This window comes from Protopterus annectens, chromosome 10.part0, assembly GCF_019279795.1.
Source record: "Protopterus annectens isolate FY-2018-M chromosome 10.part0, PAN1.0, whole genome shotgun sequence".
Taxonomy (NCBI): Eukaryota; Metazoa; Chordata; order Ceratodontiformes; family Protopteridae; genus Protopterus; species Protopterus annectens.
In genome coordinates this window covers 1,671,099,046-1,671,387,403 of record NC_056744.1, presented here as the reverse complement: position 1 = coordinate 1,671,387,403, position 288,358 = coordinate 1,671,099,046, and the positions used below count along the sequence as shown (strand labels likewise).

Genomic DNA, 288,358 nt, shown 5'->3' with positions numbered 1-288,358 from the left:
TTGGTGAATCACCATTTTAGAAGACCCTAGGAGATTGCTATGAATCTCCATAAGTATGGCGATATTCTTGAATGGGCTGGACACTTGAAGAATTAGACTTGTAATTTGACTTTTTTGTGATGGTTGGTGGCTGAGGTAGGCAATGGCAAAGTGGATTTGGTAAGTGCTTTGAATGCATACTCTGTTCTCAAGCCAATTAGGGTCTCTGTCACTGGGCATTGAACTCTGGCCTTTAACTGCAGCCTTTTTAAAAAATAAAATTATTCCATTGTTAGTACATTTCCTTGGTCCTGTATTAAACTTAACTAACTGTAGCATAGGAAGTGGTAGCTAATGTTTCCTTTACCCAGGATTTGTACTGCCTAAATTGTTTGTGAAATGTGTATTGCGACAGGATTCTGCACACTTGCACTTCATTTATTCTCTGGTTAAATGCTTTATCTGATTCAAAGTCATGAGGGGAGACAGACTATTCTGCGACTCAATGGGTGCAAGTCTGGCAAACCACACCTGAAGAGGATGGCAGTGTATTGTAGGGTGCTGACATATACACACTGGCATTCACACCTGTGAGCAATTTGAAAGATGATAAAATCATCTATAGCACATCTTTTTGATGGGGAAGGAAACCAAACCAAACTGAATATGCAAGAAGACAAAGAGAAGAGAGAGGTGTGAAGATACACCAGCCAAGAAATAAACTGAAATAGAAAGTTAATCACTATAAGACTCATTTCCACAGAGCTCACAATCACGTTGTGAATGTGCTGCTATTTCCAGAGTCTGGCTTAAATCCAGTGCAATCCATGCATAAGATAGGCACTTCTGGTCACTGTTGCACTTGTATGACTTATTCTGACTGTACTGCTGTTATATTCTTGTATTATTTGTTATATTTTGTTGCACTTTATTATTGTAAAGTGCCTTTGTATATTGCTAACCTCATTGCCAGCTCCTACACTGTTGAGTAACTTTTATTATTATCATATTTTTATTATTTTTTAGCCAGTTGTTTGTAGCTTAGTTCTTCACCTTTGGGCTTTGTCTTTGTGGTTTTATATTAAGGACACTCAGGACTGTGCTCTAGAGCCAGTAGGGACAGCCTGGTCTGTTCTGAGTGGTAATCACATTAAAAAAAAGTGTGACCGTCTGATTGGCCACAAAGCTATTTTGTGTGTTAGTTTTCTGTGCCTGTATAAAGTTGGCCTGTTTGCATAACCCTACACATCCTGTTATAGGAGTGCCTTAGAACTGACATTTTATTCTATAAAATTGCCCTTGAAACTTCTCCATTCCCCTTTTGTGCTGAGAAACTTGCTTGCGCAGTGACAAGCACTGCCCCTTGAGTTTTGTACAAACTAGCTTGCCCAATGACAAGCCCTGCCCCTTGAGTTTTGCACAAACTAGCTTGCGTACTGACAAGCACTGCCCCTTGTGTTTTGTACAAACTAGTTGCACAGTGACAAGCACTGCCCCTTGAGGTTTGTACAAGCTAGCTTCCACAGTGGCAAGCACTGTCCCTTGAGTTTTGTACAAACTAGCTTGCACAGAGACAAGCACTGCCCCTTGGTTTTGTACAAACTAGTTTGCACAGTGACAAGCACTGCTCTTGAGTTTTGTGCAAACTAGCTTGCACAGTGACAAGCAATGCCCCTTGAGTTTTGTACAAACTAGCTTGCAAAGTGACAAGCACTGCCCCTTGAGTTTTGTACAAACTAGCTTGCGCAGTGACAAGTACTGCCCCTTGAGTTTTGTACAAACTAGCTTGTACAGTGACAAGCACTGCCCCTTGAGATTTGTACAAACTAGCTTGTGCAGTGGCAAGCACTGCCCCTTGGTTTTGTACAAACTAGCTTGCACAGTACTGCCACTTGGTTTTGTACAAAGTAGCTTGCACAGTGACAAGCACTGCCCCTTGGTTTTGTACTGGGCACTACTGTTTTTACTCCTTCAGCAGCATCTGATCAAGTATAAAGGGCCTTAACTATGAATATGAACTCCCCTGCTATCACTGCAGCCAATTTGGTGGATTTGGCTAAGGCACTGTAGCAATTGATTCATGTTTATTAACAACCAACTAGTTCTTAGATAAACTACCAAAGGAGGCAAATCTCTCACATACAAACACTCATAATACCACTCAGGCTGTCAGTAATGCATACCCTACACTCACCACATGCACTAAGGATCTGACACATAAACCCACATACGTTGAGGCTCTTAAATGTAATATATCTAAACCCCAAAGACCCCCTAGACATTGCACCTACAGCAAATATCCTCAGCAGCCCCAAAAGCACTCCATCAGTGCATCACCCACCACAACACATACAGCCACATCTCACACAATCTCAACTTCTAAGTCCTTAAGACAAGCCATCACACAACCCAATATTTTGGTCGTAGGAGACAGCATTGTGAAACACACAGATGTCCCACTCACCGGGCTAGGGAGAAAGTTACTGTCAGTTGCCTACCAGAGGCCAGCATCCACCAGATCATGCACGCACTCAGTTATAGTCCATGCGGGTGTGAATGACCTGAGATATACCACTCTGGACTATATGAACAGAGACATCATGGAGCTCTTGAATTAATTGTCCCAGGTAAGTATAAGCCTAACATTGAGCATCATTCTATCTTTTACAATAATGATGGCACAATATGAACAGAAGATGATTGACATTAATTATTGGCTTAGTTTTTGATCTCACTCCAAGGGGTACAATATTTGTCAGCAAGGGATAATATGGTTGACAGTCCACATGGCTTAGCCAAGGATGGCCTGCATATGTCCTCTCTAGGCTTTCTAATATTGGTTAAACTGTTGTCCTCCACATTTTGTCTTGTTAGGGAATGCCAAACTGACAAAATTCCTGACAGTGATTACCATCAGAAGATTGGGGTAGCCATGGGCACCATGTGTGCAAACATCTATGCCAACATGGTGCTCACATACTGGGAGTCTCTATATGCTATAGGTAGAAGTAACTTCTTTTTCCAGTACAGCTCAAATTATATACACTTTGTGGATGATGTGTTCTTTGTATGGACTGGCTCAATAGAGACTGTGGATGAGTTTGTAGACTATTTACATCAGACCACTGATTTTTGTTTTAAAGTTCACATTTAAGCATTCCCAAACCTTGATAGATTTTCTTGATGTTTGTGTCTTGAATACCCCTGATGTTTTGATACTCAACTCTATAGTAAACCCACACAAGAAAGTTAACACACAGACCTACCAGAGTATGCACTCTAAGTATGTAAAGCGTAATATGCTTAAAAAGCAATTTTATAGACATGCGAGACTGAATATAAAGGATGAGAATATGCTTCCTCTTTTGATACCCTGAGTGAGGATTTTCACTGTAGGGGGTATGCTGAACATGAGAAAGGGATGGCGTGTCATGAGGTTCTGTCACATAGAAATGATTCAGCTAGACCCTGTTTCTCTAACTATAGTTATTCCACTATGGTAAGACAGAATAATAACAGAAATTATCTTAGAATGTGTGTTACCTATTCAAATGACATTCAACCTATCTGTGATCTCATTAGAAAACACTGACATATTTTGACTACTGATGTCAGATCAACAGACCCTCTATTTCAGTTAGGAAAGGGACACATCCATGCAGATTATGTAACATGTAAGTACATTAAAACTGATGATACCTTTATATATCATGTTACTAAATGTACTTTTAAATTCAACTTCTGTGTCGACTGTAGTAGTAGCAGCCTGGTCTATTTGGCTGTTTGTGATCAATGTGGATGTTACTATGTTGGTAAGACAAATTGTATGTTGAAGAACCGCATCAGGGAACACTTATATGAAATAAACAGATGTGGCAGTAGGAATGCTTTATATACGCATATTTGTAACACTGGTATTGAACACTCTTTTAAGTTTTTAGTTTTGGAATTATAGAATGTAGGAGACAGAGGAGATGATATTAAAACAAAAACAGAATGCTTAGAAGTTAAATGGATGTTAATTTTACAATCTGATAAAGAGAAAGGACTAAATGAGTATATACCTTTAAAACCCTTGCTGAGGTCAAGTGACTTGACCAGATGATTTTGAACTTTCCTGACTGTATTTAACCACTGTCTGTTAATTTGTTTTTAGATCTGATGAAGCACCTTTGGTGTGAAAGCCCTCATCTGTTATATATATTTATTTAACATTTGTTTACCGGGAAAGTCTGACTTGGAACACAGCCAATTTTCAGAGGAGGCCCAGGGAGAAATGTTCCAGATGCATGTCTTTCTAATGTAGGAAGAAACCTAGAGAAAACCCACATGAACGCAGGGAGGACAGGGATGACATGCAGATTCTGCACAGAAAGCACTCCAGCAGAGAAACGAACCAGAGAACCTATTGCTGTGAGGCAACAATGCTACCGCTGCACCACTGCGCTGTCCATATATATATTTTATGCCATATATATTTTATTGTTTTTATTTTTTGGATTAAACAAATATTTTATACAGTGCTGTGTTAGCTATTTTTTTTTTACTTGCTGTATATAAAAACCATCCCTAGAAAATCTAAAGGGGTTACTGCTCAGTGTCAGGAGTCTAAACAATAAACTCCACTTCTTGCAAGCACTGCTCATCCTGGAGAATGCAGACATTTGTGCAGCTACAGAGACATCACTTAGAGCCACAGACAGCATCCAAGCAGTGCAGGGCTACAATGCCTTCCACACATTTTAACCAACTACTGCACAGGCAGGGACTAAAGTATCTTGATTTACATAAAAATATACATAACTCAAGACTGGTCAAACAGAATGATGTTCTTGAGCTTCTCTATGTCCCAGTTACAACAGATAAAGTCACAGGCTGTATCTTTGAAAGCTATAGATCCCCTTCTTTAAATCAAGAAATGCATGACACATACTTAAACTTACTTCAGACACTCACCATTCAACCCAACACCATATTCATAAGTGACTTTAACTAGCCCACTATAACCTGGGAATCATACATGACTACAACCTTGCAATCCAAGAGATTCTCAGACTTTGTCAACACAAAAACTCTGCACCAGATACTCCAAATGGTCTCTATGGGCATAAACATATTGGATCTGGTCCTCAGTAACATGATAGAGAATATTGCACCCACTGTAGTGTAATGTCCTGTCTGGTAAAGTCAAACCATAAAGCGCCTTCTAGCTTATCGGTGGGAGTGGTAAGCACTAGGTAGCCTATCTACCACAAGAGTGATTTCTGGCCCAGAAATTGTAGTTTATTGGCCGTTTGGGCAGTTTTTCCATTTCTTTAAACTTTCTGGTCTAAAACCCCGTGTTTGCCCTTGTTTCCCCCCTTTCCTGTAGCTAGTCTAGTCCAGATACAGTTTTGCTGTATCCAGGACTGTTTGTAACCTTCTGAGCCCCCGAGCCTCTCTGTGTCAGAGGGAAGCCTTCTAGCTTGTCAGTGGGAGTGGTAAGCACTAGGTAGTCTATCTACCATAAGAGGAGCAGTTTCTGGCCCAGAAATTGTAGTTTATTGGCTGTTTGGGCAGTTTTTTCCATCCCCTTCAACTTTCTGGTCTAAAAGCCCATGTTTACGCTTTTCCCACCCTTCCTGTAACTAGTCTAGTCCAGATACAGATTTATCCAGGACTGTATGTAAGCTTCTGAGCCCCCAAGCCTTTCTGTGTTGGAGGGAAGCCTTCTAGCTTATCAGTGGGAGTGGTAAGCACTAGGTAACCTATCTACCACAAGAGAAGGGGGTTCTGGCCCAGAATTTGTAGTTTATTGGCCATTTGGGCAGTTTTTCCATCTCTTTCAACTTTCTGGTTTAAAAGCCCGCGTTGTGCTTGTTTCCCACCTTCCCTGTAACTAGTCTATTCCAGATACAGATTTGCTGTATCCAGGACTGTTTGTAAGCTTCTGAGAGGTGCCAAAGTCTGCTCTTCAATGTTTCCCTTAGATCTGCTAGTTCTCTCCTCTCCTGCACTTTTACTAACTTATTAGTCTAGCACTTTACCATACCAGGCTTCTTGTAGCAATTATAGTAGCACACAAGAGTGATAAAAGCACTAAACATTCTACAAGGAAACAGTTGTAGTACTTATTATTAATGCCCTCCCCTCTAAAGAATGTCTAAAGCTCAGTTCCCTGTGCTTTCTCCTATTAACCTGGTGAACTTGGCAGTGTAGCAACTGCCTCATGTACACCGACAACCCTCTCCTCTTACCTCCCAACACTCAGACTTGCAAGAGGTGCATTTAAATATCCAAATTGGAAGCCAAGCACTCTCCAGCCAAGACCAGAATAGCTGGTCAAGAGGAGAAGGTCAACACTTGCACCACACCACATAGAACACATAGCCCTCCAGAACACACACCAGCACTGCCTTCACATAAAACCACACACCCACCTTTGTGGAGGCTCTCAATTAAATCTACCCAAACAGCAGAGACCTCCAAGGCAGAAACACCCTCAACCACCACAACACAACACTAATCATAAGAGACATAACTCTCCTAAACAGTATGCCACTCAACCAAAGCCTCTAAGGCAAAACAGCATGCCCAGCAGACTAGTTATAGGAGACTAAATAATGAGGCACACTGATGTCCCACTCACTAGACTGAATAAGGAGAAAGTAACAGTCAGCTGCCTGTCAGGTGCCAGGATCTGCCACATAACGCATTCACTCAGGTCCCTCAACAACAGGTACAAATATGACTCTGTCATTGTACATGTGGGTGTGAATGACCTGAGACATACCTCCCTGGAGTACATGAAAAAGACATGGAGGAGCTCTCGGATTATGTAGCCCAGGTGGGTATGACCCTAGCCCTGAGCAGCATCCTACCATCACCCAGAATGATACCACAGTACAAGCAGAAAATGATTGATTTCAACAACTGGCTAAGTTTCTGGTGTCATTCTAAGGAGGATCCAGTATCTGTCTGCCTGGGATGACATGATTGACAGCCCTTGATGCTTTGCCAGAGATGGCCAGCATCTGTCACCCATGGGCTTCCAGATACTGGCCAAGGCTCTTGCCACCCCTATAGTGTCTTTTTCGGCAGTGTTCCAAAGACCAAATTACTACCGTAACAGCTACTAACAAATGCAGTCTGAAGGTCATGCTTGTCAATGCCAGAAATCTAAATCTCAAAATGCACTCGCTTGAAGCACTCCTTAAAATGGAGAACATGGACATTTGTTCTGTAGCAGAGACCTGGTTCAAGGCAGCTGAAAGCATCCCGGCACTACCAGGCTATAACGCATTCCACACCTTTTGGCCCCAGAACTTGGACCGAAGCACCAAAGGTGGTGGTGTTTCCATATTCATAAAGGATGTGCACACCTCCAGACTGGTAGCCCAACATAATGCATCAGAGATACTTCAGGTGCAGCTAAGATTGGGTAAGACACCGATTCAGGTTGTAGCCCATTATAGGTCCCCAACCATGTCCCAAGACACTCACTCGACGTTCCTAAGCACCCTGGAGAATATTAGGGTCCAACCTAACACTCTCCTACTTGGCGACTTCAACTACCCCTCCATTAACTGGGAAAACTACTCTTGTACCAATACACTTGCCCAACGTTTCCTGGAATTCATTAATTCCAATGCCCTGGACCAGCTCGTTCTTACCTCCCACTAGAGGTAGCAACATCCTTGACCTGGTTATTACTAACATGGGTGACCATTGCTCTACACCAGTAGTCAACTCCTCCCTGGTTAGATCCAACCAGAAACTAATCACCTTGGAAATTCACCCCCCCCACCCAACCCCCGCAAAGGTAACCACCATGAAAAACTTCTCCAAAGCTAACTTTGGGCTCTTAAGAACAGAGGTGGCTAACTTCATGGCACCCATGCAAATGGAGAATAGTTGCATGACTGATGAATAATACACCAATGCACTGTATGAACATGTACACAAATGCATGGATCTCACCATACCCAACAGAACCGAGACATTTTCCTCTAAAAAAAGGAAGCCAATCTGGTGATCCCCTACCATAAACAAACTCTACAACAGAAGGAGGAAACTGATGCGGAATAAGGTGAAGTCCAAAGACAGGAAAAACTCCCTTATCAGCCTCAACAAAAAGTCGAGATCTTTCATCAAATCCTCTAAAGTTAACTATGAAAACAGAATTGCAGCAGATAGTAAAGGCAACCACAAGGCCTTCTATAGTTATGTAAAGAACTTCTACAGCAATACCCACATTTGCTCTGAGCTACTGCACAATGGTACCTCCTATACCTAGCCAACAGATATAGCCAATATACTGGCTGACAGATTCAGTGCCAACTGTATCCCTCTCTCCCCCAAAGGACCAATCACAATACCAGTAGATTGCCAGGCACCCAGTATTACTGCTGCACAGGTTAAAACAGCACTGTCCAAGGCCAAGAATACAGCTTCTATGTGACCGGACAATATCTGTGGCTGTGTTCAACATGAACTACAGAGTGAACTGGCACCTCACCTGTGTGCCCTGTTCAATCACAGCCTCACCTCAGGATTTGTCCTTACCAAATGGTGCACTGCTATAGTTATCCCTCTCCACAAATAAGGAGCAACTACAAACCCTGGGAACTACCTCCCCATTAGCCTGACAAGTCTGATATACAAAGCTATGGAAAGCATCATCACGGACCTAATAAACAAGGATATAGGGAATCTCTAAACTCTGGATCCCACACAGTTTGGTTTTATGAAGGGTAGATCATGCCTGCTCAACTTGGTCGACTTCTTCGAGTCAGTCACCAGAGCTGTGGATAAAGGCAAGGTGGTTCATACAGCCTACCTTGAGCTGGCCAAGGACTTTGATACCATTCCCCACTCAGGAATCATAGAAAAGCTCACTATGCTAGGCATCAACCCATATATCACTAGGTGGGTTGCAAACTGGGTCACAGATAGAACCCACAGTGTGAACGTAGCTGACTCCAAGTCAGACTGCTGACCAGTTACAAATGGAGTCCCACAGGGATCAGTCCTGGGTCCTCTCCTATTTGGTATCTACTTTTCAGAAGTCCAGACCAACACGAAGGGACTCTGGCTGACAAAGTTCACAGACAATTGCAAGTTGGGAGCCATTATTAACTCCCCAAATGATGTTGCCATCTTACAGAAAGACCTCACTGAGACCAATGACCGGTGTCAGAACCATGGCCTTAAGCTTAATGCCAAAAAATGTGTCATCATCCCCTTTGGGAAAAACCCAGTTCCCATGAACTACCACATCAATGGTAGTCCACTGAACACAGAAGGAGTTATAAGAGATCTGGGAACACAGGTTGACAGCAACCTCTATTTTGACCACCACACTACCACTGTGGTCAGAAAGTCCTTCTATGTGGCACATCTCATTACTACGGGTTTTGCATCCAGGAACAAAGAGGTCATTGTCTCCCTCTACTCTTCCCTCATTAGGCCAATTATTGAGTACAATGCCCCATTTGGCATGCACCTCACTAGACACCTGCAACAACTGGAGAGGCTGAAAAAGTACCTCACAAAGAGGATCCTAGGCCTTAAACACTTGTCCTATATGGACAGACTCAAAAAACTCCAATTATTCTCTGTCTCATATCGCCTACTTAGAGGCGATCTCTGCTTGACTTACAAAGCCATGCCTGACCCCCCTCTGTTAGAAATGCTACATCTAAATAAATCCCAGTCCCTCCATACTACACTCTCCAGAGACCTCAACCTCATTACCACAATCAACAGAACATGCTGGAGGGACAGGTTCCTCAACCACAGACTGCCCATGCTATGGAATAGACTTCCCATACATGTCAAGCAGAGCACCTCGCTGTCCCTCTTCGAGAGAAATCTTGATGAGTGGATGGGAAATAGAAAGTTCACCCCAGGGATAACTCCAGTGGCTCTACTCGACAGAGGCACTGGAAACTAAGGTCAGGTGGCATGATGTCAGGGTAATCCTATGGGCTAGGCGTGTAAAGGCTCCAGGGCCATTAGCCTAGTGCACACCTTTGAACCTAAGACAAGAGTGTCTGCCAGATTTTTGTTAGCCATGTATAAACAAATAAATGTAAATTCAGTGTTTCATTTCCAGAATGTCAGAAAAGTGACTGGATTTAAGAATCCAGTGATTCTTCTGCTTATTATTGAAGTGACATTTGAACACATTGCTATCCACATTTTGGATCCATTAGTAAAGTCTAGCAATGGGTGCTGGAACATATTAGTAACAATGGATATTATCAATGTATTAGTATATCAAAACTTGCTTTGTCACAGGGTCTGTAGTTGAATGTGAGGTTTTACAACTCAGAAGGTAAAAGTGAGTTTCTCATTAAAAAATATACTTTCCTTGGGTTTGTTTACCTTAGAGAGGCTGAAAGTAGGAGCAGCCCCCTCTGCAAAAATGATTGCATTGTAGTGTTGGAGGGTCTATAATGTGATTTGCTGAAGTGATGATTTTAACTTGCATCAATTTGGATATGGTGTTTTGCATATTGATTAAAGTGTATTCATTTTCATTATATACTTATTTTTTTGTCTCTGTAACATCTTTAAAATGCTTCAACATCACCAAAGACGATCCACTGGCAAACTACAAGCAACATTTTCTTATGTTTTGCATTAAGTAGAAATATTGTATGGAGCAATGTGGGAAAAGACAAGCTTGTTAATTACCTTTATATCATCAAAAAGTTGTTTAGTCTCACCAAAAGTATCGACAAGCATACACTATGCTTATAAGTTCATAAGTTCATAGAAGGTTCATAGTTTCATAGTATAGTACTTGGCTATCTGCCCTGGGGCATTTGTAAGCCTAGCCATAGTGATGTGGCTTTTGCCACCCCATGAAATGGTACAAAAATGTACAGAATAAATCTAGAATACTGTGCCTCTGTCTAGTAGTGACACAATGAAGGTCCCCTTATATAATAGAATTAGTTTACTGTGCCCCTGTCTAGCAGTGACACAGATGTGACCCCTGGGGTAAACTTACGATCTCCCATCCACTCATCAAGATTTCTCTTGAAGAGAGTCAGTGAGGGGCTCTGCCTAATACGAACTGGGATCCTGTTCCAAACCATGGGAAGCCTCTGGATTATGAATCTATCCCTCCAGCATGTTCTATTCATACTTGTGCCGAGGTTTAAGTCTTTAGCTCTCGTGGTCCTGATGGATTTGGATTTTTTGAGGTGGAGCATGTCCATCAGATCCTGATTGGACATGGCCTTGTACGTCAGGCAGAGATCACCTCTGAGCAGGCGGTGTGCTACTGAATAGAGCTGAAGTTTCTTTAGTCTGGCAGAATAAGACATATGTTGGAGACCCTTGATCCTTTTGGTGAGGTACTTTTGTGGTCTCCCCAGCTGTTGCAAATGCCAGGTGAGGTACATACCAAATGGGGCATTGTACTCAATCATGGGTCTGATGAGGGAGGAATATAGGGGTACAATGACATCCTTGGATCTGGATGTCAGTCCCTTCATGATGAGGTGTGCAAGGTAGAATGTTTTTCTAACCACTTTGGCAATGTGGGTGTCAAATGAGAGGTCGCTGTCTACTTGGGTCCCTAGGTCTCTGATTACTTTTTCCGTACTCAGTGGGTTACTGTCTATGTGATAATTTGTGGGTACTTTGTTTTTTCCAAAAGGGATGACTATACATTTTTTGGCATTTAGTTTAAGGCCGTGACTACAGCACCAGTTGTCCGTTTCAGTGAGGCCTTTTTGTAGAATGTGTGTGTCTGCTGGTGTATCGACTATGGCGCCTAGTTTGCAGTCATCTGTGAACTTTGTTAGCCACAGCCCTCCCATGTTTGCTTTAACATCTGAGAAATAAATGCCGAACAAGAGGGGTCCCAGGACAGATCCCTGTGGGACACCACTTGTGACGGGCTTTGAGTCTGACATTGCTCCAGCGATTTCAACTTTATGGGTTCTGCCCTTTAGCCAGTTTGCAACCCATCTAGTGACATAAGGGTTTACTTTTAAGCTGTTTAGCTTATCTATTATGCTTTTGTGGGGTATTGTGTCGAAGGCCTTAGCCAAGTCCAGGTATGCTGTATGAACTGCTTTGCCCTCATCAATGGCTCTAGTGACTGTTTCGAAAAAGTCAACCAGGTTTAAAAGGCAGGATCTGCCCTTTACAAAGCCGAACTGGGTGGGGTCAAGTGTCTGTAGGTCCCCTATGTCTCTGTTTATGAATTCCATAATGATTCTTTCCATAGCTTTGCAGACCAGGCTAGTTAAGCTTATGGGGCGGTAGTTTCCAGGGTCTGTAGAGGCACCCCCCTTGTGGAGTGGGACCACTGTTGCTGCACGCCAGTGTTCAGGTACATATCCCAAAGTAAGGCTAAGGTTAAATAGCATTTTATGTGTGGGTTTAGCTCCTCTTGAGTTCACGTAACACGCACCCCGGATACCGCCAGGTCCCATTGATGCTGTGTTTTTGCTTTGTTTAGGGCGGTTCTCACTTGGACATCTGAGATGACAGGGAGATTACATTCAGCTGGGATAAGTATTTCTTCTTTTGGGGGTGAAGGAGGGGAGAAATTTGCACTGAACCTGTCAGCCAGAATGTTGGCAATATCTGTGGGTTCGGTGTATTTTCTGTTGTTGTGAACCAACTCTGAGCATATCTGAGGGTTTCCGCCCAGGTTTCTAACATAGCTGAAGAAGGCTTTGTGGTTATCTTTAGTGTCCTTAGCGATTTTTCTCTCAAAGTTTGCCTTGGATGTTTTTATGAGGGAATGTAGTTTTTTGCTAATGTTGATCAGAGATGTCTTCGTTACTAGGCTAGTGGCCCTAGAGGCTTTAGAAGCCTAGCCATGTTAATCCCAGGTTACCCCAATTGTCCTTGGTTAGATGGATGTATTTTACAGATCACCAGACACTACCCCAGTCCATGAGGGACATGGGTGCCACCCCCAGGGTGAATTTGTGGTCACCCATCCATTTGTCCAGGTTGTGCTTGAATAGAGTCATTGAGGACCTCTGCTTGACATGAATTGAAAGCTTATTCCAGAGCAATAGCAATCTGTGCAGGGGTAGCTCATGCTATCGGACTGCCGGTCTGCAGCCCTCCCACCTAGAATAACAAAGAAAAAAAAATCTGTGAAACAAAAAATCCACTCAGACTGCCTTTAAAGGCAGTCCGGATGCAGAGAAAGAGGTACCCAGCAACCTGTGCTGTAGGATACCCAGGAATCTGTGCGGTCGATGACCACACAGAACAGAGGAGCTCCGGACTGCTTTCCTTGCAGACAGGGCTTATGAGGAGTGAGCTGAGAGCTCTCTCAGTGATTTCACTGCGCAGGCATCGTGCATATAGAGTCTGCTGGATGAAGTGGCTTCGGACATGTTCTGTTGGTCGGCTTCTGGCTGCGGATATGTTCTGTGCATGAAACAGGTAGTTGAAGACTTACATGTGTGTGCGTGCGTGTGTGTGTGTGTGTGTGTGTGTGTGTGTGTGTAATGCCCCTGCTGCTATATACTGGTGGCTAGAGAGAACAAATGGTGGTGGGTAGACATCCTCAGGCTTGAACCCTGTACCTTGGATGCAGGTGGCAAGAACCTAAGTTCCCTATCCACCACCATTTCTAAAAAAAATTGCAGATTTTTGCCTCATATTTGTTCTGTTCCTCATAAAATCTGTGGTTTCTGTATCTACATTTTTCCTTGGCTTGCAAAGTCTGTAGTGCAGTGGTGCACTGGTAGCATTGCTGCCTGACAGCTACAGGTTCTCTGGTTTGATTCTTGGCTGGGGTGCCTTCTGTGTGGAGTCTGCATGTCCTCCCATCTTACAAAGATGTGTCTGGAGTTTCTCCCTTCTCTGCTGAAAATTGTCTTTTGTTCCAAGTCCGAATAGTTTCCTGGTTAAATTTTTAAAAATAACAGGCATTTGAATTTCAGACTTCATATTCTTCAGAAAGTACATGGTAATACAAAACTGTTTATTCTAGCAGATGTCTAAGTTTATAACATGGATATTTGAAATGTGTTCCTATTTTTGGGACTGTATTCCCCCAATATTGGCTTTGTCCACGTATTTTGTGCTAAGGTTGACAAACTATCTATGGTGAGAACTGAATTCATTGAATGTTTGGGGGCTGTATTCCCCCCCCCATTACTGGCTTTGTCCACATGTTTTTTGCTAAGAGGTTGAGAGCTATGGTGAGAACTGAATTCACTGAATATGTTTGGGGGCTGTATTCTCCCATTATTGGCTTTGTTCAGGTGTTTTGTGCCAAGAGGTTGACAGCTATGGTGAGAACTGAATTCACTAAATGGTAGCCATTTAAGTTTGTCTTCCTCTTTTTCACAAAAGAGCTGATTTGGCATAGAGGTATGTTTCTCTGACTATTTTGCACAGGGTCCCCTGGGTTAAAGATGTGGCAGTGAAATGTATGGTGGTAACACAGCATTTTATTCTAGCAACTTTCCAACATTGTACAAGCAATGTTTAAAATGTGTCCCTGGTTTTTGGCTTTTGCCCCCCCCCCCAATAAATTTCGGCTTTTTCAAGATTACTTGTGCTGCAAAGTTCAGAGATACAACTGTGTGTCGAGTAGATTTTACAAGGAGCTGAGAGCTGCTTGGGAACAAAACTTTGGTGCTGCTTATTCTGAGTCTGCTTGCATTGTTAATAGCACAACAGGTAGTGTACTTGCTTTTGATGCAGAAGGTTGTGGGTTCTACTCCCACAGTAGATAGATGCATTGCTGATACTGTACTGTGTTGTAAAGTGGGTGGATGCTGCAGTCCTTTTTGGGAAAGATACCTAGAGTAGTAACTATGAACCTGTTATCAGTTTGTCATACAGTCCCTATCGTGATATTACTAGCTTATCATTTTTTTTAATTCATGCAACATAGGCAATTTATTCCTCATGGGCAACAGGCACTTTATTTGTAGATGAATAAACAATGATATATAAAGTTGTTTGCTAGCAGCAACCTCTTCATTGTTACAGATTTCTTTAATGTGGAATTATTTAGATGACTTTTACACTTCAGAGATTGTGCATATTTACTGATACTGGTGGAGTGTAGAAGGTTGAGTAGACTTTTATGATGGAAATGTTCTGAACTGGGTAGTTTTGTCATTGGTGCATGCATTTTGTTTCATTGTTTACTAATGTTCAAAACAATAAATTTAAAATGCCCTCTAACAACTGTACTGTATTGTACAAGGAATACAATTTAATACAATTGAGAAGGTGTATCAAAGAGCATGTGTATGTTTCGTGTTCAAGGGGCCTATGACTTGAAAACAGCCCAAAGTTAATCTTTATCTGCTACTGGCAAAATGTATTTTCTTTGAATGTGGGTTTAAATGCTGTTTCAATGCATGTGAGTTTCAAGGGCAGAGAAGTTTTAATGCTAAGTCTGTTTTCATTGTGAGACTGCATTGCTTTGTTTAGCAGATATCTATTGGGGTTTGTGCTGTAAAAAATGCAAAATAAAACTTCCAAATGAAATCCAAATCATTGCAGAAGTAAAGCAGTATGCACATTACAGTGTTTATGGTAAATGGGGCAAAATAACCAAGAAATGGGACATTGGAATGGTTGCAGGGGGGAGGCTCCAATCGACCATGATTTTGAGAAGGGAAGGGCAGCAAACTCAGACAGCCCTGGTTGAACTATACCTCTCAGCTGTCCATATTTTTGCAGAATGAATAGATATTTGCTTCTTAATTATGGTTTGTTCCTCATAAAATGTGTGGGTTTTCTGGCAAATCATTTAGGAATGAAGTCACTAAATGACAGACATTGAGTTTTACGTCATAACCTTCAGAAAAATGCATGCTAAAGCAAGACCTGTTCTATCAAATGTCTTAAGTTTATACAAGAGCAATTTTTAGTATTGTTTCTATGTTCCCCCAATATATGTGGCCTTGTCCAGATTTCCTGCATTAACAGGTTGAGAGGCACATGCAAATAAAATTGCTTTATAGAATTATGCATATCCAAACCTCTCAACTGTCCCTGATTTTGGCTCAAAATGTTGCTCTTCCCTTAATAATCCCTCTGCAAAATGGCAATTTTGGAAGAAAACATGGAGGGTTTACAATTAATAAATAACTGTAATAATCAGTTATAGATTACTTTTATTTCAGAAATGCATGTAGATTCTTTTATTTTGTCAGCTGCTCAAGTTAGCAGTACTAATATTAAAAGTGTCCCTTCTTTGACAGGTTCCCAGCTGTATTGTGTGGCTATTTTATATTTTTGCATCACATTTTGGTCAATTTTTCATAAAATTGTGTTTTTTTTGGCAAATTAGTGGCAAATCATTAAAGACTGAAGTTAGAAAATAATGAAAGACATTTGAGTTTCAGATTTCGTACCTTTCAGAAAATTCATACTAATACAAGACCTACTATTCTATTATCTTTCTAAGTTTATAATTGCAATATTTAAAAATTGTCCTTATTTTTTGGGCCGTTGTCCCACTTGTATGTATGGCTTTGTCCAGATTTCTTGCTCTGAGGTTGAGAGGTATGACAAATGTGTCAGGGCCATCGCAGTCAGCCAGAGACATTTCATGGAGTGACTCTGGATGTGTCCAACAAGGCGAGGAGCAGTTATGCAGTGTAAATGTGCAGACTATTTCCCCCCCCCATCCAAGGTAAACACAAGTACTACAGTGGCTTTTCATCTGTCATTGATTTTGCAGAATGTTCTGGTTTCTGTAATTTTTATACTGTTAATATATGCTTATTATTATTCAGAAAGTGCCTTTTGCTCTGTGTTTAAGTAGCAATGCTTTAATGACCATCAGGTAAGCTTGTCTGATATTGTAAGATGCAAGCAAGTTTTAATAAGCAGTATTGCCAACATTGAAAGCCTTTCTGTTGTTGCCATGCAGATAATACTTACATAACTAGATAATGTATAAGCCTTGGGTATTGAAATGCATATGACAGTATTTGTAATAAAGGCCAGGATTAGATCATGTTAAGCTCATTACAGGCTTTACCTGCAAACTAAACAGAATGCCAATCTATCATGCGTGGTCCATATCCTGTGCAGTAATCCTTTAAGCAATATATGTTGAGCTTGTTTCTTGTTTGCTTTTCATTTTTTACTTTGATCATGTTTTCCCAATGAAACAAGTAGATAGTTGTTAGGCAGCAGGTCTTTTTTGGATAAGAAACATTTTTACAAATGAGGGTATCACAGAGATTGCTACTTTCAGCATGTTACTTGTTACTTTAATAAAGTGGCTATAAATTATAATTAGAACTGGAGTGAAAGGAGAAGCGATTTGAGTTAAGTGTTGCTTATTTTTCTTGTACTTGATTTTGACTGGCATTCCAGTAATGTATTTAAAAAGTAATTTATTTTTTCATGCCTCACATCCTTTTTGTTTCCATCTAGATATTAAGTAAGCTGTCATGCAGCCAATGGATTGAAATATTTTTTTTCTTCTACACTTCATTTTGTCTTGATTGGATTCCCATAATGATGGTTTGGCACCCAGGGCAGCGTATTTAATTAAAGTGTTCGTGGTTTTGAGCATAGCTCCTCCCCTTTCTAGTTGGTCACACCCATTTCCATTGACCTTACCCATTCAGCTGTCTCCTGCAGCCCCCCTTTGATTTGAAGTCACCAGCCGCCACTGAATCTGTGGGAGACAAATCTGTCTCTTCAAAATGTTCTGTTAATGTCACTGGCAAGGTTGAGATCCCTACAATGAGTGACTCTGGTGCCATTTGATTTGTGGATGTGCAGCATTTCTATCAGGTTGGGGTCAGCGACTGCTCTGTAAGGCCAGGCAAAAGTCTCCTGTCAGTAATCTATATTATACAGAGCACAGTGACATGGCTTTCAGTCTATCCACATAGGTCATGGTTTGGAGGCCCGGTATCTTCTTAGTGAGAAAACTCTGTGGTCTCTCAAGTTGCTGCAGGTGTCTGGTGAGATACATGCAGAAGGGAGCATTGTACTCTATTAATGGCATGATTAGGGTTGAGTAAAGTGGGGTTATAACATCCTTAGACCTGGATGCAATGCCTTTACTTATAAGATGGGCAATGTAGAAGGTTTTCCTTACCACCATGGAAAGCTGGTGGTCAAAGTTCAGATTGCTGCCGAACTGTGTTCCCAGATCTCGCATCACTGGGTTTGAAGTTAGAGGGGTGCTGTCAATATTGTAATTAGTGGAGAATTTGCTTTGCCAAATGGGATAATAGTGGCTAAAGCCCCACATTAAGGATACAGAAATTCTAACACCAGGCTACAACATTATACGAATGGATAGGCTCAACAAACGTGGTGGGGGTGTTGCAGTAATCTTTAAAATACCATCAAAATAACCCAACTGGACCGTTCACCTCCCACTATTCCTAACTCAGAATTATTACTCACGCACCTTGAAATCAACCCCAATAAAGGAATAGTTATAATAGCCACCTACCTCCCTCCTGGTAACAACTTCCCTAGTATCAAACACCTACTCTCCTGGGCATCCACTGAATTCACCCAAGAAACCTTTATTCTCGGTGACTTCAACCTTGATTAGCTATCCTGCACTTCTAACAATCCATCCAACTTTGTTAATCTCTATTCCTTCACCCAGACCATAATCTGCCCGACACATATCGATAAACACTCCAACAAGCACTCTACTTTAGACTGGATCCTAACCAACAGACCCAAGCAAGGTCACTTAGCAGGATGCCTACCAGACACCCTCAGTGACCACTACTCAACATTTCTTTATAAAAAACGTGTTTACCCAAAAAGTAACATTATTTACAAATGCAACAAACGCATTATCTCCAAAAAACATTTCTCCCTCACTACTTTCCACCTACTTTACAGCAATGTAACTGGACCCCTCTCAAATACCTAGCATTAGATGATGCAGTTCAGTACTTCAACAAAACCTTCCTTACTACTCTCAAAAAACTGGCCCCCACCAGAAAAATTCGTGTTAGGACCAAACCTCTTCCATGGCTGTCCAAAAGTACCAAATTACTAATGCGAAGCAGAGACAATGCCTGGTCAAAATATCATACAACTAGAGAAAAATCAGACCTAACCAACTATCAACAGCTAAGAAACTTAATAAAAAACAATTAAAAAGTGATAAACAAGCATATTTCCTATCCTGCCAGCAAAAAACCCCCCAAAATAACCCAAAACATTTCTGGCATTGTATCAATCAACTCTTAAGCCGAGGTCAAATCTCACCCCCACAACCTCCTCTAATAACACTGTCCCCATAGCTTCCCAGTTTAACACCCAAATCATCAGTGCAGTAACCTCCCTTCTGGACAACCAATCAGCTCAGCCACTTACCATCCCATTATACTCAGTCACAATCCTCTCTTCTTCACAACTATACAAACTAACTACATAAAAACTATCATATCCAAACTCCACAGCTGCTGACAATCTCCTGAATTCCTGAAACTGGCAGCCCCTGTAATTGCATATCCCATCTCAATACTCATTAACTGCTCTATCATGGAACAGTATGTCCCTCGCATTTGGAAAATATCTCATATTATTCCACTCCATAAAGGTGGCCCATCCAAAGAAATAACAAACTTCTGCCCCATAGCAATCCTCTCCCCACTTGCAAAAATCCTAAAGAAATGCATCCACAACCAACTCTTAAACTACTACTTTCTCAACAACCTACTTTCCAACTCTCAGCACAGTTTCGGACCAAAACACAGTACTAGTACAACTCTCCTTGCCTTTACTGACTCTATCCACTAACACTTGAACAAAGGTCAACAGGTCACTTCTATATTTCTATATATGTCTAAAGCCTTTGACAGTGTCTTCCTTAACAAACTATCCACCTACTGCCTTAGCTCACCCACACTAACCTGGTTCCACATTTAAATTTCTAACCATCAACAGGCCACAGTATGGGACTCCTCACTCTTCCCTTTCCTCCCCACCTTTGTGGGAGTCCCCCAAGGTTCCATTCTTGGTCCACTCCTCTTTATCATATTTACCAATAACCTCTACAAAGCAACTCAGCATGCTGCCATAGTTCAGCACGCTGACGACTCTACCCTTAGCTGTTCTGCTCCCTCCACCCAAGATCTCCAAATCAGAATACAATCTGCTTTTCAGGACATCAAATCCTACCTCTCACAACACCAACTCATATTAAATCCCAACAAAACCAAAGTTATAATATTTAGGAATGACAAATCCAAAAATTCACAAATCCCCCTATCCATCACATCTGCTAATGGTACCAAAATTACTCCCACTAATCACATAAAACTCTTAGGTATTACCATAGATGAATACCTCAAATTTGACATACATATTGCCCAAACCATCAAAAAAGTCCACGTCAAATTAGGCAGCCTGTATAGAGCCAGGCCATTCCTAACACCAAATGTCAGGCTTGTCACTGCATGCACACACCTCCTAAGTACCCATCTCCATGGTTCCAGTGTTTTGACAAACCTCAGGAAATCAGAACTCAATAAACTGGAATCATGTTACCATAAAATCTTTAAATTTGTCACCAACCTCCCATTCACATCCCACCACTGCTCATCACTTTCAGCATTAAACTGGCTAGAGCTACCAAACCTTCTGTCTCTCAATCATCTAGCCTTAACCCACAAAATAATCTACAATCCCAATAACTGCCCTGCCCTATCCTCCTTAGTTCAACCACACTTCAACCAACAAACTCTCAGATCCTCCAACAAACTTTTATTTAAGGTGTCCAACTCCCACAACCAATACGGCAACTCCCTCTATTCCCATAACATATCCAAACTCTGGAACTCCCTCCCAGAAACCCTAAGGAATATACCCTCACATGATCAATTCAAAACACTACTAAAACACCACCTTAGCAACCACTGGTTATGCTCCTGCCACTCCCCTGCTTAAACCCACTCTCCCCTCTTGTTAGCTACTCTCAGACAGGAGCGGCCTTAGGTCAACTGGTGACCTAGGCAAAAGGGCTCCATGGTATCCCCTACCACACTACCTGGTGCCCTCATTCTGGTCTACCTACACCAAATAAATACTGGAAAAGCACCCCTGCTAGAGTGGCGCCCTAGGCGGCTGCCTAGTTGGCCTATGCCTAAGGCCGGCTGTGCTCTCAGAACATGCTTTTCTCCAGCTTCTTTTGTAACTTGTGTTGGCTCCTTCTACCACCTTTGCCATCAGCTCTCTCAACTTGTAAATAATGCTTTACTTCAGCTTTTTGTTTATTCACTACAGAGCTGCTCCATTAGCAGGTTTTTAGTTTACCACCATCCTGTTGTGTATGTTCATCATGGTAGATCTTCCCCTGGATCTACACCAGTAAACACACAATTCTCATGTAATATTTCTTCTGATATATGATGTTTTTGATATTATCTTGATATATGATGTTTTGATATTGTAAAAGTGCATACTATTTTGCGGTTTGTTTTTGATTTGTAAAATTGCATTCCAATTTGTGATAATCTGTGTATCTAAAATCTACTTGTGTTGTATTTTTCTGTGGAGCTTTTATCCCTGGGCCTCTGGCCCAGTTGGACATTCCTGGTCAACAAAATGTAATAAATAAATAAATAGTGCACTTTTTTTGCATTTAGTTTTAGACCGTGACTTTGGCACCAGTCATTTGTTTGTGTTAGTCCTTCCTGTAATATGATAACATCACTGGGGGACTCGGTGATTGTGCCTAGTTTACAATCATCAGTAAACTTAGTAAGCCAAAGGCCGTCTACTTAGCCTGAGCTTTTGAGAAATAGATTTTAAATAGTAAAGGGCCCAGTACTGATCCCTACTATACACCACTGGTGATGGGTCTACTAGCAGAGGTGGAGACACCAACTTTGTGTTCTGTTAGTGAACCAATCAGCTGCCCATCTTGTGATGTAGGGCTAACAACTAGCTGGGAGAGTGTTTCAATGATACCCAAGTGGGGAATTTTGTCAAAGGCTTTGGCTAGGGCTAGATAGGCAATATGCACTATCTTACCTTCATCCAGGGCTTTGATGACTTTCACAAAGACGTTTACCAGTTTCAATAACCATGATTTACTCTTAATGAAGCTAAACTGGGTTGGGTCTAGAATTTAAAGGCTGCCTACGTCCTTGTTGATAAGGTACATGATGTTCCTTTCTATGGCTTTGGAGATGAGGTTGGTTAGACTTATGGATCTATAGTTCCCAGGGTCGGTTAATGACCCCCCTTTATGCAAGGGGATTACTGTTGCTGTTCTCCATTCTGCTGGTTCAAAACCAGTTCTCAAGCTATGGTTAAAGAGAATGGCAAGTGGATCAGCTAGGAACTGTTTTTGATTGCTTAGTAAGTAGCCTGGGATGTTATCTGGTCCCATTGAAGACGTGTTGTGGCAATGGAGAGTGCAGACATGACTTGATCTCTAGCGATACTAGGAAGAGAACAGGTGTCAGTTATGCTTTGGGATATGGCTGGTGGGAATAGGGGGTGAAGTTCGTGGCAAATCTGTCAGCAAGCATGTTGGCAATATCCTCCAGTACAGTGTGAGTGGTAGCATTTATTACCAGTTCAGCACATAGCTGGGCACTTCCTTTTAGATTTTGGACATAATTAAAGAATGCCTTATGATTGTCCTTGGTTAGGATGCTATTTTAGCTTCATAATTAGCTTTAGAGGATTTTACAAGAATTCTGATTTGCTTGTTCAGTCTGTGGAGGGAATTCCTCCTCTGCAGAGGCAGTTGCCTCTTGTTCTTGAACATCAGTTTCTTATACAATCTGTTTATACCAGATGTCCACAAAGGTGGCTTGTTTTTTTGGGAGGGTCTTGTTTTAATCTGGTCAGATACAGTAGAGTCTATACAGATGCAAAGACGATAATATAGGGCATTTGTGTAAATCTCTACATAGAAGTCATTATTGCCTGTGATTGCAGGGAGTATAAAACTTTTTATACCATTACTTAGTAGGTTGTAGTTTTTCTTTGGAAAAGTTTCTCAGTTTTTTTGCTCCTCTGAGAGTGTGGGGTCCAGCAGTTACTTTGAGTGAGACTGATTTATGGTTCAACCTTAATAAATGCTAATGAATACATGGATCATTTAAGGAGGGCAGCAGCTTGTTATTGCTCTTGTCCTTCCCACTCCTTTCCCATATCACTTACTTTCTAACAGTTATGCTTCCCATCCTTTCCCCCATCTGATTGTTATCTCCATTCTGAAACTCCAAACCTACTTTGAATTGTATTCTGCATTGGGATGGCCACGGTGGTGCAGTGGTTAGCATTGTTGCCTCACAGCAAGAGGTTCTCTGGTTCGATTCTCAGCTGGGGTGCCTTTTTTGTGGAGTCTGCATGTCCTCCCTGTGGTTGCGTGGGTTTCACACCGGTGTGCTCCGGTTTCCTCCCACATCCCAAAGACATGCTGTAGGTGGATTGGACACTCTAAATTGGTCCTAGGTGTGTGTGTGTGTGTGTGTGTGTGTGTGTGTGTGTGTGTGTGTGTGTGTGTGTGCCGTGGAAGGTTGGGTGCCAGGCTGGCAACTCGACACCGTAAAACTCCACTGCCAATCATGAGCGGACAGGTGATCCGCTATGGTGACCCCTAACCGGGAAAAGCCGGAAGAAGAAGAATTTAGCACCTAACTAGTCCTTCAGTCTTTTCCTTAGTCTTTGCAAAACACTTAATTGTTTTGCCAGTCATTTAACTGGCTGGTGGGAGTGTGGTGACAAAGGAATATTATGCAGCCAGCCAGGATAGGCAAAGTGGATGAAGGGCTAAAAACAGGTTATGGTACTGGTAAACACCTTCCTTAAGTCAAAGTGGGGGGATGGCAGTGACAGTAGGATTTCAGACAAGCTGCCAGTGCTTCTAATTTCACAGACAGTACCTTGTTGCTAAATTATATAAGGTTAGACATCCTTACTGAGCACTTCAAGCAGCATAATTCACTAGTGTGAATAGTTTTGTAACCCCTCATGGGATGGTACCATCCTAGACCTTTGTAACATCTCCTGAAGTATTATGCCTAAAATTGTACTCTACAGAAGATTGAGGAGGTTAGCAGGTCAGTTAAAATAACTTCTATTGCTATTTTGCTGAAAGTAATTTGTGAGGGAAAAGAAAAAAAATGTAAAGCTACAAAGAAACTGTTAAAAGTACTACTTGCATTCTTTTCAAAGCTTGTTTCTTTTTCTTCAAGAAAGAAATCAGCATTCTACATTGCCTAGTGACATTTTAATTCATATACTTGTAATAATTTTATACTATAAAATACACATTAGTGATCCTTTTGAGACTGCATGTTTAAAATGGCTTGCATTTAAGGTGCCAGAATTCATTTCTTTATCTGCTTAGTCATTCTGAATCCTGCTTGCAAGGACTGATCAGCACCTCAGTGACAGAGTTGTTTGTGGCTTCTACCATCTTGAATCCAGTTCAGCTGCCCCCACCCAGGGACAGCCTTGCTTTGTTTTGCATCTTAAGGTCCAATGGATAAGAAAGTATCACTTCTTTTGGTAAGTCTCTCCACCACCTGCTTCAGCTTAGGGACTTTTGTTTTAATATATATTGAAATGCATTCTTGACAGTTACCACCTCAGTTTGAAAAGTAGAGACATAGTCCCAAAATAACAATGAATATGAAGACTAACTTTGCAAGAGATGTTGTCTGTTTACTTGATGTATGTGTTGTTACTGAACCATGGTGTAGGAATGTAACTTTTGACAAGTCTTAGAGTATGTTTCATTTATTCTACATCACTCAGGTTAAATTTCTGTTCTGTTTCACCATTGCCTACTTTTCTAATCTCATGTAGCTATTTCAATAAAGGATCTTTAAGTCTTCAGTTTATATATATATATATATATATATATACATATATATATTATATGATTTACTATTGAAATCTTGAAAGTAAAAAAAAAAGGTACTTATCAGAGAAACAATTCGCCAAAAGTACACATAATCTAACCGTCCTAATGTTGAAAATCAGCTGTTAATGCCGGAAATGTCAGACATGACATTCGTGGCACTTAACACCAATGCCACCCTTGCTGCTACTCCCTAACTAGCACACCTAACATCCAGATTATGCAGAGGGGCAAGCCCCCCTGCAACCCCACTCCCCCAACTATATATTCCAACTCCGAGATCGCACTACATTGAGGAAAGGGATGTATTTCCCTAACCACACTGTACCGCGATCCCTGTACATTCCTTCGAATGTTATATGTGTGAATGCACAGTCCATTCACAAATATAACATTCGCTCATGTAACCTGCACACATATGAAGTATTCAAACATCTGTAGTTCGAATACTTCATAGCCGTGCAATGGTACAGTGACATTTCAATGGTAAACCTACTTATATATATATATATATATATATATATATATATATATATATATATATATATATATATATATATATATATATATATATATATATATATGGTTACAATTAGGAAGGGTGAATGCTCACTTGAGTGAATGCTTTTTCGTTCTGTAAAAAAAAAAAGTGAATGATCTTCCTAATGGAGTTTTTGCTGGCAGTCTTCTGAATGGGATTATGAAACAGCAGGGTAAGGGAAGGGCAATGCCCTTACCCCACTATCGTGTGATATTGGAGTTGGTATATATAATTAGCAGGAGGTATGTGGGTGGTGCAGCATAACAGAAATCAGAAATTAATAATTGTGTTTTTTTTGGGGCAATTACTGTTCTTTAGAGGTTCATTTATCAGTGTTCGCTGTTTCATAAGACATGTATTATATAGATAAAAAAATGTGTGTGTGTGTGTATGTGTGTGTGTGTGCGTATAGATTTATATATATATATATATATATATATATATATATATATATATATATATATATATATATATATATATATATATATATATATATATATATATAGATAGATATAGATATATCATATCTCCTTCATTAGGCTATAAATGTAGTCTGACTGGAACAAAGCTGAAAAACTAAATGACATCCCAATTTTGTATGATTTGCAACTTGATAGTTTATCTGATTAAAGACTGAAATGCTGATACATACACTTACTCTTATTTTATTTTTTTATTTGATTTTAAAACAATAAATAAACAAATCAGTTATAAAACAAATAATTTACATAGGTTCATAGCTGATCAATACATCATCGACAACAATTAATATTTTTCAAGCAAGTCTTTAAGCCAAAATTTATATGAATGTGCAATATAAGCAGTTCTCATTTTATAGTATACAATTCACTACTTCAAACAATTTTTGCCATAGTGATTAATTCAACACTAGAGGGGGTGACTGTACTTTAACACTTTTTAGTAATTACTTTTCTGGCTATAGCAAGAATAGACCAAAGAAAAGGCACTTGGGACTTTGGAATTATCTCAGGAGGTGGATCATTAAATAAAACTAAAGATTTAGAAATATTAAATCTATCTGACCATAGAACTTGAATAAAGTTATTAATTTCTTTCCAAAAAGGGGAGAGGACTTCACATTCATATATCATATGTGTCCAATCCGCTATTATTTCAGAATCACATCTCCAGCATTCAATTATATCGATTTATACATAATTCTAATTTTGTTAGGAGTGATAAAAACTCTTTGTAAAAATTCCAAGTGAAACTTTTCCTATATAATGGAGATGTAGTTTTAGCTGTACATTTTAATATTATTTTTTTGTATTCTTCAGAGAAGTCTTCATTATTAATTTTTGAGGAGTAGTTCTGAAAGATTTAGCTATGTCAAGAATCTAAGTGGAAATGCTCAGATCTGCTCGGAGTTACTGCAGAATGGCACAAAATACACTGAACCAACCGATATTGCCAACATCCTGGCAGACAGGTTCAGTGCAAACTTCACCCCCTCTCACCCCCAAAAGGGCCCATAACTATACCAGAAGAATGTAAAGCCCCTGAAATGACAGACACTCAGGTTAAAATAGCCCTCTCCAAAGCCAAAACAACAGCATCAGTGGGACCAGATGGTGTTCCAGGCTGTGTCCTACATGAGCTCAAAGATGAACTAACCCCCTCACCTAAACACACATTTCAAACTCAGCCTCTCCACAGGCTACATACCCATAGAGTGGTGCACAGTAATGATTATTCTGCTCCACAAAGGTGGAGCCACAACAGACCCCAAGAACTATCTCCTATAAGCCTGACTAGCTTGGTCTGCATGGCTATGGAGCACATCATCATGGAACTCATTAACAGAGACATTGGGAACCTCCAAACTCTGGACCCTACCCAGTTCGGCTTTGTTAAGGGCAGATCATGCCTCCTAAACCTGGTGGACATCTTTGAGACAGTTACTAAGGCTATAGATGAGGAAAGGTGATACACACAGCCTACCTAGACCTCGCAAAGGCCTTCAACACCATTCCCCATTCTGGTATTATAGACAAGCTCACCAGCCTGAACATAAACCCCTATGTCACAAGATGGGTTGCCAATTAGCTCAAGGACAGAACCCCCATGGTGAGAGTTGCAGGAGCTAGGTCTGACTCTAAACTGGTTACAAGTGGTGTTCCCCATGGCTTAGTCCTAGGACCCCTCCTGTTCAGCATATACTTCTCAGAGGTGCAGACAAGCACAGGAGGACTATGGCTGACCAAGTTCACAGACAACTGCAAACTAGGGGCTATAACTGACTCACTGGCTGACACAGGCATCCTCCAAAAGGGTCTCACTGAGATGGATACCTGGTGTCAAAATCATGGCCTCAAGCTAAATGCCAAAAAGTGCATAGTTATTCCCTTTGGAAATAACAAAGTACCCACAAATTACCACATAGGTGGTAGTCCCCTAAATACGGAAAACCCAAGTAGATAGTAATCTCTCCTTTGATAATCACATTGCCAAAGTGGTTAGAAAGTCCTTCTATGTGGCCCACCTAATCACAAAAGGGTTTGCATCCAGATCAAAAGAGGTCATTGTGCCCCTCTACTCATCCCTCATCAGACCCATCATAGAGTACAACATCCCATTTGGGATGTACCTTACAAGACACCTGCAAAAGCTGGAAAGACCACAGAAGTACCTCACCAAGATAATCACTGGCCTCAAACAGATGCCCTATGCAGCTCAACTGAAGAAACTCCAGCTGTACTCAGTTGCATACCATCTGCTCAGAGGTGATCTCTGCCTGACATATAAGGCCATGTCCAACCTAGAATTGATGGACATGCTCCACCTAAAGAAAACCTTACCCCCTCAAGCCACATGCTCTAGAGATCTAAACCTCACCACAATAATACATAGGATGTGCTGGAGGGATAGATTCCTGTCCCAGAGACTTCCCATGCTTTGGAACAAGATTCCAATCTACATTAGGCAGAGCTCCTCACTAACACTCTTTAAGAGAAACCTTGATGAGTGGATGGGAAACAGAAAGTTTACCCCTGGGATCACTTCAGTGGCTATGCTGGACAGAGGCACAGGGAACTAATCTAAGGGGGCAGCGAAAGCCAACACATTCTGCCTAGGCTTATAAATGCCTTCGGGCAGATAGCCTAGTACCTACCTATGAACCTATGAACCTAAGTATGTGAAATCTAACTTAATAATTTTATAAATTTGTAACAAATATGATTTATTTTTCATTGCTTTATTACTGATATTTATTAAGAATTCCAAAAAATTTTAGAAAACGTTTTATCTAGGTTAAATAACTTATTTTTCTCTGTGTTCACAAAAACTCTAAATATTTATAAAATTAACCAATTCTCAGAGTCTTGACAGTATTTGGATCTTAAATTTTTGACAGTATATACATCAGCGCCATTTAAGAATTGATGCTAATAAATTAAATTACTTTGTATATACAATTGGAAACACAGAAAATATTAAGTTTTTAATACAATCATTAGAATATGTGAGCTTTTGGAAAGAGGAAATTATGTTATTTAAATAGGGAATTTGAAAAGAGAGTGTAAATCCAATTACACAAAAATCTTTTAATAACCAGAGAAAACTATTAGGGACTATTTGTTTATGACTGATTGTCCTATATTTATTTACTAATAATATTTCTTGATATATTTGTTTCTATATTGAATCATAAGATTAATTTATCCACAATGATATAACTTTTACAATTGTTGATGTAACATACAATTGAATATCAGGGAACCTTTTTCCACCACTATCCCAACCTCTTCTGTGGCAATCTAAGGAAACTCTTGGTTTATTAGGATGCCAAAAAAATTTAAGTAGAATATTATGTGTCTTCTTCATCAATTGTTTGGTGGAGATAGTAATAAATATTGTAAGACAAACAATATTTTAGGGAGAATTACCATCTTAGTAAGGATTAATCATTCTTCCATGGTAAAGAATAATTTGTGCCAGTTTGTGACTAAACTTAAAATATTACCGAATGATTCCAAGATGGCTGCACATTGAGTAACAGCTTAATTCTGACACTCCCAGTCTGAAAAAAAAGGCCAGTGGACCTAGATTTCAGGGTAAATTTCAGTAACTAGCTAGTAAGTGTACTGCCTGGATTCCAGGGAAAAGAAGTATAAAGGATCTGGAAGGGAATCAGCTGCAAAAGGTGAGAAAGAAGCACAGACTGAGAAGAGTACTGCAGTGGTTTAGCAAAAAGCACTACAAGTTCCAGACATGACTTCCAGTAACCTAGAGGAGAATATAAAGCAGCTGCACACATACATGGTTAAAATAAATGAAACACTGAAGGATTATATGAACACAAACAATAAAAAAACTGATAAAGAAAAACAAAAGTGATCCGTAGACTGATAACACTGTTTATTCCAAATTCTATTATAACACACTAAGTGCTTTCACCCAGCCAGTCCGTGGGTTTCATCAGAGTAAAAAAACATTAAAAACCTTTTCTATTTTATACAATTCAAACATATCTCTAACCAAATCACATATCTGCTTCAATTAAATAGTGATTTTAACCATCAATTAATACATTTCTTAATTACTTTTGTTGCATTTGTTAAATTAACAACATAACGCCTCAAAATTGATGAATAAAAAAACAATGTTTCACAAAAAATATAATTATATAATTATAATTAAAATTCATATACACTAACCCTAGTTCATAAATATAACCTATTTTAAAATTAGTGACAATTGTATAATTAATATTAAATAAGTATGTCCATCTAAAATATATATATATATATATATATATATATATATATATATATATATATATATATGAAATATTGAAAAACTTCTTATATTAATAATAATATATATATTCAATTGTGTTTTTAATTCTAAATTATGAGTTTTAAAATATATAAATAAATATTGAATAAATTAAAGTACTATATGTATTTGATTAATGTGTTTTTTATTGTGTGTGTACTCTTTTATTCAGTTTTGGTTTAATTTGTTGTGTTCCTTCATTTGAAAAGTATAAAACCTGTTAAATACAATATGATTTGTATTTTAAAACACTAGAAATGGAAATATGCTCATTGATACCAGGTACATTACTGGCATTAAGTCTGAGTTGCCATAAACATTCCTTCATTTCCAGTAGGTTGTTCACATCTCCTTCCTTATTGATATTATCTGGAATCCTGTCAATTACAAAAAATATATAAAAAAAACCTTAAGGAATACTTTGAGAGTGACCGACAATATAAGAATTAAAAAATGAGAAAATGTGGGTTATGTAGAACCTGTAAATTCATTAATGATGATCCCTATGTAATGATACAAAACTTTAACAGATCCATTAGATGTCCAGGTCATGTCAACTGTAACACCAAGATGGTGGTATACTTAGCAACATGTTTATCATGTCCTGCTTACTATGTAGGTAAAACTATAAGGAAGTTAAGAGAGCGTATAATGGAACACAATAGAGACATTAAAAACAAGATGGCAACAAGTTCCCTATACCTACATAGTACAAAATGCCTGGATTTCAAAAGGTTTCTATTTTTATACTTTTCAAATGAAGGAACACAACAAATTAAACCAAAACAGAATAAAAGAGTAAACACACAATAAAAAACACATTAATCAAATACATATAGTATTTTCATTTATTCAATATTTATTTATATATTTTAAAACTCATAATTTAGAATTAAAAACACGATTAAATATATATATTATTATTAGTATAAGAAGTTTTTCAGTATTTCATATATATATATTTTAGATGGACATACTTATTTAATATTAATTATACAATTGTCACTAATTTTAAAATAGGTTATATTTATGAACTAGGGTTAGTGTATATGAATTTTAATTATAATTATATAATTATATTTTTTGTGAAACAGTTTTTTTATTCATCAATTTTGAGGCGTTATGTTGTTAATTTAATAAATGCAACAAAAGTAATTAAGAAATGTATTAATTGATGGTTAAAATCACAATTTAATTGAAGCAGATATGTGATTGGTTAGAGATATGCTTGAATTGTATAAAATAGAAAAGGTTTTTAATGTTTTTTACTCTGATGAAACCCACGGACTGGCTGGGTGAAAGCGCTTAGTGTGTTATAATAGAATTTGGAATAAATGGTGTTATCAGTCTACAGATCACTTTTTTGTTTTTCTTTATCAGTTTTTTAGTGTCTGTATTTATCGTTTATACAAACAATAAAAAGCTGTGGGAAGCAATAGCCAGGGAATCATTATGGCTATGCTTGTATGGGCCCTAGGGCCAATAGCCTAGTACATACCTATGAACCTATGGAAAAAATGGAAGAAACTTTAAACAGATATTTAGACAGGATGACAGAACTGCAAAACTCAGAGATTGAAATGAACTAAATGCTGGCTGAATATAAGACTGCACAATAAAAGATGTTTAAAAATAATAGAATTGGAGGACAGAGCACATAGGGAAACCTGAGATTTTATGCTATACCAGATAAGTTGGAAAGAACAGACTGTATTAATTTTATGAAAGCACAAATAAGCAACTGGACTGGTATTCCACAACATGAACTGTTAATTGAAATGGCACATTATGCGTATGCTCCATATGGGTCTATATTACATGATCAAAACCTTAGGTTATCGAATACCTAAAGGTCGATCACTAAATGTTGAACTGCGAAAATCGCGAATGCCTGTTTCTACACAGGGAAACAAGTTGTTTGGCTGTTACGTGGATTTTGCCATTTTTACAATGTAAAGTGATCTCGGAGTTGGTATATTTAGTTAGGGGAGTGTGGGGGGCACAGGCACCCACATCGGGGCCGGCACTTGATTTCTGTTTACAACTTTTTTTTTTTTAGTTTGGCCAATGACATTGTTTCCCTTTGTGGAAATGGCCGTTTGCGATTTTCACCATTCGGCATTTAGTGATCGACCTTTAGGTATTCAATAACTTAAAATTTCGATCATGTAATATATACCCCTCCAAATCTGGTTACTAAAAAACAAACTAGACCTTTAATAGTGAAAATGCAATTTTATCAACAGTTTGTATAAAAGATTAACCTGCCAAATGGTGCAAGCATTGAATACAAAAGTTGGAACCATACACTTAACAAAAAAGCTGTTATACATAAATGGTGAGAAGAATGATCTCTCAAGAACATGATTCTTTCTATAATGTGTTTAAATGTCAATGGTCTTACAGATAAATACAAAAAAGAAAGTGTAGTGAATTATATTAAAAAATGCAGAGTGCAAGTAGCTATGCTCCAGCAGACACACTTGGAAAGAACTGAACATGTAAGTTTGATAAAGGTTTTCAAGATGGTCATTCAGCAGAATATTTGGGGCAAAGGAAGAAAGACTACTTATATTAATTGCAAGTGGAGCTCCAATAGTAATAGAAGAAAACATAAAATACAATAATGGAAGATTTATAGTATTAAGGGGCTATTAGCAAGGGAGAAGGATTACATTGGCATGTATTTATATTCCACCTAAAACTGCAATAATGGAGCTTGAGAAAATTCTGGGAAAAGTAATCAGCTTTCAGCATGGAATATTACTCATAGGTGGGGACTGGAATTTGATTTGCAACAGTGAAGATGTATCCGGGGGCCTGGAAGTTAAAATATAACAAAGGAGGGTAGATTTTTAAAGAAATTTATGAAAACATTTGGCATGGAAGATGTGAATTCAGTGCTAGGAGTTTGAAGTGAATTTATATACTATTCTCCAAGATACAAAAACTGGACTAGGCTTGATCGAATATACATTTCACAGGAATATGTGCATTTAATTGACATGTGCCCAACAACTATTTCAGATCATGTGCAAATAATAATTAAATTAAAAACACAGGGGAATAAAATAAAAATGAGACACTGGCACCTTCCCACCTATCTGCTGAAAAAACAAGAATTTAAGGAATGGGCACTGGAAATTATTCAAGAGTTATTAGAGAAGAGAGAAATTTCTCCTGAAAATGTAGCTGGGGAGTGGGATAACCAACCAAAGCAAAAAATATAACCAACTACTTAATTAAAACTAGGCAGATGAACAGTACAGGCAAACTGAAAAATACTTAACTACTTTATTGTAAGTGCTTTTGGCCAGTAAATACCAGCTTTCTTCGGACATTTAAACTTTGGTCATATGACCCCATTTAAAGATATTTCCCACTGACATAAACCAATTACATACACTGAAAACTAATTCACATGTAAATCAAAACTGATGCATTTAAAAATAGTATCCACCACAATTCACATTGTTCTAAAATAATTATCTACAGCCCCTCCCCTAAGATTTAAAGATACCTGTTCCAATACAACAAATTTAAATACATTATCTGAAAAATCCTTAATATGTGTAAGTAGCGCACCCATCTCCGTAGATGTAGGAATATCATAATTATGTTCATAAATGCACTGCTTTAACTTCCACTCAGTTTTACCTACATAATATACTGTGTATGAACAACACTTAGCAGTATAAACCACCCCCTTTGAATGGCAAGAAAAATGGCCAGAAAGAAAAATACATTTTTTGCCTAGATTTACTTGATCACATTCTAAAAATAGAATTACGCTGACTACACATACCACACTTTCTCATTTTTCCCTACAGATTTTAATTGTGATAAAGACAAACTATCACACCAATCCTTAAAATTCCTATCTCTTCTAAATACAAACCTGGGAAACTCTCCCAATTTCTCCAACAATGCTCTATAAGTTCTTATCAATGCCCAATTTTTACAAATAATATCTAAAATATGTTTACTGCCCTCATTAAATGCAGTAATAAATGCATTATCTACTATATTCTTATCTTGTACTGGTGAGCTATATTCTTCCAATTCATCATTCACCATATCATGAAAACTAGACAGTACATCCATTTCCTAATGGCTGTAGCATCATGCTATCTCGTAATTGTGACATGCCAATCGTATTATTACCCACAGCTGCAATTTACCAAAGGGAACTCATCCCTAACATCTGTCTCAGAAGTATATATAGAATTGGTAGTTAATGATAACATCACTGAATACTGACCAGATATTCTCTTCTTAATTGCCTCAAGTTTTACAGCGTCCACCATAGCCATAGGATAACCTCCATTCAAAAACATATTACCAATAAAGTGACATTCATCAAAAAAATCTTTCAAATCTGTAACCATTCTGGCAATTCTTACCATCTGTCCTTTAATTTCAGCCTTTTTTACATGATGAAGGTGGTTACTAGAAAAATGCAAATATTTATTAGAATAAGTATTCTTCCTAAACATTATTGCCTTTATGCCACCATCTGATTTAAATAATAAAACATCAAGGTATGCTATAGCATTTGTCCCTACCTGATAAGAAAACTGTAAAAAAATCTGTAGTACTATTTATAAAATTCATAAAAGCTGGTATCTCTTCAGCAGGCCCTCCCCAAGCAATAAATATATCATCCAAAAACCGAGCATACATTTTAATATACTTAATAAAACTACTATTGAACAAGTAATGAAATTCCCATCCTAACATTACTACATTAGCATAAAGTGGTCCACAGGGTGACTTGTAAGGTATAATGTTTGCAACTAAGATCATGCCGCTATGATTTATTTTCATTTATATAAATGTAAGATTGTCTGTGTCACACATGATAATTTAATAAACAATACATTTTTTGTAAAAAAAGCTTAAAATATTATCAACAGCCTGTTGAAAGTTTGTATCCTTTCTTTACTATAGACATAATCATTATACCAAGGTTTTTCATTTGATTGCTATTCCAATTGACGTTAGAATATTTTTTGTATGAACACTTTTAATTTTTTATAATTAATAATGTACTTGTCTTATTATGATTATAATCTTAAGTTCGAGATTTCTTCAAATTGACTCATAGAACTAATTAAAAGTTCTAATGAATTTTCTATATTTCCTATTGTTAGTAAAATATCATCAGCAAAGAGCTGAATCTTTAGTTCAAAATCTTATTTTATTTTGATTCTATTTATATTCTTATTGGATCTAATACCATTAGCAACGGGTTCTATAACTAATGCAAAAAGTAAAAGTGATGATGGACAGCCTTATTTTGTGTCTTTTTGTAATTGAAAAGAATTAGAAAGAAAAGAACCCATTTTAACATAAGCACAAGAGGTATTAGCTCAAGTGAGACATTATACACTTTGTTTTAAACAGGTATAACCAATTAACTGAGTCAAAAGCCTTACTAAAATTAGACTAATCATAGAAAGTTATTTTTTTATTTTTATTTGCATAGTCTATTAATGCATGTATTTTTATTATGTTATCCTGTACTTGTCTATTTCAAATAAACCCAGTTTAATCATTGTTAATTAGTTTAGGTATAAGTAGATTAATTATTTTAGCTAAAATGGACATGAACATCTTATAAAAGTGAAACGAGTCTGTATTGATGAACACTTTGCAGGATCCTTATCTTGTTTTAAAATGGGTGATATAAGGGAATATTTCCATGATGGGGAGACTTCACCAGTAGTTTTTCTTTATCTATAGACCTTAGTTAATATTTTAACTGCATTATCAGGTAGTATTTTATATAGTTCTATTATAATACTATTTAAGCCCAGCACCTTATTATTTTTTTAACTTTTTTATTCCATCTTTTATTTTGTTAAAGTGAATCATGTATCATTTTTTTGTATTTGTTCACTTGTTAATATATTATGTATATTTTCCCTTAGAAAAGTTTCTATATTATCATTATATGGGTTATTTGTATTATTATTTATATTTTCATAAATGTTTTAAACCCTCAAGAATACCTTTAACATATTTTCTACTTTCTTTCTTGTTATTTATATGTTATAATTTCTTTGATATGATTTTATTTATTCATTTCCATTGGTCTAAGAGCAAGTTTATGCAAATGTACAGGGTTTACTGAATATGCCTAAAGTTTAAGTTTTTCCAGGTTTATTAAAACTTTATGATTTAGAATTTCAGCATATTTTGTATTTCATTTTTTTAAGTCCAGACTGACTGATAATGTCATTTTTTATCTTACTTTGTCTATTTTGGCCCGTAGTGTATTCAATTATTTGTCTCATTCTCTTGTTTTACTAATACACCAGTTTGTAACTCTTCCATTTAAGTAAGCCTTTAGTGAATCCCATATGACAATGTCAGTTACTTTACCATTCATGTTTATTTTTAGTAATTTTTTGATCTCTTTAACATACCAGTCCTTGAATCCTTTTATTTTAATAATGTATGCTGATATTCTCCTGTGGTATATTAGATTATCAGTTATTAAATAATATTAAAGATTAAGGCATTATGATCCAGTAATGGACAAGAAACTATTGAAACTTCTCTGATATGTGATAACAGATTGTTTGAGACAAAAAAAAATCAATATTTGTTTGTATTCCATATCTATATGAATAATGAGTAAATTGAGTTTGTTTTCCTTAGCTCATATATATCCTTCAAATTAGCTTTCTACCTGCAGTGGAATCTTTGATAAAATACAATGAAAATCACCAGCTATTATGGCTTTACCTTAAATGTAATAGGCTATAGTGTCTAAGTAATTTTTTGCATCTTTAGCTCCAACCCCTAGAATCCAATAAGAGTTCACCAATGTATATAGTTTTCTGTTCCACTCAATTATAATAATGGTTAGCATACCATTTTTATCAACATATGCATCTTTTACTTTAGACATTTCTGGTTAGTTCTTCCATAAAATGAGGGTGCCTCTTCTTTTAGCTTAAAAGTCAGAACCTGCTAAAATCAAATAATTCTTTAATGATAGATAATTTACATCTTTATTAAGTAAATGTGTTTCCTGTAGAACTACTATTTGAGCTTTATGTAATTGCAAGTATTTGAAAAGACTCCCCCGCTTTACTGGATTATTCAGTCCATTAATATTAATAGATATACATTTAAAATCAAAGATTTATATAAGAGAGAAAAAAAATCAGGTATAATGAAATCACATTTATATACAGAACTTAATATATATACCTTACATATAACAATATGAAGTCCTCAGCTATGGACAAAACTTTTGAAACAAATAAAAAAAATTACCAAATTATATAACCCCAAAACAGTCTACTATGGAATAACATATTCCTAGTTTCTTGAAAAAGATGAACAAACTACCTCACAAACTCTCCATTAGGCTAACAACTATTAGCTCATGCTTCTAATTCATATTAATGAGTCTCATAGTTTTAGTATACATCATCTTAAAAAAGGCTATCAGTGAGTTATTATGAATAAGAAAAATTAAACAGCTATTCAGAATCTTTATTATAAGTTGACCAAACTGAATATCTCTACAATCATCTTTCCCTGTACCTCACATTATCTCCCTGGTCTACTATAGGGAAGAAGTCAGGTGTTATTTTTATATTTATTATTTATAGGTCAGATGATTTTCTATTTTTTTCAATTTTATTTACCATGTGTAAAGTTGTTCTTAGGATCATAAGTTCATAAATTAGTACCAGGCTAACTGTCCTTGTGGGCCAATCCAATGTCAGCCAATTACCTGATATAAAACTCAAACTCTGCACCTTGTGCCTATAAGGTGAATACCTTAACCACTATGCAGCCTCCCACCCTTGTAGATGTATTTATATTCTTTAATTATATACATATTTACTTATTCTGATCTCTATTTCTTTTTTATACTATGTCTTGTACTATTACTGTAGTTCTAGGTTTTATATTTTATCTATAATCCTAGTGTAGAGCATCATATAATAGAACATTTTATTTACAACGTATAGATGGTACGAGTGAAACACAGAACAGTTTTGTAACATTTTATTTACCCTTATATATTTTATGTTCTTTAATTTAGTACTACTGGTAGAATCAGTCCGATTTTTTCCTTGAATATTATGTCTGATAGTATCTGAACAAACACCTGAAAAATCTTCCCTTTTAACATTCAAACTTTTCAGAATAAATTGTTTTGAGATATTAAGTTTAAAAATAGACAATAAAAGAGAAGCACAATCTTAATTTTTTGCCAGACGTGTCATTCTATAGGCTAGTATATAAACTCTCTTTTTGGTATATAGGTTCATAGGTTCATAGGTTCATACTAGGCTATCTGCCCTAGGGCATTTATAAGCCTAGCCAGAGTATGTTTGGCTTTCGCCACCCATTTTAAATTAATTTTGCTATGCCTTTTTTTGAGGTTAGTATACTGTGCCTCTGTCTAACAGTGACACAGAAGTGATAGCCGGGGTAAACCTACGATCTCCCATCCACTCATTATGATTCCTCTTGAAGAGAGTCAATGTGGGACTCTACCTAACCTGGACTGGGATTTTATTCCAGAGTGAAGGGAGCCTCTGGGTTATGAATCTGTCCCTCCAGCATGTCCTATTTATTTCAGTGCTGAGGTTCAAGTCTCATAGCTCGATGGGATTTGGATTTTCTGAGGTGCAGCATGTCCATTAATTCCAGGCAGGACATGGCTTTATACGTCAGGCACAGATCGCCTCTGAGCAGGTGGTATGCCACTGAGTAGAGCTGGAGTTTCTTTAACCGGGCAGCATATGGCATCTGTTTGAGCCCTTTGATCCTCTTGGTGAGGTACTTTTGGGGCCTTTCCAGTTGCTGCAGGTGTCTGGTAAGGTACATCCCAAAAGGGGCATTGTACTCAATTATGGGCCTGATGAGGGATGAGTAAAGAGGCACGATGACCTCCCCTGATCTAGATGTGAATCCCTTCATGATTAGGTGGGCTATATAAAATGTTTTTCTAACCACTTTGGCCACGTGGTTGTCAAATGAGAGATTGCTATCAACTTGGGTCCCCAGGTCCTTAATGGCATCTTCTGTACTTAATGGATTACCACCTATGTGGTAATTTGTGGGCACTTTGTTTTTGTCAAAGGGGATGACTATACACTTTTTGGCATTTAGCTTGAGGCCATGGCTCTGGCACCAGTTGTCTGTTTCTATGAGGCCTTTTTGGAGGATGCTTGTGTCGGCTGGAGAGTTAATTATGGCACCCAGTTTGCAGTCATCTGTGAACTTGGTCAGCCATAGTCCTTCCGTGTTGACCTGTACCGCTGAGAAATATATAGCGAACAAGAGAGGTCCCAGGACTGAGCCTTGTGGGATGCCACTTGTAACTGGTTTGGAGTCTGACATGGCTCCAGCAATTCTAACCATGTGAGGTCTGTCCTTGAGCCAGTTTGCAACCCATTTAGTGACATAGGGGTTTATATTTAAGCTGGTGAACTTATCTATAATGCCCGAGTGGGGTATTGTATCGAAGGCTTTTGCGAGGTCCAGGTAGGCTGTGTGGACCACCTTCCCCTCGTCAATGGCCTTGGTGACTGTTTCAAAGAAATCGACCAGGTTTAAGAGGCAGGATCTGCCCTTAACAAAGCCAAACTGGGTAGGATCCAGTGTCTAGGTCCCCAATATCTTTATTTATGAGGTCCATGATGATCCTTTCCATAGCTTTGCAGACCAAGCTAGTCAGGCTTATGGTGCGATAGTTTCCAGGATCCGCTGAGGCACCACCTTTGTGGAGAGGGACCACTGTTGCTGTATGCCACTCTTTGGGTGCATATCCTGTAGTAAGGCTAAGATTGAACAGTAGTTTTATGTTTGGGTTTAGCTCTTCTTGGAGTTCATGTAGGATGCAGCCCAGGACACCATCTGGTCCCATTGATGCTGTGTTTTTTGCTTTGGAGAGGGCGGCTCTTACCTGAGCATCTGAGATGTCAGGGGGGGGCAGCACTCTGTTGGGATAGATATTTGCCCTTTTGGTGGGGGGGGGGGTTTGCACTGAACCTCTCAGCTAGGATGTTGGCAATGTCTGTGGGCTCGGTATATTTTTTGTCATTTTGGACTAATTCTGAGCATATCTGGGAATTCCCACCCAGGTTCCTAATATAACTAAAGAAAACCTTGTGATTATCCTTAGTGTCCTGTGCAATTTTTCTCTCGAAGCTGGCCTTAGACGATTTTATGAGTGCCCGTAGTTTTTTGCTAATACTGATCAGAGATGCCTTCCCTTTTTGGGATTTTGCTCTATCATGTAGTAGCTTCCTCCTTCTATTGTATAGTTTGTTTATGGCTGGGGTCCACCAGACAGGACGTCTGCCTTTGGAGGATTGGGTCTTGGTTTTATTTGGGATTGCATGATCCATGCATTCCTGAAGGTGTTCATAGAATGCGTTTATAAAGGATTCTGCGGTCTGGGCCATATTTTCTACAGGCCTGGGGGCTTTGAAGGATTCCGCCTCATTTTTGAGGTGTATGAAATTTGCTTTAGAGAAGTTTTTCACTGTGGTTTTCTGGGCAGGGGGGTGGGATCAGGATGTGAATATCCAGTGAGATTAGTTTATGGTCTGATCTTACCAGTGAGGGATACACTTCAGGTCTGGAGCATAGTGTCCCCATGTTGGTGATGATCAGGTCCAGTATGTTTTCCCCTCTTGTGGGAGTGGTAACAAGTTGTTCCATAGCATTTGAGTTTATAAATTCTAGGAACCTTTGGGCTAGAGTGTTGGAGCTAGAGTAATGCTCCCAGATTATGTTTGGGTAGTTGAAGTCGCCCAATATAATGGTGTTTGGAGAGACCTTTATATTTTCCAGTATTCTCAGGAAGGCCGAGTGGGGTTCCTGTGTTTGGGAGGGTGGTCTGTAGCAGGCTATAAACTGGAAGGCAGTTTTACCCACTGTTAGTTGCACATGGATAGTCTCTGATGCTTCGTGCTGTGCCACCAACCTGGAGGTGTGGGTATCTTTGACGAATATTGATACTCCCCCTCCTTTTGTGGTTCAGTCCAAGTTTTGGGGCCAAAAAGCATGGTATGAGGTATAACCTGGTAGTGCTGGGGTGCTCTTGGAAGCCTTGAACCAGGTTTCTGTTACTGCACAGACATCGATGTTCTCCATGCTAAGGAGAGTTTCGAATGCGTGCATCTTGAGGTTTAGACTTCTGGCGTTGAGTAGCATTACTCTTAGTTTCTGATCCCTTGTGATACCTATGGAGGTGGGTTTGTCTTTTGAGCCTTGCCTAAAAAAGGCACTATGGGGGTAGCAAGAGCCTTTGCCAATATCCGAAAGCCCAGGGGTGACAGGTGCAAGCCGTCCCTAGCAAAGCATCGTGGCTTGTCGAGCATGTCATCCCAGGCTGACAGGCATTGGATCCCCTTTGAATGACACCAGTACTTAAGCCAATTGTTGAAATTGATCATCTTGTCTTCATATTGTGGCATCATTCTTGGTGAGGGTAAGATGCTACTCAAGGTCAGGGTCATACCGGCCTGGGCTACATGCTCAGAGAGCTCCTCTATGTCTCTTTTCATGTAGTCCAGGGAGGTACATCTCAGGTCATTCACACCAGCATGGACAATGACTGAGTCATATTTGTACTTGCCTTGGAGTGACCTGAGTGCTTGTGTTATGTGGCGGATCCTAGCGCCTGACAAGGCAGCTCACCGTGACCTTCTCCTTGTTCAGCCTGGTGAGCGGGACGTCAGTGTGCCTGACGATAGAGTCACCTATTACAAGTGTATCAGGTGTGTTGTTTAGCCTTAAGGGCTGTGACTGTTCGGCACACTGGCTTTGTGAGCTATGTGTTGCACGTGTTTTGTTTTGGGGTAGCGGTTGCTTGGGTGTCTGCTTTGGAGGTCTCTGCTGCTTAGGCAGATTTTTATTTAGAGCCTCCAAGTATGTTTTTGTGTGTTTATGTGTTTGGTTTGTTGTCATGGTAGGTCTGTGTGAGACTGGAATTGTAGTGAGTGTGGTTTCCTTCTCCTCCTGACTGGTTACGCCAGTACTGAGTTGAGAGAGCTTAGCCTCCAGTTTGGCTATATGGTTGCATCTCTCACATGTGTTGGAATTTGTTGGGAGGAGGAGAGGGTTGTCTGTGTACATGAGGCAGTTGTAACATTGCCTCAAGATTTCCAGATTCACCAGCTGGACCGGAGAGGAGATTGACAACTGACCTTTGGACATGCTAAAATAGTATTGGGAATTCCTTTATAATTGAAAAAAAGGGCCAATGGGGAACAAGGTACTCAAGGGGAGTTTGTGAGGGTGTAGTGCTTTTAATTTTTTAGAGCATTCAGAACCATTTAATAACTGACAGTAGTTTAGAATGCAATTCACTGCCTTTTGCCTATTATCTAACTTGTATTATATAGTGATTGGCCATTAACACTCAAAAGTGAGCACGCAGATTCATCAGCCCAACCAGCATGCCCATTGTAAATTGAGCATATGCCAATGGAAAAAAGTCTGGTCACCTGGACTTTCTTCTATTAATATATGCTGCTGAACTTCTACTATTCTTTAATTTTTAAAACAAAAAATAAACTTACAAAAACAGGAAACTTCAAAAGAATGAGAGAGATTGGACATAGAAAAATATATGGATAATCAGGTACATTATGCAAAACTAGGGAAAGGTACCTGATTATCCTTATATTTTCACTTCCTTTACACAGCACGGATATACTGCTTATGCGTGGGAATGCAAGTCCCAAACACATGTACAGTACATGAAAGCTCCATGATACCAGGGAAAAATGCAGAAGTTCATAGGTTCATAGGTTGGTACTAGGCTATCAGCCTTAGGACCTATATAAGCCTAGCCATAACAATTCCCTGTATATTTCTTCCCACAATATTTACTTCCCTGGACCCCTGTCTAGCAGGGCAACTGACATGGTTAAGTACACCATGCTGCCATTGCACAAGGACATTATTTAAGAAAAGTAGCTAACTTTTTTCTTAAATAATGTCATTGTATAGTAGTAATAACCTATGGCTGGGTATGGGTAATGCTGATTTACCCACTGTTGGCTTTCTATGGTCACTCAGGCTTTGCCCTCATGACCAAACCACACCAAACATGGGTAAATCCATTACCCACACCCAGCTATAGGTTATTGCTATATTCATTGACATCTTAGCATACAATTCAAAATATTATGATTAATTTACTTTGGGACAGGAGGAAGTAACCTGGACAGTTATTAGAATTTTCAGAGCTCCTACAGCATCACAAAAGTGGCCAAGCTGGTTTTCACGATAACGACTTGAAAATGAAGAATCTATCAGTTGCATTTCCCAGAAAAAACACTCACAAGTGAATTCAAGCCACCTCCACACCACAAATCAATCCCTCAAACCCCTAGCTAGCTGGTTGCCTTTTTAACATGGTTCTGTATTATAGAGTGATTGCCTCAGAACCAATCTGTGCTTCTGAACTGCAAATTGCAGCCTGCACATCTGCTTATCATTATAATAAGCCAATCCCATGCAAGCACTGAACAAGATATAAGGCCTCAATGTACATTATAACCCCTTTCTCTGTGTTGGGTTGGGAAATAGTAGGGGACTGATGCTATGTCTGTAGCAGCTACTATTTACATACAAATGTGTGTGCTATGGACTGAAGCTGAAGGTTATCCTGCAGGCAATAGGCAAAAGCAGAAAGGGTGAACACTTTTCAGGACAACAAGCTGTAAGAGTAAGTGTGAGACCTATGGCAGTCTTGTTTTATAGCCAGAGCCAGATTGAGTGTAGCCACCCCACTGGGAAATAAGGTATGTGTGTCAGGTAAGTGTGTCAGTCAATGATATCATTAAGACAATGCAAGCCAAAATGCTTGGTGTGTCTACAAAACAGGCAGGTATACATTAACCATAATGTCAGACAGGTGGACAACTGCCAAATCACGTGTTATGTGACGATATTCCCCTGTGGAGTGTGTGCTGGCAACTCTTGTGTCTAGCTCAGCAACCATATATGTATGCTACTTGTGCATCTGTGGTTGTCTGTGATATCACCAGTAAAACATTGTGGGCTGCAGTGTGATATTACTGGGGCACAATTTCAGTACACACTTCAACATCCAGTGAGAATTCAGCCTACTACATTACCTGTTGCACTAGGATAGGATGAGACTGGTCCCATCTGTAGGCCTTTGCTCTCTGTAATATAGATGCAGACATTCCAACTGTCATGCTTTGGGATGTTAAATAGGAGATGAGACAGATATACATATCACACTTTATAATATTGCTGGCCACATACAAGTATTATCATAGGTAGATGCAGCTTTATTTGAACTCAAGATCATGTATATCAAAAAGTTTTTTTTTTCAGTGCATTTTATAGACTGAGCTACAGAGTCACTGCTATGGCAGGTGAACTCCTACATGCTGAAGTTATCATTCCACAGTTATTTGCTGTTAAATACCGCACTTACATCTATTAGTATGTGTATGGCTTTAGAGTGCTGTATTTGTATAACAGAGTCCCAGTTAACATCCTCATTTCCATTAATATTTTATCAAGTGTGTTCTCACATGTTGTAGACATAACTGCAAGATTACCTGCTATCACATACCTCAGTTATGTCTAAGGTTATGCGTGTGTCTTTATAGTGATGTATTTGTGTACTAGAGTGCTAATTACAGTACTATTTTTGTATAAATATTTTAGCTGGTTTGCACAGCACAGCACAATGTGGCACAATGTTTAAACATGCTTAATGGGGGAACTACAGCATTACTATATTTTACTTAAAAACACCTGTTTTCATTAGCAGCTGTGTGGCTTGGTGGGGTGATACACTGTTTTGCAGGTGCAAGGGTCATGGGTTTGGAATAGGATGCAGGTGTACATTTTAAATGTGATTAATATTGTTCCAAAAGCATATATCAATATAGTGCTATTTAGCATATTTAAGTGATGCTGTGCACCATGCTTCATCGATAAAAAATCTTTAGAGAAAAGAAAAATGGGGAGATAGGACAGTGGTGAAAAGGGGTACAAGCAGGGGGAAAAACATATTGAAAGGCAGGTAGGGATGTGCAGGACAAGTCTAGGAAAGAACCATAGGTAACTATTTCTTCATCAGCAACAACCATGCATTTTAACAGATCTTTTAGCTGAATTTGGACTGCCACCCCTCCAGATAGGGGTGATGACAAGCTAGGCGCTGTCAAGCCAATTGGAACAAATTACATGTGTCCAGTGGGCATGTGTGTGAAATGGAGAGCTATGTAGGGGACGATATTTTTTTTGGGACAAGTGCCCATTTTTTTTTAAGGTAAGTGTGGGGAGGTTAGTTGGGAAGATGAGAAAGCATTTGCAGATAGACAAGACAAACAAGACAGCAGACAGGGTTGGTGTATGTCACAAGAGGGGAGTGAACACTGTGTATGGGGAGGGTGTTGTGGAATCCCAGTCTCAGGAGGATCCTAAGGTAGCAGTGAGTCTCAAGTCCTCACCCATGGGACTGTCAGCACTGCTCCTTCACTCCCTCTGTGGTGGCAATGGTGGAAGCTGGTGTCCAGGGTAAGGCTGCCTCACCAGGATGGCGAGCATGGTTTCCATCTAGCGCAGGTGAGCTCTGATAATTCACTGGAACAATCTGCACACTATACCTGGTATTTCATCATGGGTGACAAAATCACCCCATCCAGTATGAAATAACTCATAAGGCCAACATAACAGTTAGTTTAGCAAAATATATTAACATCAAGTCATAATAATAAATAACATTAATAAATTAAAAAAATAAGGGGTGGGGAAAGAGAGTAAAACATACCATTAATGAACTCACAGATGATATTACTACACAGACTACTAATACATACATCTACAGGTGTGCAGTGTCAGTTGTGAGTACAGTGACTCTGATTCTTGCATAAATAATGTTGCATGTACATACCTCTCAACCTGCTAGCATGGGATATTATGGGCCAAGCACTAGCAAATGCAGGTACACACCTACAGGGAACTCTTTCACATACTGTGCTTATACATTACTACCAAGGTGTTCTGTAAATGAATTTGCAAATAAATTGCATTCCAGGTAATCATTTATCTGCTAATCAAGGACTAGACAGATTGGGCAGTTGTCATTACATTACGAAAAATCATGACAGTTGAGAGGTATGCTCATGTACATTAAGTAGACTGGACAGCCAGTCATGTCTTAGTTGCTGGCATGGGAGTAGAAACCACAAGCTGTGACTCCAGGGGACATGTGCACTTAATTTAAGAATTGATTGGAGTCAGATTAGAGCACACATGCAGTGAATACGACCTTACTGCAATTATTTGACCACATTACTTATCAAAGCACAATCCTGCTTTCAACTTTATTGTTATTGTTCCTTAGAATCTGTCATTTATACACATGATATCTGCCCAGAAAGTGAGCTACCTTACCCATATACTTTGTTCCTGGAGTGGGTGGAACAGACAGTGTTAATTGACTCAAACTGGCCAGACAGCAGGCCCGAACCATAGTGTGGGTATTGCACTTCATTTATCAGTCAATTATTTCTGCATTCTTTATTAATTACATTTCTACAGTTGACTGGTGTCAGGTAAGAGCATACATGTAGTGAATACAGCCCTACTGCAGTTATTTGCACACATTACTTATCAAAGCACAATCCTGCTTTAAACTTTATTGCTATTGTTCCTTAGAATCTGTCACTTATACACACAATATCTGCCCAGAACATGAGCTACCTTACCCATATACTTTGTTGCTGGAGTGGGAGGAATAGAGAGCATTATTTGACTCAAATTGGCCAGAAGACAGCCCTTAACCTTGATTTGGGCAATGCACTACATTTATCAGCCATTTTTCCCTACTTACCACACTCATGCTTCATCCTGTCCAGGCGCCCTGCATGAGACTGGACATTGCAATCCCTTTCAGCTGCAGCTGTTGGAAAAGAAGCAAACTATTATCCATACCAGTTTTGCATGGATTGAGCTTGTGTATTAGTAAAGTAGTAGCAAACATACTTACATATCTGTGGGGTCTGCCCAGCCCAAGTTCCTTGGGTCCAGGTGTCCAAGGTTCCTCTCTTCCTCTGCTTCAGGTTGTCATATTTAAGTGGTGCTTAGCATTGTGTAGCTTTTCTAAATGTAACATTTTTTTATTTTAAATTAAACTGATGTTTCAGTCACCTGACACATTTTCACAGCAATAAATGTAAAAGGTACAACTGCTCAGGACTTGAACCTGGGACCTACTACACTGGAAGTTGTGACTCAATCTATTAAGCTACTTGGAGAGTAGAGAGAACCAGTATATCTTCACATATACTACTAAAGTGCCTGTTAGTGGTGCTAAGCACAATGCCGCACAAATGAGCATTAACAAAAAAAAAAAATAATAAAATTAATTACATCCGGTTTCTATTTTTAGATGTCTGGCAGGTGTCAGCTGTGTATGTTTAAGTGAAGCTTGGCAACACTAAGCACCACACCGAGCAAAGGGACATTAAGAAAAAAATTAAAAGAGAAATTTAAAAAAAATCAAACATGTTTATATGATAGCAGAGTACATTACAAGAATTCTGATCCTGTGCTTAACATCTGTCCAGGAATTTCCTGGATAATCCACAACTATGGGACAGCATCTACACTGTTGTTACATGGATTCAATATCTGTGTTACTGTGATCTCCATCAGCAGCTCGCAATGATTAATGTGCAGAGGGAGAACTGTGGCAGTGTACACAGGAACATTCTGAGCCTACATGGATTTTATTGAATCCTGGGGGTTGTTTTTCTTTAAGCTTTTAACAAGTGGCACACACGCTTTTCTCTTGGACATCACTAATGTAGAATAGTCTTTGTCAACTCTTATAGTATTTCCTTTCATTTTAACTGGATAATTAGTCCATGCAGCTTTTAACACATAATCCTTATCCTGACTTGAGAAAAATCTTATGATCACTGACCATGGCGAAGGTGTTTTTTTTTTCTTTTTTTTTTTTTTAAAAGATGAGTCAGAAGGTTAATCTATGTGCCCTTTTGATGCCAAAGGAAAAAGCTTCAGGCAGGCTGAAAGTTTTAGGCAGCCAGGTATTAAGGAATTAAATCATAATGTCTCCCTCGTCTTTTTCTGAAATCCTGTAAATCCTGACGTTATTCCTTCTAGATATTTCCGGTAAGCCTTCTATTTTTTCCTGGAATAAGTTTTTTGTTTCAGAAGAAATTTGGTGTTATTCTCATTTTCAAGTAATTTCCCATCAAAATCAGACACTGTCTCTTGTATACTCAAGGTTTGTGACGATTGTTTAAGAAATTCACTCAACACCAACTTGTTTTTTACATTCCTCTTTAAATTGCCCATTTTGTTTACTTACTGAGTATAGCATGTATGTCTTTTTTTTAGTACTGTCTTGTACACTGGGCTTAGAGGGGCTCATTCTGAGACAATTAGTTCTTTCTAGTTTTCTTGACAGGAAAAGGTAATTAAAAGAGTTTTAAACCTATTTTTTGTACTAAATCTTTCAGCAGCTCTTCAACTATAAATCCATCATGTTTTGAAATGTTCTATTGGAGTGTTTAGTAAAAATCCTGTAAGAGATATTAAAATAAAGCAGAGCTAAAAAAACAGTGCTGTTAACTGCTCACCATCTTGGCCACACCCCCACATATAGTTGTTCTTTGCATATGCTATATGAATGATGTTTAACTTTGATAAATGCAGGAAACAACATTTTTACCAGGAAAATCGTGTGCAAAAGAATGTGGCAAAAGAACTAGTGTGAGATGAACTGTATACATATTTGGAAAGGGCTGATCACTCGGGCAGTGCATCCTGAAGAGATAACAATAGAGATCTGTAAGGAATATTTCAGAAGTCATTAAGCTAATACTGGAAAACTATTCTGACATATAAGAATTTCTAAATCAACTTGTCCTCTCATTTCTTCCATATAGCTTTTTTGTGAATTAACTATATTACATACCTAAGGCTTGAGGAAGACATGGGACCCTCAAAAAACATTTGCTAGGATGTTTTTTTGAAGTGATGGACTTATTTATATATTTGTTAGAAACTTCATATACTAGCACAACATAAGTTGAAAACTAGGCTATATGAGCAGAAACATTTTGGATGAAATTAGTACATCATCTCTGCAGTGTACACAAATCTGGCAACAAGATCTACACAAAGGTTTAGAGAATTTTAATTATGCTGAAATGTGCTTTTGTATAGCTACAACAAGCTGAATATAAGCCAGCAAATAAAAGATTAATGGAATTCCAAGACTGTGTCCTTGCCCCCATGGTGGTTAATGTCTGCCAAAAAACAAGTAAGGTACACACACATACTGCTGAAAAAATGGTAATATTCATTGAGCCTGATTAATGTAGAAATTATCTTGCAACCACTGCCCTGCATCTATCTTCCCAACTTTGTGTATCATCATTCACATGTAGGTTTATTCTACCTCCTTTTCCTAAATAATATCGGAAATACAAACATTAAATATTAGTGCTGTCATTAATGGCTGCTGTAATCTCACTTCTTTGTTGATAAAAATCCCCGTAACCATGCCATGTTTCTTACTCTCCAACCACTTCTCATCCAGTTTCATTAATTTATAATCTACACCAATCCTCTTAAACCTCTCTAAAAGCATCATATAAGGCACATATTCAGGGCCTCATGAAAGTCCAAACAGAAAATTTACACTAGATTTTGCTCACCAGTTTTAGCAGTCACCTGGTAGTAGCTTGTGTCAGATTGTCATGATATGGAGTTATGATTATTCTGAAGCTCATTTTTACCTAGACATCTTTTTAGTTTTTTTGCTAAAAAAAAATTTCTACCACTAAAGTCATAATAATAGGGAACTAATAAAACTTTGTGTTATTTGAGTCCCCTCAGTTATATGGTTGCATTATTAGTGGCCTTTGCCAGCCTCTGTCTGGTGACATAGACAGATAAAATCCTGTCTGTGGCCCAGACAACCTGAGTTTGATTAGCAGACCAGGCAGTTGGATGCACAGTCATGGATGACTGGCATGTTTTTTCTGGAGATACATGAGCATGCTGGGAAGTCTTTCACTGAAGTCCTGGAATAAAAGCTCAGAAGGAACCATTACACTGAAGAAAGATAGTGATGGACAAGAGCCAAACGGCTATAGTCAGTCTGTGTTCTGCTCAGCGTGACATGTATACGTCAACACACTGTAAGAGTTAATGCCAGGAAAAAACTGAGATACACTCATTCCCAATGGTTCAACCTTTGTCTGCAAGAATAAATGAATATCACTCTTTTGAAGCTGTATCCTCATTCTGACAGAACAAATAAGACAATCTGTTGAAGGGAGGCATGATGATCAGATTCGTTTTACAAAATCTTTAAACCGCACAGATGTATCTTTCATCTTCATTTCTCTGGTCTGTTAAGCCCTTTCTTCATACCCTTGTAAACTGCATTTATGTGGCCTGGCACTGCTTCCTTACCTCATTTTCCCTTGGTTGCCTCTGTTTTTCTCTGCTAAATTCCCTGTTTTCTTTAATCTGCCCCAGTAATCCTAAACCAAGAAATTTGACCTAATATTGGAGGCTAAATTCATTTAGTTTGCAGCTGTGTTATCTTTCTTTCTTTCCTTCCATTCCATTCCATCATCTTTTCTCAGGGGATCTTATGTTTAGTAGGACATAAACCCCTCACCCTGTGCTTACGCATGCTGTGATATCATGCTGCACAGCAGAAGAGCTTGCTTTGTTCCTGAGCTTTCTCTGTCATTCACACAGTTCTGCTTTCAAGCCTGACCTCTAACCTACAAAAGATCCCATGCATTGCAATTGAAACACCAAAGCAATCTAAATGTGTATGTGGCTACCAAATTAGGAAGCAAAACTTACACAACACTGTCTCTACTGCTTGTGAGGATGTTGTTATATGAAACACAATATAAGAGTCAATGGTCCAAATGAGCTGTCTATGAAGTATAGGATGAAGAACCTTCCTGCATATTTAATGATTGAGTCTATGACTACAGGTGTTTCCCATGCTTTTTATGCCATTCTGTTAGAGCTGTAGACCTAATGAGCTGAAAAAAGTCAGACCCCTTGAGGTTATCCCATTTATCTTTTTCCCTCTTTGCTGTTACTGTTGGAGCTTCTCTAGTAGTACCCCCTTTTCAAGGTAACCCCCCCATTCCTCATATGTGTCATCTTTACTTTCAGCTGATGAAGTCCAAACTTTTTGGTCATAATTCACATCCATGGATGATTAAGGGCTTTGGAGGGGAGCATCCATGGCAACCACTGTTGGATACGTCACAGTATTTACGCACCATCCAGTCTTTAGTGATTTAGCTGGAGATCACCCTTGACATGTCTGATCCCAGAAACTGAGAAATTTTCTTTCAAAGCCTCCTAATGGTTCTAGAGGGCTTGATGAGAGGGTTCCCTCAGAACTCTCATGCCAGGCTCTACAGATTTGTTGATCTACTGTTGTGGGACTTGGTGTGTAACCTTGATGAACATGGGCTTGAACCTACATTGGCCCATTGGAATTATTTCTCTTCTTCCAACAAGACTGTTGACCAGCAAATCTTTGAGTGGTGTACCTTTGGCATCTGGTACCCCACAGATGCAAGATTAGACCACTGAAATTTTTGCATGAATATGTCCATTCTGAAGTCGGGGTAGGTGGTCTTTCACCACCTTCTTCCTTCTGGAGAGTGTTACAGGTTCCGGTGACCATTACCTTTCAGGTGGGTAAAGATAAAACTTTCCCTGGATAACTCCTCCTTTGAAGAACCTTAAAGCTGATGAAGACTGGTCAATGGTCCCATTCCATCCCATGAGAAATACCTAAATCAGTATCTAAAGAAGAAGGAACTCATGATGTCTGTGCCCTCCCACTCCTTATCATCAGAAGTGCATAAATGCATATGTGGAAAAGTGGAAGAATGAGGGGAACTGGTTCATCCTTTGTGTGGTGATCCTCATTAAAATGCCATTTCTGCAGTTTGAAGCACCTGTATTCTGCTCCTGAGAAAGTCAATGCTCATGGCACATAACATATATTGACACAGAACTACTCAGTTGAATGGAGTGAAATCCTCACTCTGCATTCTAGAATGGACTGTCATGTAATTTCTTAAATCAAGCAGAGGATATCCAAGCCAGAATATTTCACCACCCTGTCACCTGACAGGGACTAAAATATCTGATGCTCTCTTCTCCTTTGGCACTCTGGGATTTAGACTCCTCAACCATATTTGTCTCACCTGTTCAAGTTCTTGTCTTCAGTAGTAGAAAATGGGCTATAAAATGCTTCAGCTGAGTATAGGTTAAACTAAGTGCTGATCAAGAATGTCTATGGCTTCCACACTAGGCTATCATGAGGTTTACTGTGGTTCAGAATTTCATGACACTATGATTACAGTATGCGGTTGCTCCGGTTTCCTCCCACATCCCAAAGACATGCTGCAGGTGGATTGGACACTCTAAATTGGCCCTAGGTGTGAGTGTGTGCATGTGTGTACTTTCTGTGGAAGGTTGGGTGAAAGAAGAAGATGATTACAGTAGCAAGCTCGGGTATGTGTTTAAGCTGGATAGTTTGGCTTAGGCTCTTCTTTCTTGAGGGGATGCTCATCTAGTCCATTCTGGGAAGTAGTTTTCTTTATCTAGCCTTCATATACTTGGGGAATGACCTCCTGAAGAGGAAGCTGACTCTCGCCATTGTAGAAGACCAGACTTCCCACCTTAAATGAAAATTAAATTAAGAACCTGTCATTTAGCTTTTTAAGTAGCCACACACACACACACACACACACACACACACACACACACACACACACACACACTCTCATGCACACACACACACACACACACACACACACACACACACACACACACACACACACACACACACACACACACACACAAGTATACACACACACACACACACACACACACACACACACACACACACACACACACACACACACACACACACACACAGACCTACAGTGCCACATTATTGTTACTGTAATGCCACAGTTCCTCTCAAATTTCTTCAAGTTGCCATTCCTGATTTTGAGCTTTTCATTTGGAAACAGATGGAAGAATGTGGTATACATACATGGGGCAAACTGTTTATCTCAGAGATTCTACTTGCTGGAAAACCACCCCACTGTAGAGGCTTTTTGCTGAATCCTGATCTATTAACTACAACTTAAATACTTTGCAGTGCACTATATTGTGGTTTACATACAAGTGGTGCTGTTATATTTGTGCATTTCATGGAGTTTTTTGCACTTTAATGCTGATTTTAAACATAACATTTACCACTGTTTATTTTGCTATATCGAGATTCTTCTAGGGCTCTACAGCATTGAACTGCACTTTATCATGTTTATTACTAATGCTGCCATATTATATGTGCATTATTTACTGTGTCCTTGCTGTCTGACCTAAATTTTAGTGCCTTGTATCATTGTTACAGCCATTTAATGTGAGTTCCAACAGTTCAGTTTCGTTTTGCAGTAACTTGGTTAGTTTTCAGCACTTTGGATGGTGCCAGACAGTGTTTTTACATTAAGAAGTCTTTGGTCTGCTCCATAATGGTAGTATGAAGCAGACAGATTTTTACTGAGCTGGGAATTATAAGTGTATGTTTGCCATTGGCCAGAAGGCTAGCTTGTTTGTTGTTTATTTTCTATCTGTATAACATCATCATGCAGCAGCAGCTGGCAAGGCCCTATATTGAGTCAGGTGCATAGAAATGCAAATTCCCTATAAAAAACACCCATTAAGAGTTCCTGAGGATGTATGATGTCATTATGCAGCAGCAGTGAGCAGTGCCCTATATAGATGCAGGTGCATAGAAATGCAAATCCCATATAAAAACCACCCATTAAGAGTTCCTGAGCATGTATGATGTCATCATGCAGCAGCAGTGAGCAGTACCCTATATAGATGCAGGTGCATAGAAATGCAAATTCCCTATAAAAACTACCCATTAAGAGTTCCTGAGCATGTATGATGTCATCATGCAGCAGCAGTGAGCAGTGCCCTGTATAGATGCAGGTGCATAGACATGCAAATTCCCTATAAAAACTACCCATTAAGAGTTCCTGAGCATGTAGCTGCTCTATGAGTACTTGATTTGCATGCAATGCATGGCATTACTCAGTGAAATTTGAATAAGGTTTCACTTCTTAACCAACTATCATCCTAGCAAATCCCTTTTACCCTACAGTGGTTTCACAAAGAGGAGCATAAATCCCTTCATGCTGCACCCTTGAAACTCACTATATTTGTATGTGAAACCAAGGAGCTGCACTTTCCTATCTCTGTAGCCAGGCTTGTTGAAATGGCAGTCTAGAGACAATGCCTGACAACCACCCAATTCTTAAACAGTGTGATACAGTATGTGAGAGGTGTGCTTATACATTAGCTTTGGAGGTAAAATTGTCACACACAGCCACAGCACATACCAAACAAGTTGTCAGAAATGCACAACACTACAAATACTTTCCTCATACCCAACAAGACAGAGACATAGACCCACTCATGTTGATGCTCTCAAAATTAATCTCTCTGGTCCAAAACCTCAAAGGCCTTCTAGGCATAGTAATTACAATTAGCACCCCAGGAACCTAAAAAACACAAAACAGCACCTTCCATGCCATATTCAGCCTCAGCTCACAATGTCACTGAGGCCAAACACATAAGGCAGACCACCACACAGTCCAACATTTTGGTCATAGGAAACTCCATAGTAAGGCACATCAGTGCCCCATTCGCCAGACTTACCAAGGTCAGGATTACATTCATTTGTCTCTCAGGGGCAAGGATCCATCAGATCATATGCACATTTACTGAGCAACAAATACTAGTATAACTCAATCACAGTCTATGTGGGAGTAAAGCATCTGAAATGACCCCCCCCCCCCCAGCCTATGGCAAGAGACATGATGGAGCTCTCTGGATGTGTGTCTTAGACTAGAATGAGCCTAGTACTGAGCAATTACTACCTACTTCAAGGATGATGCCACAATACAAACAAAAGAAAAAATAATTTACTTTAATAACTGGCTTACCTTTTGTTTTAATTCAAAGGGAAATATAATATTTGTTGGCCTGAGAGGATATGGTAGATAGACCATTATTCTTCAGCAGTTATGGTCTACTCCTGTCCCGTCTATGGTTTTTAATATTGGCTAAAACCTTATCCACTCCCCTAGCACTTTTTAGACTTTGTCAGTTTGATAATCCATTCAGTATAGCTAAACCAACACAGAATTATCTAAAGGGGATACTGCTCAATGCCAGGAGTGTAAACAAAAATCTCCACTCCCTGCAAACTCTCCTAACTATGGAGACTGTAAACTTCATTGGAGTTGCTCAGATGTGGTTTAAAGCTGTGGTGAGCAGTTTTGCAGTGCAGGAATATAATGCATTCCATACGTTTTGACCAACTTCTGCACTGGAAAGAACATAAAGGCAGTGGCATCTCAATTTACATCAAAAACAATCACACCTCAAGGTTCGTCAGGCAGTACAATGCACTTGAAATGCTCCATGTACAACTTATCATAAGTAAAGTCACATACCATACCATGCAAGCTAAATGTCCCCATCTATGACCCAGGAAACACATACCACATAGTAAAATGAAATTGAGTCATTCACCTTTTAGCACAACACCCTACTCATGGGTGCTGTTGGCTATCCCACCACAAATTGGGAATCATACACAACCTCTGACTTGCAGGCACAAAAATTCCTGGACTTCATCAAGACAAATGCCCTGGATCAGCTAGTCGATACATCTACCAAGGGCACTAATATTCTAGATCTAGTCCTCACCAACATGGAAAAATGTTGCACCCTCCAAGTGTATTGTTCTCATTGGTTAGGTGGCACCATAAATCTCTCTGTTTCAAAACAAAAATAATACTGGGAATGCCAGCTAAACCTGGAACTTTTAGGAATTACTGCAATGCAAACTTCTTACTTTTAAATGACACCCTGGAAAAATGTCATCCCCCCCAAACACAGGGAGCACAGCAGCATACACTGAGTCATTGACAGAAACCCCCTACAATCATGCATACAGCTGTACAGAGACAGTGATACCTACTCAAAACAAGTTTAGGACAAAATAAAAAAACAGGCCACCCTGGTGGAATCCCAGCATCATTATGTTATATAACAAAAGGAAGAAAATGCTGGCCAAAAACAAGAAGTGCAGAGCCTAGAAAGGTAAGAACTCCCTCATCAAACTATAGAAACAACTCAGAGAACTAGTTAAGTCCACCAAAGCCAAATTTGAGATAAACGTAACCTCTCAGACTAATGACAACCCCAAGGCACTCTTCGGTTATATCTGAAATCTCAAAGACAATACATAACAATGTGCTGAACTAATTGTAAATTGAGCCACCTGTACTTAGCCTAACTACATAACAAAAACCTACCTGCCAATAAATTCAGCTCCAGTTGTACCCTGCTTTCTTCTCAATATAAACTCAATACCATAGCTCCCCAACTATCACAAGGGAACAGGTCCTCAAGGATAAAAACATTGAGTTGACAGGACCTGATAATATCCAAGGATACTTTCTTAAAGGGTCTATATTATATTCTTGAAAGCTGACAATGTTGAATCTGACATTGTCGGCACGAGAATATCGAACGCTCAGAATCTCGAGCATGTAAACAGAAATCTATGTAAGGGGAGATTTCCATTTACTGCAATGTAGTGAGGTCTCGGAGTTGGTATATTTAAGTAGCTGGGGGTGTTGGGGGTGCAGGGGGTCTTGCCCCCCCTACTTAAACCGGTTAGGTTAAAAATTTTGATTTTGTTTTTTTCATTTTCGAAGTTACGGAACTTTGACAATATGTGGTCGACCATATTGTAGTCGATGTTCTGTAACTTCGATGTTATAATATAGACCCTTCTTAAAGCATGAAACATGACATTTCAGGACCTCTAGAAGCAGTATTCAGTTGAAGCCTCCAAACACGCTTTATGTTAAGTGAATGGAGGACTGCAACTTTTATCTCACTACACAAGGGTCGGCCATCCATGGACCTGGGAAACTTCTGATCTATAAGCCTAATGAGTCTTCTATCTAAGACTTTGAAAAGAATAATCACAGACGTGATAAACAATGATGTAGGAAACTTTCAGACACTGGATCCATCAACGTTTGGTTTCATCAAAGGTATGTCTACTCAACTTTGTGGACTTCCTCAAGAAAATCACCAAAGCAATGCCTTGCTTGATATGGCCAAGGTGTTTAGCACAATTCCTGATTTGGGCATTGTTGTCAAGCTTACTGAATTAGGTATAAACCATTACACCACCAGCTGTATAGCCAACTAGCTTACAAGTAGGACCTAAGAACTTAGGATAGGGAAACCTACGTACCTCCACAAAAAGGTTCTGGGTGCTGGGGCTGCTTTTGTTTGGCATCTACTTCCCTGAATTCAAGGCTAATTTCAAAGGCCTCTGGCTGAATAAATTCACAGGTGATTGCAGGTTAGGTACAGTCACTAGCCCCCCCAAGACTCAAAGACCTTCCAAGAGGGGATTGCACAGACTAATAACTGGTTCCAGAGTCACAGTCTAAAACTCAATGCCAAGAAGTGCATAATAGTATCCTTCAATAAAAACTGAAACCCCTGCAGATTACCACATCAGTAATACACACCTCATGACCAGGGATATAAACACCTACAAAACCTATGGGATAAGCACCAAACTAATATTTCAGGGAAGCATGGCTAGGCTTGAAAAGGCCCTTGAGGGTTGTTAGCTTGCATTCTTCTATGACCTTATAGGCGCACACAGTACTGCAGTCATCATCAGTGAATGGAAGTATCAACCCTCAAATTTGAACTCTGAGTTCAAGACCAGCAACAGGAGGAAAAGGCAGCTACACCATTGGTACTCATAGATAACAGATCTCTGGTAGCTAGCCTTGATCATGAAAACATGAGCACAAGGGTCAGTGCTTGTCACTAGAACCAACTGGATACTGTGAAAATTGTAAAGAATTGGGATATTTTTGTGACAAACACTGCTCACATTAAGTGGCACAAAAGTTCTTGCTGAACTACTCATATCGCTTTCTGCACTCCCTGATCACTTTAATTCTGCCCCTGAGATTAAAGGGAGTGGCAATCTAGCTGACAACTGGCAATATAACATCTTTAATTCATCACATAACATTGTAAACAGAAATATCTTCTCACAATCACTTCTTCACCTTAATAATAGGTTCATAGGTGTTTACTAGACTAATGGCCACAGGGGCCTTTTTAACCCTAGTCAAGCATCCCAAATCTCTGATAAGTTCTGGTACCCTTGATGAGTGTAAGCAGGGGATTGGGAGATGAACCATTTACAAGCAGGGGCCTCAGAGATGAACCATTTACAGGCTGCCTGTGTCCATTAGAGACATAGGTGCCAAACCAGGGATGAATTTCCTGTTCCCAATCCAACTGTCCAAATTACAGTTGAATTGGGTTAGAGAGGATCTATGCTTCACATGGACCAGAGTTGGGGTAGTCTCTGGGATACATAATTGTCTCTCCATCAGGTCCTGTTTATATCCCAGGCAAGGTTTAAGACTTTAGAATAGGTAATTCTGGTGCTGTTTATTTTGCAGATATGCAGGAGGTCCAGCGGGGAGTCTGATAATTCCTTTTAAGCCAGGCATAGATCTCCCCTCAACAGCCTGAAGGCACCAGAATACAGAGATCGGGCCTTGAGGTGGTCTGCATAGGACATGTTACTTATGCCCTATATTCTTTTAGTGAGGAACCTCTATGAGCATTCCAGTTGTTGAATATGCCTGGTTAGGTACATACCAAAGGGCATTGTACTCAATTATATGTCTGATGAATGCTGAATACAGTAGAGCAATGACCTCCTTGGACCTAGATACCATATCTTTGTTTATAAGTTGTGCAGCATAGAATGATTTCCTCCGTACTGTAGACACGTGATAGTCAAAGGCTAGATTACACTCTAGTATTATGCATTTCTTGGCATTTAGTTTTAGATCATAGCTGTGACACCAGTTGTTTCTGTGTCAGCCCTTCCTAGAGAGCACTTGTGTTGGTGGAGGATTCAATGAAAGCTCCTAATACGCAGTCATCTGCAAATGTACTTAGCCAAAAGCCACTGACATTGGCCTTGACTTCAGAGAAGTAAATGCCAAAAAGCAGCAGTCCCAGGACCAATCTGTGAGGGACTCCACTTGTGACTGCTCTGTTTGTAGAGGTGGCCTTCCCAATTCTAACTTGTTGGGTCCTGTCTGTGAGCCAGTTGGCTATCCAGTGGGTAACATAACAGCTTGTTCCTAACCTCCTGACTTTGCCAACAATGCCCAGGTGGGGTATTATGCCAAATGCCTTGGCCAGGTCAAAGTAGGCAGTGTGAACCATTTTGCCCTCATCCATTGCTTTGGTAACCTTCTCAAAGCAGTCCACCATGATGAGTAGGCATTACCTGCCTTTGACAAAACCAAACTGGGTTGGCTCCATTGTCTGGAGGTTTACTATGTCATTATTGATCATTTCCATAATTCTTCCCATGGCTTTACATATGAAATTTAACGGTCTGTAGTTTCCAGGGTCTTTAGAGACCAGATGGCTTAGTGGTTAAGGTCTTCACCTCCAATGCACAAGGTACAAGGTTCGATCCTGACCTCCGACTAATGCCTGTTTGGAGTTTGCATGTTCTCTCTGTGTCTCCGTGGGGTTTCTCCCATGTTCAAAAAACATGCTGAGTGTTTCCATCTCAAACTCACCACTGAATGGAGCTGTGGGCAGCAGCACAGACTCTACATGGTGCTCAATGGGGGGAAGAGTTGTAAAAAGACCAACCGCTTTGGGCATCTATCGTGGTGTGCAGTATCCTCAAGATAGGAGAACACGGATCACAAACTGCGCGCCGTGTCAGGTCTAGCCACTCGATGGTGTAAAATATGGCTCTAGGTGATTCGGTCGTGTTGACTGTCACCAAAAAATGGGCATGGGTAGTTACTGGTGATAAGTGGGTTGAGGACCCAGCCTACTCTCTGACCCACGCCAGGGACCCATGCTAACGGTGGGAGGGGTATATGTGCCCCTATTGGCCAGTGTGTGCCCGCCATAAAAGCCCAGCAGCCCTGGGTCAATAGGCTACTGGCTGGCCAGTGTCTAGTTGCCCAGCCTGGGTTACTTGGGATAGCTCTGTTGAGTGAAAGCTGGACATAAAACCAACCAACCTGCCAAACATGAACTGAGAATTGCTATGCTTAATGTAGGTTCACTGACAGGACGCAGCTTAGAAGTGGATGACATGATGATACGGAGGAGGCTGGACATCCTATGTATCCAAGAGATGAGATGGAAGAGCAGTGCAACAAAGCCACTTGGCTTGGGATCCAGACTCTACTACTCAGGTGGTGGACAGGCTAGAAATGGTGTAGGAATTGTGGTGAGACAGAGGCTTCAGAAGTCAGTGAGGGATATCATCAGAAATAATGACAGACTCATGGCAATCAGACTCCAGTGTAATGATAGGACAGTATTCATAATCTCAGCCTATGCCCCACAGCAGGGTTGTGATAGTGAGGAAAAGAGTGCATTCAGACAGCAGTTGCAGGACCTACTAGATAAAGCAGGACATCATGAATTGGTGTTGATAATGGGTGACTTAAATGCACATATCGGGACAGACAGAACAGGATATGAGGACTGCCTGGGTCCACATGGGTGGAGCAATAGGAATAAAGAAGGAGAAGCCATTCTAGACTTCTGTCTGGCAAATGGCTTGATAGTATCCAACACATGGTTCAGAAAGAGAGACAGTGACAAGATCACATACAAGAGTAGTTAACATGCAACTCAGGTAGACTTCCTCCTAGTAAGGAAAAGGCACTGGGGTAGAATCCATGATTGCAAAGTCATCCCCAATGAAACAGTCAGTTCACAACATAAACCAGTAGTTGCCACAATCAGCTGCAAGCAGTGGTCAGAGAAGGCTCTAAGGTCAACAGAGACCAGGTTGAAGACCTGAAAGTTGACTGGAGAGAAAGTACAGCAGTTCAAGGATTTACTCAGGGCTCTAGCACCCCAAGAAGAGGAGGAAATAGGTGGAGTTGAAGAAGAGTGGCAGCGCCTAAAAACAGCATGTGTTAGGACTACAGAAAAGATATGTGGCCGAGCCAGGTATGGAAATAAGGTACATAAGGAAAGCTGGTGGTGGAATGCAGAAGTAATCAAAAGAAAGAAGGAGTGCAGGAAGTGGGAGATTGAAAAGACTGACCAAGCTAGGAAGGACTACTGGTTGGCTAACAAAGAAACTAAGAAAGAAGTTGCAATAGCAAAGAATAGGGCATAAGAGGCACTCTATCAGCTTCTGGAAAGTGACTCAGTAAGCGGCACAAAGACACTATACCAGGTTGCAAGGCAAAGACAGAAAGATAAAGAAGATAGTCAGACACCCTTCATAAGGGATTCCAGCAACAACCTGCTTACCAGCCCACAGGACATCAAAGGCAGATGGAAGGAGTATTTCCAGCAGCTTCTGATTGAAGAAAACCCCACAGAAGCGGTACTACCCCAGAAACAGCCTACAATGAGAATAGAAGAGGAGCCCAGCTTAGAAGAAGTAAGAGCAGCACTAAGGAAAATGAAGTCAGGAAAGCAGCAGGCTCAGATGAGGTCACAGCAGATATGATAAAGATGCTGGGTGAGCTAGGGGAGAAATGGCTCCTGAGGGTACTAATTGCAGTGTGGAGAGAAAGGCGTATTCCAGATGACTGGAGAATAAGCATACTCGTGCCAATGTACAAGAACAAAGGGGACATCCACAACTGTGGACAGTACAGAGGCATCAAACTCCTACCACATTGCATGAAAGTTCTGGAGAGGGTGATTGATAAACGGATATGCAGAATAGTAGAATGTAAGATGGGAGATGAACAGTTCGGATTCAGATCAGGATGCAGCACAATTAACCTGATGTTTGCATTGAGACAGATACTTGAAAAGAAACTAGAGAAGAGGAGAGAGTCAAACTGGGCTTTCCTAGACTTGGAGAAAGCATATGACAAGGTCCCAAGAAAGCTGATCTGGGCAGTACTGCGGTGGTTTGAAGTCCCAGAAACATTGGTAGAATTAGTACAGGCTATGTACAAGGACCCAATGACTCAAGTATGAACAGTGTTCGGCCTCACTGAGGGGTTCCCAGTGGGAGTGGGTGTACACCAGGGTTCAGCTCTGAGCCCACTGCTGTTCATATTGGTAATGGACTACATCAGCAAACAGGTTGAAGGGGTCAGAGCAACAAAGCTGCTGTATGCAGACGATGTGGCAGTACAGGCAGACTCTGATCTAGAACTTCAGCAAAGGATAGGAGAATGGAATGCAAATCTGAAGGCACATGGGATGAAACTAAGCACAGATAAGACAGTGGTAATGGCAGCAGATTGGGGAAATCAGAAGAAGCTGAGAATAGAGATAGATGGAAAGATAGTGGAACAGGTAAACAGCTTCAAGTATCTGGGAGGGGTGGTTGAGGAGAAGGGTAGTCTGAATGAAGAGGTCAAAGCTAGAATCAGAGGGGCTGCAGCCAACTGGCATAGAGTATCAGGTGTAGTATATGACAGAAGAATGCCAAAGAAGCTGAAAAGTAAGGTGTACAAGACAGTAGTGCGACCAGTACTACTGTATGGTACAGAAACCTGGGCAGTAAAGGCAGAACAGTTGAAGAAGCTAGAGGTGATGGAAATGAAGTGCCTGAGAAAGGTGGTAGGATGCAGGGACAGGTGAAGAAATGAGGACATAAGAGCAGAAGCCAAAGTAGCTCCAATTGCAGAAAAGATCAAAGAGAACAGATTACAATGGTATGGGCACATGTGTAGAAAAGCAGAAGACAATCTGGTGAGGGAGATTTGGGACAGACAGGAAGAAGGTAAGAGGAAGCGAGGGCATCCAGCAAAGAGGTGTATGGATTGTGTGAAAGAAGATCTGCGACAGTCAGGCATGAGTGTTGAAGAAGGCAGGAGAGTGGCACTGAATCGAGAGAGTTGGCGACAGTTAATATGATACCCCGACTCCATGTAAATGGGAAAAAGGGGATGATGATGATGATGATGATGAGTTTCCAGGGTCTTTAGATGGCCCACCTTTCTGCAGAGGAATGACTGTTGCTGTTCTCCATTCATGAGGCACAAAGCCTGTTTGGAGTTTGCAGTAAAATACCAATTGCAGAGGCCCTCATAAGTCATGTTTCATACTATTTAGAAGGCATCCTGGATATTGTCTGGGCCCATTGATGCAGTGTTCTTGGCCTTAAAGAGAGCATTAAGGACCTGTTCCTTGGTGATAGGAGGGAGAGTTCCTGAGAGAAGGTAAAGGGGAAGTGAGGGGTAAAGTTGCAGCTGAATTTGTCAGCCAGTAGGTTTGCTGTATCTTCTACATTAGTATTGGTGGCTCCATTTATAATGAGCTGTACACACAATTGTGGGTTGCCTTTGAGGTTACGGACATAGGTAAATAAATGCCTTGTTGTTGTCCTGGGCCTGGGAGGCCACATTTACCTGAACTTTGGTTTTGGTAGACTCTATTTATCCTCTGAGTTTTTGTTTAGTTTGATGAGAGTGCTTTTATCCTACTGGCTCCTGCATTTCATATTTTTGCCATGATTTTCTTCCTTCTGTTATACAACCTATTGATTTTGTGATTCTATCAAGGTGGCTTGTTTTTTGAGTTAGTTCTGGACTTCTTCCTGCTGCGTACAACCACCTCTATGTAGATATTAACATGCTTGTACAGGGTTTCTGTGAACAGTTCTGCATAGGCAGCAGTGTTCTCAGGGTTTATGGGAGTTCAACATTTTGCTAGATTATCACTTAATAGCAGTGGTCAGAATGTACTTAGTTAATGAAGTAAGGTCATCCTTAGATGTGATAACAGTTCCAATGTTACTGTCAGCATATTCTGAGTTCCACTGACAGATACTCTTTATTTAATCAAGTAAGGCCACTGTTAGAGGTCTAATTTGAATGTCATCAGAATACTTTGAGATCCACTGGCACAGGCCCCACCATTTATGTAGCTGCAGACAATTAAGGACAGCATGAAGCAGTGCAAGTTGTTTTAATATGTGTATCGGCTCGTTGAAAGGACATCTCCCGTTCAGTCATTTGTTATCAGTTATGACACTTAAGTAGGTATATGGGGCAGTCTGGGAATCACACAGTGAATACCAAACATACAAAACCCTGTTGCTTATTTACTTTGTATTGAAGAATATTTAAATGCACCAAAAAGGCTATGCTGGCAGTTAATCACAGGCATAACTTTATCATTTCATTCTGGGTCTGATTCCGCTAATTTCCACTCTTTGTCTATTTGACTCTGAGCAATTTATTTAACAGATATTGTTCCCAGGTTGCTCAGGAAATTATAGATCTATAGCCTGTGGGCTTAAAATAAAAATAAAATAAAATGAAAAATATGGGTTAGTTTTTCACAATTAATACAAATATGAACACTATGTCTTAATACTGCGGTGGTGGTGCTGCGGTAGCGTTGTCGCCTCACAGTTAGACGTTGCACGTTCAATTCTCAGTTAGAGCATCTTCTGTCTGTCGACATGCATGAATGGGCATCCCTTCATTGAAGGTTGTGCGTTAGGCCCAGCAAGCCAGCACGTAAAAATCTACTGCCAATCATTAGCGGACCGGAGTTCCGCTGTGACAACCCCTAACCGGGAAAAGCCGAAAGACAGTTTATGAACAATATGTCTTAATAACTAAATCCAGAAAAAAAAGGTTTTTATTTGTTCCATCTATGTTATTGAGTCATACACTGCATTTGTTATGTTTATGTTGTGTAATATTATAGTTATAAACTGCATTGCAAAAAAAAGGTGAATAAACTAAAAAATATATATTTTAGTCCCTATTAATATCATTTTCACATCAATTTGACTGATTTCTCTGTATTGAAGCTAATACATGTAATCCTCACCAAAAAATGATAACTCAAAAATGTAAGCCATGAAATCTTGCAACAGTAATAACCATTTCTGCAGGAGAATATATCTCCAAAGTGTGAGAGAGGGGCATATCTAAATATAGTACCTCTGAAGATGAACAAACTTGGACAAAAAGGGAAAAATAGAAAATAACTTTGTCTTTTCCATTTTCTCTGGGTTACGTGACCTCAGTGCCAGCCTTACAGAACATCTATGACAAACCAGCCTCTAATGTATTGAGATGTTAGTAGCAAAAAGAGAATGTTTAAAAGCAAATAAAACATAGGTGCATAAACTATAATGTTCCAATGGCAGTCTTCGCTGTGTACATTTTGGGATATAAAAAATTAAAGTATATAAACAGACCTATTCCAGTGTACGAAAATGATAGCAAAATGTGGTGAAAACATTTTTTTAGTTGTTAGGGATTGTTTTCCTTTAAAGGACAACACATCCAGAGAGATAAGCCTATTTCTCATCTTGACTTGTTTCCTTTGCTATTATTGTCCCTGAAATGCCTTTTGCCACCCCATTATTGGCCATCAGGTGCATTTAGCACAACTCCTCATTCACTGGGTTTATTGGACCCATGTTAGTCCCTCTTGAGCCCACCCTGACCCATAGCTGGGGCCATCATGGATGCTGGTGCAGTATCATATCACAGCTGGTGATCATGCCCTAGACCTCACTAACCTGAGGCAGACTTGTGAGCTCTGCAAGATGCTGCCATCAGGAGATGCATGTACACTTTGACACCTGTAGAACCTCCAAACCAAGCTGCCTGCACTTAGAGCACAAAGCTAGTCTGCCTCATAATGCTGCAGTTTTGGAGAGCCTGGACTTCCTCCATCACAGGATGGGTGAGCCACCATTGGCTGTTCACTCCCCTCAACCCCAGTCCTATCCTTCCAGTGCCTGTATCACTAGCCAAACATGGATTGTCTGAGGTGTGGTAAGGGCCTTATACCAGTGTGCCATGGGGCTGAATTCCCTGTATTCTTCTTAAGTGGTTTCCTTCTAAATTGATACACCTCAAAATGGTCTGACAGGTGTTGCCATGCCTTGAAATATTATTTTGCATTCACTGCTCTCCATCTGCAATAACATCAAGTGAATTATGAAGAGAACATTCATTGCGATATCTCCAGGGTAGTACAGCCATACAGTGCTTAACACTACTGCCTTATAGGTTCATAGCTTCTTAAGTGTATGCTAGACTAATGACCATAGGGGCCTTTTTAAGTCTAGCCATACATCCCAAATGTATCTCTGACAAGCTTAGGAACCTTAAGATTATTCTAAGGGTTTATGCAGTCTAGGCCTTGGGTTTTCAAGCATTTGCAGGCTGCTTCTGTTTATTAGGTACAGAAGTGCCACAAAAGAGGTGAATTTCATATTCCCCATCTACTCATCTAAGTTACACTTCAACTGGGTTATGGAAAAACTCTGGCTCAAATGGATGGGAAGCCTGTAGAGAGAGGGTAGTCTCTGAAAAATGTTTGTCCCACCAATATGTCCTAGTTATTTTGCAAGCTAGGTTTAAGTCCCTAGATTAGGTAATTATGATGCTATTTATTCTGTGAGTATGCAGAAGGTCAATCAGTGTGGAATCAAAGAATGCCTTGTATTCCAGGCAGAGATCACCCTTCAACACTCTGTAGAAGACTGAGTTCAGGGATAGGGCTTTAGGTCGATCTGTATAGGACATGTTGTTTACACCCTGTATCCTTTTTGTGATAAACCTCTGTGGGTGTTATGTTCAGTGGTATTTGCAGAGGGGTGCTGGATGAGAGGGGTACAAATACAGCTAATTTGTTAGCCAGTAGATTTGCTTTGTCTTCTGACTCCATTTATAAATAGTTCTGCACATTGTTGTGTACTGCCTTTTCAGGTTGCAGACATAGAAACTATTATGGTAGTTGTTGGCCTGGGAGATTATTTTTACCTCAAGTTTGGCTTTAGGTGGACTTGATTTGCCCTTTGAGCTACTTGTTTAGATGGATGACTGATTTTTTATCCTGCGGGACATTGCACTACCTAATTTTTGCCATGCCATTCTTCCTTTTGTTATAGAACCTAGTTTATTCTGTGATTATTTCTGGTTGGCACAGCTGTCTCCATGTTTCTATTAACATGATTGTACAAGGTCTCTGTGAACAATTCAGTATAGGCCTCAGTGATGTTAGGGTTGGGGGACATTGAAATGTTACCAGGTTATCACTTATTAGGAGGAAGATTGACCTAGAATAGTCCCTAAATGTTCCATGGTAAGCAGGGCCATGGGTTTTAGCTTATTAAAAAATGTAATTTCAAAGGCGGCAGCTTTACAGTCTGACTTTACCAGAGAGGACATTACACTACTGTGGGTGCAGCATTCTCTCTCATGTTAGTGAGGACCAGAACCAATATGTTTATGCCCCTAGAGGGTATTTGGAATATCTGGTACAGAGTACCTGTGTTGACAAAGTCTGTGAATCTCTTGGCCTTAAAATCTGGAGTCATGTATGATTCCCAGTTTATAGTGGGTTTGTTAAAGTCACACATGAATATGATAGTGGGTTGAATAGCGCTTATCTCCAGTAAGTTTAAGTATGTGTCATGGGTTTTCTAGGTTAAAGAAGGGGACCTATAGTTTGCAAAGATATAGCATGGGACATTGCCTATTTTAACTTGGACAAAGAGAAGCTCAAGAGCATCATTCTGTTTGACCAGCTTTAAGGTAGGTTTGTTTTTTTACGTAAATCAAAACACCTCTAGCTTCATTCCCTACCTGCGCAGTAATTGGTCAAAATGTGTGGAAGGCATTGTAGCCCTGCACTGCTGGGATGCTGTCTGTGGCTTTAAACCAGGTCTGTGTAGCTGCACAAATGTCTGCATTCTCCAGATTGAGTAGCACTTGATGGGAGTGGAGTTTCTTGTTTAGATTCTTGGCATTGAGCAGTAACACCTTTAGATTTTTTAGGTCTGTTTTTGCTATGTCCGAAGGTTTGTCAGTTTGCCTGCAGAAAGGATAGAAAATGACTGGTAAAGCTATAATGGGTCTCCTTCCTCAACTCCTCCCATATTGACAAATAATGTATGCCTTGGAATGATATCAAAAATAAAACCAATTGTGGTGCAGCGGTTAGCGTTGTCGGCTCACAGCAGGAGTTTCTCCTGTTCCCTCAATCTCCTGGGGACTGGAGCATCTGTGTGTGGCTGCTCCTCCTCCTGTCCGACGTGATGTTTGTTTAAAGACATGCAGGTAGGTCTGTGTGTGAATGGGTGTGTCTTCTTTGAAGGTTGGGTGTGGGGTTGGCAACTCAGCACCATAAAAATCCACTGCCAATCATTAGCAGACCGGAGTTCCGCTGTCACAACCCCTAACTGGGAAAAACTGAAAGACTTTTTATTAAGGTCCATCATCTTCTGTTCATATTGTGGCATCATTCTTGTAAAAGGTAGAATTATGCTCAGTACTAGGCTCATATTTACCTTGGATAGTTAATCCAAGAGCTCCATCATGTTTCTTTTCATATAGTACAGAGTGGTACATCTCAGGTCATTCACACCCATGTGGACTATGACTGGTACATGCAATCCAATGACCCGAGTATATGTCTGATCTGGTAGATCCTGGCCTCTGGTTTGCAATTGACCATGACTTTTTCTCTAGCCTGGTGAGTGAGACATCTGTGTGTTTCACAATGGTGTCTCCTACGACCAAAATATTAGGTTGTGTGATGGCTTGCCTTATAGGCTTAAAAGTTGAGGTTGTGTGAGATGTGGCTCTATGTGTTGTGGTAGGTGTTGTTTTGGTGGAGTGCTTTTGGGTCACTGAGGATATTCGTTGGAGGTGCAACATCTAGGAGGTCTTTGGGGTTTAGGAGTATTACATTTGAAAAGCCTGAGCATATGTGGATTTATGTATCAGATCCCTAGTGCATGTGGTGAGTGTAGGGCATGCATTACTGACAACCTGAGTGGTGTTATGAGTGTTTGTATGTTAGAGCTTTGCCTCCTGTGACAGTTTGTTTAAGAACTAGTTGGTTGTCAATAAACATGAGGCAATTGCTACAGTGCCTTAGCCAAATCCACCAAGGTGGCTGCAGAGATAGCAGAGGAGTTCATATTCATATTTACAGGCCCTTTATACTTAATCAAATGCTGCTGAAGGAGTAAAAAGAGTAGTGCCCAGGACAAAACCAAGGGGCAGTGCTTGTCACTGTGCAAGCTAGTTTTTTTGTACAACTAGGAATGGGGAAGTTTAAAGGGTAGTTTTATAAAATAAAATTTCAGTTCTAGGGCACTGCTAAAACATGATGAGTAGGAGCATATAAACAGGCCAACTTTCTACAGACACAGAAAACTGACTAACACACAAAATAGCCTTGTGGCCAATCAGATGGTCACACTTAAACTTTTTTCAATGTTATTCCCAACTCATAACATACCAGGCTGTCCCCCTGGCTCTAGAGCACAGTCCTGAGTGTCCTTAATATAAAACCACAAAGGCAAAGTCCAATGGTGAAGAACTAAGCTACAAACAACTGGCTAAACACAATAAAAGTATGATAGTAATAAACATTACTCAACAATGTAGGAGCCGGTAATGAGGTCAGCAAAATGTGCAAAGGCACTTTACCATGATAAAGGGCAACAACATATAACAAATAATACAAGAATATAACAGCAGCACAGTCAGAATAAGTCATACAAGTGCAACAGTGACCAGAAGTGCCTATCTTATGCATGGATTGCACTGGATTTAAGCCAGACTCTCTGGAAATGGCAGCACTGTCACAACATGTTTGTGAGCTCTGTGGAAATGAGTCTTATAGTGATTAACTTTCAATTTCAGTTTATTTCTTGTCTGGGATGTCTTCACAGCTGAGTCTGTTCGTTTTCTTTTCTTTTTTTTTGTATCTGCTTGCAGTTTCACGTTTCCTTCCCACTCAAAAATATGTGCTGTAGATGATTTTATGATCTTTCAAATTGTCCACATGTGTGAATGCCAGTGTGTATATGTGAGCACCCTACGGTACACTGCTGTCCTATCCAGGTGTGGTTTTCTGACTTGCACCCACTGAGTGCCAGGATAGTACCCACTCTACCATCCTTTACCTCTTTTCCACAGATTCTGACAACCATGGACAATTTTCTGAGATTTCTCTTGCTAGTCTTGTTGATATGGGCATCCAGAGGCAGTGTAGCAACTGCCTCATGTACAGGGGCAACCCCCTTTGTCTACCACCTAAGAACACAATCTGTGAGAGATGCAACTTCATTAAGAACCTCAATCTCAATCACAAGCCAGTACATCTGGCACTAAGAAGTTTGTCTGCACAAATACCACACCTCTAACACCACCCACACCTGTACAGTACTTTCCTACAAATGTGGAGGTTCTCAACAAAAACATACCTAAACAAAAGAGACCTCCGAGGCAAAAGCACACACGCACATCACAACACCAATCACCACACATAGTACACATATCTGTGTCTCACAACTTCTAAGGCTCAGCCACAAACCCAACATACTAGTCATAGGAGACTCTATCATGAGACACACAGATGTGCCCTTCACCAAGCTAGACAAGGGGAAAATCACGGTAAGTTCCTTGTCAGGTGCTAGACTCCACCATATTGCTCACGCACTCAAGTCTCTCAACAACAGGTACGGTTATGACTCTGTTGTAGTCCATGTTGGGGTGAATGACTTGAGACATACCTCTCTGGACTATATGAAGGGAGACATGACTGAGTTTACTGAATATGTGTCCCAGGCAGGTATGTCCCTAGCCTTAAGCAGCATCCTACCATCACCTAGAATGATACCTCAGTACAAACAGAAAATGACTGACTTTAACAATTGGCTTAGTTTCTGGTGTCATTCCAAGGGGATCCAGTACTTAACAGCCTGGGAGGACATGAGTGACAGACCACGATACTTTGCCGGAGATGGTCTTCATCTGTCTCCCCTGGGCCTCAGGCTTCTGGCAAAGACTCTTGCCTCCCTATAGTGCCTTTTTAGGCAAAGTCATGAGGACAAAATTACCACCGTGAAAAATTCTTCTAAATGAAATTTAAAGATCATGCTGCTAAATGCTAGGAGTCTTAACATGAAACTGCACTCATTGCAAGTATTCCTCACCCTGGAAGATGCTGATATTTGTGCAGTCACTGAAACCTGGTTCAAAATTGTGGAGATCACCCCAGCCTTACCTGGTTCTTGTCCTACCATACTTTCAAATCCTAAACAGAAGGCTACAAAGCCAAAGGAGGTGGACTTTCAATATTTATCAAAGACATACACACCTGCAGGCTGGTCAAACAGTATGATGCACAAGAGACCCTCCAAGTGTAGTTAACTGTTGAAAAAACACCTATTCAAATCATAGCTAGCTACAGACCTCCAACCACGACTCAGGAGGCCCACTCCACCTATCTGTACTTACTTGAATCCATCAAGATTCAACTCTCTAACCTGATCCTGGGCAACTTTAACTACCCAACCATACAGTGGAAGACCTATTCTAGCTCAAACACAAATGCCCAGAGATTCCTCAACTTCGTCAATGCCAATGTATTGGATCAGTTGGCTGACACCCCCACAAGAGGTGAAAATATCCTGGTCCTGGTACTAAACAACATGGGTAGCCACAGTAGCATCCCTACAGTGTCATCCTCCTTGGTAAGATCTGATCATAAAGCAATCACTTTTGAAGTCACCATCTCCCCTGACCACCCCCCCCCCCATTGCCAGGGTCAAACAAAAAAACTTTTGCAAATCTGACTACAACCTCCTGAGAGCAGGTATAAGCAGCTTCACAGCCACCATCCCTTCAATGGAATCAAGCACTAATGTCCAAGCCTACACCAAAAAACTATATGAACACCTATATAGCTGCATGGACTCAGCAATTCCTGACATAACCAAATCATCTTCCTCAAGGAAGAGTAAACCTGTCTGGTGGACAGCAGCAATAAACAGACTATAATAAAAGGAAAAAAATTGCTGTCCTGGACCAAGAAGGAGCAGGTGACAAGTTGGAAGCAGTCTCTCCTTTGTCTGAACAAGCAAATAAGGTCACTGGTGAAATCCCCTAAGGCTAACTTTGAGTCCAAACTGGCTACATCCACTAAGGATAATCACAAGGCCTTCTTTGCATACGTCCACAATCTCAAAGGTAACTCCCAAATCTGCTCTGAAATGGTGGTCAAGAATACCACATATACAAACACCATCGGTATAGCCAAACTGCTGGCAAACAAGTTTAGTGAATCCTTCACCCCCCGACCCCCATCAGAAAACCAGGACATCCCCAGCACCTGCCCCTTCCCCTCATCACCAGGGAGCAGGTTATTAATGCTCTCTCAAAGAAATACAAAAAAAAAAAAATACAGTCTCCATGGGACCCGGCAACATCCCTGGCTGTGTCCTACATGAACTCAAGCAAGAGCTCTCAGCACCACTATGCACCCTATTCAACCAAAGCCTGTGCACCTTCTTCATCCCACAGCCACTGTCATCCCTTTGCACAAAGGTGGGGCGTCCAATGACCCAGGGAATTATAGGCCCATCAGCCTAACTAGACTGATCTGCAAGGCCATGAAATGCATTATCATGAACATTATAAACGAGGACATTGGCAACCTCCAAATGTTTGATCCCCCACTGTTTGCTTATGTCAAAGGGAGATCATGCCTGTTAAACTTGGTTGCCTTCTTTGAAACAGTCACAAAAGCCATGAATGAGGGCAAGACAGTGCACACCACCGACCTTGACCTAGCCAAAGCCTTTGACACTATTCCCCACTCGAGTATAATAGATAAACTGTCCCAGCTATGCATCAACCCATATGTTACCAGATGGGTAGCTAACTGGCTCACTGAGAGAACCCACTCAGTCAAAATTGGGGAAGCCACCTCTAGTACTACACCCGTAACAAGTGGTCTACCCCAAGGATTGGTCTTGGGGCCTCTACTCTTTGGGATATACTTTTCTGAGGTGCAAGCCAAAACCAGTGGTCTGTGGCTGACCAAGTTTGTAGATGACTGCAAGCTGGACACTGCCATAAATTCCCCTAGCGATGTTAACATCCTCCAAGAGGGCCTTAACCAAACTAATGACTGGTGCCAGAAGCATAGCCTCAAACTGAATGCCAAGAAATGCATCATTATCCCCTTTGGGGAAAATGGTGTCCCCACTAATTAACACATTAATAACAATGTACGAAGCATGCAATCAGTCATGAGGGACTTCAGCACCCAAGTTGATAGTGATCTGACTTTTGACCACCATATTCCCTCTGTTGTACGGAAGGCTTTCTACATGGCCCACCCCATAAGTAAGGGTATTTCATCCAGGAACAAAGGGCTCTTGACATCCCTGTACTCCTCCCTTATCAGACCCATTATTGAGTACAATGCCACCTTCGGCATGTACTTTGCCAAGCACATGCAGCAGTTGGAGAGACCACAGAAGTTCCTGAACAGGAAAATCCATGGTCTCAAACACCTATCCTATACAGATAGGCTAAAAGCCCTGTCCCTCTACACAGTCTCATACAGACTGCTTAGGGGTTACCTGTGTCTGGCATACAAGACCATCTCAGACTCAGATTTGATGGAGTTGCTGGATATAAGTAAGTCAAACTCCACTCGCGCAACCCACACACAAGGTCTCAACCTGGTCTGTGACATTAATAGAACTTGTTAGCGAGATAGGTTTGTGTCCCAACAACTCCCCCATCTATAGAATAGACTTCCTCTCCATGTCAAGCAGAGTACCTCACTAGCACTCTTTAAGAAGAACCTGGACAACTGGATGGGATACAGAAAAATATACCCTTGGGATCACACCTGTGTCCCTGCTGGACAGGAAAAACAGGTGCTGACTTTGTGGGAAGATGGGTGAAATTCTTGGCTAGACTTATAAGGGCTTCCAGGCCAATAGCCTAACATCGTCCTATGAACCTATAATCTGAGCCACAGGTCAGGCTGCCATACCCTTCGGTATAGTAGAAGAAACATTGCATTCCATTTTTGTGCATGCAGTGCACTGTGGAGGCATGCATTTTATTGTAGTAACTTCTGGTTGCACCTAAATGAAGTATCAGCATCTGTAGTGTGTGCATTCATTTGAATAAATAAATATGCTTTTTCCTCATTTAGATAACAGTTTGATGCTGCTGCCCCTAACCCACACTGCCCCACTGATATCATAGCAACACCAGGTCACAAGGTCAGTGGCTCACTGACTGTGTGTTAGCTTAGCTAAACTGCACTGTATCTCCACCTAACTTGCTGACCTACTTAATTATTCATTAAGCTTCAAAGACTTCATTCTGAATATAAGTATTAGCCTGAAACAGAACATAATAGTTTGGTAAAAGCCTTTTTCAGTTTATTGGGTAAGCCTAATTGCATTTTTCCATGCATGTTTTGACATGTTAAACTGCTTCTTGAACTAAATGTTGTAGCATATTTTTGCATCTGGAAATATTTATTTTTTAGCACATTCTTGTATCTGTAAATATGTATCGTTCATTTCTTTTTTTTTTTTTCAATAATAATTCTTTATTTTATTTTTTCCAAAGTATGAGCGAGTATAATGGCGTTATATATTAAATCATCAATCATAAAAATAATAGCTTCTGAAGGGAATGTATCGTTCATTTCTAATTCACCTAGGATGCACCTGCAAATGGTCTAGTGAGATAGTGCACTACCCCGGTAAACAAATAGAAATAAATAAAAAAATAAATATTGCTCTTACTTTCTGAATATAAAACATGGCTGTTAACACTGCATTGTATTGTGGTAGAAACAAAGTAGCTATTTGTGGGACTATTGGGAAGAATTTCTGTTCAAAAGGTGGGAATAATGTTAAATCCTAACAGTGATGGTACAGACAAGCAGAAGGTGAGAGTGTAGAAAAGGGAAATATAACAAGTTTAACCCACAAATTTAGTGGAGTTTGTCAGAGTTGAGATATTTGAATTTACTTAAATTGCCTGTGTTAACTGAATTACGAGAAACATTTTGGTTTGTAAACCAGTTTACTTGAGTTATAGAGTGACATGTAATCTAGGATTAGAAGAGTTGTATGCTTTGTCCCTTTAAATGGAGGCGGTCACCTCTCAACACATTGTACTTCCTGTTCTCCGAAAATGAAACTAAAAAGGACAAAATTGCAATAATCATGGCTTGCAATGTGCAGAATGGAGTTGAAGAATATTCAGTTTTTCTGGATTTTAACACTAGTCCTGTAGTTTCTGTTTTAACAACGTCGACCTGTTAGGAATTTAGACAGGAACTTATATGAACAGTTGCACAGTAAACTGACAGCTAGCAGATATGGTTCGAAAGTCACAGAGAGTGAAGCTTGAACACACAAGGCAAGGAAAAAAATGCAGAGAAAAAGCAGAGATGCAGAATCAGTGTGGCACAAATAGGAGACCAGAGCAGTGCTGTGGGGCGCACAGACGGAAACTAGAATTGTTTTGCCAGGATGATGAGGCCTTTATCTGTACCCTGTGTGTTCCCAGACATTCCAGCCACAGTTTTGCATTTTTACATGAGGTAGTCAATGTGTATAAGGTAAGGTCAGTGCCTGATTAACATAAAGTAACAAATTCTATACATGGGATGAGCTGATATGCTTTTTTTGTGAATTTTCAAGCTTAGAAGTCTGTATTGCTTAGTTATTATTATTATTACTATTACTAAAACTAATACTATTTCTTTTGGTGCTTGCTGACTGCAGAAATATATAGGTTTTCCTGTACATGCTGTGAGCTGGGCAGTTATTACTGCAAGACTCTCTTCAAATCGTTATGAGGTGCTCTGTGCACTGCTGTCCTAAACATATGTGTATACACAAAGACTTATATGTGTATGTATCAATTATAATGTAGATGGATACATAGTCAGAAAAGAGAAAAAAGTGGGCTTTTACCATTAGTTGGTTAGTAGTTTAGACAGTGGTAAAAGTTCATTGCACCATATTAGAAAAAGAGGCTTCACTGCATTCAGATGTTCCAAGACAGGTGGAGTTCATGTCGGACCCTACCTAATTCAGTTCTTTTAAATAGTAAACCAGGACATTAGAACACAAGGAAGCAGTGGGTGTGGCTGCTTAGACTTTCACAAGGAATATAAGATGGTTAATCACAAATAATGAATAAATTACAATGACTTGGTAAGGTCATAAAGGGTCATAAGGAATGTATTCCAGTCTGAACAAAGGCTGGTGACAAGTTTACCACATGGGTCAATACTGAGGCTGTATGGGTTAATACTGAGGCTATCCACCTCTGTGTCTTTATAAGAGATGTTATAGAAGGACTAAAAGGGAAGGTTAACCTTTATACCAATGATGTAAAGTTATAAAGCGGGCTGTTACAGCCAGGACCGGCCTTTGGTCAACTCGTGCCCCAGGCAAAAGGACTCCACAGCACCCCCCCCACACACACACACCATCCAGTGCCCCCATCCTGGTCTATCTATACCATCGAGATTACTGAAAAAGCACCCCTGCTAGAGTGGCGCCCTAGGCGGCCATCTAGTTGGCCTATGCCTAAGGCCGGCTATGGATACAGCTTAACGTTCTGAAAGGACGAGGGGCTGGAGTGACTAGATGATACCTGGCAGCTTAAGGTCAGTCACAAAATGCAATATAATGAATGCATAAAGCAGGATTGGCCTTAGGTCAGTTGGTGCCCTAGGCAAAAGTGCTCCACATCACCCCCCACCACACTACCTGGTGCCGCCATCCTGGTCTGCCTACTCAAATAAATACTGAAAAAGTGCCCCTGCTAGGGTGGTGCCCTAGGCAGCCATCAAGTTGGACTATGCCTAAGGCCGGCTATGGCATCAGGGAAGAACGAGAAGGGATGGACAGCACAGATAGACAGGAAGTAATCGTAATAGCAAATCTCTGTCTGTCTCTCTTTAGCTAGGAGGACCCTTTTCAGCCATGACATGGGCCAGCAGACTGTGCTCGTTGCACAGGTATGACAGTGCCTGGAATGAAAATATTAACAGCAAAATGGTGTGACACAGGTAATTATTAATGACACTCTGAAAACAACAATCAATAGTCAGAAAGAAATGACACTGTGAAGTCGATCCGGGAGAAGACAGTAACATGTATGGTAGATAGACAAGTACATTAAATGACAAATTGATGTTCAGGTGACACTCGTAATTTTGGATACTCTTTGTTAAAACATGAGAGCAGTATGTGCAGCTATTGTACCTAGGTGTGAGGGGGCTTTGATCTAAAGTTTAAAAAGAATGTAGTGTGTGAGGACAGCAAGAAAGAAATGCTGTAGGGGTATAGTGGATAAAAATGGTACACACCCCTGTTAAAATGCCAGTTTTTTTATGAGACCACAATAAATCATTTCAAAACTTTTCCCACCTTTAATGTGACATATAAAATGTACAATTCAATTGAAAAACAAATCTGTTAGGGGAAAAATATAAAAAGTAAAAAACATACAATAAGCTGGTTGCTTGTGTGCACACCCTTAAACTAAAACTTTGTTGAAGCACCTTTTGATTTAATGACAGCATTCATTCTTCATGGGTGCACACCTGCCATCAATTAAAGAGACTCTGATTAACCCCTAATAAAGTTAAGCTGTCCTAGTAGGATTTTCCTGACATTTACTAAGTCGCCTGCTACAGTAAAAGCCATGGTTCACAGAAAGCTTACAAAGCATTAAAGAGATCTTATTGTTGAAAGGTATCAGTCAGGAGAAGGGAACAAAAAATGTCCACAGCATTGAAAATACTATGGAACACAGTGAAGACAGACATCAAAAAGTAGAGAAAATATGGGGCAACAGTGACTTTGCAAAGAAATGGACGTCCCTCCAAAATTGATGAAAAGACAAGACGAAAACTGGTCAGGGAGGCTGCCAAGAGACCTACAGCAACACTGAAGGAGCTGCAGGAATTTCTGGCAAGTACTGGTTTTGTACTACATGTGACAACAATCTCCCGTATTCTTCATATGTCTGGACTATGGGGTACGGCTGCAAGATGGAAGCCTTTTCTTACACAGAAAAACATCCAGGCCCAGCTAAAATTTGCAAAACAATACATCAAGTCTCCCAAAAGCTTGTGGAAAATGTGTTATGGTCTGATAAGACCAAGGCTGAACTTTTTGGCCACAATTCCAAAAGGTACATTGGCGCAAAAACAACATTTTGCATCACCAAAAGAACACCATCCCCATGGTGAAGCATGGTGGTGGCAGTATCATGCTTTGGGGTTACTTTTCTTCAGCTGGAACTGGGGCTTTAGGCAAGGTGGACGGAATTATGAACAGTTCCAAATACCAGTCACTTTTGGCCCAAAACCTTCAAGCATCTGCTAGAAAGCTGAAGATGAAGAGGAATTTCACCTTTCAGCATGACAATGACCCCAAGCATACATCCAAATCAACAAAAGAATGACTTCACCAGAAGAAAATTAAAGTTTTAGAATGGCCCAGCCAGAGCTCAGACCTAAATCCAATAGAAAGCTCCGTCATTGTCCATGCTGGTGTGAATGACCTGAGACGTACCTCCCTGGACTACATGAAAAGAGACATAGAGGACCTCTCTGACCATGTAGCCCAGGCTGGTATGTCCCTGACCTTGAGTAGCATCTTGCCTTCACCAAGAATGATGCCACAGTATAAAGACAAAATGATCAGTTTCAACAATTGGCTAAAGTATCGGTGTCATTCAAAGGAGATCCAGTGTCTGTCAGCCTGGGATGACATACTCGACAAGCCACGTTGCTTCGCTAGGGACGGCTTGCACCTGTCACCCTTAGGCTTTCGTATACTGGCCAAGGCTTTTGCCACCCCCATAGTGCCTTTTTTAGGCAAGGCTCAAAGGACAAACCCACCTCCATAGACAACCCAAAGATAAAAAAACTAAAGGCAATGCTACTCAATGCCAGAAGTCTAAACCTCAAAATGCACGCACTCGAGACTCTCCTCAGTATGGAGAAAATCGATGTCTGTGCAGTAACAGAAACCTGGTTCAAGGCTCCTGAGAGCACTCCAGCACTACCAGGTTATAACTCATACCATGCGTTTCAGTCTCAAAACTCAGACCGAAGCACAAAAGGAGGGGGAGTATCTATATTCCTCAAAGATACCTACACCTCTAGGTTAGTGGCACTGCACGAAGCATCATAAATCATCCATGTGCAACTAACAGCGGGCAAAACTGCCTTTCAGTTTGTAGCCTGCTACAGAACACCCTCCCTATTACAGGAACCCCACTTGGCATTCCTGAGAACACTGGAGAATATGAAGGTCTCTCCAAACACTATGTTATTGGGTGACTTCAACTACCCAAACATTGACTGGGAAAACTACTCAAGCCCAAACACCCTCGCCCAACGGTTCCTTGAATTTATAAACTAATGCAATGGAACAACTGGTCACCATTCCCACAAGAGGGAATAACATATTGGACCTGGTCATCACCAACATGGGGACTCTATGTTCCACACCAGAGGTAAACCCCTCATTGGTAAGATCAGACCATAAACAAATTTCCCTGGACATCCATATCCCGTCCCCACCCCCAGCCAAGGAAATCACTGTAAAGAATTTTCTCCAAAGCCAACTTTGCACTTCTCAAGACTGAGGTGGAATCCTTCAAAGCCCCTGGGCCAGAGGATAATACAGCCCAATCCGCAGAATCCTTTACAAATGCATTCTATGAGCACCTGCAGGAATGCATGGATCGTGCTATCCCAAATAAAACCAATACTCACTCCTCCAAAAACAGGAGACCGGTCTGGTGGACCCCGGCCATAAATAAGCTATACAACAGAAGGAGGAAGCTACTACATGACAGAGCAAAATCCCAAAAAGGGAAGGCATCTCCAATCAGTATTAGCAAGAAACTTTGATCCCTCATAAAATCATCAAAGGCCAGTTTTGAAAGAAAAATTGCTCTAGACACTAAAGATAATCACAAGGCCTTCTTTAGTTATGTCAGAAACATGGGCGGAAACTCCCAGATATGCTCTGAATTGATGCATAACGGTACAAAATATACCAAACCTACAGACATGGCCAACATCCTGGCAGACAAATTCAGTGCAAACTTCTCCCCCCTTCCCCCCCAAAGGAGCAAACGCCTATCCCAACTGAATGTAACCTCCCTGACATCACAGATGCACAGGTGAAAGCTGCCCTCTCCAAAGCAAAAAACACAGCATCTATGGGACCGGACGGTGTCCCAGGCTGTGTCTTACACGAGCTCCAAGAAGAACTGAACCCTCACATTAAGTCACTGTTCAGACTTAGCCTTACTACAGGATATGTACCCAAAGAATGGTGTACAGCTACAGTGGTCCCACTCCACAAAGGTGGTGCCACAACGGACCCGGGAAACTATCGCCCCATAAGCCTGACTAGTCTGGTCTGTAAAGCTATGGAGCGTATTATCATGGAACTCATAAACAAAGACATTGGGAGCCTCCAGACACTGGACCCTACTCAATTTGGCTTTGTTAAGGGCAGATCTTGCCTCTTAAACCTAGTTGATTTCTTTGAAACAGTTACCAAAGCCATAGACGAGGGCAAGGTAGTCCACACAGCCTACCTGGACCTCACAAAAGCCTTCAACACAATACCCCACTCGGGCATCATAAATAAGCTTACCAGCTTAAATATCAACCCCTATATCACAAGATGGGTTGCAAACTGGCTCAGAGATAGAACCCACATGGTCAGAATCGCAGGTGCCATGTCCGAATCCAAACCAGTTACAAGTGACGTCCCACAGGGCTCAGTTCTGGGACATCTCTTGTTCGGTATATACTTCTCTGATTTTCAGGCTAACACAGGGGATTATGGCTGACAAAGTTCGCAGATGACTGCAAACTGGGGACAATAATCGAATCTCCAGCTGACACAAGCATCCTCCAAAAGGGTCTCACAGAGACGGATGCTTGGTGCCCGAGCCACGGCCTCAAGCTAAATGCTAAAAAGTGCATAGTCATCCCCTTTGTGAAAAACAAGGTGCCCACAAATTACCACATAGGTGATAATCCATTAAGTACGGAAGAAGTAATTAAAGATTTGGGGACCAACGTAGATAGTAATCTCTCCTTTGATAATCACGTTGCCAAAGTGGTTAGAAAGACCTTCTATATAGCCCACCTTATCACAAAAGATCAAGAGAGGTCATTGTGCCCCTCTACTCGTCGCTCATCAGGCCCATAATTGACTACAATGCCCCATTTGGGATGTACCTTACCCGACACCTGCAGCAACTGGAGAGACCCCAAAAGTACCTCACCAAGAGGATCATGGGCTACAAACAGATGTCCTATGCAGCTTGACTAAAGAAACTCCAGCACTACTCAGTTGTTTACCGCCTTCTCAGAGGTGATCTATGCCTGACGTACAAAGCCATGTCAAACCCAGAATTAATGGACATGCTCCACCTCAAAAAATCCAAGTCCCTTAGAGCTACACGCTCCAGGGACCTAAACCTCAGCACAAAAATAAATAGGACATGCTGGAGGGACAGATTCATTTCCCAAAGGCTCCCCTCACTCTGGAATAGAATCCCAATTCATGTTAGACATAGCCCCTCGCTGACCCTCTTCAAGCGAAATTTGGACGCGTGGATGGGAAATCGCAAATTCACCCCTGGGATCTCTCCTGTGTCCCTGCTAGACAGAGGCACAGTAAACTAATCTTGAAAGGGTACCTTCTGTGGCCTACTTTACAGAGGCACAGTAGGCTAATCTAATAGGGAGGCAGAAGCCAAATACACTCTGGCTAGGCTTATAAATGCCCTAGGGCAGATAGCCTAGTATCTACCTATGAACCTATGAACAAGAGATGCCCTCGCAATCTGACAGATTTGAAACGCTTTTGTAAGGAAGAGTGGGCAAATATTGCCAAGTCAAGATGTGCCATGCTGATAGACTCCTACCCAAGAAGACTGACTGTTGTAATTAAATCAAAAGGTGCTTCAACAAAGTATTAGGTCAAAGGTGTGCACACTTATGCAACCAGCTTATTGTACATTTTTTCTTTTTTTCTTTTCAGATTTGTTTGTTTTTCAATTGAATTGTACAGGTTATAGGTCACAAAGGTAGGAAAAGTTTTGAAATGATTTATTGTGGTCTCATTTGTATATGTATATATATATATGTATATATTAATATATTATATAGATTTAGACATAGATATCGGAATGGTCATCAGTGGTAGAGAACTGATATTTCTCCTTTTGTATAGACCATGTTTAGATCCTGTCTCGAGCTCTTTGTGAAATTCTGGACATGTCATCATTCTAAGAACAAAGATCCAATAGAGGAAGGTGACTAAACTGTGTGTGATGATGATGAGAATGAGGCTGAGCAGTCTTTTTGGTCCAGAGAACAAGTTTCTGTGTAAGTTGTCAGTAACCCAGATTTGATTAGTGAACAGACATGAGGGTGTGTGATGGGTGGAACCCATTATCAAAAGCCAAATAACTGTTTTGTTCAGGATGTTCTTGCCTAGCAACCTCATTGTAGTGATTCAGGGCTCTGTTTAGGCAAGAACATAAACTGGGGCATTTCGGGTATATGTGGTCAGTAGTAGTTTGTGTATATTGTGAGTAAACTATACTGATCTCACAATAAACAGTACACAGGGTCAATGAGAAGGACATGCCATAGCAAAAACCCAGGGCTTCCAGTGTATCATTGATGGATCTGTAGTGTAGTCCCCAGGTTATCTAATAGACAAGGAAATGGGCAACATAGGTTAGGCAAGCAGTCTTCACCTGCCATGAGAATGTACTGTCTTATATCTGAGCCACACACAAAGCATAAAAAAGTTGAATTGTTTTGCAAGGAGGCCTGGTTCTTCTCTTTTTCATCTGTAATGTATCAGATATGTCCTTCCCTTTGGAAAGGATGCAGTTAACATGTTTCCATTAAGATACAGTGTAAACAGTTTCTTCTTTTGCACACACATTTTGAGTACTTATGGACATGCTCTGTAGTTGGTCATCATAGCCTCAGTCCTTACCTGACCTTCATTTAATTTCATGCATGGTGAAGTCTTTTGTAGCCCTCAGACCTGTCACCTGGAACAGGTTCTTACTGAGGCATGCTACGTACCAGATGCTCTCACTTTTAAACATAAATTACTTTCTCACCAGAAAGAGGAACATTAAACTTGTGCTGCTGTCAAAGAGGGGTAAAAAGCCCTGCGTACAGTCCAAGTGACCCAGGTTCAAGTGAATCTTTGGTGCTTGAGTGCACAGGCACGGAGGTGAAGCATGCCCATCCTGGGGAGGTTGTGCTCTTGGAAATACAATGTAAGATCCCTTATGGAGGCTGGGGGGACATTTGAGGTGTTGTACTTTAGGGATGCAGAGCTCATGGCTGAGGCACATGCAGAGCCATGGTCAGTTTGCAGCAGTAGCCCATTACTTGACAGTCCCTGGGAATAAGATGGGAGTCTAGAGCACAGGGAACTAGCATCAAAAATACTCGCAGGCAGAAGTGCAATACCGCCCAGGTTCCTCAGTCTCCTTATTGGCCGCATACAGGGTTCAGGATTACACCAGAGGAGGCTAAAGTGGGCCCAGTAGACTAGTGGATGAAGAGAGGACCTGGAGTCAGATGAGAGTCAGCTGCAGTAAGCCAAAAAGAAGTAAAAAACATATATATATATCTTTGTACAGGTACTTTTGCCACTGATAGTCTTGTCAAGGGGTTCAGGCACCTAGGCAGCGAAATATTTCCCTGTGGTAAATTTGCCTGGGGACACATGGGTGAAATGATAGTCATCTGCAGAGAAATATGGCTGTTTGTAAATTCCCTGTGGGCAAAGATAAGCACACACTGCCATGCTCACAGCTTTAATAACCAATTGCATGGAGGCAGAAGTAGTAATGAGTGTTGTGCTCAGTGTACAGTGCATACTTATATAACTACAACACATAAAAGTGAGCTACAGGACGGAGGAAATCCTGCAGGCTACTGTAGTCACATTTATGCTCCAGTATGCATTTTAGGTAATGTTTCCTAGACACGGTGAAGGGGGTAGTGGTCCACACACATACCGATTATAAAGGCACTGCCCATTGTACACTGCATTTTTACTGCCACTGAAATGCCCTCTGGCCAGTTTGCTGCTGATGCCTGCCATATTGCCTGCTGTCTCATGTTCCCTTGGGGACCATGGACATTGTTTTTCGCCTGTGCATTTGGTTATTGAAGTTGTGGGCATGGTAACACATTCTTCTCTTTGCCCACAGGGAATTTGCAAACAGCCATATTTCTCTGCAGCTGACTGTCACTTCAGCCATATGTCCCCAGTCAAATGTACCTCAGGGAAATGTGTCACTGCCTAGGCGCCTGAACCCTTTGTCAAGCTCTCCTGCAGATTTTCATGTAATACTCTCCTGTCCTCTTCTGAGCCTAATGCTTTCCATCCTTATGTTTTAAGTAATTTTGGTTTTGCACAATAATTCGTTGTATACTTATCTTCAGTTGTGTGACCATGTGTTGCTATGATCCGGACTAAGAACAGCTAAAGTGCTGCCAACGACTCAAAACCTGCTATGTGTTTGAACAACACAACTTTACACTGTTATAGTATAACAATAACACAGGGAGCTGAGGAAACTACAGCATTTACTTAATCATTCCGAAGATATGATGGCATATCCACAGGAACATGTGTAGATATGCTGCATTCTCTACACAAAACAAGGTAAGGAAACAAATGTAAAAATAACAGGGGCCTACTGCTTAACATTGAACATTTCCTTGGATTTTCTCAGATATGTGAACCTTGACTCTAGATTATTGTCACTGTTAAAGTAACATCTCAACACCAAATGCAAAAAATGGGAAAAGGAGTTGTGGATGGATGTACACTATTAAGTTAAGTTTGGCATAACTTCTGTGAACTATTGCCCTGAACCGCAGTTATCATAAACCATTTATTTTAATTTTTTTCTGAATGTGGACATGTAGTTTTGTTGTTGATTTAGCAGTGCTTCATTTTGCTGTTTCACATCATTAGTAATTTTTAATAGTTTTCAACAGCACTTGTCAGTTTTTCTCTAACAGAGCATATACTTCACTTGTTTATAAATAATCCTCTGAGCTCAGAATATCACAGAAAAAAACATGACCTACAGTGTGTGCATGTTAAATCTGAACCACTAAAATAGTTGGATAGCAAATCCAACACTTTATGATTGACCAGTTTCATCTGTAACTTTTAATGTAGACTCTTATCAGAGTAGTTAACAGTTAAAAGTAAGATTATATATGAGTGAAGTGGATTTGGTCCACTCCTTATTAGACTGAATAGTGTTTCTTTGTGCAAATATGAGTGAAAGCCAAATTGATTGCATATAAGGTCACCTGGAGTATTAGCAAATGGTCTGAGTAATTTCATCGCATGAGAGTGGATGCAGAAGTGGTTAGATGAATGTGGGGGTTAAGAAAGATAATGGTGCTGTTGCTTGTGGGAGCTGGCTGGTGTCTGATGAAGGGTGTATCCTGTGCTTCTCAGTGTGTGTGTGTGTGTGTGTGTGTGTGCTTCTGTGACCATGGAGTAAGCTTAGCATGCATACATTTATGCGGTGTGGGGGCCTGCCCTTCACATGGGAGTACAGGTTGACTTGCCCCATACAAAAATAGGTGCTAAGTATTTTTATTTGCTGCTGTGTTTTTTTACATCATAAAATTATATATACAGATACTGTGAAAAAAATGTTCTTGATCTTTCTTTCAGTCTTTAATGTCATTCTAAAGAATAATATCATAAAATGGGGTGTAAGCTTTAGAATTCACCAAATAGTGTAATAAAGTCAAGAGACTCGCAGTCCTTCCCAGCCACTCCTTTCAAACCCACATTTCATGCATCTAATCTTATATTTAATGGGATTGATAATTTATACTCTCCCATTTATTCATTAATCTCACTTTGTTGCTGGTCTTCTTCCTGACCATCTCCTTTTCCCACTACCCATCTATGCTTCAATGTACTTTTGATTCTTCTAGTTTGCTCCTTTTTTTTTTTTTTTGTTCCTGTCACTCAAGCACTTTTCTTTGGTACAATGGAAAAGATTTCTGTGACAAAGTTTGTCTGTGTGCATTATTGTTGTTAGAAGAATGAGAAGCAGAGTCCACTTTTGCTTGCTGGCTCACTGTTTGTTTTGTAAACGTTTTGTATCCTCCTTAGCCTGTTCTGCATCCAATAATGTCTGAGCCTCCAGGAAAATATATTCTGAAAAAAGATGGATATGTAAATTAGAATTTCATGCCTGTTTCTTGACATTCCCTGATTGCTGGGATAAATTTGCTTCTCTTCTACCTGGTGTACAGTGAATAATCCTTTCTCACAGTCTGCTGTCCACAACATTTAATACTGTTTCCTTCATCCACAGTTTTAGAACAGCAAAAAGACTTCATGGACCACCAGACTGTAGTAAAAACATAGAACTTTTAATACAAAATGTAAGCGCTTTCAGGATACACCCTTTGTCAGACATATACAAGAGAACAAACAAAAACCTTTTTAAAGGCATTTAAAAATCAATAAACCAATAAGCATCAAGATCTAATCATCTAAGTCACAGGTCTACGCCTCCTAAGAGCAGGTTTTAAAGGTACCACTCCACTGAGTCCTAGACTTCTGTCAGCACCTAGCCTTCCAATCCATTGTATCTCACAGTATTCAGTCTGACTGACAATATCAGCCCCTCTGGCCTTCACCTTAACCAGCTGTAAAACCATCAAAATAAAGTGGTGTCCTGGATGTTCTTTAATATGTTGAAAAAGAGCATTATGTATCTTGCTCAAACATATGGCTGATAAATGTTTCAGGATCCTATCCTTAAGTTTACAGTTGGTCTTCCTGACATAAAATGACGTGCAGCACAGACACCTAGCCAGGTACACAACATTCATTGAATTACAATTTGCCAACAGTTTAGGTTTAAATATCCTATTGTCAATAGGATGTACAAATTCTTGAATTCTAGATATTAAAAGGCATGCTTTACAGTACTGACAGGGATATGTACCCATTTTATCTGCTTGCTGTTCAAGTACCTTCTTTTTATCATAGTTCTTGTCACACAGGATCTGTTTAAGATTCCTGTTCCTCTTAAAAAACAAAATTTGGTGCTGTTCCCACTAGTTCTTTTAAAGTATCATCCATTTGTAAAATTTTCCAGTTACCCCGTATTACATCACAAATCCCTTTTATGTCCTTACTATACTTAATATATAAATTCAGTTTACTTCTAGGCTGAGCCTGCTTTCTGAGTTACTTGTCCCATATTCAATACCTTTCTTAGAGAACCATGGTGCTGCCACTGTATCTCTGCTCTGTACAGCATTAAAACATGCTTTTCCACTTCCTTAGTGCAGTACCCCCTCTCAGCAAATCTAGTACTCAAAGCTGCTAATTCCTAATTTAAATCACCCTCATTCGTACAAAGTCATGAGTCTCTAACAGCCTGCCCTTTGATAACATTATGAAAAATGTTGTTGGGGTGCATACTGTCATTAGCTAGTAGGCCATTCCTTCAGCATGGTTTTCTAAAAATCTTGGTGTTAAAATGATTCAACTCATCCCTTTGTAACACAACATCCAAAAAGATAAATTTCATTATAGGAGTACTGCATAGTAAAACACAAAAAAATTAGTAGTGGATTCTAAATAAGATATAAAATTGTTCAAAGCTTCAGCACTACCTTCCCATAACAGGAAGACATCATCTACAAAGTGGGTGTAGAATAATAGTGAATATTTCCATTCATGATCTTTATTGAACAAAAACACATCCTCCCACTGGGCAAGCACCAGGTTTGCGTATGAATTGGCACAGGGGGTGCCCATGGCAACCCCCCCATCTCTGCTAATAATGTTGCTGTTCAAACAAAAAGATATTGTTTTCAAGTACTAATTGCAGTAAGTATACTACCTGCATCATCATTTTCTTATCCAAAGTGCCATTAAGCCTTAAAAGCTGTTGCACTGCCTGTATTCCTTTACAAACCTAACCACGTTAATCACAAATATCTCCATTTGTTCCTTTTTTGGGTAGTTCACAGAGTGAATTTACAGACAGAGAGGTTCTGTAATCAAGGGACATGGGTGCCACTACAGGGATGAATTTGCATTCTCCCATCCAATTATCTAAGTTGCATTTGAATAGGGTCAGAGAGGAGCTCTGTTTTACGTGAATAGGGAATCTATTCCAGAGAAGCGACAATCTCTGGGAGACATATCTGTCTCTCCAGCATGATCTGTTAATGTCACAAGCTAGATTGAGATCCCTAGAGTGAGTGATCCTTGAGCCATTTGAATTATGGATGTGCAGTATTTCCATTAGGACAGGATTGGAGATTGCCCTGTAGGTCAGGCACAAGTCACCTCTCAGCAGCCTATAAAATACAGAGTAAAGTGACATGGCTTTCAGCCTGTCCACAAAGGTCATGGTTTGGAGTTCCTGTGTTTTCTTATTGAGAAACATCTGAGGTTTCTGCAGCTGCTGCAGTTGTCTGGTGAGGTAACATACAAAAGGGTGCATTATACTTTATTAGTTGTCTGATGAGGGTCAAGTACAGTGGAGTTATAACATCCCTTGACCTACATGCTATACCATTGCTTATGAGGTGTGCTACTTAGAAGGCTTTCCTTACCACTGTGGAAACTTTATGGTCAAAGTTCAGATTGCTTTCAACCTGTATTCCCAAGTCTCACACCAGTGGGTTTGAACTCGGGGGTGCTGTCAGTATTGTAATTTATGAGGAATTCTGTTTTGCCAAAGGGAATAATAATGCATTTTTTCTACATTTAGTTTTAGACTATGGCTTTGGCACCAGTAATTTTTTTTTGTATTAGCCCTTCTTGTAATATGTTGACATCCTTGGGGGATTCAATGATTGTCCCATATATATCTATATATCGGTATATCTGTCTCTATATCTGTCTATATGTCTGAAAGTTTTTTTCACTGTCTGTTTCCAGCTTTTGTGTTAGATGCATCCACTAATATCTGGCAATTTGATCCTTTATACAGTTGTTTCTTGTCATCTCCACTTGGACCCATGTTAATGAAAACCCTCAAAAGAAACACCTCAGCACTCCCCCACAATCTATTAATTTAAAATAAGCACACCAAACTATGCACATCTTCAAATAATGAAGTTTAATCTTCTTGATAGGAGCAATTGTCCTAAATCAACAGCTACACCCATAGGCATTAACTAACCTAAAATTAAGGTTATGTGTGCTAAAGCACATGTTACAGCCTCTGCTCCTACCTACACTAATTGTTGCCTGTTCTTGGCTTATCTTTATTCCCCTTCAAGATGTAAAAGCAGCTTGTATGCTTACAGAAAACATTACATTTTTGCCTTAAGAAAAAGTGCTGTCTTTAAATAAAAACCAAACTATGCATTTTTCTAGTATATGCATTAAAGTGCTTAGTTACAAGGAAATATGTTACTTATTATTCACTTCCAGTAATTTCAAGCTTTATTTACTAAGTTGCTTTCCTTGTACCTTTTAATTTTACATTTCTCTCAATAAATGATGTCCAGACCTCTTGATTTATTTCCTTTACCTTTAGTCAGCTTGTTTCTGTGGAAACATAAGAGGAGAATATACTTCTCAGCTCTCACTAAACATTTATTTTCTAGAGGAAAACTATTTTTTTTAAATTGTGTTTATCTCTTTTTTAAAACCCATCTGCTTACATATAAAACTTATCATTAGATTAAGCCAAGAGCATTAATCCAGACATTCATCCATGAAACATTTAATCTCTACGTATATTATAATCAGTGTATACTTTTATAGTCCATTCCCTCCCAACAGCCCAGGAGTACAACTTATTAATGTAAACATGCTTTTGTCCAGCCTTTCTTCTCTTTTTACATTGTAATGCTTACATTTCTTAAAACTGAGAAAAAAAATATTTTAGTATCTTAATCACATGCAACAATCACTGAACATGCTTTACTATATAACATGCAATTTGAATTATGACATTTTTTATTTACATACTGTTAAGAAGAAAATTGTTTTACTTACAGTTACTTTTTCCCCCCTTTTCTTTTTTTCCTTTTAGTGTCCTTCCAAACATTAATGACATTGGACCCGACCCAGTTTGGCTTCGTCAAGGGAAGATCATGCCTTTTGAAATTGGTCGACTTCTTCGAAACAGTCACCAAGGCCATTGATGAGGGAAAGGCAGTCCATACAGCCTACCTTGACCTTGCAAAGGCTTTCGACACAATACCCCACTCGGGTATTGTAGAAAAACTTACCAGCTTAAATGTAAACCCATATGTCACAAGATGGGTTGCAAACTGGCTTAAGGACAGAACCCACAGGGTTAGAGTTGCTGGCGCTATGTCAGACTCCAAGCCGTCACAAGTGGTGTCCCACAGGGCTCGGTCCTTGGCCCCTATTGTTCGGCATCTACTTCTCAGAAGTACAGGCCAACATGGGAGGACTTTTGACAAAGTTTGCAGACGACTGCAAACTGGGCCATAGTGGAAAGTGCATCGGACACGGATATCCTTCAGAAGGGACTCACGGAAACAGATAGCTGGTGCCAGAGCCATGGCCTGAAGTTAAACGCCAAAAATGTATAGTCATACCTTCGGAAAAACAAGGTAACCCCAAGCTACCATATAGGTGGCAATCCACTAAGCACAGAAGAGGTTATCAGGGACCTGGGGACCCAGGTTGACAGTGGCCTTTCTTTTGACACTCACGCTAAAAGTGGTTAGAAAGACCTTCTACATTGCCCACCTGATCATGAAGGGATTCACATCCAGATCTAGTGAGGTCATTGTTCCCTGTACTCTTTACTTATCAGACCAATGATCGAGTACAATGCCCCATTCGGGATGTATCTCACCCGACATCTGCAGCAATTGAGAGACCCCAAAAGTTCCTCACCAAAAGGATAAAGGACTCCAAAATCTGTCATATGCTGCCAGATTGAAGAAACTCCAGCTCTATTCAGTCGCATACCGCTGCTCAGAGGTGACATGTGCCTGACATACAAGGCCATGTCCAACCCGGAATTAATGGACATGCTCCACCTCAAAAATCCAAATCCACCAAAACCACTAGAGCAAGCGACTTAAACCTTAGCACGGATATAAATAGGACGTGCTGGAGGGATAGATTTATCACTCAGAGACTCCCCATGCTGTGGAATAAAATCCCGGTCCATGTGAGGCAGAGCACCTGACTCTGTTCAAGAGAAATCTTGACCTGTGGATGGGAGATCGTAGGTTTACTGAATCATCTCTGTGTCACTGCTGGACAGAGGCACAACAAACTAATGGGCACAGTATTTTTTCATATAAGGGGTGGCGTAAGCCACAAAAATTTGGGCTAGGCTTATAAATGCCTTAGGGCAGATAGCCTAGTATAAACCTATGAACCTATGAACCTATGAGGCGTGGAACATGAAATCAACCAAAAATCCAATCATTCTCACCCTTATATTTCGCAAATGTCATTGATGCTTTGTAGTCTCTCTTGTATACACTAATTTCAGTGTTGTTGGTCTTGTTCATGTTCATCTCATCTCCTAGCTCCAGACTATTGTTCAGGTCTAGGTTACTCCAGATTCTTCTAGTCAACTTGGGTGATTTTTCCTGTCTCTCAAACATTTTCCTTTTGAACATTGGAAAAGGTTTCACTTGTAAAGTCTCTTAATAAGCTTTGTTATCAGAGGAATGAAAAGCAGAGTATGTTTCTGTTTGATGACTCACTTTTTGTTGGGACAAACTTTTGAATTTCTTCCTTAGCCTGTTCTGCATCAAAAAATTACTTTGATCCTCCAGGAAAAAAATATTCTGAAAGAAGTTGGATACTGTAACTTGAATCTCTCCCCTGGATTGCTGGGATAAATTTGCTTTTCTTCTACCTGGTGTATAATGAATAATAATTTTCAATAAATAATGTTTTGTCTACAGTTTTTAATATTTTGCCCCTCTGCCACAGTTTAGCCAGAATCAACTCTTTCTGCTGGTATGATTGCATCTTTACTAATACAGGTCTTGGCTGCTTGCTCTCGGCCAGGCTTGGAGGATACACACGATGTGCCCTTTTTTAATTAAAAAATCCTGCTGTGGAATATTAGTCCATTTACTTATTTGTGCTTTCATAAAATGAATACAGTCTGTTCCTTCCAGTTTTTCTGGTGCAACAGAAATTTTTGGGTATTCCCTGCTTGCTCTGTCCTCTAACTCTACCATTTGAAACAGCTCTTCTTGAGCAGTCTCATACTCAACCAGCCTTTTCTTCATTTCAATCTTTGATTTTTGCAGTCTTATCAGTTCATCTTAATAACTGTTTAAAGCCTTTCCATTTTCCAACCTTTTTTATTTAAATTGATGTACAGCTTTAGTGTTTCTTTTATTTTAATCAGCTCTGAGCACATATGATTTACTTTTTTTCCTGTAAGTTACTGGAAGCCATGTTTTGTACTAAAGCTGGAGTTTAAACTGCCTTTTTCTGAACAGCTACAGGATTCATCCCAGGTGTGTTTTCTCTTCACCTTTCTCTAGTTAATTTTCTTTCAGGCTCTCTGTGTTTCTTCTTTACTGACATTCAGGCAGTGCACTTGCTAGCCAGTAACTGAATTTTACTAAAACAGGCAGAATTAGTAGCCTTTATCCATCAGTTCCTTTCCCCCCCACTAGGAGAGCTAAAATAAAACCGTTGTTCAGTATGCAGCTATCTTGGAAAGCCTTATATGCTGCTGTTTTGAGTTATGATGCTATATTGGCATACAAAAACAATGAAACGTGTTCAGTGACAGCACATCAAAAAAAAAAAAAAACAAGATTGAAGCTGCACTAGTCAAAAAAGGAAAATAAACAGTCACCATCAAGCTTTTGTGATAGTTTTTTTTTTTTTTGATTGAAGCTATTTTCAGACAAAGTCCTGTTAGGTACAGTAACTTTTGTAAGGGAGTGTATATCGTTTGTGTTAGGGATAAGCATGGGGCAAGGTTAGGGTTAGCATATGTAAGGGTGAATGGGGATGAGGCCCTCCGCACCACCTAAATAATATGTCTTAACCCACACCCTGCCCCTAACTCCAACCCTGCATAGTACTTTGTAAAAAAAGACTCTTCAGTAACAGTACCCCAAAACAGGACACACACTAGCACACATGCACAGCACTAAATTTTTCCCCTTCCCTGCTCTTTACTCTAACCTTAACCCACTAATAATCACACATACACACTCTCATTGCTAATGAAAAACCTCTGGTGTAGCTGAAAGTTTTGGAATTGGCATGCAGTCTGACATACCATAACTCCAAGAGTTCAGAGTGCATTCCATAACCCCAAGAATAACACCTACTGAACAAAACAAAAAAAAAAACACTCAATCTCCCTTCTTTCATTAACAGCTGCATTCAACAGTGTTTTTAATGAATTACGTCATCAATAAATTTTGTCAACAAAGGAACTAATCAACAATTTTACTGTGATCTGGGTTCACTTTTGTGCATGGTTGATTGCTATCTATTTTACCTGATTTGAAGGTTGCTCCTACTTGCAGTCAGCCATTCATGATATAATCATATGGCTCTAGTTCACTTCATCAATAGAATGGAATATTGACCATTAAATCTTTGAGACACTAACACTGAAAAAATAAGATGACAAAAACATCTTTTTTGCAGGGTGGACAGCTTCCAGCATCCCCAAACCCCCCTGCTAGTTATATATACTAACTCCATGATCACACTACAGTTGAGAAACAGCCATTCCCTGGTAAGTGCTATATGTCAGTATTTTGCCTTTTCAATTATTTGAATTTCAGTATTCAGGCATCTGGATTACAGGAAGCATATGCATGTATACCATCATCATCATCCCCCTTTTCCCATTTTCAGCATTGGTCATGGTGTTATGACAGCTGTCACCATCTCAGTTGATGCAATGCTACTGTCCAGCCTTCTTCACAAACGACAGACACAGACTGGATTGTCACAGATCTTCTATCATGCAGTCCATCCATCTCATTTCATCTTGCCTTCTTCCTGCCTCTCTGAATTTTTCTTCACAAGATCATTTGTTCTCTTGCACATGTGCACACACCACTGAAATGTGTTCTCTTTGTCTTTATTGGCATTTGGGAGCTTCTTTGGCTTCTGCTCTAATGTCATTAATTTTTCATCTGTCCCACAGTAAATATCTTTCTACCCATCTCAAGCACTGCATCTCCATCATCTCGGTCTTCCTTGGCTGTCACTGCCCAGGCTTTGCACCATATAGAATATTGGCCACACTACTGTTTATATGTATATTGATATATATCTATATTTTGTATAGGAATGTATATTATCTTATGTTTTATCCAATTCATGTTATATAAATACACACACACACACACACACACACACACACACACACACACACACACACACACACACACACACACACACACACATGATCGAAGTTTTAAAACTTTGAATTTCATATGGCTAAGACCATATGATCGAAGTTTCAAAACTTCGAACACCTGAAACAAAAATAAAAACAGAACAAAAAAAATTCCTGGATGTTTTTGCTGGGCGGCAAGTCTCCCTGCAACTCCCACAACCCCTACTAATTAAATCTACCAATTCTGAGATTGCTCTGCAGTGAGGAAAAGGGAAAATTTCTTATGTGCTGTAAGGCGATCTCAGTTCAGAATGTTCAAAGTTTTAAAACTTCGATCATATGGTCTCGGTCATATGAAATTCGAAGTTTTAAAACTTCGATCTTCTGAAGGGGACCAATATAAATAGGTAGGTATAGATGTGTATAGATATCTATCAGCAATTGGAGCTACATTGGTTTCTGCTCAGATGCTACTATTTTTTCACCTTTCCAACATTGTGCATCCTACCACCCATCTCAACTCTGTCTTCATCACTGTTCATATGTATGCATGCATGCATATATATATATATATATATATATATATATATATATATATATATATATGTCTGTGTGTGTTTATATATATATATATATATATATATATATATATATATATATATATATATATATATATGTATGTATATATATATATATATATATATATATATATATATATATATATATATAATGTATAAAACACACACACACACGCACACACACACACACACACACACACACACACACACACACACATATATATATATATATATATATATATATATATATATATATATATATATATATATATATATATATATATATATATATATATATATGTTCATAGGTAGGTACTAGGCTATCTGCCCGAAGGCATTTATAAGCCTAGCCAGAATGTGTTGGCTTTTGCCCCCCCCCCCCTTAGATTAGTTCCCTGTGCCTCTGTCCAGCAGAGCCACTGAAGTGATCCCCAGGGTAAACTTTCTGTTTCCCATCCACTCATCAAGGTTTCTCTTGAAGAGTGTTAGCTAGGAGCTCTGCCTTATGTAGATTGGAATCTTGTTCCATTGCATGGGAAGTCTCTGGGATAGGAATCTATCCCTCCAGCACATCCTATTTATTGTTGTTGTGAGGTTTAGATCCCTAGAGCGTGTGGCTGGAGGGGATATGGTTTTCTTTAGGTGGAGCATGTCCATCAATTCTGGGTTGGACATGGCCTTGTATGTCAGGCAGAGATCACCTCTGAGTAGGCGATATGCAACCGAGTACAGCTGGAGTTTCTTCAGTCGAGCTGCATAGGGCATCTGTTTGAGGCCAGTGATCCTCTTGGTGAGGTACTTCTGTGGTCTTTCCAGCTGTTGCAGGTGTCTTGTAAGGTACATCCCAAATGGGGTGTTGTACTCTGTGATGGGTCTGATGAGTGATGAGTAGGGGGCACAATGATCTCTTTTGATCTGGATGTGAACCCTTTTGTGATTAGGTGGGCCACATAGAAGGATTTTCTAACCACTTTGGCAATGTGATTATCAAAGGAAAGATTACTATCTACTTGGGTCCCCAGATCCCTTATGTCTTCCGTATTTAGGGGACTACCACCTATGCGGCAGTTTGTGGGTATTTTGTTTTTTCCAAAGGGGATGACTATGTACTTTTTGGCATTAACTTGAGGCCATGATTTTGACACCAGGTATCTGTCTCAGTGAGACCCTTTTGGAGCATGTCTGTGTCAGCCGGAGAGCCAATTATAGCCCCTAGTTTTCAGTAGTCTGCGAACTTGGTCAGCCATAGTCCTCCTGCACTTGCCTGTACCTCTGAGAAGTATATACCAAACAGGAGGGGTCCTAGGACTGAGCCCTGGGAAATGCCACTTGTAACTGGTTTAAAGTCGGACCTAGCTCCCGCAACTCTCACCATGTGGGTTCTGTCCGTCAGCCAGTTGGCAACCCATCTTGTGACATAGGAGTTTATGTTCAGGCTGGTGAGCTTGTCTATAATACGAGAATGGGGATTGGTGTCGAAGGCCTTTGCAAGGTCTAGGTAGGCTGTGTGTGCCACCTTTCCCTCATCTATAGCCTTGGTAACTGTCTCAAAGAAGTCCACCAGGTTTAGGAGGCATGATCTGCCCTTAGCAAAGCTGAACTGGGTAGGGTCCAGTGTTTGGAGGTTCCCAATGTCTCTGTTAATGAGTTCCATGATGATGTGCTCCATAGCCTTTCAGACCAAGCTAGTCAGGCTTACAGGGTAATAGTTCCGGGGGTCTGTTGTGGCTCCACCTTTGCGGAGCGGAATAATCGTTGCTGTGCACCACTCTATGGGTACATAGCCTGTGGAGAGGCTGAGTTTGAACAGTGTGTTTAGGTGAGGGGTTAGTCCGTCTTTGAGCTCGTATAGGATGCAGCCTGAGACACCGTCCTGTCCCATTGATGCTGTGTTTTTGGCTTTGTAGAGGGCTGTTTTAACCTGAGTGTCTGTGATTTCACTGGCTTTACATTCTTGTGGTATGGTTATGGGCCCTTTTGGGGGTGAGAGGGGGGTGAAGTTTGCACTGAACATGTCTGCCAGGATGTTGGCAATATCAGTTGGTTCAGTGTATTTTATGTCATTCTGTACTAACTCCGAGCAGATCTGAGCATTGCCACTTAGATTCTTGACATTGCCAAAGAATGCCTTGTGGTTATCTTTGGAGTCCTTGACAATTTTTCTTTCGAAGCTCACCTTGGATGATTTTATGAGGGATCATAGTTTCTTGCTGATATTGATCAGGGATGTCTTCCCTTCTTGGGATTTTACTCTTTTCTGTACCAGTTTCCTCCTTCTGTTGTATAACTTGTTTATGGAAGGGGTCCACCAGACTGGTTTCCTTTTCTTGGAGGAGTGAGTCTTGGTTTTGCTTGGGATAGCATGATCCATGCATAATTGTAGGTGCCCGCAGAATGCATTAGTAAATGATTTTGCAGCTTGGACAGCATTATCCTTTAGCATGGGGGCTTTGAAAGTTTCCACCTCGGTCTTAAGTAACGTGAAGTTTGCTTTTGAAAAGTTTTTCACGCTGGTTTCCTTGTCCGGGGATGGGGGAAGAATGTGGATATCCAGAGTGATTTGTTTATGGTCAGATCTAACCAGTGAGGGGTTGACCTCTGGTGTGGAACACCGGTCACCTATGTTGGTGATGACCAGGCCCAATATGTTGTCATCTCTGGTGGGAGTGTTGACCAGTTGGTCCAGGCCATTTGAGTTTATAAATTCTAGGAAATGTTGGGCAAGGGCGTTAGTAGTTCTCCCAGTTAATGTTTGGGTAATTGAAATCACCCAATATTAGGGTGTTTGGTAGGGCCTTTATGTTTCCCAGTGTTTACAGAAATGCGGAATGGGGGTCCTGGGACATGGTAGGTGATCTGTAGCAAGCTACAATTTGAATTGCAGTTTTGCCTGTTGTTAGTTGCATGTGGATGATCTCTGAAGCATCGTGCTGTGCCACTAACCTGGAGGTGTGGGTATCCTTGATGAATATGGATACGCCCCTGCCTTTTGTATTTCAGTCCAGGTTCTGTGGCCGAAATGTATTGTATGAGTTGTAGCCTGGTAGTGCTGGGGTGCTTTCTTAAACCAGGTTTCTATTACTGCACATATATCAATTTTTTCCATACTGAGGAGTGCCTTGAGTGCGTGCATTTTGAGGTTTAGACTTCTGGCATTGAGTAGCATTACCCTCAGTTTTTTGTTACTTGTGCTATTTACGGCAGTGGGTTTGTCTTTTGAGCCTTGCCTAAAAAAGGCACTATGGGGGTGGCAAGAGCCTTGGTCAGTATTTCAAAGCCTAAGCATGACAGGTGCAAGCCATCTCTAGCGAAGCAGCGTGACTTGTCGACCATGTCATCCCAGGCGGACAGAACTGGATCCCCTTTGAATGACACCAGAAACTTAGCCAATTGTTGAAATTGATGATTTTTTCTTTATACCGTGGTATCATTCTTGGTGAGAGCAGGATGCTACTCAGGGTCAGGGTCCTACCAGCCTGGGCTACGTGATCAGAGAGCTCTTCCATGTCTCTTTTCATGTAGTCCAGGGAAGTACGGCTCAGGTCATTCACACCAACATGGATAATGACAGAGTTGTATTTGTACTTGTTCTGGAGTCACCTGAGTGCTTGTGTTATGTGGTGGATCTTGGCACCTGACAGGCAGCTAACAGTAACCTTCTCCTTATTCAGCCTAGTGAGTGGGACGTCAGTGTGCCTGACTGTAGAGTCACCTATTATTAGTGTGTTGGGTATGTTATTTTGCCTTAAGGGCTGTGATTACATGACACACTGGTTTTGTGAAGTATGTGTTTCATGGTTTGTGTTGGGGGGTGGAGGTTGCTTGGATGTCTGCTTTGGAGGTCTCTGTTGCTTTTGCAGATTTTTATTTAGAGCCTCCGAGTATGTTTTTGTGTATTTATATGTATTTTTTGCCGGTGCTGGTTTAATGGGTCTATGTGACACTGGTGGTGCTGGTTTAATGGGTCTATGTGAGACTGGTGGTGTGATGCAAGCATTTCCCTTCTCCTCTTGACTGTCTGACGCAGTCTTGGGTTGAGAGAGCTTAGCCTCTAATTTGGCTGTATAATTGCATCTCTCGCATGTATTAGTGTTTGGTGGTAGGAGGAGAAGGTTGTCTGTGTACATGAGGCAGTTGTAACATTGCCTCAAAATGCCCAGATTCACCAGTTGGACTGGAGAGTACACCTGAAACTGCCCTTTGGACATGCCTGGATAGGTACAGTGAACTGTTTTACTGATTGGCTGGTAAGGTCAAATAGAGAGCCTTGTCCTTCTGTACAGTATAGTGGGGTCTACTGCTGGGGTTTATAAGTGCTTGCTATGAATTTTAAGCAAGTGCTGGGCTGAGAAATGAATGGCTTGAGTGCTTAAGTTGAAAGTTTGTTGAAAACGAACAAACTGATTTAAACAAGTTACCCAATTAACCAGAAAAAAAAGCTCAAAACTGAGCCCTGTTCCAGCAGTCTTCAATCAGACAAGTTCTAACTGCACACTCTTGCACTAGGGTGCAGGGGAACCTTCTCCAAAAAAAGATGGCCTGGATCAGTGCTCAAGTTATACAAACAAAGCTAGATTCAGCAGGCCTGAATCTGGTCTAAGCTACAGCAACAAGGCACACCAATTTCAGAAAGAAACAGTTCAAATAAGCAGGCAACAATAAGCCTGTGACCCGAAATTCCCAGCTCAGAATGGCAGAATCCAGCTTCTCCTCCCACAAGAGTGCAAACCACAAACCTTCTTAATGTAGAATAACTGGCCTAAAGCCCAAATGCTTAAACCAGAACTAATACACTTTCAGAATAACAGACACTGAGCCTTCAATCAGCAATTCTCAGCTTAGAAGGATGTAAGCTACCTATCGTGCCAAAACAGTGCAGACCACAAACCTTCTTAATGTAAAACCACTGGTATGAAGCCCAAGTGCTTAAACCAAAAGACGTACAATAACAGTTATCATTTAATCACATATATATATATATATATATATATACACACACACACACACACACACACACACACACACACACACACACATACACATACACACACACACACATATATATATATATATATATATATATACACACACACACACACACACACACACACACACACACACATATATATTTATATATATATAGACACACACACATTTCATATATATATATATATATATATATATATATATATATATATATATATATATGTATATGCAGATTTATCAGATTTATTTGCTAAATAGGAAAAAAAGAGATAGAAGAAGGGGAAATGTGTAGGAAAGCCAGGAAAGTTTAGAAATAAAAGAGAAACTTGGTTGATTATCAAATGAATGTTACATTTGCTTAAAAAATAAGAAGAATCTATTTTTTTCAAGATCAGCAGTTAATCAGACATTTAAAGTTAAGTGAAAAGGAAAAACAAAATGTCAGTCTGAGACGGTGTTAAAGGACAATTCCAGAATCTAAAATTCTGACCGAAAGAAATTTGTCCTAATGCCTTTCAGTTGCCACCACCCACTTACCACATCATCATCACCCCTGCTCCTGGTTTCAGTTTACTTTAATCAGCCCTGTTTTCATTCCCTCTGGTGAACACAATTAACATTATTCAGTTCCTGTCAAAGCTTTCAGTCCCAGATCACTAGGAAACCAGATCACTGGGAAACCATAAGGTTATTACATTTTTGTGTGTGTTTGCGGTGGGGATGGTTAGGCAAGAGTCTCGATGTTTTATTTTAATTGTGCAACTCTTTATTTCCTTTATTTATTCTCTAGCATAACTGCAAGCCGTGTGAGTCAAAAGAGTACAGTTTAATGAATTCATAATACATCTTAGAAGTCTTATTGACGTATTCCCCTTACTCCACTGTAAAGCAATCTCAGAATCAGTATGTTTAACTATCTTAGGTTGCTGTACTGTACAGCCCAGTTGTGACAGTAAGTTTGGGACTTCATTGTTTAATTTGAATCTATTGCTTGCTTCACATCTTTTTTTGCAACAGGTCAGAAAACCATTACACTTGGCTAGTATTCAGAGGAAAAAATGAAAACATGAACAAAAGAAGACTGCTTCTACTACAGTTTGAAACAAGTATCATTCTGATGCCTTCTACAGAGCAAGTTCATGCATAACATCATAACACTTAGCCAGCATTCAAAAATCCAGACAAAATAAAATATGAAATGAAATGAACAGAAAACTCAGTTTACTAATGTTTTAGCTTTGCACTACTCATATGCTTTCCTGCAGGGTAGCAGCAAGTGAGCTCATAAAATTCCTGAAAGGCTACTTTTCTCGGAGGATAAAAAGCACAAGTGAAACTAATGAATGACTCAGTCAGAACTGTTGTGGGTACAACTGCAGTTTAAGATGGAATTTGCCTAAGACCATTGAAACTTCCTGTAAGCACCCCTCCCCCAACCCCTGCAGTGAATGCTGGGACATGCTCAGAAAGCCAGAATAAAAATTGTATACAAAGACCATAATCAAAACAAAAAGATTTGTAGGACTGTCCCTTTAAGATATCAAGATTAAAAAAAAAGTTGTCAAGATTTTACATCAGAACTGTTTTCCAATACAGACACAGAGTCTGAAATGGTGGAATTTCCTCCTTTAATTAAGTGTACCATTGTTGCAGGAACATATATTTGTTTATAAATATAGATGTGGTGGTGGCAGAAAACATGCCAATAAAAGAAAATGTTTACGCAGTTCTGCAAAAAAATTAAGTAAGAAATGAAGTAGAAACTATAGTCGGACAGAATTTGACTGTTAACCTGAAAATGTTGTTTTGTCTCCTCGCAAAACCAGATTTTTAAAAAGCATGGTTATAATTTAAGTAAAGTAGAAAGACAGACTCTTTTCTCTGGTTCGATTCTCGGCTGGGGTGCCTTCTGTGCGGAGTCTGCATGTCCTCCCTGTGGTCACGTGGGTTTCCTCCGGGTGCTCCGGTTTCCTCCCACATCCCAAAGACATGCTGTAGGTGGATTGGACACTCTAAATTGGCCCTAGGTGTGAGTGTGTGCCTTCTGTGGAAGGTTGGGCGCCGGGCTGGCAACTCGACACTGTATAACTCCACTGCCAATCATGAGCGGACAGGTGATCCGCTGTGGCGTCCCCTAACCGGGAAAAGCCGAAAGAAGAAGAAGAAAGACAGACTCTTAAACAATTAAGTGAAGATAATGATTTAGTATTTACAAAAGCAGATGGGTGGCCAATTGTAGTCATGTCAAGGATGGAATATGAAAGGGAAGTAGAGAGACAATTAATGAACAAGAAGTTTTACAAACAATTGGTTTTGGACCCCACTGATTATATTAAGAGGGGAATAGATTAATTTCTCTGTAAAGACTGGCAGAAACAAATAGTGGATTGGCAGGTATTACAACATTTAATGGCTGATAACCCCAACTGTTTTATTTGCTTTCTAAGATACATAAGGGTGGTATTCCACTACCTGGGAAATCTATTGTTTTAGGAACAGGGTCCCTCACTGGACCCCTTTCAGCTCTTCTGTAGAAATATTTGATGCCTATCTTAAAAGAGCTAAAATATCATTTAAAAGATACTGCAGATTTTATTTATGTTATAGAAAAGTGTAAAGTACAATTTACATCTCTTATGTGTACTTTGGATGTTCAATCATTGTAAATGATTATTCCACCGTGGGGGGGGGGGGGGGTAAAGGCTGTTAGATATTTTTTGAAAAAGTCTCATTTGCATTCTGGTGAGTTTAATGACATTCTCTTAGCAATGCTGGAACACGTCATTAATAAAATTATTTTTTATTATGGACATAATTTTTTTACAAATGAGTGCTATGACTATGGGTATTATATTTGCACCCATATTTGTTGACATATTTTATAGATTTTATAGAAGAACTATACATTATAAATGATAAATGTAGCTCATTTGAGATGGAGATTTGTTTGCAGAAGCGTTTTTTAGATGATTGTTGGCTGATTTGGTATGGGGTTGATTGACAATGCATTATTAGCAATGGCTGAGGTGCTGAATAGTAATGAATTTGATGTTACATTTGTATAATCTTATAGTTTAAGAGAGACTGATTTTTTTGGATGTTAAAGTGGTAAAAGATGAATTTGGCAAAACAGGGACTAGAATATTTCGCAAGCCATTTTCTAAAAATTCCCTTCTGTTGGCCACTAGTTGTCATCCTAGAACACTTAGCAAATCTTAAAACTATGCGAAAATCACAGTTTATTAGATTGAAAAGAATTTGTAACACACAGGAGGGTTACAATAAGGAGACAGATAAAGTAAATAATTCTCTGAGGGCAAGATTATATGTTGATAGAATTATTATGAAAGCTAAAAATACGTTTTTTGCTATGAGTAGGAATAGTGTACTACAATATTATACACACAAAGGCAGGAATAGGCAGACCTATAGATGTATTTCTACATATGGAAAAAATAGTACTTTTATTAGGTCTGTTACTGATATATTTTTTTCATAATATGGTTACGGACAAATGTATGGTTAGTTATAGAAGGAGTAGAAATGTGGGTGAACATCTTACATCCTTTATGAGAAGATGGATTGGGTTATCTTTTAGAAATGTGGAGGAGATGCCTAGCAATAAAATTTGTGGAAATTGTTCATATTGACTATATATATATATATATATATATATATATATATATATATATATATTTAGAAATGGACAGTGTTTCATCAGTGAAAAGCAGAAAAGGTTTAATATTAGAAATAAAATGTGTTGTGGTACAAAATGGGTGGTCTACATCGTCACGTGCCATTGTGTGGCATTATATATAGGTTAATTCTGCTGTTTTAAACAGAGTATAGTGTTACCAATTAAGTAATTTTAGGTGCAAGAGACAGCGAGAGAACAGAGTGCATTATATAAACATAAGATGATACATGAGTGGATTACCTTTGTGTTTATGGAAATAGGTAATGTGGTTGGGGACATATTCTTGACAGGTAAGCATATCCTTAATAACAAAGAAAGGAGGTGCATTATCTCATTGGGAGCATTATTTTCCCCTGGGTTAAATAGGGAATTAGTTTAAATAGGTAATTTTGTAACATAACTAAAGAACATTTAGTTAAGACATTTCTTTTAATTTTATGTAATATATTTATAAGTGATTGTAGCAAGTGTTTTGATTGGTGGAGAGAATGTTGTGGTTTGTTTTGCATAATATATTTTCTTTCTTTTGAAATTGGATTATTTCATATATGGTGAAACTTGGGTCTGCTGCTATAAAACAAACCTTGTTTTGCAAGTTTTTGGTTGGTGCTGATTGCTTTTTTTGTCTGGAGATGTAGAGTGGTTAGTGGAAGGTTGAAATACTGAGTTAATTCCAGAGTGAAGAATGCTTTTGATAGAGTGCCAGAATTTCTTTGGGTTAGATGTAGAAGTTTGCTGAGGGTCTAAGTAATATGATTTTTTTTTTGTCTTTGATGACAATTTTTTTTTTACTAGGTTATGCAGTCCTTTATAGTGAGGCAGGTTTGTAGGAGATTTGTTTTTCTGGTATGTTTTCCAGGCTTTATCTCTATCATGCATGATGGATTTGGTGCATGATGATAGCCAAGGAGTATATATAGATTTGATTATTTTCCTTCTGGGGGGAGCTAGGCTGTTTAATATATTCTGAAATATGGAGTTGAATTTATCAACTGCTTCATCTAGAGGTAGGTATTTAAGGAAGGACCAATTTATAGAGCTTAAAATATTGGTAAACATGAGTGGGTCAAAGTTAATTAAGTCATGCATAATTTTGTATGTATGCTGTTTGAGTGGATGGGAGACAAGTCTGGTAGTACAGGTGGGATGATGATCATTAACAGCATCAGGAAGTGTAGTTTGATAAAAGTTGTTGGGGTGGGAGACAAATTCAGTCTATGACTGAGCTAGTTTGGTTGTATTTGTTGAGGAAGATAGGGTGATATATTAATCGAGAAAAGCTGACGAGATTTTTATTTATTTATTTTATTTTATTTTACATTTGTTGACCGGGCTAGTCCAGCTGGATTTATGTCCATTTTCAGTGGGAGGTAAAAACAATTTTAAAAATACAAATAATTCATAGTACAAATGTGATATGCAATGGGAAAAATAAAATGTAATCTCATATTTTATAGATCTTAATGAACTAAAAAAGCTAACTTAGAAAGTGAGGCCCAGGGAAAAAACCCAGAAAACTCCAGAGGTAAAACAGTTTTATGAATACAAATAATGCATAGTACAAATGTGTTATGCAATGGGAAAAATAAAATGTAATCACATATATTATAGATCTTAATGAACTAAAAAAGCTAACTTAGAAAGTGAGGCCTGGGGTACAAATGTGTTATGCAATGGGAAAAATAATATGTAATCACCTATATTATAGATCTTAACTAACTAAAAAAGCTAAATTAGAAAGAGATTTAGAGGAAGGTAGGAAATATAAATTTTACAAATACAAATAATGCATAGTACAAATGTGTTATGCAATGGGAAAAATAATATGTATTCACCTATATTATAGATCTTAACTAATTAAAAAGCTAAATTAGAAGGAGATTTAGATAGAGGTTAACTTGTAATCACCTATATTATAGATCTTAACTAAGCTAAATTAGAAGGAGATTTAGATAGAGGTTAACTACTAGCAATACAAAAAGGAAGGTAGGAAATATTAGAGTGAATCAAGTAATATTTACAAAGAAAAGGGATATTTTGTCAAGTGAAGAGTTGAGGTAGAGCCAGAAATTATTAAGATGTCTTACTAGTTGTTTCTTAAAGAGTGAGATGTCAGATGGAAGATTATTCCATATTTTACCTACTGAGTTAGAAAAAAGGCAGTTGCCTGCAGAATTAATAGTTTTAGTAATATTAACAAGTAGTTTATCAGAGGGTGATTAATACTGTTAGTGGGGAAATGTGTGGACAGTTTCAGCCAGTCAGTGTTAACATCTCCTAGGATAATGGTTTTATGAGAAATTTTGGATGACACCCATGATAATATGTCTTTGAGAGTAGATAGGTTGTTACTAGGGGGAGTGTAGAGGGCAATAACACAGAGGTTTTTGAGTTTATTTAACTTAAAGTTGGAGATTAGTTAGTTCAGCATTGTTGAAGGTGGGAAGGGGATAGGGGGTAGGGGAAAAATGTGATGCATAGACTGCAGCAATACTGCTAGCTTTTTATTGAGATGGGCTGATCTTATCATATTTAAATCTGGGGGAAGGATTTCAGAGTCTTTGATGTGGGGTTTAAGCCATGTTTATGTGATAACAAATATGTTAGGAAGTACTGGGTATCATACCTCCCAACTGTACCAAATTACTTGATAAAAAATGAGTTTTGGGGTCCAAATAATGGGATGCCACGATTCCCAAGTGACACCCTTTAATTTCTGAGTTTCCTGGCACTTTTATTTCAAATTTTATTTCCTAGTTTTTTGAGCTGATGTCATCACATGTGTGATGATGTCAGCTCTGTAAAACAGCCTGCCAGCCTGTCGGAAGCTCAATGTGTGTGCATTTCCAATGAAATGCTGCTCAAATCCTAGGCGGGAAGGACTGCAATGTGAGCAATGCATCTTCTATGCTGCCTAATGAGATATGCTGCTGTACAGAACAGCCATCTGATACTGCAATGCGAGCGAGGCTGGATATCTTCATCTTCTATGCCTAATGAGATATGCTATCGCTGTAATGAAGAGCTGCTGTTTGACGGACAAAGCATAGTGTTGCTGCTGCTTGATATGCTGCTGACTGGAAAGGTATGAAGACTGGATATCTATGCTGCTGTGAGCCGTTTGATATGCTGCTGCCTCCGTTTGATGGACAAAGCAGACTGTTGCTGCCGTTTGATATGCTGCTGCTGCCGACCGACTGGAAAGGTAGGAAGACTTGATATCTATGCTGTTGCCTGCCATTTGATATACTGCTGCTGACTGGAAAGATACACTGCAAAGGTGAGAAGAGCCATTTGGGATGGAAAGGTAGGATGTGTGTGTGTGTGTGTGTGTGTGTGTGTGTGTGTGTGTGTGTGTGTGTGTGTGTGTGTGTGTGTGTGTGTGTGAAATGCCCCATATACCTGGTGGCTAGAGGAGGTACTCAGGCTCAAACCTTGTACATTGGGTACAAGGTAACAAGAGCCTAAGGTCCCTAAAACTTTCCACATTTATGCCTCATATTTTGTTCTGTTCCTCATAGAATCTGTGGTTTTCTGCATTTCAGTGAAGGATTGAATTCACTAAACAATGACAGACATTTGAATTTCAGACTTCATATTCTTCAGAAAAGAAATAACACCAAACTTTTTATTCTAGCAGTTTTCTAAGTTTAGAAGATTGGTATGGCTGTATTCTCCCATTGTTGGCTTTGTCCAGGTTTTGTTTTGTCCTACGTTTATAAGAGCAGTATGGCTGTATTCCCCCATTATTGGCTTTGTCCAGGTTTTTTTGTGCTAAGAGGTTGAGGGCTGTGGTGAAAACTGAATTCAGTATTCCCCCATTATTGGCTTTGTCCAGGTTTTTTGTGCTAAGAGGCTGAGAGCTATGGTGAGAAGTGAGAATTGAATTCACTAAATGATAGCCATTTAAGTTTCAGTCTTTCTATTGTTCAGGAAACTGCTGCTTTGGCATAGTGATATGTTGCTCTGACTGTAGTGCACAGGATCCTGAGTTCAAAACTTGGCAGTGAAATATATTCCAAAATTATACAAGCAATGTTTAAAATGTGTCCCTGGTTTTTAAGCTTTTGCCACCCCCCCCCCCCCACCAATAAATTTAGGCTTTTTCTAGATTTCTTGTGCAGCAAATTTGAGAGCTACAGTTGAGTGTTGAGTGAGTTTTACAAGGAGCTGAGAGCTTCAGGGGAAGTGAAGTTTAGTGTTGCTTATGCTGACTCTGCTTGCATTGTTAATAGCATAACAGGTTAAATACTTGCTTTGATGCAGAAGGCTGTGGGTTCTACTCCTACAGTATGTAGATGCATTGCTGATACTGTACTGTGTTGTTGTACTTTTAAAGGGGGTGGGTGTAACAAGTCAAGGGTGTAGCTACAGATACAACAGAAGTGAGAAAATGTCACATGCAAGGGCATTTGTGTTACTTATAGATGTTCATACATACAGTAGCATGCTTTTCTTTCAGCTTTGCTAGTGTAATCTACACCATGACCAGTGCATCTGGCAGTAAAAACCAGTCCATTTCTATTACAATTAAAGTATTCATTGGTACCATACATGTAGTTCAATGACTATAGAACACCATAGGACCCTCATATATGTAGTGGTTGCATGTCACATTTAAAGGTTCCTTTAATTGCATTGTTCTGTAAAGTTCTTGGAAACTGTAGTCAGTCTGTTTTAACAATATCTTTAAATTAAGTGCTCTCTTATTTATAAATTTGGGCCTTTTTCCTAGAATTTTATATACCTCTTGGTTGTTAGCAAAATCTTTTGATTGTCGGTGGTGATCATACATCTCAACCTCTTAGAGCAAAAAGTCTGGATAAAGCATAAAATGATGGGGGGACAAACAGTGACAGATTTTAAATATTGCTCTTACAAACTTAGAAAGTTGATAGAATAATAGGTTTTGCAGTAGCATGAATTTTCCAAAGGATGTGGAGTCTTAAACTCAAATGTTTGTCATTGTTTTATGACTTCAGTCCTTGGCTGTTTGCCAGAAAAGGACAGATATTAGGGGGAACACACTGAAAATATGAGGTAGAAATCTGGGGTCTATATTAAAACGATTAAAGCTCACAAACCCAAATGCCAGTACATCGACACATAAACGAAGTACCACAAGAGCGAAGGACGTAAACAGAAAAACTTACAATGCCGAACGTATTTCCTTGTCCAGCAGGGTGATCATGAGGAAGAGGAAATATATCTTTTTCCCCACTATAGTGCGATCTTGGAGTTGGTATATTTAAGTAGGGGGTGTGGGAGGTGCAGGGGGGCTTGCCCCCTGCAAAAGTCAGTTTATTTAAGTTTGTTTACTTAGGTTTTACTTACCTGTATGGTGCTGTTGTCGTACAAAATACTTTTGGTGTTGTAATTTTCGCTGTTTACGTCCTCCAGTCTTGTAGTACTTCGTTTATGTGTCGATGTACTGGCATTCGCATTTGTGAGATTTCATTGTTTTAATATAGACCCAAAATCTGGACATTCTGTGAAAACCTGTACAGTTGAGAGGTATAGTGGTGCTGATGTTTTTTGCATAAAGTCAAATAATATTCACTTTTTCTAGAATATTTTTGTTAACCCATGTTACAACTTTTATCACATAAGATATGCAAACATTTGCTGTTCCTTCTTTTATCCTTCAGCTGTTTTATTTTATGTCTCAGGATAGCATTTCTATAGTTGGTCAAATAATAGACCTGGTTCAGCCCTTTGGAGGTGTCTTCTTTTGGGTGAATGCTGCTGAATCAATGCCCTTGGTGGCTAGTATGGAGCGAATTCAGTCATCCACCCTTTTGTGTTCGAAGGCTTGATCTCTAACCCTTGAGGAGTGCAAAACTGGTCAGACATTTGCCCAGCAATGTTCTTGATAATGCATCCAAATTGAGATCGGACTTCAATTTTTAGTTATAGAGAGTGATGAATCCTGTGGTATCGTCATATTTTTCAGATGATACTTTTGAAGTTGGTCATCTAGTAAAGGACTCTGGACTATTATTGTGCACTGCTGAGCTAATTTGCATGTCTTCTCTATGTTCTTCCTTCCCCGTGTCAGCCTGACACATTATAACTTTTCTCTTTCAATAGATTGACCCAATTCCCACTTTGTTGATTGGGTAATCTCTGGTCAACACTTGCTGCTGTGTAGTAAAACATTTCTGTTTTGTTTTATTCTTATGTTAAAATTGCATTTGTCCCATTTGCTTTTGCTCATCTAGTTTCAGTAGATTTAATTTAGAATGCTGTTTTCCATCCAATAATAACGTGGCTGGTTTAGTGGGGTGCTGGCATGTGTAACATTGTGGTAATTTAAAACAATATTATTATCTTGTTTTGCAGTGGCATGCTATTTAAAGTTGTGCTTTCCATAGATTTGTTCAGTAATCTTATAAATCTTTCAGCCATCCCAGTTATTCTTGGATGACAAGATGCAGATATCAGTGTTTAATGACATTTTTAAACTGATTTGCACTTTTTAGTGAATTATTTTTTTTAAATGTAAAACAAAATGACCAGCGGAATAACACACTAGCTGAAGATAAAACTTTGTTTTATTACCAAACAAATAAAATAGGTGCACTTTCCACTTTTTCTTCATCAGACCATATACAAAGAGAGAAGAGCAACCTTTACTTATAGGCAATCCAATTACTAATCAACAAATCACATGCTAAGGGTCACAGTTAAAGGAGAAAGACATAATAAAACCACAGCTTGTGTAAAATTGTATACATATCTGCAGAAACTGCATTTAGAAAAAATGCATACAAAGAGAAATTCAACATGCAGAAAATAAAACAAACACATACAGACAAAAATATAAAAACAAAAATAAGCAAAAATATAAAAAGCCTTTTAACTCCTAAGATTACGTCCCTTTAGAATGGGTCTAAATGGAACTTTCTCGTTATGCCCACTATCTTGATCAGCTCTCCGTCTTATCTTATCATCCATCTAACCTCCCTGGTTTCAGTTAGATTCCTGTTTTCACCTCCTCTAATGCTGGGATTAATTATGTCAATAACCATGAACCTGAAGGTGTGTCTGTTGTTAGCACTGATCACATGTTTAGAGAGGGCATTGGTGGTAGAGGCACAGTGTATGCTATATAAGTGTTCTCCAATTCTATCCCTCAAGGTTCTATCAGTTTTCTCAACATAAAATGCTTTCAGAGCGTGTGATAAGCAATATAGATGACATGCGTAATCATACAGGTAGCTCCTATCCTAAAACTAAACCTGTGACCAGTGTCAGGGTGCTCAAAGCATCCATGTCTGTCTATGAAACTACAAAAGTTGCAATTACCACATGGTGTCGTAGTCCCTTCAATCACACTCACATCATGCTTGTAACTGTCTGGATAGCACAACAACCTCTTTAAGTTCTTCTTGTTCTTGTAAAAGAATCTAGGTGTGTCACCTACTATTTTTTTGATACTGGGGTCAGTGGTTAACAAGCCCCACTGTTTCCTAATGATGTTCATAGAAATTCTGGAATCTGCGGTATAACTAAGTGGAACAGAAATGCTGGCAGGTACAACAGGTAATGGACATGTATTGTCTCCAGCCTGTTCAGAAAAATATGGTTTCACTATGTTGGCCCTAAGGAGGGAATGGTGGTTAGTACCGCATCAACCTCTCCTTCCTTATAACCTCTATCCCTTAGCCTACCCCTTAGCTGAGTAAGTTCCCAATTGAAACCTTCTTCTGCCCCATTTAACCTAGAGGCTCAAAATCACTGTCCCTTCACAATGTTTCTAAACACATGAGGAGGATGCATACTGCGTCTGTGGAGCAAAGGGTTCCTATAACACGGATTTCTATAAATTCCTGTGCAGAATGACCCATCTGCTTCTCTGTTTATAAGTATATCTAGGAATTCAATCCATGTCTCTGAATATATCAAAGAAAACTTCAAAAAGTTGGTGGTCAGACTTAGGTCATGATGGAACTCAATTAGGTCCTCAACCCCCACCTGTCCAAATAAAAAACAAATCATCTACAAATCTACAGTACCATTGAAAGATAGAGGTGGGGAAAAGACATTCCTCCTCCCAGCATAACATAACCATGTTGGCGTAGCTGTTGGCACTGGATGTGCCCATCGCTACGCCATCCTTTTGTTGGTAGTAGATTCCATCAAACACAAAAACGTTCTCAAGGACTGATCTCATACTGAGTTGTAATAACTCAAGTAGGGCTTGGTCATAACTGCTGTACTTATTAAGATACTTCTCAACATATGTCAGCCCAGTGCAGTTAGGAATCGTAAAGAGGGAATGTACTTCCATCATCACTAGAAAATACCTCCTACTAAGGGGCTGTGTCTTAATGAAGTCAAACAGGTTCTGAAGGAATTGTTTGGAATCTTTGAGCACTATTTGATTCTTATCCAGAATGGGACTGAAGTGTTTCTCTACAAAAATGGAAAAGGGTTCAGTAACCCAACTCCGACCAGCCACTATTGGCCTCATTGGTGGTTTAAGGCTATCCTTCTGGACTTTAGGCAAATGTTGTATAACAGGGATCAGAGGCTCATTGACTAAAAAATAATTATAAAGTTCGTAATTGATTTTCTTATCATTCAAGCATTCTATTAATATATTGTCTGTTCTCAGTTTAAGAAAATGTATATCACTTTTAGTAACACCATTATAATGTTCACTGTCACCCAACATCTCTTTCATAGATCGAAAGTAGTCATGCCTATCCATAACTACAATGGAGCCACCTTTGTTGGCTGGCCTGATGGCTATGGTGTCATCATCACACAGTGTTTTCAATGCCAGTTTCTCCACAAAAGTTAAGTTATTACTATAGCTACCTCTGTTATTATTAAAAGCTTCATGCAAATCATTTTCAATAAGCTTTACAAAGGCTTCCAACAGAGGATGTGGGCTAGGCTTATATAAGCTAGGTTTCTTAAACATGCTCATATTCACATAATTCATACTGGTCGTTTCACCAAACTATACCCTTAACGACACATTTCTTGCAGACATTTTAATGTCTAAAACATTGTCAATCAAGTCACCATGCTGTGTGGGTATAAAAGAGAGACCCCTACCCAGTACACTCAGCTCAGAGGGAATGCGGGATCTCTAAGACAAATTCCACACATTTAAGTTGCTGTGTCTCTCCGCATCTTTTTCAGTGAGAGGTTCATACTCTGCTCTACCGGTAGTTTCCTTTTTGTTCTCCCTCTGCTCTGTGACCGGTTTCTGCTGGGCCATTGTGCTTTGGCAATGAGTAAAGGGAAGCAAATTAAGTTGCTGCTGGACCCAGCATTTCTGCCATCCAAGCTAATGTTCTGATTATTAGGAATTTTCCTCTGAACATCATTCCCCAGGACCAGGGTTATTGCACCCTATAATCCATTTGCTCCATTAATTTCATCGGGCTTGGATACACCTGGACACGTATCAGTAGAATTGTCAGTATTGTCAAGTTCTCTATGAAGAACAGTACTGCAAGGGTTCAAAGAACTGCTAGGTGCAGGTGCAGTACTGTTACTGCTTGTGTGCCCTGCTGCATCTGTACGAGACTCAACATTTCTGTTGTTATTATGTCTATGCCCAGGGGTTATACGTGAGTCATTCCATTGGCCATTATTATTTCTGGGCCAAGTGAAAACATTGCCCAGTTTGAAGTCTCTAGTGTCCCTATCCATTTTCAAACATTGTTGTTGTAACAACTTCCTTTCATATAAAAGTGCAGCATCCACAAGTTTATCTATGGAGGAGTCTACCATACTTTCTGGAAAATGCTTATATAACTCAAGTCTGTTGTGTAGTAATTCTCTGCACTAATGCATCCTCCTCAGGTTTAAAAAAGTCAATTAGTAAATTTAAATAACTGTAGCTCACCTCCAAATTAATCTTCTGCCATCTTGAAAGCAGCTCAGGGTACTGGTCTTCATATGTTGGCATTTTCAGTATTCTTAAGCCTCTAGGTATGATTTTCTTGTCCAAACATGCCTCAAAATGCTGATGTTGAGTCTGGAAGTGTTTAAGCTTTAAAATATTGTGCTCAACATCATCGACAGCTTGAACAAACTGTTCTACATCTAAATTAGCCCCGCCATTCATTTCCATAGCAGTACTGTCATTGGATAGCATCAGAGGGTTGTCATTCCTCACCAGGCATTGTGTTTAACTTATCACTCCTCTCATCAAACCCTCACATTCATTTTGGGAGATGTAGTTTAAACCTACACCAGCAGTGAATCCCTCAGCCATGCTCTCACAGTCTGTGCACATTTCTTCACTTTCTAATTATTTTTTTTTTGTTTTGCTTTCCTACCATACATTAGTCAATAGAAACTTTTTTGCTATATTGACACATAATAGTCATAATTTTTATGTAGTCAGGTGCAGCTAGAAGCATGTTTTCCTTTAAAACACTGATTGCCCAATTTAGATCATTTAAACATCCATAAATCACTTGAAATACAACATGATTTTCTGAACCAATGTTCCAAAAGTGGCTTTGGTTTGATTTTACACAGTTCTTAGTCCTACAAACTTTACACTTTTCATTCATTTTGATATTTGATTAATAGCATGCCCTCTTTAAGGCCAAAAATTAAAAAAAATGTTTATTGAAATTATCTTGAGATCTTGCATTCTTATTTAAAAGTACTTAATGCTGCCTCTTTTTACTGCACTATATATGAAATTCACTGTGTTAGCTAATGACATTTTAAACCACTAATAAATGTTTTTTATAAAAGAAAAATGTTTGTAGTTGTTGCCTTTGACATGCCTGAACATGGTATATTCCTAATCTGCATTGCATTATCTTCAAAATCATTTATTTGAATTTGATAACCAGGCTTGAGGATTGAGCATTGATCCCCATGCACCTTTTCAGGTTCAGCCCCAGGGCTATAAACTGGGAGAATTCATATGTAACAATTTAACGATAAGCACAGAGCATAGTTACAATGACAGTTCAATTTAACAATATAGAGAATTATGATCAAGTCTCTGATAGCATTCAACTTATTATGTGTTTGAGGCATGAATGTCAAAAAATTCACTGTGAGAGGGAAGCTTAAGAGGTGAAACTTTGCATCCCTGTTGAGAACACATAATAAAGGTTATGATTGTTGTTACCCAGTTGTAATTCTTTGTGGGGCATAGAGCTTTATATTCTCCATGCACTACTAGTTATAGAAGAAAAGGTATTAAGAGTTTGAATTGTTGTATTGGTTTTCAAATCTTGTATAAGCATAAAATTATTCAGCACCACCAAGCGGACTGTAGGCAGAAACAATGTCCCTGTTAATAAGGTAATGTTAAAAATGAAAAACACTCTCAGCTAGGACTCCTCCTTTTTAGCATAACACATTATAGTGTAGCTCAGCACTTTTCTGTAGATGTAACAGAGAAATGTTCTTTGAAACAAAATTCTATGCTACATTATTGTTCAAGAAGCATTTTTTTTACTTGGCGTCTTTAAATAGGTATTGCTTAAGTTACATTCTGAAATTTTGTTAGGAATGAGTGGCATTTACATTTGTTGGCAGGAATTCCCAGATCTTTGGTGAAAGCAGTAAGAATGATTCTGTGTATTACAGCTATAGTATATAATATATATATAATATATAATGGGTGTTAGCAATGTATGCTGTTCTGCACTTCTATGCTCCGGACTCATACATATGTCATCTTATAGTATATATGCTGTTGAAAGTGTTTCTGTTCTGTGCAATCACTTATTGTCCTTTTTTGTTATTTTTTCCTGCCTACAATTGCCAGGTCTGCCATCTTTGTCAGAGAAAGAGTATCTTTTCACTTTTTGTATGATGAATTATTTTTCCCCATTTCAGATGAATTCTACCAAACTGTACAATCTGAGATGTTATCTGTGTGTATGGCTGGTGTCACCATAATTTAGTTGCACAACATAATGTAATGCTCATGCTTTTATCTTCCTTGAAGGCTTCTAGCCGAGACGTCAGGAGCAATAAACGTGTTTTGAAGGTCACTGGTTTGTGGGTTTTTTATCCATTTATTGTGTTTTTTATTGTGGTGGCTTTGGCACAACATAATGTTACCTGATGTTTATAAAAGCATGAAAGTGCATCTGCAAGAAGGCTCAGAGATTAATTTAGCATGCATTTAACAAGTGAGGCACCCTTAAGGTCAGTCACAGAGTAAAGGTTTATTAGTCACTCAGGCTACTGACAAAATTACAGTCAAAGACATGTTTTTTATATTTTATAAGTAATGCAGTACCCCCTTTTTAAACACCATACAAGCCATCAACAGATGTACATATGTATTTACATAAAGTAGGTTCTATGTACAAGATAGCAATGTAATCTAAGCAAATGTTTAAAGATCATATTTAAGGGCACCAATCGACTTTGGATTTTGCATAAAGAATTTGTTTGGACACACACACACACACACACACACACACACACACACACACACACACACACACACACACATGCACACAAACACACACACACACTCACAAACACACACACACACAATGTCTCTCTCTCTCTCTTTTACTCACTCTCTCTCTCACTTTCTCTCTCACCCATTCACTCAATTCCCGTACCTGTCCCCCAACACCTACTGAGGCAGACAGACACACAAACGTACACAAACATGTACCTTTGGCCACTCTTCCCCGTACATAAAGTCTCAGATGCAAATGCATATTAACACATTCCCCAACATTACCTTGTTGCTAAATTCCTGGGACTTATACTAGCATGATCTCACCCATTAGAAGCAATGGGTGAACATGAGCTTTTGGCCTGTTCATTAGCACAGCTGGCAGAGTGATTGTCTGAAACACTTGACTGTGCAAATGCCTTACTGCAGGCATTTGGGGAGAGCCCATAGCTAATTAATATAAGCCCCGCCCCTGGAATGCCACACATTAGCATCGGAGGAGGACTACAGGTACAGCCCACCATGGTGCTGCTGCCACTCTTCATGGTATAGTACTGCGGTAGAGCTGTTTCTGAATTGCAGATGGTTACTGTGAGGTTTATATCAAGCTTACATTTCAGTATAAACTTTTGAAATTGGGCTGAACATGTTTTTTAGACCTTTTCTGCTCTTTACATGTTTCAGTGATGTCTAGAAACTTGATTTTTAGCAGGAGTTGAGAAACGGAGCATATTAATCATGATTTGCACTGACATATGTCTATATTTGTGTGTGTGCGTGTGTGTGTGTGTGTGTGTGTGTGTGTGTGTATATATATATATATATATATATATATATATATATATATATATATATATATATATATCTAGGGGTCTACTTCTGTTGATCGAAAAAAAACTTTTTCGAAAAACAGAAAGTCGAACCCACATTAGCGAAAGTGCACTTAAACAAAAGTGCACTTCCGTGAAAACTGATTCACCGAATCGGAAAAAAAAAACCCACTAAAAACACATTTTGGCAGGGGAGCAAGAACTCCTGCATCCCCCATACCCCTGTTACTTAAATATACTAACTCCAAGCTCACACTACAGTGGGGAAAAGGATGTACTTCCTAATCCCCACTGTACTGTGCTTCGGTGAATTGGTTTTCGTGAAAGTGCACTTTTGTTTAAGTGCACTTTCGCTAAAGTGTGTTCGACTTTCTGTTTTTCAAAAATTGATTTTTCGATAAACAGATGTAGACCCAGATATATATTTATATATATATATATATGTATATATATATATATATATATGTATATATATATATATATATATATACATATATATATATATATATATACATATATATATATATATACATACATATACATACATACATATATATATATATATATATATCTGTATTTATATCATACTAAGTGACACCCTCACCCCATATGCAAAAATGGGAAAAGGGGGTTGTGCATGTATGGATACTACTTGTGCACAGGCTTTACATCATGAATATAATGAAATATTTACTCTGGACAGGAGCATACAGTTACAAACACATATGTACATAAATGAGATACAGTCAGAGCGTCAAATGCTTGTAGTATCGACTCTGAAAGGTCAAATCTAAAGTCAACCAGCTTTAGCACCAGCCATTCAGAATCCAGTAACTTTTTCTTGAGATTGTGGTACATTGAGAAATGGGCTTTTGCCCTTTCCTCACTGTAGTGAGATCTTGGGGTTGGTACATATAACTAGCACGGGGTGTGAGTTGTGTTTGCAGTCAAAGTTTTGTGACCCAACCTTTTGGGGTTGATCTTTTGTACAGTGTTTCAGTTTCTGTGCTTATTACAACCTGGTCTGTTAGAAATTCTGTCTTCCTAAAATCAAGGTTTTAACTCGCTCCCTAGTTATAGGTTTTGTTCAGTCAGTTTCCCAATTCTGAGGTTCAGTACTGTAACACATGCCAAAAACTTGAACATTGAACTTACTTTACTCTCTAACTTGCATTTTCAGGAGGTATAGTGGCATTTCCTCATTTGTATCTGCACTTAGCATGTGTGCCCTATAAAAATGATTTTAATCTGAGAAAAGTAGGTTAATGGGTAGGGTAGTTATTGCCTTTACCAGCACTATGTGGGCAATGATGCAGTGCCCAACAAATTGTTGGTGATGTGAAGTGAATGAGAGACAAAATAAAACCTCATAGAGCAATATCTGATTAGTGGCTCATTATCTTGTCTCTGAATAAAACACTAAACAGTTACATGTAAATGTGTGAGTGTTCCCTTCAGCCACCCCATGCAATGCAGTTACACACACACACACACACACACACACACACACACACACACACACACACACACACACACACACACACACACACACACACACACACACACACAGTCTTTATCAAGTATTTACCTCCTACAGAACTAACAGTCAAATCCTGTTATATAACTGAATCGGTATATACCATCAAAAGATGCTGTACACTTTTTTGCTTCACTCCCCAAATAGCGTGATGGAACAATTCTTTGAATCATCATACTGCTCTGTTCTGATCCTGGTGATAATTTCCAGGGAGGTGCACACGACTAATTAGCATTAGCTATGCCCCTTGCCTGCTGCATCTGTATTCAGCCTTCACCACTGAGACTGGCATAATGCAGCAGACTGAAATCTTTATACATCTGTAACACTGCAATATCTCCGAATCACGAAGCAATCCTGCTACATTTAGGATTGTACAGTGTGTTGTTGAATCCTGGCCTTAGCCTTTCTAATGTTAAAATTCTTATTTAACTCTTTCACACCTATAGTATTTTTTCCTGAGTGATTTCAATTAATAATAGGCAGTATAAGAAAGAGAAGGACACAAGTAACAAATTGACGTACCGTTGTTAATTTAGGACACCCATGTCGCTCGTCTAGTAAGGATAAAACAGACGAACATTTGTGGGTTCTGTTCAAGCAGCTTTATTACACGCAAACATCAGGAATGAGGCTTTGTAACATAAACTTAAATAAACTTGTAAACGGACTGGCTACCACACTCATACATGTTAACACTCTGGCTGTTCTCTCAAAGTGGCACTGCTGCCAGCAAGTGCTCAGTATTTATATGCACGTGCTACATCTGGAAATGCTTCTTAAAGGTACATACACACTCTCTGATCTACATCCTCCCTCTTTGAGAAATGATCCATGTATGAAATGACAGTAGTCAATGGCATGCAATTTACAGAAATGATCTTTTGACATGCACTTATACAAAACTAATTCTTCAACGTGCATTATACAAAATCAGACACATATAAAATAATTATGTCCAAGTTGCTGTGTATTTTACATTAGGTTTTGAAATACAACCTGATTATGTAACATAGAAGTCAGAATTGGATCTAGCAACGGGGAATGACTTCAAGGACTGCTTAACTTTGGGGACATCTGGAACATCATCAGGAATGGGAATGGATACTTCAACATGTTCTTTGGTATGGACATTGTCAGTGTTGCGCTGAGATTTAGAGTCTGTATCACAGGTATGATGCTGCAATATCATTTCTGATACAGGAATAAGGTGCCTGCAGTTTCTCCTGTACTCTCTGCCCTCAGATTCCACTAAGTAGGATCTCGGCTCATTACATATACCTCTCACTTGACCAATTCAATCAAAGCCTTTTGCTGTTTGCATCCTCACTGTCTCACCTTCTTTCAACAGATGAAGAAATCTGCTCATTTTATCATAGCTGGATGTCTGAGAAAAACATTTATTAAAAGGTTGGGCTTTGATTGCTCTTTTGTTTTTAACATTAGGCACCAGCAAACTAGAAATGATAGGCAAGGTTGTTCTGGTTTGCCTAGATAGAAGTCTCTGAACATGCAAGCCTAGTAGGTTGCCAATGGGTATATTTCTGAGATTAAGTAAATTCAAGAAGATATCGGTATTGTCATGCTTTGACCTCTCCATTAATTGCTTTGTGCTCTGTACTGCACGTTCAGCAAGGCCGTTTGACTGAGGATATTCAAGACTGCTAGTAACATGGATAAAGTCCCACGTTTTAGCAAATCTATGAAACAATTGACTTGTAAACTGAGAGCCATTGTCAGAAAAAACTTTGTGTGGACTGCCATGGACTGAGAAATGACGTTTCATCTTAGTAATAACAGCACTGGATGTTAGGTTAAGTAGCAAATCGATCTCAAACCAGTTCGAATAAGTGTCTACCAATACAAAGTAATGTTGACTGTTCCACTCAAGTATGTCATTTGCTACTGTTGACCAAGGTAGTTCAGGAATTTGGCTTAGCTGAAGTGACTCTTTTTGCAAATGTGGCTTAGTACTGTTGCACACTGAACAAGAAGAAAGCACTTTATCAATGTCTTTTGCTAGAGAAGACCAAAATACTAGTCTTGGCACCCTTCTTTTGGTAGAACCATAACCTGGTTGGCCACGATGTAAAATCTGAATGTATTCACATTGTAAGGAAGTAGAAACACCAACTTTTGGACCTTTGAAAATGATACCATTTTCCATCAGTATCTCATCTCTGTATGAAAAGTAAGGTTGCACTTCTGGTGGTACACAAGATTGCTTCGACGGCCATCCTACATTGATGAAACAGTTGAGCTTTTGCAAAATTGCATCAGTCTGTGCATGATCTCTCAGCTCATCAAGTCTCGTGGTAGAAAAATTATGCACTTCAATGACATCAAAGTTAAAATTCTCTGCATCAAGCTGTTCCATAGTATTTCCTGGCGATCTGGATAAGGTATCAGCCAGATAAAGAAGTTTACCTTTTGTATAAGTAATCTTGAAGTTGTACTTTTGCAATTTGAGCATTATTCTTTGTAGTCTTGCTGGAGTAGAATGCATAGGCTTCTTTAAAATAGTAACTAGAGGTTGATTATCAGTTTCTATCGGGATTGCTTGGCCATAAATACAATCATGGAACTTCGAACATGCAAACACAATTGCTAAAAGTTCCTTCTCAATTTGAGAATACTGCATCTCAGTTTGGGTAAGCATTCTAGATGCATAGGCAACAGGTCTGCCCTTCTGAAGAATAACTGCAGCAAGACTGAACTTTGAAACATCACAGGAAAGAACTACTGGTTTGTGGACATCATAGTAACAATGTAGGCAGGTTAGCAATTTGTTGTTTAAGGTTATCAAATGCGCTCTGGTGTTCTAACCATGACCGTGCAGCATTTTTGTGTGTCAGCTCTCTTAAAGTACTGATAACTCACTAAAATCAGGGATAAAATTGCCCAAATAGTTAATCATACCAAGAAAACTCTGTAGAGCTTGAACAATGTCTGGTGCTGGCATCTCAAGAATGGCTACTTGCTTGGAAGGATCTGGTCGTAAGCCTGTACTGGTAAATAAATGACATACATAAGTAACTTCTGGTAGTCTAAATTTGCATTTCAGAGGATTGAGCTTTAAATTCACTTCACAAACTTTCCTGAGGTTTCTGTCATGCTCTGCTTCACCATTACCTCCAACCAGTAAATCATCAACTGTTATTGCACATGGGTAGCCTGAAAAATTTTCATCCATTGCACTCTGAAAGACTTCACTGGCAGAATTTATTCTAAAAGGTATCCTGAGGAATCCGTATCTACCAAATGGGGTACTGAATGAAGTCAGTAGTGAAGATTTGCAATCAAGCATCACTTGCCAAAATGAACTCTTTCAATCTAAGACAGAAAAAACAGTGGCATTTGGCATGAGGGTTGCAATGTCCTCGACTGTATGCATAGGATAAAGAGGTCTTTTTAATGCCTTATTCAAGCCTCTTGGGTCAAAGAGGTCTTTTTAATGCCTTGTTCAAGTCTCTTGGGTCAGTGCATATTCTGATTTCATCTGAATTTTTCTTATGAGCAGCTACCATGGAAGATACCAACTCTGTTGGCTCTGTGACTGGACAAATCACTCCTTGCTGCCCCATTTTTGTCTAAATGGACCTTAACTTTGTCCTGCATAGCTATTGGAAGTCTTCTTGCTGATCTAACCACTGGACTGACCTCTGGGTCTACTTTCATGGAGTACACAACTGGAAGTTTGCCTAGCTTGTCATTGAACACATGAGCATACTCTGAGAAAATAGCATCACTGAAACTGGAAATGAGACGTGCTCACATGATGGACTTCTTTGGTAAAAGAAAGTAGTTTCATTCAAAAACCGTCTCTGAGACCTAATAATGACTTCACAGGACTTTGGACTACATACAATTGCAAGCTGTAACTTTCCTCAGCCGAATAGCATGAAAGCACTATTGAGCCTTCAGTTTGAATCTCTTCACCTCCATAAGCAACAGGCTTCACACAATTGACCAAATTAAGTTGCTCACCAGCTCTCACTTTAGCAAATGTTTCTGCTGACATTATATTACACATTGGACCAGTGTCTACTATGAGCTCTGTGGGTTTACCATTGATCAGGACAGTATAAAATACTTCAGTCTTTTGCCATCAGTTCTACTGCATTAACATTTTCACCAGCCACTGATACATCATCTACATAGAATATAGGGTTGCAGCTATCTGTATGATCAGTTTGCTTTTTTGATTGACCTTTCTTAATAACTGAATGAGGCTTGCTTGATTTACAAAATGTTTGACAATTACTCCATTGTTTACACTTGTGGCATTGTTGACCAAATGCTAAGCACTTCTGTCTTTTAGGTTCATGGTTGGCCCCATAATTGTAACAGTTAGCAATAAGACTTGACTTGGGTTTTCCTGACTTACTCTTATACTGTACTGAGCATGCCCTTTTTACTGAGCTAGTCTTGGAACTTGTTCGAAAGCTATGGGGTCTCCTTGCCTCACACACAGGGGTTGCTGCTGCCATGTGCTTAGGACTGTTTCTACTTGCCACATGTTGCATGCTGTCTACGTTTGCTCTAGAGGCTGCTGAAACCATGCTCTTATCACTTGCAAGCAAATTTGTGTGCCTTTCTGTGAGTTCATGGATTTCACAAATCTCTATTGCTTTGCTTAATGTTAAATCACTGTCACGAAGCAAAATCTTTCTCACTGCAGCACTATTAACACTGCACACAAGCCTGTCCTTTGTTAACTCATCTTTCAAGTCACCAAATCTGCACATTTTGGCTTTGTTTCTCAAGTCAGTGATGTAAGCTGTAAAAGTTTCACCTGGCTTCTGGTCTCTTGTATAAAATAAGTGCCTCTCTAATGTAACATTTGTCTGGGGGTTGTGCATTTCTCTAAATTTATGTTTTAAGCACTCAGGGTCCTCCCTGGATTCAGCCGGTATCACAGTATGATGGTTATCCCCCTCTCATGCATATATTTCTGGTGCATGCACAAATGAATTCTCTCTTTCAATTGCTTCTGACCCAGCTAAGTTAAGCAAAATGAATGCCCTTGTATGTGCATCTTTGTCAGAAAAAGCTGCTTGTCAGAAAATATCGTATTCCTGTTCAAATACTGCCCACTTCTCTGCTATATTATGATCAAACACAAGTGGACTTGGTCTGTGAAATGCCTTTGCCATAGCAACACAGTAGTGAAGGTGCTTGAAATCATGTACAAACATACACACATAAATATACAGATGCCAGAATTGTATGCCTATATTGTATTGGAATAGCCTTGCTGCATGTCATTGTACTTGTTACTGTACTGCATAAATGTCTTACAGTTGTTATTGTTGGATTAGCTTTAGTATATGTGTTATTGTTGTATTAATATCAGTATATGCTTTATGCAAGTTGAGCTTGAAGTAACAGTTGCACTGTTGTGCGGTCTAATAATGTTCACTTTGACTTTGACTTTAATTATGCCCAATAGCACAACAGACTCTTTGAAATAACTGCACTCTTCCAAATAAGTCTCCGTAACACAAGAACACTCTGAAATACTGTACTTTGTGAAACCACTCCTTATCAGTGTAAGATATACTTTGAAATGATTGTATTTTTGCGAATAAACTGTACACAGCATAAAAACCTTTCAAAATGGCTGTACTTTGCGAAATAACTCTGCACAGTATAAGAAATACTCTGAAATGGCGGCACTCTGCGAATAAATGCACATAGCACAAGAAACTTTTAGAAATGGCTGTACTTAGACTGCACTTTGCAATATAACTACATATTGCACACAGCAAACTTTTTGAAATAATTGCACCGTAGTAAAGCACACACCCTGCTAACACTTTGCACACTCTGAGATACTTCAAACAACTGTAGTTATGCTTTGAATGGCTTTGGTCAATGCGAAATAGTAGTTTGTGCCCAAACACAGTCTTTTACTAAAAAACATACAGCCTGCCTTTTACTGTACTCATTATGCCCTTTTAATCTCTTATCATGCTCAATATGCTTTTCTTGTGCCCAGTTTACTTTAAACATTATGCAAACCAAAAGGTAATTCTGAGCCCCATTTGAATAGTTTTACTAGTTTTATCAAATATCGTGGTTTTGAACATTTCATTTAATTAATAATGCGATGTGTGCCTCTCGTTTTCTTAATAATATGGTTTGTGCTACTCTTTTAATTAATAATGTGTTTGCCTTATAAATGTGCTGTTTCATTTTCTTTGTTAGATAAGTCATTTGTGCAGTTTTCTTTAACTTTAGCTTGTTTCTGTCCCTTTTTCATTTGTCTGTGCTCCGTTTCAGTCAACCTGCTTAGTTTGCCTTCACATTCAACTCTGCACCTCTTGACTTGTAGAATTAGCTCTCCTAATCCCAGTTCTGATACCATGTCGCTTGTCTGGTCAGGATAAAACAGATAAACATTCATGGGTTCTGTTCAAGCAGCTTTATTACACACAAACACATCAGAAATGAGGCTTTGTAACTTAAACTTAAATAAACTTATAAACAGACTGCCTACCACACTCATATGTTAACACTCTGGCTGTTCTCTCAAAATGGCACTACTGCCTGAATGTGCTCACTTTTTATATGCAAGTGCTACATCTGGAAATGCTTCTTAAAGGTACATACACACGGTCTGATCTGCAAACCTGAAATGGCGATATTAATAACTGCTTGTCACTTGTTATTGGCTGTACTTATTTTACTCTGCATACTGTCTTTGTACCATAGGCGTCGGAAGCTGTTAAAGACTGGGGGGGGGGGCAGAGGGTGACAGGGGCACTTAGTGAAATAAAAAGGGTAATTTTTTTATAACTATTTACTACCACAACATAGGTTTACTTGAGGACATTTTAAGCTTAGCCAATTCCCTTTTGGTGCTTGAATTAACATTTTCTGATTGGTCTTAGCTATCCCCATGGCTGATAATTGTATATTAGCCCTAGTGAGAACAACTGTCATCATACCATAGATAATTTGAGGGGGCCATGTAACGGATGCCGCATTGAGGAACTGCTTCTATCCATTAATGGCATGAGGGGAAATCCTGGAGTACATTTTCTATTACCCATCCTTAGATCCAAGTTGCATTTGAATATGGATGGATGAGCTTTGCTTTATTTTTATGGATAGTCTGTTCCAGAACAGTGGTTGCCTCTGTGATATATATCCATCTCTCCACAACATTCAGTTTAGATACCTGGACTGAGTATTTCTGATGCCATTTGACTTGCTGATTTTCAGTAGGTCCATCTGCATTATGTCGGAGGATGCTTTGTATGCCAGACATGTCACCTCTAAGCACTCTGTAGGATACTGAGTATAGTAATAAATCTTTGAGGTGGTCCATGCAAGATCTATTATTTAGGACTTGTATCCTTTTAGTAAGGTATGTCTGAAGGTATTCCAATTGTTGCATGAGGCTGGACAGATACATGCCAAAGTGGGCATTATACAAAATGATTGACATAATGAGAGCTTTGTATCTCTAGATCTAGTCACAAACAATTTGTTTGTAAGCTGTGCAATATAGAAAGGCTTTATGACTCTGGGCACATGTTGGTCAAAAGTTAGGTCACTGTACACACAGTTCCCAAATTCCAAACAATCGGATCAGTTCTCAGAGGGCATTGTCATGATTTTGACACCAGTTATTATTTGGGACAAACCTTCCTGCATGATGGTTAAGTCATTTGGGGATTCAGTAACTTCCCCTAGCTTGCAGTCATCTCAAACTTAGCTGGCCAAAGCTCATTGGTATTTCCTTTTACTTTTGAGATGTATATGCCAAACAGAAAAAGTCTCAGCACCGAACCCTGAGGGACTCCATTGGTGACTGGTCTCTTCCACTGTTTTGATCTCCTGCATCCTGTGAGCCAAGTTGGCAATGCAGCTGGTGATGTAAGGGTTTGCTCCTACATTATTCATCTTTTGTACTACACCTGGGTAGGGGATTGTGTCAAAAGGCTTGGCCAGGTCAAGGTAATGTGGTATGAACTGTTTTGCCTTCATCCATTGCTTTGGTAACAAGAGTAAAGCTTAAAATTTGCCTATGATTTTGAGCTTTTCACACTTTCGTCTGGGCTGTTTTCAAACACATTTTTAGGGCCATGCATACATGTATGCATTCTTTGATTCACCTTCCTGATTGTATTAAATTATATTCCTTGTATAATACAGCACACTTGTTAGACTTAAGTTAGAGCTCATTTTAAATTTATTGTTTAAACATTTTTCCAGTAGGCAATGAAACAAAAATGCATTAACCAATAATGACAAAACTGCCCTATTCAGAAGATTTCCATCATAAAGGTCTACTTCCACACATAACTGCATTTTAAATTTGTTTGAACATTCTTTCCAGTAGGCAATGAAGCAAAATGCATGCACCAATAATGACAAAACTGCCCTATTCAGAACATTTCCATGATAACAGTCTACTTCCACACACAACTGCATTTTAAATTTATTGTTTGAACATTTTTCCAGTAGGCAATGAAGGAAAATGCATGCACCAATAATGACAAAACTGCCCTATTCAGAACATTTCCATGATAACAGTCTACTTCCACACACAACTGTATTTTAAATTTATTGTTTGAACATTTTTCCAGTAGGCAATGAAGGAAAATGCATGCACCAATAATGACAAAAGTGCCCTATTCAGAACATTTCCATAATAATAGTCTACTTCCACAGACAATTGCATTTTAAATTTATTGTTTGAACATTTTTCCAGTAGGCAATGAAGTAAAAAAAATGCACCAATAATGACAAAACTGCCCTATTCAGATCATTTCCATGATAACAGTCTACTTCTACACACAGTATATAAATACAGAATCACAGTAGACCTTAAGCCATAGGCATGTTGCATAGCTTCTTGAACTTATTTTCAATTGGGGGGCCAAAAACCAGGGACATTTTAAACATTGCGTGTATAATTTTGGAAAGTTGCTTGCATAAAATGTTTTTACCACCATGCATTTCACTCCCAAGTCTTGACCCCAGAACACTGTGCACTATAGTCAGAGCAACATACCACTAAACTAAACCAGCAGTTTTTTGGAAGACAGGAAAACAAACTTAAATGGCTATCATATCATTTAGTGAATTCAGATGTTCTTTGTGTTTCACTGTTGCAGTCATAACTGTAGGGTGCTCCTGCCGGCAGGCAACCCGAGGTCGGCCAGAATCCCAAAGTCGGTCGGCGGCACGCTTAGTACCCTGGCGTCATTGCGGCTCTGGTACATAGCCCTCAGCCCACGCCATCTTCTCCAGTCTTTCTGTGGAAAGCAGCTCACAAGTCATTGGTTATTTTTTTGAACAGCGTATTTTGTTGTTGTCGGTCCGAAGTTCTTACTTCTCTTCTCAGCTAAGTACCCCGTTTAGAATCTTTTTCTTCTTCCTCCGATGTCAGAAAAAGTTAATAATTGTATAACGTGTGGGAGACAAATACCTCATAAAGATTTCCACTCTTACTGTCTACCTTTAGGGGCCCTGACCACGACGCTTCTTGTTGTCGGTTCTGTGCCAGGTTCAACTCTCGTACTATCAAGCGCGGAATGCGACTGGGCTCTAAATTATTTTGGCAGACGCTTCAATTATAGAATGTCGTCGGACACTACCGAATTCAAAAGAAGCGCAAAGACAAAGACAGGCCTCCGAGGTCCAAACAGGACTCGTTGCAGCTGGAGCCAGCGTCGAACCGATGGCGATACGACTCCCCATGGGAGCCATCAAGGCCTACTATTTTAACTGCTGCAGGACCTTGGGACGCTCCCTCAGATGGGTCGGAACCGCTGTGCAGTACCCGCTTCTGAGGGGGTTTTCAGGCCTACTCACATCACTATTTCAAAGGCAAAGGCAAAGACAAAGACTCCTGTTAAGTCTAAAGTTCCTGCTCAAGCTACTTTTGAATCTACTCCCAGGACACAGAAGCAATTATTAAAGATGGCTGAAGATTTACTTACAATGATTAGGGGTTCTCACCCCCCACCTGAGAAAAGGCCTCGACAGGATGTTCCTCTGGATTCCTCTGACCAGGCTTCTGTATCTTCTGTCTCTTCCTCTGATTAAGAATTTTCTTTTCCTCCTTATGAGGATTCGGATGCTGAGGACTCCTTGCCCTCTGCCTCTCCGCCTGAAGATTTCTCTTTTGGGGAAACCTTGCATGAGATGAGGGAACATTTTCATTGGGAAGGTCAGGATTATTCTGCTTCCAAGAAGAGGCTTAGAGAATTCCTTCTTCCTCAACATAGGCCTTTAGCTATCCCTCCTGTTCTTGACATTGTGGATGATACTTTTTCTGAGACTAATTTGAATCCTGATTCCATGCCTCCTGCTCCTTCTAAGCCTGATAGATTTTATAGGGTTCCTGACTCTCATTTATTCTTATTTAAGAACCCTTGATCCTGAAACTATTTCTCAGGGTTCTAAGGTTGCCAAAGTTGCTACTCTTAAAATTCCAATTCCCTCTGTGAAGGATTTACCCTGTCTGTAAGGGCTTTAAATTGCCAGTTTCATATGTTTAAGTATCAGCAATTTCTTTTGTTTGTTTTAAAGCAAAAGCTTGCTTCCCTTCCTGCATGTGCAGAGGATAAGGAACTTCAGGATGTATTGCATGCAACTGAACAAGTGAACAAACATAGTTTGCATTGTGGTTTTGATGCTTTGGATGCTTCTTGCAGGACTGCAGCCTCTGGTACTGTTATCAGGAGACATGCGAACAAAGTTTACCTGAACAGGTTAAGGCTAAGTTATTAGATGCCCCTGTTCAACATGATGTTCTTTTTGGATCCAAGGCTGAGGAGGTTATTAAAAAGACAGAAGAAAAGGCAAAATCTATGCAAACTGTAAAAGATTTCTTGCAAGTTCAGCCTCCTAGATTTTCCAGGAATTGGCCCTCCAAAAATTGGTCCTTTCCCACGTCTGACAGGCCTCAAAGGGGAAGATACAGAGGTCGTGGTCAAGCTCAGGCCTCTTACAGATCTAGACTATGGACTGCTTCTTCACCTAGAAGGGGAGAAGACAGATCCCAATCTCAAAGAAAGCAAACTCAATGACTCTCTCGGTTGGGCTACAGGACCCCTTCACCTGGATGCCTGTCGGAGGAAAACTGTCTCTTTTTTACAGAAATTGGACTCATATTACCCAGGACAGATGGGTATTGGACGTGATTTTAAAAGGTTACAAATTCCACTTTCATACTCTGCCAAGGGCTTACGGTTGGCCAGATCTGCCAAAACATCAATGGTCAGAGGCCTTAAATCAAGTGGATGCTCTTCTGGCCATGAGAGTCATAGAGCCTGTTCCACTCTCAGAGATGGGAAAAGGTTTTTATTCAAGACTGTTTCCGGTTCCAAGAAAACAAAGCTCATGGAGACCTATTCTGGACCTTTCTGTGTTAAACACCTTTTTGGAAATTCCAAAATTCAAGATGCTTACTCTGCAGCAACTAATTCCAGTGCTCTCTCAGGATGCCTGGATGGTGACATTGGACTTAAAGGAAGCCTACTTACACATTCCCATCAGGCAGGAACGCAGGAAATTCCTCAGATTCAAGGCATGTTCAAGACACTTTCAATTCTCTGTACTGCCCTTTGGTTTATGTACTGCGCCCAGAGTCTTTACCAAGTGCCTTGCACCAGTAGTGGCTTATTGCAGACTTCAGGGGATTCAGATTTACCCCTATTTGGACGACTGCCTTATTCAGGCAGACAGCAAGGATCTTCTACTTCAACATCTGGAATTTGTTCAATGTCTTCTCCTCCTACTGGGATTCTCAGTGAACACAAAAAAGTCACATTTGATCCCTTCTCAACAAATGGTATTCTTGGGAGCCCTCTTAAATACATTACCTTACAAAGGGCCTTCCTCACTCCAGAAAAACAAACACAGCTGGCTTCAATTTTCAACACCTTGGCAACTCTATCTCTGCTCACTGCAAGGAAATTCCTGCAGACACTGGGCTACATGGCTTCCTGCATTCTATTGATTCCAAATGCAAGGCTTCATATGAGAAAGCTTCAATGGTACCTGAAAAGTGTATGGTCACAGCATTACCACGATCTGGACATTCTGATTCCTCTGATCCCCTGCCTCCAGAAGGAGTTCCTCTGGTGGTCCAGTGCTTTAAATGAAGGGAAGCACCTCAACCTACTCAAATCCTAACCACGGACGCCTCGGATTATGCTTGGGGAGCACACTTTCTAGACAATTGCCAGCAAGGAACCTGGACAAAGGACCATCTTCACTGGCACATCAATCTGAAGGAAATGTTGGCAGTTCAAAATGCTCTTCTAGCCTTCAAGAATTTTTTTTTTTTTTTGCATCCAGGGCCTCTGCTAATTCGCACAGACAACACCACAGTCATGTGGTACATAAACAAGCAGGGTTTGCAGACTAGCTATGGCTTTATGGGACACAGCTCTAAATTTGAATCTACATCTCCAGGCTCAATTCATCCCAGGAGAACAGAATCTCTTAGCAGACAGCCTGAGCAGAAACATTTCAGATCCTCATGAATGGATGCTAGACACCAACTTATTCAACAGGATTACTGCAGTTTGGGGATGTCCCCAGATAGATCTGTTTGCATCCCATCTCAATCATCAGCTGCCTCGCTTTTGCACCAGGTCCTTCCACAAAACAGCTTGGAAAGTGGATGCCCTGTCCTTCAGCTGGAGAAGCCTTTCGGGATATGCATTCCCTCCTCTTCCTCTCCTACCTCGGGTATTACTGAAGATAAAACAGGACAAGCCCAAGTTCCTCATTTTGATTGCTCCAAATTGGCCTCGACGGTTTTGGTATCCAACTTTAAAGCACCTGTTCTTGGAGCCTCCTTGGATTCTCCCTCTGAACCCTTCTCTTCTGTCCCAGCATCAGGGTCAGTTACTACATTCCAATCTCTAGACCCTTTGCCTAGCAGCTTGGCTCTTCAAAGGAATTTGATTTCTTCTAGTCTTCCCAAACAAGTTTTGGATGTTCTTCTGGAAGCTAGATGGCCTAGCACTAGGAAATCCTATGCCTCTAAATGGAAGAGGTTTTGTATTTGGATGCAGGACCGAGGCTCGGACCCTCTGGTACCTGATATCTCTTCTATTTTGCTTTACCTTTCGGATCTTTTGTCTGAAGGACTTTCCTTTTCTTCCATTAAGATTCATGCTTCTGCTATTTCTGCTCATTTCAATTCTGATCCTCCTGTTTTTTCTCATCCTTTGGTGAGACAATTCTTGAGAGGGGCTAAGAATTTGCGGCCTCCCAGGACCCCTCCTGTTCCTGCTTGGAATCTTAATTATGTTTTAGAAAAACTTACTTTGCCTCCTTTTGAGCCTGCTGCATCTTCAGATATTTAGTTTTTATCTTGGAAGACAGTTCTTTTGTTAGCATTGACTTCTGCCAGAAGGGTCTCAGAGTTGCAAGCTCTCATGGCTGTGGAACTATACCTTATTTTCCACCAGGACAGAGTATCCTTGAGGACCAATCCTACTTTCATGCCTAAGGTGATTTCGAAAGTGGCTTTAAATCAGACAATTCACCTTCCTACTTTCTTTCCTAATCCTCAAAATAAAGGGGAAAGGATTTTGCATTCATTGGATGTGCATAGACAGTTACGATTTTACCTGGACAAGACTAAAGAGTTCAGAAAATCTAATCAATTGTTTGTTTCTTTTGCCTCCAGTTCTCTTGGAAAACCTATTTCAAAACAAACTATTTCCAAATGGATTGTTTATGGAATCAGATTTTGTTACACTCATCATGGGAAACAGTTTCCAGGTACTGTGAGAAGTCATTCTACTAGAGCAGCTGCCACTTCTACAGCTTTCCTCAGAGGAGTTCCTACCAAGGATATCTTGGAAGCTGCCACTTGGAGTTCTGTGCATACTTTTTCCAGGCACTACAATCTCCCGCTGTATTCTAAGACCAGGGCAGGCTTTGCCTCTGCTGTTTTGCAGGGTCTTCTTGCTGCCCCTTCTTCTGTCTAAGCCTCCTCCCCTTTTTCTCTGCTTTGGGATTCCACCCTACAGTTATGACTGCAACAGTGAAACACGAAGAACATAGTACAGTTGTGTACACCTACCATAAATGTAGATGTTGATGTTCCAAGTGTTCACTGTTGCAGATCGGTGTTTCCTCCCTCCTATCCCTCTTTTCTCTTATTTGTGGTGTATTTATGTTTCCTTGTTGGATTCATTTCTGATTTATTGGGACTTCTGACATCTAGGGCAAGAAAGGCTGGAGAAGATGGGGCTGAGGGCTATGTACCAGGGACCCAGACTTTGGGATTCTGGCTGCCTGCCGGCAGGAGCACCCTACAGTTATGACTGCAACAGTGAAGACACTCGAACATCTACATTTATGGTAGGTGTACACAACTGTACTTTCTCACTTCTCACCATAGCTCTTGACCTCTTAGTACAAAAATACAAAACAAAGCCAATAATGGGGGAATACAGCCCCAAAATAGAGACACATTTCAAATACTGATTTTATAACCTTAGAAAATTGCTAGAAAATGTTTTGTTTTACCACTCCTGCAAACCAGAAAGAACAGAACAAAAATGTGAGGCATAAATTCACAAGTGATGGTGGCTAGAGACTTTAGGCTCTTTTTACCTATACCCAAGGTACAGGGTTTGAGCCTGAGTACCTCTAGCCACCAGATGTACCCTACTGGAGGCATTTACACACACACACACAAACACACACACACACACACACACACACACACACACACACAAACACAGTTCCTCTGCTGCTCCACTCTGCAGTTAGTGTACTCACTCTGATAGACAGACTCTCTCTTTCCCCGCTCCACTCTGCAATTAACTCTACAGTCGAGACGCAGCAAACAAACTCCATTCTGCAGCTCATAACAGCTGAAAATGCGCTGATGCTAACAACTTCTGAATATCCTACTCACAAATGCAAATAACAGCTGGAAATGTACTGATGTCATCACAGCAAATAAAACCGCTCACAAAAAAACAACTGGGAGAAAACAAAAGGGACAGAGGTGATCTGCAAAAGTGGGGGGCCCCCCCCCCGTATTCCTTGGTTCCGGCACCCATGCTTTGTACCTATCTTAAGTTAAATGACAAATTAGCTCTGTAAATATTTTTATGCTTCTACTGTACTCACTTGAAAATGTTAATATTTGTATATAATACTACTTTTCACTTACAATTTTATTGCAATTTTTTGGAGCTTTTCTCCCTGACAAATTAGCTCTGTAAATAATTTTTATGCTTTTACTGTAGAAAATGTTAATATTTGTATATAATACTATTTTTCACTTCACTCCGTTGAAAATGGGCTATCAGCTCAGCCAGACAAACCCAGTCAGCAAATGTAAAATTAACTAACTAACTAACTAACTAACTAACTAACTAACTAACTAACTAACTAACTAAGTAAAATATTCATATTTTCAGTCTTTCATAATAATATTTCAGGCATGGGCAACAATGCACTTCTAGCCTGCCAACATAGAAAAAGAGGCATTCCCATACTAAGTGCCCAGGTTGATCTAAACATATCTTAAGCAATGCTTTCTTTAATATTATTTGATAGTGTATTCCATGTATTAGCTTCTGTCTCAGAGAACCAATTAGTTCATCTCTCGTTCCTATAGAATCTTCTACATAGATTTCATGGAGAGAAGTACTTGTGAAATGTCATGCTGGCAGACAGAAAAATCTACTGTCATTGTTCGTGTATAAAACGCTGTAGATATAGATAGCTTTTTACTAGTGATGATGAAAATATGTAGTCTTTCCATATGAACATTTAATATTTACAAAAACAAGTGACTGATGTTCTCTCATTCTCTCTTGTGATGTGAAATCTTAGATTATTTTGAAGAAAATTAGCATTAATATTTTCACTGTAACGTACATCTGGAAAGATATTTAATGTTATTTATGTGGTCAATTATGCAATTAAATATGAAAATGTGTATTTATGTAAATTTAAAGTAAGAAATGAAATAGACAACAAATGTAAGAGTTTAATAGATAGAAAAATGGAGAAATTAAAACATGATTTACAGGATTATGAAAATGAGGCTAGCTACCCTAACCCCCCTCCATCCCATACATATAAAAAAGTGTATATTATAATAATGGTAGGATGAAAGTAAAAGGACATAATTTAGAAAACCATTTTGATGATGGGGGATGGAATGAATATGATAAAGAATTTCCCCCTTTAGAGAGAGAACAGAGAACTTCTTTTTATCAGAGACCTGAAAAAGGAAATTTTTGGATGAGAAGGGGGAGATATTAGACAGTTGTACCCCTGACCCAAATTTGGATACAAATGGGCAAGAAATTGTGACAGTTGGAAACAAAAACATTTTTAAGGAATTTAATATTTATAATTACAGTGATGTGGTATTAGAGAAAGAATATTTTTGTTTATTAGGAAAAGGTTTTAAATTTATTCCACAAACAAAAGGTGATTTGACAAACACACTCCTCGATATCAAATTATTTTTAAGAAAAATCAACATGGACTTGTTTTTTTAAAAATGAAAGGTTTAATATATTGGATAATAACCAGACATTAAATAAGAAATCTACATTCAACCCCCCTATTCACCCTCAACTCAAGAACTTAGAAGATGTAATGGAAAATGAATTGAGAAATATGCAAAAGAGAATTAGATATAAAATGAATATGGATAAAGGAGAATATAAGATACTGAATGACTTAAGAATGAATCAAAATGTAAGAATAATGAAACCAGATAAAGGCGGAGGGGCGGTAATTATGGATACCATTATATATGAAGGTAAAATGAACTGTATACCTAAAGATGAAACAAAATATTCAGTGGTCTCTAAAAATGAAATAAATTTAGCATATAAAAGAATTGATATGGTATTAGAGGCTATGTTTCAAGAAGGAAGTATAGATGGGAAAATGTATTCCTATTTAAGAGTGGACAAGCCAAAAATACCTGTAATATATGGTATCCTGAATGTTCATAAGGATGATATGGACCCCCCGCTTAGACCTATAGTGTCTGCAGATGGCTCAAAAACATTGCCACTAGCCAAATATATAGATATCAAAGCTAAACATATTTGGATTAATAAGAAAGTCATTTTGAAGGATTCATGGGATCTATTAAGGGAAATTAAACCAGAATTTTTTTCTAGAGATTTGTTGTTTGTCACTATTGATATAGTGGATTTATTTTCCTCTATTCCATATGTTGCTGGTATGAGAATGTTTGAGGATGAAGTTTTTCAAGATAGCTTATTGAGTCATAAAGAGAAGGTAGTGTGCACAGGTTTTATGGATATGGTCTTGAAAAATAATTACTTAATATTCAATGGAGAATTTTTCCAACAAATAAAGGGAGTGGCCATGGGTGCAGCCTGTGCACCTACTTTCACCAACTTAATACTGGCCACTTGGGAAGATGCATACATTCTCAGTTCGAGCTTTAATACTTGTTGGAAGCTATATCGAAGGTTCTTGGATGATATAGTTATTTTTTGGACGGGGGGGTTGAGAAACTAAATGAGTTCTTGACTTATATTCAAGAAACAACAGATTTCCTTAAATTTACTTATAACAAGTCAGAAATAAGTTTGCAATATTTGGACATTGAAGTATATAAAGGGATTAATTCCTTTGAAATGAAGATATATAGAAAGTCAACCTATTGCAACTCATTTTTGCACTATGAAAGTGCACATCCAACCCATTGTAAAAAGAATATAGTCAAAGGACAATTTGTTAGGGGGTCACGGATGACGAGTAATCATGAGGATTTTAAGAAGGAGTGTGTATTGTTGGAAAATATGTTTTTAGACAGAGGGTATCCAAAAGAATTTATCAGCAATATAAGAGTAGGGGTAGAAATGGAAAGATCAAATAGATTTAAACCTATTCTGGGAGAAAAAGAAAATAACAAGAGACAAATGGAAGGGGAAGAAAAGAATGTCAAGGAAGACTACCAACATGCCCTTATCCTGGAATATAATGCTTTAAACCATGTTACTAAATCCATCTTTCAAAAGGAATGGGCCAGATTTAGAGCTCTCACAGATTTGGAAGGAATAGCAACAAGTATACCTAAGATAGTGTTTACAAATTCCAATAGTATTAGGGATATGTTGGAACACAAGGAGAAGGAATTTAAAAAGATTGATAGTAGTATTAGTGGAAGAAAAACGGGTACCTTCAAATGTGGAAAGTGTAACCAGTGTGAATTTATTGCTAATAAAGAAAAAACATTTTGGGAGAGTAGGGAAAGATGAATTAGTAATAAAGGAATATATAATTGTGAAACAAAGGGCCTAGTGTATCTTGCCACCTGTGTAAAATGTTGTTCCTTTTATGTAGGACCCTAAAAAGGAGGATTTATGAACATAATTATGATATAAAGAGAGAAAAAGAAACAAACGCTCTATACAAACACTCTAAAATATGCAAAGAGAGTAAATTTAAATTTTTTGTAATAGAGCATATTAAAATTAACAGTAGAGGGGGTCCTTGGGAAGACACTATAAGTTATAGGGAGCTATGGTGGCAAGTAACACTAGAGGCCAATAAAACACCAGGTTTAAATGAATACATATCCATACTTCCGCTTTTTAAACTAAAGGCAATTGAGTTATGAGAATTAGTGCAATAGATTTTTTACACTAGATGGTGCTATTTCATTACATGTTGGTGCTCTGTCAGTATTTTATGTAAATTTCTAAATATATTTTATTATAATTCTTATTTAGGTTTTATTATTTATTATCTGATATGAATTTTAATAAGTTGGGTTGTGTAAGTTAAATAATTTATTTATTTAGCAAAAGTTTTTATAAATAAATGAATTTTTGGAAATAGTGATTTTATATAGGTATGATGAAATATTTATAAATAATTCATGAGCCCATAAGTGAAGTTGATTGGTTGATTTGAATTAATTGGTTAGTAATCTATTGGTTAGGAGTTTTAATTAAGTGTATATAAATGGTATTCAGAGATTTTTTTAACATCTGATGAAGTCCAGTGTGAGGATGAAAATGCAATTGATGTTCTTCATCTCACATTGCTGCAGTCCTTACACTTGGGTAGTCCGCTGTCAATATCAATGATGTCGGTCAAGGCGCATTAGACTGACATCAGTATCCTCAGTCTTTGCCGCATGGTCCGATGCAGAAGCGTTCGCTTTCTCTGAAATTTTTCGACGGAGTTTCAGACCGAGTCAAAGTTGGCAATATTTTGGTTTTTCTTGCCTCAGTGGTTTACCGGATGTCAGAAAAAGTGAATAACTGTATTTCTTGTGGGAAGCAGATATAGAGATTATCATACCTTGTGTATTCCTTGTTTAGGGCCTGAGCACAACGTTGTTGGGTGTGTGCTAGATTCAATATATTAAGAGAAGGTTAGATTGTGCCAGGTTAGTCTTTGGGAAGCGAATATGCCGTCGGATGCTCACGTCCCGCTTCTTCAAAGAAGCGCAAGGATAAAGCAGCTAAGCCCAGTGGTTCCACCGAGGTTTCTCTGGAGTCCCAGGGGAGACCTTGTTATTGCAGGATGTGGCCTCTCAGGAGGCAAGTCAGGCTGAAGGGGCTTCTCAGGTTACTGTACTCCCCCCCTTCCTAGGGTGGTTAGGCCTTCTGTTTCCAAGGCTTCTCCCAGAGGCAGGCCAGGTTTAGCTTCAGTTGGTGTCACTCCTAGTTCTTCAGGATCTGTGCCCAAGAAGCATATGCTTAAAATGGCAGAAGATTTGATTACCTTGATTAGAGGTTCTTTGCCCTCCTGATAAGAGGCCTAGGGTGGAACCTGAGTTGGGGAGTTTTGAGCAGGCTTCAGATGTTTCAGAGTCTTCGGCTGAAGACTTGCAGGAGTATTCTCCTTATTCTGATTCTGATGTGGATGATTCTACTCCTTCTGCTTCTCCTCCTGAGGATTTTTCTTTTCAGAGACTCTTCATTCCATGAGGGAGCATTTTAAGTGGGAAGGTCAGGATTTCTCTGATTCCAGGAAAAGGCTTAGGGAATTTCTGTTTTACCCCAGCATAGGCCTTTGGCTATACCTCCTGTTCTGGATGTTGTGGAGGATGTGTTTGCAGAGGCTTCTCTTAATCCTGATTCTTTGCCTCCTGCTCCTGTTATAGGTATTATAGGGTGCCTGAAGCTCATAAGTTTCTTTTAAGAGTCCTAGGGTGGACCCAGAAACTGTTAGTCAGGGGCCTAAGGGTGTTAAGGCTTCTGTTGTTAAAAATCCGGTTCCTCCAGATAAAGAGGCCAGGGCTTTGGATAGATGGGGAAAGAAAGTCTATACGTCTTCCACCCTAGCTATGAGGGCTCTAAATTGCCAGTTTCACATGTTGAAATACCAAAACTATCTACTGTCTCAATTCAAGTCTAAGGTACATGCTCTGCCCGAAGGTATTGAGTGTAAAGAGTTACAGGATTTGGTACATGTTTCTGAACAAGTGGGTAAGCATTCTTTGCAATGTGGTTTTGATGCTGTACAGGCCTCGTCTAGGGTGGCTGCCACAGGGTCAGTTCTTCGCAGGCACGCCTGGCTGAGGGATCAGAATTTATCTGACCATGTTAAGACAAGGATTTTAGATGCTCCTTTACAATCTGATGTGTTATTTGGTTCACCTGTTGAGGCAGTCTTAAAGAAAATGGAAGACAAGGCTAAGTCTATGCAGACTGTTAAAGATTTTTTGCAGGTTCAGCCGTTTAGCAGAAATTGGCCTACTAAGGATCCTTCTTATGATTCCCAGTCTAGGGGGTAGGGGCAGAGCTCAGGGCTCTTTCAGGCCTAGAACAGGGAGTTCACCTGCATAGTCTTCGGTGAGGGCAGGGGTCAGTCCTTAACAGACCCAATGACTTTTCAGCTGCCAGAGCCTTCTCATCTGGCAGCACCTTTGGGAGGAAGGTTGGCACTTTTCAAGGAAAATTGGAGTTTAATTACCCAAGACAGATGGGTACTGGATATCATACACCAAGGTTACAGGTTTTATTTCCATACCTTGCCTCCTTTCAAAGGCATGCCAGACGTTCCTCCTCAGCAAAGAATAGAGGCTCACAAACAGATTTCTCTGCTGCTCCAAATAGGAGCCATTCAGCCGGTCCCTCTGTCAGAAGTGGGCCTAGGATTTTATTCTCGCCTGTTCCTAGTACCAAAGAAGGGGAACACGTGGAGACCAATTTTGGATTTATCTATCCTCAACACTTATCTGGACATTCCCAAGTTCAAAATGTTGACGTTACAACAGCTTTTATCTCTGCTGGGCAAAGATCACTGGATGGTGACTCTGGATCTCAAGGAGGCTTACCTTCATGTTCCTATCAGGCTAAGTTGCAGGAAGTATCTACGCTTCCGGCTGGGACTTCTCATTATCAGTTCTCTGCATTGCCCTTTGGCTTATCTAAGAGTATTCACGGTTCTGGCTCCAGTGATAGCTTTCTTCAGGCTAAGAGGAATACAGATCTATCCTTATTTGGACGATTGCCTGATTCTGGCTCAAGGGAAGGAAGAACTTCTTCATCATCTACACTATGTGATAGCAGTGCTAAGATGCCTGGGGTATTAAATAAAGTCCAGTCTAGTACCCTCTCAGGACATGTGCTTTCTGGGTGTGAGACTGAATACAGCATCCCAGATGGCCTTTTTGACCCCGGACAAACAAAAGAATCTTTCTCTTTACTTCCATCAATTGTCTCATCAGTCCAGGCTGACTGCAAGGACAGTCCTTCAAGCCTTGGGGTTCATGGCATATTCTGGTGCTTCCCAATGCCAAACTGCATATGAGGAAGCTACAATGGTATCTCAAAATGTATGGACACAGCACTGCCAAGATTTGGACACTGTCATTCAGATAATACCTTGCATTCAAAAGGAATTTTTGTGGTGGGCTCAGGAATGTCACCTAAACAAGGGACTCTCTGTGACCCGCCAGAGGCGAGTCAGATTCTAACGACAGATGCCTCAGACAAAGCTTGGGGAGCTCATCTAAATGGAAAGTGGATACAAGACACGTGGCCTGCCAGACTTCTACATCTACATATCAACCTGAAGGAGATGTTAGCAGTCCAATTTGCATTAATAGCTTTCAAGGATTTACTTCTTCCAGGGCAGGTGTTGATTCTAACAGACAACACAACTGTCATGTGGTACATCAACAAGCAAGGGGAACACATTCTTATCCTCTGTGCAGACTAGCAATGATTTTGTGCGAGACTGCTCTCTGTTTAGAGCTACATCTTCAGGCACGGTTTCTGCCGAGCACAGAACTCCTTAGCAGATGTGTTGAGCAGACAAATTATGGATCCCCACGAGTGGAAATTGGATCCTCATGTATTTCAGAAATTGACAGTGTCATGGGGAACTCCAGACATAGATCTGTTCGCTTCTCCACTAAACTACCAGCTGCCAAAGTTTTGCACAAAAGTTTTCATCCCACAGCTTGGAAAGTGGATGCTCTTTCATTCAATTGGAGCAATCTTCATGTGTATGCCTTTCCACCTCTGCCTCTCCTCCCAAAGGTACTTCTGAAGGTCAGACAGGACAAGCCAAAGATGATTTTAATAGCTCCAGATTGGCCTCGACAGCATTGGTACCCACTACTGACCTCCATGGCCTTTACCTTCGATTCCACACCTGCTGACTCAGGAGAACAGTCATTTACTCAATGTCAAACTTCACTCTCTTCACCTGACAGCCTGGCATATTCTGTTTTAAACCCTGGAGGGTTTCAGCTTCCACAGCAAGTTTTGAATGTTATTTTGGAAGCCAGAAGGCCTAGTACAAGGAAAGTGTACAGATAAATGGAAGAGATTTTTATTTTGGAGTGCAGCAAAAGCATTTGATGTTTCTAAGCCTAATTTAGGTGTGGCTCTTCAATATCTTACTGAGTTACTGGACAAAGGTTTGTCCTTCTCTTCTATTAAGATTCATGCTGCAGCAATTTCTGCTCACTATGACTGTGACCCACCATTGTTTTCTCATCCTTTGTTTAAGCAATTCCTTAGAGGGGCAAAGAATATAAGACCCCCATGGAAAGCTCCCTACCCTGCTTGGGATCTCAATTTTGTGTTGGAGAAACTCACTCTACAACCTTGAGCCTGCAGCTACTGCTGAGTTAAAATATATATCATGGAAGACTGCTTTTTGTTAGCCATTACAAGGGTTTCTGAATTACAGGCCCTTATGGCAGTTGAGCCTTCTTAATTTTCCATAAGGATAGGGTATCTTTATGCACTAATCCTTCCTTTATGCCTAAGGTGGTTTCTAGTGTGTCTTTAAACCAAACTATACATTTGCCTACCTTTTATGCAAACCCCAAAATAAAGGGGAAAAGATTTTGCACACTTTGGATATACACAGGCAGTTGCGATATTATTTGAGCAGAACTAAAGGGTTCAGGCAGTCTCAGCAGTTATTTGTTTCTTTCAAACTATTTCTAAGTGGATTGGGTTTTGCATTGCTTTCTGTTATTCCCATCATGGCAAGGAGGTTCCAGCTGGGATTAGGCCTCATTCCACTAGGGCTACTGCCACTTCAACAGCTTTTGGCAGCTACTTGGAGTTCTGTGCATACTTTCTCTAAGCATTACCACCTTCCACTTTACTCTAAATCTAGGGCTGGTTTTGCCACTGCAATTTTACAGGGCATTTTGGACTGCAGCAATGTGAGATGAAGAACATAGTACAGTTTTGTACCTACTGGTTGGTTGGACCTTTCTTGTTAGGGTCTTCTGACATCTGGGGCAAGAAAAGACTGAGGATATGACGCCGAACATCTACATTTATGGTAGGTACAAAACTGTACTTTATTTGTAAAAGCGTTAATGACTGAGTGTTTTTCACATTAAACATTTATTTCGCAAGGTTCGTGTTCCTGGCTGTGGATTCTGCTCTCCGTGCCTTGCATTCCATTTTTTCTTGGTTGGTTTTACTTGGAAAGCTTTCCGCTCAGTGGTTTATTATTTCTGTAAATATGTTACTAAGTTCACAGTCAGATTTCTTGCTGTCAAACGAAAGCTTGAGTCTGGCTGAACAAAAGGGATCTGTTGGTATATGTTTAGGTTGTGCAAGTTTCTAAAATATGGAAAGTTATTTGTGAAACTTTAGACAAAAATATAATTCTGGACTTAGGTGCATTTACAGTGGTGATGGAAGGACTGTGGGGGTGTGTTCAGAAAAATTAATAACAGTCATTTTGCAGTAAATATTGTGCACTGTTTAGCATCACTTGGCCTGATGTTGATTAGTGATGCAGGACTGCAGACATACCATCTTCAGTCCATGGCAGGGTTGCCTTGTACAGAATCACAATTGTACTAACAGTAGTAACTCAGCTTCAGGGCAGGACCCACTGTGATGGTCACATGACTCAAAGGGAAAGCAGCAAGGAGGTAGCATGGTCAACGTTATACATTTTGTCATACAAAATGATGTGCTTCGTAGCTGCAACAAAGGCACTGAGTGCTTCTTGTAGAAGGGAACCAAATCACAGTACCAATGTAGTACTTCATATAGAGAGTGAGAAAAGGGAAGATAGAAGAGAGAAATCATGAAGAGCAAATGGTGAAACATGCAGAAAGACAACTGAAGGGTCTAGTCAGGTGATGAGAAGAAGGGCGTTTTTTATTTTTTTGGAAACTGGTTCATATGATTTCTTTGTTTTAAAAAAGGGTAGATGGGATGATAGTTTACTCTCTCAATCACTGACAGAGCCTTCTCACAAAATGTATCAGCAGTATGGAATACGTTTCCACATAATATTAGAAGCCCTACAGACAGAGCCTTCTTACATAAAACTATTGAAGGGACATGTGCTACAAGCCACCACCTGTGAGTGCTTCACCACACCAGGTTGGACATACCAACACTACAACACAGTTAGTACTATCATGGCCTATATTTGTAACAAAGAACATAACAGATGATTCTCTTCTACACTGTTTTTGTTGTTAAGGTTCCTCCATGTATACACCTCCATGTTTGCCTTACTATAAATCTGTTTTCCTTAAATATTCTGTAACAGGACTACACTGTGATACATTTTAGTTCTATATATCTTTTGCCATGTGTTGCTGTACCAACTTATTTTGATTTTTGTCAGTAAGGCATATGGAGTGACTGGAACGAGTCATTAAACCAATGCAGCAATATGTTAGCAAATGGTAAGTAAATAAATTAAAATAAAACCAGGTGTGGGAAGTGGGTATAGGAAAGATGGCAGGGATTCTTAGACAAGTACATGAAAAGACTGACAGGATAGGTAGTGAGACACAAAGGAGACAAAAAGGAATAGATATGAACATACAGAGGGCAGGCATCTGGTGATGCAGAGTGACAGAAAAGGATGTGGAACACAGCGATGGGGATTTGGAGAGATTAGGATAGTCTGACAGAGCAGCTCAGGGCTGAAATTTCTCAGGTCCACTGGGCAGAGCTAGCTGGCCATGCATTTCAAACAGTCACACAAGGAAATGCTCCCGGATACTAGTTTGGTTGTTAGTCCACCTCAGACCTCCCCAAGCCATTACACATCCCACTAGATGACACAGGAGGGGGTCTCCTCACCACTGACCAATAAGGAGCCTTTGCACCCACCTGAGAAGAGGCCACAAGTTAACCCTCTAGGTAGTCTTCCACAGGGTGACCTTGTTCACTTTTCGAAAGGCAGGCCTGTGGACTGATTTAGAAGCAGCCGTAGGTATGGTGCCCGTTGCAGAGGACAGTGGTCACTGGCATATCCTGTAGGACAAGACAATATATGAAGAAGAAGCATTAGTAAAAATTAATAAGTACTCAAGAAAAAGAAATACAATACAACATATTGCTAATGTATGTTATACTTTGTTAAAACGTTACAGTATGCCCAGCAGTACAGTATGCTTGCCTCACTGCCTGGCAAGCCTGTCATGCATACTTTGACAGGCCATCCTGTTTGCCTGTATCTCCTGGACTGACAGAAGATGTAAAATAAAGATTAATCAGACAGCATGTCCCAGGAAACCGAAGGCAGTTACAGCTGCAGGTGTTGGGCCTAATGTATAATGTCAAACCAAGAAAAAAAGGCTTAGAATAACAAGGTGCTTCCTCTCCCTAACTGCTGTTTTCCACTGGCGTAGAAGGTCTTGGTGGTGCTTCCCCAAGTCACTACATCTGTACCTGCACTGTGTGCAACAGTAGATAAAGCTGGTGTCTTCATTTAACACTCTGCTAAGCTGTTACCAGGCATTAGCTTTGGAACGTTGGCCTTTGTACTCACCCAGCAGGTACTCCCTATAGTCCCTGTGCAGCAGGTGAAGGAAGATTTTACACTGTCAGCTGCACCATTTAGGAGCCTTGCTAAAGTCAGTGTCTGAAGAGGCCATATCCACTCTGCAAGTTTGCATCAGAAGAAAGATGGTAACCTGCTGCAAGTGGTTGCACTTGATTGGACACCATGTGATGTGCATTGACATACAGAAAGATGGCACAATGCATATTCACTTTAGCATAATGAAAATGAACACTGGGGCCAAGATTTACACTGGCTGTGCACAAGCACTATCTGTACATGACCTTCCAGCCTAGGAACAGGCAGCCATGAACACTGTAGCATAGGTGTGGCTACCACGTCATTTTAAGCTGCATTTCATAGATATCTACACCAGATCACCTAATTAGCATAAGTGCAGAGGTATGAGGCCTGTTTGAGTATGACAAAATTTGTGATCATTATTGTGCTAAAGACAGCTTTAAGCTGAGCAACATGCAAATTACTAAATAGTGGATTACAGAGTCCCACCTTCTGACATTATACACAAGCTAATCAAATTAAATGTAAATCTTTATGTAACCCACTGCATAGCAAACTGACTCATTGATAGAACCTAATCTATTAAAAAGGGTCTTTCCTAGTGACTTTCTTCAATGATTGATCCTTGGACCACGTCTCTTCAGTATTTACTTCTCTGCTGTCAAAGCCAATGTTGAGTTCCTGAGGCTGACCAGATTTGCAGATGACTGCAAACTCAGTGCTATCATAAACTAACCAGTTGACTCCTAGAGTCCCCAGGGTCAACTAACATATAGAAATAAATGGTGCCAGGATCGTGGTCTTAAGCTAAAATTCCAAGAAATGCACTATAGTTTTCTTTGGAAAATATGCTAAGCCATCCACCTACTCCATAGATGACACCCTTTGAAAGCTGAGAGTTATTTGGGACCAGGGCATGTTCACTGAACATGAACTAAACTTTGATCACAGTATATCTACTGTGGTTAGGAAATCCTTTTATATAGCCAGATTGATTACCAGGGGTATATATTCTAGGTCAAGGGAAGTTATCATCCATCTCTGCTTGGCTATTATAAGGCCCATAATAAAATATAATGGCCCTTTTGTTAAGTAGTTGTCTGAGCACATAAATCAACTCAAAAGACTTCAATGCTTCTTCATAAAGAGAGTCAAGGGTCTATCTTCTGTGTAGTACACAGTACACCATAAAGCACTTTCTATTTTTGCTGTTTTTGACAGACTTTTGCCTCTCCTAATATGATCTAGTATGAACGTATGAACCTTCTGCTGTATAGGCAAACTGACAGCAGACAGGACTGCAGCAGAAAGCACCCCTGTGCTACCAGGCTATAACTCATTCCACATCATTCAGCCCCAGAACATGGACCAAAGCTCCAAAGGTGGTGGTGTCTCTATATTCATAAAGGATATGCACACCTCCAGACTAGTAGCCCAGCATAACTCATCTAAGATACTTCAGGTACAACTAAGATTGGGTAAGATGGCAATTCAGGTTGTAGCCTGCTATAGGTCCCACACCATGTCCCAAGACTCTCACTCCACGTTTCTAAACACCCTGGAAACTGTTATGGTACAACCCAACACTCTCACACTAGGTGACTTCAACTACCCATCCATCAACTGGAAAAATTACTCATACACCAGTACACCGGCCCAATGCTTCCTGGAATTCATCAGTTTCAGTGCCCTGGATCAGAAAATTCTTACCCCCACTAGAGGAAGCAACATCCTTGACCTGATTATTACTAATATGGGCAACTGTTGCTCTACACCAATAGTCAATTCCTCCCTGGTTAAATCCGACCACAAACTAATCACCATGGAAATCCTCATCTCACCCACACCCCCCACAAAGGTAACCACCATGAAAAACGTCTCCAAAGCTGAGTTTGGGCTCCTAAAAACAGAGGTGGCTAACTTTATGGCACCCATGTCAATGAAAAACAGATACATGACTGCCAATTCATACACCAGTGCACTGTATGAACACGTACATAAATGCATGGAACTAGTCATACCCAACAGAACCAAGATGCTCTCCTCCAAAAAAAGAAGCCAATCTGGTGGTCCCCTGCCATTAATAAACTCTACAACAGAAGGAAGAAACTGTTGCAGAAAAAGGTAAAGTCCCAAGACTGGAAAAACTCCCTTGTTAGTCTCAATAAAAAGTTGAGATCCCTCAGCAAAACCTCTAAATCCAGCTATGAAGGCGGAATTGTGGCAGACACTAAAAACAACCACAAAGCCTTCTATAGTTATATCAAGAATATCCACAGCAATACCCAGGTTTGCTCTGAGCTACTGCACAATGGTACCTCCTATACTGAGCCAACAAATATTGCCAACATACTGGCCGACAGATTCAGTACCAACTTTACCCATCTCTCTCCCCTCCAAAGGACCAATCACAATACCGGAAGAATGCCAGGCACCCAGCATTACTGCAGCACAGGTTAAAGCTGCATTGACGAAGGCCAAGAATATAGCTTCCATGGGGCCCGACAATATCCCTGGATGTGCTCTATATGAACTACAAAGTAAACTGGCACCACATCTGTGTGCCCTGTTCAATCACAGCCTCACCTCTGGCTTTGTCCCTACCGAATGGTGCACAGCTACAGTCATTTCTCTCCATAAAGGGGGAGTGACTACAGACCCTGGGTATTATCATCATCTCATTAGCCTGATGAGTCTGATATGTAAGGCTATGGCGTGCATCATCATGGACCTAATTAACAAGGATATAGGGAATCTCCAAACTCTAGATCCCACGCAGTTTGGTTTTGTGAAAGGTAGATCATGCCTGCTCAACCTGGTTGACTTCTTTGAATTAGTCACCAGAGCTGTGGATGAGGACAAGGCAGTTCATACAGCCTACCTCGAACTGGCCAAGGCCTTTGATACCATTCTCCACTCAGGAATTATTGATAAACTCACCAAACTAGGTATCAACCCCTATATCACTAGGTGTGTTGCAAATTGGCTCACAGATAGAACCCACAGTATGAAAGTAGCGGACTACAAGTCAGACTGCAAACCAGTCACGAGTGGAGTCCCACAGGGATCAGTCCTGGGTCCTCTCCTGTTTGGCATCTACTTCTCAGAAGTCCAGGCCAACATGGAGGGACTCTGGCTGACCAAGTTCTCAGACGACTACAAGCTGGGAGCTGTTATTAAATCTCCAAGTGATGTAGACATCCTACAAAAAGGCCTCACTGAAATCAATGACTGGTGTCGAAACCATGGCCTTAAGCTTAATGCCAAAAAATGCGTCATCATCCCCTTTGGGAAAAAGTCAATTCTCACTAATTACCACATCAATGGGAGCCCACTGAAGGCATTATAAGAGATCTGGGGACATAGGTTGACAGCAACCTTACCTTCGACCACCACATTGCCACTGTGGTCAGAAAGTCCTTCTATGTGGCACATCTCATTACCAAGGGTTTTGCATCCAGGAAGAAAGGGGTCATCATCTCTCTCTCTACTCTTCCCTCATTAGGCTAATCATTGAGTATAATGCTCCATTTGGCATGTACCTCACTAGACGTATGCAACAGCTGGAAAGGCCACAAAAGTACCTCATGAAGAGGATCCTAGGCCTTAAACACATGGCATACAAGGACAGACTCAAAAATCTCCAGCTATTCTCTGTCTCATATCGTCTACTAATAGGAGATTTCTGCTGGACTTACAAAGCCATGTCTGACCTAGCTCTGTTAGAAATGCTACATATAAACAAATCCCACTCCCTACACACTGCATACTCCAGAGACTGCAACCTCATTACCACAGTCAACAGAACATGTTAGACGGACAGGTTCATAAGCCAGAGACTGCCCATGCTCTGGAATCGACTTCCCATACATGTCAAGCAGACTACCTCACTGGCCCTCTTCAAGAGAAATCTTGATGAGTGGATGGAAAATAGAAAGTTCACCCAGGGGATTACTCCAGTGGCTCTACTTGATAGAGGCACCGGGAACTAATGTCAGGTGACATGATGCCAGGGCACTTCTATGGGCTAGGCTTGTAAAGGCTCCAGGGCCATTAGCCTAGTACACACCTATGAACCTATGAACTATATTTAATGGACCTCAGGACTATAGTGCCAAAAAAAGCAGGGACAGTTACTGAGCAGGACTGTGCGGGAGTCATAAATCATAAGGTATTACAGGGGACTGGCATGTTTCGAGGAATATTAACAGGGTGAAGATTACAGGGCAGATTACAGTTCTCCTAGGCAGGTTCCTGTTCTGCCTGTCATGAAACATAGTAGAGGGTCAGACATGTAGCACTCCTGCACTGAGGTACTGTAACAGGGAATGGAATATAGTACAGAACAGATGGTGGGTCTGTGGGAGACCTGTACAGAGAACAGTCTCAGTCCGGAGAACTATCATGCTGTGCAGCATTCACAACAGCATAGCATTTGTCCACAGACTGCAGATCTCTGCCTCTGCTGTGGTCACATGCCCAGTGCTGACACACTGTAGGAGAGTGTCTGAATTGTAACAATGTAGCAGCACACAGGGCTGTGGGCAATGACTAGGTACAGGGGCCATGCATGCAGGCTTTCACTAATCCACAGATGCACTCACTGGTGGACAGATATTGTTATCAGACAAAACGAATGGCAAAGGCTGGCAAACTTCATCCCAGAGATGATATTCTGTACTATGTAGATACATATGGCAGTCATATCATTGAGAAAAGGCAAGGCAGACAAGGCTTGCATGGGCGATTGTATTGTGGATTGGTGAAGGATGTTAATGCTGTAGGTGGTGGCAGTAGGGCAGGATGAGTTGAGACTGCATGTAAATACCTCCACAAAGAGGTTGCCAGAACAAATATATTCCAACACAGAAGAGTATCATGGCTGTGGAGGAATTCCTTTTATCCTTCTCCCAGAAAAATAACCAAACCATCATACATATTGGTTGCTGGAGATGGGTGTTTGACTAGTAATTACTGTACAAGTGTCTGTAGGTGGCATACTAAGTTACTAAGGGCATGTGCCAGTACTGATGTGATTGTTTATAATACCAACAACCACTACAGTACATTACTGTGGACTCTTTATACTGTACACAGTTGTCATGCAGTCATATGTGCTGTATTGTGGTGGGAGTTGCACTTCTGGTTCAGCATTGTCACAGGTATGTGTGTGCATTCAGTTTCTACTGATAGAGGATCCATTGCAACAGGTTGGGACATGCCTGATCTCAGTAGGTCACCTGTAGCTGACAGTGATGGCACCATGTAAACAGCATAGTCCAGCAACACAGTGGCACTGTCAGCATTGCTAACATTGGAGGGCAACTTTCCATTGACCCCTGCTAATATGAGAGTGAAAGGGTAAGGTGAACATCTGGCATTCACTGTCTTTAATGCTGGACATCTTGTCCATGTTAGCCTAACCCAAGATAAAAATGAGTCCCCAAAACAGATGGCAGCAGAGTGGAGCTGCCTCTGAGGTACATGCATTCAGAATAACAGATGCTTGTCAGTGACAGTTTCCTCATGCTTCTAGGGCATACCTGTACCTGGGTGTCACACTTGGCATCAGTCATTGGATATGCAGGTCATTGATTCAGACACAGACGCACCATGTGATAGTTGCCAATTTTGCCAAGTGGCACATGAACATTTGCAACCACACTGGAGGGACTGAGAGAGAGCCTGCAACACGGGTCTATATTATAATATCCAAATCTACAAAGATAGAATGTTATAATATTGAACCCTAAACACTGAAATCCACAAACATCGAACAGTCAGAATAGCGATTTTTTTTCCAAGGGAAAAAAAATCGCTATTCCGAGAAACATACACACAACACAAACGCACACAAAAAACAGCAATCCACACACATACACTTAAAATCCTACACCTAAACTAAACTTTACATACACTACTAGCTATCCACTTTCCTTAACCCGACCCTAACCCTAAGGTCCGCCACTATCGCACACTCATCTCACCTGCGCCCTAACCCTAACTCACCTAACCTGCCCCCTAACCCTAACCTACACACAACCGCACACTTACCTGACCCGCTCCCTAACCCGCCCCCTAACCCTAACCTACACACAATCGCACACTTACCTGAACCCAACCCGTAACGCTCCAACATATCGAACGCTGAAAACAGTGAAGCCACAGCAACAGCCCACCAAATTCTTTCCCTGGGAAAGAATTCGTTGTCCTGCACCTTCGCTGTTTTCAGAGTTCGACAAAACTGGTTCGATATTATAACATTCGAACATTATAAAATTTGATGTTATAATATAGACCCCCTGAAACACACATAGAGTAACATGGAAAATAGGGACTTTGAGCAAATATGCCTACATATGGTCAGTGGTGGCCGTGTTTTCTTTCATGGTTACATGCCTATAGATACTGACCAATGGATTCCATGACTGTGAAAGGGGCTGGATGCACTGTCTCAAACCAGGCTTGTCAATCTCTTACAGACTGTTCCAGAGACAGTATCACACACACACATAGGACACCCAACCAACATTCACCACCTGGAAACTCCACCCCATCTCCAGAGAAAAAGGTTTTTGACCCCTCCCAACCTCCTCACTGTGTGCATGGCTACCGCAGCCACCACCCATAACCCTTCCACTTATGCTGGCATTGCTGTACCTGTTACTGTGCCCCATTCCATCTTTATAAATAGTGAGTGTGCCCTATCCAGTCCTTTGGTCTGTGTGGGTAAGATGATGTCTGATGTACAGCATAGCTAGTCAGTGGATGGCCTGTGTGTAATATTGCATGCATCAGGTTTAGTCTGTGTTAGGTTGGTAATGGCTGTTAATTGTGGACCATACACCACTTCTTTGCCAGTACTGCAGTGTATTATGCCCTCCTCAGCCTTGCATTGGATACCACTGCAGATGGTTTGTGTGACTTCACAAATGGCTGCTCCTGTGCTGCTGCCTCCAGTATGACTGGGAGTCCCATGGTGTCCCCATGTTGTAAGTGATTACACAGCACCATGTTATGTAGCATGGCATAGTCCACAAATGTCTTGCTGCAGGTTTCCAGAGCATAATGTTGTGCCCTAGTAGATGTGTCCAAGCAATTTAAGTGGGTGTCCAGTCTGATCATATGCTTGATAATATGTGTCTGTAGCAGTGTGGTGTTACATGCTATTTTCTACATAGTCTAGGGGCTCCAAATGTGCGTCATGAGCCATATTTCTAATGCATATTGTCCTTAGAGCACACATCAGAGGACACCATTATTAGTGACTTGTTGCCTATGTTCATGGGACTAGCTTATTAGAGACTCTGTGGGTAGCAATATGTGTACCTACCAATTAAATGATGCTAGAAAGTCATCCTGCATAAACCACTGGTGTATGTCAAACATGTGCCAGATGTATAAATCATGGGAACTGCCAAGATGGTTCACAGACACATTGTATATCATGCCATGTGCACTGCACACCACCTGGCACTTGATGCTGTGGAAGCCCTTCCAGTTGATGTTTTGGATGTCATCTGGAGCAAACAGGGTCTATTACATTTAATGACCCTCTAGAACACCAGGGAAATGGGATATATTATAGACTAGCGAGTAGTGGTGGTGATCTCCTGTCCTGTCCATGGGAAGCAAATATTATTTTCCATAAAATGCAGCATCATGTCAAAAAACTGGTATAGTATTTGTGAGGCTGACTCATTCAAATCTTTTACTGTGACCATATCAGATGCTGAAAAGTCGGATGTTAAGTTGTCAATCTTGCCTTCATTCTTGCTGGATGGGTTCGGAGCCAATCCTCGGCTCCGACTCGGCACTTGCTAAGCTCAAGAGCTAATTTTACCAGCTCGAGGCAACCCTATATCCCATGATGCAAGGCGGAGACTACCCAGATCTCGTTTGCCGCTTCGCTTACGAGGTGCCTCTTTTACCAGCTCTAGGTAAGTTTTCTTCATATTAAGACTTTTAGTCTCACCCCTTTTAAATTTCATAACCTTAGTTGTTTTGTGAACCTTAACGTTTATTTTAACCCTATTCCCATTAGTGTTCCCTTTTTTTCGGGTTATTTATTCCCTTCCCTAGGTTAGGCCTTAGGTCTTCCCCTTTCCTAATTTTTCCTGTCAGGGTTTTTGTGTGTGTTTGAGTGTGTTGTATCCCTGTTTAGTTTTAGTTTATTGGATTGGGTGTATTTGTGTGTGTGTGTGTCTGTGTTTTTGTGTTTCCTCGACACAGCTATGTCGAAGGACACAAAGGTCTCAGGCTTCAAGAAGTGTGACTCGTGCTGTCAGAAGATGTCTCTGACAGACGGTCACACTTCTTGTGTTTACTGCCTGGGACCTCTGCACCTGCAGGACTCTTGTGCTATCTGTCATGCCTTCAGCCCAAGAGTCCTGCAGGAGCACAGAAATAAATTAATATTGAGGGGCTTATTAAAGCCTGAGAGCTCCCCGACTAAGTCGGCTCCGGGGAAGCCCTCGAAACCTGTCAAGCCATCGGCTGCAAGTCTCAAGCCATTGGCTACTGGTTCGGCTTCTTCAGTGTTGAGATCGGCTCCGGCTGGAGCCGATCCTTCCATTTTAGAAGTCACAGTATCGGCTCCATCTGGCGCCAATACTGCCAGATCTGGACACTCAGTGTCGGCTCCGGCTGGAGCCGACCTATCCTCGGCTCCTTCGGCTCCTCCTACCTCTAAGAAGAGATCTCGATCCCCCTCATTGGAATCGATACGTTCGGCTCCGAGATCACCCCTGCTCTTGGAGCGGATCCATCGGAGCCGTTCTTCTCGGTCATCCAGGCTGTCTGATCACGACCTCGAGAGAGTGGTGAGTAGACTATTAAAGTCTCAGGCATTGGCCCAAATGCTCCATAGCCCGTCTCAACAGATGGTAGCTATTTCTCATCCACCTAACATTCCTCCTTTGACTCTCTTACAGAGCTCGGAGCCAGAGCTCCTCGGAGCCGTGAACGTTGTGGCGTCGGAACCGATACCTCCTCCTTCGGCTCCGTCGTCCTCTGCTCCGATTTCCTCCTCGAGGCCTTCATTGGAGGGATCCGGGTGTCTGGTCTCTCTCGGCTCCGAGGGGGCGAGTGGCATCGGACCCTTGTCCGACCCCGTTCTCCCTCTCGGGGCTTGGCGTGTGAGCTCAGCCCCGACATCTGCCTCGGAGCCTTCCCTCTCGGTGAGGCCTGGAGTTCCTATCTCTTCGGAGCGGGAACCTTCTGGTCTCTCCGATGGGGGAGCCTTCGAGGTGATGAGGAGTGTACTAGCCCCTGGGCGTAGTCAACGGTCAGTTCCATCAGCTCCTCCCACTACAGTGCCTGCTGACGTCTCTTCCCACTCTCTTGCTCCCGGACCCAGAGATCCAACGCCTCAGGTTTCCCCATTGGGAATATCTTCCTCTTCCGAGGCTTCTCCTGATCCGTCAGGTGAACCTCCGCTTAAGAGGACATGTAAGAGGAAACATCTAGACTCCCCCGAGTCTATTACATCTGATACTGACTTGGATGAGTCGGAGGGATCCCCAAGATCCTCCTCTGAGGATGTCTTTTTCTCAGACATCCTTGAACTCCTTAAGCAGAGGGGTAACTGGCCCTCCCTTAATCCTTCTGAGGACGAGTCAGTATACCTGGAGGCGTTCAGATCTCGACCCTTCACCTCCTGGGTGTCTCCACCTTTCGACCCTCTTATGGACGTGGTGGCTCGGAAGGCATGGATGGCCCTGGATTCGGTGGAACCTATTCCTAGGAGGCCTTCTAAATTCATTACGGCCCCACCTGATAGACAATATTTGACAAAAGGTGTCCCGGTTGAAGCCATGGTGGTGGCTGCAGCCACTAAGAAGGAACTAGCTGATCCTTCAGTGCCTGTCCATCCTCCTAACAAGGATTCTAGGACTATGGACAGGTACGGCAAGCGGATTTTTTCTTCAGCGACCTTTGCCATGCGATCGCTGAACTACTTGTGTCACTTCACCCGCCTTCAAAGAGATGTTCTTAAAGAGTTGGGAGAAGTTTTACAGGATCCGTCAGCTGATGGGTCTCAGGATAAGATTAGCTCACAGCTAGGAATCTTAAACTCCATTGTTAACTCCTCCATGCGGCTCATTTCTTATGCAGCCGATGGAGTAGGGCCGCAGGCACAGGAGTGGCTTTAAGGCGTCAGTCCTGGATGCGGCTTTGTAATTTTGCAGACCCCTTCAAGGCGTCCTTCACGAACTCCCCTTTTGATGGTTCGACCTTGTTCGGACCTCAAGTGAAAGACACTTTGTCTAGATGCGAACAAGATGGCAAGACTCTTTCTGCCGTAGGAGTCCATTTCTCCACCTCTTCAAGACCTTAACCAAAAGGTCAGAAGGGAGGGAAAATGTGGTTCCGCAAATCTCAAGGAGTCACGCCTGACGCACGAGGTCAGTTTACCCCCAGAGGCAGAGAGGGTAACAACAACAGACACTGCCCTAGGGGCAGAGGGGGTCCGCAAAATCAGGGTAGCAGAGAGCCTCTTTCTGACAAACCCTTCCAGCATCCCTGAGATGTTGCCCAATTGTCCACCTTCGGAGGCAGTTGGGGGAAGATTATCGCTGTACCCAATAGCCTGGCTTTCCCTTTCTCAAGACAAATGAGTACAGTCGATTATATCCGAGGGTTACAAAATTCCCTTTATTCAAACCCCAATTCAGCAAAAGGGAACCCTTCCAGACGTTCCACCCGGTCTAAGGGAACTAGCAGTATCAGAAATATCAAAACTGCTAGCAAAAAGAGCCATCCAGCCAGTCCCAGCAGACCAAATAGGATCTGGAATCTACTCAAGGTTCTTTTTAGTACCAAAAAAAACAGGGGACTGGAGACCAATATTAGATCTGAGCAAACTAAACAAGTTTGTAAAGAAAACAAGATGGTCACGCTTCAGTCCATTCTACCCTTTCTGGGTAATTGGATGTGCTCGGTAGATCTTCAGGATGCGTACTATCACATAAAAATTCACAGGCGCTCCAGGAGATTTCTCCACTTTTGGCTGGGGACCAGTCACTTCCAATTCAGGGCCCTGCCCTTTGGACTCACTACAGCCCCCAGAGTGTTCACCAAATGTATGGCAGCGGTTACGGCTCACCTGAGACGTCAAGGATTCCAGGTGTTTCCATATCTAGATGACTGGCTCCTCACTGCCACCACCAGGCATCAACTTCTCCAAGCCAGAGATTACACCATTCACATTTGCAGAGGGCTAGGGATTTCTATAAATTTCAAAAAATCTGCCTTGTCGCCTTGTCAATCTATTACTTTTATAGGTGCAAGGTTGGACACCGTACAACTTTCAGCAAAGTTAACAGACCAAAGGATCTTGGACATTCAAAGTCACGTCCAGGTGATTCTTCTCAGCAACAAAATTCAGGCCAGATTTGCTCTGAAAGTATTGGGTCTTATGGCGGCCACCATAACACTTCTTCCCTTTGCCCACTTTTACATGCGTCTTCTACAATGGATGCTATTCGCCCAATGGTCCTTTCAACAACTTCCCATGTGTCACAAGATCACAATAACTCCAACTTGCAAAAGGCATCTGACCTGGTGGATATCGTCCCCTCAAGTCCATCAGGGCAGACCCTTTGTTCCTCCTGCCCCAGTCGCCATGGTTACATCGGACGCCTCCCTGATCGGGTGGGGGGAGTGGGCATTATCAGGGCAGGATGGTCCATGGCACTTGGCAACCTTTCGAATACCATCTGCACATAAATGTCCTAGAGATGAGAGCAGTGCTTTTAACGTTGCAAGCCCTCAACGACTCTCTTCCCCTGGGAACTATTGCAGTCCAAACGGACAATATGTCCGTAGTGTGGTATATCAACAAACAGGGCGGAACCAAGTCCTATCAACTGTGTTGAGAGGCTCTCAGACTTTGGCAGTGGGCAGTCTCTTCTCAGCAGTTTCTGATAGCAACGCATATCCCCGGGAAATCCAAAATCATAGCAGACAGGTTGAGCAGAGCTATTCTCATGCCTCACAAGTGGTCTCTCAAACAATCAGTGAAGGAAGAGATTTTTCAGGAGTGGGGCCTTCCTTGCGGCGACCTTTTTGCTACACTTCAAAACAGCAAATGCCCAGACTTCTTCTCTCTCTTCCCCCTTCCAGGCCATCCCCCCCCAGAGACGCTCTAACCCAAGATTGGCCCCAGGGACCTCTTTATGCCTTTTCCCCCCTTTCCTCTGATACCTCAAGTAATTCAGAAAGCAACTGCCTTGAGAGCCAAGTTGATTCTCATTGCTCCTTAATGGCCTCGACAGATATGGTTTCCATTCCTACATCGTTATCTCTTGGTACAGCCATGGCATCTGGACCCGGTTCCAGATCTTCTGACCCACCAGTCGGGGCAGCTGCACCAATCCATACCTTCTCTCAACCTCCCTGCTTGGTTGCTCCACTTCCATCATTAGCCAGGCTTCCTATGATTTCTAATCCCGTCCAGAATATCATAGTAGCTTCCCTTAAATCTTCTACCAGAAGGATTTACACTAGTAAATGGCAACGTTTCTCCTTCTGGGCAAAAGCTAGGAATATAGACCCCTATACTGCTCCGATTCATTCGGTCTTAGACTTCTTAGCTGAGATTTTTCATTCAGGATCCTCTTCCTCCACAGTAAAAGTTCAGCTGGCAGCCATTTCAAATTTTCATATAGGCTTTTTGGACCACAACATTATGTCACATAAACTTTGCAAGGCATTCCTTCGAGGTATCTTTTTACTTAAACCTCCGATTAGAGACCCCCCACCACAGTGGGATCTAAATTTAATTTTAACATCCTTGATTCTCCCCCCTTTCGAACCTGCGGCTGCCTGTTCATTGAAATTTCTTTCTTGGAAGACACTCTTTCTAGTCGCCATTACTTCTGCCAGGAGAGTATCTGAGCTCCATGCTCTCTGCATTCATCCTCCCTACTTAATCTTCCACAAAGACAGGGTATCTCTAAGGACTAATCCGTCTTTCTTACCCAAAGTGGCATCGCAGACGAACTTAAATCAATCCATTGATCTTCCAGTTTTTTTCCCAAATTATTCTGATAGAGCGGAACAAAAACTACATTATCTTGATGTTCACCGCCAACTCGGATATTATCTGGACAAAACTAAACATTTTAGGAAATCTGATCAACTGTTTCTATCCTATGCAGAGAACAGGAAAGACCTTCCAGTCTCCAAGGTGACTTTATCTAGATGGCTGTCTTCTGTGATTACTTACATTTATCAGCTCAGAGGCAAAGAGTTGATTTCTAGGCCAAAAGCCCATTCTACCAGAGCTCTAGCTACATCTACAGCTTTTCAGGCTAGACTTCCAATAGACACTATTTGTGCAGCAGCCACATGGACCTCTCCTCATACCTTTGTTTCACATTACAAATTAGACTTGGCCTCCAGAGACAGAGCAAATTCTGGTTCCACCGTTCTCAAGAGTCTGTTCCATTGAGCCACCCAGGATAGAGGTGCTAGGGACGCAGTTCCATCCAGCAAGAATGAAGGCGAGATTGACAACTTAACATTAAGAAGTTATGTACCTACCATAACGTTCCATGTTAGTTGTCTTCTCTCGCCTTCTTTCTTGCATCCCGCCCTCCATCCCCCTAGCCTGGTCAGACCGAGAAGATTATGCCTCTTCTCTTAAGAGGCCTTATCCTTTTTCTAGCTAATCAGCTTCTAGTGTTACTAGATTAGGTTGATCCCTTTCAGAGGATTATGATGATTATGACTGTCATTTTTAGTATTGTTACTTTTCTTCCTCCTCTACAGTTGGAAGAATATATTCCATATTTTCCTTAGCTACCAAACGAGATCTGGGTAGTCTCCGCCTTGCATCATGGGATATAGGGCTGCCTCGAGCTGGTAAAATTAGCTCTCGAGCTTAGAAGTGCCAAGTCGGAGCCGAGGATCGGCTCCGAACCCATCCAGCAAGAAAGAGGGCGAGAGAAGATAACTAACATGGAACGTTATGGTAGGTACATAACTTCTTATTATCTTACAGATTAGTACCTCGCGGGCGGTACTGCGCCGCTTTGGGTGTGTCTGGCATGATTGGCAGTTTTCACTGACAGGTGTAGTTGTTAAGGCCAGCATCAAGGAATGTTGTGGCGCAACTAAGGATTCTGCATCGGTATTGTAAACTTAACAGTAAAAGCAAGTAAGCTGTTTTCAATTTAACACAAAAACAGCTTTATAAGATGAAGTACATATACAGTGCTTTCTTGTACACCAACCCTCTTCAACGACGAAAAGTCCCCATAGTAAAGATAGTTAATGTTAAACAGATCTTAATATCCACTAGGTTAGATATTCTATGCATTCCTTATAATTCCACATGAGGATAACACATGCTTGCTAACCCCCATATGCTGTCTCTAAATGCATGGTAATGGTCTGTCATGGAGGTGATGTTCTGTCAGTTATTGACGGACATTTCTGATTTACAGGGGGTAATGATGTGCAAGGGTCTATGTTATGTTGTTGAATGACATGTTTATCGAACATGTCTTCATCGACACATAAACATTGAACACAGTAATCGCCGAACAGCCACATCAGTGATTTTTTTCCCAGGGGAAAAATGCTTGTCCGTCATCGGGGATTTGCGCTTTTCCCCACTATAGTGTAGTCTTAGAGTTGGTATATTTAGTTGGGGGAGGGAGGCTTCATCCACCCACCCACTATGTAGGGTTTGGATGTTTGTTTTGTGTTTCTTCGGCCAAGCGATTTTTTTCATTTGGGAAAAATGCACTGAAGTGGCTCAGCTGTTTCGCGATTACTGTGTTCGATGTTTACGTGTCGATGAAAACGTGTTCGATGAGCAGATCTTTCAACAACATATTATAGACCCGATGTGCAACACTATGGACATGGGCTATGAAGGTAACCACTCTTAGATGCTGTTTGGCTGACACTGATACTGCAGCTAGCATTATATCACAGTTAATGCTCCTATAAACCGAGAAATTCAGGCATTCACAATAGATGGCTGATGTAGCTCATTGATTCATAAATGTATAAAATTAGAACACTCTGCCATGTTTGATTTTGGCATATGCATATGTGATGGCTCTCATTAACATGTTGACATACACGTACATGTCATTATGGTCTCATTTGCACTTGACAGCACTATTTCTGCAGTAGTGCAGTCACATTAAGTGCCTTTGAAGCACCCCCTCTGCTGTTACCATTCATCATACTATCTCACATAACACAGTGCACTCTGTTTGTTTATGAATACCACTCTGTGAATGCACTGATTTTTTAATACAACTGCTGTTTGTATCATTTTAATAAGCTTTACTGTTCACATGATGTTTACTTCTTTTTTATGGGAAGCTAAAGATCCAAAGTGTAATGTCAGCTGATAACAGAAAAATTATTTTTAGACATATACATGGTAGGGGAACTGTAAATTATATGTGTGTGTGTGTGTATATATATCTATATATATATATATATATATATATATATATATATATATAGATATAGATATATAGATATATATATATATATATATATATATATATATATATATATATATATGGATCTTCTTTCAAATATCGAATTACCAAAATCCCAAAACTCTAAATATCAAGACCAGAATGTCGAATATCTGTTTTCCTGAAAGTTTATAACATCGTATAGTAGAATTTCAAAATGCATTATGGTACGTTATCACTTTAAGGTTTGCTAGTGTCTGCAAAAAAAGGTATGGCAGCCATGAAGTTCGTGTGGAGTGTTTTAAACTTTGAAAAATAAATTCTTCTTGTTAACATTGAAGGGTAAGTATAGTGTATAGATCGGATTGTATACATTAAAACGTGTTTTTGTTTTAAGTACAAGCTTGAAAGCATTGTTACCGACAGAGAAGTTTCATGTTTGTAGTGAACATTCAAGTGTGAAAGAACTACGTTGTTTATGTGTACAGAGTAGAGTCTGTTAAACTTTAGACATGCAGCCGTATTGCTTGTAATGGTATATTTACTGTTGTTTTATTTGTAGTGCGATCCCAGAGTTAATACATTTTAATAGTAAGAGGTGTGTGTCGGGGGGGGGCTTTCCTCCCCTGCTTAAATGTAGAGTAGTTAGTTATTTGTGTTATTTGTTGTAGTTTGTATTGTTGGATGGCAGGAAGGCTGGCTTTGCTTTGTGTTTCTCGATATTCTGAGTGTCGATGTTATGGAATTTCAGGAAATTGCTTGTTCGACATTCCGGTCTCCATATTTAGTTGTTTGGGATTTTGGTAATTCGAAATTTAAAAGTATATCCATATCTATATCTATATCTGTATATATATATATAATTGCTATATGGAGCAATATGGCCAAAAGCTTTTATAATAAGATTCAACCTGATTAGCTTAAGCATTTCTAGCTTATGTCAGTATGTAATGTAGATATACAACTTAGCCAGCTAGGAGAGTGAAACTATCTTCAGTCAGGGAAAAAAAGTAAAAGGATTCTAAAACTGGAGATTTGACGCTTTTATGATTTGAGGCTGAAATCCATTCTCAGTCGGCCAGTTTAAGGAATACATTTTTCAAATTTATTTTATCAGAACTGGCAGAGGCTTATGTTCTTTAGGTTCGCATTATATTAACCTGACCGCGGTCTGTCTAATCTGCCCTTTTCAGTGCCTTAATGTTGTAACTCCTCTACATCGCTTCCTCACCCCAAATGATCAATAAAGGCACAATGTTCTAAAAAAAATCAAACGAAATTATGATACAGCCAAGCCGGCGTTTTCATTGATGAAATGTTACTATTTCAATGCTGCTTCTTACTTGTGTACCATTTCAGTTATATCTGTATAATTTTCTGTTTGAGTTTGAAGTAACTCGCATCTTGGAATTTATCTTGTTTAACAAGTATAAATTTAGGCGTGTGTGTTTAACTCTGCAACTGAGGCTCTCTGACATTTATGTAATTCTCATGGTGCAATTTGTGTACCTGGGTAACACATACATTTTAATGAGGCAATTGTGATGCTATAATGAACTGTGTTGTAATATATTGTAGAAATTTGTATTTAGACACCTAGCTTGTGATTGAAAATAGTTCAAGGACCAGTTTACTTACTCAGTAAGTAAAGCATAAATGAATAACTACATTTTTCTACCTGTCCTGTGTCTTCTTAAATGCCTTTGTGAATTTCCTCATCAGCCATTCCTGTAGCTTATTCCCTAGTTTCATAACTCTAAGAAAAAGTATGTTAAGAATTCCAGGGAGTAGTTAATCCCTGCAATCCATTATTGTAGAAATTTGTATTTGGACACCTAGCTTGTGATTGAAAATAGTTCAAGGACCAGTTTACTTACTCAGTAAGTAAAGCATAAATAAATAACTACATTTTTCTACCTGTCCTGTGTCTTCTTAAATGCCTTTGTGAATTTCCTCATCAGCCATTCCTGTAGCTTATTCCCTAGTTTCATAACTCTAAGAAAAAGTATGTTAAGAATTCCAGGGAGTAGTTAATCCCTGCAATCCATTGCCTGTGCTCTCTCCTTCCTGTTCAAATGTCCCTTTTGCATCTCCCTGATCTAATCGTGTTCACCACTGTCATCCTGCCCCCATCTTTTCTGGTTTCAATAGAGGACAACTCTTGTTCCTATAACTTCTGGTTATATTCAACCTACTTCATGGATCTTTGTGATAGTTTTCCTTTGAATCCCTTCCATCATTCTGATATCCTTGTCCATATATGACCTCCAGAACTGCATACATTATTCAAGGTGTGGTATAAAAATACTATGTAGAGTGGAAGCATGCCCCTCTCTGTGTCTGGAATCTACCCCTTAAAATATACCCCAGCATTCTGTTTGCTGCTGCTACTAGCCACTCACTGTGCTCCCTGTGGTCCAACCCAGGTGTCAATCTCACATCTTTTTCTGTTGTATTTGGTTCCATTCCTCCCAGCTGATACTTCACACCAGTATCGTTGTGACCCAAGTGCAGGGTGTTGGATTTGTCTGCACTGAAGCACTACTGCCTCATTTGTCTGCACTGAATCACTACTGCCTCATTTGTCTGCACTGAATCAGTGCTGTCTCATTTGTCTGCACTGAATCAGTGCTGCCTCATTTGTCTGCACTGAAGCACTAGTGCCTCATTTGTCAGCACTGAAGCACTACTCCCTCATTTGTCAGCACTGAGTCACTACTGCCTCATTTGTCTGCATTGAATCACTGCTGCCTCATTTGTCTGCACTGAATCACTGCTGCCTCATTTGTCTGCACTGAATCACTACTGTCTCATTTATCCACACTGAATCACTACTGCCTCATCTGTCTGCACTGAAGCACTAGTGCCTCATTTGTCGGCACTGAATCACTACTGCCTCATTTGTCTGCACTGAATCACTACTGCCTCATTTGTCTGCACTGACGTATTACTGCCTCATTTCTTCACACTTATCCAGCCATTCCAAGTCATTTGCTAGACTCTTTCCCATGTCTTCCACTGCTGTATCTACCTTTGGATCATCAACAAAGAACTTAATCCTGTTTTCTGTTTTTCTCATATATGTCTGAGATAAATACTCTCGAACTTAAGAAAATGGACTTGTTTAAAAGCGGAGTTGACCTAGTAGCTGTAACAAGTTGAATCAGTTTGGGCACTCAGTGGAACACAATAAAGGAAGAAGAACAATACGTGGTTTACAGTATTATTTTTAAATGTAAAGTAACAAATCTCTAGTTGAGCTGTTGTTTGCTCCTCGAACTGTAGTACCCTTTATTAAGCTTGTTCTGTTGTGTCATCATGAGTTAGTCATTGAAATTTCTTCACACCGCTGGACATCAGATGAAGAGGCTATTAACTGTACACTGACTATATTTACCAAATATATTTCCCCAAAAGTAGCAGCCATTACAGCTGCTTCTTTGTAAGAAATCCTGTCATAAAACACTACAAAACTGCTGTTATGTCAGTGGTAAAGATATTTTCATCTACTAGCTGCAGTAGAGACCCAAGCAGTCTCATTTCTGGGGATTTATCTGATCTTAGGAGTTTGTTTCAACAACCATTGAGATGTACATATAGAAAAGGTAGATGTTTAAAATCTATTTTAGAAAGTAAAGGCCAGGTAGGAGCGGTAAAATCTGGAAAGATAGGCTCATATAAATGTGGAAGGTGTTCTCAATGTTCATTTATTTTAACAAAAAATACAATTTATATACAAAGTCGAGATTTGGTAATTGAGAGCAAATGCTTTGCTAATTGTGAAACCAGAGGTATAGTTTACATTGCTTTATGTAAAATATGTGATGCCTTTTATGTAGGAAAGTCCGAAAGGAAACTTAAGAATAGAATTTATGAGCACAATTATGAGATCAAGACAAATTGTGTGAGCAATGCCCTGTTTAGGCATAAATCAACTTGTCAGGGAGCAATATTCAATTTTTTTGTGTTGGAAGTGGTGGATAAGGATATCAGAGGAGGCTTATGGGAGACATCAATTGAGTACAAAGAATTGATTTGGCAACTATTACTCGAAGCCAACAAGACCCCAGGCCTCAATGATATTATTTCCATAGCACCGGTGTTAAAAATGAGAGCAGCTAAATTATAGCATTATGGTTATGATTAATGATTTTCATATTTTTTCTGATATCATAATGTTTAAGATTCAAGATGTGCATTCATTTCCCCATTTTGCAAAATTTTAAATTTTAAATTTGTGTATAAAAAAGTTCATGACTTAAGAGTGTTGTGCAGTTCTCAAGCATAATGTGATACATTTTTTATTCTTATATATTTCAAGTATAATGTAACACATTTTTCTATTTTTATATATTTATATGTGACATATTTTCATATGTACAATTTTAAGTTAAGTTTTTAACTTTTTCTTGTTAACAATTCATATGTAATATATTTAGATGAACATCATAGTAGGGATATATTTTAATTGGAATAATATTTATCAATTTTAGTATAGATTATTTATTATAGTGAGTATAGTATTTATTTAATATGTAGAAAAGACATGTAAGTAATCCATTATCATAACAAATTTTTTTATAACATCTTACAACAATATATTTTATTTTATATTAAATGGTATGCTTTTAGCTTTTTAATATATATAATGATATTGTGGAAGTTAATATACACTTACAACACCAGATGGTGCTAACAATGTTTTGACCTGATTTTGTTGAAAAATCGAAAAATTAATAATGTGGGTTAAACTATGACAAACTGATAAAGTATTCTGTTTATATATATTTATATATGTAATATTAAGAATACCAGGATTTTTTAAGTTAGCTTAACATTTATGTATAAATAATGTTTTTCATATGTAAGAGGTTAATAGTGTTGAAAAAACGTTTTCACATTAATTTTCTTATGTAAGGTAAAGGTTAGAGTGTTATTTAAGGATTAATTGGTTAAGTGATTAATTATTAAGCACATTTGGGTATAAAAGGTGGTTGCACCAGTGCTATTATCACTTTGATTTTTACTTTCTGAAGAAGACAACGAAACAAAAACGTATTGCCAGTATTAGCGTTAAAAGTTTTTATTCTCCTTGTGGATTATTAAAGATTTGCGTGTATCCAAGAGCAGAGCCTGATTTCCTTCAAGTGTTTGGTTTGTTGGTAAAGTTTGCTTTAAACACTTGGTTCCAGAGTTTTTTGTGTTTGTTTTGCGTGATGGAATTGGAGGAGGGCGTGCCAGGAACCGAATCCACAATAGGATGTGAGGTCAAAGAAGATAGGATGGACAGGTTGTCAGACCAATTAACGCAGCTTATCAAGCTGCTCTCACAGAGGTACCACCCATCTACGATGTCATCGTCTGAACTGCCGTGTAATCAGGAAATGCTAATGCGGAGGGAGAATGGCATCCCAGGAGCGAGTGCATCAAGTTCTTCTTCTTCTGGAGGAAGACCAAAGGATGGTAAAGCATCGCATTCAGTTGATAAAGATGTTCCCTCGATTTTCAGAAACTTTGAAAATGGACTAGAGTCAGCGGGGACGCAAAGAGGTACTGCCACTGCTAAAAGACTAGGTGGAACTGGTAATATTAATCAACCTTTGGATGGTGGTAATGGAAATGTTTCCATTAGTCGCGACGATGGTGAAACCTCAGTGAACTTTAAAAATAAGGCACCGAGGTATACTAAGGACCTTAAGGATGTTTTACATATGAAATTTAGTTTTAAGGACAAAAAAGCGCATCTGATGAATGTAAGTGATATTAATCTTACTTATGAATCTAATGTTAAACTGTTAGATGAACTGTTATTTAGATTTAAGAATCTTGAACTAGAAAATGTGTATTTAAAGGAATGTTTAAGTTTGGATATAGTCCCAAAAGGACTTAGAATTTTTAAATATCCAAACAAGGTGAAGGAAGGAGGTGAATTGCACAAAGAACTGTTGAGCATCTTTAATAGATGCGGGTTAGATATTTTAAAAGCTTTAATTAGTGAAAATGAAAGGGAAATGGAGATTTTGCAAGGCAAAATAGATAAACTGAATGACTGTATTACAAATGACTTACTTTTTTCTATTGAAGATAGTCAAAAAAAGTACCATGAAATGCTTAGAAAGATAGAAAATAGTATTAGGAATATATATGAAAGGAAGTGTAAAAAATTAGATAGGGACATTCAGGAATATAAAGACAATGTTTGCTACCCTAAGCCAAGGCCATATAATTTTAAGAACTCCTTTGAGTATGATTATGAGTGGAATGATAATGTACGGAATAGGAGGGAAACTGTGACTGAAAATAATATTGTTATTGAAGTGGAAGATGACACTGATTTCCCCCAACTAAGAAGATCTGAAAGAATTAGAAATTACCAACAAAATAACAATTTTCAAAAAAACTATCAGATAGGGGGGAGGGGGAGAGGGCGGGGAAGGTCAATGGTTTTCCACAATCAGAATTACAATCAGAACTACAGCAAAGAACAGATACATTGGTAGAAAGCCATGAAGTTACTTTGGACAGTATGGTCAGTCACAAACCTATAAGGGTAGGTGGCTTTGTTTGGAACTTCAGTGGTTATAATATTTTTAATTATAGCCATTTGGAAATTGATGAGATTTGGTTTTCTTTATTTTCGAAGGGTTTCAAGTTTGTCCCCAATAGGAAAGCGGACCTAACTAGGTTATTGATTGATTTAAAGTTATTTTTGAGAAAGAAAAACTTCGAAATTTTATTTCAAGGACAACAATCTGCTAAAACATATAATGATTTAAGACGAAAAAGTACATTCAATCCCCCCCTACATCCCCAGTTGAAAAATTTTGAGTCACTGATAGAAAGAAAAATTAGGAAGGAATTGTCCAAAGATAAGATAGGATACAATATGACTAAGGAAGAAAATGTGTTGCTTAAAAGATTAAGTAATGATTCTAACATCAGAGTGTGTAAACCAGATAAAGGTGGGGGGACAGTAATTATGGATCAAATGACATATGAAGCAAAGATGATGGCTCTTTTGAATGATGATACAAGATATGTTAGAGCTTCCTTAAATGAGGTTAACATTGGTAATAGGAAGGTTACGATGGTTCTAAATGATTTGTTATTGGAAGTTTCTATTGATATCCAGTTGTACAAGTTTTTAGAAGTGGAAAAACCTATGACCCCCACCATTTTTGGTGTGCCTAAGGTGCATAAGAAAGTGAATAATCCACCTATGAGGCCAGTAGTAGCTTCTGCTAACTCAGTGACAGCCCCCATATCAAAGTGGCTTGATATGAAATTGAAGGACCTATCTTTGTCAGCTAATGCAGTTGTTAAAGATTCATGGTCTCTATTAGTTAATTTAACATCTGAAGTATTTGTGAAAGATGTAATTTTCATTACTATTGATATTGTTGACCTGTTCTCTTCCATCCCACATGGGGAGGGTATGAAATGGTTTGAGGAAGCCTTACTTAATTATGGAAAATATAATAATCATGATTTTTATTTAATTCTTACCTTGATGGATCTTGTACTCACCAATAATTTTATATATTATGAAGGGGAATTTTTTAAACAGATACAAGGAATTGCTATGGGTGCTAGATGCACCCCAACTTATACTAATATCATTTTAGGAGCATGGGAAGAAAAATTTATTATTAACTCCCCTTTTAAGCATTGTTGGAAATTATATCAACGCTTCCTAGACGATATGTGTTTTTTGTGGATTGGTTCTGAGGATGAATTCAAAGCATTTTTTAATTATATATCTCAGTCAACAGACTTTTTGGAATTTACATACCAGATGGACAAAGTAGCCCTTAAGTATCTGGATGTGTATATTGGGAAAGGAGAAACAGGTTTCTTTTCTAAAATATTTAGGAAAGACACATTTTCAAATTCATATTTGTCATATAACAGTGCCCACCCTTATTATAAAAAAAAGAGTGTGGTAAAAGGGCAGTTTGTAAGAGCTAGTCGGATATCTAGGGATTTCGATATCCAAGAAGAATGCTTATTGTCGCATAAAATGTTTAAAGAAAGAAATTACCCCTCAGATTTAATTAGTAAAATAGAAGAGGAAGTTAAGCAAGGTAGGGAACAAAAATTTAAACCCATTTTAGGCCTAGGCAAAGGCTGGGATGTCAATATTTCACAAAAAAGGACTGAATTGGAGGGCAACTTGGTCATTGATTATAGTGGCCAAGCTGTCAAAATTAGGAAAATGTTGGAAGAGGAATGGTTACGATTTGTGGATTTATCTGATCTTAGGAGTTTGTTTCAACAACCATTGAGATGTACATATAGAAAAGGTAGATGTTTAAAATCTATTTTAGAAAGTAAAGGCCAGGTAGGAGCGGTAAAATCTGGAAAGGTAGGCACATATAAATGTGGAAGGTGTTCTCAATGTTCATTTATTTTAACAAAAAATACAATTTATATACAAAGTCGAGATTTGGTAATTGAGAGCAAATGCTTTGCTAATTGTGAAACCAGAGGTATAGTTTACATTGCTTTATGTAAAATATGTGATGCCTTTTATGTAGGAAAGTCCGAAAGGAAACTTAAGAATAGAATTTATGAGCACAATTATGAGATCAAGACAAATTGTGTGAACAATGTCCTGTTTAGGCATAAATTATCTTGTCAGGGAGCAATATTCAATTTTTTTGTGTTGGAAGTGGTGGATAAGGATATCAGAGGAGGCTTATGGGAGACATCAATTGAGTACAAAGAATTGATTTGGCAACTATTACTCGAAGCCAACAAGACCCCAGGCCTCAATGATATTATTTCCATAGCACCGGTGTTAAAAATGAGAGCAGCTAAATTATAGCATTATGGTTATGATTAATGATATTCATATTTTTTCTGATGTCATAATGTTTAAGATTCAAGATGTGCATTCATTTCCCCATTTTGCAAAATTTTAAATTTTAAATTTGTGTATAAAAAAGTTCATGACTTAAGAGTGTTGTGCAATTCTCAAGCATAATGTAATACATTTTTTATTCTTATATATTTCAAGTATAATGTAACACATTTTTCTATTTTTATATATTTATATGTGACATATTTTCATATGTACAATTTTAAGTTAAGTTTTTAACTTTTTCTTGTTAACAATTAATGTGTAATATGTTTAGATGAACATCATAGTAGGGATATATTTTAATTGGAATAATATTTATCAATTTTAGTATAGATTATTTAGTGAGTATAGTATTTATTTAATATATAGAAAAGACATATAAGTAATCTATTATCATAACAAATTTTTATAACAACATCTTACAACAATATATTTTATTTATATTAAATGGTATGCTTTTAGCTTTTTAATATATATAATGATATTGTGGAAGTTAATATACACTTACAACACCAGATGGCGCTAACAATGTTTTGACCTGATTTTGTTGAAAAATCGAAACATTAATAATGTGAGTTAAACTATGACAAACTGATAAAGTATTCTGTTTATATATATTTATATATGTAATATTAAGAATACTAGGATTTTTTAAGTTAGCTTAACATTTATGTATAAATAATGTTTTTCATATGTAAGAGGTTAATAGTGTTGAAAAAACGTTTTCACATTAATTTTCTTATGTAAGGTAAAGGTTAGAGTGTTATTTAAGGATTAATTGGTTAAGTGATTAATTATTAAGCACATTTGGGTATAAAAGGTGGTTGCACCAGTGCTATTATCACTTTGATTTTTACTTTCTGAAGAAGACAACGAAACGAAAACGTATTGCCAGTATTAGCGTTAAAAGTTTTTATTCTCCTTGTGGATTTTTAAAGTTTTGGTGTATCCAAGAGCAGAGCCTGATTTCCTTCAAGTGTTTGGTTTATTCGTTATTTTCCTCTGCTAGCTGCAGTAGAGACCCATGCAGTCTCATTTCTAATTCTGCTTTCCAGCACATGTGGATGGGGGTCTGGGAAGCCACAGCTATTTATTGATTTGCAGAAACTTACATTTCTACTATTACGTATTTCTATCTTTGTATTTTAGTGTTCCTAAACTGTTTTACTGTACTGTGCTTAGTGTATAGTTTCATACTAAATCTGAAGTTTGAATCTGAATTTACACCTTATAAATATATCGGTATGACTTGACCTCGTACATTTATTTAGTCATCGTATTGAGCTCATTGTTAGCAAGCTGTTAAACCATCTGAAGGTTACTTATAAAAGGATTATGCAACTCATCCCAAAAGTCACTTGCTTCTTATGATAGCTGTCAGTTGTCCAGATTTTTGTTTCATATTTTCGGTTTGTTCCTCATAAAAACGTGGGTTTCTGGCAAATCACTGAGTATTTAAGTCACTGAAAAATGACATATATTTGAGTTTCAGCCTCCATATCCTGCAGAAAATGCATGCTAACACAAATCCTATTATTCTAGAAACTTTTTAAATTTATAGGAGCAATATTTAAAATTTGTCCCTATTTTTGTGCCTTTGCCCCCAGTTATTTTACGCTATGTTCCAGACCTCTTACACTAAGAGGTTGAGAGGTATGCTTCCTATCATCTTATGCTCCTTCTATTGCATCGGTTTGTTTAAAATGTTCTTTAATATTATTATAATGTTAAAGGACAAGTGGAAAGGATTAAGAAAAAGATTCAATGGGAGTGCTTTTTCTGGCAGTTTATAATTTGTCTCCCCTTTATCTGTAACTTTCCTTTCTGCAAATTTATGGAAAAAAGTAAATATTTCTGTGGAAGGGTGTGGGAAAGAAGAAGGTTTAGGCCATGTTTTTATACAGTGCAATTAAAATAGCACATTCTGGAGAAAATTAGCAGAAAAATTGAATTTGAGGAAATGTAGAGCGTAATAAAGACATAACTATTTTTTATGGAAGGTATGAGAGATGTTCACAAGGTAGATGGTAATGTGGGCAATCTGAAGATTTTGAGGTGGGGGATGCTGATTTGTTGTGTACAACAGATTATGGATAAGGTCTCAGATAAGACACATTTTTCTAATGTATGAAAAAACAGGAATTTATGGGTTGAATGGAAGATGACAGGAGTGGCACTTGGGAGATCTATTTTATTGACTGAATTGTTGATTTTTTTATTTTCTATTAATTTAAGGAGTTTCTAGTAGGATAAATGTGTCATCACATAAGTGTGCATGTTAAATAAAGCAGCCTAACTCTTTCTAGGGTAGAGGAATTATGTTGGTGCGCCTGAGTTGAACAGTTTTTCTTTTGACACCAATATGCAGAAGCAGGGGAATCGGGGTTTGGTTGGAGGTGAACAGCCTTGTGGGAAATGATACTGTGAGTGAAGGTGGACTGTGTGATGCAGTTTTGATTAAATGGTTGCGAAAAATGAGCCAAACGTGGGAATAGAGTACAGCGCTGGACTAATGTTGTAGACAAATGTCATCAAATGAAGAACTGGAAAATGGAACTGTTGTTACTTGCTTTTACTAAGAAGCTTGGAATACAATGTCTAACAACAGTCAGAAAGCAGCAAAAGATCATTTATTTCCTGGAGTGAAAGAATGTAGCACTGTGTCCTAGGTAATGCTGGAACTCCAAGAAAATCTTTTAAACTTTTCTTATGCAGAAACATTCACAAAAACTTAAAAATCAGTGCAGCAAATGTCAGGGATGGGAGTATGATATGGATTAACAGTAGATTGACCTAGCCAAAGCCTCCAACACTATTTCCCACTCTGGCATAATAGATAAACTCTCCCAGCTAAGCATCAACCCATATGTTACCAGATGGGTAGCTAAATGGTTCACTGATAGAACCCACTCAGTCAAAATAGGGGAAGCCACCTCTAGTAGTAGACCCGTAACGTAGTTGGTGTACCCCAAGGATCGGTCTTGGGGCCTCTACTGTCTGAGGTGCAAGCCAAAACCGGTGGTCTGTGGTTGACCAAGTTTGCAGATGACTGCAAGCTGGGTGCTGTCTTAAAGTCCCCTAGTGATGTGAAACATCCTCCAAGAAGGCCTTACCCAAACTAATGACCAGAAGTATGGCCTCAAACTGAATGCCAAGAAATGCATCATTATCCCCTTTGGGGAAAAAGGAAGTCCCCACTAATTATCACATTAATAACAATGTGCTAAGCATGCAATCAGTTGTGAGGGACTTGGGCACCCAGGTTGATAGCAACCTGACTTTTGACCACTATGTTGCCTCCGTTGGCCCACATGGTCCACCCCATAAGTAAGGGTATTTCATCCAGGAACAAGGAGGTCATAACATCCCTGCACTCCTCCCTTATCAGACCCATTATTGAGTACAATGCCCCCTTCAGCTTGTACCTTGCCAAGCACATGCAGCAGCTGGAGAGACTACAGAGGTTCCTGACCTGGAAAATCCAGGGTCTCAACACCTATCCTGTATGTACAGATAGGCTAAAAGCTCTGGCCCTGTACTCAGTCTCATACAGACTGCTCAGAGGTGACCTGTGTCTGGCATACAAGGCCATCTTAGACCCAGCCTCAATGGAGTTGCTGCATATTCGCAAATCAAACTCCACTTATGCAATCTGTATGCAAGGCCTCAACCCGGTCAGTGACATTAATAGAACTTGTCGGCAGGATAGATTTCTGTCTCAAAGACTCCCCATGTATGGAAGACTCCCTGTCCACATCAAGCAGAGTACCTCTCTAGCCCTCTGTAAAAGGAACCTGGGCAACTGGATGGGAAACAGAAAATACTCCCCTGGGATCCCAGCTGTGTCCCTGCTGGACAGGGGCAAGAGGTGATGTCTTTGTGGGCCTCCGGGCCAATAGCCTAGGATCATCCTATGGACAGTCTAATAAATGGCTATGTAATGTGGGACAAGATTATTGCACATTTAAAATGTAAAATTCAGTATATTAGACCCATAATACATCTGGAAACGGAGTCTTTTTGATATATTACATTTAAGACTTCTTTTTTCTGCTGAAATTTTTCTAGCTTCTTAAATGCAGAACAATATTTTCCATGGAATAAATATGTGTTTGTGAATATACATGTAAAATGTAAGAAAAGACTGAGTATGCAGTGCAAAACTGATGTGATTAAAGAGAATCTGTTTATATGTTTTAACTCATTCCCTCCAGTAGAGCTCTTTTGAGTGTGTACCTTTAACTCCTAGTGGGCGTGGGTTCAACATTTAAAAATTGAAGTTATCACCTTACATTTTTAACAAATACCCATTGACAGAGGTCATATATCAATACAATTGTGTTTGCTATCATGTATGCTTCAAGATAAAATTTTCCGATACCTTGTATGTAACATGGTTTTGGAATTATTAATGCAAATGTGAACAGGCAATATTTGATGCCTAGAGAAGCAGTAGGGTGTAACTGCAGAAATGCCTGGAGACGTCACTCGGCTGTAGGATGCCAGTTTATGGTGTAATGAAAGTAACAGGTGACAGAAAATGTGGACTAGCGTTTGAAAAATGTGAACTTCGGTACACCAATCTCATTATTCGGAATAGAAAGCAAGGAAATGTAAACTACTAGCAGCCAGATGTGCATTTTTTCTGCAGAGATACTTTAAGATAAGTGTACTTAATTATGGAGAAAATGGGACAAGTAAGAAGAAGCTGTAAGCTAGTATATTCTAAATATTTCCAGGATGGTAACCTCCTGCTTGACCGTTAAGACGTGTAAGATAATAATGCAGAGGAAATTAAAGACGTGTATGATATTAATAATTGTATGGATATTGACATGGAAATAACTGAAGGCAGTAATATTGTAGGTGCTTTATAGTAAAATAAAGATGTAAACTCTGTATGTAAAGATATAGAAACTTTTATTAAATCTTCATAAGGTACAGAAATAGTTGCTGCTAAATTAAACTATATTTGTGCAATTAGAATCTGAGGAGGGTAATGGAACTTGTTCTTCATTAGATAATGTTTGCAGTAGCTGTAACTGTATGGAATGTATCCTGTCAGTGATTGGATGTCTGGCTTTTCTACAAAGCTGTGGGCTCCTTCCTCATACTCTGTATGTCTGCCCTTAGCATGAGAGTATGTACTGGTGTAAGACGGTGATGTACAGGAATAAAAAATAACTCCAAACTTTTGTCTTAAGTACCGTTAAGCAGACTTCTTGACAGCTTAGTGTTGTGATTTTTGGCAGGTAACGTCAGCTACAATATTTGACAGATAAGTATCCTCAATGGGGAACCTTCCTTTTTCTAAAGAAAAGTTTATTCGTATTTTTGTGTCTGACGGGAACCCTGTTGCTTTTGCCTTTAGTTTACTCCCAGTGCTATAAGGGATAGATAAAAATCTTTAAAATCGTTTCTAGATAATAAGCACCTTAATCAGATAATATGCAAGCCCATGGCAACTAAATTTATTTCAGTGGACTTCCCCTATAGAAAAACGTTTTAAAAGCAGCATCCAATCACATCTAGACTTTAGACTTTACCCTCTGTTCTGCAGCCTGGGTCTCATTTCTCAGCTAAGGCACCTTTGCAGCTCTTGGACATAAGTCATTTTCTTCTGGTCCCTCTTTAAAGTCCCATCAGAGGCTACTGTGATCAGTTATTTTCTTCTGGTCCCTCTTTAAAGTCCCATCAGGAGACTAATGTGACCTGGGATTTAACCACATCCATTCAGACCATACACCAGGCTTAAACTGAAAGGAAGAACCTAGATTATATTCTCAGAGGGTAAGGAAGGAAGGTATTCATTAGTTACTGATGAGGGAGAGTATCGCTGAACCTTTGATGGAGGCAAGGCCTTTGGATACCTCTCCTAAGACCTTAAGGCCAGAAACTCCTAAGAAGAGTACCCCAAAGGAAACTCCTAAAAAGAGGACTCTAAAGACAAAACAGTTGTGACCTTCTTCTACACCTTTAACCCAGAAAACTTTTCAAAAAGACTGGTATAATTCTGTCCAAGGCCTGTTAAAGACAATCTAGTCTCTTCTGTCTTTGCTAACAGTTTCTGCAATAGTTGAGAGAAATAGATCCTCATCTTCTCCAGTTGAAGAGGTCCTTTCTGAATTATATATTCAGGGCTTGGACTTCTCCTCCAGTTATACTCCCCTAATCCTTGTGATTGCTCTCTAATTTTCCTCAAATGCTGTACCCTCTCCTTAGACTCCTATTTGAGGAATTTTCTTTTTGGGATAAAATTTCAGAAATGAGGGAGTTCATTAAATGGAAAGGTAGGAAAGTTCCATTTGAGACTATTTCTTTAATAAGTTTATAGCTACTCGTGCTGATATATTATCCATGGAATGAATATGAGTTTGTAAGCAAATATTTGGAAAATAAGAAGAAATTAACTATGTGATTCAGAACTGATGATGTGAGGAGCTGCAGGTGTTTTTAAGAGTGTTGTCAAGCACTTTATCACAAACGTGAAGAGTCTTGCAGTGTGCTAAAATGGATTAATGAGCTGCACAGAACCTCGGCCTTCAGCGCTGTGGTGTTCAGAAATAATTTCATTTAGCTCTTGGTATTTTTTGTTTCTGGATCCTATTTCTTGGTGATTTCCATGTACAAAGGAACAATTTTCAATGAGTAATAGCAATACTTCAGACATTTGAATATGATAAATGTTTTCAAGTATCAGTGATGCTAAAAAAACATAAATGTAAAACACTGGTTGTAACAACCAGTAAAGCAGGGAGAATATTAGCAGTAATAGATTTAAGGGCAGGACAAAGTCATGTAAAATTAATTGTATTTTATAAACATAATAAGCTAGAGCTCTGCCACAACAAAATTGCTAGATTTGCTGCTAACCAGCCTTACAACTCACACCACAGTATATCTCTAAAAATCTTCAACTGGCTTGACCTACCTCACCATCTCCTCCTGTCACAACTTCTCCTCTGTCACTTCATAATAAATAAACCTACTGCCTGTCCTGCCATTGCTCCATTTATCACTTTCTATACAATCAGCCGCTCACTCCATAGCTCTGACAAACTTCTGTTAGAAATCTGCAACCCTAAAAAAATCCATAGGTCATTCTCTATACAGCTGTACTGTTGCTCTAGGCTGCAACAAAATACCTCTAACCATCCGATCCATCCCAAACAGTCTGTTTCAAGAAAGCCTTATGAGAAAAACTCCTTAACTCCTGGCTCTGCCTCTGTCTTACTACCGACTAACCTCACCTCTCTACCTCCCTCTCTACTTTCCACTTCCTACTCTCCTTTCTAACCCCCCTTTCATCCCACTATTCTCACTTTCTTCTATGCTACATAGGTTCATAGGTTCATAGGTTGGTACTAGGCTATCGGCCCTAGGGCCTATACAAGCCTAGCCATAACAATTCCCTGGCTATTTCTTCTCACACTATTTACTTCCCTTCACTGTTTACACACATCCTCATAGTCACTCCTAATCTTCCACTACCACCTCCCGCCCCCCAGCTACTCATCTTCCCTCTTCCATGTCCCTTCACTCCTCCACTTTACTTCCAACCTTTTTTTCACTTCTCCTCAACTCCTCCCATCTACTGTACAACAACTCAGCAGATATCCCTCCCTGGAAACGTTTTTGCTGCTGTAACTTACTACTAACCTCACAGTACTCCCTGACAATCTTCCTACTTCACTGCTAAATTTTGCATTCATACTCAGACCTTGTTTTGACTTCAATATGTTTAATCTGCTTATGCCTGTTAATTATGTAATTTTTTAAAAACATTATTGTCATTATCTGTATATTTTCCATTTTATTCTTTTTATTGTTTATTATTCTTTTTTAATTTTATTGTATTATTATTATTTTTGTTTTGCTGGAGCTTTTCTCCCTGGGCCTTCACTGAAAAAGGGCTCATGCCCAGTTGGATCTGTCCCAGTTAACAAAAGTCAAAATAAAATAAATAAGCAGAAATAATAATATTTTAAAATTAGGACACCTCAAATAAAAAAAAACAAAAGTAACCACAGTATAAAATATTACTAAAAAAAGTCCAAAACATACAATGTGAAACAGTAGGAAACACTTTCAGTCAACCAAACTCTTCAGTCCAAGCTGTTTTTATTCTTCCAACATACGAAGACACAGATTAAGTGCTTTCATCCCCTAAACTGGAGACTTCATCAGAATCTAACTGCACTCCATAGTACAGCCTTTAAATGAGTGATGTCATCACCCTTCACAATCCTTTAAAGTTACAACTGCCTTAATGCTCAAATGAAATGCACTACAAACACCTTGTAACACAAGAACATTTTAACAAACATCATTTATAAAAAATAACTTTTCAAATTCCAAGACATTCATCAAATGTAAACTTAAAAATTATTTAAGATAAAAAAATCAACCACATTTATGCATTGACTTGCTTTAAAACACACACACATATATATATATATATATATATATATATATATATATATATATATTGAGTAGTTGAACCCCCCACACACACAGACTAAGATACTCAGTATGTATGTATGTATATATATGAATGTGTATGTTTTAAAGCAAGTCAATTGTGAGAGAGATCCCATTGGTTATCTCTCACTCACTCTGATTATTTACAGTTAATTATTAAGAATAAATGGTGAGGTAACAAAAGAGGCAGGACTATGGTTAGGAAGCATGGGGTACAATTAAGTAAAGAAAGTGTAAAGGTTCATGTGAGAAGGTTAAAACAATTTATATTTTTCACAAACAGAAGTGTTTGTATTAGGAATAAACTTTGTCAAAAAGTACTAAAAAGATAATAGGAAGAATGTTTTATAGAACATATGTATATATATATATATATATATATATATATATATATATATATATATATATATATATATATATATATATATATATATATGTGTGTGTGTTTGGTTACAATTAGGAAGGGTGAATGCTCACTTGAGTGAATGCTTTTTCATTCTGTAAAAAAAAAAAAAAAAAAATGAATGCTCATGGGAGTGAATGATCTTCCTAATGGAGTTTTTGCTGGCAGTCTTCTGAATGGGATTATGAAACAGCAGGGTAAGGGAAGGGCAATGCCCTTACCCCACTAATGTGTGATATTGGAGTTGGTATATATAATTAGCAGGAGGTATGTGGGTGGCGCAGCATAACAGAAATCAGAAATTAATAATTGTGGGGTTTTTTTGGGGCAATTACTGTTCTTTAGAGGTTCATTTATCAGTGTTCACTGTTTCATAAGACATTTATTATATAGATCAAAAAATATGTGTGTGTATATGTATGTATGTATATGTATGTATATATATATATATATATATATATATATATATATATATATATATATATATATATATATATATATATATATATATATATATATATATATATATATATATATATATATAAAATATCATATCTCCTTCATTAGGCTATAAATGTAGTCCAACTGGCGGACTTCTTTGAGACAGTTACCAAAGCTATAGATGAGAGAAAGGTGATAGACACAGCCTACCTAGACCTCGCAAAGGCCTTCAACACCATTCCCCATTCTGGTATTATAGACAAGCTCACCAGCCTGAACATAAACCCCTATGTCACAAGATGGGTTGCCAATTGGCTCACGGACAGAACACACATGGTGAGAGTTGTGGGAGCTAGGTCTGACTCTAAATCGGTTACAAGTGGTGTTCCCTAGGGCTCAGTCCTAGGATCCCCTCCTGTTCGGCATACACTTCTTAGAGGTACAGACAAGCACAGGAGGACTATGGCTGACCAAGTTCGCAGACGACTGCAAACTAGGGGCTATAATTGACTCACAGGATGACACAGACATCCTCCAAAAGGGTCTCACTGAGACGGATACCTAGTGTCAAAATCTTGGCCTCAAGCTAAATGCCAAAAAGTGCATAGTTATTCCCTTTGGAAATAACAAAGTACCCACAAACTACCACATAGGTGGTAGTCCCCTAAATACGGAAAATGTAATAAGGGATCTGGGGACCAAGTAGATAGTAATCTCTCCTTTGATAATCACATTGCCAAAGTGGTTAGAAAATCCTTCTATGTGGCCCACCTAATCACAAAAGGGTTTGCATCCAGATCAAAATGAGGTCATTGTGCCCCCCTACTCATCACTCATCAGACCCATCATAGAGTACAACGTCCCATTTGGGATGTACCTTACAGGACACCTGCAACAGCTGGAAAGACCACAGAAGTACCTCACCAAGAGGATCACTGGCCTCAAAAAGATGCCCCATGTAGCTCGACAGAAGAAACTCCAGCTGTACTCAGTTACATACCACCTGCTCAGAGGTGATCTCTGCCTGACATATAAGGCCATGTCCAACCCAGAATTGATGGACATGCTCCACCTAAAGAAAACCTTATCCCCTCGAGCCACACGCTCTAGGGATCTAAACCTCTTCAGAACAATAAATAGGATGTGCTGGAGGGATAGATTCCTGTCCCAGAGACTTCCCATGCTTTGGAACAAGATTCCAGTCTACATTAGGCAGAGCTCCTCGCTAACACTCTTTAAGAGAAACCTTGATGAGTGGATGGGAAACAGAAAGTTTTCCCCGGGGATCACTTCAGTGGCTCTGCTGGACAGAGGCACAGAAAACTAATCTAAGGGGGCGGCGAAAGCCAACACATTCTGGCTAGGCTTATAAATGCCTTTGGGCACATAGCCTAGTACCTACCTATGAACCTATGAACCTAGAAAGAGAAAATAGCTTTCTGAAAAATATTAGCATTGAAAGGTTAGCCTGTTTAACAAATTCAGTTATAGTAGTTAGAGTTGTATATGTTGGAAGAGTGTGTGTGTGTATGTGTGTGTGTGTGTGTGTGTGTGTGTGTGTGTGTGTGTGTGTGTGTCCATATATATGCTATATATATATATACATATATTACATATATATACATATACATATATATATATAGATATATATATATATATATATATATATATATATATATATATATATATATATGTATACATATATGGGTCTACTTCAAAACATCGAAAGCTCACAATATCGAAGACCAAATCGTCGAGATGAAAGCATCAAAACCTCATCCATTCCCAGGATAAGTAATCATTCATACCACAACTAACGAAAATGAAACTGTACCATCCCCAACCCACCCAAGTGGGGGGCTGGGCACCCCCCTCATAAATATACTAACTCCAAGATCGCACTACAGTTAGGAAAAGGGCAAAGTCCACCTTGCTGGTCAACAGGTTACTTACCATGGGAATGGATTTGACGATCTGGTCATTCACTGAAGTGAGGTTTCGATGCTTTTGTCTTGATTATTTCATCTTCGATGTTGTGGGCTTTCAGTGTTTTCAGGTAGATCCATATAGATTTATACATTTATACATATGTATTGATTTCAGAAAAAAAGAAATATGGTTAACTAAAAGTGTTTTTTTTTTTTTTTTTTGTGATATATCAAGGTTGAGTACCATTAAGAAGTTGAGTGATCTGTAATCATGAAGCAAAAGGTTTTTTAGCTTGCCAGATCCTGTCGCTAATTTTTATTGTAATATATGGATTAAGATGGAATCCAACTAAAAAGATGAGTGATTTATAATCATAATGCAAAATGTTTCAGTTGTCAGATCCAGTGGTTCAGTTGGTATCATTATGTTTATTCTTAGACTTGAATAAAGTGAGGTTTGATGAAATAATGATGTTTAATATGCTGTTAAAGAAGTATAAACGATTTAGGGATAATGTAAAGCAGTAAAGAGAAACGTGTGAGGAAAATTGTATATCAGAATATTAGAAAGCACCCTGTTTTAGAAATTAGTATACAGAATGCATTATGTGATAAGAAAGTCACGGTTTAAAAGTATTAACACCAAGTTTTATTAGATTGATTCATGGTATATAAATGACTAAAGAAATGATGCATAGTTTGTGTAATCATTGGTGCATTATAGATGAAGCTATAGAGCATGTATTTTGTTACTGTAAAAGAGGCAATTTTGAAAAGGTGGCAGATATATTTAAAAATGAACATTTGGATGTGGATTTGGACAAAATATTATACGGGTTGTATGATGCACAGAACAAAGAAGATATTGAGAAAACAGATGACATTTTGTTTGGCATGTTATAATGTACATTGAAAGAAAAACTGAAGCAATTCTGAATTGAATGAAAAGAGAAGGATGATAAGCAGATAGCTTTGGTTATGGCAAAATAGTGGTGCGGTAAGTTAAGTCTCTAAATGTATGCGATCATGGAAATGTATGAAATTGGTAAATGTATCAATATATAACTAAATAATTTTTCTGACAAATATGATGTGATATTTAACATCCACTCAGACTGAAATCAGGTTAAGTAGATGGGATGTTGATTTATTATCTCATCCCAAGTTGGGTCCTCAGGAATGCAGTCCTACCCTGAACTCCCAGCTGCTGTGCAGTGTCGGTGCTTGGACATAAACCCAAGTGTGTGGAACAAACTGATGACCTTCTCATCTGCTCATTTCCAAAGCCATATTCTGGGTGCATTAGTAAAGCCTCTTTATATTCAGATCTCTTTTATATGTTCTTTGGATTGCAGATTGCATACTTTGTATTGCAACTGTTTTCTGCATCTTGTCTTCATATTACATCACTGAACTTATGATATGACCTCTCGTCTTTGTTTCATCCTCATGGTTTTCCTTGATTGCTGTGTTTTGTAGAGTGAAACTGCAAACATATTTTGTAGGAAAGGGCTGATGTCTCTTCAGTTAGCTAGCTTCCCCAGTGTGTGAATTTTCTTTTTCACTCTGATTTTAGGTGGTTATTTTTCTGCCTGTTTCATTTTACATCCTAAATTAAATCATCCCTAATGATCATTGCAGGGGTACAGACATTTTTGTCCAATTTGTACTATAAGGTCTGGTACTGCTACCGCACCAAAATTTAGTTTGAGATGTTCACTGTCACTCTTAACTGGCATTTGTTAGCAGTGATTCATGTGACTCACTGCAACAAGCCTCTGTACAACATCAAGGTAGCCAGTCTCACAGAGGTCCATTCACAACACACACACACGCACACACACACACACACACACACACACACACACCACCCACATGCTGCTAATTGCTCTGATTTTGATGCCTTAAAAAAGCAGCCTAAACCATTCAGAATAAGTAGCCCACAATCCAGTCCAAAGGGAAGCCATCTGGGCTGGGCTGTTGGCTGCTCTGGTTTATGTGCATTTAATAGCAGCCAAAACCATTCACAGGCAGCAGCCCATAATCCTGTCCAAAAGGAAGTCAGCTGGGTGAGCTGTTGGATGCTGTTGTTCTTATATCATTTGGCAAATGTGGCATAATCCAGTCACACCAAACAGGCTGCAATCCAGTCAAAAAGGGAGGCCACCCATCCACAGCATACTGTCAGCACATGACAGTGTATAACCAGCCATGAGTACCCACCTACCATCATCCTGATGGTCTGCTGTCTGCTGCATCACCTTAGAAAAACATTAAACCAGCGATCATTACATGGATCAAAGTCTTTTAACGCCTGTGTGATATCAACATCGATCTCATCATGTATGTACACCAATGTCATCCCACTTACCATACATCAGACACAGTGTTTCATAGTCAAGCCTTAATGCATCTTAGAGCACTGATTGACCGCTCTGCAGAGGAAACACTCACTGGCATGGTGGCCAGTAAGTTAATGTACTCTTTATATTTGGCTAAAATGCTGGGGTCAACTGCTATAGGTTGAAATGATGGTAATTGGCAGCTTGTCTCGTGGAACTGCTCTCCATCTGGCCACCCATCGGTTAAGCCATCGGTTAAGCCATCGGTTAAGCTCATTTTTGAAACTGGGCAGACTGGACATGTCAGTCCTGTATGCATTGTAAAATTCCATAGCTTTCTCATCATCTTCTAAAGCATGCAGCATGGATGGCATCAGATGGCATCATACACTGTGCAATGAAACGTGGGTGGCATTCTATAAGTTGGTCTTGTATTTCACCCATGACATGATCCAGGAATGGAATGAACATGTTTCTTCGATGGTACATTTGTGGGTCAGCAGCACCAATGTTACTTCTTTCAGTCTGCCTTCCACAGATCTTTGGAACACTTTCTTCTGCCATGACTCTGGCTGCCAGCTGTTTGACTTCTTCGTACAACTCTGAAAAAGAATTGTTGCCATTTAATTTCATTGCTTGAAGACTGTCAGTGACAACGTTTACTTCTTTACAAGCCTGAAACAAGTCAGTCTGTTCTGGCTGCAGGTACAGATGAAGTGGCTTAATTAGGGTCTATATTATATTCTCAAAAGCCGACAATATCGAATCTGACATTGTTGGCACGAAAATATCGAACACTCAGAATCTCGAGCGTGTAAACGGAAATCTCCGTAAGGGGAGATTTCCATTTACTGCAATGTAATGCGGTCTCGGAGTTGGTATATTTAAGTAGCGGGGGGTGTTGGGGGTGCAGCCCCCATGTGGGGGTGCAGGGGGCACAGCCCCCCTTCTTAAACCCGTTAGGGTACTTTTTTCTTGTGTTTTTAGATGCTCGAGATTCTGTGCATTTGATATTCTCGTACCGACAATGTCAGATTCGACATTGTCGGCTTTTGAGAAAATAATATAGACCCCTTAATTATATCAAGCACAGACTCCATTGTAACCAGAGCTGCAATGAAATCGAATTCTGTCTTTGTTGTACTCAGCAATACTCTCTAAACTGGTGACGAGGATAACATATTTATTCTTGAAGCTGTGCAGGCAATCAGCCTGACTCATCCTCCAGGTGCTGCCAGGTGCCTGAAGTGAGGTACCTCTGTCTTTATTTTCATTCTCACATAGGAGCTGTGTGAATTCCTTAAGGTAGGCTAATGACTCATTATGATGTTTACCATATGAGTTTAGCATTGCATTTATTTTCCTACAGGTGTCGAGTATTTGCCATATCACGCATTGCACATGAATGAACTATGGCAGTGTTGAGCTTGTGCAATTTACAGGCAGTGTACACAGCTTCTGGAGACAGGGCTCTAACTCTTGCCTGCACACCATTAAAATGTCCAGACGTGTTGCTTCCTCTGTCATAGCCTTGTCCTTGCAATAGCTGCTTGTCCACACCCCAGGCTGTGAGTCTCTTTTAGAAAGAGGTCCGCTAAGGCTTTTACTGTGGTGTCATGCTCTTCCATAAATTCAGTGAGGTCTTCATGGATTTCTACACTTCTGTCACTTCTATGAATATCCTGTAGAGCCAGAGCCTCCTTATGGGAGATGTCAGTTGTTCCATCAGCAGTTAAACTGAAGAACTTTGCCTCTTTAACTCTACTTAAAATTCTTCTCTGGATGTGTAGCCCAATAAGATTAATAATTTCATGCTTAATTTGTGCCATGTACAGAGCATTTCGCAGATGCTCCTGTAAATGGTTGTCGAGTACAGAGTCCACTTCTGCTGTGCAGTCAAGCAATGCTTTAAAGTTCCCTGTACAAGTCAGTTTTTCAGTTTTCCATGGAGTGGCAAATTCTGTTTTCCATAGAGAAGAATTATCTGCACGGTACATCTCATGGCAACAGAAACAGAAAGTACTGTTGTGCAAGTAAAACTTGCCATAACAGCAGATGCTTGAAGTAGCCTTAGTTATATTGGTTATATCCTGCCAAGGACATAATAGCCAGCCAGCTTCCAAAGATTCAGGGTACCTTCCGAACACCCAAATAGAAAATATTGGAATGCTGAATGCATGCTCGATCTGATATGACTAAAAAATAGGTTTGGGCACAAAGCCCTTCAAAGCTTTTTTGGAGGCCGAGCGCCGAAAGGACAAAACTACACAAAAAATAAATGTCCTCACCATAGCATAAAAACACACCAAAAAGCAAGGGGGATGGAGGGAGGGAGTAACTACTGCAACAGTGATCATTCGAACATCTACTGTTACGGAAAGTTTTACTTACACAGTTGTACTGTGTTAATCCTGTTGATCACTGCTGCAGTAGTCTTAGCTGTATGAGTATATTACCTTACATTAACTACATGTGGGAGGTGGAAGGAGAAGAGTCCAGGAGGAGTTCCTGGAGAATGGTCCTAGTATAGTTTGATCTGGACCTAGAGGAGGAGCCAAGCTCATAGTACTTTGTAATTGTATGTACAAAGGACCAAGTAGCAGCTTCTAGAATACTTCTGCAATGCAACCCTTTCCAGGCAGTCATAGATGAAGTCAAGGTCCTGGTACAGTGGACATTGACCCTGTCTGGAATAGTCTTGTTATGATAAGTATAACAAAAGGTAATAGCCATAGACAACCATTTGGAAATAGTCTGTTTTGATACAGATTGTCGCTTCTTCCAACCTTCTCAAGAAATAAAGAGTTGATCTAAATATCTGAAAGATTTAGTTCTGCCAAGATGGTGCCTTGTCTTTGGGCATCCAAGGTATGGCGTATCCTTTCTCTCTCATTTTTAGGTTCTGGAAAGAAAACAGGGCGATGGATAGTTTGGCTTAAAATAAACCCATATATCACTTTAGGCATAAAAGAAGGATTAGTTCACAATGAAACTCTATCCCTATGGAAAATGAGATAGCCTTGCCTCACCATAAGAGCTCCCAACTCAGAAACTTTTTTTGCCAGCTCAGTTAGCAAAACTGTTTTCCATGTTAAGAGCCTGAAGTTTATAAGATTAGCTGGTTCAAATGTAACAAGTGTTTTCTTCTGTATCAAAAAATTATAATCCCAAGGAGGGGCCACCAGTTTTTATGGAGGCCTCCTAAGCAAAAACTCTTTCAAGAACATTTTGATATGAGACTGCATGAAAGAGGAGGATCTGTGGGAAGATGTGCTAAAATGGCTAATACATGAATCTTGGTAGAGGAATAAGAAAGGCCATAGGTTAGTAACTCACACAAATATCGTAGAATCAGAGCACAAAGAGCCCTGAATGGTTCATGTCTGTGTTACTGGCACCAAATACAAAACCTTTTCCATTTGCTAATATATGATTTTCTAGTTGTGGGCTTTCTTGCTTCCATTAGTACTGGCTGCTCGTCCTCAGTAAACAGGTGCCTAAAAGAATTTATAACTGTATCATCCAAAGCAGTCAATTGAAGATGACTGATGCCAGGGTGTATCAGACACCCCTTTTCTTGTGTGAGCAGATCCAGTCTATGAGGATGCTTGTGGTAATTGCCCTTTGCTTTTTCCAAAACAAGGGAGAACTATGGTTGCCTGGGCCAGAAGGGAGGCACCACAATGATCTTGGGGGATTCTTTCTGAATCTTCAGAGTTACCATGGACATTACTGGAAAGGGGAGAAAAGCATACAGCAGCATTCCTGCCCAAGGGAAAGAAAAGGTGTCTGTCTTCCAGGCTTTCTTGTATGGAGTCCTAGAACAGAATCTTACCAGCTCATTTTCTAGACAGGAGGTGAAGAGGAACTCCCCACAGATGGAGCAAATCTTGGAAGACACCCTGATCTAATTTCCAATAATGAGGGTCTGCCTTTGTGCTGCTCAGCTTGTCTGCCACACAACCTATTGTCTTCATCAAAAGATTTTACTTCTGTCAAACCCAAGGACTGGGATTTGAAAAGATAAAGGATGATGATAATGGGACCAAAGAGATTTCATATATCACTGTATCTTTCTCATGTGGAGCCTTGCCAGGGGTATCATGAGAATCATAGTTGCCATGATGCCCAAACTCCTGAGGAATTTCCTTGCAGTGACTGAAATATGAGTGGAAAATCTTAGAAATAGATTGAGATAAAGATGTATTTTTCCTGTGGAAGAAAAGTTCGTTGAGCTGAGGTGACTAGTTGACAATCCAGGAACATAGTCATGTGTGAAGGAGTCAAAAAAGATTTTTGTTCTCTTGTAATCACCCAAGACTTTGCAAAGGTAAGCAGGTCATCTAAATATGAAAAAAATGTGGATATTCTGTTACCTACAATGAGTTACAACTGGAGCAAGACACTATGTGAACACTCTTGATTCAGTGAGGGTAAGGCAGAGAACTGATAATGTGATCCAGACACAGAAAACCTTAAGAAACATCTGAAGTCTGGATGAATAGGCATGTGATGATAAGCAACTTTTAAGTTTAGTGTTGCCAGGAAATATGAAAGAAGAAGAGGTTACAGGTTGTGAAGTGACATCATTTTGAATTTGGGCACTATCACAAACAGATGAGGAAATAATGACCAGAACTGATCTCCAAGAATTTTCTTTCTTTGTCATTAAGAACATACTTAAGTAAAATGTCTTCCCTACCTAAGAAGGAGAAACTGGTTCTATCACCCCTTGGGATGGCATATGATGAAGAACTGGCAGAAGCAAAAGAGTTTGATTTGGAGGATGAGGAATGACCCCCTGGAAAGAGGAATTTCCTCCCACTGTCATCTGTAACTTTGATGAATGATTTTCAGAACACTTTTGTCTGAAACTATCAGTTGCCAAAGAGAAAATGGAGATTCAGACTTTCTGGAATAAAAAGGAGCCAGGGTGGAAGGGAGTCACAAGGTTTGTGGAATAGTCATTAAGACTTAAATGATTGCTCTTGGTTTTGGGAAGTTTGAGACATCTTTTTGAAACACCCTTGCCATTTGTTCTTAAATGTAGGGTTGCCTGTATTTTGTTGAGACTTTTTGTTATTATTGGAATTAACTAAATGCTTAGCAGTAGTGGGCCCAACTGAAGTTATAGCTGCTGGGTCAGATTTGACAATGGTATATAAAAATGTAAAAGATTGAGGAACCTTATTCATCCTATCAGCCTTTTAGGGGCAGCTGGCTAACTGTCAGGAAAATTGCAGACAGTAACACACACATTTTGTAAAATAGACAGAATAGGAGAAATGAGTGTAGGTTCTGTAAAATTTTTTCTGTAATGACTCATCGTATTTTCTGAGGGACTGAGAAATCTCAGTGTTCTCCCACTGGAGACACTGGCACATTTGAGCAATGGACTCATAGAAAGTGACCCCCCCCCCCCCCCCCCCACAGGGACAATCAGCAACTGAGCTCTTCTCTGACTCTGAGTCTGAATCAGAGAGAGGAAAAAACGGCATCTGTCCCTGCACCTTCCTGTTCAGATTCAGTATCTTGAATCTCTTTAGGAAAAGAGGAATTCTCATTTTACCGGAAACTACTTTACAAGGAGGATCTATAGCCTGAATTAAACCCCGAGCCAGATACAGTGAACTACTCGTATCCAAAGAATATTGAGGAGGAGTAGATACATGCATGTTTTCTGTTACTTTTTTACAGGAAAAGTTGGGCCAGCATTGTTACTAACAGCAGCAGCTTCCCCAGGGATGGGCACAGCATCCTGACAAAACTGGGAAACCTTTCCTGTTCCCTCTCCCAGGACTGACAAGAGTGGCTATCCCTTGCCCACTGAGATCCTAAATCCCACAAGGATGTGGCTAACCCTCAGTCCATAGTGGCTGTATAGGTGCTACACTAGAGGAATCCAGGGGAAAAGATGAATGGTCTGAGATACTACACATGGCCACAGCAGATGCACCCACCTGCAGCTGAAGCCAATTGCTAGCCTGCTGTGGTGGCAAAGGCTGTTTGGTTAATTTTTTTATTTTTATGGCTGGAAGAAGCACCGACCATGGGACTGGTAGTCTGTTCCATGGTCAATGTGAAAATGGTACCTTTTTCCCAGGAAAGTCAAGCAACAATTACCAGTAAACACTGCCAGTCCACAAAAGGTACTTTATTACAGAGCGCCACAGTACAATATGCTTTAAAACATAATGCCAGCCCAGCAAAAGTAAAATAAACAAACATTCTCCACAGAAAAAAATATTTTCAGTTATTTTGCACCACTTTTAAACTGACTGAAAAAATGAGTGCTGCTTTTAAAAGTACAGTTTCAAGACAGTATGGTAAAACACAACACTCCTGGCTTTAAAATAACTTTTCTGAAGAGAAAAGTAATAAAATATAAACAAAAGTAAGAAAAGGGGCATTTTCCCCAAAGGGAACTTATCTAACAAAGGAAAGCACAAGCCAGCCGTGGATCCTCAGTGTCAGAGGAGTAGACTCTCTGGTGGCAGTAAAGCTCAGCTCAAGTCTTGTCTTTTAGTTAGCCTAACAGTTTGTGTACATGTAAGGTGCTCTGAAGTTTTGGAAGATGGCCAGCTGTTATATCCTTGGCAGGCTATAACTCATATAGCTAAGGCTACTGCGGCAGTGATCCATATGAGGAACATTGCAGAGTTTTAGAATCTGTGGCTCAATCCACTAGATATAGAAATCGATCACCTGTCAATAGGAGGACCTTACCCTTTGCCTAGTAATGTTTCTGAATAGGACTGCCCTGTAAAGGGGAACTGTGTATGCAGTTATTTTTATCAGTGTTTGTCACTTCTTTATTTTATTTGCATGAAAGAATCCATTTGCATTCTAAGGCTGTACCTTTACTGTCATTTGAATGTGATTAAGGGATTTGTTCATCCTGTACTTACAGTTAAATATACAACATTTGTCGGGTCTACTTCATATGATAGAAAGTTAATTTGATAGAAATTCATTTGACCAAGACCATAACACTGAAAGTTCAAAACACTGAAAACCCATTTGACTGAAACTCATAACACTAAAAAAATGAAATTAAGAGGATTATGCCCTTTTCTCCACTGTAGTGCGATCCTGGAGTTAGTATATATAGTTTGGGGGTGTGTGGGGTCACATTTTAAACCATACACATGGATACTTATAACTGCAATGAATAACTCTTTGCAGAAAACAATATTTACCTAAACTATGTGGGGACTACGCCACCTCCCCAATGTGGGCAGCTGTGCCCCCCACACCCCCTAAATATATATACTAACTCCAAGATCGCACTACAGTGGGGAAAAGGGCATATACCTTTTACTGTAATGTTTCAGTGTTATGAGTTTCAATCAAATGGGTTTTCAGTGTTTTGAACTTTCGGTATTATGGTCTCGGTCAAATGAATTTCTATCAAATGAACTTTCTATCATGTGAAGTAGACCCCATTTGTCATACCTGTGCCTGCATGAGTGGTTCTTAAAGCACACTGCAGTCTTTGTGTGTGTCCCACCCTCTTGATGGCAGGTGTAGTTGCCACCTTGGTGTTTTGCACCCTTTGTTTGTAAAGTTATCAAAGTACACTTGCAGCCAATGGTCTGGTTATGTGGCTTAATCGTGGTTTTTTTTGCTTGTTTGTTATTTTTTTTAACCATTGTTTTAATCCGTAGGACAAGATGAAAACATATTTAACAACCCTAGAATACAAAGTGGAAGATTTAAAAAATGTGCAAAACCATCAGGCAAAGGAAATCCTAAGTATACAAGTAAGTGAGGTGAATGATTAGTTATAAATATTCTTTTTTTTTTTTTTTTTTTAATCTTCCTTCAAAACAAGTTTATTGTTTTAACATATAAGAGAAATATCATAACAATTTTATACAAATAATTAAAATAGGTATTATTATAATATTCAACAAAACAACTAAAGTATTTACAAAGACATCCACTACAATCAGATCAATTAATTAAACTAAAATACTGTGCTATTGAAATTAGAATTTTTTTAACAAATTTTGTAAATTATCCCATACAATAAAATGTGATGTTTTTCTAGTTGTTCTCATTCTAATTGTGCTTATTTCCATATGACACATTATATTAGTTACAAATATTCTGAATGCAAAGAATTAATTAGACCTGTCTAAAGCATCTCTTGTGCCTTTGTGGTATGTCTCATGTTACTTTAAAATTATAAATTTAATGACGTATGTTGCACTGATTATCAATGAAAAGAGTTTACAAGAATCTTGTTGGCTGCATCATATTTTTTTATGACTGGATAGTGTTGAAACAAAGGGGACTGTTATAAACCGTTAACAATACGGGCTGGTATACTGTTGCTAAGTCTGACACATCTCAGAGGTAGTATTTAAGATGTATTTTTTATCACATTATTCATTTTGTGTGACAGTGGTTTATATGAGGCATTTCATAAATTAAATGTTTGAACCACATAAGCTGTTATGTATTATGGCACAAATATTTTGCCCGCAACCCTACCATGGTGTATTGTTATTGTATACTGGCACTGTTTTAAATATAAATGACTTATCTGTTTAAAAGTTTGTTATTATAATTTATACTTCATTTTGACTGCATTGCTGCATGTCTACAAGTCAACAGGATTATTAAATGATGCACTGCATCTGCACACTGAGAAATGCAGCAGTGCATAGTATGTAGTTTATGACACTTTAAGTGTGGCAGCAAGAAGTGAGGTTCATAGGTTCGTATTAGGCTATCTGCCCTAGAGCATTTATAAGCCTAGCCAGAGTGTGTGTGGCTTTCACCAATGCCCTTTTAGGGTTTAGTTTACTGTGCCTCTGTCTAGTAGTGACACAGAGATGACCCGATCTCCCATCCACTTGTCAAGATTTCTCTTGAATAGAGTTAGTGAGGTAGATTGGGATTCTGTTCCAGAGTGTAGGGAGCCTCTGGGTTATGAATCTGTCCATTTATCTCTGTGTTGAGGTTTAAGTCTCTTGCTCTCATGGCTCTGATGGATTTGGATTTTCTGAGGTGGAGCATGTCCATTAATAGCATATGACATATGTTTAAGACCCTTTATCCTCTTTGTGAGGAACTGATCTAGATGTGAAACCCCTCATGATAAGGGTGGGCATTATAGGTCTTCTTCCTAACCACTTTGTGTGAGTGTGTGTCAAATGAGAGGTTACTGTCAACTGGGTCCCCTAGGTCCTGATTACCTCTTCCCGATTTAATGGATTACCTATTGTGTCAAAGGCTTTTGCAAGGTCAAGGTAGGCTGTGAATGTCTGTAAGTCCCCAATGTCTTTGTTTATGAGTTCCATAATGATCCTCTCCATAGCTTTGCAGACCAGGCTCGTCAAGCTTATGGGGTGGTAATTTTGGGTCCTGTCCTATAGTAAGCTAAAGATTAACAGCCAGCCTTATGTGTGGGTTTAGTTCTCTTGAGTTCATGTAGCACACAGCCCCGGACACCGCCCAATCCCATTGATGCTGTGTTTCTCACCTGGGCATCTGAGATGTTAGGGAGGCTACACTCTGCTGGGATAGTTATTTCTCCTTTTTGCACTGAACCTGTCTGCCAGAATGTTGGCAATGTCAGTGGGTTCAGTGTATTTTGTGTCATTTTGGACTAACTCTGAGCATATCTGGGAGTTTCCACCCAGGTTTCTAACATAGCCTTTTGATTGTCTTTTGTGTCTTTAAGTTGGCCTTGGATGATTTTATAGTGATCGTAGTTTTTGCTAGTACTGATCAGAGATGCCTTATTTTGCTCTGTCATGTGTTGTAAAGTTTGTTTATGGCTGGGGTCCACCAGACCGCCTGCCTTTGGGGAATGGGTCTTGGTTTTATTTGGGATTGCATGATCCATGCATTCTGAAGGCATTTGCAAGGATACCACTTCAGTCTTAAGAAGTGTGAAGTTGGCTTTGAGAAGTTCTTCACTGTGGTCTTTTGCAGGGGTGGGGTGGGGTTTCCAGTGAGATTAATTTATGGTCTGATCTTACCAAAGAGGGATATACTTCGGTGTGGAGCATTTTGTCCCCATGTTTGTGATGATCAGGTCTAGTATATTGTCTCCTAACCTTTGAGCTAGGGTGTTGGGGCTTGAGTAATGTCCCCAGTCTATGTTTGGGTAGTTGAAGTCTCCCAATATGATGGTATTTGCAGAGACATTCATACTCTCCAGTGTCTTCAGGAAGGCTGTGTGGGGTTCCTGAGTTTGAGAGGGTGGTCTGTAGCATGCTACAAACTGTAAGGCAGTTTTGCCTATGGTTAGTTGCACCTGGATGGTCGTTTTGGGGCGGAAAGCATGATATGAGGTTAAACCTGTTAGTGCCGGGCTGCTCTCAGGAGCCTTGAACCAGGTTTCAGTCACTGCACAGACATCAATGTTCTCCATACTGAGGAGGCTTCGGGAGTGCATCTTGAGGTTAAGACTTCTGGCATTGAGCAGCATTACCCTAAGTTTTTTCCACTTGAGTTTACTAGGGAGGTAGGTTTGTTATTTGAGCCTTGCCTAAAATGGCACTATGGGAGCCTTGGCCAATATCCGTGACAGGTGCAATCTATCCGCGCTGGCAGCGCGTGGCTTGTCAAGCATGTCATCCAGAATGACACCAGTAATTAAGCCAATTGTTAAAACTGATCATTTTGTCTTTGTACTGTGGCATCATTCTTGGTGAGGTAAGATGCTGCTCAGCTCCTCTATGTCTCTTTCATGTACAATGACTGAGTCATATTTGTACTTGCTGTGGAGTGACCTGAGTGCTTGTGTTATGTGGGATTCTAGCTCCCGACAGGCAGCTTAATGTGACCTTTTCCTTGTTCAGTCTGGTGTGTCTGACTATGGAGTCACCTATTACAAGTGTGTCTGGCATGTTGTTTGCCCTTAAGGGCTGTGACTTTAACACACACTTTGTGAACTATGTGTTGCATGTGCTATGTCTTCTTGGGGTGCGTTGCTTGGGTGTCTGCTTTGGAGGCCTCTGTTGTTTTGGTAGATTTTTAATCAAGCGCCTCCAGTATGTTTTGTGTGTTTATGTGTTTGGTTTGCAGTTGTGATAGTTCTATGTGAGACCGGGTTTGTGGTGTGCATGGTCTTGCCAGTACTGAATTGAGAGAGCTCAGCCTCCAGTTGGCTATATAGTTGCATCTATTTGTATTTGTTGGGAGGAGACATGAGGCAATTGTAACATTGCCTCAAGATTCCCAGATTCACCAGCTGAACAGGAGAGGACATGCTAGAAATAGTGAAAAAGATTGCTGTTTAACTGAGTCAGAAAGGACCTGTAGGGAAATGGGTACTCAAGGGAATTTAGGTGAATAAAGTACTTTCTTTACCTGTATAAAAAATGCTTTAGGAGCAAGTGCTGAGCTTTTCAGATAGAGTATAGGCTGTTTAGATTGCAAGTAGAACAGTTCTAAGGGAAAAATTGAAGAACACACTTTACGGAGCCAGAAATAGTTTAAACTTGATTAACCGGCGCTGCCCCATGCTGCTCTATGTGCAACTTCTCACTAATTCGCGCTAAGACGTGCAAAAGCGGGCTTTATAGTAGGGGGTTGAAAAGAGCCAGGAATTGACCCAAAATGGCCAATAAACTACAAGTTGCTGGGCTGGAACCAATCCTCTAGGGACAAATAGGTTGCTCAGTGCTCCCCACTCCCACTGGTGAACAAAGAAGCTTCCTCTTATCCAAATAAGGATATGGATAGCACAGGAACTAAGACAAAGCCCAGAGATCAGCAAAATCTGAAGACTGGACTATTCTAGTTCAACAGAGAAAGGAGAAAAGATACAGTAACAAACAGTAAATGCTATAAAGCTGCTTGGAGTGTGTTAGCCTAACAAATAAGTTAGAAGACTTTGAGTGTGTGTAGCCCTAACAATTAAATTAAACAAAAAATAACTTTTAAAGTGCTAACAGTATAAATTCAACACAAGTACAGTAAAACAATATGCAGAGCTGTTTTTAAGTGAAATGGTCGAGGATGCAGTAATTTAAGTTAAAGCCAGAAAAATACTTATAAATCCAGGAAAGTCACTCTTTCACTCTCTGCTGCTTGTAGAACTCTGGCTGTGCTGAGTCTTTTACAAGTGAAAAAGCTAAAAGCTGGCTTTATAGCAGGGGTTGAAAAGAGCCAGGAATTGACCCAAAATGGCCAATAAACTACAAGTTGCTGGGCTGGAACCAATCCTCTAGGGACAAATAGGTTGCTCAGTGCTACTGGTGAACAAAGAAGCTTCCTCTTATCCAAATAAGGATATGGATAGCACAGGAACTAAGGCAAAGCCCAGAGATCAGCAAAATCTGAAGACTGGACTATAAGGTGTGATTCCCGATTGCACAGGATTGGCCTGATATACAAGCGAAAAGCTGACTAAAATATATATCTGAAGTTATTTAAACAATTTCTCTGTTAAAAAGCCTAACTATTCGATATTCCTTGATGTTGATGATGCTATTTTTTTAAATGATTAGGTGCATGAATCTGTTTCAGTTCAACAACTACCAAACTCTGTACATTGCATTTTGTCTTCTGATTAGAATGTAGTCCTCTTCATTAGGAGATGAAACCAAGCAGTCATGTAATACAGATTAGTTTTTCAGCTGCATAGCTCCACACAAGGAATCCTGCATCATAGCAGTGTGTGTCGCAAGTCCACAAGCCCACATAAGTCTTATATTTCATATATATTTTTCTATCCCTGTTTATCCATTCAGGTTGTTCTGCATTACGTATTTATGTCTTGGCCAACAGATCAACACAAGTCATTCTGCATTATAGATCTCCTCATGAAAACAAAGAAATACACAATGTACATAATAGATTTGCTCCCTAGTCCTACAGACCTATAAGAAGTCCATATACCCCTCACAAGTGATATTGTGTCACAGATATAAATAATTAAATTTTGTAACCTGCATAAGCATTTAGCAGCACAGCTGTATTCACCAAACTAACCAGCCATCTGACATGAACCATAGTGTATTTCACACAAGTTTTTACAGTTGCACAGACCAACATATTTATGCAGTTTAAACCCACAGGCCTATATGAGACATTCTATTTCTGATATTTATATTGCACAGACTCATAGAACCACATGAGCCATTTTGAGACAAAGTGTATATCTTAGTCTTACAGGCCCAGAAGATTCTTCATCTCTGCAAACCTACATGAGCCAATGTGTACCACAGGTATATTCCCCACACAATAGACAGAAAAGCCATTCATATCGCAGACTTAGGTACAACCCCATTGACCTGTAGGACCCATTTTAAATTTTATATGCCAATATTTCAAGCCCCTCAATCAACATAAACTGTTCTATGTCAGTTGCTTGTTTGCCATCCTTAAAACCTACATATTTTATGCCACATGTTTTTCAAATCAGAGACCCAGATGATCTATTTACTATTAACGACCTGTTAATCAACAAAATAGATGTGCGTAAACCAGCCTCTTTCTCACTGCTGTTCTCCATCCACTTGTACCTAGACAGGTCATTCTGTATCATATATATACAAATTCCTAAGCACCATCTTATATCAAATGTCTGGATTCATCAGTTTGGATGTATTTGACTGGTTATGTATTGCAGATATGTTTCTTAACCACATAGGCTCGTATGAACCTTTTTTTAATCTTTCCTCTCTCTTCCATGTTTAGTCTAACATGAAATGCCCTGCATCCTAGATGTGTTCTCAAACACCACAGATCCACTTTAGTCATTCTACATTGCATGACTACTCCGAGACTTCAAACACAGACCACATAATGACCCAGTGCAAAATTTATAGTTACAGTTAGATTAGAAACTCTTTGGGTATGGTGTGCTTGAATGGCACTACAGATATTTTAGCGATGCATGTGAAGATTTTTTTCACATTGTAGAAGTGGACCTTGCAGTCATCCATCCCACACAGTTCATTTTTTAACTATATTATATTCTATAAGGTACCCTGATATCACAGGTGTGGCCTTCATCTGACATTGTAACCTGCCATCCACCAAAGTCACTGGTCTTCCTAGTGGGATTATTGCTACTTTGTGGTTTGGCACTTCTTGTAAGAAGGCCTGTTGTGCATCATAAATGTCCTGGGAAAGTTTGTTCAATGTGGCCAGTACTGGCTCAAGGGATGTTTTAAAAGATAAACCAGAATATCTGCCCATCAGGTGCATGTGTCCTTTTTTGACAATGCTTTATCCTTTTCCCATCGTCATGTACTTAAATGTGCAGCTACTTCTCTGCAGTGACTCCTGATTTAGTTTGGGGAACTATCCGTGTACTGGGGTATGCATCTCCAACTTCCCTAGAGAGCATAGCATCTCAAGGTGTTTTTACCTCCCCTGTCAGCCATACTTTTTGACATAATCTTGATTTCAGCCTAAGGCCAACAATAATGCACAAAGAAGAATTTTCTCTGCCAGTGGGCTGGCATCTGCTCATTCTGTTATGTAAAAAAAGTGTTGATTCTCCTAAAACTCTAATATATGGCTCCTCATTATAAAACATTCTCCTTTCTTTATTTCCTAGGAGGATGCATTTAGTTTGGAACTATATATTACACAAGAATTTGCAAAATTGCATCAATTTCTGAAAGACAAGGAACAGAAACTCATCCAGCAACTTAAGGAAGAAAAAGCAAACATTCTAAAAGAAACTGACGAAAGTCTTCAGAGTGTTAAACACGGTATTTCCTTCCCTGTGACAGTGTCTGCTACCTTGGAGATCAAGAATAAAGAAACAGAAGCAGAGACTCTGAAAAAAGTACAACATTTTGAATCCATTGAAAAAGATTTTTTAGCCACTCAGAAGACACGTGACAGCAACTTGGATCTCAGACAGCAGGTGTCTGTTCATATACTAACAGTAAGTATGCTTTTTATTTTTGCTTTTATTTATTTTTGTTTCAAAAATTGACTTGTGGCAGATGAGATGAAGAAGCAGTATTTGTATTTCTTTTTAGTGCATTTATTAATGGTAAGAATTCAAATGTTCATTGTTAACAACAATCATACTTCACGCCTGTCTCCCTTAACAAATTTAACTCAAAAATACTCACGTATTGTCCACTCTGTACATCAGAAATTGCAGATTTAATGCGTTTTTTGGAGTTGTAAACATGTGTATAAACTGTGGTGCTCATTAAAAGTCAAACTAGACAAAATGGGATATGAAAAGTTGACACTTTCATGGGAAGCTGCAATTCTTCATGTAATGCCCCAAAATCTTACAAACTTGTATAAACATGTTTTGATCACAGTATGTGCATTAATTAAACTTTACATTGCTCAAAACTGGGTAGACAGATCTAATGTTACATGGTATAACTTTAAGAATATGGCTGTTAAATACATATCTTCATATAAATTAATAACTACAAACAAAAAGAAGCTGTGCTATTATCAGAAGTATTGGGGTTTTCTTTTTGATATCTTACTCAAGGATTAAAAAGAGGACTTTTGAATACAACATATCCCAATGAACCTCTCTATTCTAATCGCATTAAAAATTACAAAATCATAAACATGTAACATCATAATGAAGGCCTAAAATATGGGAATCCTCACCTTTTTCTTGTCCTTTTTTATTGAGAGATGAAAGTGTTCATGGTAACATCGAGATATAAATAATTGATGTAATGATATACCACTCTTTTCGTAAATGTACATGTAAACTCTTATTTAAAAATCTTGTGTTAATGACTAGCTACTACAGATGAATGTGATATTGTCAAAAGAATATTGATCGCATGTACACTGTAACTTCTTGTTTATTGCACAAAATGTTTATACCTTTTCTTTAAGTGTTATTATTTTATATTCCTCTTTAAGGAAAAAGAAATAGACAGTATATTTGAAAAAAAAAAAGAATTAAACCTAGCAGAGTCTATTTTCAGTAGAAGCTCATGAGGGTAAGCTCCAGTACAGACCACATACATCAGTACACGATTACAAAAAAAGAAAAAAATATGAAAATCAGTCAGAGTTCTACATAGGATTTCACTGTCAGTTATGTACTATCGTTAATAATCCAGTACTACATGAGATTTTAGAGTTGGTAATAACTTCTCATTGGAGTGATAGTTGCCTTAGTTAATAAATGTTTAGAGGCAAACAGTGAGTGTGCTATTACTGATATGGTCTAATTTGAAAGAGAGCTTCACATCGGAATGTACCTTGGAGAATCTTCAATCCTCTCTAAAGACAAAATTATCTTCCTGCTACAACAAAATCTCAAAATGTGCTACCAGATCCAAATCCTCCTCTCACCACTGAAATTCCCTCCACACCTTGAACTGGCTAACTGTCTCTCCTCCATCCAACTGACTAATGCACATAAACTTATCTTTAAACCCTTTCACTGCCCCTTCCTTACCTCTACTCTCAAAATGCATCAGCCTGATAGACTACTCAGGTCCAAAAATCAGAATCTGCTCGAAGTGTACAAACCTGCATGCACTCCAGGCAAACTTCTACTATCCTTCTCCCTAGCACGACTGTGGAATTCCATTCCACCACACATTTGTACCACCAACAACCACTCCACCTTTAAGACCTTCCTCCATTCCCACCTCTCTTCTCACTGGGAATGGTCCTGCTCTCACCCCACCTGACCTTCCCTCTTCTTCACCCCTATTTCCCTATTCTCCATCCTCTCAACTCAGTCTAATACTTGATCTCAACTATTCTTATCTACCTTTTCTTTTTTCTGTGTCATTCGTTCCCTATTATTGCTTACATACTTATATATTTGAAATACTTGTAACCCTGTGTGTTTTGTTACTCTATAATTCTCCTCTGACAGGGCATGATCTTACATTATGATTCTTTTGTTTATTATATGTTTGTTTTACCTCTGTTGAATATGCTTATTTCCTTAAACTGTGTAACAACTTGTGTGTATTTGTTAATTTACAATTGTGTAACTATATAAGGAGCTTTTCTCCCTGGGCCTCCATTGAAAATTGGCTCTTCTTGGCCCATTGGACTTTCCCAATAAACAAACTGTAAATAAATAAAATAAAAATAAATGAACATGAATGTACTGATTGCATTTAAGGGAGTTCTAACTATGGATGTCAGGGAGCAGTTTTTGGATGTGGTAAGAGAGAAATGTGGAACAAAGTTGTAGTTAAAGTGGTGACTGTTCGATGTTGTTCAGGATTATACCATTGGTTTAGTGAGTGGTGTGATGGGCATTTGTCATGCTTGTGTAGAGCAGAGTGACCTATTGTAACAGTTAAAAAGAGCATTTATTTTTGTTCAGGTTCAGGTTAGTTATTAGTCATGAGACATAAGCAAGGATATACTGTAGGGGAGTAAGTGGACAATAAACGAGACTGTGATAAGCACACTTAAGTTTACTGTAAAAGAGGAGTTTAGGTTGGTAAAGGTGGACGAACAGCATAATATAGGCGAGAGACAGAAAAAAATAGGTATGTTTAGAAGCTCACAATGGAATACAAAGAAACTATGTTATGGCTGAATTTGTGCATAGTCAAATCAATGTGATGGTTCAGATCTCAGCTGGGGATAATCTGATGTCTTAAGGGTTTGAAAGTATGCAGTTGGGTGTGATTATTATCTGGAATTTTAGGAATTATGGCATTTATAAGGGTAAGGTTAGATGGCCAGGCTGGAAGAGCATAAACCCTTGAATTGCAGTGAGTATATTGTATAATTACATTTATTTTATTGTTTTTGTATTTCATATTTTCTTTAATGTATTACATTAAGATGTATTTACATGTTTTATATGATACTTAGCTACTGGATGTGAAAATGGGGATGTATTATTGACAAATAAACAGTTGTGGCCCAAGAACACAGCATTGAGGTACACCAAGCCATAAAGGGTGGGGAGTGAGACATTATTGTAATATATGGCTGCCTGATTGCATTCAGCGAAGTAGCTGTTGAACCATTTTAGGGTTTGGGAATTAAGGCCAAGACTGGTAATATCAAGATATTATGGCTGACCATGACAAACACTTCTGATTGGTCAAGAATAATGACAACATCTGAGCAGATATCATTAAGCTGTGATGCAATCTGATTATAAAGAGAAGGAATGCTGTTTGTGTACCATGACCAGGCTGAAAACCATCTTGGCAGTCAAATAAAACTGACATGATGTAGTAAATAATGGTGCACACACTTTCCAAGGAGTTTTGGAAAGGGAAGTATTGAAATAGATTGATAATATCCAATTACTTTTAGAAATCCCTGGCTGCTGGCTGCTCCTCCCCAGCACCTTTTTGCCTCTGTACCTTGCTCTCCATTGTGCTATTCCTGATATAGCCTCTAAGATTCTACCTACCTGGTGACAAAGGACCCTATCCAATAATCTGCTGTCTCATGTAACAGCCTTATTTTCCCTGCACCCTCTCTCAAAGAAGCAAGAAAGTATGCAGTTGTCTAAGACCTGTTTGTAAAACTGACTACCATATACTATTTGCTTCAGGGGTTATAAAGTAAGTTACGTGTCTGAACAGCCAGCAGCCTTTACTCCCTCCTATCTACCCTGTATCCAACTAACCTCTTCTACTTTATAATAACCCCCCTTTAATAGCTATCACTCCTTCCCTGGTTCTAAACCAGTTAGCTCCCTACATACTTACATGCAATACTAGACTTGCCCACTAGGTGGCACCCACATCCCAACCCTTATCTCATACTTATCCCTCTTTTTTTTTACTCTGTAATTACACTAAACCCCTTAGGTCCTAGACCTGCTCTTATTTTCTCACTTACGCTTTACTTCAACTGTCTACGTTCACCTATTTTTTTAATCTCATAGACTCCTGATATATCTCTGATCTTTCCCACTCCTGACTCACCTACTTACCTTTGGCTACCAGCATTGCTGATGGTTTCTTCTCTAGATTCTCCTTCACTTGTCTCTACCCGCTCCGGTCACCCTGCGGGCTCACTCCGCTCCCCTACCCTACCCCCAATTACCACCCACCCCCAGCGGTCCTACTCTTATACCATCTAACCACACCCCTTCCCTCTTCCACCAATCACAACCCTTCACCGTTGTTAATTAACTCCAATTTTCTCGTTTCACTTACCACTCCCAATTTCTCCCACCACACTCTACACCTATTTCCTTCCACACTTAGCTTGCCTCCAAGCCTATAACAAAAACCTAACAACATACTGTACCAGATGTATAAGCTACCCTTCCCAGCCCTCTTACAGAGGTTATTCATACTTAAACTTCTACCACCCCTAACTTTAGCTTACCTGCTAACCTCCTATGAACACCCAATATATCAACACTTTCTCCACCCCAATAGGCTATCTACCTCTCCTTTTCTACCTATTTTCACTAACCATGTTAACATAACATCTACACCCAGCTATCTACTAGCAAAATACCATAGGATAACCCACATTAGATAAGACTTTCCCAATCCCAGAATGTCTCTAACTCTATGTAGTAAATTCCCAAATTCTAGATTTTAAACACTACTCCTCTCTTTAAAAGATGGAGACATTCACCGAAACCCAGGCCCAAGAACTGCTACTACCACTCAACTCCACAACCCCAACCCCCATACTATCCATTCCCTTACCAAACCACCTAACTCACTCTTATTAGCTCACCTCAACATACATGTAGCATTAATAACAAAGTTGCACAACTCCATGCTCTCCTGGAAGTCTACTCCTTTGACATTTTTTGTTTAACAGAAACTTGGTTAAAACCTGCAACTAAAGACAATGAAGTCATCACTCCCAGTTATAATATTTTGCGACTTGACCGTACAACCAAAAAGGGTGGTGGTGTAGCTATCCTTTTTAAATCTGGGCTACAGAGTACTACCTATCACTATAAACCACCTCAAGACTCCAGCGCTGAAATTCTTATTACCAAGCTTCAACTTAAAAAATTCAAATCCATTTATATTATCTCTACCTATCTTCCTCCTGATAATAACATTGCCACAATAGAGAATATCCTTTGTTGGCTATCCCAAAATTTACCCCAAGAAACCATAATCCTAGGAGATTTTAACATTGATTGGAAGTGTTGTAGCAGTACCCACCCTACAAGCCGTGTTAACCTTTTTGTTTTTCCACAAACCATTACCTCCCCTACCAGGATAAACAAGCCTATTAAGAAAGAAAGTACCTTAGATTGGATTCTCATAAATAATCATCCCCAGACATATGAATCTGGTACCCTCCCTGATGATGTAAGTGAACATTCACTAACCTACATCATCAGGCTTAAAACCAATCCACCTAATCCAACCATATCTAGGGCAATTAGAACCAAGAAAAACTTCAACCCTGATCTCTTCCAAAGGGAACTAACAGCATGTAACTGGTCTCCCTAAAAATACCTCACTGGAGGAAGCTGTTAAGTACTTTAATTCTAACTTCCTAGCCATACTAGACTACCATGCACTGCTCTATTGGAATGAGAACTAAATCTGCCCCATGGCTTTCAAAGGAAACCAGGCAAAAAAATCCAACTCAGAAATAAATACTGGAATAAATCTCACTTAACTAAAAACCTAGTAGATCAACAAAACTTCAGGCAACTAAGAAATGAAACTAAAAAAGTTGTCTGACAAAAGAAACTACTACCTACAATTCCAGCAGACTTACCATAATAAACCACAAAAGTTCTGGGCAAGTATTAATCAGTTATTACACCCAGGTCAAACCATCACACCATACCCACAAGGCACAGACCAAGAGAATCCCAAGCAGACTGCTAATGCCTTTAATACCTTTTTCACTGAGGCCATTCAAACCCTTGCCAGTCAGTTATCCACTCAGGACTTATCTATATCCAACTCTATCACTAACCCACCGCCTCCATTTCTCTTCCAGCCAGTCCCAACTACATATATTCTTGCCCTTATTCAAAAGCTGAAACCATGCACTCCTTCAGCAGACCAGCTACCCGCTGAATATCTACAAAAGGCAGCCAAATCTATTACCTACCCCATTTCCATTCTTATCAATAGAATCATCAATGAATGACACATCCCTAGAATATGGAAGGTCTCCCATATTATCCCCCTTCATAAGGGAGGAAACTCTACTGAACTCTCCAATTACCGTCCCATTGCCCTACTGTCTCCCCTAGCAAAGATCATGGAAAATTGCTTCCATAGGCAATTGCTAGACCACCTCATCCAAAATAACTTACTTTCCAACTCTCAACATGGTTTCAGACCTTTCCACAGCACTACTACCACCCTCCTTTCCTTCACTGACTGTATCAACAAAAAATGTAACCTCAATATGCTTTACTCTGCACTGTTTATAGATCTGTCTAAGGCATTCAATATGGTAAATCACCAGATACTTATAAATATCCTCAAATCTCTGTCACTAGATGCATTAGCTATGAAATGGTTCCAATCCTATCTGGACAACAGACAACAGGCCGTGCTTTCGCATAACACTGTATCTACCCATCTGCCCGTTAACATAGGTGTCCCCCAAGGGTCCATATTTGGACCTCTCCTATTTTCTATATTTATCAACGACCTTCACCTAGCAATCCTCCAAGCTACATGCATACAATATGCAGATGATGCCACACTTATATGCTCAGCCACATCTATATCTGAACTTCACTCCCTTACCCAAAAGGTCTTTAACACAGTTGAACAATGGTTTACTCTATGCTGTCTCCTTCTGAGCCCCCAAAAAAACTAAACTCCTCCTTTTCACTCCTACTTGTAAGTCCCCCCCCCAATAAACTTCACAGTAACATCCAATAACAGTACTCCCATGTCCCCAGACCCAACTACCAAACTACTAGGTATTACCATAGATAACAACCTTAACTTCGACACCCATATTAACAATACCCAAAAATCAGTTAATAGAAAATAAGGCTCTCTTTACAGGATCAAACCCTTCCTCTCTCCTGCAGCAAGAATAACTATTGCTCACACCCATCTAATTTCTACTCGCCTTTATGCCTCACCCATATATACTAATATCTCTAAAAACAACCTTAATAAATTGGAAAACTCCTACAGTAACATAGCCAGATTTGCTACAGGTAATCCTTTCAGAACCCACCACCGTATTAACCTAAAGTATCTAGGATGGCCTGAATTACAAACTCAGCTTAAATTCTACCAACTTACCATTGCCCACAAAACCCTTTACCATCCTACCAATACCCCTATACTATCTACCCTCATTATCCCCTACAACAATCTAAAGACTTTACGTTCATCACATAAACTTCTTGTAAATATTTGTAAATCAAACAACAGGGCTGGGGACTCTCTTTTCTCCAATACAGTTGGAAAACCCTGGAACCTTCTTCCTAGTGAACTTTCCTGTCTTCCCTCTATATCACTCTTTAAAAACAAACTGAAACTTTTCCTCAGAACACACTGGTTGTGCCCCTGTACTAAACCTGACTGATCTACTAGCTCTCTTACTTGGATCTACCTACCCTCCTCTTCTCAGTAGTCTTGTTCCTTTTCTTAGAAATAACTGACCTAGACCTTCTAGATATTTTTACTCACATCCTCAGAATCTCATTAAGGAGACTAGTTTTGCTCATATACTGTATATTTCAGCTCCTACATTTTCTTTATGACAACTTGTTTACTAGTATATTGTAGAACTCAGCTGCTATCTTTTTGCATGTTGTATTGCAACTACATTTGTATTGTACTAATTGTAGCTGTATATTTAGCACTATGCTATGAACAAATGACCTCTTGATTATTCCCTGTTCTGTACCTGCAATGTTCATTGTACACATTAATTGTTTGTATAAGTGATTGTATTTTGCTTCCTCTGAGCTTATCTCCCTGGGCCTCTACTGAAAATGGACATATATCCAGTCAGACTAGCCCGGTCAACAAATGTAAAATAAAATAAATAAATAAATAAAGTTCAGTTGGGACAGCTTCTTTATGGAGTGGGAATTATGATGGATGATTTTCCAAGACAATGTACAGGACTTTCTTTAACGGGTCTACTTATTAGCTAATTTTTAGATAGTTGGGAGGTAAGCTGTCTGATGCACGTGAGGACAAGTTAAATTTCTTTAGCATTTTACAGATTATTGTGCAGGATTATTGAGGCAATAAGATGCTTTTTGGGAAATAGCCCTGCTACAGAATATATTATAGAGCTTGTCTATTTTTGTCTAACAAAAAGTTTTTTTAATTTAATAATGAGTCATACCAACAGAAACAAGCCACTGCCATGGGGCATGTATGCCAACCTCAGCATGGGTCTATTTGAAAGGGAATACTTGTATTGAAATACTTTATTTCACAAATATGTTGTCAAATATTACAGATTTATTAACAACCTTATTGTTTTGGTTGAGGGAGGAAAAAATTAGCTGATGAATTTATAGCTGACTTACAAAATAATAGGTCTGGGTTAAAATTTGACAGCTTGAAGATCGGGACCCGTGTCCCTTTCTTAGATGTCATAGTAGATATTTCAGATAAGAATATTTTAAAAACTTCAGTTCATAGGAAATTTAATGAAGGTACACAATTTTTGTATGGCCAAAGTTGCCATCCACCTCACACGATACAACTATTCCTTTTGGTGAATTCTTTCATTTGTCTAAGTTATGTAGCACTGAAGATTATCTCAAACAAGAACTAGATAAAACTATAGGCTTGTTTAAAAATAGGGGTTACGATGTGAAGACAATACATGATAGTTGGCAGAAATTTATACATATAATTAATGGATATCAGAAAAGTTATTAGGCTAGGTAATATACTGGGGCTGTGTACAAGAAAGAGATAAATGAAATTATATATTTTGTTACAACATATATTTGCCTTAGTTCTAAAATAATAGATCAAGTTAGATATTTCTGGAAATATTTGACATCTTTAAGGGATGCTTCAGAGTGGTTGAATAAAGAACTAATATTTTCTTATAGGAAAGGAAAAAGTATACAGAATTTTTGGTAAGAGGTAAATTCAGCATTCCATCTCTTAATATACCATGTAGTTTGACAATGTGTGGCACATTTGCTTGTGGCAAGTGTAAGGCTTGCAAGTATGTGATAAAAACTTTCCCTAGAATTAATAATGCTCCTTTTAGAACTTGTGGTTCTTTCACCTGTAATACTGAAGGCAGTATTTGTGCCTTGAGATGTCCTTGTAACAAATTCTATATTGGAGAGACAAAAAGGTGTTTTTAAACTAGAATTTTAGAACATGTGAGGGATATTGTTAATATAAAAGCAGAGAGCTGTATTGCTGAATATTTTAGTTTGTTTCATGGTGGAGAAAGTAAAGGGCTACAAGGTACTGTTTTGGAAATAATACAAATATCTAGATTTGATGTTTCTTTCATTACGAAACTGTTGCTTTTCAAAGAATCCACTTACATTTTAAAAATTGGCACCTTGTTTCCAAGGGGACTAAATGAAGAATGTAATTGGAGAGTGTGAAGATTGGTAGAGATGGGTGAAGGCTGCCAGCCTAGTCAAATGGAATTTGGTACATAATTCTGTTCTTTGCAAATATGAATGTTGAAATATAGGCTTGTTTTCTTAAATGAAAGAATAAGCTGTGAAATGTTGAACTTAAAAACAATGTAGCAACATTGCCCTCTGCTGTAAAGAAAGCTAAATCAAGCGTTTCTTGTCTGTCCTTTGAAATTAAAATTATTTCATGACTGTCTTTCATGTTTGCAATTCGGCTCCGGCAGGGCCAGATGAAGGCTTCCTGCCTATTGTTTTAAGGCTAAAGTTAATGACCAGAATTTACATGTGGAATGTCCTTTATTGCTCTGGTTTCTGCCTAGGTGTAAAAGAATGTAAATGCAGTTTCTGTCAGCCTGGGAACACCAGGAAAGTGTACAAAAATATGTATTGTTGAGCCAACCTCATATGACAATTGAATGATGCACGACTTTAAACCCTTCTACTCTGCTCCTGACCCCTGCAGACGGCACACCGCACAGCTGCTTGCAGGTAATTGAGCAAAAGACACTACCTAGAAAAGATCTCACGGATGTCCCCTTAGATAATGCCGAGGTGACATATTACGTGGATGGTTGATGCAAAAGGGGTCCTGCAGGATAGAACCTAGTAGGGTATGCAGTAGTCCCTGATACTGAGATTATAGAAGCAAAACCTTTACCACACAACTTATCTGCACAGGCAGCAGAACTGATTGCCCTGACACAGGCATGTACCTTAGCAAAGGGTAAATGTGTAAACATTTTTTCTGATAGCCAGTACGCTTTTTCTACTGTACATGTTTTTGCGCAACAGTGGAAAAACCGGGGAATGATAACATCTACTGGTAAACCTATAAATCATGCGCAGTTTATTTTAGATCTTTTAGAATCTATTCAGTTACCTCAGAAAGTAGCCATATGTAAATGCACAGCTCACACCAAGCAACAAGATAGAATTTCAAAAGGTAATGCAAGAGCTGATATAGCTGCAAAACAAGGTAATGCAAGAGCTGATATAGCTGCAAAACAAGCAGCCACAGAAGTATTTCTTTTAAATGAGGAATTACAACCCTCTGAAACTTTAGATCTAGATATGTTAAAAACAATGCAGACACTCACTACGCAAGCTGAAAAACAGCGATGGATAAAATGAGGAGCAATACAACATACAGGAAAGATGCCTAGCAGGGGAAAGATATGCCACCTTTTCTTGTAGTAAAATAATCGCAACTGCATGAGGTACTCTCAAAGTGAGAGGGTGGAATAAGACTACTGAGGCTGAAGCCTGTACTGCCATTGCAGCTGCAACTACTGCTTGTACACAGTGGGGTAAGGACCGTGCCACTGGGTCTAGTTGTGATGAGTAGTAAGCAATGGGGCATTGCTTATCCCCGTGCTGTTGTGTTAACACTGATCTCATGTAACCCTGCCTACAATCTACAGTTTGGAAAAAAATGTTATGGTAGTTTGGTAATCCCAGAACTAATGAGGATGCTATTAACTGCTTTAGTTTACAGAAGGCAGATTGTGCCTCTGGTGTCCATTGCAACAAATCCTGTGCTGCCATAGGCTTTTTATAAATAAGGTCAGTCAGAAGTGCAGATTCCAAGGCATAATTTGGAATCCAACTCCGGCAAAAATTAGTTGTACCCAGGAAGGACATCTTTTCCTTCTTGGTAGTGGGTTTTGGTGCTTGCAAAATTGCTATTTTTCTGTCCTCATCTAATGTTCTACCTTCCTTGGATATTGCATATCCTAGGTATTTTACCTGTTTTTTCCAAAGCTGCAGTTTACTTTTATTTACCTTATGTCCTTCAGCAGGTAAAAATTGTAGAAGTGCTATGGTATCTTCTCTACAATCCTGCAGGGTGGGGGCTGCCAGCAAGATGTCATCAACATAAAGTAAAATCTGACTGCCTCTTGGTGGGGTGAATCCCGCCAAGTTGCTTGCCATTTCTTGTGAGAATATTGTTGGACTTTCACAATATCCCTGTGGTAGTCGCATATATGTATACCTTTTCCCCTGAAATGTAAATGCAAACCAATACTGGCTGTCAGGGTGTATTGGTATTGAAAAGAACGCATTGCTGATGTCTACCACAGAAAAATACTTCTGTTGAGGTTTCAAATCATTCAACAAGGTGTGTGGGTCTGGCACCGTGGGTGCCCTTGATATTACTGCATCATTTACGGCTTGTAAGTCCTGGACCATACGCCATTCTCCATTGGCCTTTTTGATATCCAATTCAACTTTTGTGCTTGTATTCCTTGTTTTGACAGTTCTAGTTCTGTCTGTTTCTCCCATCTCGTGACTTTTTCTCCTAGATCTGCCCATTCTATGTTTCTGTTTTTTGTTAAGCTAACATGTGGTAATTGATTAGATTTGTAAAGTGCAAAGAACTCTCGGGGCAATGAACAGCTGGCTACACTGTTCCCTTCTGTGTCCCAGTACAAGTTATGCAATATCAATCTGTTTGCATGATTCTTAAAAAAATTCTTGCTCATATTCTTTATCAGGTCCTGGAGTGTTGCAATAATACAGGGTACAGTGCAATAGGTGTTGCTTATCAATGTCAAGGGGGGGAACTTGCTGATGGCTAGGTTCATTAACTCTTTGGTCACAGTCCCTGGACCAGTCGAAAGCAAGTCCTGGCTGTTCCAATAAAACATTTCACCCTCTGATTGCACTACAAAGGTGTTATTTTGTCTCTGTGCTTCCATACCTTGTATGGTTGGGACTACTGCTATACCAAATAGCTGCATGAGATCTCTGCCCAAGAGGTTTACTGGGCATTTTGCAGAAACTACAATTTTGCTTCTTTGTGTCAATCCTGAAACTGGATTAGTTATTGCGATGTTACGGGAGAGAGGCTCCCAATACAGCTGTCCATTAGCTGCTTTGACCAGTATATAATCAGGTGACTCTGTGTTTTCTGGTAGTTTGGAGGGGTGTATCAGGGTTCGTGATGCCCCTGAGTCACAAAAAAATTTGACCTCCCTTCCTTCTACCAAGAGTGTAACTTCTGGTTTCATGTCTGCTAAATAGAGCTCTAAGCTCTAAGCTCAATAAAGCTAGGTCTAATATCTCATTTTCTTCATTGTCACTAACGTCCTGCACTTCCGCTACTCCTTCTATCACATTCTCATTTGTCCTTTCTTCACTAGCCCCTTCTAGTGATTCCTGACTACCATATAGTCAGTCCTCACCCTCCTTGTCTTCCGTTGTTGCCTTTTTGTTTTCCTTGCAATCCCTTGCCAAATGTCCTTTTTTACTGCATTTGAAACATTTGAAACATTCTCCCCCTTTTTTACACCCTTCAAAGTCCTCTGATCGCTGATCAGATTGTTTGTTTCTCTGTGCATTTTTCTTGCCTTTTTTCCCAGACTGTACCACATAAACTTCTGCTCCATCTTCTACAGAAAAATACTTGAGCTTTCTTTTTCTTTTTGCCTTTCCTCATGCCTAGCATATTCAAGTAATGATCGTAACCTGCTTGTACGATGGCCTACCATGTGTTTTGTAATAAAACTGCTTATAGGCGTGCTACTGCCTTTTGAAAATGAATTCTTTAACTGCTGTTCGTATGGGGAATCTTGTGTTTGATCCTCAGGAGCCTGCATTCCACAGTGGTTATTAAAACATTCTAACAATCTGGCATAATACCGGTCAATAGTTTCACCTTCTTGTTGGATGCATTGATTAATGTAAGTCCAGTCTGCCCTAGGCTTCCATTTTTCAGAGATGCAGTCTGTAAGACCTTTCACTCTGGTGTCTAATTCTGCACTGCTGTGTGGGAGGGGTCTTTGTCCAGCGTCACGAGGATTTCAGTTCCCACTAATCATGTACCAATCTGGCCCTACAATTTGTCTAATTACTTTTTCTATTTCTTCTCCATTTAGGTTATAACTCAACCTCATTCCTTGTAAATCTTCTGAGAATTTTCTAAAATTAACTTTTGGATGGGGGATTCCCTCAGTGGCTTTCCGGATATCTTCCGGAGTCCAAGGTCTATACACTAAGATAGTTAGGTCCTGATTGTCTTGACCTGCCTGAGGATTAGGTACTTCTATAAGCAGGCATATTTCTTCTTCTTCTTCACCTATAGATTGTGAATTCTTTACTATTTTCCATAACTCAATATCTTCTTCTGGATTATCTGCCTTTGTTCGGGACCTGATCCCGATGGGATCCCTAATTTTAGTCAGTTTTAATTTTACAATATCTCTGTCTGTAGGATATAGTGGGGGTTGTCTAACTTGTTCACTTGCTTCATATTCTGGTAAGGGAGGCAGAGGTGCTGATGCTATTACTAAGTTATTATCCTCCTTATCTAAAAACATTGCTTTAGAATCTTTGCTTTTTTGTTCCCTACGGTTACTTCCTCTAGCCACCTGGGTTCCCAATGAGGAATTCCTAATCGACATTGCTTTTTTTACTCGACCCTTGGAATCATTTTTGAGCTGTTTGATAAGTTTTAATAAGCAAGGATTTCTCTAATTTTCCATCAGATTCATATTTATTAACCCATTTTGAATAATATCTAACACTGTCGGCGCGATGTGACTGCATATATTTTGCGTCTTCTGTTAACGGCGGATTTTGGGGTCTTTTTATGCAATTATTACCCATTTTGTTTTACCCTTTTGATCGTTACATAACTTCTCTTAATTTTTAACGTGGTACCATGGATTTTGTTATAGTCTCTTCAGAATGACTGCCTACTTATTCTTTCTCCTGATCTATGACAAGACAGTAATCTTTTTTGTCCCTGACTTGCAAGAAAAATACAGTCTGACAAAAACAATACACATCTAGTCCCTGATCTAAAACAGAAAACAGAAAAAAAGTAGATTTGCCTTACCTGAGCCTACGTGATTGATCACCGATTCGTGGAGACCCGTCCTTCAGTCACAGATCAGAAAGTGGCTGGCCTCTTTAGAATGACAATTCAGTCGGAGGACTTTCCATATGAGAAGAACCGATTTGGTTTCTTCCCCGTACGGTTTCAACCACCTGGCCGTCTGATCCAAGGTGAAGAGAGGGTCTGAAGGACCAATCTGTAAAAGGAAAAACTTCAAAGACCAATGCACGTTAGGTTCAAGCAAGGCAACCTTTATTACTTGCAGCACGGAGACAAAGCATGTAGGTACAAGGTTTGTCTAGTTCTTTGGTGATCAGTATGTTATTCCTATACAGTTCTCTTCACGTCACACAGCAAATGTTACTATTCTATTAATGACGTAGTTGGACACAGCTTTCTGTATGTTTCACAGAAAATGTTGCCAGACTTACTGCTGACATGGCCAGATTATTTATCGTCTTGCAAAAACATTTTGAGAAAAACAGCCTGGCCTTGGGGCTTATTTTAGCCCACCTTATCATTTCAATTCTTCAATTGTACAGTTCTAATACATGTTACATTCTGTCTACATTCAAGGTACATTTCTAGCTTTGGTACAAGTAATGCCGACTATGGTTTATACTTTCAAGCATCTATTGTTCTCTTTATCAAAGCTTCTAGCAGCTGCATATTTTTTCATAGCATAAGCAGAAATGAAATGCTTCTTTGTTAGGTTTCATGACATTAGCAGAAATGAAATGTCTCTTGTTAAGTTTCTAATAGCTGTGCAGATTCATGCAGTGTGAACAGAATAAATGTATTAACCCTTTAGAACTTCGAATGCTTATGCACTAAGTATGCATATCACTATTATATATTTTTCTAACACATATGGCTGTCACAAATTCCTTGTGAGCAACGACAAGCTGTTTTCCTTAGTTTGTGCCACACCACTTCACGGCGACAGTTCCGTGCTTCCTCTGCAGTTTTGGACTCTCCCTTTTCTTGCTCACTTTGTTTTCAAGATAGTTGATTTTTTAGCTTTTTCAAATTCCAAGTGTTTCATCTCCATCTCCAGGTCAAATTTACACAGTTCAAGAGTCTTTTTGAGACCATATGGAGATGTAATGAGTTATGTTAATGCATGCTCTCTACTTTTCTCTATCACTGTAAAGTCCCTGTACAGTGCAGTGAGTTTCAGCTGTACATGAGGTGTCTGTCAGCTCTTCCTTGGTTATACCAACATGTGGGATTCCATTTTATGTGTGGCTTGTGTTTATCTGTGACACTGGCATTTTTCATATTCTGTAGAGCTTATTTTACATGTTTCCAAACTCATTCTCTCTAAAATAAGATTACTGGTGTGCAAAGTCTACTTTTGGTAGCTATCTTGTGGATAAAGGGGTACATACACTTTTGGTAATAGAATTGTTTTGTAAGCTATGCATGTCCAATGTACAATATCCACCCTGCTGCCAACAGTTAACATGTCGGAAGCGGGTAGAACAGTGTCTGTCTGCACTGCTGTTCCTACTATAGAATAACAGTAATATGCATGTGTTAAAGTGGTCTTAATGTTGCATAGTAAATTCACACTGCTACCTTAGACTGTGATTAAACAGCAGCTGCACCCAAGTAGGCTCCACATTGTGTAGCCAAGGGAAAAGTTATAACCCTTTGCTTCACAGTGATTTGCCTCCCTCTCAGCCTGTGCCTTATACTGCTATGTTATAAAGAGTCTCTGTATCTTGAATACAACTGTTGCATTAACATATACACCTTGATTTCCATGAGAGATTAGTAGTACCTTTCAATGTCACAACTTCTTCCTGCTTTTATGGAAACACACTGCCTGCTGTCAGTCCAGTCGTACATATGCCTGACCCAATTACTATGAACTGTTAAACTGAGTTATCTTATAGTCTGTATCTAGTAAGTCTCTTTGAAAAAGACTGATGCCAACAGTTAAAATGAAAGCTCTGTGTAACTACCCTTATAAATAGTAATAAACTGCCAGGCACAAGCTTTTGAAAATCAATAATGAAATTATTTGCTTTAAAATAGCAATCCAGCCACTGATCTATTCTCAACCCTTTTCCCATTTTTGCTGAAAGTGTTGGGGTGTCATATCAACAGTGTCCATCATCTAGAGCCAGTGTTCACTCCACATATAGCATTGCTGTGGTTGTTAAATTAGACAATGTAGTTTACAAATTAACTATACAAATAAGTATGTATTTGCACACAGTAACATGAAATAAAATGTTCATGTATATATATATATATATATATATATATATATATATATATATATATATATATATATATATATGGCACTAGCAAGCATAATCAGCTTTTGTAGTAACTCGGGGAGACTTATCTAGCTCTAAGTTAAAAATAGCTAACTGGCAAAGTCCATAGACATGAGCTCACAGGTTTTAGAAGCAGACAGTCTCTCTTCTCAACAGAAGTTCACAGCATACTTCCACTAGAAAATACAAAATATAACTGACCTGCTGGCTGTGAACTTTAAAGGAAGAATCACATTAACTTGAAGAGGTCCCAGAGGGGTATCCCAGATTTAGGCAACACTGGAAAAGCTTCAGTTTATTCAACCTTTTGCAATCCCACTTCTGTATAGGAGAAAGAATTCAAGATCCTTTTACTTTTTGTGCTGGGTTCGTTTTTCACACTAAATAGCTACTTCCCCCATAGCAAAACTGCCTAGTTAACTGGAATGGTCTAACCAAATAAAGTTAACATAGAGTTATGCAGAAAATAAGCTCTGCTAATGTATATATGAGGTAGTTTTATTTTTCTAGGCAGTGCTGCATTTCTATAAGAAAAAGTACGTGCTTTCTACAGCTTCACACATTTTGCATTTTGGATTCATATTTACTAAAAGTGATTGAAGGTTTTATACAGCTTACCTAAAGGATCTCTACTACTGCTAGGAAGTCTTACTTTTGTGATAAATATGCTATACTCAGCACCTCTGCTATGTGTAGTTTGTCTGTGCTCTACTTTCAGATCATAGTTTTGCACGTAGGCTTTCTCACTATGTTTTGCAAAAGGTCATGGTCTGTTTTCACATGAACCTTGGCTTTGTCATTTATAGAATACCTTGTAACCATACATCACTGCTTACAGTTCCTTTTCTATCAGAACACCATATATTTATTCATCTGTAATTTCTGTTCATAGGTTCATAGGCATGTACTAGACTAATGGCCCTGGGGCCTATGTAAGCCTAGCCCGAGAAGATTCCCTGGCATCATACCGCCTGACGTTAGTTCCCAGTGCCCCTATCAAGCAGGGCCATTGAAGTGATCCTCTGGGTGAATTTTCTAATGCCCATCCACTCGTCAAGATTTCTCTTGAACAGGTCTAGTGAGGTGCTCTGCTTGACGTGAATAGGAAGTCTTCCAGAACATGGGCAGTCTCTGGGTTAGGAACCTGTCCCTCCAGCATGTTCTGTTTATTGTGGTAATGAGGTTGAGATCCCTGGAACGTGTGGCATGGAAGGATTGGGATTTCTTCAGATGTAGCATATCTAATGGCTCTGGATCAGACATGGCTTTGTAGGTCAAGCATAGATCGCCTCTAAGTAGGTGATATGAGACAGAATATAGCTGGAGTTTTTTGAGTCTATCCTTATAGGGCATGTGTTTAAGGCCCGGGATCCTCTTAGTGAGGTATTTTTGTGGCCTTTCCAATTGTTGTAGGTGCCTAGTGAGGTACATGCCAAATGGGGCGTTGTATTTTATAACAAGTCTAGTGAGAGACGAGTAGAGAGGGATTATTTCTACCTCTTTCTTCCTGGATGAGAACCCCTTTGTAATGAGATGTGCCACATAAAAGGACTTTCTGACCACAGTGGCAATGTGGTTGTCAAAGGAGAGTCTGCTGTCAACCTGTGTCCCAGATCTCTTATCACACCTTCAGTGTTTAGTGGACTACCACCAATGTGGTAGTTCATAGGCATCGAGTTTTTCCCAAAGGGAATGACGATGCATTTTTTGGCATTGAGCTTAAGGCCATAGTTCTGGCACCAGTCATTTATCACAGAGAGGCCCTTTATGTAGAATGTCTACATCGGTTGGAGAGTCAATAATGGCTCCCAGTTTGCAATCATCTACGAACTTGGTCAGCCAGAGTCCCTTTGTATTGGCTTGAACTTCAGAGAAGTAGATACCAAACAGGAGAGGACCCAGGAATGATCCTTGTGGGACTCCACTTGTAACTGGTTGACAGTCAGATGTGGAGTCCACTGCTTTCACAGTGTGGCTACTGTCAGTGAACCAGTTTGCAACCCTCCTTATGATATATTGATTTATGCCTATTTTAGTGAGCCTATCTATGATTCCTGAGTGAGGGATAGTGTCAAATGCCTTAGCAAGATTGAGGTAGGCTGTGTGAACTACCTTGACTTCATCCACAGCTCTGGTGATAGACTCAAAGAAATTTATCAGGTTGAGCAGGCATTATCTACCCTTCACAAATCCAAACTGCATGGGGTCCAGAGTTTGGCGATTCCCTATGTCCATATTTATAAGGTCCATGATATTGCGCTCCATAACATTGCATATCAGACTAATCAGACTAATGGGGCGGTAGTTCCCAGGGTCTGTGGTCGATCCCCCTTTGTGGAGTAGGATGACTGTGGCAGTGCACCATTTGGTAGGAACAAAGCCTGAAGTGAGGCTGTGATTGAACTGGGCACTCAGGTGTGGTACCAGTTCACTTTGTAATTTATGTAGAACACAGCCAGGGATATTATCAGGTCCCATGGAAGCTGTATTATTGGCTTTGGTTTTAACCTGTCCAACAGTGATAATAGGAACTTGGCATTCCTCTGGTATTGTGATAGACCCTTTAGGGGGTGAAAGGGGGGTAAAGTTCACACTGAACTTGTCAGCCAGTATGTTGGCAAAATCAGTTGGCTCGGTATTTGCGTTACCATTGTGCTGTAGCTCAGAGCAGATCTGAGTATTGCCATGTAGATTCTTGTCATAACTATAAAATGCCTTGTGGTTATCTTTAGTATCTGCTGCAATTTTGTTTTCATACTAGCTTTAGTTGATTTAATGAGGGATCTCAGTTTTTTACTGAGGCTAACAAAGGAGTTTTTACAATCTTGGGACTTCACCTTTTTCTGCAACAGTTTCTTCCTTCTGTTGTCAAGTTTGTTTATGGCAGGGGAACACCAGATAGGCTTCTTTTTTTTTTTGGAGGAGAACGTCTTGGTTCTGTTTGTTATGGCCCGTTCCATGCACTTGTGTATGTGTTCATACAGTGCATTGGACTTTATAGTCTAGTTAGAGTGCTGAAAAGATGAAAACTAGCAAGATCTAAGGGAAGATTTGAAAAGTAGACTTTCTGGCACCGGTAATACTTTACCCTAGCTTAGAGGTGAAGCCCCCCACATTAGACATAGTTTGTGTGTTTTGTGTTTTGTGCTGGAACAGCGAGTTTTTTCCCCAGGGAAAAAAATTTGCTGTTCTCAGCTTTCATAGTTTTCAGTTTTTTGCGGTTACCAGCTCGATGTTCTGGCGTTCGATGTTATACGTTTCGATCTTGTGATATAAACCCCATCTGGGAATACCTGTTTTAATTATTCATTTCTTTCTTGATTGTAGTTCCACTCCCAAACTACATCTTGCTTTAACAGTTTTCTTAAGAGACATACATATTCAGACTCCTGAGTCTTATTTTACATTTGATTTATTTAGGTTGAAGTTATACTGCTTTCCTCTCATTATTTACATCATATGGTTTTAGTGTTCATGTATGTCTAATTGTTTTTCAGCAATTCAAAGCATTTTTTCTGCTCATATTCCATTGCTAGACCACACCTTGTGTCTAATAGCTTTCATACCGGTGTAATTATCTGAAGAAGTAGCAGTGTGAGCAATTTTGAATGGTTAATTTATTTTTATTTCTACACGTAACCCATTCTTACTGGTACAGAAAGCTGAAAAGTGCTCACATTGTGTACATTCAATATACAGTTAGACAGGTACCAATATCTTAGACATCTGTTTGGTATTTAGTTTTCGATACAGATATTCCAAAGAACAGTCACACAATTAATTGGAAGTTTGGAAGGCATTATAAACATAATTGATCTGTTAGTGTGGAGACTTCCTACTGAAGAGGACTTTTATGATCTCCCCTTCTGCTACTTTCTCCATTTTCTGTGTTAGATCTGCAGAACACCAAAAGAGAGGCTTGTTTGGCATTGAAAAAGGCTATCAAGCATCTCTTACCTTGCCTATCTTTTAGTTGTAAAATTTCCCAGGTTAGTAACATTACTGGTGGTCCTTTCTTAGGGAATAATTGGAGTTCACACAATCTTGAAAAAAAGTGTCAAAGTACCAGCAGGTTCTAGGCATAAAAAAATGAACACAGTGAGCCAAGAAAAAAACTGTCAAACTACTTTAGCTCTTTACTTAATAAGACCTGGTCACCTTCAGCCATTTTATGTTACTCTTTTGGCTTCTCCCAGAAAAGTGTTCAGTTGTGGAGCAGTCTGTTTCAGCAGAGTTTTTGGTATAGTCCCAGACTATACTACTGAAAGGACTGTGTCTGGTCTTCTAGTTTTTTTTTGTGTTTGCTTGTTTTTTTGGGGCAGGGGGTGATAGTCGTACTCCTGGTTCTTTTATGGTTTCAAAAGTGATTGAGGAGTTATATCCTAGTCATGACTTAATTTACTTTAATCATTATATCAAGAGTGTTTGATTCCAGGTGTTTACTCTGCCGAGACTTACTTCTCTGCTCTGCATGAGGGCCCAAATGGTGCTGTTAGATATAATGGATGTCTTTGGCACAGAATTAGTTTGTATCCACATAAGAGATCCTTCTGTTTCACTGTGGGTGGATCTGAGATTCAGTAAAAAGTGTTGCTGTTTGGACTTTTTTTAGTACAGGTAGTCTTGAATAAGGTTTTGCCCATGGTTCATAGGTTGATACTAGGCTGTCTGCCCTAGGGCATTTACAAGCCTAACCAGAGTGTGTTTGGCTTTCACCACCCTTTTAGATTTGTAGACTGTGCCTTTGAATAGTAGGTCACAGAATATAGCCCATTTACGGTTAGTTTATTGTGCCTCTGTCTAGCAGAGACCCAAAAGAGATCCCGGGGGTATATTTACGATTTCCCATCCACTCGTCAAGATTTCTCTTGAAGAGGGTCAGTGAGGGGCTCTGCCTAACCTGGACAGGGATTTTGTTCCAGAGTGAAGGGAGTCTCTGGGATATGAATCTGTCCCTCCAGCATGTCCTATTTATTTCTGTGCTGAGGTTTAAGTCTCTGGAGCGTGTAGCTCTAAGAGATTTGGATTTCTTGAGGTGGAGCATGTCCATTAATTCTGGGTTGGACATGGCTTTATATGTCAGGCACAGATTGCCTCTGAGTAGGCAGTAAGCAACTGAGTAGAGCTGGAGTTTCTTTAGCCTAACTGCATAGGGCATCTGTTTGAGCCCCTTGATCCTCTTGGTGAGGTACTTTTGGGGTCTTTCCAGTTGCTGCAGGTGTTGGGCATTGTATGGGGCATTGTATTTAAGTATGGGCTTGATGAGTGATGAATGGAGTGGCACAAAATCTAGATGTGAAACCTTTCGCGATGAGGTCGGCTATATAGAAGGTATTTCTAACCACTTTGGCAACGTGATTGTCAAAGGAGAGATTACTATCTACTTGGGTCCCCAAATCCCTAATTACTTCCTCCGTTCTTAATGCATTACCTCCTATGTGGTAGTCTGTTGGCACTTAGTCATACCCTTTGGAAAAAACAATGCATTCTTTAGCATTTAGCTTCAGGCCATGGCTTTGGCACCAGTTATCTGTCTCTGTGAGACCCTTTTGGAGGATGCTTGTGTCAGCTGGAGAGTCTATTATGGCACCCAGTTTGCAGTCATCTACGAACTTGGTCAGCCATAGTCCTCCCGTGTTTGCCTTTACCTCACAGAAATAAATATCGAACAATAGAGGTCCCAGGACCGAACCTTGTGGGACGCCACTTGTGACTGGTTTAGTGTCTGACAAGGCACCTCCAATTCTGACCATGTGGGTTCTATCTCTGAGCCAGTTTGCAACACATCTTGTGACATAGGGGTTGATATTTAAGCTAGTGAGCTTATTTATGATTCCTGAGTGGGGTATTGTGTCGAAGGCTTTTGCGAGGTCCAGGTAGGCTGTGTGGACTACCTTCCCTTCGTCTATGACCCTGGTAACTGTTTCAAAGAAGTCGACCAGGTTCAAGAGGCAAGATCGGCCTTTAACAAAGCCGAATTGGGTAGGATCCAGTGTCTGAAAGTTTCCAATGTCATTGTTTATGAGTTCTATGATGATACGCTCCATAGCTTTGCAGACCAGGCTAGTCAGGCTTATAGGGCGATAGTTTCTGGGGTCTGTTGTGGCACCTCCCTTGTGGAGCAGGACCACCGTTGCTGTACGCCATTCCTTGGGTACATATCCTGTGGTAAGGCTGAGCTTGAACAGTGACTTAATGTGGGGGTTAAGTTCATCTTGTAGCTCGTGTAAGACACAGCCTGGGACACTGTCCGGTCCCATTGATGCTGTGTTTTTTGCTTTGGAGAGGACAGCTCTCACCTGTTCATCTGTGATGTCTGGGAGGCTACACTCTGTTGGGATGGAGATTTGCTCTTTTGGGGGGGATGGGGGGAAAATTTGCACTGAACCTGTCTGCCAGGATGTTGGCAATGTCTGTGGGTTCAGTGTATTTTTTGTCATTTTGCACTAACTCAGATCATATCTGGGAGTTGCCGCCCAGGTTCCTTACATAACTAAAGAAGGCCTTGTGATTGTCCTTAGTATCTTGTGCAATTTTTCTTTCGAAGCTGGCCTTAGATGATTTTATGAGGGATCATAGCTTCTTGCTAGTACTGATCAGAGATGCCTTCCCTTTTTGGGATTTTGCTCTATCATGTAGTAGCCTCCTCCTTTTGTTGTATAGCTTATTTATGGCCAGGGTTCACCAGACAGGTCTCCTGCCTTTGGAGGAGTGAGTCTTGGTTTTATTTGGGATGGCACGATCCATACATTCCTGTAGGTGTCCATAGAATGCGTTTGTGAAGGATTCTGTGGTTTGCCCCATGTTTTCCTCTGGCCCAGGGGCTTTGAAGGATACCACCTCGGTTTTGAGAAGTGTGAAGTTTGCTTTTGAGAAGTTCTTCACCGTGGTTACCTTGGCTGGAGGTGGGGACGGGATATGGATATCCAGTGAGATTAATTTGTGGTCTGACCTTACCAGTGAGGGGTATACCTCTGGTGTGGAACATAAAGTCCCTATGTTTGTGATGACCAGGTCCAATATATTTTCCTCTCTTGTGGGGGTGGTGACCAGTTGTTCCATAGCATTTGAGTTTGTAAATTCTAGGAACCATTGGGTGAGGGTGTGTGGGCTTGAGTAGTTTACCCAGTCAATGTTTGGGTAGTTGAAGTCACCCAATATAATGGTGTTTGGAGAGACCTTCGTGTTCTCCAGTGCTCTCAAGAAGGCCGAGTGGGGTTCCTGAGTTTGGGAGGGTGGTCTGTAGCGGGCTATAAACTGAAAGGCAGTTTTGCCCACTGTTAGTTGCACATGGATGGTTTCCATTGCTTCGTGCAGTGCTACTAACCTGGAAGTGTGGGTATTTATGATGTATATGGATACTCCCCCTCCTTTTGTGGTTTGGTCCGAGTTTTGTAACCGAAAAGCATGGTATGTAGTATAACCTGGTAGTGCTGGGGTGCTTTCTGTAGCCTTGAACCAGGTTTCTGTTACTGCACAGACATTGATGTTCTCCATACTGAGGAGAGTCTCGAGTGCGTGCATCTTGAGGTTTAGACTTCTGGCATTGAGCAGCATTATCTTTAGTTTCTTTTTCCTTGTATTGTCTATGGAGGCGGGTTTGTCTTTTGAGCCTTGCCTAAAAAAGGCACTATGGGGGTGGTAAGAGCCTTTGCCAATATTCGAAAACCCAGGGGTGACAGGTGCAAGCCGTCCCTAGCAAAGCAACGTGGCTTGTCGAGCATGTCATCCCAGGCTGAGAGATACTGGATCCCCTTTGAATGACACCAATACTTTAGCCAATTGTTAAAATTGATCATCTTGTCTTCATACTGTGGCATCATTCTTGGTGAGGGTAAGATGCTACTCAAGGTCAGGGTCATACCGGCCTGGGCTACATGATCAAAGAGCTCCTCTATGTCTTTTTTCATGTAGTCCAGGGAGGTACGTCGCAGGTCATTCACACCAGCATGGACAATGACCGAGTCATATTTGTACTTGCTTTGGAGTGACCTGAGTGCGTGTGTTATGTGGTGGATCCTGGCACCCGACAGACAGCTTACAGTGACCTTCTCCTTGTTCAGCCTGGTGAGTGGGACGTCAGTGTGCCTGACGATAGAGTCACCTATTACAAGTGTATTAGGTGTGTTGTTTAACCTTAAGGGCTGTGACTGTGTGGCACACTGACTTTGTAGACTATGTGATACGTGGGTATTGTTGTGGGGTAGCAGTTGTTTGGGTGTCTGCTTTGGAGGTCTCTGCTGCTTTGGCAGATTTTTATTTAGAGCCTCCGAGTATGTTTTTGTGTGTTTATGTGTTTGGTTTGTTGTTGCTATAGGTCTATGTGAGACTGGATTTGTGGTGTGTGTGGTTACCTTCTTCTCCTGATTGACTGTGCCAGTCATGGGTCGAGAGAACTCAGCCTCCAGTTTGGCAATATAGTTGCATCTCTCACATATATTTGAGTTTACTGGGAGGAGGAGAGGGGTGTCTCCTGCCTCTTAGGAGAATACCCTCCTGTTGTTCCTGTACCTAGATGATGACCTCAGTCTCGTCCAAGGGCATACTGGAGTATGTTTCTTTGGGTACTCCACAGTGGTCTCTAAGATTATCATAATTTGGAAGAGGTCCTTGCTGATCCTAGCTTAGAGAAGGACCTTCACTGGGTTAGAACTAAACACTCTAATGTTGCTCCTAGTTTGAGTGAGTGGTACCTGGTATCTCCTTATCATGTCAGTTCTCAGAGAATGGTGACATATCTCATGCACATGTATCATCTGGTCCTCAATTTCACGACAGTCAAGCGCATGCATGAATAACTTCATATGTTAACGTACTGTTTTGGTTCCTCATGACAATTCATCATCTGCCATTGCTGGTGCCCATCCTCAGGCTCTGCTAATTCCACTTTGGACTGTCCAATTTACCCCTGACATGTGGTTAACAGCTGCTGTTGTTAAGCCTGGCAGAGGCCAGTTGTCATTGTTGGTCAGTAGTGAAAAGACTGGCACATGCCAGTGCCATGTCAACTGTATGGGGCTTTGTGATGTGTCTCGCTTGATTCCCTGAGATACAGAGCATGCAGTGGTGTTAGATATGTATACATGCCCACTTCTCCACATGATGTACGGATTAACCAGTCTAGCCCTTACACTAATGCATGTTCATTGTACTCTTTTGTTCTCTACTCTTCATCAGAGGGTGGCACAGTCATGGTAGAAGCACACTCTGCTCGAGGAAGACAAGCTGTTCATTGGGGGTATTTAGACTCTCCTCCAGCTTTCTATATTTGTCAGTGCTGTGGGGCTGCTAGTGTTGTACATATATGTTGTGACCAGCTGTTTCCTTGCATCATGACATTGTAAAGAGTAAATCTGTAGTTTAGCAGTACCTGTTCAGGCAGTTCTTTAAATGAGAGATTCATGTCTGAGCTCCATTGATGCACGTATCTCATCTGTGGGACTCTAGCTTTCTGGTATACATGTTTATCTATTCTGTGTTTGAGTCTGTGACTCTAACTTCATGGTATACAAGTTTATTTGTCCTCTGTGTAAACCTGCTAAATTGATGACACCAAAGTTTGTTTCTTAGAAAACATTGTTCCTGATGGCCATCTGCTTTTGGCAATGAATTGCAGAGCTTCAGGCCATTATGTGCAGAGAACTATATCTGATCTTTCACAAGGATAACAGATACGTATTACAACAATGTGCTTCACATTATCTCAGATGACAGCTGTCTGCATGAGAAAGCATTTGATTGTTATGCATACCAAAAAGCATTATACTGTTAAACTTGTATGTTCTTCTTCTTTCGGCTTTTCCCGGTTAGGGGTCGCCACAGCGGAACTCCGGTCCTCTAATGATTGGCAGTAGATTTTTACGGTGCCAAGGTGCCAGCTTGATGCCCAACCTTCAACGAAGGCATGCACATTCACTCATGTCTTTCGAACGCCACTCGATAGCGGGGAGGACCTGCAGACTCCACACAGAAGGCGCTCCAGCCAAGAATCGAACGGGACAACCTCTTGCTGTGAGGCGACAACACTACCGCTGCACCACCGTGGCTTCAGTATACTGTTAAACTTGTATGTATTGCAGAATTCCCAGGTATTGCATGTATAATTACACAGGACTCATACAGACTGTGTTGCCTACAAATGTCACACATATGATTTGATTTTCTTCAATACTAAGCTTACAGCTAAAAGGGTTGTCTTGCATTTTAGTCTGCTCTTCAGTAAGTAGAATGGCAAAGAGTGCTAATTGTTTCTGCTGAAAATTACAGCTTGTACTGTTCGTTTTAATAAAATAAAAGTTAAGGTGCACTTCATGTCTTTTTAAGGTCCCAAAAACCTTTGAAGATGTTGCTGTTGCTTTCTCAGAAGAGGAGTGGAAGTTATTAAGGAAACAAGATAAGGAGCTTCACAGGGAAGTGATGATACAGAACTACGAAACCTTGGTATCAGTAGGTGAGTAAATTCTACCTTAGGAAGCGAGATATTTATTCTGAGAGTTACAAGTGTAACGTTAAATTCGGTGCTACAATAATTCAGATTTGTACACTTTGCACTTGTAGCATATCTTATGCTTCTCATTTCGGATGATTCTGACAATTTCTGTACTGACACTTTGTGGCCTTATGAAAGGCTTCTTGTTCTTGTTTGAGTGCGCCTGTCATTGGTGAAATGGAACCTTATGTTCTCTGCTTTACCATTCTGTCATATGCCTGCAGCTATAGATGTTTATCATTTGTTTAAACAGTCATTTTGCTTCACTTGTTAAATACTTCTGCTATACTGCACAATGTCTTTGACAACCTGTTCTCTTTTTTTTTCTTTTTTTTCATAAAGCAACCACGTATCAAATTGGCTTTTTCTCTGTTACATAGTTAATGCCACTTCTCCTCCTGACTCCAGGGAATACATATTATGATCCATCACTGACTTTTCTTGGGTGGTATCATACATTTATTTTGTTTCATACTAATTGTTTATCATCAGTATTTGGCCTGCTATACTTTTGTGGACCATTTTGCAGATACCAAGGAGACTTTAGATTGCTCTTGCTACCCCCATAGTGCCTTTTTTAGGCAAGGCTCAAAAGACAAACCCACCTCCATAGGTATCACAAGGGATAAGAAACTAAGAGTAATGCTACTCAATGCCAGAAGTCTAAACCTCAAGATGCACGCACTCGAAACTCTCCTTAGCATGGAGAACATCGATATCTGTGCAGTAACAGAAACCTGGTTCAGGTCTCCCGAGAGCACCCCAGCACTACCAGGTTATACCTCATACCATGCTTTTTGGCCCCAAAACTTGGACCGAACCACAAAGGAGGGGGAGTATCGATATTCATCAAAGATACCCACACCTCCAGGTTGGTGGCAAAGCACGAAGCATCAGAGACTATCCATGTGCAACTAACAGTGGGTAAAACTGCCTTCCAGTTTATAGCCTGCTACAGACCACCCTCCCAAACCCAGGAACCCCACTCGGCCTTTCTGAGAACACTGGAAAATATGAAGGTCTCTCCAAACACCATTATATTGGGCGACTTCAACTACCCAAACATAGACTGGGAGCATTACTCTAGCTCCAACACCCTAGCCCAAAGGTTCCTAGAATTTATAAACTCAAATGCTATGGAACAACTTGTTACCACTCCCACAAGAGGGGAATACATACTGGACCTGATCATCACCAACATGGGGACTCCATGCTCCAGACCAGAAGTGTATCCCTCACTGGTAAGATCAGACCATAAACTAATCTCACTGGATATTCACATCCCGACCCACCCCCTGCCCAGAAAACCACAGTGAAAAACTTCTCTAAAGCAAATTTCACACTCCTCAAAACCAGGTGGAATCCTTCAAAGCCCCTGGGCCTGTGGAAAATACGGCCCAGACCGCAGAATCCTTTATAAACGCATTCTATGAACACCTTCAGGAATGCATGGATCATGCGATCCCAAATAAAACCGAGACCCAATCCTCCAAAGGCAGACACCCTGTCTGGTGGACCCCAGCCATAAACAAACTATACAATAGAAGGAGGAAGCTACTAAATGATAGAGCAAAATCCCAAAAAGGGAAGGCATCACTGATCAGTATTAGCAAAAAACTACGGGCACTCATAAAATTGTCTAAGGCCAGCTTCGAGAGAAAAATTGCACAGGACACTAAGGATAATCACAAGGCTTTCTTTAGTTATGTTAGGAACCTGGGTGGTAATTCCCAGATATGCTCAGAATTAGTCCAAAATGACAAAAAATACACTGAACCCACAGACATTGCCAACATCCTAGCTGACAGGTTCAGTGCAAACTCCCCCCCCCCTTCCCACCAAAAGGGCAACTATCTATCCCAGCAGAGTGCTGGCCCCCTGACATCTCAGATGCTCAGGTAAGAGCCACCCTCTCCAAAGCAAAAAACACATCATCAATGGGACCAGACGGTGTCCCGGGCTGCGTCCTACATGAACTCCAAGAAGAGCTCAACCCAAACATAAAACTACTGTTCAATCTCAGCCTTACTACAGGATATGTGCCCAAAGAGTGGCGTACAGCAACAGTGGTCCCTCTCCATAAAGGTGGTGCCTCAACGGATCCTGGAAACTATCGCCCCATAAGCCTGACTAGCTTGGTCTGCAAATCTATGTAAAAGATCATCATGGGCCTCATAAATAAAGATATTGGGAACCTACAGACACTGGATCCTACCCAGTTCGTTTTTGTTAAGGGCAGATCCTGCCTCTTAAACCTGGTTGATTTCTTTGAAACAGTCACCAAGGCCATTGACGAGGGAAGGTGGTCCATACAGCCTACCAGGACCTCGCAAAAGCCTTCGATACAGTACCCCACTCGGGCATTATAGATAAGCTCACCAGCTTAAATATAAACCCCTATGGCACTAGATGGATTGCAAACTGGCTCAAGGACAGAACCCACATGGTTAGAATTGCTGGAGCCATGTCAGACTCCAAACCAGTTACAAGTGGTGTCCCACAAGGCTCAGTCCTGGGACCTCACTTGTTCGGTATATATTTCTCGGAGGTACAGGCCAACACGGAAGGACTGTGGCTGACCAAGTTCACAGATGACTGCAAACTGGGCGCCATAATCGACTCTCCAGCCGACACAAGCATCCTCCAAAAGGGCCTCATAGAAACAGACAACTGGTGCCAGAGCCATGGCCTCAAGCTAAATGACAAAAAGTGTATAGTCATACCCTTTGGCAAAAACAAAGTGCCCACAAATTACCACATAGGTGGTAATCCATTAAGTACAGAAGAAGTAATTAGGGACCTGGGGACCCAAGTTGATAGCAATCTCTCATTTGACAACCACGTGGCCAAAGTGGTTAGAAAAACATTTTATATAGCCCACCTAATCATGAAGGGATTCTCATCTAGATCAGGGGAGGTCATCGTGCCTCTTTACTCATCCCTCGTCAGGCCCATAATTGAGTACAATGCCCCTTTTGGGATGTACCTTACCAGACACCTGCAGCAACTGGAAAGACCCCAAAAGTACCTCACCAAGAGGATCAAAGGGCTCAAACAGATTGCCATATGCTGCCCAGTTAAAGAAACTCCAGCTCTACTCAGTGGCATACCACCTGTTCAGAGGCAATCTGTGCCTGACGTATAAAGCCATGTCCAACCCGGAATTAATGGACATGTTGCACCTCAGAAAATCCAAATCCCATCAAGCTATGCGCTCGAGAGACTTGAACCTCAGCACTGAAATAAATAGGACATGCTGGAGGGACAGATTCATAACCCAGAGGCTCCCTTCACTCTGGAATAAAATCCCAGTCCAGGGTAGGCGGAGTCCCTCATTGACTCTCTTCAAGAGGAATCTTGATGAGTGGATGGGAGATCGTAGGTTTACACCGGGTATCACTTCTGTGTCACTGTTAGACAGAGGCACAGTATACTAACCTCGAAAAAGGGCATAGCAAAATAAATTTAAAATGGGTGGCGAAAGCCAAACACATTCTGGCTAGGCTTATAAATGCCCTAGGGCAGATAGCCTAGTATGAACCTATGAACCTATGATATGAAATTGGGGAAGTATTGAAAGATATGGCATATTTACAACTTTTTAAAATTAAACACTAATCTATATTGTCATCCGTATCTGCACTATCCTTATCTGTTCTTCATAGCAATCCAAGTAGCACTTCCTTTGTAAGATGTACAGTTACAACTACCACTCCATCCTGCTAAAGGTGCCTCCTGTTTTGGAGTGATGTCACTAGCCCCACCTGCTGTCCTGTTGTGTTGCACCTACCTCATGGTAGTTATAATTTATTTGTATGTTATATAGTTACCTGAGAATCCATACCAGTATTTTACCATTTCCAGATATGAAACTGTCCAAAAACAGGATAGTACAGAAACCCACAGTAATGGAATGCATTGTAATGATATATAAATGCAGTAAATAGTTGCGAGGGCATGACATGGGAAGTTATTTAACTTCTACTGCATGAGTACAGTCTGAAGACGGTACAGATAGAAATGCAGTAAATAGTTGGAAAGGCATGACATGGGAAGTTATTTAACTTCTACTGCATGAGTACAGTCTGAAGATGGTACAGATAGAAATGCAGTAAATAGTTGGGAGGGCGTGACATGGGAAGTTATTTAACTTCTACTGCATGAGTACAGTCTGAAGACGGTACAGATAGAAATGCAGTAAATAGTTGGGAGGGCATGACATGGGAAGTTATTTAACTTCTACTGCATGAGTACAGTCTGAAGACGGTACAGATAGAAATGCAGTAAATAGTTGGAAAGGCATGACATGGGAAGTTATTTAACTTCTACTGCATGAGTACAGTCTGAAGACGGTACAGATAGAAATGCAGTAAATAGTTGGGAGGGCATGACATGGGAAGTTATTTAACTTCTACTGCATGAGTACAGTCTGAAGATGGTACAGATAGAAATGCAGTAAATAGTTGGGAGGGCGTGACATGGGAAGTTATTTAACTTCTACTGCATGAGTACAGTCTGAAGATGGTACAGATAGAAATGCAGTAAATAGTTGGAAAGGCATGACATGGGAAGTTATTTAACTTCTACTGCATGAGTACAGTCTGAAGATGGTACAGATAGAAATGCAGTAAATAGTTGGGAGGGCATGACATGGGAAGTTATTTAACTTCTACTGCATGAGTACAGTCTGAAGATGGTACAGATAGAAATGCAGTAAATAGTTGGGAGGCATGACATGGGAAGTTATTTAACTTCTACTGCATGAGTACAGTCTGAAGATGGTACAGATAGAAATGCAGTAAATAGTTGGGAGGGCATGACATGGGAAGTTATTTAACTTCTACTGCATGAGTACAGTCTGAAGATGGTACAGATAGAAATGCAGTAAATAGTTGGGAAGGCATGACATGGGAAGTTATTTAACTTCTACTGCATGAGTACAGTCTGAAGACGGTACAGATAGAAATGCAGTAAATAGTTGGGAGGGCATGACATGGGAAGTTATTTAACTTCTACTGCATGAGTACAGTCTGAAGATGGTACAGATAGAAATGCAGTAAATAGTTGGGAGGGCGTGACATGGGAAGTTATTTAACTTCTACTGCATGAGTACAGTCTGAAGATGGTACAGATAGAAATGCAGTAAATAGTTGGGAGGGCATGACATGGGAAGTTATTTAACTTCTACTGCATGAGTACAGTCTGAAGATGGTACAGATAGAAATGCAGTAAATAGTTGGGAGGGCATGACATGGGAAGTTATTTAACTTCTACTGCATGAGTACAGTCTGAAGATGGTACAGATAGAAATGCAGTAAATAGTTGGAAAGGCATGACATGGGAAGTTATTTAACTTCTACTGCATGAGTACAGTCTGAAGATGGTACAGATAGAAATGCAGTAAATAGTTGGGAGGGCATGACATGGGAAGTTATTTAACTTCTACTGCATGAGTACAGTCTGAAGATGGTACAGATAGAAATGCAGTAAATAGTTGGGAGGCATGACATGGGAAGTTATTTAACTTCTACTGCATGAGTACAGTCTGAAGATGGTACAGATAGAAATGCAGTAAATAGTTGGGAGGGCGTGACATGGGAAGTTATTTAACTTCTACTGCATGAGTACAGTCTGAAGATGGTACAGATAGAAATGCAGTAAATAGTTGGGAGGGCATGACATGGGAAGTTATTTAACTTCTACTGCATGAGTACAGTCTGAAGATGGTACAGATAGAAATGCAGTAAATAGTTGGGAGGGCATGACATGGGAAGTTATTTAACTTCTACTGCATGAGTACAGTCTGAAGATGGTACAGATAGAAATGCAGTAAATAGTTGGGAGGGCATGACATGGGAAGTTATTTAACTTCTACTGCATGAGTACAGTCTGAAGATGGTACAGATAGAAATGCAGTAAATAGTTGGGAGGGCATGACATGGGAAGTTATTTAACTTCTACTGCATGAGTACAGTCTGAAGATGGTACAGATAGAAATGCAGTAAATAGTTGGGAGGGCATGACATGGGAAGTTATTTAACTTCTACTGCATGAGTACAGTCTGAAGATGGTACAGATAGAAATGCAGTAAATAGTTGGGAGGGCATGACATGGGAAGTTATTTAACTTCTACTGCATGAGTACAGTCTGAAGATGGTACAGATAGAAATGCAGTAAATAGTTGGGAGGGCATGACATGGGAAGTTATTTAACTTCTACTGCATGAGTACAGTCTGAAGATGGTACAGATAGAAATGCAGTAAATAGTTGGGAGGGCATGACATGGGAAGTTATTTAACTTCTACTGCATGAGTACAGTCTGAAGATGGTACAGATAGAAATGCAGTAAATAGTTGGGAGGGCATGACATGGGAAGTTATTTAACTTCTACTGCATGAGTACAGTCTGAAGATGGTACAGATAGAAATGCAGTAAATAGTTGGGAGGGCATGACATGGGAAGTTATTTAACTTCTACTGCATGAGTACAGTCTGAAGATGGTACAGATAGAAATGCAGTAAATAGTTGGGAGGGCATGACATGGGAAGTTATTTAACTTCTACTGCATGAGTACAGTCTGAAGATGGTACAGATAGGAATGCAGTAAATAGTTGGGAGGGCATGACATGGGAAGTTATTTAACTTCTACTGCATGAGTACAGTCTGAAGATGGTACAGATAGAAATGCAGTAAATAGTTGGGAGGGCATGACATGGGAAGTTATTTAACTTCTACTGCATGAGTACAGTCTGAAGATGGTACAGATAGAAATGCAGTAAATAGTTGGGAGGGCATGACATGGGAAGTTATTTAACTTCTACTGCATGAGTACAGTCTGAAGATGGTACAGATAGAAATGCAGTAAATAGTTGGGAGGCATGACATGGGAAGTTATTTAACTTCTACTGCATGAATACAGTCTGAAGATGGTACAGATAGAAATGCAGTAAATAGTTGGGAGGGCATGACATGGGAAGTTATTTAACTTCTACTGCATGAGTACAGTCTGAAGATGGTACAGATAGAAATGCAGTAAATAGTTGGGAGGGCATGACATGGGAAGTTATTTAACTTCTACTGCATGAGTACAGTCTGAAGATGGTACAGATAGAAATGCAGTAAATAGTTGGAAAGGCATGACATGGGAAGTTATTTAACTTCTACTGCATGAGTACAGTCTGAAGATGGTACAGATAGAAATGCAGTAAATAGTTGGGAGGGCATGACATGGGAAGTTATTTAACTTCTACTGCATGAGTACAGTCTGAAGACGGTACAGATAGAAATGCAGTAAATAGTTGGGAGGGCATGACATGGGAAGTTATTTAACTTCTACTGCATGAGTACAGTCTGAAGATGGTACAGATAGAAATGCAGTAAATAGTTGGGAGGGCATGACATGGGAAGTTATTTAACTTCTACTGCATGAGTACAGTCTGAAGATGGTACAGATAGAAATGCAGTAAATAGTTGGGAAGGCATGACATGGGAAGTTATTTAACTTCTACTGCATGAGTACAGTCTGAAGATGGTACAGATAGAAATGCAGTAAATAGTTGGGAGGACATGACATGGGAAGTTATTTAACTTCTACTGCATGAGTACAGTCTGAAGATGGTACAGATAGCAATGCAGTAAATAGTTGGGAGGGCATGACATGGGAAGTTATTTAACTTCTACTGCATGAGTACAGTCTGAAGATGGTACAGATAGAAATGCAGTAAATAGTTGGGAGGGCATGACATGGGAAGTTATTTAACTTCTACTGCATGAGTACAGTCTGAAGATGGTACAGATAGAAATGCAGTAAATAGTTGGGAGGGCGTGACATGGGAAGTTATTTAACTTCTACTGCATGAGTACAGTCTGAAGATGGTACAGATAGAAATGCAGTAAATAGTTGGGAGGGCATGACATGGGAAGTTATTTAACTTCTACTGCATGAGTACAGTCTGAAGATGGTACAGATAGAAATGCAGTAAATAGTTGGGAGGGCGTGACATGGGAAGTTATTTAACTTCTACTGCATGAGTACAGTCTGAAGATGGTACAGATAGAAATGCAGTAAATAGTTGGGAGGGCATGACATGGGAAGTTATTTAACTTCTACTGCATGAGTACAGTCTGAAGATGGTACAGATAGAAATGCAGTAAATAGTTGGGAGGGCGTGACATGGGAAGTTATTTAACTTCTACTGCATGAGTACAGTCTGAAGATGGTACAGATAGAAATGCAGTAAATAGTTGGGAGGGCGTGACATGGGAAGTTATTTAACTTCTACTGCATGAGTACAGTCTGAAGATGGTACAGATAGAAATGCAGTAAATAGTTGGGAGGGCGTGACATGGGAAGTTATTTAACTTCTACTGCATGAGTACAGTCTGAAGATGGTACAGATAGAAATGCAGTAAATAGTTGGGAGGGCATGACATGGGAAGTTATTTAACTTCTACTGCATGAGTACAGTCTGAAGACGGTACAGATAGAAATGCAGTAAATAGTTGCGAGGGCATGACATGGGAAGTTATTTAACTTCTACTGCATGAGTACAGTCTGAAGATGGTACAGATAGAAATGCAGTAAATAGTTGGGAGGGCATGACATGGGAAGTTATTTATCTTCTACTGCATGAGTACAGTCTGAAGATGGTACAGATAGAAATGCAGTAAATAGTTGGGAGGGCGTGACATGGGAAGTTATTTAACTTCTACTGCATGAGTACAGTCTGAAGATGGTACAGATAGAAATGCAGTAAATAGTTGGAAAGGCATGACATGGGAAGTTATTTAACTTCTACTGCATGAGTACAGTCTGAAGACGGGACAGATAGAAATGCAGTAAATAGTTGGAAAGGCATGACATGGGAAGTTATTTAACTTCTACTGCATGAGTACAGTCTGAAGACGGTACAGATAGAAATGCAGTAAATAGTTGGAAAGGCATGACATGGGAAGTTATTTAACTTCTACTGCATGAGTACAGTCTGAAGATGGTACAGATAGAAATGCAGTAAATAGTTGGGAGGGCGTGACATGGGAAGTTATTTAACTTCTACTGCATGAGTACAGTCTGAAGATGGTACAGATAGAAATGCAGTAAATAGTTGGGAGGGCATGACATGGGAAATTATTTAACTTCTACTGCTTGAGTACAGTTTGAAGATGGTACAGATAGTTTACAAGCATTACCTGATTAGACAACGTGTACATGATTAAATTGCACATCATTCGTTCCCCTACAAAAACTTATGAAGATATCTGCATTGTAAAGCAAACTGAAACAACTCCTGTAACAAATGACACTATATCAGTACCCCACCTAACAGGACCAGGGTAACTTCATGAGTTAGAGCCACGTCACGTGACAGTCAGCAAAAGGGTCTTAGCCACAGCTGACAAGGGGGAGCACAGCATCATCTTAAAGGGCCCAGAGATGTATGAGACAGTGCAATACACAATGTAAGTATGGCAAAAACATAGGTGACTGAGAAATTAGCATACAAGACATATCCTGTGCATAGCTGCAGCAAAATGTTAGCCATCTGTGTGGCAGTGTCCTCTCACAGTGACAAACCAGCACTCTTTATTGGGGATACACCTGTTACAGGTAGATATGAAGTAAGAACAAGAGCAGGTGGTGTGTCACCTTAGGGGTTCTGCAGCATGTAAGGATAGAGCCACCCATACCAACCATAGCTGATGGAGAGGAGATAAAAGGTATTGGGACAGAGCCAGTCTGCATCATTCCCACTGCTGCAGTAGCCTTTAGGCTGTGTGGGTTCTGTCTTGCCAACTTACTTGCCATTTTTTCTGTCAGAGTAATTTTTACTTCTAAGGAGAAATGTCAGGATTTTAGTGTACTGCTTGTGCATTACAGTGTTTTGGCCCTTGTCTTTATGAGTAAGTGTAAGTGTGCTGCTTGTGTAAACTTTGGACAACTTACCCTCTGACCGACTCATTCCAGGGAGCCTAACTGCATCTGATTCATCCTCCTCAGTCACAGCATGGGTACTTACCCCTCTCCTGCTGGTCCATCTTCTGCAATTGCTAGAAAGAAACAATAACTTACCTGAGAGCTCTTGACAACATTTGCAGGCACACTCTGCACCTCAGCCAGTAGTTGTGAAACCTGCAGTAGATATTTGTAGTTCCTCACAGCAAGCATTTACCCCTGTCTGGCTTCTTCTGATGTAGTACTTTTGGCTACCATGAACTGGGGATCAGCCAGGTCCTCTCTTGCGGTTTCCATTGTCCACATCTGGGCATGGGAGAACCATATTTACTGGGACACAGAGTTTGTCTAGGTAATACTACTGGATGTGTCTAGGGGAAGAGCCCTATTGAAGGGGCACAGATTTCTCTTCTGTTCAGCCACACAAGATATCTATTAAGAAAAAAAGTTAAACTTTGTTTACGTGAAGACATGGTATCTGTAAGAAAAGTTGATTTTCTTATCTTAGCTGAGTAGCTGTTTCAGAAAGTCAATCCAGGTACATAAACTTCAGTACTTGTCAGGCAAGTCAGTCGTAATCTTTTTTTTTTGAGGAAGACAGAAAAACAGAATCTTGCATAGATGGGGGCAGGTCTTCATATGCTACAGATTTTTTATTTGTTTTTATTTAACATTTGTTGACCGGGAAAGTCCGACTAGGACAGAGCCTATTTTCAGTGAAGGCCGGAGATAAACAGTACAGATGCATGTCTTTGGAATGTGGGAGGAAACTGGAGTACCCGCACACAAATGCAGGGAGGACATGCAGACTCCATACAGAATGCACCCCAGCCAAGAATCGAACCAGAGAACCTCTTGCTGTGAGGCGACAAAGTCAACTGCTGCACCACTACTCTGACATGGAAGGAAACCTTTCCTTACAACCTCTTTGGGAGGTGATTTCTTTCTCAAATTAGTACCAGGATGAATGAGGTATCTTTATGGGAACTAATGGATGTTCCTACTATATTGAGGATTTTTTTAACATGTTTTAAGTGGATTTGCCTCATTCTGTGCCTATTCCTCCTGTATTGCCAGCCTTGTAGGAGGTATATTATACTGCCTGTAACAACCCTGACTGACAACGTACAGTCCCCGTAAAAGCAGATAGGTAATGGGCTACTGTCACGTTCCAAACCTTACCTTTGTATATAGAGAGGAAAGTACAGAGACAGATTTGGGATTATAATTTTTTATTCTCCTGCTTTGGTATATGGAATTCTTATCTATGAGCTCCACATGTGGAATCTAATGCCTATCTTAATATTACCTATTTCTGACATGTCTTCAGCAGCAAAGCATACCTTAAAGTTTTTGATAATTGTGCAAAAGTTATATCTAGGGCTCCTGCTGCCTTTTATTGAGGAGGTATACCTTGGTGTGATATTGGATGTTTTTTGGATATCAACTCCATCAGGGCTGGATTTGTAATTGCCTTGTAGTTCAGGCATAGGTCACCCCTTAATAGTCATTAGTAGGCAGAGTTGGTCTATCTGTATAGGACATGTTGCTTACATCCTATATTTTCTTTGTGGGGAACCTCTGAGGTTGCTTCTGCTGTTATTAATGGCTAGTTAAGTACATACCATATGGCACATTTTTCTCAATTATTGGTCTAATGAGGGCTGAGTACAGTGTGACTATAATTGCCTTGGCTCCGGATGACCTTTACTTAAAATGTCTGCCACATAAAAGGACTTCGTCATCACTGTGGACACACAGTGGTCAAAGTTCAGGCTACTATCTATCTATGCACATAGATCTCTTACCTCTGAGTCTACTCTTACGGGTGAGCTATTGATGATGTAATTTACAGGAGTATTTGACTTCCCCAAGGGTATGATAATGCATTTTTTGCTTTGAGTTTTAGGTCGTGGTCCTGGCACCAGTCATTTGTCTGATCTAGACCTTCCTGAAGGATATCTACATTGTTGGGGGATTCAGTGATTCCTCCCAGCTTGCAATCGTCAGCAAATGTTATCATTTAGAGGCCTTCCACATTAGCCTTGACTTCAGAGAAGTGTATTGCAAACAGGAGTGGTCCTAGCACTGAGCTCTGTGGCAGACCACTAGTAAGTGATCTCATTCTGGATTTCGATTCACCCACTTTAACCATGTGCCCTATCTGTGATCCAATTGACTATCAATTTGGTAATGTACAGTAGGTACTTATGCCCAGTTTTGAGAGTTTATTTATAATACCTGAGTAGCAAATTGTGTCATATGCCTTGGCCAGGTTAAATAGAGATCCTAGTGAGCCTGATAAGTTGTGATATAAGCTGTTTAAGAGGCAACCTGGTATGTTGCCAGGCCCCATCGAAGCTGTGTTTTTAGCTTTAGAGAGCACAGTTGCAGCCTGCTGTTTGGTGATAATTGGTGGTGGAGTGGTGGAGGGTATTTCTTGAGGAGCAACTAAGGTTGATGAGTAAGTGATATCTGTTAGCCATCAGATTTGCTATATCGTCTGGCTGAGTATAAGTGATGCCATCTTCACTAATTTTGCACATTGCTGGGTGTTGCCTGTAAGATTGTGGACATAACTGAAAAATGCCTTTGGTTTTCCTTAGCTGTGGAGGCTATTTTTTACCGTAAAGTCTGCTTTCTGAGACTTGACAAGTTCCCTGATTCACTTATTTAGACTACTGAGGGACGTTTTTGCTCTGTTGTGTGCATTCCCGCTTACTTCTTGATAGAATTTTCTTTCTTTTGTTATACAACCAATTAACACCAGGATGCCACCAGAGTGACTTATTTTTGCAGTTTGACTTGGGTTATTTCAGTCTGGTACTGCTGTTTCTATGCAGTTATTTATATGGTGGCACAGGGCTTTTGTGTATGCCTCTGCATAGTTTTTTGTGTTTTCTGGATTTGAGAGAGAGCTAGAAACTAGTTATGCCATCCCTTAATAGGGGGTAATTTGCTTTAGAGAAGTTCTTAAAGTTTTTGGGATTAGATGGGGGGATTAGTTTTACCTTTATTTCAATGTAGACCACCTTGTGATCAGATCTTACCAGTGAGGCTATCGCATTGGGGGGGCAGTGCTCTCTCTCTCTGTGACTACCAGATCTAGGATATTTGTCCCCCTAGTGGGAGTGCAGCCTACCTTCACAAGGACACTTGAATTTACAAAGTCAAGAAATCTTTGGGCCTGCTTGTTAGTGGTTATGCATGCCTCCCAGTTAATGGAAGAGTAGGTCAAATCACCCATGAGTATGGTATTGGGCTGGATGGTGAGTAACTCTAGTACCTTCAGGTATGATGCATGGGTTTCCTGGTTACTGGTTCATGGTGGGGGACCTGTAACAAGCAATAATGCGATAAACAACTTTTCCTGTGGCTAGTTGGGTATGGAGTAGCTCAAGCATGTCATGTTGTTTGACGAGCCTTGAGGTGTGCTTATCCTCTGAGTAGATAGATAGATACAACTCTGTCTTTTGCTTTTTCATGTTCAGTGGGTGGTCAAAATGTCTGAAAGGCATTATAACCATGCACTCCAAGAGTGCTTTCTATGGCTTTGAACCATGTTTCGGTAACTGCACAGACATCAGCATTATTCAAGGTGAGTACATTTTCTTGTTAAGACTCATATTCATATTCAGTGATTGGCCTAATGAGGACTGAGTAAAAAGGACAATGCCTTCCCTAGATCTAGGCACAATCCCTTTGTTTCTAAGCTGTGCAATATAGAAGAACTTTCTTATAGCAATGGACACATTGCAGCAAAGGTTAGGTCACTGCCACATAGGTTTCCAATTCCAAACAAGTGGGTCAACTCTTGGGGATGTACTGTCAATATGGTAGTTCTCTTGAGTAGATGACTTTCTAAAGGATACAGTAATGCATTTTTTTTGGGCATTTAGTTTCAATCTATGCTTTTAGCACCAGTTATTATTTGTGACAAACGTTCATTCCTTCATGCTTGCTAATTCATTTGAGTACCCAGTGACTGCTCCTAGCTTGCAATCATTTGCAAACTTAGCCAGAGCCATTTGGTATTGGCTTTTACTTTTTCACACATAAAAAAGAATAGTTGCATAATATATGCTGTGGAGGTAAAGTTAAGTGGAAAACTGAATTATGTCATTTCCAACAACAAAATGCTGGAAGAAGTAGATTAGCTTTTTCCTGACACTGTTCAGTATCAGAAGAAATGGCTGTGACTAAAACTAAACAAGAATAATTAATTGCAAAGCAAGATGAATTATATGAAAAAACTCACTGGGCTGGGAGATGGATCAAAGAGGTTCAATCTCCACTTCTCAGGAAGGTCAAGACTGTAAAACTTTTAACTTTTATAGGAAGAATACTGTCACTGCATCTAGTTAGGTCACATTCTTTTAAAAATCTACGTGCTTGTCATTGTGATGAACAAGGGACCTAAGACTCTTGATCTGCATCATTTCTCCCAATTTACATGTGATGCTACATGCTTGTAATCCACAGCACAGGACCCAAATAAGAATGAGCAGCACCAGAACAGAGTTGTGAACAGTGGAGCGCCATCATCCCACATACCTTTCTGCCTTTTCATTTTCTGCCATTGCATTTATTAAAAGTTAACATGTTCGGTAGTCCAATCTCACCTTCATTTTTACATATGGGGTTTGGAGCTGAACCTCGGCTCCAACTCGGCCGATTTACAAGCTGGAAGACTTCCGGTTTGGCTCGTGGCTAAGCAGGTATCCCATGGTGCACCAGTGCAATCCCCAGATCTCGTTTGCCGCGTCGATGAGTTCGGATGTGCTTCTCTTGGCTCTGGCTAAGTCCTTTTCAAATTCTTTACATTCATATTGGATATTGCATATTTAGTGTTGTTATTTTATAGGCTTTTGCCTAAGTTATCCTTGTGGACTTTTTTGACTGTAGTAGTATTAGTATTCTGTGTGCCAGTTAGGCGCCGTTGCGCATTTTGCCTAGGTAGGGCATTAGTTTTGGCGTTTTTTTTCAGCTCTTAATCAACAGGAGCTCCTGTTGATTTATTTGTACTGCTCGGACCCTTTTGGTCTCTGTTGAATGTTAACTTGTTGTCTTTGGCGGGGATCCGCTAAGGTGATATTTATAGGATTGCTGTTGCTAGTTTTTGCCTTTTAGTAGGTTACAGAAAAATTAGTATTTTGACATCTCAAATTTTTTCCTGTGTGACTGAACCTCTGTGTGTGTCTGTGTTAAATACTTGGTCTTTTTAAGTTAGAAGACCTAGTTTCTGTTACACCGGACTAGGCCCGTTTAACTTAAGAGGACCTAGTCCTCATGTAACTCTTCTGCAGGGCTAGGCCCGTTTTAGTTAGAGGACCTAGTCCTCATTTATTCTCTCTCTTCCTATCTCCCCTCTGGTTTTGCGTGTGTGTCTGCAATGTCTAAGGATAGCAAGGAGCATAAACCCTCTGGGTTCAGAAAATGCATGAAATGCTCCCAGAAGATGTCGTTAATGGATGGCCACAGTAGCTGTGTCTACTGCTTGGGAGCCATACATTTGCAGGAATCATGCTTGTTCTGTCCTGCTTTCTCTCCTAGAGTTTTACAGGAGTGAAAGAACAAGCTGATACTCAAGGGTCTCTTGAAACCAGTGTTTGAGGAAGCTTTATCTAGTTCGTCGGCTTCCTCCAAGTCCACTAAATCCAGATCGGAGTCAAAATCAAAATCTTCAAAAAGGCCTTCTCCAGCACCTGCTGATGTCTCGGAGCCGCCTGCCAAATTACCAAAGTCTGCCTCCTCGACTCCTCAGTCTTCGGAGCTGAAGGAGAGCATCTTGGTATCAGAGTCGGCCAAAGGTGCTTCGGTGCTGACTTCTAAACCATTGTAAATAGCAGTTGACTCTACTGCTCGGAGCCGGTCTATAGAATCCCTACCGGTCTCCTTGCTAATCAAGTCTCCAGTGCCTCCTAGGTCGAGATCCCCTACTTTATCTTCCAGATCTTCCAGCAGCCTTTCAGAAGAAGATGTGAAGAGGGTAGTACTGAGACTCCTGAAGTCGTCTGCTCTGCCTAAATTTTTGTTGTCTCCGACCCAGTTGGTTCTGGAGCCACTCGATCCAGTTTTGCCCTCATCTGTTATTCCTCCTCCGAGCCTTGTTGGCCTTTCGGAGTCAGAGTGCTTGTTACCAGTGGAGAAACTCCCGGTTCTGGCCCCCCTTGCTGCTGCATTGGAGCCGAGTTTGGCTCCGGCTCGCTCAGCTCTGTCCGTCGTGTCCAGGGACCAAAGCTCTTCTGTCGGCACCAATGGGGAAGGTTGGAATCGATCTTCTATGGTTCTGAGCCTTCCTCTTGGTGCATCCACCAGGATGTGCTCGGACCCTGCATCTATCTCGGAGTCAATAGCTCTGGCTCCGGCGCCAACCTTTGTCTCTTCAGAGCGGGGGAGGTCTTCGGAGCCGGAGAGGTCGGCTTTCGAGGTGATGAGGAGCGTGCTCTCTCAAACTACAGCCCCTGCCAGTTGTACAAGCACTCTTCCCCCAGGTCACCCACTTCAGTATCAGCACCTTTTCTCTCCAGAGAGAGCAGAGACCCACAGCCTCAGGAGCCACTGGCTGGTGACCCCCACTCCTCCGATGCCTCCCCGGAATGTCCCTTTGAGGAGCCCCCCCGGAAGAGGGTATGCAAGAGGAAGCATATTGACTCCCAGGATGAGTCTTTGACATCGGACACTGACCTCGAGGTGTCGGAAGGGTCCCTCAAGTTATCCTCTGATGATGTCTCCTTTGTGTACATCCTGGAGATCCTTAAGTAGAGGTGCGACTGGCCTACTGTCACTCCTGAAGAGGAGTCGGTGTACCTGAAGGCTTTTGGGTCTCAAACCTCTGCCTCTTGGGTGTCTCCACCTTTCGATGAACTAATGGATCTGGTTAGTCGGAAGGTGTGGGATACTCCCGATGCCTTGGAGCCAGTCCCCAGGAGTCCAAATAAGTTTCTGTCTGCCCCTCCTGGAAAAGAGTTTTTGTCTAAGGGTGTTCCCATAGATGCCATGGTCGTGACTGCGGCCATGAAGAAGGAGTTGTCGGAGACTTCTTCCTCTGTTCATCAGCCAAACAAGGAGTCTTGACAGATGGACAGATTTGGGAAGCGTGTATTTAGTTCAGCGGCATTTACACTTTGATCTCTGAATTATCTTACTCACTTCATGAGGTTGCAGAGGGATCTCCTCAAGGAGTTAGGAGATTCCATACAGGGTGCTTGTCCTGAGGGAGTCCCTGATAGGATTTCTGCTCAGTTGTCCACCCTAAATTCTGTAGTTACCTCCTCCATGCGGCTTATCTCCCATGTGGCTGATGGAGCGAGCAGAGCAGCAGGTTCAGGAATTGCCCTTAGGCGCCACTCTTAGATGTGCCTGTGTAATTTTGCAGAGCCGTTCAAGTCCACCTTCACCAGCGCCCCTTTTGATGGTTCCTGTTTGTTTGGTCCCAAGGTGAAAGAAACACTCACACGGTGTGAGCAGGAAGGAAAGACTGTCTTTGCCGTGGGAATCCGTTTTACTGTTCTCTCTCGACCATACCCCAAAGGTCAAGTGGGTGGTAAAATGTGGTTCAAAAAGTCCCAGAGGGTCTTTCCGTACACACAGAGTGAATCCTCCTTCAGAGGCAGAGGAGGAGGAAATGGTAGACATTGCCCTAGAGGCAGAGCCGGTCTGCAATACCAGCAAGGCCATGATTCCTTTTGAGGGTGGCTTTATCAGGGCTCCTGATGTGGAGCCCGACTGCATTTTTCTGGGGCCAGTCGGGGGTCGCATCGCTTTGTATTCAGAAGCCTGGCTAAATATCACCCAAGACAAGTGGGTACAAAAAGTTAATATAGGCTATATCATACCCTTTTCCCTTCCACCGTTTGTTCCCAAAAAGATCCCAGATGTTCCACCCAATCACAGGGATCAGGCTACTGTGGAGATGTTGCTCTTAAAAAGAGTCATCCAGCCCGTTCCAGCAGACCAGACAGGATCCAGAACTTACTCCACGTTCTTTTTAGTCCCAAAACGAACCGGGACTGGAGGCCAATTTTGAACCTCAGCAGATTAAACGGATCCATGAAGAAGGATAAGTTTCAGATGTTCACACTGCAGTCGATACTCCCATTGTTAGGGAAAGACTATTGGATGTGCTCTCTGGATCTCTAAGACACCTACTACCATATAAAAATGGACAAGGCGTCAAGAAGATGTATGTGCTTCCGGCTGGGAGCCGGTCATTATCAGTTTCGTGCTCTGCCCTTTGGTCTCACCACAGCCCCCAGGGTGTTCACCAAATGCATGGCAGTAGTGACAGCTCACTTGAGACATCAGGGATTCCAGGTGTTTCCCTGTTTGGATGACTGGCTCCTGACCGCCCCCACCAAGCATCTACTCATCCAAATCAGGGACGCCACCATTCATCTTTGTGCTCAACTAGGGATCTCCATAAACTGGGAAAAATCTGTATTACTACCCTTGCAATCTATGATTTTTATAGGCGCAGAGGTAGACACAGGGGATATGACAGTTCGTCTCCCCGCCGAAAGAGCACAAAACCTCAACTCTCAAGTTCAGCATCTTCTTTCGCTTCAGAAAGTCAGAGCAAAAGGGGTTCTTAAACTTCTTGGTATGATGGCCTCAACCATTCTGTTAATAACATTTAGCCAGGTTGCACATGAGAATCCTCCAATGGCTCCTGTCTTCACAGTGGTTATTCCAATATCTACCGCTGAGTCACCCTATCCTGCTGACGGAATCATGCAAAAAGGACCTTCTTTGTTGGATAGCCCCTAACCACTTGTTCACGGGAGCTCCCTTCATTCCTGCCCAAACCATTGCCAGTGTGACCACGGATGCCTCCCCGGTCGAGTGGGGGGGGCATTATCTTGGCAGGACTGTGCACGGCGCATGGCAAGAACACGAGGCTCATCTGTATGTCAGTGTTCTGGAGATGAAGGCAATGCTTCTGACATTGCAAGCACTTCAGGACCTTCTTCCTCCAGGGACGATTGCGATACAGTCGGACAACATGTCAGTTGTGTGGTATATCAACAAACAGGGCGGTACCAGATCTTACCCACTCTGTCAAGAGGCCATGCGAGTTTGGGAATGGCCGATTTCTTCCCAGTGCTTTCTGGTGGCAATGCACATTCCAGGGACAACCAACGTGATAGCCAACAAGCTAAGCCGGGCAATCTTACCGCCTCATGAGTGGTCTCTGAAACGGGAAATAGTGGAACAGATTTTCCAGAGATGGGGACAGCCTTGCTGCAACCTTTTTGCCAGCCCAGTCAATGCCAAGTGCAGCAGCTATTTTTCCCTGATTCCCCCTCCGGGGGAAACACCCAGAGAAGCTCTGGTCCACGATTGGCCCACGAGGCTTCTGTATGCCTTTCCTCCATTCCCTCTTATCTCCAAAGTGATTCAGAAAGCCAATCGGCTGGGAAGCAAGTTGATCCTCATTGCTCCTTACTGGCCTTGTCTGGTCTGGTTCCCCTTCCGCGAGCCTCTTTTGGACGATCCTTGGATTCTGGACCCAGTTCCAGATCTATTGTCCCACATGTCGGGTTTGCTACATTCCGCTCCCCACACCCTCAAATTGACAGCATGGCTGCTCCAGTTCGATCTCTAGTCAGGCTTCATGATGTTTCTTCCTCAGTGTCACATATTCTCCTCAACCAGAAGGCTGTATGACAGTAAATGGAAGAGATTTTCTATTTGGGCACAGAAAATGAACGTGGATCCTTACACTGCTCCTATTCTCGCGATTCTGGAATTCCTTTCGGAGCTTTTTCAGCAGGGATCTGCTGCGGCCACCATTAAAGTACAGTTGGTGGCAATCTCTCATTTTTATTTAGAGTCCCCAAATGCCAACCTTATGTCTCACAAGCTATGCAAGACTTTCTTGAAAGGGGCCACTTTAGTGAGACCACCATTACAAGAACCTGTGGCTTCTTGGGACTTAAATTTTGTGTTGTCCAAGTTGACATCCCCTCCTTTTCAACCTTCTCACTCATCTTCTTTAAAATATTTGTCTTGGAAGACTGTGTTTTTAGTAGCCATTACGTCAGCCAGACGTGTATCTGAGCTACAAGTCCTGTCTATTAAGCCACCTTATTTAATCTTTCATAAAGACAGGGTATCTTTACGTACCAATCCTTCATTTGTTTCCAAAGTTTGTTCTAATGCCACCTTAAATCAGTCCATTGAGCTTCCAGTTTTCTTTTTCAATCACTGTAATGCAGCTGAATATCGTTTTCATCAGCTGGATGTTCATAGACAGCTACGTTTTTTATTTACAACGGACCAAAGAATTTTGGAAGTCAGACCAGTTATTCATTTATTTTTCCGACTCCAGATTGGGCTTACCAGTTTCTAAGGTGACATTGTCTAATTGGATTTCTAGTTGCATAGCCTTCATCTACGATTTGGAGGGCAGACCTTTACCCCACAGGATCAAGGCTCATTCTACCAGGTTTCTGTCTACCTCTGCAGCCTTTCAAGCCAGGGTGCCACTTGATCATATTTGTGCAGCAGCTACGTGGGCTACCCCTCACACCTTTATTATACATTATAAATTGGATTTGGCATCCAGGGGTAGAGCATCCTTTGGCTCCACGGTGCTCAGGAGTATTTTCCAATGAGCCACCCAAGAATAAGGCACTAGGGACGCTGTCCCATATGTAAAAATGAAGGTGAGATTGGACTACCTAACATAAAGAAGTTATGTATTCACCATAATGTTCCATGTTGGTAGTCCATCTCACCCGTCATTTTTACCAACCCGCCCTCCTGCCCCCATCCTGGAAGATCTGGAGTTAATAATTTGATTGTCTTGGTTGGTGACCCTTTAGTATTAGTTTGTTGGTTAGGGGGTTTTTCTGTTTCTAGCGAGCAGCAAACAAGATCTGGGGATTGCACTGGTGCACCATGGGATACCTGCTTAGCCACGAGCCAACCAGAAGTCTTCCAGCTTGTAAATCAGCCGAGTCGGAGCTGAGGTTTGGCTCCAAACCCCATATGTAAAAATGAAGGGTGAGATGGACTGCCAACATGGAACGTTATGGTGAGTACATAACTGCTTTTTCTCTAATTATTCTGCAGTATCTTTAGAGCATTAAATAATCCAGCAGCCACTTCACTATCAGTTAAGGGTTTAATCCAAAATTCCATTTAAAGTTTTACTGGTACATGCCCGGGGTGCTCCTTATTTATATATCATTTTTACTCTTCCTCTTGAATCAGTATTCTGTAGAATATACCAGAAACCTATTAACGACTGGTACAGAATTTGGTAATGTGTACACCTTAAGAACTTATTTCATCAACGATGCTTTAATTTTATAATATGTATATATTAACTTTTAGATTTTCAGTTAAATTTGGATAAGTCAACTTTATTTCCCTTCAGTTCAGATATTAATAGTTTTGGTTCAGTGGTTAATTTAAATAAGATTAAATGCCTTGATATTAAGTATAATCCAATTCTAATAATAAACTCCAAAAAACACCCATGTAGAATGCAAAATATGAGGAATAATGCGATCCGTTTCTCAAAAAATGTGGAAGAGACAGAGGAGTGTTTAAAGAACATAAAGATAAAAAAGGTTTAAACATGATTGAAGAGACTTCACATCAGTATGTATTTTAGTTGGAAGAAATGTGACAAGAGAAACAAAGCCAAATCCTTAAGAAAAGTGCTAAGATTGTTTAAGTTAGTGGGTTAGAGACTGCTTCAGCTACAGGGAAAGAGCAGGAACAGAATCTAGAGGCAGCAGCCTGTACTTTAAAACCCTCAATGAATGAAGGTGTTAATAACACAGATAAAAGTTTGTCCTTGGAGGAAATTGGTCTGACACAGATAATAAATTCAGTGGAAAAGTGCAGTGAGTTTAAGTTTTATATATATTATGTTTACCAGAGAAGATTCCGCTGGGGAATCCTTGGAAGAAAAGTTATGCAAAAGTAACAAGGTAATAGCATTTGGGAAGAAAAAAGCAGTTCCAAAAAATTCACTGACACGAAGAGAAAACAATGGACCAACAAAAATGCAGGCATACATGCAGTTAAATGATACTAAGAATGTTATCATTATTTCTGGTTCAGAAGTCACTAACAATAAACTTAATGTGTTGAGTTAGATTTTGATTTTTGTGCCAGCATATGTTCTTGATGACTATTTGTAGATGTTAGATTTGTATAGCTTTGAAAAGCTTATTAACTTAAAAGTGATGTTAAGTTATGAATAGAAAAAAATATTCCAAATATTTTACATTGCCATTACACCTTACTGTTCAATTATTTCAAACAATATGTGAAAGTGAAATAAGAAATTTAGATTTAGAAAAAGACAAGAAGTTTGATAATTTGAAAAGAAATTATAGATAGGCTTTGAACAGCTTGGAAGTTAACAAGGGAGGGGCCACAGTAGTTATGGAAGTAGACCAGTATAAAATTGTATTGGTTTGCATTTTTGGTGGAGCTACTTATAAAAATGTAAATAAAGTCTTTATTACAATTATTAATAACCATTATAAAGTGATGTTAGAAGACCTACTATGTAATAGTAACATCTCTGAAGAACTTTAATGATATTTTTAAATATCTCTTGCTAAGTGTCCTTATTTCTGTGGCATAACACTTGAAAACCCACCCTTTAGTCCATTTGTATCAGGAGGACCTGACTATATTACACAGCCTAGTTCTAACTTTTTAGATCACACATTGAAGCTGTTGATTCTGAAAAGACTAGGTTTTGCTTTAGATTCAGATGATGTCCTAAAAACTAAATGCAGTAGAATTAAAGGATGACAGTTATTTTATTACAGTAGATATAAATGCCTTGTATAGGACCATTTGCCATGAATAGGGTCTGCAGAAACTGAGATGGACATTATATAAATCTTCATCCTAACAAGAAGTCTTTATAGAAGTGATAATGTTAGCATAATGTGTAGTAAAAAAACACATGTTCAAGGAAGGTGAAGAATCTTTGCTGCAGATAAGGGGTACTGAAATGGGTACCTCTAAGGCACAGAGTTATTTATGTGCATACCTGGCATATAAGGAAGACTAACTCTTAAAGTGCCATGGCTTCAGTAATCTGATATTTCTGGACACTTTCATCCATCCATCATCAATACCTTTTCCCACTTTGCACACGGGGTCAGGGTGTCACTTTAACAGTTACAATCATCTTGAACCAAAGTTTACATCACCAGGTGGCTAGCCCTGCCGTGGTAGTTCATCCATACCACTCACTTGTGCACACAAACTCGCACCTACTGCCAATTTAGAGTGTCCATTCCACTTACTGCATGTCTTTGGAATGTGTCAGGAAAGGAGAGCACCTGTAGGAAACCCACATGACCGCAGAGAGGACGTGCAGACTCTGCACAGAAACCACCTTGGCTGAGAATCAAACCAGAAAAGCTCTTGCTGTGAGGCAACAATGCTAACCACTGCTCCACTGAGGCCAACCTATTTTTAGACACTTTACTGATGACATATTTACTGTTAAGGGAAAAATTGAGGAATTGGGCATCCTGTTACAAACTTGAAGGGGAATATTGGGCACCATTAACAAAAGATGTTAACATCAACAGCCATTTGACTAACTTTCTAGATGTTACTTGGATCCATGATATATGGCTAATAAAATTTATAAAAATAATCTATTGTCTTTTAAGATAATCATTCTTGCATTACTTAAATGTATATCCCAAAAGGGAAATTCATGATAACAGAAACACTACAGGCATATTATTGGCAGAAAAAGAAGTAGCTAATGAAGTCTCAGTTAAATAAAAGACAGTATATCCAGATGGCTTGTTAAATAATAAAGGAAGGTGAAGGATACCCTAAGGGAACATGTAATTAAGTAAATTCGAAAGATCAGCCCAGCAGGTTAAAAAGCACTAAAAACCTAGAAGAAACCTGCCAGTACATTTAAGTCCAATAAGGAACACTCCAACCTCCAGAAATAATAAGTAAATAAATAAGGTTTAATAAGAGAGTTAAGTGCCTTTGTCCTTAGTTTATGTAAGACTTCATCAGAACCACAAACTTAAATACAAATCCCCTTAAATATTCAAAAAGAAATCATATGACCATCTAACATAAACACCAAACCAATTCATAATTAAAATGTTCCCAGTACATTAAAGGCAAAGTACACTAAATCACATCAAAAGTTAAAAATCAAGCGAAGACTGAACAAAAACATACTCACAAATATAAAATAATAAATATAGTAAATACATCACTAAACACTTGTAAAAATATTTAAAAATTATTGTTGAAAAAATGCTAATAGGGGCCAAAAAAAGAAAATAAATATATATATTCATAAAAACTAAGTTTGAAATGGTTAAATAGTTATACAGCATTTAAATCACAAGAATTTAAAGCTTGGCCACCCTAAGCTTTAGGACACTAATTATGGAGACACAGTCAGTCATTCATTCCAGGAGGTTTGTGAGCCATTAGTCTTAGCTGCCACTGTAATTCTATGTGTTCAACTAAACATGTAATTAAACATTTGAGAAACAAAGTTATAATGAGAAGTGAGAAGTCAGCATATAAGAAGAATTAAAATTCATGAGGAACTGTAGAGATGTTAAGCTGTGTTATGCAGTTTGGACTGCACAGTTGAGTAAGGAAAACAATAATAACCGGGACATTTTACTGTCATATGATGAGTTTAAAAAATTAATTACTTCAAAGTCACTATTTTCATATAGAAGGGTACGCAATCTAAAGGAACTATTTAAATGAAATATTAGTAATAATAGGGATAGAAGGGGTATGTGCTAATGTAATTGGGTGTACAATGTATGGATATATGGAAATTGGAAATTCTTTTATTCATTATATTCTGTAACATGTGAGGCAGAGGAGCTGGTTTACTTAGTAAAATGTAGGGGTTGCATTTTTCTGTGTGTAGGGAATACAGGACACAGTTTTAACTAATTGCATCCGAGTGACACCTCCAGGTGCATCTGTAGTTAACTCGTACTAATGCCTTCAGAAGGTATGCAAAGTACTTCAGAATATACAAGTGGGTTCCATTTATTGGACCAGCCTGTGTCCTCAGTTTGATACTGAGTAAATTCATCAATTAGCTTTTCAGTCTCGGCATTGTTTCTACAGACACTTACACAGAAAGCAACATCCCTGACAAGTCTGGAAGATATGTCTAATTTCCTTGCAAGGTTAATAAGAGCTGGATCATCTTCAGTAAATAGTCTGAAAAGGAAAGTTGTTAAGTATTTTTTTGCACCACTGCAACAAAAAAGTTGTGACTTTTTTGAAAAACTTAATTTTAGCCACTTTCCTAGCAATATATTCTGCATGTCTACTCATGTACTGTTTGAGCTTCAAACCAATCCACAGCTGACCATTTGGAAGAGCTACTATTACCCATGATAGCCATGTCATTATCTTTGATAAAAAGATGGCGGCAGCAGGTCTCAGGAGTCTGCCAGCATGTACTGCTGCTGTAATCTATGAACACTGACCAGCAGTGTCAGTCACTGACTTTCATGGCTCTGAAGTTGTATGTTGAACTTGAGTAAATGTTCCAGTACATACTTCAGAAACATAAAAATCATACACAACTTGTGACACTGCAGGTTGTCAGAAATCAGCTTAATTTTAGCAGATTGTGCCTCTACAGACATGTATGAAAAATATGACTTTAGGACTCTCCACATGTCCAGGGTTCTGATAATGAACTTTTCAGGACTCTACAATCTAGTTGGTACATGCCTAATAACCTTGACATCAATGCATCAAGTAATGCTTGCCCATTCATTGTTACATATTCTGGAATATGGAGGAACTGAATTAGAGTTTTGCAAGCATTTTCATCTAGATAACCCACAAGGATCACTAAAATGTTGTCATCGGACATGTTTGTGCTTTGGTCCATATACATACAGAAGGGTGATTTCTGTCAATTGGCAGCAGCTTTGTTCTGATAACAAGCCCCCAGAATATCCCTTGCAATGCAGGCTGTCTTTGTTGCTCCCCATGTCATTTTTATTAGAATGTCTTGATCCTCTCCATACTTTTTCATATGTTTAATGATGTGTTTTGCAGCAAATTATTAAGCTGTGTTCATCAAGGAATTACACAAAAGCAACATCTGCTTTCATAATTTTTGTACTTGCCAAACTGTAACATGCAAAGAAATCTGCCATTGCCCATCCAGCTGCATGTTTAGAAGTCTTTTGGTGTTTCTCACTGTTGGCATGTTGCTGCACATCATGTGATCCAACATGATGAATGGTAAAATCCGTGACCCAGGTCTTACAGAATGCATAGTTAACAGTAAGCCGAGTAACAGAAAGCCAAGCAAAAGCACTTGCCCTGCTTGCTTGAAAATCTGTGCATCATCTGATGTTCCTTGGAGTGCCATCTGCATCTTGGTCCCCATCCTGATCCAGGCAGTCTGTATCTAGCAGGTCTGTAAAAAAGTCATTAATGGTCAAACAATATAAAACTATGAAGACAGAAATCTCAAACATAATGAAAAAGAATATTTGGTAACAGCTAATATAACGTAGCTGTTAAGTTCAGGGCTTTGTTTTACTGTCTTAACCCACCAGATGTGCAGTAGCAAGTGCCGCCCAAACCCTGCCCAATAGAACCAGGTGACGTTTTATTAAATGCAGGAATTAACATTTTGATGTTTTACTCGTCCACATGAATATTATCCAGGATTTTCAACATTTGTAAGTACTGTACTAGAAGCCTGATATATAAAGTTGTTATATGTTATGGAAATAGGGTCATAGGTACTAAATATGCAGTCCAGTCAGGAAACCAGTATAGCTCAGTTTTTTCCATTGTGCCATATCTGACTATTTAGGTTGCTCAGAGTCCCCTTCCCAAGTAGGCAATGGAGGCTGGCTGCATCAAAACTTTCCCCTGCTGTATAAGCACACCTGCCAACTGTCCCCAATTTTGGCTCATGTTTTCAACTGTGTCCCTCTTAATCCCTCCTAAAATTGGTGACTTTTGCACAAAAAGAAAATGACTTGCGCTTAATAACTAATAATAATAATTAGTTATACATGTCTTTTACTTCAGAAAATGCATAGTAAATCACAGCATCTTATTCTGTCAGTGTCTCATGTTAAAAGTACTGTTAAAAGATAAAATCTTGTGTACCTGGTTGTCCTTTATTTCTGGATAAAAAAAGAAACGTACCAAAAGTATAAGACCAAAGTCTGGACATTCTCCAAATATCTGTACAGATGAGAGGTGTGACTAAGAACTCTATTGCTTTCCAAAATGAGTTGTAATGGGAACTGATCACACTTAATTACAATGGGAATTTCAGCAACTCCAATCTAAACACTAAACCACAGATCAGTTTGTTAAAGGTAGAACAGCAAATTATACTTATTGATATACTTTAAAAAAAAGCTTAAATTATAGAGTAATGCTTTGAGTTTGCTGACTCACTCTTATGGTTCACTGAGACTAGAACTTGCTGGAAAGATTTGGGGTTTACCCAGTAAGTACTGCAGGGGTTACAGTTGCTGCCATGTGCTTGGGTCTATTTCATTTAACCACATGCTGCATACTGTCAGCAAGAGTTCTAGAAGTTACTGGAAGCATGCATTTCTCATTTGTAAGTATATCTGTGTGTTTTTCTGTGAGCTCGTATATCTGACAATTTTCAATGGCCTTATTTATAGTTGAATCACTGTCATGAAGCAAAATCTTTCTCATAGCATCATCCTTAATACCACACACACGTCTGTGTTTTATCAGCTCATCCCCTAAATCACCAAGTCTGCACATTTTAGCCTTATTTCTCAAATCAGTTATATATGCTGCAAATGTTTCACCAGGCTGTTGATCCCTTGTGTAAAATAAGTGCCTTTCCATTGTAATGTTTGTCTGGGGGTAACACATTTATCTAAATTTATGTTTTAAGCACTCAGGGCCCTCTCTTGACTTAGCCGGAACAACAATATGAGAGTTTCCCCCTCTCCTGCAAAGATAGCAGGTGCATACACAAATGAACACTCTCTTTCAATGGCTTCTGACCCAGCTAAATTGAGTTGAATAAATGCCTTTATATGGTCATCTTTTATCAGAAAATGCAGCCTGTATAAAAATGTACTCTTGCTCAAACACTCTCCAGTTCTCTGCAATATTATTGTCAAACACAAGGGCACTGGGTTTTCGAAATCCATCTGCCATGCCAGCAAAGTATGCACAAACACACTGAAAATATGGCCCTTGTAATTATGTATGAACAAGCTGTGCTGTGAGAGCTCGTAATAACATTCAAATGCACAATAAACTCTTTGAAATTCTGTACTTTGTGAAATATGCTCTGAAATGGCTGTATCATGTGAAATAACTTTACTGTAATACTGCACAAACATACGAACCCTTCATATACTTCTGATAACTCAGATATCTTTAATTAATTTGAAAAATATGTACTTAGCAAAAACACGGTCATTTCCTTTTATTGTATTTGTTTTATGCAATTTAGACTTAATTTCGAACATCTTCCATAGTAATTTTGAATATTTTTTTATCAGTATCTGACATTTTGATTTATTTAAGTATCGTTTAAAGTGTTCTGTATGCTTCGTTTCATATTTTGCGAATAATAAATTATTTGAGAAAGTTTTACTATGAGCTTCATTTCTGACCTGTTTTGAGAATTAGCAAGCAAAAGCACCAAGCCAAACTGACCCAAGCATGGAGGTTTTATTGTAGGAATAGAGAAACACATAGACCACATAAACGCTCCAAACGCTCTGCGTTTTTGTATAAAACTTCATCAGATGTAAATCCATTCATATTACAAGTGAATGTATATAGTTACCTTATCACAAATTATCCAATAGCTATACAACACTAATTAATTATTAAAATCCTGCTTTAAAATCATTGTTAAAACACATAATACATAAAAGAGTAAATAAACCAACACATTGAATCAGTAAATAAATGTGGAACCATAATTAAAATAAATTATACAAAATACACTTGTTTTAAAGTATTTTAAATATTTAAAATATTTAAGATATATAAAAATATTAACATTTTGCTTGTAATCTTCCATAATAATCAATGACAATATTACCATCTTGTGGAAAATTTGAAAAATACTTAACTCAACCCGGAAATAAAAACAAAAATAAAAAATAAGAAACAAGTAAGACATTCAAAAAATAAAAAAATAGGTTGGACAGTCCAAAAAAATCAGTTAGCCTAAAGTTGGAAACAGTTAACCTAGGAATAAAAAACAGTAACCTAAAAAAAATCAGTAACCTAAGAATACAAATTATACAGTTTTGTTGACCCCATTTTAAGCACTGGGGCTAGGGAAACATTTTCATTGAAATCTGGGGTTTATTTTACTCTAAAATGAGCTGCCAGTACATCTCCCTATACTTTATACGAGCCTCCCATAAATCACCCCTGACGTCCACTGGGATTTCCTCCAAGACAAAAAAATAGAAATTTTGCCCTGGGGCAGTCTACACTATGTTGGTATAAGGCATTCCTGTTGTTTTTGTTTTTTATGTCTTTCATATGCTTAGGCTCACAAGTACTATAGTACTTGTTTTACCAGAAATAAGTCTTTTCCTAGCCTCCAGATTAACTTTACCATCATGTTTAACATAGGAACATTGGAAACATTAACCACATTTAAATGTACCAAATTTATCACGATTTGAAACTTCATAAGTTTTTTGTTCCATCATTTCCTTCAAATTCTGTCCCTTCCTAAATATACATTTAAAAGGAACGTTGGTCGGGTCATTAAGATCTGTTAAACTGGAGAATCTATTCCATTCCTTCTCCAAAACTTTTTTAACATAGGCATCACCATTAAGTTCAGTTACAAAAGCACACTCAAAATTACCAGACCGACTTATATTTTCTGAATCCTCAGCTCCTATAGCAAAGTCTTTACCTAAAATGGAGTAAACTTGCCGTTATGACCCTGTTTCACCTCATGGTATATATGGTCTATTAAATGAGTCAGATAACCCCTATCCTTAAACATCTTTGTAAGTAACTGGCATGGAAATTCAAAGTCCCCATCATCAGAGGTCATCCTGTTAATCCTGACCAAGTGACCCTTTACAATCTTATTTTTTTGTGTTAATGCATAGGCACTATGAAAATGAAGGAAAGAATTGGATTTAGTCTCCTTCCTAAACACTTCAGATTTGTAAGTACCATTGTACTTATCAATGGCATTGTCCAAGTATTCCAATCTTGAACAACTGACCTTACTCATAAATTTCAAAAAGCTAGTTGTACTAGAGATATAATCCATAAATTCATAAAATCTTAAGTCCAGTGTCCACCCAAAAAATCACGATGTCATTGAGGAAACATTTATAAAGCACCCATGAGTCTTTGAATGGTGAATTAAAAATAAATTTACATTCCCAGACCATCAGCACAATGTTGACATATATGGGAGCACACCTAGCTCCCATAGCTACACCACTAATTTGTTGGAAAAATTCACCTTCAAAGAACACAAAATTGATCTTTAGGACAATTTCCATCAAAACCAGACACACACGAAATTTGTTAAAACTCAGACCCTGGAACTCACTAATGGCTTCCTCAAACCATGTCATCCCCACATCATGGGGTATACAGCCAAAAAGGTCCACATAAATTGTAAGAAACAACACATGGTTGCCATATAAGTCATTCTTAACACACTTCAGGAAATCCCAAGACTCTTTTCAAACATTTTTATCGTCCCTTGGGATTGCCTTCAATTTTATGTCCAAATATCTAGCCAAAGATGCTATAATAGAGCCCTCAGCTGAAACTATGGGCCTTAAAGATGGAGCCAACATATTTTTGTGCACCTTTGGAATTCCAAAGATGGATGGGACCTGTGGCCTATCATTGTGTAAGAAACTGTGTGTAACCTGATCAATCAAACCTTCCAACAATTCGTCATCCAACATCAAATTTTTTGCTGTGCCATGTTAATTTTATTTCTAGATACTCTAATGTATTTGTTTGAATCGTTCAAAAGTTCCATCATTTTAGCTTCATAAGTAATGGAACTCATGAGGATCGTATCCCCACCCTCATCAGGTTTCATAACCCTCAAGTATTTGTTACCCCTGATCTGTCTCAATAAATCATTCCATTCTTTAGTTAAATTAGGGGAAAACTTGTTCTTTAATATCCCTTTTCTAAGCTCACTCTCAACAAATAATTAGAAATTCTTGATTTGGGGGTGTAAAGGGGGGTTAAAGGTACTCTTCCTCTTTAATACATCCGTACTCACTTGTTCATCTTTCTGTCCAAGAATAACTTTTAAATTAATTTTCCTCAAAACAATTTCAGGTCAATAATCACCTTAGAAATATCAAACTTGCATTTGGGAATAAAGGTGAACCCATTAGAAAATAGAGAAAAATATGACGGGTTCAAATCTAGGTCACTGTAATTAAAAATAACCTTCCCAGGTAAATTTTGGCCCATCATTGGTCAAGTTGTTACAAGGTACTTTGTCTATGAACGAATTCTCACTTAGTAATACCTCACGGTTCCCCTCCCCCTGCCCCCCCTGAAACCTTGATAAGTCTGAGGATAAACCTTGTCCTTCATTCTCTCTGATCTCCAGAGGGGCAGTTGATCTGATGAAGTTTTATACGAAAATGCAGAGTGTTTGGATCGTTTATGTGGTCTATGTGTTTCTGTTCCTACAATAAAACCTCCTGCTTGGATCAGTTTAGCTTGGTGCTTTTGCTTACTGGTGACTGTTTTTACCAAGTTTATTCTCCTTTTTGAATTGGTTATTGGCACCGCGGTGGTGCAGTGGTTAGCATTGTTGCCTCACAGCAAGAGGTTCTCCCGTTTGATTCTCAGCTGGAGCACCTTCTGTGTGGAGTCTGCATGTCCTCCCCGAGGTTGAGTGATGCTAAAGACATGCAGGTAAGTGCGAGCACGAATGGCCTTGCCTTCGTTGAAGGTTGGGCGTCTGGCTGGCACCTCGGCACCGCAAAAATCCACTGCCAATCATGAGCGGACCAGAGGTCCGCTGTGGCTACCCCTATCCAGGAAAAGCCGAAAGACTTTTTATTGGCATGTTTTGTGAGTTATACATGCAGTAGGGATGGTCCACTCCTATATATTCCTCCAATACCAACCGGATGCCTCTTGGACTCAGACTGGAGAAACTGGAACTCTTTCTGGCAACAAGTTGTTTTAGCCATACCTCTTCTGATACCATGTCAGTCATCCCTCTGTAACATAGTTGACGAACAGATGGGGTAGTTCATTTAGATACTTTATTACATAGAAACACATGAGGATAGATCGCAGCATCACTTACTACAAAATGGCAGTCAGGCTCGCAAGTGCTCGGTATTTATACGCTTGTGCAAGCCCTTAGATAGCTTCTTAAAGATACATACACACACATTGATCTACACACATCATGTTACTTAATAGAATTCTCGCATTCTAATCCATCCCTAATACACTTGCAATTAACTGCCATTAACCTTGACATCACATTTTGACGTCTTACCCAGTGAATTGCTTACCTAACTGCAGTAATATCTTCCAATGTTACTTAGCTCTCTGATGGTTTCCTGTAGTAACCAATTCATAATGTCCACTTTGTGTTAAGTTCATGTCCCACAGCTTCCCTTTGTACCCGTTTTTGTATCGATCACATTCTGTTCTTACTTATCTCCCCTCTAAACTCCTTCTCGCCTACAACCACACTATAACTCACTGCTGTGCCTCTGTCAGTATCACAATATTCTTTCCATTGTCCTTTATTATCATATAAGTTATTTAGTTCTTAGGTTCGGTCTCTTCTTTCCTAGTTTCCTTCACTTACTACGCACGGTGCCTTCTTTTCACTGTGCATAAACTCATTTGCCTCTATCTGTGTCTTTTGCCTCCTTCCTAATATCTGTTTAATACAACCTCATTATTTCCTTTACTTGTTTCTGCTCTACTCTACTTTCTGTTTACCTGAAATGTATCCAGCAGTGCTATGGCAGTTTATGTATATCTGTGACATAAAAAGTGGTCTGCAGACCAGTGCCATCCTTGTGAACTGTTTCTTACCAGTTTGGTGGGCCATTTTTTATATTTTACTTGTACTTAAATTTTCAAAGTAAAGAAATGCAGAATATAAATGGCACATAGAGCTCATTAACGAGGATTCTGGCACCAAATGGGGGAGTTGGCTTATTTATTATTGTAATATTTGAGAGGCCAGTGCACTTAACCAATCAATTTTACATCTTTGTGGCCCTTGCTGAAGCAGAAAGCCTGCACATATAAAAGAGGGAATGGATAGTCACTGACTGGCTGAAGAAACAGCTACTGGAGTGTGAGGTTAAGTTTTGTTTTTAATTATTATCAATGGTGCATTTACCTGGGGAGATAAGATCTTCAAAAATGTGACTTTTTCTGCCAAATCAGTAAGTACTGCAGTCAGTAAATAATGAGAGACATTTGATTTTCAAAGCTCATATCCTTCAGAAAATGCAACAAAAAGCCTTTTCTAGCAACTTTTTAAATGCACATTATTGAGCTAAGGGGTTGAGGGGGCAAATAAGTTTTGTATTGGGTTGCCCTGTATGGTTTGATCATCAGAAAGCTAAAATATGATTTTAGATCATTATTTTTTTTGCATTTATTTGATTGCAAGCAGATATTTGTGGTGTATACAGTCATATAAGTGGCCATAATTTCATGGTTGTGTGCTTTCATGTGTATGTGTGGGTGTGTTTGCTTTTGACAGGGAAGTTGTTCTCAGCCGTCTATGATCATAACTTTTTTTTTGGGTGTTTCTCACAAGATTTGCAGTTTTCTGTCAAATTATTGTAGATTGCAGTAAAAAAAGAATGACAGAAATGCATTTCAGAGTACCTCCAGAAAATATTACAAATATCAGTCCTTTTATTGTAACAACTTTCTAAGAATATAAGAGCAGTATTTAAAATCTGTCCATGATCTGAGTCTTTGTCCCTGATTGTTTTGGGAGTAGGAGTGAGGAGATGTATTGTATGACAGCAAAAACTTTAAATATATGATTGTGGCCATTTGTTATTTCACTTTAATCCGAATCTAACACTAGATGGGTGCATAAGTCATGACTATTATTTTCAGGGGTAGGGAGGCAGGCAATATTTCCAAGTATACCCTTTTTTTGTATCTTTGTAATCATCTGTTTTTGTCAGCTTTGAATATTAAAGCTTGGGTGCAACTTATTTCTTCATTGAACGAAAATGTATTTTCTCAATCAAGATTTTTTGTTAAGAACATCACTGGATCAAAATGTCGGGGAAAAAAGTCTGAAAAGTTCTCAGACAATCTAGAACCAAATGGCTTCTAGGATAATAGTGGGCCCCAAAACCAGCGGCTTAATTCAGTTGTTTCAGTGCATGTCACCTGGTGGCATGGTTTCATCAGTGTCTGTCTTTAAGTACTGTACCACTGTCTGTTTATTGCCATTGTTTTACAGAAGTACCAGTTCATAATGGGTCAGAAATAAAAAAAAATGGTCCTTCACCACAGAGAAGCACTGGTAAATAGCACTGACAAGTAAAGGTTAATAACACCTCTATACTGTCCAGTGCCTCTGTTGTGCCTAACATGCTTTGATTGTGTCTGTACTATTGTTTAGAACCTATAGTGATAAATATGTGCGTGTGTGTTACCCTAAAAAAAAAGACTTGTTCATTTAGGACACTGTGGTTAATAAAGTAAAATAAATTAGTATTATGTTATATACTTAATTCAGCTTTTATTTTTTAGGATACAAAATTGCCCAAAAGAAGTTATTGGAACTATTCAAAGCAGATGATGAACTGTCAAAGGATGTTTTAAAGAGAACCAGTACAACAAAACAGAAGAATAATCTTGACGATAACTTCCACAGTAAGGATGCAACGTACTGCTCTTTTTGCATGATTTTTTTTTAAATTTTATTGTTTGTTTTTGCTGATGATACAAATGTAGAAAAGTAAGGACAATGCATAGAGGTTTAAATGTTGCGAGATACCAAGGAATTGATAAAACAAGAAAGCAATGATAAGTTAGTGTCTAGTGTGGAATGCTTGCAGGTCTTTTTTAGAGAAAAATTATCACAGTGGTAGAATACTGCATAAGACATTGACATTACAGGAAAGTCCACTCTTTTTATGTTTTAAATAAAATGTAGTAAAATGCGGAATCTGGACTGTTTGAACAATCATAAAACAAGATTTTTTCATGGGATTTAACACATGGGATCACTGAATCTTCAAAATTTGCATCTGTTAATTATCATTGGATTATGTGACATCTAGTCAGATGACACTGAAATCTTGGTTGTCTGTCTGGGAACTTCACTGGGCAACCAGATAAATTGAAACATTTAATGAACTCAAACTGATCCTTATTTTGAAACTGCGTAAGTCCCAGTTTTACTAAATTATATACTGATACATTACAAGTTCATAGGTTCATAGGTAGGTACTAGGCTATCGGCCCAAGGGCCTATGCAAGCCTAGCCAACAAGGTTCCCTGGCTTACGCCACCCAAGAAAGTTATTTTCCTGTGCCACTGTTGAGCAGACACACAGAAGTGATCCCTGGGGTGTATTTCCTATTTTCCATCCACTCATCAAGATTTTTCTTGAAGACTGCTAATGAAGAACTTTGCTTGACATAGATGGGTAGCCTGTTCCAGAGTATGGGAAGTCTCTGGGACAGGAATCTATCCCTCCAGCATGTCCTGTTTATTGTGGTGACAAGGTTTAGGTCTCTAGAGCATGTAGCTCGGAGGAATTGGGATTTCTTTAGGTGTAGCATGTCCATCAGCTCTGGGTTTGACATAGCTTTATATGTTAGGCAGAGATCACCTCGGAGTAGGCGATATGCCATGGAGTAAAGCTGGAGTTTTTTGAGGCGGTCAGTGTAGGGCATTTGTTTGAGGCCAGTAATCCTCTTTGTAAGGTACTTCTGTGGCCTTTCCAGCTGCTGCAGATGTCTTGTGAGGTACATTCCAAAAGGGGCGTTGTACTCTGTAATGGGTCTAATGAGTGTTGAGTAGAGGGGAACAATGACCTCTTTTTTTCCTGGATGAGAACCCTTTTATGATGAGGTGTGCCACATAGAAGGACTTCCTGACTACTTTGGTGATGTGACTATCAAAGGAGAGACTACTGATCACCTGGGTCCCAAGGTCTCTTATCGCACATTCGGTGTTAAGTAGATTGCTGCCTGTGTGGTAGTCCATGGGTACAGAGCTTTTACCAAAGGGGATGACACTGCACTTTTTGGCATTGAGCTTGATGCCATGGCTCTGACACCAGGCATCTGTCTCAGCGAGGCCCTTCTGTAGGATGTCCACATCATTTGGGGACCTGACTATGGCTCCTAGTTTGCAGTCATCTGCGAACTTCATTAGCCAGAGGCCTTCTCTGTTAGCCTGTACTTCACAGAAGTAGATAACAAACAGGAGAGGTCCCAGGACGGAACCCTGTGGTACTCCACTTGTCACTGATTTGAGGTCAGATTTGGAGTCTGCAACTTTTACAGTGTGGGTTCTGTCAGTGAGTCAGTTGGCAACCCATCTTGTGACATAGGGATTTATACCTAGTTTAGTGAGTTTAGCTATAATTTCAGAATGGGGGACGGTGTCAAAAGCCTTGGCGAGGTCAAGATAGGCTGTGTGAACCACCTTACCCTCATCTACAGCTTTGGTGACTGCCTCAAAGAAGTCGACCAGGTTCAGGAGGCATGATCTGGCTTTCACAAACCCAAACTGGGTGGGATCCAGAGTTTGGAGGTTACCAATGTCTTTGTTTATGAGTTCCATGATGATACATTCCATGGACTTGCAGACCAGGCTCGTCAGGCTAATAGTTCGATAGTTCCTGGGATCAGTGGCGGCTCCCCCTTTGTGGAGTGGGATAACTGTTGCTGTGCGCCATTCAGTGGGCACAAAGCCTGATGTGAGGCTATTATTGAACATGGTGCTTAAGTGGGGAGCCAGTTTGTTCTGAAGTTCATGTAAAACGCAGCCTGGGATGTTGTCCGGTCCCATGGATGCTGTGTTTTTGGCTTTGGAGAGTGCAGCTTTTACCTGCGTAGTTGTGATTGCAGGGACCTTGTATTCTTCCTGTATAGATATGGGCCCTTTAGGGGGTGAGGGGGGGTAAAGTTAGCACTGAACATATCTGCCAGGATGTTGGCAATATCATTTGGTTCTGTAATTTTTGTGCCTTTGTGCTGTAACTCACAGCAGATCTGGGTGTTGCCATCGAGATTCTTGACATAGCTATAGAATGCTTTGTAGTTGTTCTTAGAATTAGTGGTGATTTTGTTTTCGTAGCTAGCTTTGCTGAGGACACTGCTCTCTCAAGATATCCATGATCAGGAGAACCATATGTGCTATATCAGCAGGAAGCTGAGAAATATAGAAAGGAGATACTGTGCTATTGAAATAAAGTATTGCAATTTAATGGACCTTTTAGGCTTTTATTTATTATTTAATATTTGTTTACTGGGAAAGTCCGACTTGGAATGAGCCAATTTTCAGTGGAGGGCCAGGGAGAATTGTTCCAGAAGCATGTCTTTGTAATGTGGGAGGAAACCCACATGAACACAGGGAGGACATGCAGACTGCACACAGAAGGCACCCCAGCCAAGAATCTAACCAGAGAACCTCTTGCTGTGAGGCAGCAATGCAAACCACTGCACCACTGCTTTGAAACACTATCTGTTAGGGAAGTACTTGAGAATGGTAATAGATCCTTCCCCTTTGTAGACTTTAAGTAACAAATTGATGGGAGTACAAGGTAATGCTAGAGAACACTGTCCTTTCATCCCTTTCAATTTACTTTGACCTACAGACCTGCCATAGTCAACAGACATGTTAAGGGATTGTCCACAAGGCCTACAACACAACATCATGATTCGAAAACCCCTGGTTTTATGCCAGGAGGGAGTAGTTGTAACATGTTGAGTGTGGTAAATATGACTGTGCCTTTAAATCTGTTCTCAGACTGTATGAGTTTGGGAACATTCTCACAGCTGTTAGCTAAATCACAATGTTTTAATTGCCAGTTACTGTAGAATTAAAAGTAAGTAGCCTGGAGGCCTAAAATCAGGAAGTTAGTTCCTCATTGAAGGACTATTGGGTTCAGCAATACAATTCTGAGACAATGTTATTAGTTACAGCATGGGTAACACAGCTGAAGACAGAGAAATGAGACTCCAACCTAAATATTTATTATTTTTATTATTTATTTTATTTCCAGTTTGATGACCGGGGAGGTTCACTGGGTACAAGGAGCCCATTTTCAGTGGAGGCCCTGGGATAAAAGCTCCATATTACATAGTAAAACCAAGCAAAGTATAATATTACATAATAAAACTAAGCAATGAATAATAGCAAAATTGAAGAATTTGGATTACACACTAGATTAGAGACAAGTTGTCAACAGAATTTATTATACAATATTTACATGTTAAAGTAAGTCTAATATTTTATGGAGTCCTGCAAAGCATTTTACAAGCTAAAATTAATGTAGTATTCAATAGTGTTCTGTGATTAATCTCAGAGAAAAGATACCCTTTAGCTCCAATTGGCAATGACATACAACTTCTTGTTGCTTGTTTTTATTTTATTTTATTTCCTTTTGGTAACTAGTTAAGTGGACTATCGACAGACTGTTTTCAGTCATAACCCAGGTCCATTGGACAGAGGTTCAATTGTCAAAGAATTTAATCATGGTTTTTATATAAGAAGCAAATATGGTTGTTACTGCGATTATCAGAAGAATATTTAAACAAAAGAAATTGCATTGTTACATAAAAGTTAATAATGATATTTACAATGAGTAATTTGAGGAGCAACTTTTACAATGAGAACCACAAGACACACAGTATTGGCTGATCAGGCAACAATCATGTTACAAGTTTTCATTTAGCAAATTCTCATTCACATTTATTTATGACTGAAGATTCAGATAGTACAGATTGTGTGTAGAAGCTGAATGTTGAATAAAGTTTGTTCCTTGCCTTTTCTTTATAGCAAGAGCAAGATGATTCTTTCTGCAAGTATTATTTTAGTCAGTTTTTAAATGCTTCTGTGGTACTTTCATGTGTGATTTCTTTTTGGGGTTGGTTCAAAACTGCAGGTGCCAGCTTTGGGAGGGTTCACTTTATAATTTTGAAATACTGAAATCCCGAATTTCAGTATCTCAAACTTATAAAGTCAAATGTTGAAAATCGCAAAAGTGCATAATCACGAATCCGAATATCTCAAATTTGCGGTTATGGCTTTATGGTGCGTTGCGTATGGTGTTGTGACTGGACGGTGTTTTGTGCTGTGTATGGATTTAGGTGTAATTTAAGGTAAGTAAGTGTTTTGTTAGGGTTTTGTGTGGGAGTTTGAGTGTGTGTGAATGTGTTTGTTAGTTGTACGTATGGGTTAGGGAAGGCAGGTGAAAGTATGGGTGTGTAAGTGTTGGATGTGTTGGTGTTTGTATATGTGTGATGTTTGTGTGTGTGTGAGGGGCTGTAGAATGTGTGGATGTGAGTTTCCTTTCTGTGTGTGTTCGTGCAGTCTCGGAGCTGGTATATATAAGTAGTGGGGGTGTTGGGGGTGCAGGGGGGCTTGCCCCCCCTCCTTATATGTAGTGTAGGTTTATGTGTTTGTGAGTTTGTGTTTTGTTTGTTGTGGTTTGGGTGGGATGATGTATGTGTTGTGTGGTGTATGGTGTGTTTCTGTTCGTAATTTTGTGTTTCGTGATTGTGTAGTTTCAGGATTTAGGCCATTCAACTTTATGGTTTCGAAATACTGAAATTTGGGATTTCAGTATTTCAAAATTATAAAGTGAATCCCTTTGGGAATGCCTTATACCTTTTGCTGTTGTGAATTTAGGTCTGATGAGGGTAAGGCTCTCCTCATGTACGTTTCTTTATGTGTATTTTTGTTGTATGATGTGAGTTTTGTTCTTAATGGTGGACAGTGTCCTAGATTGATAATTTTAGGCATGTTTGTGTGGAGAGTTGCAGAGTTGCCCTTTCATTAACAGGTAACCATTTAAAATGTTGTAGAAGCTGACAGTGATGAATTAGTTTATCTTTAAGGAAAGAAAATATGCAATTCTTATTTACTGCCATTTGACTATTTTGTATGTTGCCACTATTGTGGAGGGTAGCTAGTAGCAGGCCATTTTCAGTTTTTGGAATTCATACATTCCTTGCTATGGCAAAATGATCAGTGGGTTTGAGAAAATGAGAAACATTGTAGCACAGCTTAAGCAGTTCCAGAGCTTTGTAGATAATTCTGTCAGTATGCTTCAGAAAGACAGATAGAGAGAGATGGGTCTATGGTCAGTCCCAGCTGTTTCTGTTCTGTTACAGCTGGGAAGTATCTGTTATTTCTGCTGGTTACATATATGCAGTCATTTTGTAAGCCTTAGTGGGGTTCCAGAAATTGTAGTGGTAGATTGTAAGGTGTTAATGAGAAGTCTGTTGCTGTGGATTTAGTGGCATAGCATTGTGAAGCTGATTTGTAGTTTTTTATGAAAGGTAGATAAGTTTAATAAAAATAAAATGCTGCTGGTAGAAAGAAGTCATCTATATATATATATATATATATATATATATATATATATACATACACACACACACACACACACACACACACACACACACACACACACATATGTATGCTTTACTCCGTCGCATATCGCCTGCTCAGAGGTGATCTCTGCCTAACATACAAAGGAATGTCAATCCCAGAGCTGTTGGACATGCTCCACTTAAAGAAATCCCAATGCCTCTGAGCTACATGCCCTAGGGACCTAAACCTTGTCACCACAATAAACAGAACACACTGGAGGGATAGATTCCTGTCCCAGAGACTTCCCATACTCTGGAACAAACTACCTATCTATATCAAACAAATCTCCTCATTAGCACTTTTCAAGAAAAAAATCTTAATGACTGGATGGGAAATAGGAAATTCATGCCGGGGATCACCTCCATGGCTCTGCTCGACAGGGGCACAGGAAAATAATTTTCTTGGGTGGCGAAAGCCAGGGTACCTTTTTGGCTAGGCATATATAGGACCCAAGGCCAATAGCCTAGTACCTACCTATGAACCTACGAAGCTCTGGCTATTGGGATAATATCATCTACAGCAAATACTTTCATAAATTTCTTTAAAAATTTACACTGTCTAGCAGTAACTTCCCTTCTATTTCCTCTGATACATTCTCACTAATACAAATCAAAATCAGGTCACTACCCAGAATTCAGGGACTTCCTTGAAACCTTACTATTTCCTGCAAAATCCTTCTCAACTCAAACAGCTTCATTTTCAGAGATGAAAATAGGAGACTTACTAATTCTGTGAAACTGTTTGCCATCTGCAAAGTGGTGGTAATAAATATAATGAATTAAACATGTTAGCACATTTTGAAGGTTTTTGACTGTAATTATCAAGGCTTGGGATTTGGCTGAGATGAGCTTTCCTGGTTATTTAAAGTATGAATCTTTGAAGGAGAATTCTTGAGGTGGTGGTATGCTAGTGTTGGTACACAAATGTATTCCTTCAAAGTAAATACTGAAAAATAAGGACATGAAAATGTTGGTAATAGATGTATTTAGTACTTCAGAAAGGGCAAGGGTTGTGGCTTATTGCACCCCAAATATTGATGATACAACACACATGAAGTTTTTAGAATGCTTTGTCATTTGTTTTCCTCACAGAAATATTCTCCGTTTAGGTCATTTCAATGAGCTCTCTACACAATCTTGAGAAGAAATTCTCTGAGCATCAGCAGCTCACAGAAAAAAAAAAAACACCCTAAGGTCCTTTCTCTGAGTAAGTGTGACCATGGAATTGGTGTATACATAGATAGATAGATAGATAGATAGATTGATAGGTAGATACATATCTATATATATATATATATATATATATATATACTTAGTACAAACACAAGATTTTTTTAAGTAAAAGGATGAAAGTTATATATATATATATATATATATATACTTAGTACAAACACAAGATTTTTTTAAGTAAAAGGATGAAAGAACATTGGTATTCAATCAAAACTAAAGGCCGTAACAATGCAAAGTTTAAGCATTACTGTGTTTGTACTAAATAGAAGAAATTTTTATTATTTATACTTGAAAAGGTCCCTGAAGATATAAGAGGAAGGGATTTTAAGAATAGATTGGAGATGAAAGAACCAGAATGGCAATTACTGTAAGGCTTAGGGCAGATCATGTTATAGGTTTAAATGATGCTATAAACATTAAATGTTTTTTTTTCAAATACAGGAGGTTAAAAGTTAATAAATGATAATTAAATGTATTTTGTATTGTAGGTACTGCCTTTTTAAGATTCATTAGTTTTAAATGAGTTAATCAGGTGAGTCATTATTCTGTAAAAGTGACTGGTGGAGATTTGTTTAAGTAGTCTGCTTTTTAAAAGAAGTCGTGTTTCTAAAGAAGTCAGTTTTAAATGAAAGCTGTGAATAAAACTTTTGTATGCCAAGACAGTTGATTTGGCCACTTGTGCTTTTTTGTGGTTTATGGTGTTTACTCTTATCACTTTCCTAAACCAAATGCAGGGCAAACCAATCAATTTAAAAGTAGAGTGTATAAACATTATAGAATTAACAATAAATAGGCAAACCTGGAGACTCGGCTACACACGCAGAAACCATAACCGCTGTGTATAATAGAAATTTGGCTAAAAGATAACTACTCTCCCTCCCAATACAGCTATTCTTTATATACTCACTATTACAAAAATAGTCCAGGCAGAAGGGAAGGAGGTGGAGTGACACTAAGCCACTATCAAAAGAGTTACCATGAGAGAAAGATAAACTAAACCTCATATAAGATATAGTCTTAACCTTAGTAAAAAGAAGAATCGGGGACAAAAATTCCCCTGGCGCAACCATGATTAAAAACAAAACATGCTGGATACATACTAACCCTGTCAGGCTTGGAAACAGCAATAAACTAATGTGATACTGCAGAATCCATATAGTGAATTCATGCTGCAAAGGCCTCCTGCCTCAGAAAAATACAAAACTCACTAGCGGGTAATTCAAAACTCTTCTAGAATGAACTCAAACTACTCATGGGAAATATTACAGACTCTTCTTTGCTTAAATATATACACTAAACACCAACATTTTGTTAATGTTTACAAAATTTCCTAGTCGAAACAAATCAGGATATAATCAATAACTTTCCCAGAGACCCACCTTTTATAAACACCTCTCAGTCCTGCTACACCCCTCCAAACTATACACTAGGTGACTTCAACCCCACTTTCTATTTCAAACACATCAGCAAAAATAAATCAAAAATCATTACTTAAACTAAATCCAAACAAAAAAATGGAGCTGTATGATTTGTAATTTTTTTTTATTTCTTTTTGCTGGTGTGTCTGAAGTAGAAAGTGGGGTTGAAGTCACCTAGTGTATAGTTTGGAGGGGTGTAGCAGGACTGAGAGGTGTTTATAAAAGGTTGGTCTCCGGGAAAGTTATTGATTATATCCTGATTTGCTTTGACTAGGAAATTTTGTAAACATTAACAAAATGTTGGTGTTTAGTGTATATATTTAAGCAAAGAAGAGTGTAATATTTCCCATGAGTAGTTTGAGTTCATTCCAGAAGAGTTTTGAATTACCCGCTAGTGAGTTTTGTATTTTTCTGAGGCAGGAGGCCTTTGCAGCATGAATTCACTATATGGATTCTGCAGTATCACATTAGCTTACTGCTGTTTCCAAGCCTGACAGGGTTAGTATGTATCCAGCATGCTTTCTTTTTAATCATGGTTGCGCCAGGGGAATTTTTGTCCCCGATTCTTCTTTTTACTAAGGTTAAGACTGTATCTTATATGAGGGTTAGTTTATCTTTCTGTCATGGTAACTCTTTTGGTAGTGGCTTAGTGTCACTCCACGTCCTTCCCTTCTGCCTGGTCTATTTTTGTAATAGTGAGTATATAAAGAATAGCTGTATTGGGAGGGAGAGTAGTTATCTTTTAGCCAAATTTCTATTATACACAGCGGTTATGGTTTCTGCGTGTGTAGCCGAGTCTCCAGGTTTGCCCATTTATTGTTAATTCTATAATGTTTATACACTCTACTTTTAAATTGATTGGTTTGCCCTGCATTTGGTTTAGGAAAGTGATAAGAGTAAACACCATAAACCACAAAAAAGCACAAGTGGCCAAATCAACTGTCTTGGCATACAAAAGTTTTATTCACAGCTTTCATTTAAAACTGACTTCTTTAGAAACACAACTTCTTTTAAAAAGCAGACTACTTAAACAAATCTCCACCAGTCACTTTTACAGAATAATGACTCACCTGATTAACTAATTTAAAACTAATGAATCTTAAAAAGACAGTACCTACAATACAAAATACATTTAATTATCATTTATTAACTTTTAACCTCCTGTCTTTGAAAAAAAAAACATTTAATGTTTATAGCATCATTTAAACCTATAAAATGATCTGCCCTAAGCCTTACAGTAATTGCCATTCTGGTTCTTTCATCTCCAATCTATTCTTAAAATCCCTTCCTCTTATATCTTCAGGGACCTTTTCAAGTATAAAGAATAAAAATTTCTTCTATTTAGTACAAACACAGGAATGCTTAAACTTTGCATTGTTACGGCCTTTAGTTTTGATTGAATACCAATGTTCTTTCATCCTTTTACTTAAAAAAATCTTGTGTTTGTACTAAGTATATATATATATATATAAGTATCTACCTATCAATCTATCTATATATCTATGTATACACCAATTCCATGGTCACACTTACTCAGAGAAAGGAGAAATCTCCTTGTAAAGTGATTCATTTGAAATGATTGCACAATTAAAAAACACACAGCAATGATTTCCTGTGGAGAAAAGTGTTCAGCCTTAGAGTGTTTTTTTTTTTCTGTGAGCTGCTGATGCTCAGAGAATTTCTTCTCAAGATTGTGTAGAGAACTCATTGAAATGACCTAAACAGGAGAATATTTCTGTGAGAAAAACAAATGACAAAGCATTCTAAAAACTTCATGTGTGTTGTATCATCAATATTTGGGGTGCAATAAGCCACAACCCTTGCCCTTTCTGAAGTACTAAACACGTCTATTACCAAAATGTTCATGTCCTTATTTTTCAGTATTTACTTTGAAGGAATACATTTGTGTACCAACACTAGCACACCACCACCTCAAGAATTCTCCTTCAAACATTCATACTTTAAATAACCAGGAAAGCTCATCTCAGACAAATCCCAAGCCTTGATAATTACAGTCAAAAACCTTCAAAATGTGCTAACATGTTTAATTCATTATATTTATTACCACCACTTTGCAGATGGCAAACAGTTTCACAGAATTAGTAAGTCTCCTATTTTCATCTCTGAAAATGAAGCTGTTTGAGTTGAGAAGGATTTTGCAGGAAATAGTAAGTTTTCAAGGAAGTCCCTGAATTATGGGTAGTGACCTGATTTTGATTTGTATTAGTGAGAATGTATCAGAGGAAATAGAAGGGAAGTTACTGCTAGACAGTGTAAATTTTTAAAGAAATTTATGAAAGTATTTGCTGTAGATGATATTATCCCAATAGCCAGAGCTTCGTAGGTTCATAGGTAGGTACTAGGCTATTGGCCTTGGGTCCTATATATGCCTAGCCAAAAAGGTACCCTGGCTTTCGCCACCCAAGAAAATTATTTTCCTGTGCCCCTGTCGAGCAGAGCCACGGAGGTGATCCCCAGCATGAATTTCCTATTTCCCATCCAGTCATCAAGATTTTTTCTTGAAAAGTGCTAACGAGGAGATTTGTCTGATATAGACAGGTAGTTTGTTCCAGAGTATGGGAAGTCTGTGGGACAGGAATCTATCCCTCCAGTGTGTTCTGTTTATTGTGGTGACAAGGTTTAGGTCCCTAGGGCATGTAGTTCAGAGGCATTGGGATTTCTTTAAGTGGAGCATGTCCAACAGCTCTGGGATTGACATACCTTTGTATGTTAGGCAGAGATCACCGCTGAGCAGGCGATATGCGACGGAGTAAAGCTGAAGTTTTTTGAGACGGTCTGCATAAGGCATCTGTTTGAGGCCAGTAATCCTCTTTCTGAAGTATTTCTGTGGTCTTTCCAGTTGTTGTAGATGTCTTGTGAGGTACATACCAAAAGGGGCGTTGTACTCTATAATGGGTCTAATGAGTGACTAGTAGAGGAGAACAATGACCTCTTTTCCTGGATGAGAAACCTTTTGTGATGAGGTGTACCACGTAGAAGGATTTCCTGACTACTGTGGTGATATGATTATCAAAGGAGAGACTACTGTCCACCTGTGTCCCAAGGTCTCTTATCACACTTTCAGTATTAAGTAGACTACCGCCTATGTGGTAGCTCATGGGTACAGAGTTTTTACCAAAGGGGATGACGATGCACTTTTTTGGCATTGAACTTGAGGACATGGCTTTGACACCAGGCATCTGTCTCAGTGAGGCCCTTTCGTAGGATGTCCACATTGTTAGGAGTTTCAGTTATGGCCCCTAGTTTTCACTCATCTGCGAACTTCATTAGCCAAAGACCTTCTGTGTTAGCCTGTACTTCAGAGAAGTAGATACCAAACAGGAGAGGACCGAGGACTGAACCCTGTGGTACACTTGTCACTTGTCTGAAGTCGGATTTGGAGTCTGCTACTTTCACAGTGTGGGTTCTGCAGTGAGGCAGTTGGCAACCCATCTTGTGACATAGGGATTTATACGTAGTTTAGTGAGTTTATCTGTAAATCCAGAGTGGGGGATGGTGTTGAAACCTTTGCATGATCTAGATAGGCTGTGTGAACCATCTTACCCTCATCTACTGCTTTGGTGACTGCTTCAAAGAAGTCTATCTGGTTTAGGAGACATGATCTGCCTTTTACAAACACGAAATGGGTGGGGTCCAGAGTTTGGAGATTACCAATGTCTTTGTTTATAAGTTCCAAGATGATACATTCCATGGCCTTGTAGACCAGGCTCATCAGGCTAATGGGGCGGTAGTTCCCGGGGTCCATGGTGGCTCCCCCTTTGTGGAGTTGGATAACCGTCGCTGTGCGCCATTCACTGGGCACAAAGCCTGAGATGAGGCTATGATTGAACATGGTACTTAGGTGGGGTGCCAGTTCATTTTGTAGTTCATGTAGAATGTAGCCTGGGATGTTCTCAGGTCCCATGGATGCTGTGTTCTTGGCTTTGGAGAGTGTGTTTTTTCTGTGCAGCCATGATTACAGGAACTTTGCATTCTTCCAGTATAGAGATGGGCCCTTTAGGGGGTGAGAGGGGGGTAAAGTTAGCACTGAACCTATCTACCAGGATGTTGGCAATATCAGTTGATTCTGAATATTTAGTGCCATTGTGCTATAACTCAGAGCATATCTGAGTGTTGCCATTGAGATTCTTGACATAGCTATAGAATGCTTTGTGGTTGTCTTTAGAATCAGTGGTGATTTTGTTTTCATAATTAGCTTTGGAGGATTTTATGAGGTGTCTCAGCTTCTTACTGAGGCTGACCAGGGAGTTCCTCCAATCATGGAATTTTACTCTTTTTTGCAACAGTTTCTTTCTTCGGTTGTAGAGTTTGTTTATGGCAAGGGACCACCAGATTGGCTTCCTTTTTTTGGAGGATAGCATCTTGGTTCTGTTAGGGGATAGCATGATCCATGCTCTCTTGTAAGTGCTTATAAAGTCCATTTGTGTAGGATTCAGCAGTCATACCTCTATTGTCCATCTGCATGGGTGTCACGAAGTTTGCCACTTCTATCTTAAGAAGCATGAAGTTGGCTTTGGAGAAATTTTTTACGGTGGTTTCCCTAATGGGGCTGGGGGCGGGATGTGGGATGTCTGGGGTGATTAGCTTGTGGTTGGAGCTGACTAACGAGGAACTGACCTCTGGTGTGGAACACTGATCGCCCAGGTTGGTAATGACCAGGTCTAGGATATTGCTGCCCCTGGTGGGGGTGTGGATAAGTTGATCTAAGGTGTTGGAATTCATGAATTCCAGAAAACGTTGAGCAAAAGAGTTGGTACATGAGTAGTTTTCCCAGTTAATGGTGGGGTAGTTGAAATCACCCATTGTTAGGGTGCTGGGTTGTACCCTAATATTTTCCAGTGTATCAAGAAATGAGGAGTGGGAATTTCCATATTATTCCACAAGATACAGCAGCTGAGACAGGTTGGATAGAAGATGCATAATCACTGAAGCATGTTTGGTTGATTGAATTAATGGAGACTCATCCATTAAATGTTTCTGAGCATGTCTTTGTGAGGACTAGGGTACATATGTACAGATGCATGGTAATAATGTAAATGAGACACCCAACATTTGTCTTCTTACTTACTGAAAAGAAAAGAGCTGCTGTGGTTGATAGAAACTGCCCCTGAAGGGGTAGCTAGGGCTTGGGAGAAATTGAAACGGATTTCAAAAATACAGTAGATTTAAGGGAGAAGTAAACTGCAAGGGAAGAGAAATAGTAAATGTTTAGAATGGTTGGCTAAAGTTAAATCACTGCAGAAAAAAAAAGGAAGTATTTTACAACAGGAGGAGGAACATCTGCTGAGTGCTAAGAAAAAAAGAGTTGAGCATTTCAATAACATACATGAGTTTAAAAAATCTAATTAAGGAGCTTTTTTACAATAATCTCCAAACGAAGAAATGTTTAGCACAAAGACTATGTCAACAGAAAATCAAAAGTGTGGTAATAAAAACTCAGGGGCTCTTTGACAAAAAATAATCAGGGATTCTGAGGTGATAATGGAAATAGTTCTGTAGTTTTTATGAACAATTATATAAGGTGGAGGAATGAGGAATTAAGCATTTGGTATATTTGAAAATATCTGTGAAAGATTTAGATTTGCCAGTGTCAGTTGAGGAAGATGAGTCTCAATTGCTGATAGGTCGGATAGAAAGAAGGAATTGTTTAATAATGACCTGAAAAGGAGAGAAGTTCCAGCATCCCTAAGGGAAGCAGTAGAAACAATATTGTAAAAAGAGGTAAAAGACTACACAAAGTCATATAAACGAGTTTCTATTTTAAATAATGATTATAAAGTGTTTCTGTCTATAATTAACCAAGGCAATAGGAACAGATACACTGTGATGGAATAATAACAGTGGGAGAAAGCTAAGCAAGTGTGTGTGACTTGGAGGTTAGTGGTTCTCTCCCACATCAAGGATAGATAGAGTGAAGAGGGAAATAATACATGACAGGCTAACCCTGGTGGAGTTTCTGGTGAAGTCAGGAACAGACGTCACCAGAAAAGCAATATAATGCAGGGAATATAAGATTTTACCCATTTCCATGGAATTGTTTGTACTTCCCCAAGTGAGGATTAGGTATTGGAGTTGTAAACAAAAAAAGAGAAAGAAAACTGGAAACCTGTTTTGAGATTGTATGGGGTTGATTGGTTTGAATGACTTCTTTCTGAATGCTTTCATAGAAGTATTGGGGAAGTTATATTTTTTGGTTGGTGTCTAGGGTGAGAAATACCAAGGCATAGTAAGGGCTTAAGTATGATTGTGTTGATAGACAAAAATAATATGGAAATGGAAATAAAAGACTAAACCATCTTTAAAGGATATAGTGAGGCTTTAAAAGAAAAAAAGCTGAGGTGATACCTCTAGGGGAGTATGTAAAGTACATATAAATAAATAATATATACAAATAATAATTGAGAATCATCCAAAGAAAATACTGGTCAGGATGATGTGTAATGTGATGAAATGTTTGGTGGGAAATGGATGCATGAAAATTACACTGGAAAACATTCATGAAATGCTTGTGTGAACTCATGTTGTAAGTTGTACTGTGATGAATAAAATTATTTTGTCAAACAAATCTTTTTCTGGTACAAGGCTAGAAAAGGAGAGTGCAATTTCATATCTGCCATTACGTGGCTGTGCAGCCTACTGGTCCTTCTAGAAAGTAGTTATTTGAAAAGGAATACTTCCTTTCTATGAAGTATCAGAAGATCACATAGTCACAAGCTGGGAAACATAATTGTACATTCTTAACTTTATTTACTACCACCCCAGAAATCAGTTAAGGTGAAGCATTCAGCAGAAAAACAGAAGTCTGTAACAGTAACACCATAACCTTACCCTCTGCAAGTAATTGGAGCCAGTGCTAAGTAGGGATAGGGGTGAGCAAACGTGAAGATAGGGTCACAAGGCAGTGTTACAACAGTGTGTGGTAGCAGTTAAGCTTGCATTTTAGGCTAACTGAGGAGAATGTTTAGTAACGGAAACACCTACTCACAGAGACCGACTTGTGATAAATGTAGGTCAGAGCTGATCCAACCTTTTTATCAGCAGTAAGAGCAACAGGAGAATACTGTCATTGAACAAAAAAGTCTAAAACATTTTTAAATGGCTAAAACAATTTGTGCATGTTCTGATGAAAATGTTCAACATATTTGTTTCCTTTGCTGTAATGAAGCAATAATAATAATAGTTAATCTGATCTGTTTTTTAGGTATTACAGACATGGAATACAGTATGAGCTGTAGACAGCAGGCATCACTTGAGCGACCCCAGTTACATCACCCAGCAGAGAACCTGCAGCAGTGTGCTCAGCCTGTGAATGTCTGTGACAGGTTTCGTATTACTACTTTACCCCAGCTTCATGTGAAACATAGCAACATGAACCTTAAATGTGATAACGGAACATTCCAGTTAAATCTAACAGAGAATCTACAGCAGAGTACTGACCCTGAAAAGGGATACGGCAAGCTTCATCTTACTCCAGTACCAGAGCTGAACTCAGAACACAACTGCAGCAAGACTTCTGAATGTGACACAAGTCTGATATCTCGCACAGAGAAGAAACCATACAAATGTACTGAATGCAATAAGTCATTTATATGTGCCAGAAGACTCCAAAACCATCAAGCCTTTCACATGGGAAATAAACCATACAAGTGTGCTCAGTGCAGTAAGTCTTTCACATATCCCAGCCATCTTCGAATGCATCTTGTTTGTCACACAGGAATTAAACCATTTAAATGTGATCAATGTGATAAATCTTTTACACAAAAGAGATCTCTAGTACACCATCAGTACTCCCACACAGGGATTAAACCATTTAAACCATTTAAATGTGCTGAATGTGATAAGTGTTTTATACGAAAGCAACAACTAGAATGCCATCAGTATTCCCACATGGGGATCAAACCATTTAAATGTGCAGAATGTGATAAATCTTTTACACAAAAGATGCAGCTAATGCACCATCAGTACTGTCACACAGGAACTAAACCATATAAGTGTGCTGAATGTGATAAGTATTTTACACGAAAGGGATCCCTAGTACATCATCAGTACTCCCACAAAGGGATTAAACCATTTAAATGTGATGAATGTAATAAGTGTTTTGCACACAAGCAACAGCTAATACACCATCAGTACTGCCACACAGGGATTAAACCATTTAAATGTGCTGAATGTGATAAGTCTTTTACAAACAAACAGTATCTAAAATTCCATCAGTACTCCCAACACAGAGATTAAACCATATAAATGTACTGAATATGTTTTAAACAAAGTGATCATTAATATAACATCAATATTCCCACACAGAAAATAAATTACATAAATGTCCTGAATGTGGTAAATGTTTCACACAAAGGCATCATCTAAAAATCCATCAAGAGTCTCACAGAAGGATTAAACCATACAAATGTACTGAAAGTGGTAAGTGTTTTACCTAAAAGGAAACTCTAAAATTTCACAAGAATACTCACACAGGGAATAAACCTTATAAGTGTGCTGAATACAGTAAGCCCTTCACAAGTCCCAGCACCCTTCAAAGTCATCTTGTTTCTCACACAGAGGGCAGATGGGGTCCGAATGGAGAGGTGATGAGTCAGCAAGCAAAGGAGTGTAGTATTGCTAACATTTAATTCATCCTCAAGTCTTGGTGAGTACCTTCACGAGATGGAACCTGTTTTTCACAAAATCTTACCAAGATGACACTGATATACAGACTGTATTTTATATAGCATATATCATGGACAGAAGTAGGTCAAAAATGAAAAAAGATAGCTGGGTGCACAAGACACAGGATAAAAAAGTACCCAATCCTGGTAGGCACACTGGTGCCAGGACTGCAAAAAATGACAGTCTAGAATCCTCAAAATATGGAAACATTCCTACAAAGGGGGTAGGCCAGGCCCAGGGGGAGGATGGCCCCTCTGTTGTAGAAGGAAGTAGCAGTCCACAAAAATCACAAAAAAACTGATAGGCCAAAGAACAGCCATAATGACAATAAAGTGGACTATTGATGGTAAGAAAGAAATGATGTATTGTTACTATTATGCAAAAAGCCCAGAATTTCCAGACACAAGATATAGAAAAAGATTGATAGAAATTAGAGGAAAGAAAAGTACTTCCCCAAGAAGCTTCAAATAAAAATTTGTGTTCATTAATAAAACAGATTTGTGAAAAACAGTATATAGATCAAGAAACTTTGATCTGTGTGGAAAAAGAAGCACCTGAGGAAGTACAAAAATATAAACAACAAAACCTAGAGATTTTTGAAAAGAATAAAAAAGACATATGGACATGGGAAAGAAAGAGAGATTTAATATGGTGCAATACTTATGCAAAGGAAAAAGCCAAATTAATCAATACAAAAAAAGGCAGCCCCAAAGATATTCGAAGAGAAATACAGACAAAGGCATCCAGATATGAAAAATTTCACAATACAAATAATGTTAAAAAGAAGATTAGTGATAGTAAAGTATAAGTTAAAAAACAAAAGATGAAGTTATGGAATCCCTGAAAAGTGAAGAATTTGGTGTAGAAGGTCTAACACAGGTTCCACTCTTCAAATTTTCCCTTAAAACTACCTTCCTCGAACTGTACTGCTGATCTAACCAGCGTATCCTATAACTAAAAAGTTCATCTCTACTTGATTCCCAAGTAGACTATTCTCTATCTGTAAAGCCTAGCACTTACTCCTACAGTACTTGCACCTTGATAAAGCACTTTTATTATAGATAGTACCCCACCAGCCTAGAACCCACATCCCCCGGAGTCCTTTGTAAGTTTTTTTATCTATTACTTCTAGTATGTCGAAGGATCAGTTGCTAGTGTCCTCTCCTGCTCAACTGGTGAACCTGGGAATATTGAGGCAATGTCACAATTGCCTCATGTACACAGACAATCCTCTCCTTCTCCCACAAAACACAAATACATGCGAGAGATGCAACTATACGGCCAAACTGGAGGCTGAGCTCTCTCAACATAGGACTGGCAAGACCAGACAGGAGGAGAAGGTAACCACACACACTACATACCCAGTCACACATAGTACCATCACAACTTCAAATCATACACATAATCACACAAAGACATACTGAGGCTCTGATCAAAAATCTACCAAAACAGCAGAGGCCACCAAAGCAGACACCCAAACAACTACCACCTCAGGACCCAACACATGCAACACATAGACCACACAGTCAGAGTGTCAAACAGTCACAGCCCTTAAGGCCAAACACAATGCCAGACACACTCGTCATTGGTGACTCCATAGTCAGACACACTGACGTCCCGCTCACCAGACTGAGTAAGGAGAAGGTCACAGTAAGCTGCCTGTCGGGCGCTAGAATCCGCCACATAACGCAAGCACTCAGGTCTCTCAACAGCAGGTACAAGTACAACTCAGTCATTGTCCACACTGGTGTCAACGACCTGAGACGTACCTCCTTGGACTACATGAAAAGAGACATTGAGGAGCTCTCTGATTATGTAGCCCAGGCAGGTATGACCCTGACCTTGAGCAGTATCCTACCTTCACCTAGAAAGATGCCACAATACAGTGATAAGATGGTCAGCTTTAATAATTGGCTTAAATTCTGGTGTCATTCAAAGGGGATCCAATGTCTGTCTGCCTGGGATGACATGCTGGACAAGCCACGCTGCTTCGCAAGGGACGGCTTGCACCTGTCACCCCTGGGCTTCCGGATATTGGCAAAGGCTCTTGCCACCCCCATAGTGCCTTTTTTAGGCAAGGCTCAAATTCTAAACCTACCACCCTAGAACACAAAAAAGGAAAAAAACTAAGGGTAATGCTGCTCAATGCCAGAAGTCTCAATCTCAAGATGCACTTTTCGAGGCCCTTCTCAGTATGGAGAACATCGATGTCTGTGCTGTGACAGGAACCTGGTTCAAGGCTCCTGAGAGCACCCCAGCACTATCAAGTTTCACCTCATATCATGCGTTCTGGCCCCAAAATCCGGACAACACCAAGAAAGGAGGGGGGTGTCCATATTCATAAAGAACACCCACACCTCAAGGTTGGTGGCAACGCACGATGCATCGGAGACCATCCAGGTGCAATTAACCATAGGCAAGACTGCTCTGCAATTTGTAGCATGTTACAGGCCACCCTCTCAAACTCAGGAACCTCACATGGCCTTCCTGAAAACACTGGAGGGGATAAATGTATCTCCAAACACCATCATACTAGGTGACTTCAACTACCCTAATATAGACTGGGAACACTACTCAAGCCCAAACACTCTAGCCCAAAGGTTCCTGGAGTTCATAAACTCAAATGCCATGGAACAACTAGTCACCATCCCCACAAGAGGAGAAAACATACTTGATCTCATCATCACGAACATGGGATCACAATGTTCAACACCGAAGTATACCCTCTCTGGTGAGATCAGATCATAAACTAATCTCGCTGGAGGTCCTCATCCCGTCCCGCCCCCACCTAAAATAAAAAAGACCACAGTGAAAAACTTCTCAAAAGCTGACTTCACACTTCTAAAAACTAGTGTGGTCTCCTTTAAGGCCCCTGAGCCAGTGGTAAACATTACTCAAACTGCTGAATCACTTACAAATGCCTTCTACCAGCACCTACAGGACTGCATGGATCAGGCAATCCCAAACAAAACTAAGACTCTTTGTACCAAAGGCAAGCATCCAGTCTGGTGGACCCCAGCCATAAACAAGCTCTACAACAAAAGGAGGAAGCTACTACAAGATAGAGCAAAATCCTTGAAAGGTAAGACACCTTTGATCATTATAAGTAAAAAACTAAGAGCTCTCATAAAATCATCCAAGGCAAATATTGAGAGAAAAATCGCCAAGGACTCAAAAGACAATCATAAGGCCTTCTTTAGCTATGTTAGAAACCTAAAAGGAAACTCCCAGATATGCTCAGAATTAGTTCAAAATGATGTGAAGATTACTGAACCTACACACATTGCCAACATACTGGCAGACAGGTTCAGTGCAAACTTCTCCCCCTCTCCCCCCCAAAAGGAGAGATATCTATACCAGAGGATTTTAGCCCCCCAAACATCTCCAACGCCCAGGTGAGAACTGCTCTCTCCAAGGCAAAAAACATAGCATCCATGGGACCGGATGGTGTCCCCGGCTGTGTGCTCCACGAACTCAATGAGGAATTAAACCCGCAGTTAGGACAGCTGTTTAATCTTAGCCTCACCTCAGGATACGTACCCAAGGAGTGGTGCACGGCGACTGTGGTCCCACTTCACAAGGGCGGTGCCTCCACCGACCCTGGAAATTACCGTCCCATTAGCTTGACAAGCCTTATCTGCAAAGCCATGGAGAGGATCATAATGGAACTCATAAATAAAGACATAGGGAACTTGCAGACTTTGGATCCAACCCAGTTTGGCTTTGTCAAAGGCAGATCATGCCTTTTAAACTTGGTTGACTTTTTCGAGACAGTCACCAAGGCCATTGATGAGGGAAAGGCAGTCCATACAGCCTACCTCAACCTGGCAAAGGCCTTCGATACAATACCCCACTCAGGTATCATCGAAAAACTCATCAGCTTGAATGTAAACCCATACATCACAAGATGGGTTGCAAACTGGCTAAGTGACAGAACCCACAGGGTCAGAGTTGCTGGAGCCATGTCAGACTCAAAGCCTGTCACAAGTGGTGTCCCACAGGGCTCAGTCCTGGGTCCTCTCTTGTTCGGCATCTACTTTTCTGAAGTACAGGCAAACACAGGAGGGTTGTGGCTGACAAAGTTTGCAGATGACTGCAAACTGGGCGCCATAGTCGAAAACACATCTGACACAGATATCCTTCAGATGGGCCTCACAGAAATGGATAACTGGTGCCAGAGCCATGGCCTAAAGTTAAACGCCAAGAAATGCATAGTCATACCCTTCGGGAAAAACAAGGTTACCCCTAGCTACCATATAGGTGGCAATCCACTGAGCACAGAAGAAGTCATCAGGGATCTGGGGACCCAGGTTGACAGTAGCCTTTCGTTTGACACTCATGTTGCTAAAGTAGTTAGGAAAACCTTCTACATTGCCCACCTGATCATGAAGGGATTCACATCTAGATCAAGGAGGTCATCGCCCCTGTACTCATCACTCATTAGACCTATGATTGAGTACAGTGCCCCATTCGGAATGTATCTGACCCGACACTAGCAGCAGCTGGAAAGGCCCCAAAAGTTCCTCACCAAACGGATAAAGGGTCTCAAAAATATGTCTTATGCTGCCCGACTGAAAGAACTACAGCTCTATTCAGTCTCATACCGCTTGCTCAGAGGTGACCTGTGCCTGACATATAAGGCCATGTCAAACCCAGATTTGATGAATATGCTTCACCTCAAAAAATCTAGATCCCTCAGAACCACAAGGGCGAGAGACTTAAACCTTGACACGGTTATTAATAGAATGTGCTGGAGGGACAGATTCATCACCCAGAGACTCCCTATGCTGTGGAACAAAATCCCGGTACATGTGAGGCAGAGCACCTCGCTGGCCTTGTTCAAGAGGAATCTTGACCAATGGATGGGAGATCGCAGATATACCCCGGGGATTACTTCAGTGTCACTGCTTGACAGAGGCACAGCAAAATAATAGGCATAGTTTTATTCAAACTAAAGGGGTGGCGAAAGCCACATAACTAAGGGCTAGGCTTATAAATGCCCTTGGGCAGATAGCCTAGTATGAACCTATGAACCTATCACAGCATGATGGAGTGAGTCCCCAAAGTAAGGAGAAACATGAAGATCAGGAGTCATCTGAAAACTAAATATGGACATGGGAAAGAAAAAGAGATTTAATATGGTGTAATAGTTATGCAAAGGTAAAAGCAAAACTAATCAATACAAAAAGAGCAGCACCAAAGTTATTTAAAGAGAAATACAGGCAAGGAATCCAGACATGAAAAACTTTACAGTACAAAAAATATGAAGACTCTAGTCTAGGAGCAATGGGTCTTATAAAAAAGAATCTACAGTCATATTTAGATATTTTACCAATAACTCCATATGAATTGAGAAGGAGTCATTACTGGGCACATTGTGGGTGCTGCATAGAGCACTTTGGACTGACATCAAAGACTGAAATAATACTAATTTCATGAACTTTAATCATACTTTGACTTTGGAATGGGGTCCATTCTAATTTCATGAACTTTAATCATACTTTGACTTAGGAATTGGGTCCATTCTAATTTCATGAATTTTAATCATACTTTGACTTGGGAATGGGGTCCATTCCCATCAAGGTATTAGAAACCCAAAAGATTTGGAGAAATTAAAAAATGGGAAAACCATATAAGTGTCCTGAGTGCAGCAAGTGTTTCAAACATTCCAGCAGTCTTAGACAGTATTATGCTGTTCATAAAACAGTGGCATCATATAAATGTGCTGAATGTGATAAGTGCATCACATTTCGCACATAGGGATTCGGGGTCCAAATGGAGAGAAGATGAAATCAGCAAAAGGAGAGAAGTATTGCTGGAATTGAATTCATCCTTAAGTATTGATGAATACCTTCACAAGATGGACCCTGTTTTTCAGAAAATCTCACCAAGATGACACTGATATATAGACTGTATTTTATATAGCATATATCATGGACAAAAGTAGGTAAAAAAATAAGGAAGACAGCTGGGTGCAGAAGTCCTGTGTTAAACAAGTGCCCAGTGCTGGTAGCTGCACTGGCACCAGGACTGGAAAAATTGACAGTATAGAATCCTCAAGGCATGGAAACATTCCTGCAATGGGGCTAGACCAGGCCCAGGGGGAGGATGTTGTAGAAGGAAGTAGCAGTCCACAAAAATCACAAAAACTGATAGGCCAAAAAAGAGCCATACAGATGACAGAGTGGATTATTGAAGATAAGAAAGAAATTATGTATTGTAAGTATTATGCAAGAAGCCTAGTATTTCCAGACAAAAGATATGCGAAAATATTAAGAGAGAAATTAGAGGAAAGAAAATATTTCCACAAGAAAACTGTCAGAAGATTGAAATACAAATCTGTGTTCATTTATACAACAGATTTGTGAAAAGCACTGTATTGACCAAGAAACCTTGTGCCTTTTGGAAAGAGAAGCAACTGAGAAACTGTGAAAATTTAAAGAACAAAATTTAGAGATGTTTGAAGGGTATAAAAAAGAAATATGGACATGGGAAAGAAAGAGATATCTGATATGGTGCAATATTTATGCAAAGGAGAAAACCAAAGTAATCAACACAAAAAAGACAGCCCCAAAGATAGTCAAAGAGAAATATAGGCAAAGGCATCCAGATATGAACAATTTAATAACAAAAAATAAGATCAGAAAGAGGGAATGTAGACTAGATGATTTGCCAAGTAGAAGTTAAAAAATAGAAGCTGAAGTTATGGAATGTTTGCAAAGTGAAGGATTAAGTGTAGAAAGTCTAACACAGGTCATATTACAGCATGATGGAAAACTAGTCCCCAAAATAAGGAGAAACAAGAGGAGCAGGAGACATCTGAAGATGAAAAATGGACATGGCAAAGAAAAAGAGATTTAATATGGTGTAATATTTATGCAAAGGAGAAAGCAAAGTTAATCAATGCAAAAAAAAGCAGCACCAAAGATATTTGTAGAGATATAGGCAAAGACATCCAGATATGGAAAGTTTTGCAATACAAAAAATAAGAAAACAAAGAGGAAAAGTAGAAAGGAGGATTAGTAATGAAAAAAGTTAAAAAAAATAGAAACTGAGGTAATGGATTATCTGTAAAGTGAAGGATTTAGTGTAGAAAATTTAACTCGGATAACACAACAGGATAGAGCAATGGACATCCAAATGAAGGAGAAACCAGTGGAGCAGGAAGCATTTAATCAGTTGACATATGAAGATACTTTGGAGCCTCCCAAAGGAAACCAGTACAAAGGTTCAGTTGGAGCTATACAGCAAGGGAAAGAATAGGAAACTGTGACAACTCTGACACAGTCAATGCCATGGAGTGATAGGCCAGTGAGTTCCCATATGAAAGAGCAACGGATAACACAGGGTGAAACTGAAGATAAAATGGCACAGGAAGAAGCTCTGGAACTTTCTATATAATGCCCACATGAAATGGTGAACAAAGAATGCACCCTCAGTTTAGAAGAAAATGATCTAAGAGAAGAGTTGCTTGATTTAATAGAGATGGCTAGACATATTAAGATCAATGAAACAAATAGACTGCAGAAGGTTAATAAACCCCAAAAAGTTAGAAGTTTGATAAAGCAAATGAATGCAGTAATTAAGACTGTCCATAGACATTTATGCAATATAATAGAAGTAAATAGGATACATTACTGTACAGCCAAATTAATAACAGATAAAGTCCTACCACAGGAAAACAGGGTAGTAAGGGAAAGGATGGGAAGAAATCGAATGCCATCTTGGAAATATCAAACCAAGAAATCTATGCAATTAAAACAAGAAATGTCACTGTTAGAAGAGTATAGAAGAGGGAATAGATCAACAAAAATGCTCAGAAAGATAGATGTGATAAAAGCAATGTGCATTATTATAACGGATCAGGATTTATCATACACTATCACAAATCTAAAAATATTAAAACAGGCAAAAAATTAGAAGATACACAGACAAATATAAAGAAAAAGTACAAAATAAGCAATTTATTGATGACCCAAAAAAGTTTTATAGAGAATTGGAAAACAAGGTAAAAGAAATTGAAGGACCTCCAAGAAAAAGAAGAAATAGATACACTTTAAAGAATTATTTATGAAGATGCTGTGAACCATAACAATGATGACAAACTGATAGAAGTAGTAAAAGAAAGAATAGGAAGTTCAAATGTACAAGATATGAAATGGGATGAAGTAATGGCCAGACAGATTGAAATAAAGTTAAGAAAGCCTTTAAATGGAAAACCCCAGGCCCAGATGCAGTACCTAACATCTGGCTAAAAGTATTAACATCTTTGCAAGAAGATTTAGCCATCAGTAAGAACTATTTATATGTGCATCCCAAACAGATACCAGCCTGGCTAACAACAGGAAAAACAATGCTCCTACTTAAGAATAAACCTGCAAGCTATCCTAAAAAACTATAGACCAATAACTTGCCTTCCAGCAATGTATAAACTGTACACTAGAATTGATGCTGACAGAGATTATAGTCATGTAGAAGAAAACTCAATTATGGCAATGGAACAAAAGGGTAATAAAAGAAAGTCATATGGAACAAAGGATCATTTGTTGTTAAAGTCATAGTGGAGAACTGTAAAAAGGGAGGAATCTAAGAATGGCATGGATATACTACAAAAAAATCATTTGACAGTATCCCACATTTGTGGATAAAAGAGCACTTAAAATATAAGATACACCCTACACTGAACAATTACATTACAGTGACCATGAAACAGTGGCAAACCACTTTGAATTAAGCCATAATAAAGGACAAATTATTATTCCAAGGATAAAAATCCAAAGGGGGATATTCCAGGGTGACTCTGTCACCACTGCTTTTATGCCTCGATCTTAATCCATTAAGCTGTGTGTTTAACAGATTAGGTCATGGCTGTAATTTGTCTCCCAGAAAGCAACAAAATGTAAAGACTTCTTATCTTCTCTTTGTCAATGATTTAAAACTGTATAGCTCATCAGATGAGCAACTGAAAGCACAATTGCAAGTAGGCAAAATTTTTTCAGATGATATAAGAATGCAGTTTGGCCTTGATACATGTGCAAAAGCAACCTTTAAAGCAGGAAAGCTGCAGCTGCACAAGACCCATGATAAAAAAGTGCCCAATCCTGGTAGGTGCACTGGTGCCAGGACTGGAAAAATGACATTGTAGAATCCTCAAGACATAGAATCATTCCTACAGTGGAGCTAGGCAGGTTCAGGAGAGGATGCACTCCTTGTTGTAGAAGGAAGTAGTAGTCCACAAAAATCACAAAAAATGTTAGGCCAGAAAAGAGACACAAAGATGTCAGAATGGACTATTGAGGATAAGAAAGAAATGAAGTATTGCTATTATAATGCAAGCAGCCCAGAATTTCTAAGCAGAATATATAGAAAAAGGTTAAGAGAGAAATTAGAGGAAAGAAAAATACTTGCACAAGAAAAGCTGTCAGATGCTTCAAATAAGCATGTGTGTTCATTAATACAACAGATGTACAAAAACATTATACAGACCAAGAAACCTTGGGTCATTTGGAAAAAGAAGCAACTGAGGAAGTGTGAAAATACAAAGAACAAAATCTAGAGATTTTTGAAAAGTATAAAAAAGAAATATGGACATGGGAAAGAAAGAGAGATCTGATATGGTGCAATGTTTATGCATAGAAGAAAGACAAATTATTCAATACAAAAAAAAAGCAGCATCAAATATATTCAAACAGAAATACTGGCAAAGGCATCCAGAAATCAAAAATGTTATAATACAAGATATAAGATCACAAAGAGGGAAGTGTAGAACAGAAATTTAGTAAAGTAGAAGTTTAAAACATGCAAGCTGAAGTTATGGTATATGTATAAAGCAAAGGATTTAGTGTAGCAAGTTTGACACAGTTTATGTCACAGCAGGATGGAATGGCTCCATCAAGCAGGGAGAAACAGGAGGAGCAGGAGACATCTGAAGAAGAAATATGGACATGGTAAAGAAAATGAGAGAGAATATGGTGCAATATTTATGAAAAGGAGAAAGCAAAGCTAATCAATACAAAAAGAGCAGCACCAAAGATGTTTGAAGAGAAATATAGACAAAGATATCCAGATATGGAAAATTTTACGATACAAAAAAAAACAAGGAGGAAAAGTAAAAATAAAAGGTTTAGTAATGGAGAAGTTAAAGAAATAGAAACTGAAGTTGTAGATTGCCTGCAAAGTGAAGTAATTGGTGAAGAAAATCTAACTCTGATAGTATCACAGCAGAATAGAACAATGGATCTACAAATTAAGGAGAAAGCGGTGGAGTGGGAAACACCCATGCAGTTGCCATATGAAGATACTTTGGATCCTTCCATAGGCAACCAGTACAAAAGTTCATTTGGAGTTGCACACCTAGAGATGGAACAGGAAACTGGCAATTCTGTCAAGTCAGTGTTGTGGAGTGATAGGCCAATGAGTTCAAATATGAAAGAACAATTGATGATGCAGGATGAAACTGAAGAGAATGTGGCACAGGAAGAGGCTCTGGAACTTTCCGTAGAATGTCTGCAGGAAATAGAGAACAAAGAATGTTGAAAAATTCAAAAGTCTGATAAAAACGGTAATTAGGACTGTTCATAGTGATATAACAGAAGTAAATAGGATATATTACTCTGTAGCTAAATTAATAACAGATAAAGTCTTACTTTCACAAATAAGAAACTAAGAATATCAGCACAGGCAGAAAAACTTAGAGGCTATGCAGATACATATAAAGGAAAAATACAAAATAAGCAATTTATTGATGACCCAAAATTTTATAGAGAACTGGAAAACAAGGCAAAAGGAACTGAAACACCACCAAAAAAAAGAAGAAATAGATACATTTTGGAGAAATATCTATGAAGATCCTGTGGAACATAACAAAGATGCTGAATGGATAGAAGTAAAAGAAAGAATAAGAAGTTCAAATGTACAGGATATGAAATGGGGTGAAGTTATGGCCAAAGAAACTGTAACAAAAGTATTAACACCTTTACATTAAGATTTAGCTTTAGTTAGAACTATTTATAATTGCACTCTGAACAGACACCAACCTGGTTAACAACAGATATAAAACACAAATATTCCACCAGTAGAGAAACCACACTAGTAGCCATTAACCAAAACTGAGTGGAGAAAAAAAGCACCAGTGTGAAATCACAGCAGTCACAGTTCAAAATATCCAAAGGTAAAGTAGGCAGCAAACAGCAGATAAAATAAATACAAGTTTAATACATATACAGACTGGTAAGTGCTTTAGCTATGGAAGCATAGCTTCTTCAGACCCTAATAAAACAGCATCTTCGCTGAACATTTGTGTAGCCATGTCATAGTACACAAACCAGTCAGAAGCTAAAACTAATAAAACAATTAACTGAACTCACTGAAGAAGTGAACCCAGCAAAAGGAGGTAGAATTACTTTTTCCTTCTCCTTCTAGCTTTTAAAACAGGTTTCAAAGGTACAAATTCATTTAAATCTAACCCCATATGAGAACATAGTTTGGCTACCCATCTT

General features: G+C 39.7%; 1 protein-coding gene across 1 annotated transcript; it reads left to right on the top strand.

Moving 5' to 3' along the window:
- The first annotated feature begins 75,363 nt into the window (after positions 1 to 75,363).
- Positions 75,364 to 276,861, top strand: LOC122813884 (zinc finger protein 436-like). The gene is made up of 6 exons (XM_044086424.1): positions 75,364 to 75,773; positions 190,510 to 190,605; positions 197,376 to 197,711; positions 224,763 to 224,889; positions 259,664 to 259,786; positions 275,398 to 276,861. The coding sequence occupies exons 1-6, from the start codon at positions 75,531 to 75,533 to the stop codon at positions 276,429 to 276,431; spliced, it is 1,959 nt and encodes a 652-aa protein (XP_043942359.1). The 5' UTR covers positions 75,364 to 75,530; the 3' UTR covers positions 276,432 to 276,861.
- The last annotated feature ends 11,497 nt before the right edge of the window (positions 276,862 to 288,358 follow it).

Bases quoted from the DNA above. Each gene is read 5' to 3' on its own strand.
- LOC122813884 (XM_044086424.1), top strand. From the start codon at position 75,531: ATGGTTCGAAAGTCACAGAGAGTGAAGCTTGAACACACAAGGCAAGGA. The intron at 190,606-197,375 runs GTAAGTGAGGTG...TTTATTTCCTAG, and splicing joins AGGAAATCCTAAGTATACAA to GAGGATGCATTTAGTTTGGA. The intron at 259,787-275,397 runs GTAAGGATGCAA...TCTGTTTTTTAG, and splicing joins TCTTGACGATAACTTCCACA to GTATTACAGACATGGAATAC.